The following is a 245040-nucleotide window of genomic DNA, read 5'->3' as shown; positions in this document are numbered from 1 at the left end:
TCTTGTCCAGTCAGAGCTGCAGTGATGGCTGGTGGAACAGTGACCAGGGGTTAGTTAGTCAGCATCTGGTGGAGCTACTGATAGTTTTAATAATGCTTATCTGGAGGCTAGTGCTTGTATAGCTGCTAGAGAAAAAGAAAAAAGCTCTGTGGCAGTTAGAACATAGTCTGTTCTTTAAATGTAGTGGTGTCTGACTTCACCTTTGCCTGGCATGGCCTAAGGTCTTGTTTATAATTTAATATCTTCTTGCCACAGTCTGTTCTGTCAGTCTTACGATCTCTATTTTAACATTAATGCTGGTCAGTTGTTTTGTTTAACCTCCAAAAAAGAGGGGACATAACAAGGCGTGTCTGACCGCCTGTCCCATCATGGCTGGCAACTTTGTTGGTTTGTTTGTTTGTTTGTTGAGAGGGGGTCTGGCTCTGTGCCCAGTGGAGTGAGTGGCATGATTTCAGCTCACTACAACCTCTGTCTCCCAGGCTCGGGCTATCCTCCCACCTCAGCCTCTCGAGTAGCTAGGACCATAGGCATGTGCTAACACGCCCAGCTAATTTTTGTATTTTTTGTAGAGACGGGGGTCTCACTTTGTTGCCTAGGCTGGTGTCGAACTCCTGAGCTCAAGCAATTCGCCTGCCACAGCCTCCTAAAGTGCTGGGATTATAGATGTGAGCCACTGAGCCTGGCCTGGCAACTCAGTTTTTAAGGCTTTTCTGGGGTCCCCTTGGCCAAAACAGTTCCACTCGGTGGGGGACTTATGATATTATTTTTAATTTACAACTTACATAGATTGGACTACATTCATCCCAGTAGTTCTACCTAATAGTGACACCAAAGTCTGATCCTAGAGTCAGGCTAGAATCAATTCGATGGGAATAATACGACTGGGGCACCTTCCAAAGTAGTTTCTCAGGTCTTTTGGCACCAATATCTCTCTGAAAACTGTAAGACACTACGTAAGTGTGAAAGAAAATGCTAGAGCCAGTGTGGTGGAGTGGTTAAGAGCAGATTTATCAGCCTCAGTTCAGATCCTGGTTCTGCCACTTCCCAGCTCCTTGAATGTGGGCCCATGGCTCAGCCTCTCTGTGCCTCAGTTCCTTCATGGGCTGATTATTCTCGGTGTGCCTTTAGGCCCTGTACTGAGCCCTCTGGGGACTGACACATCAAGCCTGTATCACCTGGACTGACCCCTTGACCTCAGGCTTTTGGTTGTTTCAGCCAATGGGAAACGGGAAGGAAACAGGAAAGAGAGAGCAGTCAGCGTTTCCCTCACTCCTCACCTGCCCACACACCACTGGGGCTCTGGCCACATCCCTCTAGACACAGACAGCTCCGCAGAGCTGCCCTTCCTACAGCAGCTCCTCATCAGGCTCCGGTTACACGAGGTCCTTGGCTTGCCCCTTCTGCCCAGGGCTGGGAACAGCTGCCCACTGCTGCTGGTTTCCTGTATGCCTCCCCATCCCTCATGGATTCACTTAAATCTACCTACTCATCTGTAAATAGTCCCTTCCTTAAATTTTCTTCAGAATTCCACCTGTGTGACCCCTGTCTCTTGCCGGGGCCTTGACAAACACACTGCCTGGAGCTGTACTGAGGATTAAATAAACTAATATGTATTGCAAAGCACTCAGAACAGCACAGCACACAGATTCAATGCTATCTGCAGATGAGCTGTTGTTATCAGTAAGGTTGCCCTGCCTGCCTTTCCTATCAGTACTGGAAGACACACCTCTGAGATTGCCAAAAATAGATAAAGGCCCTATTTCTAGAGAACCTCGGATGTCCGGAGAGCCTCTACCAGCCTCCCTCCCTAAGGGTATCAGCACAGGCTTGGACAGGAAAGCTAGAGTGAAACTGGCTTCGATATAAATGGGAAAAGCCACCACAGGCTGGAGCAAGGGAGGGGCAAAAGCAGGGCTCTCAACAAGCCCACAGCTGAAGGACTCAGTCCCTCTGGCAAGACTTGGGCTCCAGGAATTGAAAGGTGAGCAGTCTTTGGTTGATAGGATCTTTAGAGGGTATGGCAACGTGCAGAGGAGGATAAAATGTCCCAGACACACTTCCTCTACTTCACAACTTGGCCCAGGGCCAGCCTGGCTATTTCCCATGTTCTAAAGCCCAGGTGGACCTAAGTGTTTGGAACTAAAAGGCTCTTATCTAAAAAAGAGCCAGCTGGCAGAATTCACACACACATATTTAATTCTGATGAAAGCTGTTTCAGGCAGGAACCAAGACCATTCTTTATCAACAGGACCGAGGGCATACGCAGAGGATCAAGAGGATGTAGTGGTTGAAAGTAAAGGCTCTCTGGGTAGACTGCCAAGATTCAAAATCGGCTCCACTACTTTCTAGCTGTGCAGCTTTCGCAAGTCACTCAGACTCTCTAAGCCTCACATTTTTAGCCTGTAAAAATGGGCTGGGCGCAGTGACTCACACCTGTAATCCCGGCAGTTTGGGAGGCTGAGGTGGGAGGAATGCTTGAGCCCCGGAGTGCAAGATCAGCCTGGGCAACATGGCGAGACCCCATCTCTACAAAACTAAAAAATTAGCTGGGCATGGTGGGTTCCATCTACTCGGGAGGCTAAGGTGGGAGAATCACTTGAGCCCAGGAGGTCAAGGTTGCAGTGAGCCATGATTGTGCCACTGCACTCCAGCCTGGGTGACAGAGCAAGACTGTGTCTCAAAAAAAAAAAAAAAAAAAAGATGTTAGTAACAGACACTACCATTACAGTGATTACGAGAACTAAATAAGGAAATTTAGGTGCAGTGTTTCACACAGCACCTGACACATAGTTAAGTATTAAAAAATGGTTGCTCTCATAAAAGTCATCATTATGATGATCATTATTACTATTACCAGTTCTTAACAGTCAACTAGTAAAAATCTTGCTGGCACAATTTAATGAAAGGGGAACAAGTCTCATAAGTATATTAAATGAAATGGGATTATACTGTGAATATGTATATATATATGTGTGTATTATATATGTGTGTGTATATATATATATATATACACACACACACACATATATATATAAACAACTTATACTTTTTTTCCTTTCTTACAAAATCCAGACCTGGGAAAAATCGCACTCATTATCTAAACCTTGAGGCGCCTCTGCTCCTTAGCACAGTAGCATATTGGTTACAAAGTCAAGCTCTGGAATCAGACCAATCTGAGTTCAAATCCCAGCTCTGCTACTGAAGAGCTCATTGACCCATGAGCAACTTTATCTCATTAAGCTTCAGTTTCCTTATCTGTTAAATGAAGAAATAATAGTTCCTACCTCACAGGATAGTTATGAATATTAAGTGCGATGATGCATGAAATCTCTTCTTAGCAAGTGTTGGCTCTCATTATTAGCCTACTTCCAACAGAAGGCAGTTGTGAGAGTTTCAATGTTAAATAAAATAGAAAGCACCCCTAAGAATATGTGGGAGCTGTCATACTGAAAAATGCTGCCATGTTGGGGGGAGGGTTGACCGGAAAGGAGCATAAGGAAATGTCTGGGGTAATGAAAATGTTAAATTTTTGTTTTGGATAGCAGTTACATGGCTGTGTGGAATTGTCAAAACTCACTAAATTGAACACTTAAGACCTGTGCACTTTATTGTGTGAAAATTGTACCTCAATTTTAAAAAGAAAAATAGCAGTTATGAATTCCACTCTAGATCTAAGATTTTATCTCCTCCAATGCTGTATGTGAAGCCTAGAAAACATCACTGATAATGTTCACTTAGAGAGATGGGGAGGCAGGTGCTGTGCATGCTTAAAGGCTATCATTAAAGATAATGTTTCTGCTCAAAACTCATTCATTAGGAACCACTAACGGCCATGGGGAGGTCTTAGTCATAAGCATTTGTTTCATCAGCTCTATGGGAATAGTGAACCCAAGGCTTACCTTTATGGATTTTACTTAGGGTGTACATTTGTAACGGATGAGATAAGTGGGTAGGATGGAGCCACACCCACCCAACCACCTATTATACATATTACACAAGGTTCATTAACAGTGGCTGTGGTCTTGCTATGGAGAAGTAAGGTGTGCATATCTGATGAGAAAAGATAAACATGTGAATGGATGAAAGAGCAAAAGGACAAACAAGCATTTGCTAAATGGCTATCATGCATCTCCTTGATGATTTAATTGAATTTAATTCTCACAAAAATCTTGTGAAGTCCGGGTTATTATCACCACTTAATAAATGAGAAAGCCGGTACTTAGAAGGAGAAGCAAGGAGCCTCAAGTTCTACAGCCAAGTCACAGTAGAGAGAGAGGGACCTCCATATAATCTAGCGCATATCCTAAATAATTTCTATTTGTTACAAATAATATTTTTTCTTAAGATCTCCTACGTGTTATATCACAGCTTCTATATGCCATTTAGCACATATCAAAAGGTTTCGTCTTTGTTCCAAATGCCATCCCAGCCACTTCTCTTAGGGAATTAATCAATAATTATGAGGTAGGACATACTTTTGAAGCATTAGTCACTGTTTTCCTGTAATATTTTCTCTGATCTCATTCTTACCATCTTTCAAGTCTCTCAGATAGACTATTCTGAGTTCCACTACCCCCAGGCAGTGTAAGTTAACAGAAAGTAGAGAAACAAATGAGATTCTTTTGACTTTTGAGTCTCCAAAACTCAGGTCCCCATGGGGAATGGGAAAGATACAGGCATACGTAAGATTTAGAAGCCTATTTGTTAAGCGAGAGAAAGAAATCTCATGCAAGATTACACAGAGATTTCCCAGCCGTGGGGGAAGGAAGGAGTTAGAAGTCAGGAGCACAAAGATGTGAAGGTGACCACTGAGAAGGGCCCTTCCCTTCCTCCCTCACCCACTCAAGTGTCAGATGAGAAGGGGGGATTACTCAAGCTTCAGACAAGTCTGTGGATTCCCGGATCAAAGAGATAAAGCAAGAATATCCCGGAAGAGAAATGATTTTGAGGTGCATCCAGAGATTAATATTGAGGGGGTGGGCCCCGTGGGAGCTGGAGTGTTGGGGGATTTTTTTGTGACTCTAGTGTTGGCCGTCACAGTGAATGCCCTAGACCGGAGAATGACCAGAGACCAGACTCAAACCCTATACCCCCATGTGCCACTTTTTGTCACTGGGACAAAAATTCTGCATCCTCCAGAAGTTAGGTGCAACCTGGGAAGGGTGGGGGACCTCCCCAAATTGACAGATGGATTTCTGCTACATTGAAGGGATGGAGGCTCAAACAAAAATTAGATTGCGTTATAGGAAAATAAACATAGATTTCTTATACAGTTACATATGTGGCCTGGTGTTCATATCACTACAGTTGTACCTGCAGTAGACAGTCCTACTTCAGATAGAATAGTCCAAGGAAGGAACAGTATGTGAGGCTTACAAATGGAAATCCAGAGGAAAAAAGATACTCATTACGGACAATATGTCCCTTTCGGTTTGTCCCCTGCTTTTAAAGCCATCATATTCACTGAGGTCATCCTATTTGTAGAACCCCAAGTTTACCTTTGATTGAAAATGCCTGCACCTTATTCCTGGTGAGTTAATGGGACTTCCCTGCTTATACTCTTCAGAGTCTCTGATCATAAACTTTCACCCTGGGATTTGTTTAGTTTGAAGCAGAAGTTTTTTCGATGAGCGTCATTTATTGGTTGAATCCTTTGCAAGAGTCCTCCTGTCCAACACAAGCTATAGTATGTGTATGGCTCTTCTCTGTGCAGCACACTCCACAGCAGCTCCTTCAGGCTTACTTAATAGTTTCCAGTTCCCCATATATCACCTGTGCAGGAATGACCTGGAGATGACCCTCCCCGAAGAGACAAAAACAAATTTACCACACAGCCAATTTCTTTGAGGAAATGTTGTCACTTGAACCACTAGAGACTCAGCGGCCTAACAACAGCTGTTGTTCCACCTCTTTGACTTATGTTGTCAGGCAAAAGGAGAAAGGGACCAAGGACAAGTTTTGCTGACACAAGCAGGGAAAACCAGTCTCAGAAATGGGGAGTGGATTGGGAGAGGAGAGTGAATAGCGCCAATTCCTAGAAGAAGAATTTCCTATACTATAAGTGAGTATAAGTGGAAGACAATTGCACATAGGACAGACCAGGTTCCACCCCATCTACAATTGGCCAAGGACAGCTATCGCTGCAAGAAATATTATCACCATGCCATAACATGGTCAGAGAAGTTGGGAACACCAAGGCCTAAAATTCCTCAGGCAAACTCAAAATTATTTTGGCATGTTAAAGGATCAAAGAAGGTCTGCAGCAAATAAACTGATACAACTTGGTTTAAGCCAGAGTTTCCAAGCTTTGAATACAAAACACTTTCCTGCCTGCTTACTACTGCCCAGCAAAACAAATTTCACTGCACACCCATTTGGGAACTGCAGATACATACTTTTCCGCTTTCATTCTTCTTTTCTTAAATTTAGTAACTTTCTGATGTTTGGTTTCATTTTTTCATTTTTACCCTCATGTGTTCACTTCAGTATAGTTCCTAAAGACTACAAATATTTTTCTAAAGTCAAGAGTTTTTTGGGGGTGTCTGAAAAGGGAATGAAGAGATGTGAAGAGAGGTTGAAGAGCTGAATTCAGTTCAGCAGAAGGCCCAAGAGAAAATAGGCCCAGGTGGAAGAATAGAAGACAGCTGATATGATCCCTGGGCCCAAAGGAGAGAAAGATAGAGGTGTGTGACTTGGGGAAAGGAGAGTCTTAGATGATTTTCTTTTTTTCTTTTTTGGTGATGGAGTCTTGCTTCGTCCCCCAGATTGGAATGCAGTGGTGCAATCCCACCTCACTGCAACCTCCTGGGTTCAAGCAATTCTTGTGCCTCAGCTTCCCAAGTAGCTGGGACTGCAGGTACCTGCCACCACACCCAGCTAGTTTTGTATTTTTAGTAGAGATGGGGTTTCACCCTTGTTGGCCAGGCTGGTCTTGAGCTCCTGACCTCAGGTGATCTGCCCGCCTCGGCCTCCCAAAGTGCTGGGATTACAGGCATGAGCCACTGCACTGGCCATGTTAGATGATTTTCTAACTTAGGTTAAGGCAGTCAGGAGCAAATACGTTGTACAGGTGTACCTAGTTCTATTGTCACCTCTCTTTATTACACTTCACAGATACTGTGTTTTTAAAAAAAAAATTGAAGGTTTATGGCAACCTCAATCAAGCAAATCTATCTGCACCATTTTTCTGACAGCATGTGCTCACTTTCTATCTCTGTTTGACATTTTAGTAAGTCTCATAATATTTCAAACTAAAAAATATATATTTTTAGAGCTGTCTCACTACATAGCCCAGTCTGGTTTCGAACTCCTGGGCTCAAGCAGTCCTCTTCCCTAGGCCTCCCAGAGTGCTGGGATGACAGGCATGAGCCACTGAACTGGCCCAAACTTTAAAATTATTGTATCTGTTGTGGTGATGTGTGATCAGTGATCTTTGATGGTTACTATTGGAATTGCTTTGTGGTGCCATGAACGAGACCCCTATACGACGGTGAGCTTAATCAGTGAATGTTGTGTGTATTCTGACTGCTCCATTGATCAGCCATTCTCTCATTTCTCTCCCTCTCCTCTAGCTTCCCTGTTTCCTGAGGCATAGCAATATTGAAATTAGGCCAATTAATAAACCTACAATGGCCTATCAGTGTTCAAAGGAAAGGAAGAGTCTCAAGTCTCTCACTTTAAATCAAAAGCTAAAAATGATTAAGCTTAGTGAGGAAGGCATGTGGAAAGCTAAGATAGATTTAAAAAAAATAATAATAACCCAGGACTCTTGTGCTAGACAGTTAGCCAAGGTGTGAATGCAAAGAATAAGTTCTTGATGGAAATTAAACGTTCTACTCCAGTGAACACACCGATGATAAGAAAGCAATACAGTCGCCTCATTGTTGATATGAAGAAAGTTTTAGTGGTCTGGATAGAAGATCAAACCAACCAACACATTTCCTTAAGCCAAAGCCTAATTCAGGTGAAGGTCTTAATTCTTTTCAATTCTATAAAGGCTGAGAGAGGTGAAGAAGCTGCAGAAGAAAAGTCTGAAGCTGGCAGCTGTTGATTTATGAGGTTTACGGAAAGAAGCTGTCTCCATAATGTAAAAGTGTGAGCTGAAGCAGCAAGTGCTGATGGAGAGGCTGTAGCAATTTATCCAGAAGATCCAGCTAAGCCAGGCACGGTGGCTAACGCCTGTAATCCCAGCACTTTGGGAGGCCGAGGCAGGTGGATCACCTGAGGTCAGGAGTTCCAGACCACCCTGGCCAACATGGCGAAACCCCTTCTCTACTAAAAATACAAAAATTAGCTGGGCATAGTGGCTCGCATCTGTAATTCCAGCTACTCAGGAGGCTGAGGCAGGAGAATCGCTTGAACTTGGTTAGCAGAGGTTGCAGCGAGCCAAGATCGTGCCACTGCACTCCAGCCTGGGCGACAGAGCAAGACCTTGTCTCAAAAAAAAAAAAAAAATCTAGTTAAGATCATTGTTGGAAGATGGCTACACTAAATAACACATTTTCAATGTAGATTAAACAGCCTTCTATTGGAAGAAGATGCCATCCCGGGACTTTCAGAGCTAGAGAGGAGAAGTCAATGCCTGGCTTCAAAGTTTCAAAGCTTCAAAGGACAGGCATTGTCTTGTTAGACGCTAATGCAGCTAGTGACTTTAAATTGAAGCCAATGCTCATTTACCATTTTGAACATGCTAGGGCCCTTAAGAAGTATGCTAAATGTATTCTGCCTGTGATTTCTGAATAATGGAACAAGAAAGCCTGGATAACAGCACATCTTCTGCAGCATGGTTTATGGAATATTTTAAGCCCACTATTGAGACCTACTGCTCAGAAAAAAATAAGATTACTCTCAAAATATTACTGCTTATTGACAATGCACCTGGTCACCCAAGAACTGTGTTGGAGGTGCACAAGCAGATTAATGTTATTTTCTTGCCTGCTGATGCAACATTCACTCTGCGGCCCTTGGATCAAGAAGGTATTTTGAATTTCAAGTCTTATTATTTAAGAAATGCATTTTGTACGGCGATTGCTGCCACAGATAGTGATTTCTCTGATGGATCTGGACAAAGCAAATTGAAATCCTTCTGGAAAGGATTCACCATTCCAGATGCCACTAAGAACTTTTTTTTTTTTTTTGAGACAGAGTCTCACTCTGCTGCTCAGGCTGAGTGCAGCAGTGTGATCTCAGCTCACTGCAGCCTTTGCTTCCCAGGTTCAAGCGATTCTCCTGCCTCAGTCTCCCCCCAAAAAAAAAATGCAATCACCTGACTATAGTCAGCCAGGTCCCCCTTCTGGTGATTAGGAAAATTACCTCTGGATGAATCTGCTATGGTGCTGATTATGCCCTAAGCAAAATGAATAAGGTAGGGCAAGTTAACCTTCTTTCCTGTTCTATCCCTCCTCCCTCCGAATGCCTAACTCACTCCCACCAATACTAACAGTCACTGGCGCGCAGGGTTCCCACACAGCATCCCACCCACAGACTATGTCCCAGGAGATGGCATTTCATTTTCCTGGAATGCATCAAAACACAGTCTTTAATGTCCCATTCACTAAGACAACTTCTCTTTGTGACCTGACAATGTGAGGCAAAGAGCCCAGTACTGAAAACTTAGCCCTCTAAAATAATGGAATGTTTTTAACTGAATCAAGATGTTTTTCTCAATAAGAGAGAATAAGTATAAACATTCCAGGTAGAACTAGTACTGACAAAGACATACTGCACAGAAGAATATCGTTGAAGATATCAAACAACTGAAATAAAATTTTCTTTTCACACCAAGCTGTCCTGGGAAGCCTTGTGTCTCCCATTATTCCCTACTTAAAATAGGCTTTCCACTCCCACACCCTCCCTCGCAGCTGCCTCTCAGAAGGGAGTGGTTGCCCAGATCTCCTGATGTGGAGAAAACAATCCCTGGCAAGTGGGCCAGATGGCCAGGGCCCAAGGGGAAGGATGCCAGCTGCAGCTTCTCCAGGCAAGGTGCAGAAGAAGGCTCAGAGCCTGGAGCCAGGCTCCCAATACATAAAATAGAGTCAGGTCAAAGCTCATTTCCTGGCCCAGTCACCATGGAGACAGTTGCTAAAATACTTAACTGTCAAACTCCACTTTTGTGCCCAGAGCTCAAGCAAAGAAGCACAGAGAAGCACAGGTGCTGACAAGCAGGAACTACCAAACCGTGAAGTGTCTGTGGGCCAGGGTGCTGGCACCGTGTGCCACTGACAGAGTCGAGCTTTATTTAACTCTTATTCCTGAGAAAACACCAACACATTCTGGTGCTCGTGCCATTCCTGTTCATTGACAAGCCTGTGTGTTGATGAACTTTTTGGTCCATTAATGTCTGATTCGCTTACATGGCTGCATTAGAAAAGGGATATGTTCAGAGCTCACAATGAAGATGTCAAATATTCTCTACATAAGGATTTTAATTTTAAAAATAAGACTTTCGTGGCCATGAAAAAATACTAAAATTTGATTTCTTAGTTCCAAATGAAAAATGTTCTTTATTTCCTTTCCCTACTCTTTTCTATGTGTTCTGCATGCCAGGAAAATGTACCAATGTATCATTTATTAAACAACTTCTCTTGATATAATGTGTTTGAAAACCCTCCGAAAGGTTAAAAAAAAGTCAAATAATTATAATTTTCCAACATCATTTCTTGCCACCCTCCCCTATCCTCCAAATCTCCTCTTTTATGTATGGCGGTTCATTTCCAGCATACCATATTATATGTGCTGTTATGATGTGTATTATAATTTTGACTAAAAAGCTCAGTGGACAGCCAGTAATCCTTTCAGTAAAGTAGACACAGAGATGGTTTAGGTAGCAGCATCTACCACCCCTATCCTGGCACTCGCCAAACTCTAACAGAATCGCCTCTTTTCTTGTCTACGTCTTCCACTAGAGGATTATGAGCTGTGCAAGTGGGGAGGGGATTGGTCTCATCCACTGTTTTATCTCTAACACTCAACACAAAACCAGACCATAGTGGGCACTCAAGAAATTTTGTTTGTTTGTTTGGTTGGTTGGTTGGTTTTGAGATGGAGTCATGCTCTGTGGCGCAGGCTGGAGTGCAATGGCGTGATCTCAGCTCACTGCAACATCTGCCTCCCAGATTCGAGCGATTTTCCTGCCCCAGCCTCCTGAGTAGCTGGGATTACAAGCGTGCACCACCACACCCAGCTAATTTTGTATTTTTAGTAGAGACAGGGTTTCTCCATCTTAGTCAGGCTGGTCTCGAGCTCCCGACCTCAGGTGATCCATCCGCCTCTCAGTCTCCCAAAGTGTTGGGATTACAGGCGTGAGCCACTGTACCCGGCCAAGAAATGTTTATAAAATTGTTGAAAAATCTGCTGTTTGTGGGAGCTTTTACTCAGGCATTCTAAACTGCTTACCGGTGTCTTTTTGGCCAGTATCGTGGATTGCCTACTTGAACAAGACTTGTAGGGGAAGCAGATGGTCTTGTCACTGGCCATGAGCTGCTTACCATATATTGAGAAGCCACATTCACCTAACTGCTTTCCGAACGATCATGGAAGTTTCTATTAGCAGCCTGCAGTACATCAGAGAAATGATAGCTTTTTTTTTTTTTTAACTTTAAGTTCTAGGATACACGCGCTGAACATGCAGGTTTGTTACACAGGTATACATATGCCATGGCAGTTTGTTTGTTGTACCTATCAACCCACCATCTAGGTTTTAAGCCCTGCATACATTAGGCAGTTGTCCTAATGCTCTCCCTCCCTTTTCCCCCCTACCCCCCAACAGGTCCCGGAGTGTGATGTTCCCCTCCCTGTGTCCATGTGTTCTCATTGTTCAACTCACTTATGAGTGAGAACATGCAGTGCTTGGTTTTCTGTTCCTGTGTTAGTTTGCTGCAGATGATGGTTTCCAGCTTCATCCATGTCCCTGCAAAGGACATCAACTCATCCTTTTTTATGGCTGCATAGTATTCCATGGTGTATATGTGCCACATTTTCTTTAAAATGGTAGCATTTTTAAGCTGGAAGAAATCTTGGGTCAATGTGCGCTCCAGGCAGCAGAAGCAGAGCATGGAGTGTGCCTCATTTTGTTGGTTTGCTCCAGGAACTCTCACTACACCAGGCTTCATTGTCCCTAGAGTGGAAGAAAGAGGAAGATAGTCATTTGCCTTTTTCTAAGAACACAGCGTTTATCATCTTGCTATTGCCGTTGAGAGTAGTTTGCTCACATGAATTTAAAAAGTAAACTATTTTTCAGAAATGTTCTCAGAAAACAGTATCTGTATTGATCTCAAGACAACTGAGCAAGTCAAAAGAAAAAAGGTAAGGCAAGGAGAACTGTTTTCTCTGGGTGTTAGTACAGCACACCTGGCTACACCTATCAGTGGAGTTTACATTATCCAATCTAGTATCAAGTACTCATCACTCCCAGAGTGGATCTCTCACTTAACTCCATATAACTTGTTTATAAACAGTAAGTTACTAGGGGGAGTTTCATCCAAATCTCTTTCAAAACTCACATTTCACATTTCAGTGTCAATGATACAGATCTTGAGTAGTCAATTCTGAAAGCCAGCAAATAATCAGGTTCTAGGTGCCCTGGCAGCCACAGAGGCCTAAAGAAAATAGCTAGAACTACAGTCCCTCTACCTTGTAATAGATTCTCCTCTGCTCTCTCTGCTAAACTGAATCCAAATTTGGAGGCTTTCTAGTCACTGGGTTCTTTGTGTCAAAAAAGAAACCCTATTGATAAAAATAATTGCATTCAAGTTGGAATTTTACCAGACTTTTCCATTTTCAGTAGTAATGCAGATTAGATACCCTAAATGACTTTCCCAATAGAAACAAATAAAACGCTGGATAAAAGTATCTTTTTAAACTCTTGAGACAGCAGAAAGCAAGAATACTTAGCTCTCCAAACCCAGCAAAGGCAGGCACCTTAAGAGGTAAGCAAGCTTTGTCCTTGAGACTTCCTGATCACTCAGGAAGACTGCATCCCTACTTAAATGGCTGCATGGTACACGGGGGACAAGAAACAAAGCCTAAGGTCCCCACAAAAGGGAAGAATCTAAACTGGGGTCCCAAAAGGCTACATCATCAGTGTAAGAATAAAAGATATAATAATTCCGCTGGGCGTGGTGGCACATGCCTGTAATCCCAGCTACTCAGGAGGCTGAGGCAGGAGAATCGCTTGAACATGGGGGGTGGAGGTTACAGTGAGCTGAGATCATGCCACTGCACTCCAGCCTGGGCAACGGAGTCAGAACCTGTTTCAAAAACAAAACAAAACAAAACAAAACAAACGAAACTTCTGTTGTTAATAAGCCAATTAGTCTATGGTCATTTGTTATGGCCGCCCCAATGTACTAAAACAGTTTCCCTCTTGAAAGCCAAGCAAGCAAGGGTAGTTACTTCTGTTAATTCTCCTGCAATTGCCACCAGGAAGAATGGTGGCAATTGACTCATGTTTCTGACACCTATAACCAATACCAGTGATTCTCAACAGGGTGTGGAGAAGAAGGAAGGAACTCCATAGAGGGAAGGACACCCTCTATGGAGACATACCAGAATCACTGGAGAGATTCTTTGAAACTATACATGCTCTCCATGCCTAAGTGCTGAGATTCTGGTAAAAAATCTCCCTTTACTCATTGAGAATCAATGCATATGGAGCCACTGTTACAAAAGAACATGTGTTGGCTGGGCGTGGTGGCTCACGCCTGTAATCCCAGCACTTTGGAAGGCTGAGGTGGGTGGATCATGAGGTCAGGAGATCAAGACCGTCCTGGCTAACACAGTGAAGCCCCGTCTCTACTAAAAATACAAAAAAATTAGCTGGGTGTGGTGGCAGGTGCCTGTAGTCCCAGCTACTCGGGAGGCTGAGGCAGGAGAATGGCGTGAACCCGGAAGGTGAAGCTTGCAGTGAGCCGAGATCGTGCCACTGCACTCCAGCCTGGGCGACAGAGCGAGACTCAGTCTCAAAAAAAAAAGAACGTGTGTTATCTCTCAGATATGTTGCTACTGGAAATAGTTGTGAATCACTGCTGTAAGAAGCGCTTTGGAGTTTTCTACTGAGGATTCATGGATGGATGTAAACAAGGTCTTGGAAAACACACAGGGTTTGGGTAGACAGAGGGGCTGGACGTCGCTGCAGGTGGGATAATTGGTAGAAAGGCAGAAAAATAACATTGAGACATTCACTTTCCCCTGGAGCACAAGTTAATGTAGAGAGAGAAGTCTGGAAGATCAGAGTAGGGTTAAATTGTGGAATGTAAACTCCGTAAGAGCAGGGGCTTTGCCTGTCTTGTTCAATTCTTTGTGCTCAGCACCTACAACTGTGTCTTGCCCATGATAGGCCCTCATGTGTGTTGAATGAATAAAGTTTGACCGTAAAGTTAAAAATGTAGGTCATTATCTTCCAGCATGAAGACCATGGAGAATAAGTGATGACAGTAGGAGAGACGGGGGGCAGGGTGGAGTAGGGGGAGAGTTCAAGCAAGAGATTAGGATGAAGCAATAGATTGGGAAAGCCAAGGTACAGAGAGAAGGCAAAAGCCAAGCACCAACCTCCTGGGAATGTTTAGAGAGAGGATGGGATGGAAGAAAATCCAGCAAAGATAAGGAAGTGTTGTTCGGGAATACATACAGCAAACATAAAATATCACCCTATAATTCACAAACTCTCCCATATATGCAGCATTAGGTAAGACAGGCATTGTTTCTCCCATTTTGCACACTTCAGAGATATGATGATGATGATGATGATGATGATGATATAAAAGTAAGACAAAAATCAAGCTGGTCACAGAAACTAGGAGTCAAGAAATGGTAAGAGTAAGGGTTAATCTGTCTGGGTCCAATCAGGAGACAGAAACCACTCAGTAACTTGAACAGAAGAAGTTGAATATAAATTGCTAAACTAGGATAGGGGAGTAACTAAAAAAGATGGAGAGAGGACTGGTGGCTGGGCATAGTGGCTCACACCTATAATCCCAGCATTTTGGGAGGCCGAGGTGGGAGAATCACTTGAGCCCAGGAGTTCGAGACCAGTCTGGGCAACATGGCAAGACCCTGTCTCTACAAAAATTAAAAAATTAGCCAAGTGTGGTGGCTGTGGTCCCAGCTACTCAGGAGGCTGTGGTGGGAGGATCTCCTGGGCCTGGGATCTCCTGGGCCAGCTACTCAGGAGGCTGAGGTGGAAGGATCTCTTGGGCCTGGGAGGTGGAGGTTCCAGTGAGCCATGATCACAGTCACTGCATTCAAACCTGCGTGACAGAGTAAGACCTGGTGAAAGAGAAGGAAGGAAGGAAGGAAGGAGGGAGAAAGAAAGAGAGAGAGAGAAAGAAGGAAGGAAGGGGAAAGAGAAAGAGAAAAAGGGAAAGGGAGAAAGAAAGAAAGAGAGAGAGAGAGAAAGAGAGAAAGAAAGGAAGGAAAGAAACTGGAAAGCGTGTCTTAGGGGTAATAGAGAGTACCCAAGGAGGCCGGGCTCAGTGGCTCACGCCTGTAATCCCAGCAGTTTGGGAGGCCGAGGCGGGCGGATCACGAGGTCAGGACATCGAGACTATCCTGGCTAACACGGTGAAACCCCGTCTCTGCTAAAAATACAAAAAATTAGCCGGGCATGGTGGCGGGCGCCTGTAGTCCCAGCTACTGGGGAGGCTGAGCCAGGAGAATGGCGTGAACCTGGGAGGCGGAGCTTGCAGTGAGCCGAGATCGCGCCACTGCACTCTAGCCTGGGCGACAGAGCAAGACTCCGTCTCAAAAAAAAAGAAAAAAAGAGAGAAAGAGAGTACCCAAGGAAAGGAAAACCTGGAGGAAGTCCACCCACACGGGTGAGGTTTAGACTTCATTAGAGAAAGTATGGATGCAGCCCACTTTATACAGAGAAGTCAGCTGGGCTGCCTGCGCCAGAGCTGGTCCACAGCCACCAGGCAGCAGGAAACAGCCCTCCAGGGCACAGATGAGCCAAGGCCGGTGGGCAGGTGCACAGAGAGAGTTGGGGTGCCACTGCCAACGTGAGGTCTGGAACATGCCAGTGTCCTTGTCAGGAGCGTCATGATGAAGTGGTTCACTAGGCCTGGGCTGGGCTGCATACAAATCACCAAGGGAGAGGAGTGGCTGCAGCAAAGTGCCACTGAATATACCGGTTCACACACAACGTGGGCTGAAACCAAGAGCGCCTCTTTCCTCCCGCAGTGTCTCTTTATCGCCCTCTGCTGGCAAGTCTGAAAATTGTGCTCACTACGAGGGATAAATGCTTTTAGCCTATTGATAGAGGATACAGGAGCTAAGAGGAAATAAATTGACAATTGTTTGAAACAAGTGGTTATTCGACATTTTCAGGGGTACCTGTGTATCGCTGAGCTTTTTCAGAGCAAGTAACAGAAACCAGCGAAGCTGGACTTGGTGGACTGAGAGAGGGCTAGGATAGAGTGGACAGAGGAAATAGAGATAGGTACGAGGAAGTAGAGAGAGGTACTGACAGTAGTGATAGTCATCATTGTAGTAATAGTAGTAGTGATGGTGTAGGTTAACATGGCAACATCAGAGCAACCAGAGAGAAAGTGAGAGATTTTATGCCCCAGCATCTCCATATAAAATCACAGAAAACAGTAAAAGACTCTGGTGAGCTGAGCCCAGGTCTCCTACTCAAATGGGTCTTTTCCCCTAGCAAGAGATGCTGAGTATTATGATTGAGCAGGCCTGAATCATTTGCTTACTCCTTTGACCAAAGAGATGGGTGACTGATTGGCAGCTATCAGCTCATCATGAGGTAGGAGAGGGAAATTTTCCCAAAGAAAGGCTGTTACTACTGAAAAGGGAACATAGATGAAAAGGTTCTAGGCCAGGTGTGGTGGTTCACACCTGTAATCCCAGCACTTTGGGAGGCCAAGGCAGGTGGATCACCTGAGGTCAGGAATTCAAGACCAGCCTGACCAATATGGTGAAATGCCATCTCTACTAAAAATACAAAATTAGCTGGGCGTGGTGGCGTGTGCCTGTAGTCCCAGCTACTTGGGAGGCTGAGACAGGAGAATTGCTTGAACCCGGGAGGCGGTGGTTGCAGTGAGCCGAGATCACACCACTGCACTCCAGCCTGGGCAACAAAGTGAGACTCCATCTCAAAAAAAAAAAAAAAAAAAAAGCTTCTGAAAGGCAGAAACTTCTAATGTCTATCACAGGGTCACAGAGGAAAAATGGGAATAAGGGCAATGCTGAGAAGGCTTTTGTTTGTTGTTGTTTGTTTTATATTTTCAATGTACTATTATATTAATTAATTTGTCCTCTTAAGAGTCAATATTAAACTCCAAGTAGAGCTGGATACAGGAGCAGTGCAAGGCAGACACAAGGTCAAAATGCATCTATGGTTTCTCTTACTCATTTCATAGTCACCACAGAGCAGTGATGTTTGCAGGTAGTAGGGGTTTTCATTTTAACTCTCCATTAGTTGATGCAAATGATATATGAAAACAAAAGAATTCTAAACTTTAAATATTGCTCCAAAGATAGATAAAATCTATTTCCTCCTCCCAAGAAGTGCTAATTAATTGAGCTCAAATGTTTTTGCTTTTGTTTTTAAACAGTGTAAGGTTCAGTAAAGTGATATCCAGTTACCCAGGCAGAGCTAACTATACTGAGGCAATGGATACTGGTAGGAAAAGCATGGGGGCAGACATCGCTGGCACCCATTTGCCCCTGAAATGGATCAGAAGAGTTTCAGCAATACCATATCTTGTGCTGGTGCTGACATCTTTCTTTGTGAATATGCTAGCTGTGACTACCCACTACTCATGTGAAGAGATCCAAGTTCATCACGGTGTGCCAGACACGGTTGCTATTATTGGAAAATTACTCTCTTATCCAATATCTCCCTATGCCTTCCATGGGAAAATAAGTCAGTTTCAGGTAAGCATCTATGTATCTCTAACCTATCTGTTCAGCATTGTGTTCTTATAGATATTAAAATAAATAGAACCCAAATTTTCGAAGTTACTCCCATAATAATTTTTATGTTGGTGTCTCAGAGCATTAACTGAGAAAATAAAAATATTTGTAAAGGCTCATAAATAATAATTGATTACGGGGAACCCAGTTTGGGAAGAGCAACTTAATACTTTAATAGAATATAGCATTTTTAAGACACAGACCTTAATCGTCAGTTATATTAGGTAGTTGTTAGGTTTTGGTAAAAAAAATTTTTAGAGAAATACTTAGCCAAATATTTTAATGAGCCTAATGATATTTTGTGGTTTCTAGTAAAAGTTTGTATTTTTTTATAAGGACTTTATAAACCTGAGACGAAAAAAGATATCTGTTTCTAGGGATTTAAAAAACAAACAACAGCAACAAAAAAAAACGGGTTTGTGAGGAAACTTGACATTCGTACCTCAGCAGAGGTCTTTAACGCTTAGGTTTTTTTGTTTGTTTTTGTTTTCTTGTTGTTGTTTATTTGTTTTGAGACGGAGTCTTGCTCTGTCGCCCAGGCTGGAGTGCAGTGGCATGATCTCGGCTCACTGCAACCTCCGCCTCCCGGGTTCAAGCAATTTTCCTGCCTCAGCCTCCTGAGTAGCTGGGATTACAGGCGCATGCCACCACACCTGGCTAATTTTTGTATTTTTAGTAGAGACAGGGTTTCACCATGTTGGTCAGGCTGGTCTCAAACTCCTGACCTTGTGATCTGCCCGCCTCGGCCTCCCAAACTGCTGGGATTACAGGCGTGAGCCACCATGCCCTGGCTAACTCTTAGTATTAATGCACTGCCACAGAGACAGAGCAAGCAAGTTTCAAACCTCTTCCTAAAGGCAAGTTCAGACTTTATGTTTCGTGTATACCTGAACAGGTTACCCTAGTTCATGATGTCAAACTGCCAAGATGGCTGGAATATCATTCTCCCACCAAGACCTTGCAAGGACTGCCCTTAGAAGATGAGGGAGGAAATTACCCAATCATGGTGCTTGTATCTGGGGTTCTCTGTTTTCAGCAAACACAAACAGCTTTCATCTTTACCCTTCATGTGCTGGCTGGGAATGAGGTGAGGGGAAGCTTGGTGCCTTCTCCCAATGGGTAAGTACCAGGGTGGCTGTGTGTAGTGCTCAGTTTATGAGTGTAGTCAAAAAGCAAGGATAGGATTTGAAGAAATAAAATCTTGTATTTAAAAAAGAATGAGGAACAGAAGACATAGAGATGTTTTCACAATGTTGCTAAACAATAAAACCTTAAAACAAAGCTTATTACAATAATCCCTTGAATGGGAAAACAACTCCCAAGTAAATGAAAATTGGAGAACTAAGTTTTTACTTCTCATATCATTTTGTTTTACACTCATCGACCATGTACTAGCTGAAAACTGAAAACAGTCCTTTCTCTTTTTCTTTTTCGAAAGGCAGCTTCTTGTATACATATACGTCTATAAAAACATAGAACGTATCTGAATATTCTGGTAACGTAAGTGAAAGAAACTAGGAGATTGGGCAATGAATCTCCTATTTTACCTTTTGAATTTTTATATTGTGTTCATGTATTATCTATTTTTAAAAGGTTAAAAGGCAGTTCTACATAGCCTAACAATTCACATTCAAGTATTTTTATCTTCCTCAAATTATTTTCAAATGTAGACATAACCATGTCATTTACTCTCTCTCTCAACCTAAACTTTGAAGTTTTCTCTCTAGAAAGTTACCTCTATCTTCTAAAAGAATTTTTATGCAAAATTGTGAAAATTATAGATCAGGCCAATAATAACTAACTCCCACACAGCAATTCACAATTTATAAAGTACTTTCACATATGTCATTCCATCTGTTTTCGTTCTTTTGTTCATTGACTCACTCATTCATTCAATAAGAATTTGGTGAGTGCCTAAGCATCTTATACAAGACTCCTGAGATAGGAGTTGAAGATAATATGAATAAGCTGCTGTCAGGCAACTCATAGTGTAGTATTCCAGTAGGGTACACAGAAATGTAAAATATAAAAATTAAGAAAGGATTTTATTTTTATAAATTTTTGTAATAAATTTTAAATTTTTACTATTCCTTTTTATATTATATTTTATCATTTATAACATTTTAAATATTTTTTAATAAATTTATTTTATAAATAAAAATTTTAAAAAATATAAAAAATATTTAAAAGTATGACTGCAATAACAGAACCATATATAACATATAGAGACTAAATTAGTAGCTTTAACTAATTTAGTTGTTTTAATTTGGATGGAGGATGTTGGCAAAAACTGGATGAAGTAATGTCCATAATAGATTTCTTTCTTTTTTTTTTTAGAGGGAGCCAAGCTTTGTCACCCAGGCTGGAGTGCAGTAGCGTGATCTCGGCTCACTGCTACCTCCACCTCCCAGGTTCAAGTGATTCTCCTGCCTCAGCCTCCCAAGTAGCTGGGATTACAGGCGCCTGCCACCATGCCCGGCTAATTTGTTTGTATTTTTAGTAGAGACAGGGTTTCACCATGTTGGTCAGGCTTGCCTTGAACTCCTGCCCTCAAGCGACCCACCCGCCTTGGCCTCCCAAAGTGCTGGGATTACAGGTGTGAGCCACCGCACCCGGCCCACAATGGATTTCTAAAGTTGAAAAAGTTAGCTAGCCAGAAATGCATTATAGGTTGAAATGACTGCTCATTTCAACCGGGCTGTCCCACCCTCAGAGCCTTTCTGGTCCTGTGAGAATTACTACTTTGGTTTCCATTCAGCAAACCACACTCTTCTAGAGCCGCTGGCTTCCAACGCCAGCTCTGAACTGCAGCCTCACCATGGGCTGTTACTGAAAAGAGCACATTCAGTAACTGCAGGTGCCACTGACCAGTACTTGTATCTGAGAGGGGACCCGCTGTTGGTCTAGCTGCAAAAAAGATGAGAGATAAAGAAATGTAACAAAGCAGTGGCTGATGCCTGTAATCCCAGCACTTTGGGAGGCCAAGGCGGGTGGATCACCTCAGGTCAGGAGTTCAAGACCAGCCTGACCAATATGGTGAAACCCCATCTCTACTAAAATTACAAAAATTAGCTGGGCGTTGTGGCGCGTGCCTGTAGTCCCAACTACTCCAGAGGCTGAGGCAGGAGAATCGCTTGAACCCAGCAGGTGGAGATTGCAGTGAGCTGAGATTGCACCACTTATTGCACTCTAGCCTCGAGACACAGCCAGACTCCAGAAAAAAAAAAAAAAAAGGAAATATAACAAGCAAAGCAGAGGGAGAGATAAAGAAAGTTGAAAGGAAGGGAAGGATATGGGATATGGGGAAGGAAAGGACAAAAGGAATAATGAAGGGAAGGACAGAGGGAGGAACATGAGGAAAGGAAGGATAGGGAAGGCCAGAGGGAGGGAAAGAAAGGAACAGTAAAGGCCCAGGGTAGTGAAAGGCTCATCAGTGTGCCAGCTCACTCGCAAAGTGTCTTACCTCAATTAAGATTCAGAACATCCCTGCAAGTTAAGTGCTATTCCTCTTTTTTATTTGAAGAAACCGAGACTCAGATCAGTCAAATACCTCAAAATAATGTAGCCAGTCTAACCGACAAATTGGAGTTTAAACTTTTAAACTCCAAAACCCACAGCTGTTCCATTGAAATCCCCTACTTTCCCATCTGAAGTTAGAATACCTGGATTTAGATCAGGTGCTTACTCTACGTCTTCGGGTACTTAGCTACTTTGAACCTTAGTTTCTTCAACTATAAACTAAGAACAATAATAGTTGCCCTCTCTTCCCTCCTAGTTGTTGGATGTAGCAATGCGATGATGTATGTGAGAATACCACATAAACTCTGAAGGAATACATAAAAATAAGGGATTGCTAATCAAGCAGTAATCCATGCTGTGTTTTTGTTTTAAATCTTCAGCATTAGGGCCGAAGGAGGTTCAAAGGAATTTTCTGCCATTATAGCTGAAATTACTCTTAAAGCAGCTGCTGAAGCTCTTGGTGTCCAAGAGCGTCTCTTTTTGGTATACACGCTGGCCGACTATTTCCACTTAGATCCTTCTTCAGTGACGATGAGCCCATTCAGAAGCAAGATAAACAAGCATCTGTGGAATCCTCCAGTGATGGCTGAAGATCCTAGGCATGTCATCACTTTACAAGGTGACCTTGTACAATTCCACTGGCCTATGGGATATAAGGTTTCCACAGTACTGCCAGAGCTAATGCAAGTGTTTCAACAGCAAGCTTCCTCTAAGTATCTTGCCCAAGTTTTAGGATATACAATTGAAGGTTGGAGATTACTTCAAAAGTCTCAAACAAGAAGACCCAGGCAGTTAAGCTCAATCCCCACTTCAACGATGGGGCCAACTGAACTCATTACAAAGCTAAGCAAACCTTTCTCTGTTTTGTTACCCACCTCAGTGACTCACTGGATGCCCAAAGATGAGGCATCGCCAATTCCCAGCTTATGTGCTGCCTTGAGACAGATCACTCCTATCCCTGATCCCAACTTTATTCCAAATACTGCAAGGAGTTTATTCCAAAAGTGCACAAAGACTAAAAGGCCACAGCATACAGCAGTGTTGCAGAATTCGCTACAGGAAATGTCCTTGACTACAAACCTTGAATATTCTGCTGCTTTTCCTGAAGTCACTCCTTCGATGGTACTAACGGCTACTGCATTCACAGATTTTGACTTCCTTCAGGGTAGAACTTCTACACTGTCAATGTCAGTAGAAAAACTAGACTCTCCAGAGTGGGAACTAAAAGGACACACCCTAATCCATGGGACAGAAATACAAAAGCATACTATTTTACCCGAACTTGTCTCAGAATCAGTCAAGCCCGGTATTCACAAGCTCTCCTTTGATTATCCAAGTACTCTCATTTTCTTAAGCCCTCAGTAATGCAGGATATAGCCATGCCTTCAGAAGTACTGTCTTCAATGACAACATTTCTCAGCAAATGGAGTGGCTCTGTTCCAGTCCACTGGGAAAAATCTGTACGTTCACCTGACAGTCTCTTGACACCTACAGCTTCAGCAAGGGAGACACTGGCAGCCTCCCATTTTCCCCTTGAGTTCAGTCAAGTACTCCTGTCAAATCAGCTAAGTCAACAGCACCTTCATGAGCATAATCACACATCTGACACTCCTGAAGTTTCTCAACAGATTCATTCATTCATCATTCCTACAGAAATAATTTCAGCTCCTGGCATAAGCATAAATACAAAATTTGTATGGAATAGTACATCTGACTCAACTCTTTTGCCCATGGAAACTGATTGTTTCACCAGCAAACTCGTAGATAAAGGCTTATTGTGTGACGGTGATGTGATTATGAAAACTCAGTCATATTCTAAGGAGACCCCATCATTTACTCAATTACATGACTTATCTGAACTGTCCCTTTCTGAGGTGTCTAAATTTTCAAATGCGTTTGCGTTACCTGAAAATATGGGCTCAAAAACTATGATGCATATTCTTAGTGACTGGTTCTCAGGCACAGAACATTTAGCTTTCAGTGGATTCTCAAGAACTAGCCAGATTTTGCCAGGCAATACAGTACTTAACTTGGATTCTACTGACATGGTTATAAGTTACCCACATACCTCCAAAAACATATTAACAGCAAGATACGGGACTATCTCTGACTTTAATAAGGTACAAGGTAAGATTGTGGGAGTTGTTGAGTTTTCTCTTTGCCATATTTTTCAGAGAATATTTATACTAACAAGCAGCAACCAACTAAATAATTAAAAGAGTAACCTAGTGGTAACCGTGTGATGAAATTACATGTGCTTGATTTTCTTCTCTACATTTGTCTATATTTTCCAACTTTTTCAAGGAATAGAGTTGTTTTTAGGAAGAAAAAACTTTAAGAATATATCATGTAAGAAAAGTCAACAACAGGCCGGGTGTGGTGTTTCATACCTGTAATCCCAGCACTCTGGGAGGCCAAGGCAGGAGGATCACCTGAGGTCAGGAGTTTGAGACCAGCCTGGCCAACATGGTGAAACCCCGTCTCTACTAAAAGTACAAAAAATTAGCCAGGCGTGGTGGCAGGTGCCTGTAATCCCAGCTACTCTGGAGGATCAGGCAGAAGAATCGCTTGAACCCGGGAGGCAGAGGTTGCAGTGAGCTGAGATCGCCCCATTGCACTCTAACCTGGGCAACAAGTGCGAAACTCCATCTCAAAAGAAAAAAGAAAAGTCGATAACAAAATACAGTACCCATCTTATGCCTTATACACATTATTTAATGTGTATTGTGTTTACAATAGATTGATCAAAGACTCACAAACCTGGAAGGAACTTCAAGCCATTACTCTGTCCAGTTATTATTATTCCTAAATCATTCATCTGTTGCAGTCTTTATTTTATTTTTGAGATGGAGTTTCACTCTTGTTGCCCAGGCTGGAGTGCAATGGTGTGATCTTGGCTCACTGCAACCTCTGCCTCCCGGGTTCAAACAATTCTCCTGCCTCAGCTTCCCGAGTAGCTGGAATTACAGGCATCCACCACCACGCCTGGCTAATTTTTTTTTGTATTATTAGTAGAGATGGGGTTTCACCATGTTGGCCAGGGTGGTCTCAAACTCCTGACCTCAGGTGATCCATCTGCCTCGGCCTCCCAGAGTGCTGGGATTATGGCGTGAGCCACCGTGCCCAGCCCTGTTGCAGTCTTACAGACCATCAGAGTTAGAAAAATGCTTGCTAACAGATTCAAACTCTACAACTAAAGTTAAAACCATCCTCTTTCGTTTAGTTTATTTATCTCATGATATACTGCAAACAGGCAGTATGATGATTAATAATTCAGTATCTATAGTGAAAAGGGTTTGAAATCTAGCTGTATAATTTACTATATGTGTAATATTAGGTATTCACATTAGTATATTACTTCTATCATTTATAAACTGAGGATAATTATTCTAATATATTTGTTGTGAAGATAAAATGAAGTATGTACTTAGCACAGTGCCTGGCACATGGTTCATTAAATGCAAGCTATCATCTCTGCTCATCTTCTCTTCTCTGAACTAGCTAACTCATATCAGAGTGATTGCTTTAGAATTTGTTTCAAATCGAAATATACTTGTATGGTAATTTCCATGGAAATTTTCATTGATCTTTAATTTGGGGGAGATTTCCTTGTTTAAATTAAATGTCTAAATTAAGGGCCAGGTGTGGTGGCACACACCTGAATCCTAGCACTTTGGGAGGCTGAGGCAGGAAGATTGCTTGAGCCCATGAAACTGCGACCAGCCTGGGCAACATAGTGAGAGCCTGTCTCTACAAAAACAAACAAAAATTTAAAAATTAACAAAAATAGCAGGTGTAGTGGCGCATGACTGTAGTCCCAACTACTCAGGAGGCTGAGGTGGGAGGATCACTTGAGCCTGGGAGGTTGAGGCTGCAGTGAGCCATGACTGTGCTACTGCACTCCAGCCTGGGCAACAGAGTGAGACCCTGTCTCAAAAAACAAAAACAAAACAAAACAACAACAACAAAAAGGGGTTCCTTTGGAGTAACTACAAAGTTTACAGAAATATTAGTTACACAAGGTGCAACCAGTTTGCCTGTCACTAAATATGACTGGCTTCAAGTAACATAGATGCTGACAACATGTGCTCTGCATTCTGAATCTCAGAAACCTGAGACCATGTCACACCCAGGTAAGCAATTCTATCATCATGGAATGGTAAGGCTGATGGAACTTGATGCTGTTTGAAATTCAGTAGAAACAGATCTCCCTAGTAGTTACGACTTACATTGTTAATCAATCCTATTAAATATGCAACAGTACTTAGATGTCACTTTCAAATAGTCTATTTATCAAGTGACTGCACTACTCTATCTTCTTGATTCATTGAGTTTTTTTCAGTAGCGTGATACTCTTCTTTCCAACCTAATGCTCCCCACAATATCTAAAGCCACCTGCCTTTGTTATATTGCACCATAGCCCCATTTTTGTGATGTTATCTCATCTTCCTCAGAAAACACCAAAATGTATCTATGCAGAGCTTGAAATGTTTTGTAGTTTGAGATTTAAATGTTAATTGAAATTGGAGTACTAGTTTGTTGCTATGATTCTGTTCAATTATGTAACTTACATGTACCATTATCTAACTTATATGTACTGCTCTTAAAACTTTTCCTGGGCCGGGTGCGGTGGCTCATGCCTGTAATCCCAGCACTTTGGGAGGCCGAGGTGGGCAGATCACGAGGTCAGGAGATCGAGACCATCCTGGCTAACACGGTGAAACCCCGTCTCTACTAAAAATACCAAAAAAAAAAAAAAAATTAGCTGGGCGTGGTGGCGGGCACCTGTAGTCCCAACTACTCGGGAGGCTGAGGCAGGAGAATGGCATGAACTCGGGAGGCAGAGCTTGCAGTGACCAAGATCATGCCACTGCACTCCAGCCTGGGCGACAGAGCAAGACTCCATCTCAAAAAAAAAAAACAAAAAACTTTTCCTGTTCAACTTTCAACCAAAAAACAAAAAAAATCAGTTTAAGAATTTAGGCTGTTTGCCAAAATATTGTTTTTCTGAAGTCCCCTAAACCAGATTTGATTAGTTAGTAATACTAATATCTTTGTGTGTATGTGTATATACACATCTTTGTGTGTATATATATATTTGTGTGTGTGTGTATATATATAGAGAGAGAGAGAGACAGAGAGAGGGAGACAGAGAGGAGATCAATAGAAGTGTTCCTACTGCCCTATGCAAAACTAAGGGAGGAAACAAGTTAACCATCAAGACAACCTTAAGCATTTAAATAAAGAGTAGTATTTGTTGAAATTTATTTCTTGTTTGCTTCTTCTAGGTCAACCCAACACATTTCCAACAGTTGTTAAGTCAATCCAATTGATAACAGCAACTGTTGGGCACACATTTCATTTCCCGATCCCTCCTGACACATTTTATGACCACGAAGATGGCAACTCAACTCACTTGACACTTGAAATAAAATCAGTAAATGAGTATCCTTCGGGCCCAGAAAGCTGGCTGCAATTTAACATGACTCATCAAATATTGTATGGGTATCCCCTAGAACTGGATTTCCAATATTCCCCTCAGGAATTTATTCTCTGTGCCACTGATTCCAGGGGTCTGGTTGCTCAGATGCCTTTGACCATTGAACTGAAGCTACCCAGAAGTAGTCCCTGCCACACTTACACTCTGCGCACAAAAAACAGTTTCTACTCATTCATTAAAAGGAGAGAGAGGATTGGTTTATTTTTTGCTAAACTCACTATCTAAACTCTAGTAACCCTGAACAGATCGTATTAATTACCCTGAGACCAGGGTCTACTATCATATCCTGGTATAATAGGGCCTTATGGTTAGTCAACAGCAGTTCTCTGAAATGGTGTCCTAACAAAGAAATCCAGGAAATAATGTTTAAACTAAGGAGGCCTGACGGAAATGTCCATCCAAACTTTGTATATGCTATGCTGCCGGAATACAAAATTGGCACAGTTGAGAACATCACATATAGTGGAATCTGTCCTACTCTGGAGCTAGACAATGGGTTAATTGGAAACAGCATTCTAACCTCATCGAACACAGAAAATAGTCCCTGGATTAGAAATGTTCTTCCGGCCTTGCTGGCAAGTACGTGTCTACTAGTTGTGGTAGCAGCAGCAGCAAGTGTAGCTTACCATTTCTGTAAGAGTTGTCAGACTTTTCTTGTTCCTCAGTCCCTGGTGTTTCAAGGAAGAACCCTAACAAGTAACACTGACCAAGAAATGGATGTGCTAAGGCCCCGAAAGCCACCCATCCTGGAATGTGAAGTTCCACCTTCCCCTCAGTTATGGCGAGGGTTACCACTGTCTTCTCAACATCAAGCTTACAGAGAAAATGTGATCCCTGGCATGGAAACAAGAGCAGATATTTTTCCTACCTCCAAAATAGCAACCCCTATTTCATTATGAAATGGATCTCATTAGTCAGAGGAAGAGTAAATAATGTCATCAGAAATCTAAATGCATCAACTACTGTTCAAGAAATAGGACTAATCAATATGGAAATTAGGTAAAATCAACCATCAGATTGTCAAAAGATTAGCGATAATTTGTCCTCTGTGTTAATTGTATTAATATACTCCCAGTGAATTCTAATCAGTTATTTCCCCTTGAAAGCCTAGATAATCAATTACATCAGTTATTTCCCCTTGAAAGCCTGGATAGTCAATTATAAATTTGTCACCCAGGCCACCACTACCATAAACAATTCATGTAATGATTCATCCATTACAGTCAGCAATTCCACCACTGACAAGCCCATCTCCAAATGTGAGAAGTGCTATAAACCACCAATTCAAGGCATTCATTACAACCCTCCACATAAAGGCATGATTAATTTAACAATAATAAATACACGAATAGGTTGATGTTCTACTATGTATGGGCAAAGAATTACGGAATCTTTACCTCTTCGTTGTATTTTACCTTTCACTTACAAACAAGCTCATGCCACTGTTCTAAAAATCCACACACTGGATGATATAAAAAGACTACCAAAAAATAACAAAACTTCTCTCATTTCTCTTCTACCAAGCTACAAGCAAGAGCATTTTTTGTTACCATATTTCTGAAACAGCTGACAACATTCACCATCCTCTACTTTTAACTTCATTCATGTAACATTTTAATTGCTGCAGTTGTTTCTATTCCCACCATTCCATGGAAATGGCTTTTTGGAAGTCATTAGCAGCATCTTGGTTGGCATATCCAAATGCATTGTTTTAATTCTGCTTCTGAACATCTTTGCAGCTCCCGTGGCACTTTATGCCTACCTCTTTGACCTTTTTTTTTCTCTTCCGTCCCTTTAAACTTGATCCTCAAGGCCTGTTCTTGAACTTGGTAAGTACATAAACTTAAGGTGATTGTCTATTTTAAAATAAGACACTACTTTCTTTTTAATCTTCTAAAGAGTTTATTGTTTACTACCCTATTTCTTACTAAGAAATTAAAGGGGCACTTAATATCGCCTTTTCTCCTTTGGGTCTTTTCACTTTCAACTGATTCAAAACAGCTGTGGAATTCATTTAAAATGTTACAAATAAGAAAATTTCTAACTAAACACTAAATTAAATTTGTACCTTTCTCTAGGGGGAACTTGTTTCAATATACACCAGCTGCTAAATTTAGTTTCTATTGAATATTCAGACAGGATATAAAGACAAACATACATATTGTACCATAACAAATTGCAAATATTCAATATACTTTGCATATAAAAATGGTAATTTCATGATTCAATCTAAGATGTTCATTTTAATCACTGAAATAGAGATCTCAATGAAATCAAACTTCTTAAGAATAAATTCAGATCCTGGAATTTCCTAAGTTAAGTCTAATGCTTCCCATCTTTATGATATGGAAATTTTTAGATTTGCTCACATCTAGCAGCACCTCTGTAACAAAATTACCATTTGGAAGCTTTTGTTCTCCACATACGTGAAATTACACTAATGATTTTAACTGAAATGTGCCAGAAATAACAAAGCAAATAACTCACTGCTTCATAAAATAATCTTAAAGTACTGTAAATTGTTTTGCTCTCAGATAAGAGCACCTTAGTTCACGGTAAATGCCAGTACTGAAGAATTCAAATGATTGATAGTCCTCCAAAACCAAGCTGCGTATTGTTCAAGCTGATTCTTAATTATTACCCAAAGCATTAATGTCAATGTATGTATTAATAATTCTGTGCAAGTTGTAATGATGGCTACACATGTCCATATGGTGATTTTGAACAATATTCCAATACACTGGAACTTTCTGGAGTAAAATCTCATTGTATTTATGATTCTGTGTAATCGTTTGTCACACATACCATGTGATAACAAGAGTGCTGTAAAAATTTTGCCTTACATTATAAAAATAACTTTTAGTCAGTAGAATGTTTTAATATAATTGAAAGTACATATATTCTCTGTTAGTGTAACTTTGATTCCCACAATCATTAAGTCTGGACTTAAGATTCCAGTATAGATGAGTGCTATGGTTTCCATGTTCTTATCAAAACTCATGTGGAAACTTCATGGCCACTGTAACAGTATGAAGAGGTGGGATCTTTAAGAGATGATTAGTCAATGAGAGCCCCCATTCATGGATACATGAATGCCATTATCACAGGACTGGGTTAACTGTTGCAGGGGTGGGTTCCTGATAAAAGAATGGAGTTTGGCCCAATTTCCTCTGTCTCTCATGCTCACCTGCCCATCTGCCATGTTATGACACAGCACAAGGGCCTTGACCAGGAGTGGCCCCATGATATTGGACTTCCCAGCCTCTAGAACTTTTAGCTAAATAACTTTATTTCCTTTATAATTTACCCAGTCTGTGATATTGTTATAGCAGCAAAAAATGGAATAAAACCATGAGTGATAAATATTTTTTAATTTACATTTCGTCCACGTCTCTTGATTAGTTAAATCCTCAATATGAACCATCTCTGGAGGGTGAAGTGGGTGCCCAAAGAACATCTAGTTAAGCCTGTAGAATTGTTAGCTGGAGAGGCCAGATGTGGTGGCTCACGCCTGTAATCCCAGCACTTTGGGAGGCCGAGGCGGGCGGATCATGAGGTCAGGAGATCGGGACCATCCTGGCTAACACAGTGAAACCCTGTCTCTACTAAAAATACAAAAAATTAGCCGGGCACGGTGGTGGGTGCCTCTAGTCCCAGCTACTCGGGAGGCTGAGGCAAGAGAATGGCGTGAACCTGGGAGGTGGAGCTTGCAGTGAGCTAAGATTGCGCCACTGCAATCCAGCCTGGGCGACAAAGCAAGACTCCATCACAAAAAAAAAAAAAAAAAAAAAAAAATTGTTAGTTGGAGAGCCTAACAATCAACAACATGGAGTAATATAGAAAGCTACTGGCACAGTTCAAAATCCAGCCATAGAAATCGTCTCCCATTTGGTAGAGCACGCCTGCCTTACAAGAGATCCTGAAGGAAGCACTAAATATGGAAAGGAAAAACCGGTACCAGCCACTGTAAAAACAAACCAAATTGTAAAGACCATCAACATTATGAAGAAACTGCATCAACTAATGGGCAAAATAACCAGCTAGCATCATAAAGACAAGATCAAATTCACATATAACAATATTAACCTTAAAAGTAAATGGGCTAACTGTCCCAATTAAAAGGCACAGACTGGCAAATTGGATAAACAGTCAGGACCCATCACTGTGCTGTATTCAGGAGACCTATCTCACATGCAAAGACACACATAGGCTCAAAATAAAGGGATGGAGGAAGATTTACCAAGCAAATGGAAAGCAAAAAAAGAGCAGGGGTTGCAATCCTAGTCTCTGATAAAATAGACTTCAAACCAACAAAGATCAAAGAAAAAGAAGGGCACTACATAATGGTGGTAAAGGGATCAATGCAACAAGAAGGGCTAACTATCCTAAATATATATGCACCTAATACAGGAGCACTCAGATTTATAAAGCAAGTTCTTAGAGACCTACAAAGAGACTTAGACTCCCACACAATAATAGTTGGAGACTTTAACATCCCACTGTCAATATTAGACAGATCAACAAGACAGAAAATTAACAAGGATATTCAGGACTTGAACTCAGCTCTGGACCAAGTGGACCTAATGGACATCTACAGGACTCTCCACCTCAAATCAACAGAATATACATTATTCTCAGCACCACATCACACTTATTCTAAAACTGACCACATAATTGGAAGTAAAACACTCCTCAGCAAATGCAAAAGAATGGAAATCATAACAAACAGTCTCTCAGACCACAGTGCAAGCAAATTAGAACTCAGGATTAAGAAACTCACTCAAAACCACACAGCTACATGGAAACTGAACAACTTGCTCCTGAATGACTACTGGGTACTTAACAAAATTAAGGCAGAAATAAATAAGTTCTTTGAAACCAATGAGAACGAAGACACAATGTACCAGAATCTCCGGGACACAGCTAAAGCAGTGTTCGGAAGGAAATTTAAAGCACTAAATGCCCACAAGAGAAAGCGGGAAAGATCTAAAATTGACACCCTAACATCACAATTAAAAGAACTATAGAAGCAAGAGCAAACAAATTCAAAAGCTAGCAGAAGACAAGAAGTAACTAAGATCAGAGCAGAACTGAAGGAGACAGAGACATGAAAAACCCTTAAAAAAAATCAGTGAATCCAGGAGGTGGTTTTTGGAAAAGATTAACAAAATAGACCGCTAGCCAGACTAATAAAGAAGAAAAGAGAGAAGAATCCAATAGACACAATAAAAAATGATAAAGAAGAACCACTGATCCTACAGAAATACAAACTACCATCAGAGAATACTATAAACACCTCTACCAAAATAAACTAGAAAATCTAGAAAAACTGGAAAAATTCCTAGACACATACACCCTCCCAAGACTAAACCAGGAAGAAGTTGAATCCCTGAATAGACCAATAATAAGTTCTGAAATTAAGGCAGTAATGAATAGCCTACCAACCAAAAAAAGCCCAGGACCAGATGGATTCACAGCTGAATCCTACCAGAGGTACAGAGAGGAGCTGGTACCATTCCTTCTGAAACTATTCCAAACAACAGAAAAAGAGGGACTCCTCCCTAACTCATTTTATGAGGCCAGCATCATCCTGATTCCAAAACCCAGCAGGGACACAACAAAAAAAGAAAATTTCAGGCCAATATCCCTGATAAGCATCGATGTGAAAATCCTCAATAAAACACTGGCAAACTGAATCCAGCAGCACATTAAAAAGCTTATTCACCATAATCAAGTCGGCTTCATCCCTGGGATGCAAGGCTGGTTCAACATACGCATATCAATAAATGTAATCCATCACATGAACAGAACCAATGACAAAAACCACATGATTATTTCAACAGATGCAGAGAAGGCCTTTGATAAAATTTAGCACCCCTTCATGCTAAAAACACTCAATAAAGTAGATATTGATGGAACCTATCTCAAAGTAATAACGGCTATTTATGACAAACCCACAGCCCATGTCATACTGAATGGGCAAAAGCTGAAAGCATTCCCTTTGAAATCCGGCACAAGACAAGGATGCCCTCTCTCACCACTCTTATTCAACAAAGTATTAGAAGTTCTGGCAGGGCAATCAGTCAAGAGAAAGAAATAAAGCGTATTCAAATAGGAAGAGAGAAAGTCAAATTATCTCTGTTTGCAGATGACATCATTGTATATTTCAAAAACCCCATCGTCTCAGCCCAAAAACTCCTTAAGCTGATAGGCAACTTCAGCAAACTCTCAGGATACAAAATAAATGTTGTGAAAATCACAAACATTCCTATACACCAATAACAGACAAACAGAAAGCCAAATCATGAGCAAACTCCCATTCACAATTTCTACAAAGAGAATAAATTACCTATGAATACAACTTACAAGGGACATGAAGGACCTCTTCAAGAAGAACTACAAACTACTGCTCAAGGAAATAAGAGAGGACACAAACAAATGGAAAAACATTACATGCTCATGGATAGGAAGAATCAATATCGTGAAAATGGCCATACTGCCCAAAGTAATTTATAGATTCAATGCTATTCCCATCAAGCTACCATTGATTTTCTTCACAGACTTAGAAAAAAAAACTACTTTAAATTTCATATGGAACCAAAAAAGAGCCCGTATAGCCAAGACAATCCTAAGTAAAAGGAACAAAGCTGGAGGCATCATGCTATGTGACTTCAAACTATATTACAAGGCTACAGTAACCAAAACAGCATGGTACTGGTACCGAAACAGATATATAGACAAACAAAATAGAACAGAGGCCTCCAAAATAACACCACCCATCTACAACCATCTGATCATTGACAAACCTGACACAAACAAACAATGAGGAAAGGATTCCCTATTTAATAAACAATGTTGGGAAAACCGGCAAGCCATGTGCAGAAAACTGAAACTGGACCCCTTCCTTACACCTTATACAAAAATGAAGTCAAGATGGATTAAAGATTTAAATGTAAGAACTAAAACCATAAAAACCCAAGAGGAAAACCAAGGCAATACTATTCAGGACATAGGCATGGGCAAAGACTTCATGACTAAAACATCAAAAGCAATGGAAACAAAAGTCAAAATTGACAAATGGGATCTAGTTAAACTAAAGAGCTTCTGCACAGCAAAAGAAACTATCATCAGAGTGAACAGGCAACCTACAGAATGGGAGAAAGTTTTTGCAATCTATCCATCGAACAAAGGGCTAATATACAGAATGTACAAGGAACTTAAAACAAATTTACAAGAAAAAAACAACCCCATCAAAAAGTGGGCGAAGAATATGAATAGACACTTCACAAAAGAAGACATTTGTGGCCAACAAACATATGAAAAAAAGCTCGTCATCACTGGTCATTAGAGAAATGCAAATCAAAACCACAATGAGATCACATCTCACGCCAGTTAGAATGGCAATCATTAAAAAGTCAGGAAACAACAGATGTTGGAGAGGATGTGAAGAAATAGGAACGCTTTTACACTGTTGGTGGGAGGGTAAATTAGTTCAACCATTGTGGAAGACGGTGTGGCAATTCCTCAAGGATCTAGAACCAGAAATACCATTTGACTCAGCAATCCCATTACTGGGTATATACCCAAAGGATTACATATCATTCTACCATAAAGACACATGCACACGTATGTTCGTTGCAGCACTGTTCACAATAGCAAAGACTTGGAACCAATACAAATGCTCATCAATGTTAGACTGGATAAAGAAAATGTGGCACATATACACCATGGAATACTATGCAGCCATAAAAAAGGATGAGTTCATGTCCTTTGCAGGGACATGGATGAAGCTGGAAACCATCATTCTCAGTAAACTAACACAGGAACAGAAAACCAAATACTGCATGTTCTCACTCATAAGTAGGAGCTGAACAATGAGAACATATGGGCACAGAAAGGGGAACATCACACACTGGGGCCTGTCGGGGGGTGGGGGAACAAGGGGAAGGATAAGGAGAAATACCTAATGTAGATGACGAGTTGATGGGTGCAGCAAACCACCATGGCACACGTATAGCTATGTAACAAACCTGCACATTCTGTACGTGTATCCCAGAACTTAAAGTATAATTTAAAAATAAATAAATAAAAGGTCAGAGCCCACTGAAAAGTAAATATGATCTATTAATTAGCTATTGGGTTATGGTTCCTTAAACCCCGAAAGTCTAAGATGTTAATTAGGCCTGGCCCTGCCTGTGTATGGTTTGTGTCAATGTATATCTAAACACAGTGGAATGGAGTAAAAGTAGCTCTATCTGAGGGAAGAGGACTGAGAATGAGACAGGAGTTGATAAAGGAGAGCAATGTCAATTTCACCAGGCTGACCTGGAAGGCTGCTGAACCCCTGTGTAAAGACCAGTTTTTTTTTTTTTTTTCAATAGAAAATACTGAGGGCCGGGTGCAGTGGCTCAGGCCTGTAATCCCAGCACTTTGGGAGGCCGAGGCAGGCAGATCATGAGGTCAGGAGATTGAGACTATCCTGGCTAACACGGTGAAACCCTGTCTCTACTAAAAATACAAAAAATTAGCCAGGCGTGGTGGTGGGCGCCTGTGGTCCCAGCTACTTGGGAGGCTGAAGCAGGAGAATGGTGTGAACTCGGGAGGCAGAAGTTGCAGTGAGCCAATATTGCGCCACTGCACTCCAGCCTGGGCGACAGAGCGAGACTTCCTCTCAAAAAAAAAAAAAAGAAAATACTGAGTCTGTATAAAGAGCTTCCTTTCTCTAATAAACACTCAAGGAAAAAAATGGCAAACTTACAATTAGCATTTAACATTGAAATAACCTACCTTTTGTAACATGTTATAAACTTCTAGATGAAGCAGCACAGGAAAAAGGCCCAAGAAACATATAACATGTAACCATGACATTTCTGAGAAATGAGACTAAGATTCTATCCAGAGATAAAATCAACCTAGTAACTTTTCTTTCTTCTAAATCTGTGAAGTAATTTCCTTTATGCTTCTCTTTCAATAAGAAAAGCAAATGGATGGAAAATATTTCACAGAAAAATATAAAGATTAAAACTACCCAATACTAGTAAATATAAAATTACACAACCTACCTGAAAGCTCTACTTTTAAATGGGTAAGAACACATATGCAAAATAACTTAAAACAAAATAAAAACAATGTTCTTTTTTAGAAAAGCACAATATATGATGCAGCTTAATAGGCAAAATTTTATATTAAGTATTGCAAATCTTAAACTCTCATCAAATTTTTAAAAATTCCTATAGGTTGTTTTCAGTCATTAAGTGACTAAAGTATCTTCTAAAGTAATTCTCCAATGTTTTGCATTTCAAATATTTTAATAGTTTTATTTCGCAAAGAGAAGCCTAAGAATTTTTTTAAAAACATTTCCAGAGAGAACACTTTATACCATAAAATAAACTTGTATAATTTGGGAGGACAAATCATCTCAAATGTATATTTTTGAATTATGTGCCAATTTTATAATTAGTACAAAAACGACAGCTGAAATATTTTAAAAATGTAAAAACCAGTCCAGGCAACATAACTATACAATCTTGCTGTAAAAGTACTTATATCGAATTCCGCACAAAATATTTTTGCAATATACTAAATTTAGTTCTTCAAGTCACTCTTCACTGCCGGCTGGCTTTTCCATTTTCTGTTGTCTCCATCCTGAAATAGGAAGAAAAAAATGAGCTCATAAGATAAATATTCATTAACATTTTGTCTCCTTAATTATCTACCTTTCACATGAAAATTAAAATAATATATTCACAGAACAGAACATCAGCATTTTAGGAAAGGACTAACATCAGGGTTCCTCTAGCTAGGCTAACTTCTTCATTTTACAGTGAAAATTGAGGCCTTGAGAGACTAAGTGACTTTCCCAAGGTTACAAGTCAAAGGCCACTGTTTTTTTTTGTTTGTTTGTTTGACTATACCACACTCTCCCTTTCCAAGCAAAACTAAGGAAAAAATCTCTACAATTTCGTCAAGAATTTATTTCCTTTCCCACTAAATAAATGTATTTCCACCAACAAATTAAGAGGATTTCTTATAAAAAAAATCAAAATAATCAGATCTGAGATTTATTTTACTATAATCAATATTCTTAATATTGTATTCCTTAATAGGAAAACATTTTCCTCTGTTATTTTACAGAGATTGGCATTATATCCTAAGTGGTATGATTTTTCCCTCTATAATGTTTATTAAGCATTAAAAAGAAATGCTCTAAGGAGTAAATACTTTCAGGGTTACAATCAATATAACTAAGCCTTTTACAAGCAAGAATCAAAGAGGTTAATTTTTTCTGCTTATGGGGAACATGTATTAGTTCATAATATTAGTAATAAAAAATTGCTGATTATTACAAATAAGCAATGTTTGTTAAGGTACTATACAGGCAATTGACAAAACCAATTTTGACAATAAATAACACAAACCCATTTTCCTCTTTAAGATGTTGATATAGTTCAGCTCTGTTATTAACAGAGTTCAAACGTCCAGCAAATTCCTGATGTTTTCTGGAATTGGCAGTATTGATTCTATTACTCCACAAGGATAATAACGACACTGGCCCTAGTGTTATATTTAAAAGGAGAGAGAAAAAAAAGATAGAATAATTTATTACTTCCAAATTTCCAAATTTCCAAACTTACCTTTAATTCTGTTGTTCATTTTACACAATTAAGGCAGTTAATTCTGTAGTTCATTTTACACGATTAAGGCAATCATTTTCCTCTTACTCTAAAATGTATGTGTTTCAGGGTCCCCAAGAGCAACCACTAGTTCAGTGATTGATGGAAGGACTCAAATGACTAAATGTAAAGTTACACTCCTGGTTAAGAATGATTACAGCATTACAGTAAGGAGACACAGCCAGATCGGTAAGCAGAAGGAACACATGAGGTGGAGACTGGCAGAATCCATTTGCAGGCTTCCCATGCTCACTCTCTCCAATGAGGTTTATGCAGAGTGCATACTACCTCCATAGGCAAACATGCAGCCACATGTGCGCAATATTTCTGCCAGTAAAGCCTGTTTGAGTAGAGTCCAGGGTTTTTACTGGGGGCTGATCAGGTAGGTATTCTCTGCCTAACCACAATGACCAAAGTTCCAGACTTTCAGAAGGGAAGCAGGTGTTCAGTTCATTATCTAGGCAATATCTCAAAAGCCAAGTTCCCAGATGCCAGCCAACAGCCAAACCTGCAAGCAGGCTTTTCTAATTATAATAGTCTCAGGCCTGCTATGTTAACTCTTTCCTGCACAATATGATAAGGCAAAAGAATTACAATAGCCAAAACAATTTTGAAAAAGAAGAAAAAAGTTAGAAGATTCTTACTTCCTCATTACAAGACTTAATTTGAAGTAACTGTGACAGTACTGGATTGGTGAAAGGACGGCCACATAAACCAATAGAATATAAAAGAGAATCCAGAAGCAGACTCCCACATACATAGTCAACTAATTTCTGATAAATGTACAATATTTCAATGAAGAAAGGATAGTCTTTTCAATAAATGCTGCTGGAACATTAGGACATTGTAGGCAAAAGGATTAATATTGACCCATACTTTGTACCTTATAGAAAATAACTCAAAAATTGATCATGACCTAAATGTAAATCTAAAATTACAGAACTCCTAAAAGAAAATCAGCCTTTGTGACCCTGGGTTAGATTTCTAACATGTAACACCTAAAGCATAATCATAAAAGCAAAAATGGATATATTTGACTTCATCAAAATAAAAAGCTTCTGTTGTGCAAAAGTCATTGTTTAAGAGAAGAACAAGCCACAGACTGGGTGAAAATACTTGCAAATCACCTGTCCAACACAGAACTTGTATCCAGATAAATAAACAACTCTCAAAATCCACTAATAAGAAAACAAACAACCCAATTTTATAATGTACAAAATATTTTAATGGACCTTTCACCCAAGAAGACAAACAGACAACAAATAAGCAAAGGAAAAGAGTTTTACCATCATTAATCATGAGAGAAATGTAAATTAAAACACCAATGAAATACCACTACATACCTTATAGGATGAAAAACAAAAACAAAACAAACAGTAACCCTGACAACAGCAACTGGACAAGGATGCAGAACACCCAGAACTCTCACATACTGGTGGTGGGAATGCAAAATGGTGCCACCACTTTGGAAAAATAAGCTGGCAGTTTCTTATAAAATTAGTCATTATAATACTATGTGAAAAAAGCCAATCTCAAAAGGTGGCATGACATTTTCTTTCATTTATAAGACATTCTGAAAAATTATAGGGAGCACAATTATAGGAAGAGAAAACGTATCAGTAGCTACCAGGGATTGAGGAGGAGAGTGAAGGATGACTACAGGGATTGAGGAGAGTGAAAGATGACTACAAAGGGTCAATACGAGGAAATCTTTTGGGGTGACAGACTGTTGTGTACCCTGATTGTGATGGCCGTATGCATTGTCTAAACTCACAGAACTGTACATCAAAAAGAGCTAATATTGTCATATATATTTTAAAATTCTTAGTTTTCTTATTATAAAACTAATGCATGTTCATGAGAACAAATTTAGAAAACAATAAAACACATAAAGGAGGAAATAAAATCATCCTAATGCCACTGCTCTAACAACTAAAAATTTTAGTCTTTTTTTCAGTGCCAATCTATATCAACAAATGGTTATTTTGGTTTTTTTTTTTTGTTACTGCATCATACAAAGAGAGTTGAATAGACGTTTGCCAAATCTAGATGGCACATTTGGAATAGCCCAGCCTTAAGTATAGTGTATACAGCAGGCACAAAATTCACTTTGGGGAGGCCTGGGAAGTCATTTTCCAAAGCAGATAAAACTGAGGTATAATAAAAGGCCCAGATCAGTTGCTGATCAGAAGAGACATGCAATTTAGGTCATAAAATAGAATGAAAGAAAAAAACACTTTTCAAATGTCAGCCTCAAATAGAAAGTTACAAGGAAAGGCAGTAATGTGCAATCAAGTTGCTTCTCATATGAGCTATTTCATATAATATTTCTAGGGTGAAAAGCATCAGGGATCCATTTAATTTAATGATAGCTGATATTTCATCTAAGTGACAAGCTAGTACATATGTGTATGAAAACTTAAAACTGAGATCACAGTACATATGTTTATGTAACCTGCTTTAAAAAAACTTATTTACATATTCATTCAATAATTATTCTTGGGTTATATAAATACCACCCTGTGGGGGCTGGGCGCAGGGACTCATGCCTGTAATCCCAGCACTTTGGGAGGCTGAGGCAGGCGAATCACCTGAGGTCAGGAGTTCGAGACCAGCCTGACCAACATGGTGAAACCCTGTCTCTACTAAAAATATAAAAATTAGCTGGGTGTGGTGGCAGGCACCTATAATCCGAGCTACTCGGGATGCTGAGGCAGGAGAATCACTTGAATCCAGGAGGCAGAGGCTGCACTGGGCTGAGATCGTGCCATTGCACTCCACCCTGGGCAACAAGAGTGGACTCCATCTCAATAAATAAATAAATAAATACATACCACCCTATGGACACACCATTATTCAGTCATTTTCCTACTAATATGGCTTTTAGGTGCTTGCAATTTTTCCCAGTATAGATAATACTATTTTTTTTTTTTTTTTTTTTAGTGACGGAGTCTTACTCTGTCGCCCGGGCTGGAGTGCAGTGGCATCTTGGCTCACTGCAATCTCTGCCTCAGTAATACTCCTTAGAGTTCTATTTACCAAGCAATGCTGAAACACTGTTTAGAGTAGACCTAAATTTCTCATCCTAATGAAGAGTGGTATATTTTGTCATATGAGAAATAATATATCAAAAAACATCTATTTAAATCCTATTATTTTCTGGGCCCACTAGCAAATGCCTGAAAGGCAAATATAATAAGATCACCTCAAGGGTGATCTCTGGCTTCAAAGAAACTAGTGAACTGAAGAATATAACATGTATCACTATATACATACACTATAACAAGCATATAAAAAGCAAACAAGCCTACCTTCTCCCTAGGATGAGCTGCCAATATTCATAAGCTGGTTCTACTGCCTTAGGAGAGGCATAGTGGCAGGACATCAGGTAGTCTAATGATGGCATACCATTACACATGTATCCTAAAAAGACTAAATCTAGTTTGCCTTCAAGATAACTAAGGCCTAGAACGATTTCAGGAGCTGCCAATCCCAAATCATATCCTTGGTGCCTAGAATTCCTTCAAGAGGAAATTAAACTTTTTAGCCTATAAGAGATTAAGAGGCTTTACAGTGAAAATGTTGTTTATAATAATAACTACACTGAAACTCAAACACATTTTAATATAGCAATAAATGAGTGATATTACATATTTCTAGGTTTCGTAAGAGTTTAGGGTCAAAAGAGTTTGTATTCAATATCTCAGCTCTTACTATAGTATCAGGAACATAAACAGATTCAAGTTTACATATTTAAAATTTCTTAAAACACAAACTTTATATGCTTATTTTCCAAAGGCTTCATTAATGAAAGTATAACACTACTTGTTTTTGTTTTTAACACTGACAAATATATTTACTGCCTGTATTCTCTAAGGCTGTGATACGGTTTGGCTGTGTCCCCACCCAAATTTCCATGCTGTTCTCGTGATAGTGAGTGAGTTCTCACTAGATCTGATGGTTTTATAAGGGGCTTCCTCTCCCTTTGCTCTGCCCTTCCCCTGGCTGCTGCCATGTGAAGAAAGACATGTTTGCTTCTCCTTCTGCCATGCCTGTAAGTTTCCTGAGGCCTCCCAGCCATGCTGGAACTGTGAGTCAATTAAACCTCTTTCCTTTAAAAATTACCCAGTCTCGGGTATTTTTATCTTTATTAGCAGCATAAGACTGGACTAATACAGGTTGTAAACAGAGAATGTCCTAAACAACACCCACAAATACTTAAGAACTCTTCCTCACATACACAACAATATTAAATAACACTGTACAAAACAGAGCTTCATTGGAAAATTTTTTTTTTTTCTGAAACAGAGTCTTGCTCTGTTGCCCAGGCTGAAGTGCAATGGTGCGATCTTGGCTCACTGCAACCTCCGCCTCCCAGGTGCAAGCGACTCTCTAGCCTCAGCCTCCCGAGTAGCTGGGATTACAGGTGTGTGCCACCATGCCCGCCTAATTTTGTATTTTTATTAGAGGTGGGGTTTCACCATGCTGGCCAGGCTGGTCTTGAATTCCTGACCTCAGGTGATCTGCTTGCCTCAGCCTCCCAAAGTGCTGGGATTACAGGGGTAAGCCACCACACCCGGCCTGGAAAACTTTTTATAAACCTAGTTACCACAGCTGTACCTTACCTTTTGATTTTTCCACTTGTGGAGTTTCATCCATTTCAACAAGGGGTTTTTTGTTTGGAGGTTCTGGGGAATCAGGCGAATCTTTTATAATCTCAGCTTCAGCCAATTCTTCTTTTCCACGCTCTAAGATTCCTTTTAATCTTTTAGAGGGACAAATAATGAAATGTAAAGTTCAAATTTTTAGAAGTCTAATGGTCTAATAATTAAACTAACTTTGCATATCAACCTTTATAAAAGATGGCTAATCTCATAAAATAAACCTAGGGACTAATCAAAAATCTCAATCTAAAACCAGGTAACAGAAATTAATGAATTAAATACAAGTTTCCCTTTTCCTTCATAATAATAATGCAATAATTCAGGAATTAGCTGTAAAATATAAAAAAAAGAAGATACTTAAATTAAAATTTAAAAGGTAGGAAATGATGTGATCTTCAGAAGAAATTGCACAATTCTGATTTTTAAAGATAGGAACAAAATAACACTGAATTTCAAATTACAAATAAGATTAATAAGTTTATTCCCATTTATTCTCTAGTCTATGTATTGTGTAGATGTATTTATGTTCTGCAAATCAGAAACTTAACTCTAAACTTTTAGAGTTTCATCAGAGAACAAAAACACTTGCAAAATATACAAAAGTGTACTTGAAGCTCAGTGGGACCTGAATGATAGTACTTTTTCCCTCTTACGGTGAGCCAGTATTGTTTCAGAAGCTCAGCAGCCCTAAGGAAAACATGAGCTTCTAAAGTCAAAGAGAATAAAAGTATTCTATTATTAATGGATACAATTACAGGATTTCCAGAATTAGCTTCAAAATATTCCTATGGGTGTAGTGGTAAAGGTAGTGGATGAAGATATATATGAAATGAGATCTGCCATGAATTGTTAATCATTGAAGGTAGATGATGAGTAACTATCTGTTCTTTTGCTACATATGTTTGAAATTTTCCATCATAAAAAGATGTGTTTTTCGTCAGTCGCAGTGGCTCATGCCTGTAACCCCAAGCACTTTGGGAGACCAAGGTGGGCAGATCGCCTGAGGTCAGGATATCGAGACCAGCCTGGGCAACATGGTGAAACTCCATTTCTACTACAAATACAAAAAATTGGCTAGGCATGGTGGCACATACCTATAATCCCAGCTACCTGAGAGGCTAAGGCATGAGAATCACTTGAACCCAGGAGGCAGAGGCTGCAATGAGTCGAGATCATGCCACTGCATTCCAGCCTGGGTGATAGAGCGAGACTCTGTCTCAAAAAAATAAATAAAAATTAATTAATTTTAAAAAAAGTGACCTGGTGTTGGTCTGATTTCTGGCAAGCGGATAGAGGATATAGCCAGAGGATACGCTATTTCTATTTATAAGCCTTTATTACTTTTATGTTTTTCAGATTTAACGTTGACATCATAATATAAATCACAAACTAAAGGAAAAGAGTATACTATTAAGAAACATTTTCAGGATAGACTGTATGCCCTTCTTCTGTGCTTCCAAGGACATCCTATGCCTATTTTTATAATAGCACCTTCCACACTTTGCTGCAATCACTTTTTTTTTTTTGAGACAAAGTCTTACTCTATTGCCCAGGCTGGAGTGCCGTGGAGGAATCTCGGCTCACAGCAACCACTGCCTCCCGGGTTCAAGCGATTCTCATGCCTCAGCCACTTGAGTAGCTGAGATTACAGGCATGCACCCCCATACCCAGCTAATTTTTGTATTTTTTTAAGTAGAGACAGGATTTTGCCATGTTGGCCAGGCTGGTCTCAAACTCCTGACCTCAAGTGATCCATCCGCCTCGGCCTCCCAAAGTGCTGGGATTACAGGTGTGAACCACCGCACCCAGCCTGCAATCACTAATTTGTCTGTCTCTACCATCACACTGTATGTTCTTCAAGGGTAGGGATCTTGTGCCAAATGCCTGGCACATCATAAGCATTCAGTAAATATTTAGTGAACAGAGGAATAAAATTATGTCTGTGAAGTTCACAACATGTAAAGCACATACTGATACCAAACATCATGCATTATGATTTTCAGAAGTTAATTAGGAAAAACTAACACTAACTTTGCCCCAACAGTAAAAATTCATACTTTTTTGCGCCCAAGAAAGATCCTCTAGATTTTAAGAATGATAAAATTACAGTAATGAAAATGAATAAACATGTATTAAATGAACTACTATTAAATCAGGTTTGAATATATGAAAGTGTTCTATGCAGAATGTGATGTAACAAAAGGCACCATGGTGCTATATCAATGCCAAGAAGTCACCTCTCTGAGTCTTGCCAAGACTTTTCCTGTTCATAATCTTTCACTGCTTTCTCTGACTTGTCCTCTTTGTCTTCCCTCTTTCTTCCTCGTTTCTTTCGTTCTTCCTCTTCTGGGGGTTTGCTCCTGCATGCCATCAGACATTCCAAGACTCTTTGATGTTTCTCTGAGTTGTTGATATGGGCTCTGACAAGGGTTTCTAATTCATTCCACATGATACGGTATTGTTCATCTCTGCAGCAAAGATTTGGAAATACTCTTTAAATAATATTGAAGTGTCACTTTCTAGTGGTAAAGTAAAAAGAAATAATGAAATGTGGACTTCCTTCCTCTTACTTGGTACTTAACAGTGAAATTCTAGGCTATAATATATCCATTTCTATGATTTTGTATTATTTCATCTCAAATATATATATAAACATGTCCTCAAATAGAATTTACATATGGAATAAGTTATCTTGAGAAACAATATGTATCAAGTAAATGTGATCTATAAAATAAGAAAGAAAAAAAAATGTACCTTTTAGGGCCCTTTCCTCTTGTACCAACTGTGGAAATAGGTAGAGGATCATTTTTTCTTTCCATATCAACTAAGTTGTATATTGTTTTTTGACAGTTTAACACATCTTCTTCTGTCAGAGATTCTTTCACAATAACACTGGCTAATGGAACTACCTGTTAGATTTTTTTAAAGAAAAAAGAAAATCTGTCTTGAAAAATAAATATCAAAACATCTAGGCAGAACTTGATTTTCAAAAGGATTTTAAAGATTATCATGGTGAAGGAATCTATAACTATCACTTCAATTTTTAATTATTAATTCTTTAACTTTAGCAAGCTCATATATTTCATTCTTTGCTTAAGAAATGGTATAAATTACAAATTGTCTAATTGATTTCTATAAAGAATATATAACTAATCTATAAGAAAAGTTGAAGCTACTTAACACTTACCGCTTGCATGTTAAAAATGGTGGTTTGTGAAATGATCATAGGCCAGTAACGGGTATGTTTTTCTAACTGATCTTTTGCTCGTTCCAAAGGGACCTCAAGACTTCCATCGATTTTATATCTGGGGTCTAGAAAAGGAGTTAATCTGTTTTCCCTCATAAATTCACCAAAATCCTAATGATAACCAAATAAGATAAAATTAGAAACTATGTCTAATGTTTCAGTATGGATTACATGTACTAGTCTGTTTCCCTGATGTCTTCTGTCCTGTGATGTGCAACAAAACATTTTTTCTAACAGTATCCCTTAACTCCACTACTTTTTTATCCTTTCTGAACTTGAAACCTATCAGCCTTTATACGATGAAAATGAAGAAAGCCTCAAACATAAATGCATTCATGGTATGTTTTCCCTACCTTTTGTAAAAACCAAGAAACACTTTTTTTTCCCTTCTGTAATTTAACTTTTCTATCACACACAGATAAAAGAGTCAGTTAATCACATTAGAAGACCCATTTGCTTATTTAAAAACTACCTTGAGGTTGGGCACGGTGGCTCACACCTGTAATCCCAACACTTCAGGAGGCCAAGACAGGTGGATCACCTGAGGTCAGGAGTTCGAGACCAGCCTGGCCAACATGGTGAAACCCCATCTTTACTAAAATACAAAAATTAGCTGGGCATGGTGGCAGGCGCCTATAATCTTAGCTACTCGGGAAGCTGAGGCAGGAGAATCGCCTAAACCCAGGAGGCAGAGGTTGCAGTGAGCCAAGATTGCGCCACTGCACCCTAACCTGGGCAACAAGAGCGAAACTCTGTCTCAAAACAAACAAACAAACAAAAAAACTACCTTGACATAACATAAACATGTCAACAATAGTTATCTGTGAATGATGAAATTACAGGTAATTTACAGGTGTGGGTGTTTTTTTACGATATCTATATTCTCTAAATTTTCTACAATAAATATTGATTAGGCTTCTCCTTATTTAAATATTACGTTTTTTTAAAAAATCCTAATTAAAAAGTTACTTACAGTATATAACAGTTTGTGGTTTACAAAGCATATTCATATATATAAATCACACTTAGTTTTTACAACCACCTCAAGAAGTAAATAGCTATGAAATACCATATAGGAAAGAGAGGAGGGAGAATGAAAAATCAAGATTAGAACAGAATTTCTACCAAAAATGGACATATATTTCCTTTTATGTTCCTCCCAATAATACAAAAGTTTATGTTATTTCAAAGTAGCAGCAATCCAAATATTCCAGGTTTCTGTTTGCCATTTAAATTACTAGAAATTAAGTTTCACCTAAAATATTAGTTCAAATCAATTTATTATTTCCTACAATTCCAGCGTGTCATTGCAATTCAGATACATCTCAGTATATACTGAATATACAATAAGATTAAACAATGATAAATAGAATTTTTGAGCAAATATTGCAGGAAATTCACCTAATTAAAATAATAATCAACTTCTTCCAGTCTCTTTTTTTCCACAGACCTTAGCATTTAACGAGCACTTGATAACTACTTGCTGAATGATGACAGATTCAAAACTTAAAATTTATAGATATTAGAGTCTTACTGTAATCCGGTAGTCTGTAACTCTTCCTCCACATCCTTCACTAATTGAAGGTGGATCTTCTAGAATGGATCGAGAACTGCTAAGGACGTGCAAAAAAATCTCTCCTCCATGGCTACTAAGCATATGACTAATGACTTTAGAACCTGACTTTCGTGGTTGTTCCAATAAAACAGAACGACCTGTCAAAAACAAGATTACACTATCAGTAATGAAACTCAAATGGGCTCTCATTTATTTCCTTGAGATTTATGTCTAGATTTTTTCATTTTATTTATTGATCCCCGTATTTTAACCAGCATTGCTAATTTAGTGTATCTACTCTTCCATGCCTAAAAATCTGAATTCTAGCCTTAACTTTATCTCAGTTACTCCAAGGTTACATAGTTAATACAGTTTCTCACAACAACTATAGTGGTCTCTGGCATAATACGTTTGGCTATATGGTTCATCCAATTACATGTACATATTGAATTTTTCTCCTGGACCTCAAGAAGAAAAGTGAGACAACTGCTCCATAATCCTCAGGTTATTAATGCTACAGAACATCTGGGGAGAAGGCACAGTCTCAGTTCACTTACACAACAGTTCCTCATCCACACTGTAATCATAACTACTTTCTATTCTACATGTCCAAATGTTAATCTGAATTTCACCTAGCCTGATAATCAAATTATGCTTAACTAAGAATGACATAACCTTATGATAAAGACAGACTGACTCTTTAGATCACTAGTTCCAAAACCTGAGATGATCATAAGAATTACCAGAGAAGCTTTTAATTTGGAATCAAATAATTAAGACTTGTAAAAAAATTTCACACAATGAAACCACAGATTTAAGGTCACAGGTAAGAATCATATGGTATAATATTAAAAACATAATATTTATTTATGATAAAGGCATCATGTTCAAATATAAGTAAGTCCACCTTTGATTTGATTTAAAATTCAATGGGCCAAGATAAATGGTCTATATTATTCTAGCTTCTATTTAATTCTTCAAATCTGTTTTCTAATTATAGCTTCTAAAACAAATCAATTTAGACTCTGAAGGTCAAAGTTTTTAAATAAAAATTCTCACAATTTTATTAAATAAAACCTGCTTAGATGCAATAGCCTGAAAGCCAAACCTAAAGTCATCTTTTAAATGTTAGTAAAAACTGTTAAAGGGTATTTCAAATTACATAAGTTTAAAACAGCTTTGGCAAATAAATGGCAAAGCTACAGTGATGAATATAGCTTTCCAGAGTTCATATTCTTAATAATAATTTCACTCAAATAATAATTTAATAATAATATAAATAATTCAAATAATATAAATAATTTCAGTCAAAACCATTAAATAATTAAAGTTACCATTTAGAAGAAAATTAGTAAGGCAGGAGGAAGGTCTACTATTTACATCTACAGGTGAAATCCGATAAGCTCCAGTACAATAGTGTAATTCTGAAATAGAAGAAAACACTGATTTGAAAGAATATAAAGAAATATTCCCACAATTAAAAGAAAGAAAAAAAAAAACTTGTTCACTGAGTTCATTGAGTCCTGAAACAATGAAAAACGAAAATGCAAAACAGAATAAATGGACCCCCACATAATATCTTAAGAACCTTTTGATTTAGTCTTTTTCAGTTATTCTTAAATACCTACCAATGTTATTTGTCCTTGGTGTACACCACTTTAATGTTATTGTTTCTTTAAACGAGCCTTCTCGACTGCCGCCACCTAGATGTGAATCACCTTTAAAAATATGTCAGAGACATTACACATTGTATACATGTATCAAAACATCACACTGTATCCCATAAATATGTACAATTATGTTTTAATTTAAAAAATAATAAAAGCGGCCGGGTGCAGTGGCTCATGCCTGTAATCCCAGCACTTTGGGAGGCTGAGGCAGGTGGATCACGAGGTCAGGAGTTCAAGACCAGCCTGACCAAGATGGTGAAACCCCGTCCCTACTAAAACTACAGAAATGTGCCAGGCGCAGTGGCAGGTGCCTGTAATTCCAGCTATTCGGGAGGCTGAGACAGAAGAATCTCTTGAACCTGGGCGGCAGAGGTTGCGGTGAGCTGAGATCACGACACTGCACTCCAGCCTAGGCAACAGAGTGAGACTCTGTATCAAAAAAATAAATAAAATAATAATAATAAAAGCAAAAAATAATAATAGAGTAAACTGGGTATGGAGTAACCGGAACTCTGTACTGTCTTCACAATTTTTCTGTAAATCTGAAACTACTCTAAAATTAAAAGTTCACTTAAAAACAACAATGAAAAAAATGTCAGAGAAACACTAACATTATCAAGTAGATCACAAGCTTCAAATTGTTTACCAAGATTTCCAAATGAGTTTAAACTCTCCAAGAGAAAATATCTCTGAGACAACATCTTTTTATGACGTCCCCTGGACAAATACCAAAGATATTATCTATGATTAAAATAAATAGTAATTTTCCTCCACATTCATCATTAATCAATCATTTAGGTCATTGCACTGAAAGTCAATAGCAAGAATTTAAAAAATCTCAAGCATCTACAACTGCTCTTCCCTGCCCACACTATTAAATGATAAAATGACATGGTTAAGTACTCAGAAAAAGCTTAAGGAATCTAAAATGCACAACCATACTGAATTCTAATAAGTTTAGTTAGAAGAAACACAAACCAAGGGATCTGGAAAGTAAATACGTAAGAAGATATTAATCTAATAATAATGAAGAAATGTGCAACCATAAAGCTGATAAGGCTTTGAAGGAAAATCTACAGTGCTATGAGTGCCTGTAGAGGGAGATTTGTCCTATTCCAAAACACCAGGAGAAGTTTCCTTGAGAAGTGAAGACTGGTCTGAGTTATAAGGGTATGAGTAGAAATTAACTAAAGAAATGGACCAGATGCAGTGCCTCACATCTAAAATTTCAGTGCTTTGTGAGTCCTAAGTGGGAGGATTGCTAGGAGGTCAGGAAACTAGCCTGGGCAACATAGTGAGACCTTGTCTCTATGGAAAAAATACAAAAATTAGCCAGGCTTCGTGGTATGCACCTGCAGTCCCAGCTACTCCGGAGGCTGAGGTGGAAGGACTGCTTGTAGCCCGAGGGGTCGATGCTGCAGTGAGCTATGATCACACTACTGTACTCCAGTCTGAGTCACAAAGTGAGACTCTGTCTCAGATTAAAAAAAAAAAAAAGAAAAAAAAGAAGAAATAGAGGAAAGACTATTCAGGCAAAAGAACAGTGGATACCAAGATACTGTGGCAGGAGGAAGCATGAAAAATATTAGATCTGTGTGGCTGAAACAGAGAAGATCAGTATGCTTTGAGATGAGAATAAAAAGGGGGAGGGGGCCAGACAATGAAGGGCCTTGTAAGACATTTAAACAGCTCTGTTGTTTCCTAAGGGCAACAGAAAAGCATGGGCACGGGGCGGGTTTAAGGTCATGAGAACATGGTCAGGATTAGCATTCTGAAAGTTACTGTAGCTAGAGGGTAAAGAGTAGATAGGGACAGGCCATTTAGTAGGCTACTGTGAGATACTAGGTAAGGAAATAAAAGGCTGGATTAGGGAAATGTTATTGGTAGCTAAGATGGAGATTTTGATGTACGTGAGAAAAATTAGTAGACAAAATCAAGAAAATGTGATGATGGATTAGATGTCTCAAAAATGATTCTGAGGTTTTCTGCCTTACATAAATGAACAGACAATAGGGCCATTCACTGAAAAAGGAAACAGACTAGTTCAGGTGGCAAAGCTCCTAAGTTGTTTTGGGCATGTTGAAGTGTAGGTGACTGAGAGACATCTAAGAGATACAATTAGGAAGTAGAATATAAAGATCTGGAATTTAGGGGCCGGGCACGGTGACTCACACCTGTAATCCCAGCACTTTGGGAGGCTGAGGGGGCGGATCACGAGGTCAGGAGATCAAGACCATCCTGGCTAACACGGTGAAACCCCGTCTCTACTAAAAACACAAAATATTAGCCAGGCATGGTGGTGGACACCTGTAGTCCCAACTACTCGGGAGGCTGAGGCAGGAAAATGGCGTGAACCCAGGAGGCAGAGCTTGCAGTAAGCCAAGATCGCGTCACTGCACTCCAGCCTGGGTGACAGAGCGAGACTCTGTCTCAAAAAAAAAAAAAAAAGATCTGGAACTTAGGGAAGGTATCTGGGCTAAAGTATAAGCCTACTCACCAAGACCTAGCTACACTGTTACCACCTCAGTAAAACCTGCCTAACTCTTACTGGCACAACCACAGGCAGCCTCCTCCGTGCTCCCACAGCACTCTGTTCCTATTGTTAAAATAACTTTTGACACATAGTGTCCACATGTAATGCATATAACTACAGGCCAAGTCAACAACTATTTTAAAGAACTATTTTGTGTTACAAAGGATATTTTTGACACTTTTTTTTTTTTTTGAGACAGAGTCTCGCTCTGTTGCCAGGCTGAAGTGCAGTGGCATGATCTCAGCTAACTGCAACTTCTGCCTCCCGGGTTCAAGCGATTCCCCTGCCTCAGCATCCCAAGTAGCTGGGACTACAGGCGCGCGCCACCATGCCCAACTAATTTTTTTGTATTTTCTAGTAGAGACGGGGTTTCACCATGTTGGCCAGGATGATCTCTTGACCTCGTGATCTACCTGCCTTAGCCTCCCAAAGTGCTGGGATTACAGGTGTGAGCCACTGCGCCTGGCCCATTTTTGTAAGTTTTTAAAATAACATTTTAAAAATTGATATCACATCACAGGTTCTTAGCAATTTCCATGTAATATATTTTCAAAAACAAGTTCTCTATATTCCTTTGTTAAATGTTTATATATCCCTGCATCATAATAGTTTCTTTCATGTTAGCAGCTCGTTAGGTTTATTCTAAGATTCCTCAGACATGTAACAAATGTAACAATGTAACAAATGTCACAACTGGCTCATGATTATGCTTCAGAAGATGCATACAACATAATCAAAGTCAACCGTTTCTCTGGCAGCATCAATTTACTAGAAAACATTCTAAAGAATTTAACCAAATGTCAAAGCTTAAAGGCTTTTAAAATGACCTTCAACATCTTAAAATTTTCATTGTATTTTAGAATTGAATGGAATACTACAGCTCATCTAATCCAGCATCTTTCATTCATAAGCACGCAAACATACATCTAGAAACATATGGGACTTGCCAGTTGGTGGCAAAGCTTTAGCTAAAACTTATCTCCTAACTCCAGAGTCTTCTCCCCTAAACCAAGCCAATACAGTTGCAGAAATCAGTTTGGGAGATGAGATCTATGGATTGAAATAATTTTTAGAGGAAAAAAAACTAATTTAAATTTCAAAATTTAATTTCTAGGCCAAGTTGAAAGTCTATCACTCTTTCGAGTTTGCTCCTATTCTTTTCCCTTCCTCAAGGTTGTTTGCCTGCAAATGAAACTGTAATGAGTTTGAGAAAGCCATGGCTATCTTTCTCAGTATTTGTTCTATTAGCCCAGTCTTTTCCGAAGTAAATTCCACAGGACACTAGTTCCATTGCCATTAATAGGTGATACTGACAGATAAGTTTGCACAGGGATGAACTAGTCAGTCTGGTTTGTACTGAAGAACTTCTCAAAGCTGTTACAGTAGTCCCCCAACTTTGCTGTGTCGCTTTCCGTGGTTTCAGTACCTGTGGTCAACTGCAGCCCCAAGATATATATGTATTTTTTGAGATGAAGTCTCACCCTGTTGCCCAGGTTGGGGTGCAGTGGCATGATCTCAGCTCACTGCAACCTCCGCCTCCCAGGTTCAAGAGATTCTCCTGCTTGAGCCTCACACGTAACCAGGACTACAGGTACGCGCCACCACACCTGGCTCATTTTTTAATTTTTAGTAGAGACGGGCCTTTGCCATGTTGGCCACGCTTGTCTCGAACTCCTGACCTCAAGTGATCTGCCCACCTTAGCCTCCCAAAGTGCTAGGATTACAGGTGTGAGCCACTACCCCCGGCCTGCAGCCCAAAAACATTAAATACAAAATTCCAGAAATAAACAATTCATAAGTTTTACACTGCATGCTGTTCTGAGTAGCATGATGAAGTCTCACACTATGCCACTGTGTCCTGCCTGGGATGTGAATCATTCCTTTGTCCAGCATATATATGCTATAAACACTACAAGTCCATTAGCAGCCTTCTTGGTTATCAGATCCACTGTCGAGGTATCATAGTGCTTGTGTTTAAGGTCCATAGTAGCCTAATGCTATGTCACAATACCTGTATCATTCATCTCAGTTTATCTCATCATGTAGGTATTTTATCATCTCACATCATCCCAAAAACGATGAGTACAGTATAATAAGATATTTTGAGAAAGAGGGAGAGAGACCAAGAGACTACATTCATATAACTTTCATTATAATATATTGTTATAGTTGTTCAATTTCATTCTTATTGTTATTGATCTCCTGCTTTGCCTAATTTATATATTAAACTTTATCATAGGTATGTATGTATAGGAGAAAACAGTGTATACAGTATAGGGTTCGAGACCATCTGAGATTTCAGGCATCCACTGGGGGTCTTGGAATGTCTTCCCTGAGGATGTGGGGGCTACTGTAATATGCTTTCATATGTTAGATCATACAAAATAATACTTTCAAATGTCTCTTACCACTTTTCAGGAAATCTACATGTGCATCTTTGTGATGAAGTAGCTCCACATCATAATTGGCAGATGTGTTAGCATGCTGTTCTTCCTTGAAGTAAAATTTCAAACATTTAAAAAAACTTGGTTTTGCTTTCAAAATAATAAAATTATTAATTATTCATTTGCTTTTTGTTTAAAATGAGGTCAAATACATTCAATAATAATTAGCTAAAATAATGGGATAATCTATTTAAAGATGCAAGTGTTCCATGCAACATAAACTCCATTAAAAAACAACTGGCAATATACAGGTAATAAAGTATTTAATGATTTTTTTACATTATGTCAGAATTAACAAAGATGACTAACTCAGAAATTTTGAATTTTTTTTACTCCAAATGCAGTCTTGCCAATATTTTTAATATACAAATATAATGTAATTGAAATAATTTACATAAATTTAAAGCGAAATCATTGTTAAAAAGAGGAAATAGCATCTTTAAATACCTACAGTGAATTACCAAATATCAATTATATAAAATACAAACTAATAAACAAGTTTAGTAACTTGTTTTCAGTAATAGGAAATAGGAATTTCAACATTATCTGTTTACCAAAAAACACAAAGATTGAAGAGTCACACCAGTAGCACACAAATATGATCAAAATTAACAGGCAAGCTATCAGAGTATTTTTCTTATAACACATGACATTATATATATTAAAGTGTACCTATTATGTTATTTACTTCTGCATCCAAAAGGTTCTACAGGGTAAGCCTAAAATTTGTAGTGAAAAACCAGCCAATGGCATTAAGAAATTAACAATGAAGAGATTATAATTCTCATGCAATTTATTGTTCATAATATAGTGGCAGAAAATAGAAACTGGAATGTAAGAAAAATTTGAATTTTGAGATATAGTGGCTACCTTATATTTGTAAACATAATCAATACAATTAAATTCCATTCCACTCAGTAAAAACCCATTTGAAGCTTACTATGGGCCAGGCACTGTGCTAGCCCTAAAACAACTTAATGATAATGTTAATATAATGAAAATGAACAGCTAGCAATAGATTCCTTAAAAAATCCACCAGTAAAATCACAGAGCTCACATCTATGGTCTTTCAGTTAGAGAGTAATAAACTAATTTAAAACTATGAGCTATTTTCCCCTAGTTAGACCTATTAGCTATAAACACCTTTATACTGGGTGGGCAACAACAAAAACATAGAGAATAAAAGATCCACTAGAATACACAAAGTAAGCAAAATCTAATAACACAGCTGTCAAGAAAAGAATCACAGAATAATAATTTAAAATAGAAATTATATTTTGATGAAAACAATGACAGCATTTTTTTTAAGAGAGCTCACATAACGTGTTCTTATTAGAAAACAAAAATATAGCATTTTATTCTGTGATCCTTTCTGGTTGCTTTTCAGTATTTACTGACCTGGTCAAAGACATTGAATGTGGGCTAGCAAAATAGAAAATATGATATGGGGAGAAAAGGTAAAGGTTCAATTAAAATAAATAATACATGTCCAACAATTATTTATTTATTTATTTTTTTAATATTGAGATGGGATCGTACTATGTTGACCAGACTGGTCTCAAACTCCTGGCCTCAAGTGATCCTCCCATCTCAGCCTCCCAAAGTGCTGGGATTACAGGCATGAGCTACCACGCCTGGCCTCAAACAAATATTTAAAAAGCAAAGCAGTGCTTTCAAAATAGCAGGAAAAAGAACTGCCTACCTTCATTGGAATATTTGTAATAGTAGTTGAAGCCAAGTCAAAATGTTGCTGTACTAAAATATTCAATTTGGTAGCAAGATGCCGTCCTGCACGAACACTATGAACTTCACTGGTTAAAACTGGGGACAACTACAGAAAAACATACAAGAAAAATAATCCACAAAATATTAATTCATTGTAACCTACTGCTAAATATTTTAGTATAAGTCCATTAAAATTAAGTATTTTTAACTTTTTAGAAGTTGGAAAAAAAGGATCCATAAATTAACCATGACAATTATTTTAGCAATACATTTTCATGCATTCATTCACTCACCACATACGTATTAATCAGTTTGCTAGACACCAGAAACTGTGAGTATATAGAACACAGCAGTGAACAGACATAATCCCTGTCCTCCTGAAATTTAGAGTGAAATATTTAAATATATTTCTTTACAATTTTTACGTCTTTTTATCTATATGCAAAAATGATTTGAAGTACACTGCAGAAAAAATAATTTATTTTGTTGAGAGGACAAAACCCTGCAGATAAAACTAAAAGAATGAATGTGGAAATCGCCACAAAAATTTCATTCTGTCACCAATAAATAAGGCAGCTAGAAGTAGTGTACAACAAGATAACACAAAATCTTACTCATTCCAGGGCAATAATATTAATTACAAATAAATTTTCATTATCATAAAATAAAACTAACATTGCCACATTATCAAAAGAAGCAGAAAAAAGTTAATAAAAAAGAGGCTTATGCTGGAAACCACTTAAAAACACAATGATGGCAATAATGACTAAAAATACCACTTAACTACAAAAATTCATGGACGAAAGTAATACTAGCGATGTTTATATTAAATAATGCAAAATGAAAAACCAGGATATATATCTATATTTCTAAACATAAATTACTGATAGAGAATATTATGATGTGGATCTATTTGACAATCAACAGGATCATCTATTCCTTTAAAATTATTCAAATTTATTTAAAAAGTAAAACCAAGGTTGGAAAATAAGATTTTTCCCTCTGAATGTGTAAAATTAATTTTTTATTGGAATATATTTTTTCTTAAAGAGTGTATTGCTTTTCTAATAAGGAAAAAGATTTTTACAGAATAAAAATAATCACTAAAATAAATAAAATTTTAGGAACAATACAAACTATGTATGGTTTGTAACACATTTTGATAAAATAAACAAACATGACAAGGCAGGCAGAATAGGAAACACTTTAAAATCCACAATTATACCATAAAGAACCAACCTAGATGTCTTGACATAGAGGTTTACTTTGAAAACTCAAAATATTTTCTTGGCAGAAAATATTGGCAATGGATCATTTTAATGATAACCCTTCTCAGTATTTATTATTATTAACCACAATGGTCTTTTCTTTCATTATTTCAACACTCACCTCTTTTTTAGAACGATCAGATACAAGGCTGTCTTCACCAACTGGGTAGGTGTGGATCAAGACCAACTCACATTTTTGAATCTGCATGAGACTTAAAGAGAAATTTTTGACTTAAAATTTAAGAATACATAGTATGTAAAGAATTCAAGCAGGTAAACTATTAAAACCTTAACATATTAAAACATCATATTGCTACAATCAGATATTACTGTTAACCCAAAAGCTAAATATTACAAAGGCAGTATATGTAATTGCTATACCTGTATGAACACTTAATGAGTATACAAATTTAATTTAAATGCAAAAAATAATAATTGTGAGTGAGTGAAGGATAAAGAGAAAACTCTTATAATTAAGTCTAATTTTCAATAGATAACTGCAACAGCGAAAATGAATATATTGTGTATTAATTTCCCTTATACTAATATTTCTTAAGGATAAAATCAGGCAATACTAACCATTAGCTATAATTAGTTATTTCCAAGTTATAGGATTGGTAATGCTAAAAATTTCCCCCAACTTTTTATTTTGAAATTTCCAGACCCACAGGAAAGTTGAAAGAAAAGTACTATTCAATGAACAACCATATGTCCTTCACCTAGAGTCACTGTTAGCTATATTTGCTTTCTCTATATACTATACCTAGGTAGATGTACACTTTTTAATTAAACCATTGAGAGTAAGTTGCAGAGGGCTTGACGTGTAGTCCTGAACACTTCAGCCTGCTTCGCCTAGCGAGAACAATCCTACTCATAACAATATGACCGCACCTAAGAAAACTAATAATCACTCTAAAAAAGTCCACATTGCAATAGTTCCAAACATGTCTTTACTAGCTGTGACACAATCACAAATATACATATTGGTCTCTGCTCATGCTTCCTGGCACAGAGCTCCCAAAATCCTTGTAACTTCCTAAATGACAGGGGTGCTAGGAGCATCTTTTGCTCTAATATTTGGTTTCTGACCCCAGTTCTTGACACATAGCTCTTAAGTTCATTGGAATTTCCTGGATGACAGGAGCATCTTTTCTTCTACTGAGGCAACTTTAGTAGGATCCTGGACAGCTCCCCAATGGGGTCTGGTCACTAGAAAGAACAAGCAATGATTAGAAGCTCAGCAGCATTCAGCCCCACTCTGCTATCCTCCAGAGAGGGGACAGAAGCTAGATACTGAGTTAATAATCAATCACACCTACATGAAGCCTCCATAAAAATCCCTAAAGTATGGGGCTCAGAGAGCTTCTAGGTTGGTAAACACATCCATGTGCTGGGAGGGTGGTACACCCCAACTCCACAGGGACAGAACCTGATGCACTTGGGATCCTTCCAACCTCACCCACTTCATGTGTCTGTGCATCTGTATCCTTTATAATAAATCAGAAAACTGAAGTGTTTCCCTGAGTTCTGTGAGCCCATCAGAACAAAGTATTGAACATGAGGAGCGGGTTGTGGAAACACCTAACTTGTAGCCAAGTCAGACGAAAGTGTGGGGAACCACTAGTCGAGATTTGTGTCTAAGTGGGTTACAGTCTTGTGGAACTGAGTCTGCAATAACTAATCTGTGGGGTCTGTATTAATTCCAAGGATTGTCATAATTGAATTGTAGGACACACAGTTGGTATTCACAGAGTTGGAGAATTGGTGCGGAAGAAAAGCCCACACATTTGATCAAAAGTACTAATGTGAGTATAGAGGAAAAAAAACTGTTTTCCTTTTCAGAAACAGAAAAAGTTTTTTTAAAAAGTCACACAATGCAACTACTTATGTTTAGATGTGGTACATACTGAATAACGCCACTAACAACTTGCACATTTAACAATTTTTTAAAAATTTAAATTTAAATTAAATTAAATTAAAAAATTTTTTGAGACATGGTCTTGCTCTGTCGCCCAGGCTGGAGTGTAGTGGCACAGTCTCGGTTCAATGCAACCTCTGCCTCCCAGGCTCAAGCAATTTTCCTGCCTCAGCTGCCTGAGTAGCTGGGACTACAGGCACATGCCACCAGGCCCGGCTAATTTTTATATTTTTTGTAGAGACAGGGTTTTGCCATGTTGCCCAGGCTGGTCTTGAACTCCTGAGCTCAGGTTATCTCTCCACTTCGGCCCCGCAAAGTGCTGGGATAACAGGCATAAGCCACTACACCCAACACATTTTACAAATTCGAAACACAACTATGAGAAAAAAACCATCAAAACAAATACACATTATAAATTTATGTATTATTTTATCCTTTTGATCACCTTTCTTGTGGGAGAAAAGTAAATTAAAGTGAAAGGGAAAATGGAAAAAAAAGTTTCTGATCAAACATACATTTTTTGACTAATTTGTTGAGTCAGTAGAGAATTCAGGGAAACGCTACCAGTCAAGTTATTGGAAATAATTATAACATATATCTATCCACATGAACATATTTATTTCATTTATGAATTATACTCACTGATCTGAATTTGCAGCAAGCTTGTTATGTTCATGAATCGTTTCCTGGACACAGTCTTCAAGCATTCGCACATGACTATCACTATGGCATAAAAAAGATATAGCAAATTTAAAGGAATAAACAGTAACAGAAGAAATTCAAAACACTCTTCCGCTTTATTATGGTGTTATAGACATTTAAAGTTACTTCACTAAGGACTATCTTTAGTGTGCTAAGTCATACCACTAAACAACTAGCTGAAAAACCAGTGAGAAAAAATGTTAAATTTACCTACATGATGGCAATCTAAACAGTTTTCAATGAGATAAGTCTTTATTTTAGAATGGAACACAGCCTCAATATTAAAAGGCAAAAAAAAAAAGAAAAGAAAAAAATCAGAAAGGCCACTTGTAATATGCTTAAACGTAAACATGTAAACATGCTGTCTCTAGTATTCTGAAAAACTACAACAGGATTTTAAAATCCCCACAGTGAAAGAATTGCTATAATCAACACCTCACCTTTTTGCATTAGTAATACAGATTATTCGTCCTCTATTTCCAACACGTTCTGCATTCTCCATGAGTAGAGTACGAGCCTCATGTTGGTATTCAGTAATTTTGCAGAGAGTTTCCACTGCTGCAACAAGGCCATGCAGAATACTGCAGCACTCTGGATCTGCCCGAGGATTAGGAGGCCCAACAGCGGCTAATGCTGCCATTAGCTAAGTAAAAGGGAAAACAATTATGTTGACAAGAGTATGTGCAATTCAGATAAAAATATCACAAGAAAGAAAACTACACACCAATGTATCTTACATATATGGACATGAACATTCTTAAAAAAATAGTAGCAAACCAAATCCAGTAACACACAAAGAATTATACACCATGAACAAGTGGGATTTATTCTAGGAATGCAAAGTTTATTTAATATGCAAATATCAATTATTACAATACATCATATATCAATAAAATAAAAATCACATGATCATCTCAATAAACACAGAAACAGCACTTGACAAGATCCAAAACCTTTTCATAATTAAAAAAATTAGCAACAGAAGGGAACTTCCTCAAGAAGATAAAGGACACCTATGAAAAACCTACTGATAACATCATACTTAATGGTGAAAGATTGGATGAATTCTCCCTACTTATCAGTAACAAAGATGTTTACTCTCATCACTTCCATTCAACACTGTACTGGAAGTTCTAGCCAAGGTGATAGGAAAGAAAAAGAAATAAAAGAAATTCATGCCAAGCCCAGTGGCTCATGCCTGTAATCCCAGTACTTTGGGAAGCCAAGGCAGGACAATTGCTTGAGGCCAAGAGTTCAAGACCAGGCTGGGCAACAAAGCAAGATACCGTTTCTATAAAAAGAAAAAAAAAAAAAAACTAAAAAATCAGCTAGGTGGGGTGGTGTACACCCATAGTCCTAGCTACTTAGAAGACTGAGGCAGAAGGATCGCTTGAGCCCAGGAGTTCAGCCACTGAACTCTGGCCTAGGTGATAAACAGAGACAAGAAAGACAGAAAGACGGAAAGGAAGAAAGGAAGGAAGGAAAGAAGAAAGAAAGGAAGGAAGGAGAGAGAAAGGGAAGAAAGAAAGGAAGAAAGAGAAAGGAAGAAAGAAGGAAAAAGGGAAGGAAGGAAGAGAGAGAGAGAGGATGGACAGAATCCAGATTGGAAAGAAAGAGGTAAAACTCTTTCTATGTTGCAGATGACATGATCCTGAATTTACGAAATCCCAAGGTATCCACTAAAAAACTATTATAACTAATATACAAGTTCAGCAAACCTGTAGTATACAAGATTAATACACAAAAATCAATTGTATTTCTATATACTTATAATAATCTGAAGACTAAATTTTTTAAAATCCCACTTAAAACAGCATCAAAAATAAAATACTTAGAAATAAATTTAACAAGAACTATAAAACTTATACTCTGAAAACAACAAAACATTGTTGAAAGAAATTAAAGATCTAAAAAATGAAAAAACATACCATGCTCATGGATTGGAAGAGTTAATATTGTTAAGATGGCCATATTATCCAAACTGACCTACAGTGTCAACATAATCCCCAACTTCTTTTTAGTAATTGATAAGGTGATTCTAAAATTCATATGGAATTGCAAGGGACCCAGACTGGCCAAAACAATCTTCAAAAAGAACAAGGTAAGAAGAGTCACACTTCCTATTTTTAAAACTTACTACAAAACAATGGTAACCAAGATAGTGTGGTACTGGCACAAGATAGACATAGAGACATAGAAAGGTTTAACATAGGGAAAAGGTGTGACATGGATAACCAAAGCTAAACATTAAATATAGACAAGATTATACACAATTTATACAAAATGTACATTCTTTTATACATTCTTGAACACCAGTGATTTGCTATATAGTTGCTTTCACAAATGGAGATTCCCCCTCCATTCAAAATTTAAAAGCAATGAATGGGATATTGTGTACCTTCACCTCGGGAAAGCAAAAGAAGTAATAATTCCTTTATGACTAGCATACCTATCCATCAAATGCACACTTTTACTGCACTGCAGAGGTGCAGTCAGTAGGTACAAATCTACACAGATATGTACTTATTTTTATTCATACACTACTAGAAAGCCTTCACACTTCTTTCACAGTACCTCTTGAAAAAGGTAAACACTTCTTTCACAGTATTTAAAAAAGTAAGGTGGAAACGTATGGAATTCTTAAAATTGTTTTTTCAGGTAATAGTATATTAAGAACATTCTGGAATGATATTAGTGCAAAGCCAAGCCAATCAAAGCCTACTGAGTGAATTACCTCAAAAGAATGAAAGGTTAGCTTTGTTTACATATAATACTAATCACAAACATTTTAAGACCAAACAGTATGATAAAACACATTTTCTTTAAAAGCATTCTATTTAAAACTAACCTCGGAGAACAATAAAATAAAATAAAATTTAAAAAAAACAGAAAAAGAAGCCGGGTACGGTGGCTCATGCCTGTAATCCCAGCCCTTTGGGAGGCCGAGGCAGGCAGATCGCTTGAGGTTAGGAGATCAAGACCATCCTGGCTAACACAGTGAAACCCCATCTCTACGAAAAATACAAAAAATTAGCCAGGCATGGTGGCACACACCTGTAGTCCCAGTTACTTGGGAGACTGAGACAGGAGAATCACTTGAACCCGGGAGGCAGAGGTTGCAGTGAGCCAAGATTGCGCCACTGCACTCCAGCCTGGGCAACAGAGCGAGACTCTGTCTCAAAATAAATAAAAGAAAAAGAAAAAGAAAACAAACAAAAAATAATAAAAACACCTTGGATGGGATTGTTACCACTGCATAGCACCCGTTAACAAAAAAATTTTGGCATTAAATAATTCAAATAATGTATTCAATTATTTCACTAAAGCCTTGTTTCTCATGTTGTTCACAGTCATCAGGGAAGGACCTTGTAGACTGAAGTCTTCTATCCAACTAAATAATGGCAAAGAACATAAGCTACTAGTAACTCAGTATCTTTAGACAAATAATGTTAAAACATAAACCTAACTAGTTGAGCATGAGTTGATTTCTGCTTCCTCCACTAAAATCGAAGTAAAAGATTTTACTTACTAAAAAACATAAACCTGGGCTGTGCGTGGTGGCTCACACCTGTAATCCCAGCACTTTGGGTGGCTGAGGCGGGTGGATCACCTGAGGTCAGGAGTTCAAGACCAGCCTGGCCAACATGGTGAAACCTCATCTGTACTAAAAATACAAAAATCAGCCGGACGTGGTGGCAGGCGCCTGTAATTCCAGCTGCTCGGGAAGCTGAGGCCGGAGAATTGCTTGAACCTGGGAGGTGGAGGTTGCAGTGAGCCGAGATCGTGCCACTGCACTCCAGCCTGGGCAACAAGAGTGAAACTCAGTCTCAAAAAAAAAAAAAAAAAAAAACACTCATAAACCAAAAAAGAAAGCATAAACCCACAAGTGTGAAATGAGTGGAAGAAGAGACAACAATGAACAAGAGAGACATCAACAAGAATATATAAAAATGGATGAAGGAGTGGTGATGAACTTAATAGGACTGAATATGCAGAAATCTAAGTGCCCATGGAAAGTAAAAGGCAAAATAATCCAGGAGAAGTTCAGAACTGGAGAATCCAGGAGAAGTTCAAGAACTAGAGGCACCAATTACCAAACACAGCGGGGAAAGGCAAGATACTAAAAACGTCAATAGCTTGAAGTCAGTTTAAGGAACAACTTGACTCCCAGATCTTACTTACACCCTACCCGTGTAAGTGACTACATCTCCCCTACCCCACAAGATACAGAATCACATTCTTTGGAAGAACTGAAACTGAAAGGTATCAAACATGGATACCAAAAGCACATAAGAGAGTAAAGGTAAGATACTAAATCACTACTGCGCAATAGAACTTACTGCGATGATGGAAATGTTCTCTATCTGTGCTGTCCAATACAGTAGCCACCATCTATGTGAGGCTTACTGTGCATCTGAAATATGGCTAATGCTACAGAGGAAATGGTATAACTTACCCTCTCCCGTCTCCCAGAGAGCTGACAACCAAGTTGTCATACAGATAAAAGAGTAGAAGAACAGTCCCAGAGAGACCATCTGTCAACTCCAATATTTGGAGGTTCCCTAGAGCAAACAATCGGCTAAAACTACAATGAAGTATATAGTCAGCAATACCTACTCCATAACGTGTAGATTTTCTAATCTGCCATTTAGTGCCTTGCTTTTAAATAAGACTGTCTAGCTAACTATCAGCAGGCATTTAAGAAAAGCCTCAACATAAAAAAAGAACTGTGAGAACACAGAAGGCACAAAAGAAAACATCAAATAAACTAATGTTAATACCTGCAGGTAAAATTACACCCATAAAACAAGAAAAGGATATGACAAAAACAGACATAGTTAAGAGTATAAGTCAAAGTTCTTGGAAATTAAAAGTACAATCAAATAGAGAGTTCTATACAAGGGTTAAAAGCGTCAAAAAAGCAGAATGACTGACAATGAGATGATCAGTGAGAAAAACAGTAAGGAATTTAATGCAGGAGGTCTAACATCCTAGGAATGGATATTCCTGAAAGACACAGAACACAGAGACAAGAACATTATCAATGAAACAATGCAGGGAAATTTCCCTGTACTGGAAAATATGAAGCCTAGCACAATGGATGAGAACAGATCAACACCAAGGCACACCACTGAGATTCTAACAGCTTTCAGTGCGAAATTATAAAGAAAAATGGTGTTAGGCTTCTCAGCATTGGAGGCTATAAAACACATAATTTTGTGGAGTATATAATGCCCTCAAAATTTTGAGGAAAAAGTTATTTCCAACACGGAATTTCTACACCCAAAGTATCAGCAAAGGGCAAGGTAAACTACAGGCATCCCGGAGGTTATGTTCTACCAAAACAAAAGATTACACAAAGAAAAAGAGAGGAAAAAAAATGGGATCTGAAAAATAGGGAGAGAAGGATGATAGGAGTGCAGTGGGCCTAGAAAGCAGCCAGTTCAAACTGGAGCAGAAGACTGTGCTCCAAGAAGTTCCTCAGGGGACAAAATCAAACTGCTGAATTATCTAACACATTTATGATCAAAATATTGGGCAGTTTTGTAGAAGCATGAGAAAAAGCAGCAATGGATATTATGAAAACAAAACACATGAAGGGGAGAAAAAGGAGATAATAAATAATTCCAAGAATAAACAAAAAGCTATATAAAGAACTAACCATATATATTACTTGGCTTAACAGTGAATAATACTTTACGTAGATGTTATAATGCCAACATGAAACTTTGAAATAACCAACAATTCTGACATATTAATATTGAGAACACAAGGGAAGGGGACAGGCATTAGACATATGAAGGTCAGAAGTTCAAGACCAGCCTGGCCAACATGGCTAAACCCTATTTCTACTAAAAAATACAAAAATTAGCCAGGCATGGTGGCGCACACCTGTAGTCTCAGCTACTCGGGAGGCTTAGGCAGGTGAATCTATTGAACCTGGGAGAGGTTGCAGTGAGCCGAGATGGCGCAATGCACCCCAGTCTGGGTGACAGCAAGACTCCATCTCAAAATAAATAAATAAGTAGATAAATAAACAGAGAACTCAATAAACAGGAATAAAAACATGTTATTTATAAATCTGGAAGTAAATATGACAACTACTAAAAAATGGAAGTTTGCTTGGGGGTGCTGGGTGTAGGGAAAGCCTAGAATGGGGATAGCTGTTTTCATATGACTTGGCATTTTAACACTATATGCAAATCCTAGAGTGATTTAAAAAATTAGTCATTTTTTAAAAAAGTATTACCACATTTAGATAATTTACAAATGGCCACAGCTCAAAATCTAACCATACCTCCTGTAAATTTTGGTCTTCTTGAGTCCAAGAATTTAAAACATGTGCTCCAGAGTCACTCACAATAAAATTCACCTAATAGATTCCAAAGAAACAATTAGTATTCAACTCTAATTTCACTCAATCACCAACATATTTTCAAGTAATATGCAATTTCTAACACTGTTTCACTGATTCATTCATTCTTCTTTTTATAGTTACAGAATGTGTAGTACATGCCAGGTGCTATTGCTGGCACTGAGTATATGGGAATAGAGTGATGAATAAAAAAGTTCTGTCACTCACAATGTGGGGAAAGTCAGGGGAGGGGAGTCTACTAGGACAGAAGGCACTGTGGGAAGAATACAAACAAATAAATGAACAAGATAATTTCAGAGAGTGATAAACGCTATGAAAAATAAGTTAATTAGCTACTTTAGATTGGGTGGTTACAGAAGGACTCTCCATAGAAGTGGCAACTGAAGGCAATCCAAAACCAGTCACCGTAAAGTCAGGGATAGACAATCTGGGTACAGCAAATAACAAATGCAAAGGCATCTAAGCATATACTCTGGAAAGGGTGAAAGTCAGAGCAGGCAGTGGGAGAGGAGACAAACTCAGAGAAATAGGCAGGAGCTGGATCATATAGGGCACTGAAAGCCAAAATAATGGATATGGTCTTTACGCTAAGTTTTAAAGTAAAATGCAAATTTGAAAATTTAAAATTACCTGCTATCAGGTAAGATAATGACAAAGAACATTTTGGAAAACTTATCAAATGATGATTCTGACCCATGTTCCTTTTTGGCTAGAGGGTTAGATTTCTTTCTTTACTCTGGACAACACGATCTAATCTATAATCTTTTTCCCTATATATCGATGAAATACCAGTTTTCCTTCCTCCCCCAAGAAGTTTGATAATTGGTCTTCTCTTCCAAGGCTTATCTGACAGGGATATATTTTACAAGTCACTTTAGGTAGATTTATCTCTTTTAAAGCTTACATCAAGGAAGTAAGTGTTATACTTACACGGGAGGAAACTGAGGCTTGGAGAGATTAAGAAATATGATCAAAGTCACACAGCTAGTAGTTAACCATGCCAAGGTCTGAACCAAAGCCTGCGCTCTAAATCAGTTACATTCCCTCTCATTATATATTTTTATCATACACAGAATGCACACAAATTTTAAGAAGGGCTTATATTTTAATTTGGAATATATGTGAATGTATAATATCAGACTATGTACACCTTTACTCTACTGCCCTACCTTCCTCAGTCTAAGAATTGGCTAGGTCCCAGCCTAGGCTGCTTCAAGTAAGACAGAAAGCAAGTCTTCCACTTGTGGCTAAACAAATGACTTTCCCAAAATAAGACATTTAAGATACTGAAATCTAAGATTAAACTTTAATACCTGTAATTTCTGTCAATCATCCATTTCTCTTCTTACTGATAAACCATATCCACTTAGCATTCTTAAAAGTATTTCTTTCTAATATGGCCAAACAATACAGCAGTTTAGTATATATTTGCTAAAATTGCAAGCAGCCAGCCAGCTTAGGTTCAAATTCTGGCTCTGCCTCTACGTAACTATGTGACTCAGGACAAGTTTCTTCTCTTTACCTCAGTTTCCGGATCTACAACAGGGAAGCAACAAACAAGACTGACAGTCAGCTGCTACATGCCAGCACAATTTGACAGCAGCTCTCAATGGTCAGTCTGTGTTCTATACTGGTTGTTACATACTTTGAATATTGCTTCAATAACTACAGTTCCTACCTAACATGACTGTTATGAGAATTACGGAAATTAATAAATATGAAGCAATTTGAAATATGTCTGGCACATGTAAAGTGCTCAATAATTGTTAGCTGTTATTATTACTGGCCCCAATTAAATATCCATTATATATTAATCCCAAAGGGCAGCGTTATGTACCACATTTTTAAGTAATAAACACACAGTCATTATCTATAGCAAATTCATATAAAAATTCATTTATGCAGTTAAGTACATCCCCAAAATCATGATTTTGTTTGTACTTCACACTCACCAGCTTTTTGAAAGGAAATATATCATACATTATTCTACAATATTCCATGGAAGATTCTACTGAGCAAGTCCACAATGATTTAGATATGGGGGCCAAAGGAATGATTCCTTGGGTTCTATTCTTCACCAGCATATCAAACTCGACATGCTGCCTGCAAGATTCTGCCATATAAGGGCAGTGATCCACAACAAACACTGTTTTATGAGATTCAGAAAAAATCTTCATTTTGTTTTAACCTGTAAGGGGAAAAACATATTAGCCAAATATTTGTACATAACATCTTACATTTTTTCTAATTTTCTCAAGAAGATTGTCTTTCCCTCAAGAAGACTTGGTAGGGAACATGAATAATATGTTCAAAGAAATCTGTCCAACAAAGGACAGTTTAATGAGGTCATGACCAGAAAGCAAGGGTATCAATACACCATATTAGGCTGTCACTCTACCAGGCACAGACAAAAATACCAGTGCATGCATTTTTGGTTTTGCTTTTAAAATGAACTTAAAATTGTCAGAGGGAAACATTTTGACATTTAATTGTATTTGATTCCCTTACATATACGAAACATAAGTGACAAAGACTCTTGAAATACAACTTTATGATCCTTGCTAATTGACATTAGTCACATATAAACCCCAAGCCAGCATTTTTGCACTTCCCTCCAAGAAAAACGTTTGAAGGGGGACTGGCGGGTAGGGGTGCGGAATTAACAGGAAACAGGAGTGACAGCAAAAGAAAAGGCCAAAACAAAGATAAACATCTCCTAAGATAACCGCACATCAGGTCTTCCCCTTAGGATAAGGACCCCAACTTCACACTCTCCCCTTAGCTTTTGAAACATCACAGTAATTTACCAGGTAGAGCAGAAAAACTTAGTTGTTACCATCACACTGGTGTGTAGAAGGAAATTTAAAACTTCTAAAACTTTTTCTTATTAAAACAGAGCATACGGTACTCCCCTGCTTCGCTAACAAAATCTTATACTGAATAGACAATCCACATTCGAAAAGCACATGGCAAGCAAAGCCAAAGTGTTAAATCAAAACGAACTGATTTCTTACGATCCAGCTATTTTCACCTCTTGCTTTCAAGACGCATCTCCCCTTCATGCAAAACTCTCTTTGAGAAACCTTCTAGACCCACTTTGCTGGAGGGTGGGGGGTGGAAAATACAAGGTGAGTGGATAGGGAAGACCTCAGGATCGAGGTTCGCTTACTTTCGTGCCTGGTCCTGCAGTGAAAACGAACAGAGGCTATGGACCACAGCCTCTCTGGAAAAGGCTGCTGGCTGGGCGGGGAGAGTCAGCGCACAGTCGGGAGTGTCTGGTGCCACAGACAGGGGACTATGCTTTCCCCGATCATCTCCTAGCACACCGGTCCTTCCCAGGCTTCCTAAGAGCAGGAGCGCGCGTGCGCGTGCACACTCACACACTCGGGCGCGCGCGTGCGCACAGCGCTCTCCGACAGCCCGGCCAAGCCTCCCTTCCCCCTCGTAGGGCCAGGCGTCCCAGTCGCCGAACAGGAAGAGGGCGGGGCCAAGGAGGAAAAAAAAAGCCTCCACCCCTCGAGATTTTCCACCCGCTAATTTTCCCAGTAACCCATTGGGAAGCAGGATCTGGGCGACCTGAAAGCCTCCCCAACAGCGAAGTACCAACCACGACCCCCTAAGCGTACGGCCCACCCACCCGGTCTCCCCTTCTCTGTCTCTCCACCCAGGCCGGTTTCCCCTGGAAAAACTCGCGAGACTTTGCGAGAGGCCGAGCGAAAGCCTGGGAAGGGAGGAATAGGGAGGGACATAGAAGGGCCCCGCCCTGCCTTCTGGGGCAAAGCGGAGAGTGGTCGGTTCTACCCCACAGTAACGCGAGGAAGGAAATCTCGCGAGGCTGGAGTTCTCCGGGAGCGCCGGTCGGAGGCGGTCGGCGGAGGTGTCTACCCCGCTGGTGATGGCGTTGAACGCCACTGGCTTCCCGGCCTTCCGTCCGCTGCCTCCGTCCGATTCTGCGTCTGCTTGCTGAGGAGGCGGATTAGGGGGCCGCGGAGTCTCTTCCCTTGAGTGCATAGGTCCCGGTTGGTAGAGGGTTTGAGTCCGTATCGCCACAGCTGAAGGCTGCGAGGGACTAAGAGCAGAGTAAGTGGACTAAATCCAGGGACGGGAGCAGGGGTGGGCGAGTCGGAGGCGTCCTTTGCTGGGGCAGTTCTTCGCCGGGGCCGGTGCCTTGCGCCTCTTGAACCACCGGCGCCCGGCCCTGTCCGCTTCCCGCCGCGGGCTCCCTGCTCCTGGGAGCCGGACTTCCTCTCCGCGCCCCCCGACTCCGAGCTCCTCTTAAATGGAGATGCGGTGCGGAAAGTTCAATGAAAAGCCTTGGCTCTAACCCTGTGGACACACCTTCCGTATCTGCTTTCATCCTGCCTTACCCACCTGCGGGCTCACCACCGGACGGGGGACCCTTTCAGTCACCTGTTTGCAGCGTTTAATGAAGATAACTTGTTTCTTGAAACTGCTCTCCAAGGGGTATTACTCTTTTCTGGTTCTCTTCCTGCCTTTCTTCTCTATCCCATCTCTGATAATGGTTCCAGTATCTGTCCTGCTATCCGAACTAGAAAACCAGGAATCATCCTTGGTTCTTCATTTCCACTTAACACTGCACTGTATTATTTTTTTTTTCGCCAGAATTAGTGCGGTTGCCCCCTCTGCCCCCCGCCCTCCACTGGTTTCCCTACTATAATCCTTCCATAGAGTTATTCTGAAATACATATTTATCTCTGTCCTTTCCTTAAACTTTTTAGTAACCGTATTGCTGACAGCATCAAATCCTAATTGTTAAGCACATCATCATTCAGGATCTTTTACAGTCTGCCCCAATCCATTTTACCTTTTAGTCCTGCTTTAATATCCTACCATACAAGACTATACTGGCTATTTCCCCAAACATGCCATGCGCTTTGACAGCTCTGTACTTTTGTACGTGCGGATGTCTAGGATGTTTACTGTTCCTCTATTTTACCACCTGTCAAAACCCAATTCATAAATCATTGTCTTCTCAGACTCCCCCAGGTGACATTGATACCGCTGTGCTCCCAACGCATTTGAAACTTTTCTTCTGCAGTATTTATTAGGTTGTATTATTTGTTTCTGTGTCTGTCTCTCCTGCCAATTTGAACCTGGGTCTGTCTGGAATCATGTCTTACTCATCTCTGAGAAAAAGTCCAGTACTTGGCACATAGCAAGCATTATTTATATATACATATGTATGTTTATTGAAATGGAATAGTTCTAAGGAATTCACCGTAAGAGTTCTTCATCCTTTAAAATCATAGAATTTTGGGCCAGAAGGAACTCTGTACATTAGCTTAAAGGCCCCTGACCTATTTTGATTATGAGAAACCCTGTACTTCTAATACACATGCAATTGTACTTTTAGTAATTGTTGGTTGAAATTATGTATAATGACAGAAAACTACTATGCTTTTAAATGATTTTGTATTTTATTTTTACAGTATCTATTTATATTTGAGAAATGGAGCAGAAATGTTTTAGACTACAGACAGTGCTTGGAGTATGTGCATTCAGGCAACTCTTCCACTGACTCCTTAGCCTGTAGGTTAGAAATAACTGGTTTAGATTAGGTTAGTTCTTGAACTGTCACAACTCTTTGAACATATGTATGTGAAACTTATATTCAGCCACAATTCTAAGGGAACGTGTAATTTTAAAAAAATCCTCCAGTGTCATTACTTCCAAAATCTTTCTTCCAAGTTTAAAAATTAATTTTCTTCAGAAAGTGTCTTTATACAGTTCCAAACATGTATTCACTCCACTATTTTCAAGGACAGTGAAAATTTTCTTTGCTTTCACATACAGCGATGTGCCTTTATAAATGCTTATTTTTATATGTAATTTATATGCGTTCTTTCTTGCATTCTTAAGATTATAAGTTTATATGAAAACCATAACTATACCTTTTGGTTTTTTTATTTCCATATGGGTCAGTTCATATTATGTGCTAATTAATATTAGAGACACATACCTGAACATGAAAAAATTTAAACTAGATTGTTGACATTTAAAGACACATCTGTGGTGTATCAGTAGCCACAATATTTCTGTGTAGATGTAGTGGTAGGAGTAGTGGATTTGCGGATAAGGGAAACAGAAGTGTCCAATCAGTAAACATTCATTGATCTTACAATTAATGTGATGCCTAATTAAAATGGTTGCTAGGCTTTTATTAATTACCTAGAAAATATTTGAAATTTTTTTCGTCTTTAATTTCTCTTACATTTCATTTATATTCCTATTTATTTTCTGAGGTTGGCTTGAAAATTTTGACTTGAATTTCCTTAAATTTTTCTTAACCAAAATCTAAAAGTAAACAGCTGGCAATTGCTGTCTTGGGTGGGTGGTGGTTTCTCTTTTATCAGCAGCGGAATGTTCTAAGCCTTCTGCCAGGAGTCTGACTGCAAAAGTCTTTGGGTGGTAAAGTGGGCGAGAATGTGACTAATGCAGAAAAGAAAAAAAAAATTTTTAACTTGCTAAAAAAAAAAAGAGATTCACCTGTAATTTGGACCCGCCTATAGAAAATAATGTAAGTACGTGTATTATGGCCAGTTAAGATAGGCACTATAAAAATAGGCCGAAAAGTTTAGAATATTCCTTTTTTCCTGTAGTCTGTTTTTTAAAATTTGAAACTTGTTAGAGAGTTTGGAAAACAGTCTTCTTCCTCCCACTCCACTTCCTGGCCAAAAAAGAGGGGAAGCACAATGGTCTTCAAAAAAGGTGATAAAGTAAATGCATATTATAAAATATTTTAAACTTTTGTGTGTGTGGTTTCACGTACAGGAAATGAACATGCAAATTCTTAGAAACTGTTGTCACTGTGTTTCTGAAATGCTAAAAAAAATTATGCTTTGAGCTACCTGCTGCTTATAATTCCTTTCCCTGAATAGGTAGGTTTTTATAGTTAACAAATTTTAAATGTAGTTGATTTTGATAGTAGTATTTCATTATGCAATCTGGAGAGGAGAGAGTGTTTTTCATAAAGTGGATATTAATTACAATTTTAAAAAGCCAATCAGTAAATATTCATTGATCTTGTAATTAACTGTGACACCTAATTAAAATGGTTGCTAGGCTGTTATGTCTGGAAAATATTTGAAATTTTTTTATTCTTTAAAATCTGTCTTCATATACATTCCCATTTCTTTTCTATGGCTGGCTTGAAAATTTTAAAAAATATCTTGGATGTTCCATGTGTGGGGTAGGGTCAGAGAACTTACTTTTTTTCGTTTTCCACCTGATGAGATTGAGATGATTTCTATACAGGTAAAAAGCAAACAGGACCCTGGGAATCCAGTGTGGCTTAGGAATAGGACACTAGACTGGGGATCAGAAATTCTATTTTTGGTACTAGTTTGGCGCTTTCCTTGCTTTGTGGTGCTGTCATTCAGCTTTGTTGGTTTGTTTGTTTGTTTGTTTGTGATGGAATCTTGCTCTGTCGCCCAGGCTGGAGTGCAATGGTGCGATCTCGGCTCACTGCATCCTCCACCTTCCGGGCTCAAGCAGTTCTCCTGCCTCAGCCTCCAGAGTAGCTGGGATTACAGGCGTGCGCCACCACACCCGGCTAGTTTTTGCATTTTTAGTACAGACGGGGTTTCACCACGTTGGTCAGGCTGGTCTCGATCTCCTGACCTCGTGATCCACCTGCCTTGGCCTCCCAAAGTGCTGGGATTACAGGCATGAGCCACTCAGCTTTTTAGATTTGGAATTCCTGGGTCTATTTTCTCATTGGTAAAATGGGAATAACACTTGTCCTCTTGCCCAAATGACAGTATAAGGTAGTTATTGCTCAGATTCAGAAAGCTACCAACAGTTTGAATTAATTAAAATTATTACGTAACAGTTTGATTTTCCTCTAGGGTACTCTAGAGATCCATTTGGATAGAATTAGGTTAGAGAGAAGGCAAATAGGTGAAGCAATTTTAAAGAAGAAAACAGTGACTTATACATATTAGATAGGGAGAGTTTATTTTACAGCTGTTACATTTGAGGCAATGTGGTATTGATGCAGAAATAGATAGTTATTTTAAGAGGACAGGTTTCATGATGGTTCTAATTGCATTTCTCTAATGGCTAATGATGTTGAACATCTTTTCATGTTTCTTATTTGTCCATATCTTTTTGGTTCACTAGTAAAGTCTTTTATTCATTTTTATTTGGGTTATTTTCTTATTGTTTTGAGAGATTTTTATGTATTCTAGATACAAGTCCTTTGTTGGATAAGTGATTTGAAATATTTTCTCCCAGCCTGTAGCTTGTCTTTTCAAACTCTCTAAACAGTGTCTTTCCCAGAGCAAAAGTTTGTGATTTTGATGAGGTCCAGTTTATCAAATTTTTCTTTTATGAATCATGCTTTTAGTGTCATGTTTACAAAAACCTTTGCCTAACCCCAGGTCACAAAGATTTTCTCTTATTTTTTTCCTGAAAGTGTTATTGTTTTTAATTTTATATTTAGACTTATGGTCCATTTTGAGTTAATTTTTGTATTAAGTGTAGGAATTATGTTGGGATTAAACTTTTGGCGTATAGATGTCCAGTTCTTCCAACACTATTTGTTGAAAAAAGCCAACCTTTCTCCTTTGACTTGCCTTTGCACCTTTTTCAAAAATCCATTGGCCATTTTTGTATGGCCCTGTCTCTAAACCTTTTCTGTTTCTATCAGCTCTATGCCACCTTGATTGAAGTAGCTTTATAGTAAGTCTTAAACTTTGGTAGTGTGAAAAAAACTGAAAACAAATAGTTTCTTCAACTTTTTTTGTTTTCATAGTTGTTTTGTTGTTATCTAGTTTCTTTGCATTTCCAAGCTAATTTTAGAATTAGCTTGTCAATTTCTCTAAAAAATCTTGCTGGGACTTTGACTGGAAATTGCACTGTTTGTACAACAGTTACAGAAAACTTGACATTTCGGCTGGGTGCAGTGGCTCACGCCTGTAATCCCAGCACTTTGGGAAGTCAAGGCAGGAGGATCACTTGAGGTCAGGAGTTCGAGTCCATCCTGGCCAACATGACGAAACCCCGTCTCTACTAAAAATACAAAAATTAGCTGGGCGTGGTGGTGCACGCTTGTAATCTCAGCTACTCTGGAGGCTGAGGCAAGAGAGTCGCTTGAACCCAGGAGGCGGAGGTTCCAGTGAGCCGAGATCGTACCGCTGCACTCCAGCAGCCTGGGCGACAGACTAAGACTCTGTCTCAAAAAAAAGAAAAAGAAAACTTCCCTACTATGTTGAGTCTTCCAGTCCATGAACACAGTATGTTTCTCCATTCTTTTAGATCCTCTTTAGTTTCTTTCATTAGCATTTTGTAGTTATCAGCAAACAAATTTTGCATATGTTTTAATTTATGCCCAGGAATCTCAGGGTTTGTTTTTTGTGTTTTTTTGTTGTTGTTGTTTTGTTTTGTTTTGCTATTGTAAATGTGTGTTTAAAAAAAAAAAGTTTTGGTTTCCATTTGTTTGTTGCCAGTATATAGAAAAACAGTTGATTCTTATGCTTGTATCCTGTGACATTGCTAAAATCATGTAGTAGTTTTAGGAGTTCTTTTTTGGATTCTTTGGGGTTTTCTACATAGACAACAATGTTGGCTGTGAAAAGGGGCCGTTTTATTTCTTCTTTTCCAGCCTGTATGCTTTTTCCCCCCTTCCTAGCCTTATTACACCAATGTATTGAACAGGACTGGTGACTGCAGACATCCTTCCCTTGTTCCTAATTTTATTGGGAAAGCAGTCAGTCATTCATTATGAAGTATGACGTTTGCTGTAAGTTTTCTGAAAATGCCCTTTCTCAGTTTAAAAAAATCCTCTTCTAGCTTGCAGAAAATTTTTATTATGAAAGTATGCGGAATTTTTTAATAATATGCCAGTTGGTATGCATAAGTGATTTTCTTCTTCAGTGGATTACATTGGAGACAGCCTTGAATCTGGGATAAACTCCCATTGGTCAGGGTATATTACTCTCATTATAAGTTGCTGAATTTGAGTTACTAATATTTCCTTAAGGATTTTTTATTTATGTTAATGAAGGATATTAGTCTGTGGTTTTCTTGTATTCTCTTTGGTTTTGGTATCAGTAATACTGACATCAGTTTATGAGATTAAAATTACAAGTATTTCCTTTTCTATTATTTTTTTAAGAGATTGTATAATACTTGGTGTTATTTCTTCTTTAAATGTGTGATAGAATTTGTCCTTGAAGCCATCCAGGTCTGGAGATTTTTTGCAGAAGATTTCTAATTACAAATTCAGTTTCTTAAAATAATTATAATAGAATTATTCATAGTTGTCTGTTTCATCTTGTGTGACTTTATGTAGTTTGTGTTTTTTGAGGAATTAGTCCATTTCATTTAAATTATCCAATTCATGTGTATGGAATTTATTATTGTGTTCACTTATCCTTTTAAGGAATTAGAGGTCTGTAGTGATGTCTCATCTTTCCTGATATCCCTTCTTTCCATTAGTAATTTATGTCTGCTGACGTTTTTTCTTGGTTAATTTTTCAGGAGGTTTTTCAATTTTTATTTTTTTCCAAGGACTGGCTTTTTATTTCATTGGGTTTTCTCTGTTGCTTTCTTGTTCTCAATTTCGTTGATTTCTACTCTTTATTCTTTCCTTCTATTTACTTTAGGTTTATTTTGCTCTTCTTCTCCAGGTTCCTAAAGGTTGAGGCTTACATAATTGATTTGAGATCTTTCTAATTTTCTAATATAAACATTTAATGCTATAAATTTGCTTCAAAGTAGAGTTTTACATACATGCCAAAATTTTTGATATTTTGTATTTTCATGTTTATTTAGATCAAAGTATCTTCTAATTTCCAGAAACTTCCTTTTTGACTTATATAGAAGTACATTGTTTAACTTCCAGATGTTTGGAGATTTTTCTTGTTATCTCTTAATTACTTACTTCAGTTTAATTTCATTATAATCAGAGAGCATAATTTGTACTGGCTAGGCGTGGTGGCTCACGCCTGTAATACCAGCACTTTGGGAGGCCGAGGCGGGCAGATCACCTGAGGTCAGGCGTTCAGGACCAGCCTGGCCAACGTGGTGAAACTGCATCTCTACTAAAAATACAAAAATTAGCCGGACATGGTGGCATGAGCCTGTAATCCTAGCTACTTGGGAGGCTGAGGCAGGAGAACCGCTTGAACCCAGGAGGCAGAGGTTGCAGTGAGCCGAGAATGTGCCATCGCACTCCAGCCTGGGCAACAAGAGTGAAACTCCGTCTCAAAAAAAAAAAAAAAAAAAAGCATAATTTGTATGATTACAGTTCTCTTAAATTTGTTAAGGTTTGTTTTGTGATCCAGGATGTGGTCTATCCTCATGAATGTCTTGAGCACTTAAAAAGAATGTGTACTCTGCTGTTGTTGGTTGTAGCATTTCATAAATATCAATTCAAGCCAGTTAGTGGATGCTGTTCATTTTGTCTATATTCTTGCTGATTTTTATGTACAAAGTCTGCCAGTTACTGAGAAAGGAATGTTTAATTTTTCAGCAGTAAGGGTGGATATGCCTATATATCCCTTCAGTTGTTTGAGTTAGTGCATTTGTATTTTGAAGCTCTTTAATTATAGTTGTATATACATTTAGGATGCTTATGTCTTCTTGGTGATTGGGCTTTTTATCATCATGTAATGTTCCTCCGTCCCTGGTAATTTTCTTTTCTCTGAAGTTTACTTTGTCTGATATTTATTTATTTTTTGAGGCAAGTCTCACTTTGTTGCCCAGGCTAAAGTTTAGTGGCGTGATTGTGGCTCACTGCAGCCTCAACCTCCTGGGCTTAGGTGATCCTCCTACCTCCACCTCCCAGCTAGCTGCGACTGCAGGTGTGTGCCACCACGCCCGGTTAATTTTTTGTATTTTTAGTAGAGGTGGGGTTTGGCCATGTTTCCCAGGCTGTTCTGGAACCCCTGGCTTCATGATCCGCCAGCCTTGGCCTCCCAAAGTGCTGGGATTATATGGGCGTGGGCCACTGCACCTGACCTTGTCTGATATTATATAGCCACTCTAGCTCTTTTCTTAAATATAACACCTTTATTGAGATATGTAATTCACATACCATACTATTCACCTATTTAAAGTGTACACTTTTAGGGTTTTCAGTATATTCAGAGTTGTGTAACCATCACCAAAATTGATTTTAGAACATTTTTCCCGTGCAAAAAGAAACCATATGTTCATTAACAGTCACTTCCCATTCCTCCTTCCTTTTCCTAATCCCTCAGTCCTAGACATCCACTAATCTACTTTCAGCCTCTGTGGATTTGCCTCTTTTGGACACTATATAAATGGCGTGATACATTGTCTTTGTGACTGACTTCTTTCACTGAGCATAATTTTTTCAGTTTTCATCCATGTTGTAGCCTGTTTCAGGACATTATTCCCCCCTACTTTCTTTTTTTTTGCCAAGTATTCCACTGTATGAACACATCATATTTATTCATTTATCAGTTGAATAATATTGCTGTGAACATTCATGTACAATTTTTTGCATTGACATACTTTCATTTTCCTGGTATGTACCTAGGAGTGGAATTGTTGGATCACATGTTTAACCTTTTGAGGAACTGTCAGACTTTTCCAAAGTGGCTATACCATTTCACATTCTTTATATCCTAGCCAACACTTACTATCTTTTCTATTATAGCCATCCTAGTAGGTATATCTCATTGTGGTTTTGAATTGCATTTCAGTGATGGCTAGTTATGTTGAGCATGTTTTCATGTTCTTATTAGCCCTCTGGTTTTCTTTTGACTAATATTTGTACAGTATATCCTCTTTTCCATCCTTTTAACTTTTTTTTTGGAGGCAGGGTCACACTTTGTCACCCAGGCAGGAGTGCAGTGGCACAGCCAGGGTTGACTGCACCCTCACTGTTCCGAGTAGCTGGGACTACAGGCATGTGCCACCACACCCAGCTAATTTTTAAATTTTTTGTAGAGACAGGGTTTTGCCATGTTGCCCAGGCTGGTCTTGAATTCCTGGGCTCAAGCAATCCTCCGATTTTGGCCTCTCAAGGTGGTGGGATTACAGGTGTGAGCCACTATGCCCGGCCTGTCCTTTTATTTTTAACCTACCCATATCATATTTAAAGTGAATTTTATATAAACAATGCATAGTTGGGTCCTCTTTTAAAATTCTGATCATCTGTCTTAATCTTATCTAAATATAAGTGTCGAGGACATTTCTATTTAGTGAAATTATTAACATGTTTGGATTTAGTTCTGCCATCTTATCATTTGTTTTCTTTTTGTTCCTTTGATATTCCTTTGTTTTGCCTTTTCTCTGTCTTTTGGGTTATTGAACACTTTTTAATTCATTTCAATTAATCTATTGTAGTTTTGACTATTATCTCTGTACAGTTATTTTAGGGATTTATTAGGAATTACAATATATGTAAATTTTTAAGTCTACTTAAAATTGATATTTTTACAACTTCAAGTGAAATGTAGAAATCTGATCAATGTATAGGCCTTTTTAGCCTCCTCCCTTTTTCTTGTAGTTATATATTTGCCTGCATAAATTAAAAATCTCATTAGATAAATGTTATAATTCTTGTTTTTAAACATTAGACATTTAAAAGAACTAAGAGGAAAATATTTACCCAGATATTTACAATTTCAGTTGGTCTTCCTTTGTTCCTGATGTTCTAAGTTTCCTTCTGATAACACTTTGCTTCTAACTGAAGAGTATTCTTTATAATAAGTCTACTGGAAATAAGTTCTTCTTTCTCTTCAGCTGAGAATGACTTTTATTTCACCTTCATATGTGAAACATATTTTTGCTGGATATAGAATTTTGGGTTGATAGGTCTGTTCTTTCAGCATTTTGAAAGTGTTGTTCTACTTTTTACTGGCCTTCATTTCTGTTGGGAAGCCTACAGCCATTCAAATTGTTCTCTATGAGTAATATGTCATTTTTCTCTGTCTGCTTTCAAGATTTTCTCTTTGTCTTTAGTTTTTGGAAATGTGATTACAACGTGCCTGGAGTTAGATCTTGTTGGAAACTCCTGCCTGGGGTTTCCTGAGGACTGGGAATGATGAAGACAAGGTTTCTTAGAAAGAAGCAAAGTGTTACATCATCGAAATGTATAAGTTTCAACTATTGAAGTTAAATATGTTTTTATATTATTGGATGACAAGTTAGAATGCGCTTGGGAGAATACACAAAATACAGTATTTTAGTCATTGTGAATATTGTGTCTTTTCGGTAGGGTACTCTTCTAAGGTATTCATAACGTAAACATACTAGAATATTTAAGAATATTGCCTGGCATGGTGGCATGCACCTATATAGTCTCAGCTACTCAGGAGACTGAAGTGGAGGGTCTTTGGAGTCCAGGAGTTCCAGCCTGGGTGATGGCAAGACCTCGCCTCTAAAAATAACTAAACTTAAAAAATAATAATAAATATTTCTAAACCATAGAGAGAGGCAACTCCATAAAATCTTCTTAGAGATGTTCAGAAAGTTGTTCAGGAATGGTTTTAGTCGTTGATTCACCATTACAGTTTTTCTTTTTTTATTTTGAGATGGAGTTTCGCTTTTGTTGCCCAGGCTGGAGTGCAATGGTGCGATCTCAGCTCACTGCAACCTCCACCTCCCAGGTACAAGCGATTCTCCTGTCTTGGCCTCCCAAGTAGCTCAGATTACAGGCTTGCACCACCACGCCCTGCTAATTTTTTTGTATTCAGTAGAGATGGGGTTTCATCATGTTAGGCTGGTCGCGAACTCCTGACCTCAGGTGATCCACCCACCTCAGCCTCCCAAAGTGCTGGGATTACAGGCGTGCACCACCACACCTGGCCTACAGTTTTTCCAGATTAATTTATTTACAAATGAAGCATGAATTAACCAGTATCCTATGCTATCCAAGGTAAGTTTTCCCATTCGTGTTTAATATTGTGGTCATTTTTTTCTACTTAAATGAAATGTTTCATGGAGTAGTATCTGTTTGAGGTTTTTTTTTGTTTGAGACGGAGTTTTGCTCTTGTTGCCCAGGCTGGAGTGCAATGATGCGATCTTGGCTCACTGCAACCTCTGCCTCCCGGGTTCAAGCGATTCTCCTGTCTCAGCTTCCCGAGTAGCTGGGATGACAGGCGCATGCCACCACACCCAGCTAATTTTTGTATTTTTAGTAGAGATGAGGTTTCATCATTATTGGTCAGGCTGGTCTCGAACTCCTGACCTCAGGTGATCCACCTGCCTCAGCCTCCCAAAGTACTGGGATTACAGGAGTGAGCCACCGTGCCCGGCCCTGTTTGAGGTGTTATGTGGTACTATCAAGTAGCCATTCTGATTGTGTCAGTTTTTATCTTCATGGATCTTACAACTTGATGGTCACAATGGTTCTTTTGAAATTTGACAGGCCAAATTTTGTGTATCTATCATGGAGTCTTTTAACTTCTTCATGGGTTTATTTTACAGTTTCATATGAGGCTTTTGCATAAGGACATTTAGTCAAAGCATCCCGCTTATAGTAACGAACTTTAAGGTATTTCTATGGTATCTACAATATTGTTTCTACCTTTATGATAGCAGTTATATTACGCAGCTACCATCAAGCCATCAAGTAGTTAATGTATTCGTTGTTTTTGTTTGTTTGTTTGTTTTTTTGAGACAGAGTCCCGTTCTGTCACCCAGGCTGGAGGTGCAGTGGCACAATCTCGGCTCACTGCAAGCTCCGCCTCCCGGGTTCACGCTATTCTCCTGCCTCAGCCTCCTGCGTAGCTGAGACTACAGGCGCATGCCACTACGCCCGGCTAATTTTTTTTTTTGTATTTTTAGTAGAGACGGAGTTTCACTGTGTTAGCCAGGATGGTCTCGATCTCCTGACCTCGTGATCCACCCGCCTCGGCCTCCCAAAGTGCTGGGATTACAGGCGTGAGCCACCGCACCTGCCCTGTATTCGTTGTTTTTAAAAGGATATCTGAGAAACCTCTTTTCTTTGCAGCATTTCAGAGAAGTGGATTATTCTAAAAGCATATCACCTATTCATGTATATATTTACTTTCAGTAAGTTGCTCCATCTTAGTGGACCACAGTTAAGTCATTTGATCAGTCTGGCTTCTGGTAAGAAATTGAATTTTATCACAGTGACTGATGTACCTGTTGCATATCAAGCCTGATACTGCTGATTTTTGTTTTTAAGATAAAACCCATTAACAAACAGTAAAGTCAGGATTTGGTACTAGAAAATTCAAAAGTTTTGTTTTGGACTTGAATACTTCTTGAGTTATGGAATCACAATCATGAGATTTTCCTTGCAGTAGGTAAAGGTTGCTGGATTAATACTGTTACACCAGTGAATGGTAATATGAAAAAGAGAGAGTAGCAATATTTCATGATTACTCAAATGATACAAATTTTGGATGGTTTCCTTTAGCAATAGGGATTTACTATGCATGGTAACATGAGGTTTAAAGACCTAGAATAACCTCTGAAGATGCTTTGATTAATTCAGTTGAGGTTTATAATTGCTCTGAGGCAGGGAAGCTAAACCTTAGCTGCTGAATTAAGGTATACGATTTTTTTTTTTTTTTTTTTTTTTTTTGAGACGGAGCCTCACTCTGAGGCCCAGGCTGGAGTGCAGTGGTGCTATGGCTCACTGCAACCTCTGCCTACTGGGTTTAAGTGATTCTCCTGCCTCAGCCTCCCAAATAGCTGGGATTACAGGCACCCCCCGACCAGGCCCGGCTAATTTTTGTATTTATTTAGTTAGTTAGTTATTGAGACAGCCTGTTGCCCAGGCTGTAGTGCAGTGGCGCAATTTTGGCTCACTACAACCTCTGCCTCCCAAGTTCAAGCAATTCTCTTGCCTCAGCTTCCTGAGTAGCTGGTATCACAGGTGTGTGCCACCACGCCCAGCTAATTTTTGTATTTTTAGTAGAGACGGTGTTTCACCATGTTGGGCAGGCTGGTCTTGAACTCCTGAATTCAAGTGATCTGCCCTCCTCAACCTCCCAAAGTGCTGGGATTACAGGTGTGAGCCACTGCGCCCAGCCCAAGGTATACAATATAATAGACAGTGGGGTTTTGATGTCGTGTTGTTAATACTCCCAGGACACAGGGTACTATTTTTGTACTCAAAAAGATTTATGATTATGTAGGAAGACTGTCTAGATTGAGGGCTATTTAGCTATCTGATCATATATAGGACCTTATTGCATTTTATTTGTCTTTTATTACTTTCACCATCTGTTATAAACTATTATTTTTACTATAAAACCAATTTTTTTGGTTATTTCATTTTTCTTAGTACAAGTCAGTGCCCGTCCTTTTTTTTTTTTTTTTTTTTAATTTTGCTTTACAGACAGCTTTAAAAGTTTACTCAGAAGGATCCGATGTTCTATAGTAATGGGATTAATGGGAGTTATAGTGATGTCCATTTAACCCATTTATGTTAACTTTCTTAACAAATAAGAAAGTTGTCTGTCTACAATTTTAGATAATTTCCTTTGGAAATTTAGAGGAAGTACGGGGTATTGTTGGGCACTAATGCCTCTCTCAGAACGGCATCTTCGGATAGATTTTGGGTAGTTGTCCTTTTGGGTATTAGCCAGTATCAGACAATATTGGTTCCTTTAATGGCCCTTTTACTCCTCATATTTTCAAGTATCCTTATCTAAACCTCCTGAATCTTACAAGACAAATCTTGTGGTGGTTTTCTCTAGAGAGCCAGAAGTTATATTAATTTCCAGCTTGTTTACTTCTTAAGGCTCTCTGGAAATGTCTGATCATATATTGGACATTTTCTAAATTGGCGATTTAAATAACAGGAGAAAGTCTTCTGAAATTGCCTGATGTGTTTTATGAAATATTTTATACTGTTGAGTTATTTAAATTTTCTCTTTGCTACTTGTTGCTTTTTTTTTTTTTTTGTATTGGAGGGGATAATCATTAATTGGACTAGTTGGTACAGATCTGTAGTCCAGGGCAGTGGTATATAACAAAGTCCTGAATTCTGTGGCAAATTGCTGTTTTAATAAAGTTGATGAAAATCTTTGTTTATAACCCTTCACTTGGATCTACACCAAATTTTAATTTAACTTCTGTAGACGTGGCTTCTGGCCTGGTAATTTAGTGTGATTTTATTTTTTGAGAAAACCCTGAAGAAAGGATGACTTATATTGAAAGTTAGGTAAAACTTAGTAGAAAGATAAAAGATTTCAGCCGGGCACGGTGGCTCACACATGTAATCCCAGCCCTTTGGGAGGCCAAGGTGGGCGGATCATGAGGTCAGGAGATCGAGACCATCCTGGCTAACACAGTGAAACCCCCGACTCTACTAAAAATACAAAAAAATGAGCCAGGCGTGGTGGCAGGTGCCTGTAGTCCCAGCTACTCGGGAGGCTGAGGCAGGAAAATGGCGTGAACCTGGGAGGTGGAGCTTGCAGTGAGCCGAGATCACGCCACTGCACTCCAGCCAGCCTGGGCGACAGAGCGAGACTCTGTCTCAAAAAAAAAAAAAAAAAAAAAAGGAAGATAAAAGATTTCAAGGAGGGTAAGTTTCAGGAGAAACTTAAAGTTTGGAAAGAGACTTTAAAATTATTAAAATTTTGTTTGAGGTTTCTACATACCAGTTGAAGAAGCTGACAATTGACTGTTTCATGTTTTGTCTCATATTTCTTTCAGCTACTCTTAAACATATTGCTTACTGATTTTAGCATATCAGAAGTTTCCTGTAATTACCAGTTTTGTCCTAAGTCAAAACTTTTTTTTGCACTTTAAGGAAGATGCAAGAGTTAGAATTATAATGCAACTTTATGTAAGAAGCAGAAGTTCTTCCAAGAAGAGGTTGAGACTTTAATGTAGCATGACACATTGAGGCCACTTTGGCTGGTCAGCAGTGTTTGTGAACAGTGTGTCAAGTCACCTGACCAAGCAGAGGTTAGGAAGCATTCTTACAGTCAAAGTTTTCAGACAGTCATTGACCCCAGAATACTGACCAGTAAACCAAATGATCTTCCTCAAAAGTGACAAGATAGGGAATGCCCTCATAAAGGGCAAATTTCTATATAACATTATATTCCTTGGACATGTACTTTTTTCCCCACTGTAAATTTAGAGTGTTTTAAATGCGTTCTAGTTCTGTCTGCAAATCTTTTAACTGTGTTCTAATTTTTTTGTAATAGTATAAATTTACTTTCAAGTTTGTAGTATCCTAACAGAAGCAAAACCACAGTGTTCTTAGGTGTTTTTTCCTCCCTGGACAGTGAACAATACTGTAACAAATGTGGCTTAAGAAGCATATCTGTGTTGACATGAAACTAAAATAAAGAGATATGTTGACTTTATTTTGAGTCTTGATTTTAATTTTAATTATAGATATATCTTTAGAAATGAGTTGCACAATTGAGAAGGCACTTGCCGACGCTAAAGCTCTTGTTGAAAGATTAAGAGATCATGACGATGCAGCAGAATCTCTGATTGAGCAAACCACAGCTCTCAACAAGCGAGTAGAAGCCATGAAACAGGTTTGATTTTTCTTTCTTGTTCATTCCATTTATCAAAAGCAGTCATTGACATTTATGTATTGCTGGCTAATTAGTATCTAATTTTTTTCAACGTTCTCTAAAATTTTAAAGTAGCTTGACTTGTGTGTTTCAGGTTTACTTTAATTTTGTCGTGTTCAGGTGATATACCTAGACATATATTTCTAAACCCTAGATTTGATCACTTATTTTGCTGACAGAGTTGCACATTTGAGTTTAGAAAATAAATGAATTTGTTAGGTCTAGAAACATTTGACAAAGACCAGATAATACCTTTTACTAATGTTGGTACACATTTTGTTCTGTCTTGTGTAATGTAGAAATGTTCATATTTTTCTTTATAAAAGTACTTAGGTGATGCTGTTTAACAACAAAATAGCTTTTGAAAATGATGCAAGGTAATATGTGATTTATACTCTGTGCAGTTATTGTACCCATACTTGCTACCTTATTTTTCATTCAGTGCTACCAATTAAAGAATACATAAGGGCTTTCTTCTTGCTATTTTTACTATTGTATAACAGAATATTCCCATGGGCCACGGAGTTTAGACACTATTTTAACCTTCTTCTGATAAAAATTTTCAAGTCATTTAAGAAAATTATAAAATCTCTGACATTATGATGGAAATCAGAGGGGGAAAATGTATATTCACAGCCAAATCTCCTCATCTATTTTGTAAAAGGAAGCAATTCTGGGATAGTATTTTTAACAAAGCTACTGGAAATAGTGGAGCAAGTTTAGTTATTTGGTTTTACAACTGTGTTGCCCTAAACAGATTTACCTGCATCCCTAACCAACTGTCCAGCTAGACTCAGGCACTTCAGTGAACATATATCTGGTATTGAGTTGTTAAAAAAGGAGTTTGACATCTGAAGTTAAGAACCAGGAGTGTTATAATGAATATGTTACTAAGTGTCTCATGAGAATGCCTTGAAAATAAATAAGTGCAATTTTAAAATAAGATTCTCATTTTCTTAATGGAAAGTCTTTTTGCATTTCTTTTGTACATGTTCTATTAAGATATTCACATACCATAAAATTTACTTTTTTGAAGGGTACAGTTCATTGGATTTTAGTACACATTTGCAGGTTATGCAGTATAACCACTACCTGATTCCAGAACATTTTCATCACCACAAAACCTTACATCCATCAGTGGTCTCTCTCTAGTTTCCCCTTTCCTCAGTCTCTGGCAACCACTAATATTTCTATCTCTTTGAATTTGCCTATCCTGGACATTTCATATAAATGGAATGATAAAATATGCGGCTTTTTGTGATTGGCTTCTTAACATAATGTTTTTAAGGTTCATCTATGTTATAGCATGTATCAGTACTTCATTCCTGTTTATTGCCAAATAATATTGCATTGTAAGGATACAGCACATTGTGCTTATCCATTCATCAGCTGATAGGCATTTGGATTATTTTACTTTTTTGGCTGGTAAGAATATGCTGCTATGAATATTTGTGTACAAGTTTCTGTGTGGACATACGTTTTCAGTTTTCTTGGGTATATATGTAGAAGTAGAATGGATGGGTCATATAATAACTCTGTTAAAATTTTTTGAGGATCTGCCACATTGTTTCCCAAAGCAGCTATGCCAAGCTTGTCCGACCTGTGACTTGCTGGCTGCATATGGCCCAGGATGGCTTTGATTGCGGCCCAGCACAAATTCACAAACTTTCTTAAAACATGAGTTTTTTTTTTTTTTTTAAAAAGCTCATCAGCTATCGTTAGCATTAGTGTATTTTATGTGCAGCGTGATAATTCTTCTTCCGATGTGCCCAGGGAAGCCAAAAGATTGGACACCCCTGAACTACATCATTTTACATTCCATCAACAATGTATGGAAGGTTGCAGTTTCTTCACATCCTCTCCAACAATTGTTATTGTCTTTTTCATTACAGTCATCCTCGTGGGATATATTGAATTGCATTCTCCTAATGACTAGTTAGGTTAATTAAGTATCTTTTCATGTGCTTATTGGCCATTTGTATATCTTCTTTAGATAAATGTTTATTCAAATCCTTTGCCACTTTTAAAAATGGGGTTATTTTCATTGTTGAGTTGTAAGTGTTCTTTATATATTCTGGATACTAAGCTCTTATCAGATTTTTTATATGTATATTTCAGATATATTTATATATCATATATATATATATTTGCAGGTATTTTCATCCCACATGTTTTTCTCCCCCATTAGTATCAGGAAGAAATTCAAGAACTTAATGAAGTCGCGAGACATCGGCCACGGTCCACGTTAGTTATGGGAATCCAGCAAGAAAACAGACAAATCAGAGAATTGCAACAAGAAAACAAAGGTAAGATACGTTACTTTTTGACATTAATCCCATTTCTAGTCTATATTCCTAAATCGTATTTATTGCTCTTTATCCTGTCCCACATATGCCTGGTTGACATCCTCTTAGATTCTCACCCTTAATATCCAGTTAGCACTGCTGTTGTTAGCTATGAAATAACCCAGCTTCATTCTCTGCAGTCCCACTGCATTGGCCCCCAGATTAGATGCTCAGTCTCTTGCCTGAAATGTCCAAACTGATCTCCCTGATTCCAGTCTCTCTTCCCCCTTCCAATCTGTCTTCAACATAACCATCAGATTGATATTTCAAAAATCAGTCTGATCATGTAATTCTTTTGCCTAAGAACTTTCATTATATACTTATTACCTTTTACAGGGTCCCTAAAAATCATTTCCCAGCCTTTTTTTTAAATCTTTTTCCCACAGCTTTCTTCACTGTGAACTCTTTGCTCTTGCCAACACCAGTCACTTCCTAAACACGTCATCTGTTTTCATGCCTACCTGCTTAGAAGGTCCATTCCTTCACTTTTCAACTGAGGGAACTCACACTGTACTTCTACAAAGCTTCCACCAGTTTCTTCCCATAGACATCTCTTAAATCTATTTGACTTAACACTCCACTCTGCCACCTACCACATGCTTGTTTTCTCTACTAGACTCTTGAGGTCTGTGGCCCTTAATATAGAGGGAGCCTTGGCCGATATTAATTGCTGTTTAGTACATCTTTGTTGAAATGATTCTCAAGAAACAAGCTTAAAATATTCAAAAAACTAATACGGGACTTCATTTGGTGTCTCTTATTGTTATATGGCTAGATTTTTGTGCATTGTGTTTTCTTTTTAAAATGTCCTGTTCATAAGTTGCTTAGTGGAAGAGAATATTTTGTGTACTTTTAACTCAAGTTGGAATAAAATACAATATTATTCTTGATAGAATTACGTACATCTCTGGAAGAACATCAGTCGGCCTTGGAACTTATAATGAGCAAGTACCGAGAACAAATGTTTAGATTGCTAATGGCTAGCAAAAAAGATGATCCGGGTATAATAATGAAGTTAAAAGAGCAGCACTCCAAGGTAATCCATTCTATAAATGTGACCTGAAATGGAAAAGAGAGACGATTGATTATTCTGTGTTCAGATTTTTTTTGAAAAAAATCACAGGTATCTAGTAATGGCATTTTAACATGATGTTGAATGTTTCATCTTTTTAATTGACATTTTCTCCTTTTTCTTATTTTTCCATTTCTTGTTATATATCATTTTCTGTTTGATTTATAAACTCTCACTGTTTCTTAGAAACTTTAATTTGTACGTTGAAAAATAAATTTTATTTTGGATATAAAGGTAAGTCTGGTCTATTCAACATTATTTTTGTAGGGCTATATACTTTTAAGAAATATTTCTTAAAGCGCTGGGCATGGTGGCTTACGCCTATAATCCCAGCACTTTGGGAGGCCAAGGCAGGAGGATCACTTGAGGCCAGAAGTTCAAGACCAGCCTGGGCAACGTAGCATGACTCCATCTCTTCAAAAAGTAAAAAAATTAGCCGGGTGTGGTAGCACATGCCTGCAGTCCTAGCTTCTCAGGAGGCTGAGGTGGATAGACCACTTCAGCTCAGGAGTTTGAGGTTACAGTGAGCTACAATCATGCCATTGCACTCCCATCTAGACAACCGAGTGATACCCTGTCTCTTAAAAAACAGAAATTTTTTTAAGAAATATTTTTTCTAATAAATTTGTGTATTGACTTCTCTTGCAAAAACAAAAAATAATGGAAACCTTTTTTAAAATCTGAAAGCAGTTTAATGTAGATTTTTCTTAAGACTGTTTTCTGAATAAGGCTAATTCATCCAGACTATAAATGATCTTGTTTATTATAATGGAAAAAACATGGGGTTCAGGAGAAGAACCAACATAGTAAAATTTTGCTCCCTTGCCCCAGTATTGTATACCAATTGACATCATTTTTTAGAAACAAAGCTGAAGTAGTTAGAAATTAGTGTTTTACCTGCTGTTCATCCCTTTGTCATCCCTGTGTCTATTCCCTTTGGTATGTCCCCATATTTTATGGCATATTTTATGGCAACTGCTATGAAGACAAGTAGAATAATCCTTTCTCACTTATATTTATTTTAAACTGAGTTTTAGTTGCCGATATGAAATAAAAATATTAAACTAGATTGTGGAAACTAGACTGTTACCTGTATTAGATAATGGTGAGCTGACTATTATTATTACCAGTATTATTTAAGAAACAGTGATTATGAGCCTTCTTTTCCCCATTTGTTACAACAGAAATAGGAAAGGACATATTTTCATATTTCTCTATTATTGAAACACATTTTAGATTCTTTAAAATACTTCTTCCATTTTGGTGCTTGTAGGTGTTTTTAACTTATTAGTAATTAATTCTATTAGAATTAAATACCTATCAAATAGCTCTTTATATGCCTTTATTATATTAGAAAACCTAATGATAGGTACCTCTTGTGTCAACCAGTAAAATAATAAATTAAATTAAAAATTTGTTTTTAATGTTTTCTAATTATGCTATTCATCTCCTAATCAAATGGCAATCCAGGGATGTTTAAGTGGTGATCTTTTGAATACAAAATTTAACTATTGTTAATGAGACCATTCTAAAATCATTTAAATTTAAAGGTATAATAATAACTATAGTAACTAAGACTTTTTAAAGGCACTAAAAGGAGTTGACTTAATATTATTTGTAAGATAAATGTAATCTTGAGAATTTCTAAAAGGTTTGTATGTTTTATAACCTAAAAATAAAATGTTAAAGATCTAAAGGGAAGAATACCATTACAAAAAAAGTGCTTAGAATAGGATAACTATAGCTTGCAGGTCCCATCTGGTAGCAACTATGACAGAAGCAAATGTTTCCTAAAATATATTAGATTTTACTATTCACCAGAGCTGGTTTATTAATTAGTAAGGTTAAACATTTCCTAAGATAGCTGTAAGCCATCCTTTTTTATTATGTAGATTGAATTCTTCATCTAAGTTCAGATGATCCTTGCCTCCCATAAAATGACTATTCAGTTATTTGTTATTAATTCTCACTAATACATATTAATGTTTGTGATTTTGATTTTTCCCAAAAAGGAGACACTTCGACTTAATTAAACAAACATTAATACTGGCACTGGGTTAGTTATGGGAAATAATAAGATGAATGTACAAGCTTGCAGTATAGTGGGAGATACAGACACAAACATAACAATCTACTATAAGGTAGGGCGTGATGAATCCCAAAGTAGATGAATTGTTACTGGAACGCTAGAGGGAGCAATATTAACTGTCATAAGGAAAATCTGGAAAGGTATCAAGGAAGGGAAGAAAGTCTGTCTCAGTCCAGCCTTGAATTAATTATGGGCAGGTAGGTAAACAAGCAGAAGTGGGTGGGTGGGCAGAGAAACTTGTATAATAAAAGCCCAAAAAGTATGGTATTGTAGGGTGTGTTTAGGTACTAGTGCTCTGATATGCCTAAACACAAAAGTAATTTTACAACACATTTAGAGCTAAGAAACAGAGTTACACATAACAGCATTTTGGATTGGAGTAAGAGATCCTTTTGAGACTGTTATAATACAGAACTTTGCCCTTAACTAGAAGTTTTTGAGCACATGCTTAAAAAATCAGTAGAAAGTTTGAGAGCTCATTTTTACCCAAATACTAATTTTCATGTTATTTTTGAACAGATGCCTTTTTGGAAATCTTAAAAAAGCAAACATTTCAAACAGTTGGCTAACACGCATGAACTAACACTCATTCAGTTTTTAAATTACGGATGATATCCGTATTAACATTATAATGACTCTATACTACAGATTGACATGGTACATCGTAACAAGTCCGAAGGATTCTTCCTTGATGCATCTCGACACATCCTTGAAGCACCTCAACATGGACTGGAGAGAAGGCACTTGGAAGCAAATCAGAATGTACACTAAATAAACAGTCAACTTTTGGGGTGTGGATGGAAGGGGGGTCCATTTTAAAAGTTCTTTTACATTGAATTTCCCTCCCAGATTAGATCAGCAAATAAATGAAATTTATTGAAAGAATGTTGTGTCTTTAATAGCCATGCTGTTCAGTGTAGAAGCTTTAAATCTCTCATTAATTTTCTGTGTATTGTATCATGTACAGCCTGTTAGATATTTGCAGGTTTTATAGGTTATTCAGTCCAACGCTTTATTTATTTGCTCTTGTTAGTTGTTGCTGTGAAACAGTCATTTCCTTTCTGGACATCAAAGATATTTTCTTGGCATTAATTTTAAACTGATTTCATAAGGTCAAAGTATTAAATGTTTTAATTCAGATTGTGGATAGTTTGTAGTCCTTTGATTTTGCAAATGAAATTAAAATGCCTTTGTTTAGATGTTAGGATTAAGTATAGTAGTGCTCTCTCCATTGTGTCTTAATTTTTTTTTAACTCACTTGTGGCAGGTCTTTATTGAATAAAGGAGGAATAAACCTAGACAGGGAGTTAGAAATGAAAGACATTTCAAGACAGTTCAAGGGTTATGTTGGTGACACTTCTTGTCTTCCAGACAGTTTTGAAAGCACAGATCTTGCCTCTTGTGCTTGTTAAAAAATCTGTGATACTTCTCTGAAGATTTTATAATTAAATAAGTGAACCATTACCCTGGCCTTTTATAAAAGTGCTGCCCTATTTGAAGTATTGGGTTTTTTCTCATGATGAGCTTTGTTAGACTTGGTACTGAAAAAATCAGTAGTTTTTTTCCTTCTATTTTAAAGGCAAAGAAATACTTGCTTCAGCTAGGCATGGTGGCTCATGCCTGTAATTGGGAGGCTGAGGTGGGTGGATCACCTGACGTCAGGAATTGGAGACCAGCCTGGCCAACATGGTGAAACCCCATCTCTACTAAAAATACAAAAAGTTAGCCAGGCGTGATAGCGGGTGCCTGTAATCCCAGCTGCTCGGGAGGCTGAAGCAAGAGAATTGTTTGAACCTGGGAGTGGGAGGTTGCAGTGAGCCGAGGTCGTGCCATTGCACTCCAGCCTGGCCAACAAGAGCGAGACTCTGTCTAAAAAAAAAGAAATACTTGCTTTCTATGTAGTTTTTTAACTTAGGTCAGTGCCATAGGACTGACCAAATCATAAATTAAGGATGCTGTTGGTATTCAAAGTTTTTACTCATTACCCTTACTCAGTTTGCAGCTGCAATGATCTGTACTTAACCTGCTTTTACATATTATGCTTCCTTGACAATGGGAGGAATTTTAATGGTTAACTTGCAGAATATGACAGATACTTGTCTTAATATCATTCTTCCTACCATAATCTAATTCAAAACTATCCAGTAGAACTTTCTGAAATGATTGGAATGTTTTTTATCTGTGCTGTCCAGTGTGGAAGCCAGTAGCCACATGTGGCTGTTGAGCACTTGCAGTGTCACTAATGCGTTTGAGGGACTGAATTGTTAATTTTTAAAAATGTATTGATTTTAATTAAGTTTAACATTGTTTTGGACAGCACAGATTAGCCTTTTAGAGTACCTTCTTGCTGAGTACTAGCAGTGTATAGGTTTCCCCATGAAAAGGACCTACATTTTTGTTGGTTAAGAGGTTATTAAATGTGCTTTGCCAAAGATATTACCTTGTCATTTCTTCCAGCTTATTAGTTCCGTGGGTTTCTTGGAGTACTGTTAAATCCTTTTTACAGATATATATATACACAACTACTGAAGAGACTGTTTATTTGGGGAGTTATTCACTTTTATATTTAAGTCTTAGGCTTAATATGATAAAATATCTCTCAGTTGCTGTGAATAATGGTCTATAGAAGCTGTTCATTGAGAAAATGATTATTCTCGAGTTTCTGTTGATTTTAAACCTTTTTTTGTCTGTCTCTTTCACTAGACTGTAAGCTTCTTCAGATCAGGGGACATGTCTTGACAGTCTTTGTATTCCTGTTGTTTAGCATAGTACTGGCACATCATAGGTGTGCAAGATAAGAAAATGAGATTGGAAGAATTTATGCTACTTGCTGCGCCTAACAAATGTGGATGTCTGTATTATACTGATACTATATTTTCAATAGTTAGCAAAGAAGGCCATTTAATATTTTAATACTGAAAAGCAGAATTGTGCTCATTTTATTCAATACTTATCATATACCATACACTAGATAGTAGGTGGATGTAAAGATGCAGTTCCTGCTCTCAGAGAGGATTATGACCTAGAAAAGGTTACAGATTGGATTGAGATAACTTTATAGGCCTGAACAATACAGAAAAGATTTCTAAATCATTGAAGACTTCAGGGAGGAAAAGAGATTGAATGCGTCTGTCATTTTTATCATTCCCGTTACTTTGAACAATAGTGTATGTAAGTGCAAAAAAAAAGAAAAAGTTGCTGATCATTGTGGTGAGAGGAATGTAAAATATGAGTATTTTTCTTGCTGCTAGGTTTAGTTATATTGTGCTGCTTATTCTTAATTCTAGTCCTAACAAATTTGATTTCAAAAGCACATCTGTGGTCAACCAACTTCATTGTTAATATTTGTTTTATTCATATTAAGTGACAATGTAAGAATATTCATGTTAAGTGGTACTGCAGATTTTATAAAAAGGAGAGGATCCAAAAATAAAAAAGTATTTTGCTGATTTCCAACTCCCATCCCTCTTTTTCAGGAACTGCAAGCACATGTTGACCAGATAACTGAAATGGCAGCAGTAATGAGGAAAGCCATTGAAATTGACGAGCAACAGGGTTGCAAGGAACAAGAACGAATATTTCAACTTGAAGTAAGTTTTACATTGCAAATGTAGATGAAAACTGTCCATATAAAGATTTATGCCAGAAAATATATCCCATTTTTAAATATATATTTACTCTTCTTGGGTACTGGTAATGTTCTCCTGGATGCTGTCTATGTGGGCATATTATGCAAGACCATTTATGTGGTGATGCAAGAATCTAGGATTATTAGTAACTTACAATATACCAGTAATGTAGAAAATTGATGTTTCATTCTATATTGCTTATCTTATGAAGTGAATGTACTTCTTCAATTGAGTCATTTTTAAAATTTTGTTTATTCTATTAGAGATCATAGTGATACAGGGAAATTGTTTTTAATCCACAAATATTTAGGGGCACTCTTATTTTTCTGGGGATTCTAAAAACCTTTGTCATCTGTCCTTTATTTTATGACAGTGAAAGTACCAGTCTCTGAATAACTGAAATCAGTACAATAGACTTTTATGCCTTAAGAGCTTCATTTTGAAATCATGGCGGGGAACCTGCTTTAGACTACTAAAATTTAGAAAGTGAGACTGAAGATAAAGTGATAGAGAACAAATTATGAAAGGTTATTGTTAAATGTCTACAAATTTTTTTACAGTAACTAACCAAAAGGAGGCCAGAAAGCAAAGTTATTTACCAGTGCCAGATTTGGTCACTTACTTTCCTTCTTGAAAAATATCATCAGCTACCCCTACCCTGCTGCTCTCAAATGCCAATGAGCTAAACTTGTCCTACATTCCATGCTATCATGGAAAGTAATAAAAATACTAAAAATTACTAGGAGATTCTAGCCTATTCACTGGCTTTATGAGTTTATATAAAAATAAATCTAGATGTTATTTTCTTCATCTCTAATGTGATTGTAAAATAAGGCAATTTCTGAGCTTCTATTTACAATTATAGCTGCTTAAGTAAGAAGGCTTTGCAGTGGTGGAAGATGTTGAACACGATTCCTAGCTGCATAAGTGTTCTTTAGATTCAAGTTGCCAACTGCATATATCATTGAGTAGATTAATGCCAATTACAGAACTTGCTTATTTGTTATACCTTCATACGTTTAGTTTTTCCTAACATATGTTTGTGATGTTGTAGCTACCTTGTAGATGGTGACTGCATCTTTGTTTTTGCTTGCCTTTTAGCAAGAAAACAAAGGCTTGAGAGAGATCCTTCAAATAACTCGAGAATCATTTTTGAACCTAAGGAAAGATGATGCGTCGGAAAGTACTTCTTTGTCAGCATTAGTGACCAACAGTGATTTGAGTCTGAGGAAGAGCTGAAGAGTTTCTGAGTCTGTGAGCTTCTTACATGGCTCCAAATGGTCAGATAAGTGAATGAATGAATGGACAGAAAATTCAATCCTTAATTTTTTTCTCTGTAAATATGTACAGTGCACGGGCTATGAGATAGCAACAAAAAATGCATAGTAAATGGTCATAGACTTTATTCCAAAACATAATTGGAAAATAGAAACTGAGCCATTGCCAAATGGTAAAGAAATGAAAAGTTTTCACAGTGACTACTGAATATACCAAGAGCTTTTGGCAGTACTGCTGGCTTTCTGGGTGATTAATTAGGTAAACTTGAATATTCCCAATAAATGTTTGAGAATGCATAAAATTATACCAATTTAAAAATAGAAATTTTTGCCACTGTTTTGTGAACGGAGGATTTGTACGCTAAATTTCATCCTTACTTGGCGTCAAAGTTGATGCAAAGTTTATGTACCATGAGACTTCTAGTGATTGCCTACTTTCACATTTATTTAAATTTTTGTGAAAGAAAATACAGTTTTAAAGGCTATAGGAATGTGTTATATGTACCTTAAACAGATAATTTAATTTGAGCAATTTATCATAACTGATACTTAGCTAACAATTGTCCATAACTTGTTTAAGTGTAAGAAATACCATTTCAGGAATGAAAAAGAAGGAATACTACTTTCTAAGAAAGAAGATCTTATAATAGACATATTTAGTAGGTTAAACTACTCCTTTGAAAGAATAAGTTTTGGTTCAAAGTCAATAATGAAGATGAGATTTGTTTTTCTCTTCTCTGGCTGATTTTTAAGGATATTATGTAGTTCATTTAGTTAACAGAATTGAAATGTTTGGTATGGCAAGATAGGTATGGTAATTTCGAAGTGAATTGGGAATTCCTCTGGCTCATAGAACCCTTTTTTTTTTCCTTTAAGTATTCTTGAGATACAAAAAAAAAAAAAGTAAATAAAATTTCAAAAAAAAAAAATTCCGGATCTGTTTTTAAGCTCCATCTGGTCCTCATAACCTGCAAGATTTTTCTTAAAACCTTTCAGCTGAAAGTGGGGGTAGAGGTGGAGTAATCTGTGGATTTGTTTCTGTTGTCTTTTAAAATGTCAAATATATAATATGTAAATTTTTTAAAAACCACCAGATACAGAAATGTGCTTTAACATCAGTTGAAACCTAAATTTTCTTATGTTGTGGTGATTGTATTAAAAAGGGATAAAAGAAGAGTGTCAAACATGGTTAAATATATTGTACTCATTTATGTTGAATATGTATTAAAACTAAGACAAATGGAAAATTATACTTTGAGTATATAATTTGTTAAATATTACTTTATATGGTAATTTTATGTATAATTTCATATATTGGTAAAATTCAAAACTACACTTGAGAATTTTTTTATCTTAAGTTTGGGGTGAGTGGGGTGGATGAGACTGATTGAATAGAAAAGGGCTAATGGCCCAAACATTATATAGATTTCTTTTTTCAGTCAGAGGCCTTATTTGATATTTTATAAATAAATGACAGTTTTTATTTTTAAACTTTTTATTGTTTTTGGGAAAGTATTCCTTAATTTAATGACACATTCATTCAGATACTTCTTATCCCTGCTAATAAAGGAAATCTATTTCAAGCTACACCATTGAGATTACGTCTGAGGCAGTTCATTGAGGCAGCTCTACTATAAAAGCTTACTTGATAAATAATTATTTTTGTAAACAAGTTGGGTTAACTTATTCTTCGTCTTTTTGCTTGGATATGAATTTAAGGTCTTCATGTTTAAAGACATTTACTTTGTTATTTAGTGACACATTTCCATCCTATTTTTTTTTGGTTGTTAAACAGAACCTTAAGTTTATGTTTGAGGTATGTACTGCATAGGAACCTATTTTATTATTAAAGATGAATGATTAAAATTGGTATGGTCTCCAATTTAATTTGAAAAGTGCTTACCCTTATTCTTATATATGGTTTAATTTTAAGGTTTTTTGTCTCTTCTTAGTGCAAAACTACTTAGCAGTGACCTCTATCTGTATTCCTTAGGAATTAGCAGCTTCTTAGTGTGGATCCTGCAGAACTTCTTACCATTTGTAGTAGGTTGAATCATGTCCCCTAGAAGGTAAGTCTAAGTCCTAACTTGATACACCTGGGAAGGTGACCATATTTGGAAATAGTCTTTACAGATGTGATTAGGGGATCTCAGGATATAATTACCCTGGATTTTGGGTGGGCTCCAAACCCAGTGACTAGTGTCGTTACAATAAGAGAGGAGGAGATATGAAACACAGACATAGCAGCATGAGGACAGAGGCAATGAGTTACGCAAGGACTGCTAGCCACCACCAGAAGCTGCAAGAGAGGCATGGAATGGGTTCTTCACGGGCTCCAGAAAGGACCAAGCCTGCTTGATTTCAGACTTCTGGCCTCCAGAACTGTGAGGAAATAAATTTCTGTTGTTTTCATTCACCCAGCCTGTGGTAATTTGTTAGAGTAACCCTAGGAAACTAAGACATCTATTGTTTATCATCTATCAACTATATTTTTATTTTATATAAGAAAGTTCTTAAAAACCAATTTATAACCTCACAATTTCTGCTCTAATTTTATATTCTTTAATATCAAGGTGACTTCTAAAATTTTATAGAAATAAATTGCTTCCCTGTAATCCCAGCACTTGGGGAGGCCGAAACGGGTGGATCAGTTGAGGTCAGGAGTTCAAGACCAGCCTAGCCAACATGGTAAACCCTGTCTCTACTAAAAATACAAAAAGTTAGCCAGGGATGGTGGTGGGTGCCTGTAATCTCAGCTACTTGGGAGGCTGAGGCAGGAGAATCGCTTGAACGTGGGAAGCAGAGGTTGCAGTGAGCCGAGATCTCACCATTGCACTCCAGCCTGGGCAATAATAGTGAAACTCCATCTCAAAAAAAAAAAATAAATTGCTTCAATGAAAAATGGACAATCGTAGATCCATAATTTTGGTGGTCACTACCTTTTTTCATTGTCAGAGTGAAATAGAACATTTTTTAGTAAAATACTGATGAAGATGATAATTTCTAATTGGAATTTGAGGAGACACTTTTTCCTTTAACCTCTCTGGCTGCTCCTCAGTCTCCTTTGTTTCTTCTCGCTGACCTCTTAACATTAGAGAGCCACTGGGCTTAGTCCTTATACCTATTCTGTGCAGTGTCTCTACTCACTGGTGATCTCACCCAGTCTCATGACTAAATACCACCTCTATGCTTGATGGCTCCTAAATTCACAGTTCCAGCATAGACCTCTCACCCCGGATTCATGCAGCTGTGACTGTCAGAGAGAAATTTTAAGCTTAAGATGTCCAAAGCCAGACTCCGAACCTCCCAGAACGCCTCCATACTCTTTCCCATCCTGCTTGATGACAACTCCATCCTTGCAGTTGCTAAGGCCAAAAACCTTGGTGGCAACTTTGACTCCACTTTCTCATATCATGCATCCTATTCATCAGCAAATCCTGTTGTTGGCTCTTCCTTCCAAATAAATCAGAATCCTACCATTTCTCTCCTCCACTGCTACCCCTGGTCAAAGCTACATTATGGTAGTGTTAAAGTATACAAATTGGATTCAACCTAAATATCCTACAGTAGGGGAATAGTTAAATATCAATATTCACTCAATACAGTTAATTACAGTCTATGGCTTGAAGATGCTAGCAACAAGAAGAAAAAAGTACCTAAATATGCATTAAAAAGCTTAACATAAATTACCCATATAATTACAAATATGTAAAAATCAGATGCATACGGGGAAATGTCCTGAAGCAAACAGCATCAGTATTCTTCCAGCTAATTGTACTGTTTGCATTAGCCAGTCAGTTTCTGATGCCTATAAATCAAGCATTTTTGTAGCTACCATTATGGAGTTGTAATTTATTCATCAGTTCCCCCAACTGATGGATATTTAGTTTGCAAAGTTTAATACAAAATAATGCAGTAAACATCCATATACATAACTTTATTTATTGTAATTTCTAGCGTGCAAATTCCCAGAAGTTTGTTAGCTCATGTTTTGTTAGTTTTTAAATGAAAAAATAAATGAACACTGTTAAAAATCTTAGCATACTAAAAAATTTACAATTCAGAGTAAACCTCTTCCTACAACCTCTGTCTTTCCAGAGGTCATTATAAGTTTCTTATGAATCAGAAAACCTGTTAACCAAAAAAAGTGACTGAGGCAAGTGTCTTAAATCAGTAGAGGTTTATTGAGCCAAAGTTTAAAGACATGCCAGAGAAAAAACGCAAGCCACATGAGCATCTGTGACCTGAGCTTTCTAAAGAGGGTTTTGGAAACTCATTATTTAGGGGAGAGAGCGAGGAGGGAAAAGGGAGAGGGGTTAGGCAGTGAGGCAAATGATTACGTTCTTGTGAGACTCTGATTAACGCTCAGTAAATCTATGTTTCATATAAGATAAACTGAAAAAAGGGAGTAAAGACTCAGTTATTCATCTGTCTCAGGGTAGGCAGAAGAGTGGTTGATTTTGTCTCATCCTTATTCTGTACCTGGGAAGATAAGCTTGTTATCAGCATTGTCAGTGTGAGATTTAACAAAACTTGGTTTTAAGAGTTAAACTTAGGTTGCAGACCCAAGGTTACAATTGGCATGTGTTGGTTTTATAGCTCTCTACAATGAGAAGGGGAGGCCTTGAGGCTTCTGTTAATAATACCGCCCCCCCTCCTACACAGGACATACTTGGTTTTGGCTACTCCTACTCAACCTCCAAGTTTCAGCTGGAATGTCACTTCCTCAAGGACTCCTTCCTTGGCATCCCACTTTCTAGCCCTATCCCATTATACATTTTCATTGCATATTACACATCTTGTGTAACTATTTTAGTATCTGTCTCACACTCCAGTCCCAGACAGCAAAGACCATGCCTGTGTTTTCCATCTTCCTAGTGCTCAAGGCAATGCCTGGCCAGGAACTCAACAAATATTTAATGAGTGAATGTGAGATCTAAGTCAAAGCCTCACTATCATATATATATAATTTTTATTTTTTTGAGACAGTGTCTTGCTTTGTCGCCTAGGCTGGAGTGCAATAGTGCGATCTCAGTTCACTGCAGCCTCCGCCCCCCGGGTTCAAGTGATTCTTCCTCCTCAGCCTCCCAAGTAGCTGACAGGTATGTGCCATCATGCCCGGCTCGTTATTTTTATTATTTTTTAGTAGAGACGGGGTTTCACCATGTTGGCCAGGCTGGTCTTGAACTCCTGACTTCAAGTGATCTGCCCACCTTGGCCTCTCAAAGTGCTGGGATTACAGGCGTGAGCCACCACGCCACTCCTGTATAACAATTTTTAAAAAAATCTTAAGCTTGATCCAGACCTGCCAACCTCTCCAGTGTAATGATTACATGATAGTCCCTGGGTAAGTCCAGAGTTCCCACTAACTTAAGCCCCTCTTTGTGTCAATTTCATAAAGAGTGGTCCTTGCAAATACAATGGCCAAATTGCCAAGAGGCATTTCAATCAACAGTCAGGGTAATGTGTATTCTTTTGACATAACAGAATACCACTGACTGAATGGCTTAAACAACAGAAATAGTTTCTCACAGTTCTGGAGGCTGAAGTCCATGATCAAGGTGCAGCAGGGATGGTTTCCTCTGCTTGCAGATGGCTCCCCTCTTACTGCTCTTCACACGGTCTTTCCCCTGTGAGCACATGCACCTGGTGTTTCTGTGTCCTAATCTCCCCTTCTTACAAAGACACTGGTCAGACTGGATTAGGACCCACCCTAATAGTCTCAATTTAATTTGAAACCTGTTTAAAGGCCCCGTCTCCAAATAAGGTCACATTCTGAGGTACTGGGTGTTAGGGCTTCAACATATAAATTTGTTTGGGGGACACAGTTTAGTCTATCAGCAAACCATAGGTAGCTGCCCTCCCAACAAGGGCTGGGATGCAATGAGGGGCTGTGCCCTAGGGCAAGGCCCTGTTCTCAGGAAATTAGAACCAAGAACTCTGGGTTTGAATGAATGTTACTAACAGGTATTAAGTACATCACCTAGGAGTGAACTTCGGACCAAGTTTCTATTGTGGAGATATGGATATTGGAAATGTTAAATATTATGTACCAATCATTTGAAATAAATGGTCCATTACTTCAGATAATTAACTTGGAAAAACATGCTTTCACTGTGTAAAATTAATAATTTTCAAAAAGAACGATCGTAGCAATACTTATATTAGAAACATCCTATCAATTCATTAGCAGAAGAAAACAGAAAATACCTGGTTTTACATCTGCATCATGATGAGTGTAAAGCACATTTGGATAGGGAGTCAGGCATCCCAGTTTTGGTCTGAGCACTGTTAGTTGATAACTCTCTGACTTCATATCATTAACTTAAGAATTTCCTCAGGTATTAAAGAGGTCAGTGAACATGACCTCTGAAGTCCTTTGAAGGTTTAATATTCTAGCAATTTCTTTGTTGGAATCAGTTTTCTATTTCACCTGCTACAGAAAACTCAACTGGCCTGTGGTACAATATACCTAGTATGGTTTGGCAACCTGGTAGCTAACCTATAACAGATTAATCAGAACTTTCTGAAAACATTTTAAAGAACAGTTCAACAGAGTTTCCTGTTAACTACTACTTTTCTTTAGTCTGACACACCTGAAGTGCTAATAACACCAAATTAGTCTTTTAACACATTGCCCCAGATTTCATTTCCTGTTATTATCTTTGTGATTTTTTAAAAATGAAGAACTATATTGTTTGCCCATATTAAATAACTTTTATAGCTATGAAACTCATCATGTCTTGTTGCTGTGGTACAAATATAATCTGAAAAATTTTATGAAAATATTTAATGAGGCTTTTTAGCATTTTTTTCAAAATAGGGATTTATTATAAAAACTATACAAACTTTTTATCATTCACAAATGATGAAAAATTTTAAACAATTAGTATCCTCCCTCCAAAATAGTGTGTTCTGTCTTTACAGTCTTCTCTGGCAGTGCATTCAGGTGGTATAGAAAATAACAAACATTCCATATAACTTTGTCCCTACAGTAAATAATTTTTTAAAACTTTTCATCAAGTTTCAGTGTTACTGAAGTTAATTATAGACAGTAAGGATTACAGAATAAGCAGTAAATGGTCACCTGCACTGAATTTTTCAAAGCAAAAATTGTTTTATATTTTCTATGTTGTTTTATCCTGCCCCAAACACTTAAAGCAAAAGTTAAAGATTTTTCCAGTTACCTGAAACTTCAAAAATCTATTGTACTTTGAAAAAACTTTAAAAAGCAGCATCATTTAAATAGTGGTTAACTCATAAACGTGTATGCAACAACATTGCACAACCCTAATACCACTCAGGCCTGCAGAGTCACCAGCTCACAATAATTCAGTGCTCTGAAAGCTGAGGGGAAAGCCCCTGAGTAGTAAGTATGCAACCCAGGGTGTCGGGTGCTTTCTTGTGGTGAAACAAGGGTGTCAAAACTGAGGGGACTCTCCAAGGTCCTAATGAAAAGCAGCTCCTCTAAACACCTGAATCCTTTTTGACTCCATTCTCATCACTTTAAGGATGAAGGCTTTCTGTACAAAGGCTTTGTACAGAAATTATTAAAAACTATATTTTACACTAATGCTAACAGCTAATTGAGCAGAAAGAACTATGAAGTACAAATTTTTCTAAGGTTTTCTTATTAACGGCAATACAGACTTTTTTTTTTTTTGAGACGGAGTCTCGCTCTGTTGCCCAGGGTGGAGTGCAGTGGCGTGATCTTGGCTCACTGCAACCTCTGCCTCCTGGGTTCAAGCGATTCTCCTGCCTCAGCCTCCCGAGTAGCTGGGATTACAGGCACCTGCCACAATACCCAGCTAATTTTTGTATTTTTAGTAGAGACAGGGTGTAGTAGTATATATTCTACTATACTATAGTAGAGACCACTATGTTGGCCAGGCTGGTCTCGAACTCCTGACCCCAGGTGATCCACCCGCCTCGACCTCCCAAAATGCTGGGATTACAGGTTTGAGCCACCGCACCTGGTCGGCAATATAGATTAAGGTGGGGGTTATTTCCTAAAAACAAACATAATCCATATGTCATCTAATGCAGTTAAATTAAAGATCACCTGTTGACACTATTTGAAAAGGCCTTGAAAAAAAAAGGGGGGCCATTATTTGGAATATAAATAAATCACCCTTATAAAATTCTATTATCTATATAAATTGGCCTATTTTCAAATAATAATTTAGCTATTTCAATTACCATTTTAAGCAATAAAAGGCAAAAACAAAGGGAACCTACTGAATTGTACACTTAAACATGAATAAGAAGGTAAATTTCATGTGTATTTTATCACAACTTAAAAATTTTAAAAAATACTGAAAAAAAAACAAAGGGTAACTTTTGGATAATGTATGATACTAAGAAGGGCATGCAACTAAGTAATCAGACTGCTTTTAGTAAGAAAATAAGTTTGTTTGTTTTTTTAATTTCTCTTTTTGAGACAGGGTCTCTGTCACCCAAGCTGGAGTGCAGTGACACAATCAAGGCTCACTGTAGCCTCAATCTTCAAGGCTCCAGGGATCCTCCCATCTCAGTCTCCTTGGGAGCTGGGAGTAGGCATGTGCCACCATGCCTGGCTAATTTTTTAATTTTTTTGTAGAGATGGGGTCTTGTCATGTTGCCCATGTCAGTCTCAAACTCCTGGGCTCAAGCGATACTCCCACCTTGGCTTCCCAGTATTGGGATTACAGGTGTGAGCCACCATGTCTGGCTTGCTTCTCTTTTTGTATTCTAAAATTCAAAGGCCTAAGTATCAAATCCCTAAATCTCCAAATACTGTCACAGATAAAGACTCAATAATAAACTCCCTCCGAAAGTTTAGACAGGCTCAGGTGAGAGACTTGTTTCAAGGGGTTATAAAAAGAAACACCAGGGCTCTGCAGAAGAATCAGTTTTTAATTTTTTTAATGTATCTATTTAATGGAATAAGTTGATCATAGATTTGTAAACCAAAAGGTAATTTCTCTAGTATTTGGAAATAAGAAAAAGCCTCCCTACCACCAACCTTTTGGTCATCTTTCTCATTCTCTTAGAATCATCCTAATCCCCTAGTACACCCTTACCATATATCAATAAGGGCACCATAATATTATGCAAAGAACAGATATATATGCCTGATCTCTTACTAGACTTGCACCAGAGACTGTTGAACCACTCCAGGCATGAACTCCAAAGCTGAGGCACACTGACCAAGCCCCTGGGCATCTACAGAAGCAAAGGCGTTCTCTCTCCAGCTGGCTGCTCCTTCTGGAAGAGCCCTTTGATCTGGGTTAATCGGCCATAGAGCCTCTCTCTCAATGGAGGAATGTGGTAGCTAGGGTCCAGAATGTTTGTCACTCGGCGCTCTCTCTCTTGCTTCCATAACTTGTATGGGTGGGGAGGGAAGAACGGTCGTCCTCTCTCTCTTTGAATCTGTAACGTAATTCCACTTACAGCCAGCATGCCCCATACTGCCAGGATAATAAAGTCTAAAAAACAGTAGAAAAAGTACAGTTTGAACTCTAGTATTTTAAAATCTAACATAATAATACAACCCTTCATGGACTAAATCTGTACATTCCTTTCTAATAGACTTTCTGGTGAGTTAGTCCAAACACATATGTAGTTCCTCAGTTACAAACCAAGGAATCAGTAGGGAAACCACAGTCTTATTTTTGAAACTAGGAATTTTCTATTACAGGCATTTGAAAGTCCAGACAGGTTGTAAAAAAATCAGTTGTTTGGATCCTTGGCCTTCCAACATTATGTAACAAGTACCCACAGTTGTTTGTGTGTTTTTTCAGAGGGGGTTCGGGGAGGAAGGCAGTGATCTAGTTACACTTCACATATGTACATCATGGAACATCAGATTCCACCACGCTCATTTCTTTCCCATTCCACTCTACATGGGGCCCTACTGCACTCACAGTGTAGGTATAGGAATGCATGAAAAGATTCAACCAATCGTACTCAGCTTCTAGTAAAGCTTCTAGCTTGGCAAAACACTGTCTGGTACTTAAAACTTGCAAGAGTTTTAAGGTTTTCAAGGATTTCAAGGTCTCTACCATCAACCTCTTATCCAAAGGGAAAGCTCTGGATCCCAGTAAAGGGAAAGATTTGCCCTAAAATAAAATCACAACAATCACAATTGTGCTTATGCAATATATCTTCAATTCTAGGACATGCTTTTTCACTCTCCACATTTCAACATTTCTGAAGTCAACATATCTTACAATCTGAACAATTCATGTGGTAGTCATTTTTTTCTTCAAAAAATTTATAGAAAATCTGTAATGGATAGAATCTTACAAGTGAGGGAAACTATATGCTTACTAATTAAAAACTCTTTCAACTAGCAAACTGCATGCTTCATTAAAGGAGGGAAACAAGGGAATAACTTAACATTAAATCAGGTTGTCATTCTCATCCCTTATTCCATCCCCACCCATAAGTGTCAAACGTCTTTACTGTCAGTATTTTTCTCCCCTCTGAGAATGACCAGGTAAACCTAAATAATCTTGGAAATTTCTTAATGAAATTCATTTAGTAGATTTTTATCTTCATCTTAAAATTTTAAATGCTTTACTCCCATGATCCTGAGTTATCATAACAGAGGGTTCTCACAGCATTGTATGCTGTGTTCCCTCCTTTTGTCCCAGTTGACTTTCTTTAAATTTAGTTTCCAAGTGCTCTGGTTAGCATAGGTGGGTCAAGACTCCTACTGTGCTGTCACACTGGTTTTTGGATTTAAGAGTCTTACCATTAGTTTGAAAAGGCACATTTGTGAAAGCTCTGTGGAAATCCTTGTTGAGCGCTCTCTTGAGTACGTTCAAAGTGATGTAGGAAAGGCTTGTGGACCAGTAACTGTCAATGGCTAAAACCACCGAATAGGAGCCAATGACTCCACAAGTCAGTATGTTCAGCTGTGGAAGAGTGGAAGAGTTTAGGCATCATCCATGGTAGAACAAAAATAGTTTATAACTCTCCACTGGCTTCAATCACAGGCAATCACATCTGCTCCCTCAGGCATGAAAAAGGACCAGACCCACTCAGAGCTGAACAGAAGTTCCCTGGAAAGATAAACTGAAAACAACCTTCAACATCCATATGAGTTCTTAAAACACAGTTCAGCTTATCCAAATACTATGGAAAATATCTTCCATATGAAGGAACTTCAACAATAAAATCTAATTAGAGGAAGAATCACTCTTCTGAAGCCAGTTGAAACTAATGACCCATCAGGTTGGTGTACTAGAGTAAGCACTACCTTCTTTGCTCCCACTGTTAAAAGCATATTGACTGTGATGCTCCATTTGATGGAAAAAAAAAAGAAAAAAACAAACACCATGTGGTAATCATAAATAGAACTTCGTTTTCACAGTAACAAGGCTATTTAGAATCAGTCATCTGATACAGGTAACACAGCCCTCCCCAGTGAATAAAACATGCAAAATGATGAAATAAGTGATCAGCTGAACACACAGGATAACATAATCAATAAATCTAACTTTTGATGAAACACTTACTATTCTTAGGCAGCCCATGAAAACTACTGGAATGAGGATAGCTATGCAAGAGAAAGTGACCCAGAATACACCATCATCATGAAAAATCTTTAGGTTTCCTGAAAAAGCAAAAAGAAACTAAGAGTAAACAACAGCTTTACCAAGTTAGAGTTAGTTTCTTGGAACATCTGAACACAGATATACATCAAAGCCTTAAAGTAACAACCAGGGAATATGTTGGCAACTAGAAATGAATTCTAATTTTCTTCATTTAACTGTCAATACAATCTTCTTTGAAGGATGTGTTGTAGAAGGTGGGTGGGAGGAACCAAGCAGGTCAACGCTCTGCACTTATTAACAAAATCATTTAGAAGACACTGGAATAGTCCAAGCTCTTCCATTCACTAGCTCTGTGAACTTGAGCCTCAGTTTCCTAACCCTCAAAATGACATTGAATTATATCTCCAAGCTCTAAATCACCTGTTAGCTCTACATTGCTGACTTCATGATTTCATACTGCAAAATAAAAAATACAAGTAAAAGGCATTCAAAGTTAAGCCATGAACCCAATGTAAACAGTGAATCCACTTAACAGATTTTTACCGTCAAAGCATGTCCTGTCATGCCACTGCACACTGTGACATGTGATTTCCTCATGTATCAGGAAAGAGGAACCAACCATCTGCTCTTCCCAAACCCTTCTCCTGCTGCTGGACTCTAAAATGCTGCACAACTTAGGCCGACCCAGAACAAATATATGAGAACTCCTCTTTATAAATTAAGTTTAAAAAGCAAGAATAGGCTGACTGCTGTTTAATACTGACACTGGCACCACCATTCAGTCCATCTGTAAATGGCCCCATACCTCAAGACCTACATATCCAGGTCAGAGTGGAAGACTGGGAGTCCCTAGGCTACAGGACTGGACCTTGAGACTCCATATTCTCTGAAGCCAACAGCAATATGCCATTGAGGTGAACTTACAGATTATATTCTCTAGTTTAACTATATTAACCTTCACAAAATACATATGTGGCTTTCTTGTAAAAGGCTTTCAAGAAATCTAAGTATTGAAAATAGTTATGATGCATGCATGTGAAGAACGGACCCTTTCAGAGAATAAGCTCATTGCTTCCCACATAAGGTGAAAACTAGCAATCTAATCAGATTGTAGTGGTCAGCCAAATATTTTTTAAATGCTAATGCTTAAAAATATGGGTAGGCCTCTTGGCCGGGCATGGTGGCTCACGCCTGTAATCCCAACACTTTGAGAGGCCGAGGTGAACAGATCACTTGAGGTCAGGAGTTTGAGACCAGCCTGGCCAATATGGAGAAACCCCATCTCTACTAAAAATATAAAAATGAGCTGAGCATGGTAGTGTGTGCCTATAATCCCAGCTACTCAGGAGGCTGAGGCAGGAAAATCACTTGAACTCGGGAGGTGGAGGTTGCAGTGAACCGAGACTGCGCGACTGCACTCTAGCCTGGGAGACAGAGTGAGACTCCGTCTCAGGAAAAAAATAATGTGTGTGTGTGTGTGTGTGTGTGTATATGTGTGTGTGTGTATACATATATAGGTAGGCCAGGTGCAGTGGCTCAAGCCTGTAATCCCAACACTTTGGGAGGCCGAGGTGGGAGGACTGCCTGAGCCCAGTTTAAGACCACCCTAGGCAACAGTGAGACTCTGTCTCTACTAAAAATAAAAACTTACCAGGCATGGCAGCACACACCTGTAGTCCCAGCTACTTGGGAGGCTGATGTAAGAGGATGGCTTGAGCCTTGGAGTTTGAGGTTGCAGTGAGCTATGATAGTGTCACTGCAGTCCAGCATGGGTGACAGAAAGAGATCCTGTCTCTAAAAAATAAAAATATGGGTTTGCACCCACTAGCATTGAGGAGATGATCACTCTAACGGTCCTTAAGCTATGAGATAGTTCATAAATAAACATATATAAAGGGTATATGCTAAAATTATTTTTACCAATAGGAATAGTATGTCAAAAAGTTTAGAGACAACTGCTCTAGACTACTTTATAAAGATGAAAATTAAGAGACCTCTTTATTTCTGTTTTCTCATTCCTCACATCTATCCTATGAGATAGTTTCACAGATGATGGAACAAAGTTTCAATACATTGTCCAAGGTTATAAGCTAGAAAGGGAACTAGTGACAGAGCCAGAATGCATATAGAAGGTTTTTTCCTGACTTTATAATTTATGCTCATTCTCCTCATGAAAAGTACATTAAATTACTAGAAATTATAACCTATCATCCCTCCATCCTCTAAGCATTAACAAAAGAGGGGAAGCCCATTAAGTAGTAGTTGGTTTTTGTGGTCTTTTTGTTTTGTTTTTGAGACAAGGTCTTGTTCAGTCGCCCAGGCTGGAGTGCAATGGCACCATCATAGCTCACTGCAGCCTCAACCTCCCGGGTTCAAGCAATCCTCTAGCCTCAGCCTCCCAGAGTAGCTGAGACCACAGGTGTGCACTACGACACCTGACTAATTTTTTTTTTTTTCAGTAGAGATGGGGAATCACTATGTTGCCCAGGCTGGTCTCAAACTTGAGCTCAAGCAATCCTCCCACTTGGTCTCCCAAAGTGCTGGGATTATAGGCATGAGCCACCATGCTCAGCCATTAGGAAGTATTTTATTTAGCACATGTAGGGTAGAGCCTTGAATCTGTATTTCAAAAACATCCCCATGTGAATCTGTCATTTCGCTAAGCCTACACAACACTGCTTTTCATCAGACTATCCAGTAGTCTTAGAAAAAAAAAGTCTTCAGAGAGACAAGGGACACATGACTTGTACTCTATTATATCCTGCATTCTCTATAGAGTTGACAGCCTCATGAAATGGCTATTTTTATGTCTAACAGTCCCATCAACTTTATTCTAGTATTTTAAGAACATTGTCACAGAAAGGAAACAACCAAATAGAATACTTTTGAGTACAGATGCTGTTTTTGTTTGTTTGTTTTTGACAATAATCAGGAAATGTAAGTTATTAAACAATGGCAAAGAAAGTTAACTTATAAGTTAACCAGATTTTAAAAACTGATAGCAATTGAATTACTTTTTAAAAACACCAAAAAAACCCCAGAACCAGCCCTGTGCTACTGCCCCAGGGTGATGAAGTACCTGAGGGACACCTGGGGTTTGGCAGCGGATGGGAGTGGAGGTTGAGGCTACAACAGAAGACCAGAAACAAAGTACCAGGTTCCCCGACTCAGCTGCCATCAGAGCCTTTACCTCCTTATTTCCTTTACCTCCATTATTTCTAATAAACACATACCCCTTATCACAACAAATAGATACAAAGCTACCTCTAAAGACATTCTATATTTCATCTACTGTGCCTTTGAGGAAGGAGGGACTTTTACTAGTCCTGGTGCTGTCTGAAAGTGTCACACCATCAATGCAGATTTCCACAACTCCACAGGAGAAGCACTGACATGCAACACCACTCCAGGATGCAAATCCAATTAGGCAGTATTCAAACAGTCACTCGAACACACAAAACATCCGTTACATATCGCCTACCCAGTGGAGTAAAGAAAGTCACTGACGAGATGAGGAACCCCAGCACTAGTCCAACACAGAGCATGCAGATCGAGAGGATTCCAAATCGCCACCACACAGCTACCAAGAACATTCCACCGACGCTTCCAGCGACAGCTGTCAGAATCAGATTCACTGTACAAAGAGAGAGGATGAACTGCTGGATAACCGGCAGTACTTCCAACCGCGTGCCTTAGACATACAATACCGTTATCAGCGCCAGCTTCAGCTTTCTGTAGGTCAGGCACTGAGGGCTCTTCAGTGGTGCCATGAAGCCAGCATAGAGCAACCCTCTCTAGGGAGGGGTCTGGGCTGAGACAAGGAAATTAGCTAGGGAGCTAAACCTCACAGGACCAGTGACAGGCTTGGCTTGTCAATAAATTGGGATTGAGAAGGAAAAGTTGACAAGCATTCTGTTAAACATAATGGGGTAGGGAGGTATCTGTTTTCAGGTAAAGAAAACCTCAACATTTTGCTTGTTGTACATCTCATATCTTCAACATATCACATAGCCAGAACACAGGTCTATAATCAATATGGCCCCTCCTTTCCCTAAGTACCAAGGAATTCACCATACAGATTAAAAACCCAGAAGGTCTGAATGAGTAGTTCAGAAAAGGTGTTCAGAGACTAGATGGACCATTATTTTACATAAGTAATAGGCTGTCACACACAATATAGGCCAAACTGTAGAAGGAAAGGTGAAGTAAAACACAGCACCTGCCTTCTTGAATACCCAGTTAAACTATATAATTTTCACTTACCATCATACTTGATAGGTGTCAGTCTTGTAATCAGTATATAAAAGAAGAATCCCATGATGATAAAGCCTATGAAGAATAATTCTAAGTGGCAAACCACCAGGAAAGGAAAAAAGCAAAACAACAAAAGCTATGGTTAAGCACCCTTTTTACAGTGCAATTTAAATATTTAATCTACAAATACATGCTTAAGCTCCTGGAATTTACATGTTACAGCATTCAGAAGAAAAAAAAAATCTAAAAGGCAGAAGAAATTCAGCAGCCATGGGAGTAATTATTATTAAACAGATACAATATTAAAGTACCAACTACAGGATACACTTTCTTGTATATAGGTCAGTTTCCACTGTTAAATTGTTATTTGTTCATTTCATAGCTCATTTTAATATATTTATGTTTTCTGCTTAAAATAAGAATAGCACTTTGTCACGTGTATGTGATACGAAATTACACATTAAATTTTAATAGTTTTGTAAGCAGAAATAAAACATAAAAGGTAAAAGAAACCCAAACTGTCCCAAAGCAAAATATAACTTTTATATCTTCTTTTAATTCATCCTATCCTGTTTAGAATGATCAATCATTACCTTCATCCATTAAAACACCTGGTAATGCAAGTATACAGATAACTTTGTTCCCACAAATAAGCCTAATCCTGATCATGGAGGCCATAGCTCTACCTATTTTCTTAAATTCTTCACAGCTGTTCTTGGTAATACTTGTACTGTATCTCAATTTTAATAAATATAAAATGATACATATCAACACACCAAAAAAACCCAGAGTGAGGCATGGTGGCTTGTGCCTGTAGTCTCAGCTACTTGGGAGGCTGAGGTGGGAGGATCACTTGAGGCTAGGAATGTGAGGCTGTAGTGCACTATAATTGTACCTGTGAACAGCCACTACACTGCACTCCAGCCTAGGAGACACAGTGAGACTCCATCTCTTTAAAAAGAAAAAAGAAAAGCTAGTGATAACTTTGAGACCACAGCTTAGCAACTAAGTTCTTTGTTACAGAATCATTCTACATGTTGAGATATTATATATTCTTTACAATACTCTCTTCCCAATTAATAAAAAAAGTGTCATAATAGCAGGAAAGGAGTTGCTATTTCAAACAATTTAACATAAGTTTAAAGAGGTTTATTAGATCAGGATTACATTTGAGCTACCTTGATGCTCAGTTATACAACTTGTTGATTAAATAAGGATTTTTTAGTAATCGAAAACATCACTTATATAAAAAGCAGCCCAAATAATTCAAACCAATTCAGTGAGCATGATTTACACCCCAGTTCTTCAGTGTGTTTCACTGATGTTGATGCTGGCATTCCCTTTGGCATCTGAATCTCTCAGGACTGAGCAGACATTTCAAACTCACTGTACACTGCAGCCCCATAGCCTGATTCATGTGAAACCAAGTCAATCGCCATCACCAATATCCACACATATTTTTACAAAGACAACCAACTTCTTTTTTTTTTTTCTTGAGACAGGATCTTACTCTGTCATCCAGGCTGGAGTGCAGTGGCACAATCTTGGCTCACTGCAACCTCTGCCTCCCGGGCTCAAGCAATCCTCCCACCTCAGCCTCCCCATGTAGCTGGGACTACAGGCACACACCATCAAGCCTGGCTAATTTTTTGTATTTTTTGGAGAAACAGGGTCTCACCGAGTTACCCAGGTTGGTCTCAAACTCCTGAGCTCAAGCAATCTGCCTGCCTCAGCCTCCCAAAGTGCTGGGATTACAGGTGTGAGCCACCACACACAGCCCCAATTTGTCTTTAATTTTTTGGTAGAGAAGGGATCTCACTATGTTGCCTAGACTGGTTTCAAACTCCTGGCCTCACGCAGTCCTCTCACCTCAGCTTCCCAAAGTGCTGGGATTACAGGCATGAGCCACTGAACCCGGCCCTGACAACCAATGTCTACTCTGAGTTATCTTTAGTCAACTAACAGATCTAGCAGCTGATAAAATTCACTGCATAATTGTATTCCCCTGTTAATAAGAGAAGGTTATACTCCGCTGTAGGGAGAATAGAAAAAAATAAAAATGCATTGCAACTCAGTAGACTCATGACTACAAGACCCCAGCTACAAATCTATGAAGATAGTAGAGATAAGTAAGTGCTTACTCTCCTCACAGGTCATTCCCCAGCAACACTGAAAAGACTGCAAAATGGAAATAGCAACTACATTGGACATAATACCTGTTTTCCAGAATCTGTGTCCAAAGAAACAAATGAAGAAACCAAGCAGGGCAAAAAGAGTGAAGAACACTTTGGAAGACACTCTTCCTAAAAAATAATGAAAATTTAGTGGATAATACATCCAATTTGATACTTTGTATTAATATTTATAGAACGAACCTTCATCAAAAAAGCTAAGTGAACTGACATAATTTATCCCATACATGTATATTACAAATTTATCTTTAAAATACTCTTGCCACCCCTAATGAATGAACCTATGTAGACAATCAATATCAACAACTGCTGCTATAACAAAAAGAGAATCCAGACAATATATGCTTGCTGATAGCGGTATGGAACACTTCCTATGACATATTCCTGGGTAAAGTGGAGAGAAACAGAGAGAGAGTGTTCCTAAAACAAATAATCCTGTTTCTTCAACAAATAAACTGCATGGACAAAAGGTGGCAGGGAGTGGGGGGGAGGCGGTGGGGGTGGGTGGAGGGAGAATACAGGTTAAAAGAGATTTAAAAGACACATCAACTAAATACTGTGTATAGATCTCATCTGCAACCTGATTCAAACAAACTGTGGAAAACAATTGAGATGACTCCAGAAGCAAACTCTGGCTGTTAATTTGATGCTATTAAAGAAATATTTTCAATATTTTAAAATGAAAATTATGTTAATGACACGGTGGTTCTATTTTTTAAGTGCTTATCTTTAAGGTATACATACTGAAATATTTGTGAGTAATATGATGACCAGAGATTTGCTTTAAAATAATCCAGTGATAAAGGAGGGTGATGAGGTGGAGAGGCAGAGAAGCAGGTACAGCACAGCTGAAACAAGATAATGGCCATAAATCAAAATTGTTAAGGCTGGATAATTGGTGTATGGAGGCTTGCTGAAGTTTTTCACAATAAAAAATTTAAACCGAAACTCACAATTTAAAAACATGTATTACACTTATAAGTTATTTATTATAATATTTATTACACATACACAAATTACTACCAGTCTTATCAATTATACATATTGCCTTGGAGAAAAATGTTGCATTACAACCAATGATGAAGCACGGTATCATTTAGTTTACTGAAGAGAAAAATATGCTCACTAAATTCATCACCCACCATCATGACTCCTCAGAGATAAACACAAGAAAATAATCCCTGAACTAAAACCCAAAACATCTATACAATCTCATGCTAAAATAAAACAAGGCTGCCACAAATCAAAATACATAAAATGCCTAAGAGTGCTCAGAATGGAGAAACCATGAAGACATACAGTAAAATAAGAAACACAGACAGAAGAGCAGAATTCACAGGGGATATAATACCTAAATATCAGCTTTTCTGAGAATAAGGAGCCCATAAGAAAGATTAAACAACAGCCGGGTGCGGTGGCTCACGCCTATAATCCCAGCACTTTGGGAGGCCAAGGTGGGCGGATCACTTGAGGTCAGGAGTTTGAGATCAGCCTGGCCAACATGGTGAGACCCCCGTCTACTAAAAATACAAAAATTAGCCAGGCCTGGTGGCGCATGCCTGTAGTCCCAGCTACTCCAGAGGCTGAGGCAGGAGAATTGCTTGAACCCGGGAAGCAGAGGTTGCAGTGAGCCAAGGATCAGGCCATTGCACTCCAGCCTGGATGTCGCAGCCAGACTCCATCTCAAAAACAAAAAAACGAAAAACAAACAAACAAAAAAACCCAGAAAGATTAAACGAAAGATAAAAACACCACATTCTGTTTATTTCAGACCTGTGGTTGACTATCGTTCTAGAATTTAATTTTTACACCAAAACCATTAAATTTGCTGGGATGATTTTCTCAAATGAAAATCCCGTGGAACTTTTCAGCAAGTATAATCACCAAGACAGCAAGGTCTTCCAACCCAATAAAAACTAAGACACAGTTAGATACTCTTCCATAACATTAGAGGGGAACTAAATCCCCTATCACAATACCAGGAAGGAGGGAGAGAAACAATTATACAAGTAAAATGAGAGGGTATGGAAGGTTCCATCAAAAGCAGAATCTACGATAAAACAAGACATAAAACAGGCATTCACTCTGGGGGAATGAAAGGAGTGAATAGACTAGGACAGGAGCAAGTTGAAGGTTAAAGTGTCTTTAACTATGACAGTATTGCTAAGGGTTATGAACCACAGGGCAAGGTTTTAGTTAGGAGGCAATATGGATATAGCCTCCCTACTCCAAGCTCAGGAAAAGCACCCTAATACTCATCAATCTTGAAAATGAGAGTAACAATAGAACTAACATCACTAGGAAGGTTCAACTTTGGGCGGGAAGAACAACTGGATCAGAGCTCTCTGTCTCCTAAGCCTAACAGACAGAGACAGGCCTGGGGGCCTTTCTATTTAGAAGGGGCTTTTGCATGAAGGGTTCAAGGGAAAGAAATGGAGGAACCCAGATATACTTCAGTCCATTGGTTAAAAATATATGGCCAGGCGCAGTGGCTCACGCCTGTAATCCCAGCACTTTGGGAGGCTGAGGCGGGTGGATCACTTGAGGCCAGGAGTTCAAGACCAGCCTGGCCAATATGGTGAAACTCCATCTCAACTAAAAATACAAAAATTAGGCAGGCAAGGTGGCGCACACCTGTAGGACTTTGGGAGGCCGAGGCGGGCATATCACCTGAGGTCAGGAGTTCAAGACCAACCTGGCCAACATGGTTGGTCAGGTCTCTACTAAAAATACAAAAATTAGCAGGGCATGGTGGTACACGCCTATAATCCCAGATACTCTGGAGGCTGAGGCACGTGAATTGCTTGAACCTGAGAGGCAGTGGTTGCAGTGAGCTGAGATCATGCCACTGCACTCCAGCCTGGGTGACAAGAGTGAGACTGTCAAAAAAAAAAAAAAAAAAAAAAAAAAAAAAATATATATATATATATATATATATACATACATACACACACACAAACATATCTGCCAAGGTCTCTTGCATTGTATCCCTCAAGGATCTTGAGTGGAAGATTGTCTTGAGTGGAAGACTTGAGTGGTGATAAAGAGCCTTTGCTTGGCCAAATTTCTTTTTCTTTTTCTTTTTTCTTTTTTTTTTTTTTTTGAGACAGAGTCTCGCTCTGCCGCCCAGGCTAGAGTGCAGTGGCGCGATCTTGGCTTACTGCCAGCTCCGCCTCCCGGGTTCACACCATTCTCCTGCCTCAGCCTCCCTAGTAGCTGGGACTACAGGCGCCCACCACCATGCCCAGCTAATGTTTTGTATTGTTTTTTTTTTTTTAGTAGAGACGGGGTTTCACTGTGTTAGGATGGTCTCGATCTCCTGACCTCGTGATCCGCCCGCCTCGGCCTCCCAAAGTGCTGGGATTACAGGCATGAGCCACCGCACCCAGCCTGCTTGGCCAAATTTCAGTCTCCTGAACCCCCTCCTAGGCCCATCTGCGCACATCTTTGTAAAATCCAGCTTCAGCAAGAACTCTGATAAGTCAGCTTAGCAAGAATCCCCTATGCTTGATATCAAATCACCCTCGATATCTAATCGAGTTCTTCATCCTCCACCATCCATCCCCCAGGTGATGTCTGACCACCCTGGTCTGTCTTCAGTAAGAATCCCCTTAGGTCAGTGCAGACAGAATGCCCCCTTGCCCCTCATGTTTCCTCTTAGAAATTTTCCATCCACTGACTCCCACCCTACTGCTTGGCTACAAATTCCCAGTAGCCCATGTTGTACTCAAGAGTTGGGCCCAATCTCTCTTCCCCACTGCAAAATTCCATCACAGTGGTCCCTATGCCTATTGTAATACTACCCCCCACCTTGAATAAAATCTTCCTCACTGTGCTTTAACTAGTGTCACTGATTTTTTTTTCTTTAACAGTGGGATACGGCTCTAGCAGAGGGAGAGAACCATAATCTCTCGCTTGAACACAACTAATAGACTTTCTTCTTTACAGCAAAGCTCCTTGAAAGAGCTACTTGAACTTTCTCCAGTTTCTGTGCTCCCAGCTCCTATTTGTTCTTGAATATGCTCCAGTCAGGCGCCTACCCCACCTCTCCACTGCAACAGCTCTCACTGGTACCAATGGCCTCCATGTTGCTAAATCCAAGGGTCATTTTCAGTCTCTTTCTTAGCTGACCTATCAGCAGCATCTGCCAAAGTTGATCACTCTCTCTTCCGTGCAATACTGTCTCCCCTTGGCTTCAACATACATCACTTTCCTTTTACCAATCTGGCTGCAGCTTCTCAGCCCGTTGGTAGGATCTTCAATTTCCTAAGCTCTAAACATTGGAGCACTCAGGGCTCAGTCCTCAGACCCCTCCCTTTTCTCTAAGTCACACTGAGTGTGCCTGCCTCTCCCACCTCCCCTTCCACCTCTGCCTCCCCTTTATAGATAACACCATTTAGCATGAGGCCTTAAATGCCATATATTCAGTCTGAAGATTTCCAAGATGCTCTCCAGCTAAGACTTTCCTCTGAATTCCAGGCTTATATATATAATCAACCATCAGTTAAACATCTGCACATAAATGCTCAATAGGGTTCTCAAGCTGAACTTGTCCAAAACTGAACTCTTAATGTATCCTCCCAACCTTCTCCTCCAACAGTGCTTCCCACCTCAGCGAATGGTCGCTCTCTCTCTCTCCAGTTGCTCAGGCCAAAAACTACAAAGTCCTTTACACCTCTTTCTCTCAAACCCCTCATCCAATCCATCAGTACACTGTACTCCAAACATATCCAGCCACTCATGAGCCAAATCTGGAACAATTTGAACATGAAAATAAATGATAGTAAAGGATTTCATCCAGAGAATAAAATAGGAATCTACAGGTCCAGGTTTAAAATAAATACACGGATAAATAAATGGCAGGCGAGGGAAAACCCTTCCTCAGAGCAGGATGGCAACAAATAAACATAGAGGGAGTGATACATTAGAGAAACACCATTCGGCAACCACCTAGTAATAAATGTTTCAGGCAAAGATCACTGGATGCCAAAACTAGCAAGTGAGAGTTTGAGAATGGGATATTTACTGACACTCGAAGTACCTCCCCTAAAGACACTTAAAAAAAGGAACAGTTACTTCAGTGGAGAAACTTGGCAAGACACCAATAACCAAGTCATCAAGGATGTCACCACCAGTAAAGAGACAAATAAATAGAGACAAGTGTCTCCTGAGAAGGACACATCACTTCCTTTGTATTCCTGCCAAAAAAGCATAATCAAACTTTAATTATGAGGAAATATCAAAGTAACCCAAATTGAAGACATTCTAAAAAAAATAAATATTCTGTACTTCTCAAAAAAGTCAAGGTCTTAAAAGATTAAAATTAAAAAAAAAAAAAAAAGACTTGTTCCAGATTATACAACTATAAAGAGACACATCGGTTAAATGCAATGTGGGATCCTAAACTGAACCCTGGACAGGGGAAAAAAAAATTTGTTGACGGGGAGACAGGGTCTCACTCTGTTGCCCAGGCTGGAGTGCAGAAGCACAATCACGGCTCACTGCAGCCTCAACCTTCCTGGGCTCAGGTGATCTTCCCACCTTAGACTCCCAAGCAGCTGGAACGACAGGCATGTGCCACCGCACCCAGCTAATTTTTGTATTTTTTGTAGAGACGGAGTTTCGCCATGTTGCCCAGGCTGGTCTTGAACTCCGGAGCTCAAGCAATCCGCCCATCTTGACCTCCCAATGTGCTGGGATTACAGGCGTGAGCCACTGCACCCAGCCAAAAATAATTTTTTTTTACTTATAAAGGACACTATTGGAACAACTAGTAAATGTGCTAACGTGTGAATTAAATAACTACTGTATCAGTGTTAACTTCGTAATTTTGATAATTTTACTATGGTTATGTAAGGAAATAAATACAGAAGTATTTAATGGCAAAAAGGTCTTTATGTCTGCAACTTACTCTCATATGGTTCAGAGAAGAAATCAGTGTGTGCATGTGTGTGTGTGTGTGTGTACGTATCTATACATACACAGTCGGCCCCTGAACAACACGGGTTTGAACTGCATGGGTCCACTTACATACAGACTTTTTTTCAGTAAAAGTCACACTGAGTGTGCCTGCCTCTCCTACCTCCCCTTCCACCTCTGCCACCCCTGAGACAGCAACAACAACCCCTCCTCTTCCTCCTCCTGTTCCTATTCAATGTGAAGACGATGAAGATGAAGGCCTTTATGATGATCCACTCTCACTTAATGAATAGTAAATATACTTTCTCTTCCTTATGATTTCCTTAATGACATTTACTTTTCTCTAGCTCATTTTACTGTAAGACTAGAGTCTATGATAAATATAACATACAAAATATGTGTTAATCAAGTATTTATGTAATCAATAAGGCTTCTCTGGTCAACACTAGGCTAATAGTAGTTAATTTTGGGGAAGTCAAAGTTATACACGGGTGGGGTATGGTGGCTTATGCCTGTAATCCCAGCACTTTGGGAGGCCAAGGCGGATGGATCACTTGAGGCCAGGAGTTTGAGACCAGCCTGGCCAACATGGTGAAACCCCGACTCTACTAAAAATACAAAAATCAGCCAGGCATGGTGGTGTGTGCCTGTTAATCCCAGCTACTCAGGAGGCTGAGGCAGGAGAATCACTTGAACCTGGGAGGCAGAGGTTGCAGTGGGCCAAGATCACGCCACTGCACTCCAGATTGGGCAACAGGAGTGAAACTATGTCTCAGAAAAAAAGAAAAGAGTTATACACAGATTTTCAACTGCACAGGAGTCAGCTCCCCCACAACCCCTACACTGTTCAAAGGTCAATTGCATATAGAAAGAAAGAGAGAAGAAGAGAGAATGAAAAGCAAATAGCCTAATACATTAAGCTTTGAGGAATCTGGATGAAGATTATACAGAAATTCTTTATACTATTTTTGCATATTTTCTGAGAAACCATTTCAAGATAAACTGCTAAATACACACACACACACACACACCCCTCACAATACCTTCACTGCCCCCATTCTACCTAACCTAGTTATCTCTCCCCTGGATTACTTCAGTGGCCTCCTAACCAATCTGCATTTCTGCTCTTGCCTCCGTCTTTTCTCAAAAAGCAGCCAGTGATCTCATTAAAATATCTTAGATCATGGCACCATTTGCTCAAAACCTTCCAATGCCTTTCCCTTTCATTCAGAATAGAAGCGAAATCCCATACTACAGTCTACAAGGCCACACACAGGCTGCCTGCCCCCGCACCTCTCACCTCACCTCTACTTCCTTTGCCTTCCTCATTCTCCTGCAACCCCTGTCATCACTGCAGTTCTTCACACCCTCAGACAGGCTCCCAGGTGCAGGCCCTCATCCTGGCTGCTCCCTCTGCCTGGTACACGCCACACCCAGGTACGTGCGTGGTGCATCAAGGACTGCCCTGGCCATGCTATCTATCTCAAATTTTCCTCTTACTGGCATGTGTTATCTCCCTTTCCTACTTTATTTATCTTCTTAGCACTCACCATTTTCTCATGTATTACATATTTTATAAATTTATCTTGTCTGTCTCATCTCCCTCACTATAATATAAGCTCCAGAACAAGTATTTTTGCTGTTTTGTTTACTGCTATGTCCCAGTGCCTAGAACAGAGAGTGGAATAACGTAGGGGCTCAAAAGGTATGTGTTGAATGAATGAGAACTAGACAAAAGCATTATCTGCAAGGCCAAAGGAGAATTTGTAAAAGTTTAAAGCCACATACTCACCTAGGGAAGCACAACTACCCTCTCCTGCCTCAAAGCTGCAAGCATATGTGTGAGCAGGAACGTAGGCAGCAGATGTATTTAGAAACGGGTCCCAAACAATGACATTGTATATGACACCTTGTCCCGGGAGGGAGGAGAAGGAAACACTTGTCTTATCATTAGCTGTTAGGGTAACCACCTGAAGCCAAAAATAACACACGATTAGTGTTTAGGGGATTTTTTTAAGCTATTCTGTGATAATCCCACCTACGTGTAATATTAAATGGTATATTCATAAATTATAATTCTTGCTTAAAATATACACCAACCCATTTAATATGGTCAAAAGGCCATCTTACATGGTTTGTATGTGCTAATGTAAACAAGCTCTCACACAAAATGCTTCCAAAGGTTTTTTTTAATAGTTTAAGGAAAATGCGATATAAAGAATGTATAAATGCTAGTTACGACAATGAAAAAAGTTTTTTCTCCTCTGCTAGACTATAAACAAGGATGGGAACTGTATTTCTCTTGTGCACTGCTCTTTCCTCAGTGTACAGCCCAATGCCTAACACAGAGGATGTGTCCAATGTTAGCCACAGACTAACGTAGACAGTCTGTTAACATCTCGCAGACAGTACCCACTTATTTTTGTCTAACAGTCTCTGAAACAAGAAAATATTACATAAGGTTTTGTTATGTAGTAGTAGTTCTTAACTTCAGAAATTCCATTGTAAACTATAAAATAGAAGAAACAAATGCTTTATAGAACCATAATACCTATGTTCCTACTAATTTGAGAAAAATAAATATTAGGGTTTTAGGAGTAAATTATTATGAGCCCTCCTACATCAGACTACCATTGTTTAAAAATACTGCTTAGCCTTCAATAACTTGCTTCCTGGGCAAAGGTCTGGTAAAGTTCAACAAACTGTTAATATTACTCCCAAGTTACCATGAAAAGTTTAAACCAGACAGAAAAGTTGAAGGAATAACACAATAAATAGACTATATACTGCCTAATATCAACAATTGTTAATATTTTACATTTGCTTCTCTATCACTAGTTTCTCCCCAACTCTATGTTTTTCCTGCTGAAAGTAAGTTACAGATATCATGACATTTCACTTCTAAACACTTCACTGTGCATGTCCTACCACAGTGTTTCTCAAATTTAACGTGCTTGTGAATCGCAGGGGGCAGTCTTGTTAAAAGGTAGATCTGATTCTTAGTCAGCGTGGTACTAGCAATTGTGCCTTTCTAGAAAGCTCTCAGATGATGCCAATGCTATGCAAACACCTACCACACTCTGAGTAACAAGTTACTCAGTACAGATGTAAGTCTAAGTACAGACTTACAAGGGGGTTACATCAGGATAAACCCATCGTAAAGTCAAAATGCATTTAATGTACCTCACCCACCAAACATTATGGCTTTACCCTAACCTACCTTAAATGTGCTCAGAACACTTACATTAGATTCAGTTGAACAAAATCATCTAACACAAAGGCTATTTTATTTTTTTATTATTATTATTATTATTATTATTGAGACGGAATGTCGCTCTGTTGCCCAGGCTGGAGTGCAGTGGCGCGATCATCTTGGCTCACTGCAAGCTCTGCCTCCCAGGTTCACGCCATTCTCCTGCCTCAGCCTCCTGGGTAGCTGGGACTACAGGCGCCCGCCACCACCACTACGCCCAGCTAATTTTTTGTATTTTTAGTAGAGACAGGGTTTCACCCTGTTAGCCAGGATGGGCTCAATCTCCTGACCTTGTGATCCTCCCGCCTTGGCCTCCCAAAGTGCTGGGATTACAGGCGTGAGCCACCATGTCCGGCCCACAAAGGCTATTTTATAATAAAGTGTTTAATTGCTCATGTAATTTATTGAATACAGTACACTGTAAAATGTTAGCTATTACCCGTGTGGTTAAGCAGGAGCGATGGCTCACTGCCACTGCTCAGCGTTGCAAGAGTATCATACTGTATATTGCTAGCTCAGGAAATTATCAAAACTAAAATCAAAAGATCATAAGTCAAACCATCATAAGTCAGGGACCATCTGTATAAGAATATTCTCCTATATAACAATACCTTAGCTCACCTACGAAAATGAATAATTTCTTATTAGCTAATACATGATCCAGATTTTCCCTAACGTCTTTTTTTTTTTTTTTTTTTTGAGACAGGGTCTCACTCTGTCGCCCAGGCTACGGTGCAGTGGCGTGATCTCAGCTTACTGCAACTTCTCCCAGGCTCAAGCGATCCTCCCACCTCAGCCTCCTCAATATCTGGGACTACAGGCACGCACCATCACGCCTGGAACTTTTTGGTTTTTTTAGTGGCTGTGAGGTTTTGCCACGTTGCCCAGGCTGGTCTCAAACTCCTGAGCTCAAGTGATCTGCCCTCGTTGGCCTCCCAAAGTGCTGGGATTACAGGTGTGTGCCACTGTTTCTGGCTCCTAACATCTTTTCTAGCTTTTCTCCTTCTTACCCAAGATCAAACCAAGTTCCATGCATGGTGTTTACGGCCAATCTCAGTAATCCAGAGCAGTCTGTCCCACCTTTCTCTCCCAGCTACCCAATGACTGTAGAAGATGTGAAGTCAGTATTCTCATAAAGTATTCCACAATTTTGTGTCTAACTTATTCTTTTATCCCCCATATTTCCTGTAAATAGGGAATCCAATGGACTAAATTCAGGTTAGACATTTTTTGCTAGAATATACCACAGGTGATGGTGATAATGTCAGACTGCACTACATGAGCACGTAATACAGGCTGATCCATTTTCAGTGAAACTAGCTTTGCCCACCTGGAATAGGTGGAGACTATAAGGTCACTCCATGTTAAACTGGTTCTCCTTTTACAATGAGAATTAATCTAAGGATGCTACTTAGACACCCTAGAAATATCCTGTTCCCCAAAAACCTTTCACCTGCTGATCCTTGCTGGAATTATTTCATTGAGGGTCACAAAATGGTGATCATCTAATTCTGTTATTTCTTCTACATATATTAGCCAGCACTCTTCTGCAAAGAGCTTTCTCTCACCAACTGGGGAAGAATTAGTTCCTCCTTTAAAAAGGCAAGCTAAATTTCTTTATCAATTTTTAGAGTAATTTGCTGTAAGAGTTTCCTCCAGTGGTGGCAACTGAGGAAGGTTTCATTTGTATTTATTCAAGGCTGACAACCACAGTCTTTTTCTTGATTCTTGAATTGCCCCAAATTTGGCAGTGCAAGCCCCTTCAAACAGGCTCCTGAATCTCTTTGACATACCCTCATTAGTCTTTGAGGGTTTCCCCACATTCTGGTACAAAATATTCTTTTAACTAAAAGTTAAAAAGTAACCTACAAAAAGCCTATTATACAAGTTCTTATATTCTTCATAAAAATAATAATAGTATTAAAATGTCATATCTAATAAAGCAACTAATAAACTTTACTAACAGAGCTTCTTATTTTGTGAATAAGCACAATGACGCTGTCTAGAAAAACTCCACCCATCAACCATTAGACTGAAGGATGACCTCATATACTATATTGCTGTTAGGCACTTTTCAAGACATAAAGATAAAATCCTGCCCTCCACAAAAATGATCTATTGCAGTGAGTCTCAAAATTTAATATGCATAAAAATCACCTGAGGGCTGGAGTGCAACAGCACCATCTGGGCTCATTGCAACCTCCACCTCCTGGGTTCAAACGATTCTCCTGCCTCAGCCTCCCGAGTAGCTGGTATTACAGGCATCTACCAACATGCCTGGCTAATTTTTGTATTTTTAGTAGAGACACGGTTTCACCATGTTGGACAGGCTGGTCTCAAACTCCTGACCTCAGGTGATCCACCCGCCTCGGCCTCCCAAAGTGCTGGGATTACACTGTGAGCCACTGCACCCAGTCAGAATCACCTGAGGGATATAAAATGCAAATTCTGAGTCAGTAGTTCCAGGGTGGAGTTTAAGAATTACAATTCTCACAAACTCCCCAGTGATGCCAATGCCACTGGGCCATGGTCCACACCTGGGGAGCAAGGGTTTACACGGATTCAAAAGCTCAGAGAAGAATTTTGCTCCAAGTTAGACTTTGAGTTTGGGTTCAAATATGAATGCCAATGTGTATATCCTTAAGCAGTTTCTCATTATTTTTTTCTCAAAACAATGTAATCTTCATACTTGCCAAAAATGTTTACCCAGTAGTCGTGGGAGTACACAGAAAATTACCACCTCCTTCCATTCACATTTCAGATTACCAAGTCACAGATGTGGCTGCAACTAAAACGTAACATAATTTACATGCATCTCCTCAAAGGCCAACATCATTTTGAGATATCACCAGCAAAGACTCCCAAGATGGTAACAAAAGAGAATAAAGTGAGTGTCCCCCAAAAAGGAGAAAAGAGTAAAGAAATAAGATCCTGGTAGCTTCTCCCCTTCTCAACTCTGACAAAGGTGTCACAATCCAGCCACACAAATCATGGGACTCAGATTTACCTTGAGAGCACTGGCCTTCACCTGGGGCACACTGACCATCCTCTGCAGATGCTTCAGCAACATCTCCTCAGTGAGGTCATTCTCAGGCAGAAAATACTGATAGACATCATACTGCAACCTCCACCTGGAGTCCTGGTCTGTCCCAGCGTCACATGGTGGGGGATCTACGCCTCTAAAGTCAACCAACAAAATGAAACATCAGTCTCTTGTGGTGCAAGTCCCATCTATAAAAAGGAACCAAGAGCCCTAATTTCAAACATTTGCAACAATAATTACAATTTAACAGTTCACCTTTTGCAGTGGCAACAATTGGTATTCTGAAGAAAAGTAATGCACTGTTATGGACTGAATGTTTGTGTCTCCCCAAAATTAATATGCTGAGATCCTCACTCCCAGTGTGATGATATTAGGAGGTGGGACCTTTGGAAGGTAATTAGGTCATGAAGGTGAAGCCCTAATGAATCGAATTACTGCCCTCATAAAGGAGATCCCAGAGAGCCCTCTAGCCTTCTTTCTGTCATGTGTGGACACAACGACAACCCAGCAGTCTGTAACCTGGACGAGAACCTTCACCAGAACTCAACTGTGCTGGCATCCTGATCGTGGACTTCTACCCTCTAGAACCATGAGAAAGAAGTTTATAAGCCACCCAGTCTGTGCTACTTTGTTACAGCACCACAAACTAAGACAAACACCAACAGGCAAAGGTGATTACGTAACTGGATTCTGATATCAGTCAGGCCTAGAGTAATACTACAGCTCTGGGGAGACAAAAAAATTTTTTTAAAAAAAAGCTGGGTGCAGTGGCTTATGCCTGTAATCCCAGCACTTTGGGAGGCTGAAGCAGGAGGATTGCTTGAGCTAAGAAGTTCAAGACCAGCCAGGGCAACATAGAAAGACCTCATCTTTGATTAAAAAAAAAAAAAAAGAAGAATATAGCAGATTTGTCATTTGTTAGCAAGTCGGGTAACCTCCATAACCCCTAGGGAAACTTTCTGTAAAATAACAGCAATTGCCCTTCTTCATAAAATTGTTAGGATTAAATGGCAAAGAACATAACAACACTCAGCACCACGGACAATGAACAGGAAGCATTCAAGTGTTCTCAAATGTTAGCTATCATTACTATTAAAGCAGAAACTGAGGCACAGCTTTAATTAAAACAATGAATCTTTATAAAAATAAAAGGATGTTTCAGGGCTACTGAGTGCTATCTATATTTAAAGTGCTTTATAAAAACCAGGATGTATTTTCAAGCTCATAATAGACTCACATCTGGCTCTTCAAATAAAAAGAGTTCACAAGAATGAAGTGGGAAAATATTAACTGTAAATGACAGTCCAAATATTAATAGTGAAGTTTAAATTACATCAATTCCCCCCAAAAATTAACTCAATTTTACTACAGAGAATTAGGGACTTGAGAGAGCTGGTCAAATCTACACAACTGTCGTCATGTATATTCTAAAAGCATTTCTCAGACATGGGAGACAGACGTACCTTGCATAGCCTAGGTTTGCTGGGGCAAACTTGATAGTCGTTTCAAAGAAATTATACTCCAAGTAAATGTTGGGATCAATATCTAAATCAAACTCCAAATTACAGCCTCCAGGGACAGGATCTGGATAAGAAATAGGGAAGTTACTAAACAGACAATTCTTACATATCCAAATCATACTCAGAAAAACAGAACTCTATCTACTCTTACAAAAACTTCCCAAATAGAAGTTAAATATAAACGTAGAGCTTCTAGTCGTATACTATTTCATGAACTGAGGTTAAAGAGGGTAGAGTTAACTGAGGTTCAGGGCCCTAGAGCAGGGCAGAGCCAAAATTTTCTGTAAAAGGCCTAATAGTATTTTAGGCTTTGTCAGTCTGATGGTCTCTGCAGTAACTACCCACCCCAGTCCCTGTGGCAGGAAAGCAGCCACAGGCAATACGTACAGGAAGAGGCATAGCTGTGTTTCAGTAAAACTTTATGTACAAAAACAGGCAGCAAGCTGGATCTGGCTCATGGTCTGTAGTTTGCCAACCTTTCCTCTAGAGTTAAAAAGATCGGCTACTGGTTGACTACTTCTGGCCAGGTTTGGAATGCAGATACACAGTGTGTATATATGTTTCAATATCATGTTGGAATCTTCCTCCAAATTCTATGCTCTTCTTTCATACTCTCCTTTTTCTGCACTTATGGATCTTTACCACACCACAAATGGTATGTATGCCAGCTGAAGCTCCTCTGTTCATAATTTTTCTTTGTGCACTGTCCTTGACGCAAGCCTTAATTAAGTCTATGGTTTCTTATCAGGTAATTAGCCTTTTGTTATAGCTAACATTTCCTATCTTCTACTCCAGTAATCTTCTGGATTCTCCCTCCTTTCCTAACTAGCGCTCCCTCTCCTTCCCTTTACCCCCAAGCTTTAAGAGTAGTCTAAATTTATTCACCTCACCTTCACTCCTCCATCCCTGTTGTGCCACTAAAGTGACTCTCATAAAGGGCCACCGCTGACTCCTACTTGCTCTAGCATACGGACACCTTCAGTCAGTTCTCTTGACCTCTCCGTAGACTGTAACTTACCACTTCCTTTTTTTTTTTTTGAGACGGAGTCTTGCTCTATCACCCAAGCTGGAGTGAAGTGGCGCAATCTCAGCTCACTGCAACCTCTGCCCGCCGGGTTCAAGCAATTCTCCTGCCGCAGCCTCCTGAGTACCTGGGATTGTAGGCACCTGCCACCACACCTGACTAATTTTTGTATTTTTAGTAGAGATAGAGTTTCGCCATGTTGGCCAGGCTAGTCTCAAACTCTCGATTATATAAATTATACCTGCAACCTGCTTCGGCCTCCCAAAGTGCTGGGATTACAGGTGTGAGCCACCGTGCCCGGCCTGCTCCCTTTTAAAGGCAGAAACTCCAGGCTTTCTTCCTACCTTCTTGACTACTCCACAGTGTTGTGCTTATTCCTCAGGAGTTATTATCCACCAGAAACAGTGCCTGACACATAGTAGGCACTAGTAAAGTATTTGCTATGATTTTTTTGCCCTAAATATCCAAGTACATGCCTGGATAATCTCACTCACTGCCACAGCTTTTATTAACAGCTATTTAGTTGGGAATCTAATCTCACCCCTCCACTCCAGGCCCTTATTTAAATTATGTACTCTGCATTTCCATCCAAATGTCCTACAAGCATCTCAGACTGTGTCCCAAACTGAAGTCATCATCTACTCCGTCCCACCTCCCAAAACATCCAGCACCACCATAACCCTGTTCCTACACCTATTTTGTATCACTATTTCCCTGCTGCCCAAATAGGAAACCTATGCTTCCCTCTTATACTCCATAACCACCAGTCATTGTGTTGTATCAATTCCACCTTCTGGATATCTCAAATCCTGCTCCTCTTCTCCATCCCGCCTCTCATGGCCTCTGTTCAGATCCTCATTTCTCATTTTGTGCTGAGTCCTGACTCTGCTGCACCCTCTCCAATCCATCCCCACACTGCTTCTAGAGTTGGCTTTCTAAGAGATGAAATGGACTACACCATTCCTCTGCTTAAAAACTCTATGCCTCCTTAGAACCTACCTCGAAATAAAGTACAAACCTCAAATTGTATGCAAGGCCCTCCACACTCCAGCTGCAGCCACACTCACAACGTGCCATTCTCCAAATCATTTTTCTTCATGACGTCGAGCTTACTGCTTCTGCTTAGAATAACTAAACTGTTAAGGACTATGTCTTGCCTTAACTATTACTGCTTCTCCAAGGGCTCCCTAAATGTTTTTCGAATGAATAAACATGTTCTCCTAGTCACTACCTGAGCTTTCAGTCATCGTGCTAATTCTCTTACTATAAAATATTTCTGATTATAGGCTGGGCGCAGTGGCTCATGCCTGCAATCCCAGCACTTTGGGAGGCTGAGGCGGGTGAATCACAAGGTCAGGAGTTCGAGACCAGCCTGGCCAACATGGTGAAACGCCATCTCTACTAAAAATACAAAAAATTAGCTGGGCCTGGTGGCGGGCGCCTGTAATCCCAGCTACTTGGGAGGCTGAGGCAGGAGAATCGCTTGAACCCGGGAGGCAGAGGTTGCAGTGAGCCGAGATCGCGCCACTACACTCCAGCCTGGGTGACAGTGCGAGACTCCATCTCAAAAAAAAAAATCCGATTATATAAATTATACTTGCAACAAACAATCTCAATAGGATAATTTTCCTTAAAGTTTCATGAACACATTCCATATTCCAAAGAGTAAGAGGGAGGAGAAGACAGAAGGGTTACCTCTTTCTGAGTAGGAGAGTAGGATAGCCATATTCTGGACAGGCTGTATGCCTGAAGTCCCCAAGTACCAAGTGCATGTACTCTGCTCTGGTCTAAGGATGAAAACCAGTCCACTGGCAGTGCCTGTTTCCGAGGAATTGGAAAGGAGAGTCTGCAGTCCAGAAGAAACATTGTCATGAATAGGAAGTCGACCAAAACATAAATTAACGAGCTGATCCAGTGTGCATGTCCTATTCCAAATCTTCCCAAAACAAATAGAAAAAAAAAAAACCTTCCTTAAATAACCAGGGAATTCTTTTCATCTCTATGTTCACATGCCCACACATATACATGGAAAAAGCATTCTTGAAAAATATACGATTGTCTTAGTTAAGGCTGCTATAACAAAGTACCACAGGTAAGGTGGTTATAAACAACAGAAATTTATTTTCACAATTCTAGAGTCTGGTGGTTCAAGATAGGGGTGCCAACACAGTCGGGTTCTGATGAAAGCCGTCTTATAGGCTGAAGACTCCCAACTTCTTGTTGTATCCTCACATGACAGAGAAAGGGCAAGAAACATATCTGGGGTCCCTTTTATAAGGCCACTAATCCCATTCATGAGGGCTCTAAATGGGGGCCCATGACCTAATCACTTCCCAAAGACTCCACTTCCTAATATAACACACTGAGGATGAGTATTTCAACTGTGAATTTTGTGAAGACACAAACATTCTGTCTGTAAAAATAATCTTTGATCAGGAATAGCAGATGCACAGTGAAATCCCAAGTGTTTCAATTAATTTGAATTAAGATTTACTATGTCAAATAATGTTTTATCTTAGTTTCTAAGACCACTAGGACAAAAACATGAGACCTGGCCCCAAGGAGTTCAGTTTTCGAGGTACCTTTTAAATTGTGTTATAACTGACAAACTATAAACTGTACATAAAGTATAATTTTTCTTTTTTTTTGAGATGGAGTCTCGCTCTGTCACCCAGGCTAGAGTGCAGTGGCGCGATCTCAGCTTACTACAAGCTCCGCCTCCCGGGTTCACGCCATTCTCCTGTCTCAGCCTCCCAAGTAGCTGGGACTACAGGCGCCTGCCACCACACCTGGCTAATTTTTTGTACTTTTAGTAGAGACGAGGGTTCACCGTGTTAGCCAGGATGGTCTTGATCTCCTGACCTCATGATCCGCCAGCATCAGCCTCCCAAAGTGCTGGGATTACAGGCGTGAGCCACCGTGCCCGGCCCATAAAGTATACTTTTAAGTGTTGATATACAGACACCTGTGAAACCATTACCACAATCAAAATAGCAAATGTATGCATCACCCCAAGTTTCCTTGTGCCCCTTCCTAATCCTTCCTCACACACTTCCTCTCTACCATCCCCCACTCCCATCTGCTTGGAAAGTTTTTTGAATAATAAAATGCTAAGCTAAAAGGTAACAGACTCAAGAGGTTCTATCAAAGCTAAGGAAATGGGAAGGAAAAGGTAGCAGAGTAGTTTCAATTTGATAAGCATAAGAAAGAATGACTCAAATATTAATTGATAAATGATCAAGTCAACAGTTTCAAAGAGCCAATTGCCATCACGACTCAAAAAAAAAACAAAAGTGCCACACTTTATTAGGAAGGGCACAGGAAACAGAAGCACTTCTCTTTACACAGACCACTCACTTCCTGAGCCATGTGCAGTTCTGGCCATCATCTTCTAAGTAATATAACAGTGGGAACTAAAGGCAGTCCAAGAAATAAAATGATAATTAAGGACAACTAAGACCCTTTCTGCATAGAAATCAAGGCCCAAGATGCTGCCAGCCAGGTCTGTTTTATCACTGGTGATGCTGACATCTCTTTATCCAAGTTCTGCTTCCTCAGATGTAGAAATAGGCATCACTACTACTTTGTTGAGCTTTAATGAGAATTAACCATATGGAAACCAAACACAGGGGTTCCTAACTGGGGGCCTGAAAGTCTGAGTTTCTGAAGGGCCCCATGAAATTTTATATTTATATTTGAGTCCATAGACTTGAGCAGTCTATGGCTCCAGGAGCTTAAGAACCACTGGCCTAGGACATAGTAGGCGTTCAACAAATACAAATCCTTATTTCACCCATCCCTCTCTTTTCCTTCAAATGTTGTCTTGCTGTAATGTCATTAGGAAGAAACATACTGTTTGTCAATTAAAAATTGTTTTAATAGATCTAGTTAAAAAAGAGAAGAAGAAAGAACTCATCTATGTGCCATTTTACTAAGTCTCCTATGTAAGAGTCTGAATAGGAAGCTGTCTTTCGAATTCAGTGCCATAAAAAACTTGGCCTCCCCTGAGGAACTGGCATGCTCCTTCCTTTCTAAGGAAGTTATGAAATTTAACATGCTTTACCTTCTGCTTTAGCTGCAAAGAACTTGGGCAAATTCGACGTATGTGTGACATCGGTATCTCTTGTAATTAATACTATTTATTCCTTTCCTTTTTTCCTAAGCTGAATTCTTCCATTTCTAGTCTATTAACTACCCCCCCCACACACCCCACAACACACACGCACACACGTGCACAACCACATGCACACAATTTCCAAACCTCTATGGTAGGGGAAAGAAGGCAGGAATAAAAATACACAAAATAGTAAGAAAGATAGTGTGACCAATGCCTCTAATATTATATATGGGCTGGGGCGCAGTGGCTCATGCCTGCAATCCCAGCACTTTGGGATGCCCAGACAGGAGGATCACTTGAGGCCAGGAGTTCAAGACCAGCCTGGGCAACATAGCAAAACCCCATCTCTACAAAAAAAAATGTTAAAAATTAGCCAAGTGTGGTGACATGTGCCTGTAGTTCCAGGATCACTTAAGACCAGGAATTTGAGCCATGATCACACGACCACATTCCGGTGTGGGTGATGGAGTGAGATCTTATCTCTAAAAAAATAAAAATAAAAATTTTTAAAATTTACATATGAATTAGATTAAGACAGAATTGTTTACCAAATTCCAGAATATTATAATATAGGCTTAGGACAAATAAAAAGAAGTATAACTTCATACAAGGTGAAATGCATGTATTGGTCTAGGGCATCATAGAGACTAAATGCAGATAGATTGTAAAAGATTATATAAATGGCAGACTCTTCATAGCTTAAACTAACCCAGAGAATTTTAAAAACTTTCTAAGGCTGAGGTTGAGGTTAAGGGGTTTAGTGATGACATCTATAATAGAGTCCTTAATACTGCTGGAGGCATAGCACAGGGCTGGATGAACTGAGCACTATAATTTTTTCGTTGTTTGCGTGACAGAGTCCAAAGAATAAAGTTGATATTATAGGGTTCTTGGTAAAGTTCAATACTATAGCTAAACAACAATGAAAACCCATTAAACATATATTCTCAGGTAAAAATTATTAAGGCCCCACTAAAGTAAGAAAATGAAAAGGTGGGAATTCACGAAGAAAACTTGCCTGCATAGTGGTGACATTTGTCACAGGGTGCCCTTCTCCCCAGCTCAGCTCTCCATTACCCCTTTTTAGGTCAGAGACTGCCACACTCAAGAAAGGCCTGAGATACTCTCAGTCACTAACTTGAAAACATCCTATCTTGATTTTTTAAAATTTAAGACATAAGATCATGAACATAAAAGAGATAGAGATATCAAATTCTAATGCTCATACTAAATACCAGACCCCCCAAAATATAGAAATGATTTTTACTAAAATAATTCTTTGCACTTACCGGAGAAAAGGAAACAGTTGTATTCTGATACTGTGAGTGTATTTGGAAAATAAGAAAAGTCACATTGCTTGAAATATCATGCAAAATAGCTTCCTCTGGAAAGGGCCTATTGAGCTCGAAGTATCTAAATTTCCCCACAGAAAATTCAATAAGACCTACAACGAGATAAACTTTTCATTACAACACTTGTACTCTCATATCAATTTGCAGAAATCATATTCATAAATGAATGTGGAATTTAATCCTCAGAAAAACTCCTTGAGGTAAATATGGTTATTGCTCCTATTTCACTGCTAAAGACAATGTGGCTTAAAAAGTGATGCAGCCCATCCAGGGTCATCCAGCCAGTGAATGGTAGAGCTCAGAACTAAAATGCAAGAGGTATTTCAAAAGGTATGCTGAAGACAGGCTCCTGGAACCCAGAGAAACTTCCCCTCTGGTAGCAGCAATAACAATGATCTCTGGAACAGAGTCCCTGAATTTAAAGAGGACAATCCTGTGGGGCTACTAACAATCATGAATGTGCTGGTGTTAAAGAACCATAACCGTCTAGTGAATTCTGAAGTCAGCGTAGCCCGAAGAGACACAGGTGGCTGCAATTTAATACCGGTGTTTACCAGCTGTGTGAGTTTAGGCAAGTTCCTTAAATCCCCTTAAGCCTCAATTTCCTCATCTGTCTAATGGAGACTGCAAATGAAGGTGAAATCAATACTGACAAAAATGTCCATTGAGCACCCACACCAGGCACTGCACATACAATTGTGAACCACAGGCATTCTGGAAAAGAGAGCTTTTGTTTGCTTAAGGATCAAACTGAGTCCATAAAAAAGATAGGTTATAACAAGAACAGTTTTTCAACACCTCCTCCAGGCCTGTCCCATCTGTCTACTTGCCTCCATGGTCTGCGTCTCACTGACTCTGTCCCCACTTCTCTGTGATGTGTTTCTGCCAGCTGCACACCAGCTCTGTCTTTTTTCAATCTAACTCTCAAATAATCCTTTAATTAGGTTGCTTTTACTCCTGTGCGGTCCTGGATTCCTACCTCACCCCCCATCCTACAGTCAGTATCTGTCTGCATGAATAGCAGAAAAGATCCCAAGTTTCACATAAGCAGTCTTGGGGGTTCAATTCTAAACAAACAGACAAAAGACTTAGATTAAATATAGATGAAAAGGAATTGATGAAAAAAGATTATAATTCACCCGAGTCCCATAGTGGAACTGTCATGTTTTATTTTAGAAGGTAATTAGAGTCAGTGGGCGGTAAAACATTTCAGATACTAAATAACTTAATAACACATTCTTATATACCATGTCCCAAGAAGGTCAATTTTCAACACTTTTTTTTTAATACGAAAGCTCCACTGGATGATTTAAAACCAAACAGAACCAAAAAAATCAAGAATGAGTAGCCTGTGGAAGAACAGCCAAAAAAAAGACACAAATAATGTTAAGACTAGAATAATCTTAACCTCTATATATTTTCCCTAAGCTCTGTGATGCTACATTACATTCATAACTTAATGTTTTTTTAAAAAAAAATGATAGAATAAAACGTTACAATTTCATTTCTAAAACTCTAGAGAAAATTGTAATAGTTTTAACAATGACAAATGAAGATAGTATATTTCCTATTTATGGAACCAGAAAGACATTTTACATTTTAAATGGACCAAACTCCAGCTGGAACAGAGGTTAAAATATTAAGGAATGGCCAATAGAATCTGGGTAGGGAAGTCTGGAAAAAGTTTGTGTGCACGTGTTTTTTCTTTTTAAAAAGAAACAAGAAAAACATGTTTATATTTTCCAGGCCTTCCCATTATCATGACTATTTTATTAGAAAAGCAAATTATACATAAAACTATATGGATTTCAGTAAATTACACTAAAAATGTTTCATTTATTGCCCTTCAAGTTTGGTCCCATCCATCATGCATCCTCCAAGTCTTAAAAATTCCCACCCGTTTTGGCAGTATCAGTCTGCTTTCCTAGAAATTAATCAGATTTCTATCCTTTCACTGTTCACAGCATTCAACTCACTTACTATCCTGCCTTTTCTAGTCTACATCTTCAGTTTTTCATTTTTGTTCTCATTTTCCCTATTTGGCAATATTTATAAGGTACTCATGGACTAGGCACTCTAGTTGTTGGGCACCATGATCAAAACTGACACAAACAAATTCATAAAGGTTATCCAAGGCTTCTGTAATTATCACTTAAATTTGCCCTTTGATATTATTTTAGAAAATGTTCTAATAATCCTCATGTCTATCTCCCATGACATGAGCCTTCCATCAGAACAGTATACAGAACCTTTAAAAGCCCTGGAAGAGACTGAAGCCATCAACTAGAGAAGCCTTCATGGTAAACTTTTCTTAACCTTCCCTTAACCTATCACCCAGGATGAGGATGAATCACAACTCAAAAATACTTGGAGAAACAAAACTTTGGAAAGACAGTACGGAAACACAGAACCATGGAAACTAAAATACATTGTTAAACAACTGATGACTTAACAAAATAAGTAGGGGGGTATTAAAAGCAGGTATCTCTTGGAGTATATTTTAACTGATTTTTTTTTTTTTTGAGATGGAGTCTCACTCTGACACCTAGGTGGAGTGCAGTGGCGCAATCTTAGCTCACTGAAATTTCCACCTCCAGGTTCAAGCAATTCTCCTGCCTCAACCTCCTGAGTACCTGGGATTACAGGTATGTGCCACCACGCCTGGCTAATTTTTGTATTTTTAGTAGAGACGGGGTTTCACTATGTTGGCCAGGCTAGTCTCGAACTCCTGACCTCAAGCGATCCGCCCATCTCAGCTTCCCAAAGTGCTGGGATTACAAGCATGAGCTACCCTGCCCGGCTGATTTTTCTTTTTTTTACACTTGTCCTTCTTTTTCTTTCTTTCTTTTTTTTTTTTTTTGAGACAGAGTCTTGCTCTGTCGCCAGGCTGGAGTGCAGTGGCGCAATCTTAGCTCACTGAAATCTCCACCTCCAGGTTCAAGCAATTCTCCTGCCTCAACCTCCTGAGTACCTGGGATTACAGGCATGTGCCACCACGCTCGGCTAATTTTTTGTATTTTTAGTAGGGACTGGGTTTCACTATGTTGGCCAGGCTGGTCTCAATCTCTTGACCTCGTGATCCGCCCACCTGGGCCTCCCAAAGTGTTGGGATTACAAGCATGAGCCACCATGCCAGGCCAACTCTACATTTTAAATGTTTATAAAATAGGAACACACACTAGAAAAAAAAAGGGACAAAATGGGACATTCTCTCAACATTCTGTCACTGTTTTGCTTTCCCTTAAAATGGTAATATTTTTCTAGAAAATATATAATCCTTATAAAAGGTGCTAAATAAACAGAAAGTCAACTCCTCCAGCAAGTACAATGTACAGAAATCACCACTGCTAACAGTTGGGATATATCTTTTAGGGCTTAGGCAGATATAAGCATGCATATTTCCACATAGATGGAAAAAGATATAAATATGTTTGATATTGCCCATTTAACAGGTCTTATATATCTTTCCATAGCAACACAGATAATGCTAGCTTTACCATTTTAAAAGCTACAGAGTATTCCATTCTGGGTATGTACCATAATTATTCACCCAATCTCCTATTAATGAACATCTAGGCTGTTACCATTATAGCATGAATAATAAATTAATAAGAAATAAAATAGTTCTGATTTTGTGGAAGACTATTCCAGAAAGCATATGTGTCAGGCAATAAATCTATTTGAGAGAGTTTTTGCTGTGCAGTGTAACAGATGACCTTTGACCTTAAATGGTTAAACTGTACCTAAAAAGTCTTGTTCTAGTCTAAGATATCCAGAAATAAAAACAAATAGACCATGTGAGAATACACAATGATTAGGACCAAAAATTAATCTGCAGTCTTTGCTTCTGAATTCTTCTTCAAGAAATATACCTGAATTTCAGGAATAATTACAACTTTCATCTGTTATTTCCTGGATTTCCCAAAAGCTACAGGAAAATGATGCCTCATCATCTTCCTTTCCTCAAATGCCTACAGTGCGAACCAGGCAGAAGCCAGGTAATAAAAGGGAGGGACACTGTATACATTATTTAAAACCTGGTCACTTGACAAAATAGGTAGGGGTATTAAGAGGAAGTATCTCTGGGGGTGTATTTTAAGTGATTTTTTTTCTTTTCATTACACATTTCTTTATTTTTTAAATTTCTATAGTGACCATAAGGTGTCCTTTTCATAAGAAATTATAATACAGTGATTATACACCCTGGCTATCCATTACAATCATCTGGAGGGGATTAAAAAAAAAACAGAACACTGCTGCCTGGGACCCTCTCCAGATGAGTTAAATCAAAATCCCTGGGGCTAAGGTCCAGGTATCAATTAAAAAACAAATATTCATTAAATACTATGCAGAGAAATACACAAAGTTTACACACCCATGAATTAACCAGCACCTAAACAGCATTCTAGCATCTTAGTGGTCCCCCTGTGGCCCCTCCCAATCACATCTTCTTTCCTCCCCAGAGGGAAATAGGGTCCTAAGTTCAAACACTAGGAATTTATTTGGAGGAATTCAATTGAATAGAATTTACAGCACAATTTTTGTGTGTTTGGCTTCTTTAAAATCAGCATTATGTTTGTGCAATTCATTCCAGCTGCTATAGGTAGCTATAACTCATTACCATAATTGTATACTTCATGAAATAACATGCCACAATTATCTGTTCTACTGTTAATAAACATCTGTATTTCTGGTTTAGAGTTATAAATAACTCTAAACATTTTCTGTGCATGTCTTTTGGTACACGCATATACACATTTTTGTTGGGTGGAACCTGTGAGTAGAATTATCAGGTAATAGGGTATTCTCATCTTCAGTAGATACTGCCAGTCTTCCAACAATGTTTTGCCAATGTATACCGCATCAACTTACTGTAGGAAAGTGTTCCAATTGCCCAAAAGTCTCACCAACACCTGGTATCATTCATTTATCTGCTGAGTATATAGTGGTATCTGATTGTGATTTTAATTTGCACTTCCCTAATTACTCATGGGTGTTAAGAAACCTTTGCTTTGCTTATTTGCTATTTGGATATCCTCTTTGTGAAACAGTCTGTTCGAGTCTTTTACACATATTAAAAATGGAACTGTCCTTCTTCAATTTTAGGAGTTTTTAATACATCATAGATATGAGTATTCTGACAGATATGTTGCAAATATATTCTCCCACTCTTGTTGCTTGTCTTTTCACTCTGTTACCTTTAGATTAACAGTTTTCATTTTAGCAGTCAATTTCAGGTTTTTCCTTTATGATTAGTCCCTTTTGTGTCATTTTAAAGAAATCCTTGTCAACATATACCAAGATCATGAAGATACATTCCCATGTTAACTTCTAGAAGTTTTTTTTATCTTTCACATTTAGAGCTAAAAATCAAGCTGATGCTGATTTTTACACATGGTGTAAGATAGAGGTCACAGTTCATTGTTTCATATGTTCATCTACTTGACAGCAACCTTCACTAAAAATACCACCCTGTAGTACCCCATGTTCTCTCACTTATAAATGGGAGCTATGTAATGTGTACACATGGGCCTACACTGTGGACTGATAGACATTGAAGACTGAGGAAGGTGGGAGGGGGCCTGAAGATGAGAAATTACTTAATGAGTACAATGTACATAATTCCAGTGATGGATACACTAAAAGCCCTGACTTCACTGCACAATATATCCTGTACCTACACTTGTGCTCCATAAGTTTATACAAATAAAATAATTTAAAAATACCACCATCTCCCTACCCTACTGCTTTGTAGTTCCACCTTTCACATAAGTCAAGTGAACATGTGTTTGCTTCTAGAGTCTCAATTGCATTCTACTGGCTTATTTGTCTAGCTATAGACACCAATCCTAACACAAATATTACAACTCTCTTAACTCCTGCTCCAAATTTGTTCTTCCTCCTCAAATTTATCTTGACTATTTCTGATCCTTTACATTTCCATATAAGTTTTAGAAATCAGCCTGTCAATATCCACACACACACAAAAAAACCTGCTGGGATTTTGATTGGGATGGCCCTGAATATATACATTAATTTAGGGAGAAATGATACCTTTAAAATATCTTTATCTTTAGAATTTTGTAATCTATGAATTTCCGATATTCCTCTATTTCTTTAGTTTCTCAATTTATCTAAAGAATGTTGAGATGTATTATGTTATTTTCTCTGTAGAGGTCTTTACATATCCCATGATAATCATCCCAGAATACGTAATGTTTCTTGAGGCTATTTTAAATGTACTTTTTCTTTTCTTTAATTTTATTTCTTAACGTTTTGTAGAGATGAGGTCTTGCTATATTGATCAGACTGGTCTTGAACTCTTGGCCCCAAGAGATCCTCCCCCACTCAGTCTTCCAAAGTGCTGGGATTACAGACGGAACCACAGCACCCAACCCTGCTTTTTCTTTTAAATGTCTATTTCTAGCTGTCTCTTCACCAATATATCTTTTATAAAAAGTTCTCCATGTAATTCTAATGTTTAGCTGGGTTTGAGAACTCCTAACATAGTATTTGATAAACAAGCAAAGGATAAATATATATTTTTTTCCCAGTCTTAGTTATCTCTAACCTAACATCTGTGTGAAAATACTTTGGCAGTGTAACCCTGGCAATCCAACATCCATTGTACAATTTTTTTCAGAAGATTGCTTTAACCCAACCAGTTGTGGTTCGATTCCTGGCTGTGCAGGATTTTGTCATTTTTGATGTTCCAACGTCTAACACAGTATAGTCACCTAACTGGCATACAGTAAATGTTTGTTAAATGATGCCTGAACTATGTGACCTCAGGCAAGTAATGTACTTCCTCTGGGCTTCAGTTCCCTCAAAGTAAAATTGAGGTAACTGTGCTGCCATCAGTTGGCTGCTGAAAGTATCAAACAAATGGGAAACAACTTTTAAACTGCCCAAGGCTACACAATAAAGCATCGTTTATTAACTTCCATTAGCTTTCCTGTGCTTCACACATTCATCTCCTTATTGAAAGAAAAGAAAGAAAGAAAGACAATCAGGCACTCAGAGCACCCCTATGAAAAAATTAGTGGGAAGAAAGGGACTAACATGTACAGGGCATTCACAGAAATTCCAGGCACATCATAAGCATTATGTTGAGAAAGAGACTTCCGAAGAGTGACAACAAAAGATACTGAAAGTCAAGACAACTTAAACAGCTCAGTCTGGTAGAAACTCATTTAATTTCTGCTCATAAAAACAGGTTTAGCAAAAGAAGACACATACTCAAAAAATATCCTGAAGAAGCTAACAGGAATTTAACTTCACCTCTAAGGCATATGGAAAAGGATTTATTAGAAGCATTTTATGAGGCATAATTATATCTTATGACTTGCAGAGTAGGAGGAAAAAAGACAGCACATCAAAAGATATTACAAAGCAAATGGCTAACATCAAGTTGGGGCACTTACATTAGCTTTCCTCTAAAAAGAAATGGCTTTTTTTGCCATCTGACCTATAGTAGGGACTTGAAACAATTTTTCACACCCATCTTCCATTCTTACCCAGAATCACTTTTTCTTTCCAATAATTCCACTTTAAAAAGAGCTGCCCAATCCTAATCCTTTCCTTTTTCTTTCCGAATCAGATCCTAATCTGGCAACCATAAAAATTTCCAACTCCTCCTTTTTACTATTTTACTGAAATTTACTTCTACTGTTTGTGTTTCAACACAACAACCAAATTCTAAGAGAAATCCATCATAGCCTAGTCTTCATAATTCTCTTCACATTAAAAACAAAAATGGTTCAGCTACTTGAGTTGGTCAGCAGTCAACCGCCCCTCCCAATTTCTCATTGTTATCTTCTTACAAATGTTCAATAGCCCTAAAGGTTGAAAGGGAACACAAAAATGAACATATTAGCTTCACACACTTTTTAGAGAAAGACAGCACTTGCAACTAACCATGAACGGCCTGCTACCTTGGTAAAGCATCATCAATAGCAAGAAGACTGAAAGGCCCAAATGATGCTGTGCTCAAGTCCAATTACTATGAAATTCCACGGGAGTTACTGGATATGAATCTAAACAAATGAAAGATGTTAAAGGCAGCAGTGAACTGGGACTCCAAGAGAAGGGAAAACTGCTTAAAAGTATGATCCATCTCATGTGCCTACTGGTCACAGAAAGCACCCTCCTCAGACATTCTAGGAACTCCATCTGCCACGTTCCAAGATTTATTTAGCATTCAGGCCACTACAGAAGTCATGCAAGTTAGCTCATCCTGCCAAAGATGGGTAAATCCTCCTAAATTACAGCAGATGCTCAATTTCTTCAGTTTGTATGGTTATCAGAATTATCATCATCAAACATCAATCCAGCCATTTTCTAGGAGGATTATGCAAGTCCTGAACTATGTCCTTCTACCTTTCTATATTGATTTTTAGCTGATAGATGTGGAGAATATCAGCTTTTATTATCACTCAGCAGTTAAGTCCCCACATTGTCCCTCTTCTGCACAGAATGACAATACCAATGCAAGGCAAAAAGAATAACATTGAGGAATATCAGTGCTATAATCACAGCAAAGAGGCAAAAAGCAGTGTCTGAAAAAATTAATTTCTCAATTTATTCATATTTTTTATCTTTTGTATAAAAATTTCTAGGTATTAAATACTAACACCAAGTAGAAAGAAAAAGTTCTGGACGCCTGCTCTCCTGCCTCAGGGGCTGGCATCGATCAACTAAAAACTCTAATATCTCAAATTCTTCACCTGTTAAAATAGAGATAGCATCTCTTCTACCTCCATCATAAGGCTATTTTGAAGAATGAGGATTCACAGAAGGATTAAGTACAAAGCACCATGCCATGTAAGATATTCTTATTGGAAGACAGCTTTACGGAAGTGGAAGGACTATGAAATTTGCAGGGAGACTCACCTGGGTTCAAGTCCTATCTGTAACCCTAGCAGCTGTTCATTTGTTCCTCTGACAAGGTAGGAAGATCATTACATTGTAGGGTGGTGGGGATTAAATAACACTGCACATGGAAAGCACCTGGCACACACTATACACAGTGAATGTTAGTGCCCTATTATAAGCAAGGTTTTTCTGCAAAAAAAAAAGTTGCCCTTTTCAGCTTTGGCCTCAGTCCTATATACAAAGATCCTAGAATTCAGTTTGCACAAGGGCTTTTCAAAGATAAGTGCATAGCAACACAATCACATTATTCAGAAAATATTATGTTTCAGAACTGCAACTAGTCTATTAACCTCAAAACAAAACAGAATGTGCTTAGTTTCATGGAAAAGCACATGATGATCTGCCTGGCACAACTAGTGCCTTTTACATTTTATATTAACAAACCATGAGCTGTTGCCCAAACCCATTCACCAAGCACAAGACTTACAATCTAACATCCCATTCTGAGTTCTCACTGAGATGAACAAGAATTACCTGAAATCGGCCGGGCGCGGTGGCTCACGCCTGTAATCCCAGCACTCTGGGAGGCCAAGGCGGGCAGATCACGAGGTCAGGAGCTCGAGACCAGCCTGAACAACATGGTGAAACCCCGCCTGTACTAAAAATAGAAAAACTAGCTGGGTGTGGAGGCGGGCGCCTGTAATCCCAGCTACTCTGGAGGCTGAGGCAGGAGAATTGCTTGAACCCGGGTGTCGGAGGTTGCAGTCAGCCAAGATCATGCCACTGCACTCCAGCCTAGGCGACAGAGCGAGACTCCGTCAAAAAAAAAAAAAAAAAAAGTCACCTGAAATCATCAAAAATGGTGTACTTATAGGGAGCCAAGCCCGGGCATGTTGCTTCTTGGCTCCCACAGGTGAATTTGAAGTGGCAATAGAACTTCGTTGATTCTTGTTTTTCTCATTTTAGTTTTACTCTCTATTAAATTGTTATTTTTTACAGTTCATTTATGGATGACAAGTTATTTCCTGTTGGTAGCTGCAATGATTGGGAATTTTGTGATCTCTGTAAAGAATTAATATCTCATAGAGATCTATTTCCTGTTGGATATGAGACAACAGAGAACACAGTTTTTGTCCATTTGTCTTTTTTAAGGTCAAATCGATTAGAAATTTCTTGCCCTCAAGTAAGGAGAACAACTCTGATACCTAGACTGGCAAGCTTTTGTGTTTCTGTGTTTATTTTTCATTTGTGGCTGAACTTGTAGAATTGAGGGTATACACATTCTATCTGTATGTCTATGTATCTGTAATTCAAAAAGTCCTTTATTTCTCACTGTGAGTATGGAATGTTTTCCTGTCTCCAGATGGTATTAATAAATTAGATGGTAAAGGCTCTTTAAAAATAAAGCCTCATTCTGGGTTCATTTTCCCTCTCAAACTCTGTAGAACATAACCAGTTTGAAAAGCCTCTAGATTTGGGGGTGTAAAAATTCCATGCAGCTTGAGAGCCATCAGTCATTAAGCCGCTAGTTCCACCCCAAGTCTTGCTGTCCAGAAGCTCAGACAGTCCACTGGGCAGCAAAGAGGCGCTTTAGTAAGTTGAATTAAAGCCACAAACATGGCTGCTCCCTAAGGGAGATAATACTGTGTTAAAAAAAGAGAATTATTTATCTCTTCCCATTTCCTCCGCTGAATGAGGAGGTTAATAGTAAGACCTCCTTAGCCATGAGTGTTTCCGCTGCAGGAAACACCATTCGTGCCGGTTCTGGACTCACCACCCAGCGTGTACCAACGCCCCCAGCACCATCTCCCTGCTAGGCTGACAGACCCCGGGCGGATTTTGACCTCGCAAGAAATGCAAAAGCAACTTTGGGTTGCAGAAGCCAGGCGCCCCGACCTTACCCTCGCTGGAGTTCCCGAAGACCTCGGCTGCACCAGCCACCCGGTGTTCGGATGCCAGCACCGCTACGACCAGCAGCTGCAGGAACCCCATTGCTGCCTGGGCCGGGCTGGGCCCACGCCAGGGCTGGGGAGAGGTGCGGGCGTGCGCGCCGGGGCCCCGCAGCCTCGCCCACGCTATCCCGGGGCGCCCGCATCGGGCGCCATCGCCCGCCAGGTGCAGACGCTTCGCACCTGCCAGCTCCGCAGCCGCCGGCGCGCGCCCCGCCGAACTCCTAGCCCCAGCGAGAGGTTTCCTCTTCCGGCACCTGACCCCCAGCGCGCGTTCCCGCGCCTCCTCCCGGGCTCTCGCTGCGCCACAGCGGCGGGTCTCTGGGCGCGGGCGGCGCTGGGGCGTTTCCAGGCAGCGCGCGCCTCCTGCCGGCGCGCGGGGAACGCGCAGCCTGCGGTGCTCCCGGGAGCCCCCAGGAAGTCCTGGCTTGAGGCCCGGTCTTGCCCCACTTTTATCTCACCAAGTAGGCAAACCCACTGTGAAAGTACAAAATAACTTTCTGTTGCGGACTAACGTCGCCAGGCTCCTGTTTCCGTGTTTAACGGCCCTTTACAACAGCAAAAAAGAGGAATCAGTTGCTAAAAACACAATTGAAGGTTATTTCCCCCGGTAGCAATTGTCTTCGCTGCTGAGGCTTATGTTAGCATAAAAATGCCAGGAGAATGCTGTTTGTGTAGTGGTTACCGCACTAGTCATAAGCACTACATTTAAAAGTAGTTTCGTTTTCTCTAAGCGAAATATCCTCGAAGACACGGCCTTGGTCTGAACTTCGTCTCAAGTCTCATACCTGAGTGCTGTTTGAGGGACAGTAGTCCATGTGACAGATGGCTCATCGATGATGTGGAATTAGACGCATAGACTTAACGTTATTTGGGGAGGATTGTCTTGCTTTCCTTCCCTGGTTTTAATTTTTTTCACTTATATATTTTGATGAGCAACTTATAGCTTGGAAATTACATGTTCAGTTAATCCACTACTAAGGTAACAATATATAGCTGTGACCATAATGTGAAGAAGTGTTAAAGACAAAATTATTCAATGATACTTGTTAAAGCACCGAACGAAGACTATTGAGGACTGTCTCAATTGGCATAGGGACCACTGCAACCGGGTCTTGCAGTGGGGAAGAGGGACTGGGCTCAACTCCGAATACAGCGTGGGCAAGAGGGAATTTATAGCCAACCAGCAGTACGGAGTTCAGTGGATGGAAAATTACTAAGAGGAAGCATCAGAGGTAAGGGGCATTTGGTGAAACTGACCTAACAGGACTTCTGAAGACAGAACATCACCTGGGGGATGGTGCAGGGTGAGGAAACTGATTAGATATGGAGGAAAGGGGGTTCTTCGCTAAAACTGGATTTTTACAAAGAAGTGCACAGATGGACCTAGCAGAAGATTCAGAAGCCGTACTAGAGTTTGGCCAAGCAAATAATCTTTGTCATAGGCACAATTCCTTCTCTGCTTTCCCACTGCCTGGTCCAAATTTTCACACCTTTGGTAGCACTATCTATTTCTGTAGTGCTTATTCACTCTCCCACATGCCCCTATTCCTATAACCCTCAGTAGATGAAATCCAAGGAAGATGAAAGGAACAATTATGATAAAGGTAGCATCTGAATCAGTGGATGGATTATTCAATAAATTGTGTTCTTAACTGATTAGCTGCACTATGGGCAGAGAGAAGCAGAACTCTATCTCACACTAATTGTAAAAACAAAATCCCAAAGTAATAAAACCATAAAAGAGCTAGCAGAAGAGGGCGCTTTTTTTTTTTTTTAATAAATTGATCTCAAAATGGGAGGAGCTTTCTAAGAGGCAAAACAGCAAAGGAAACAACCATAAAGGAAAAGATTGGTAGACTTGGCTACGTAAATGCTTTTTACATAAATATTTAAATTTTATTAAAGTAAACACACAAACAATATGAAAAGGCAAGTTGATGACCAAAAAAAAAAAAAAATTAGCAAAGGACATGAATGGGGAATTTCACCCCAAAAAAGAAATACAAATTACCAGTAAATACATGAAAAAAGTTCAATCTCACTAGTAAACAAATAAAAAAATCAAATTAACAAACTAAGATGTAAACATTTTAAAAGTATAAAACATCCAGTGTGGATAAAAGAGCTAAGAAGGAGGCATTCTTAGGTAGGGATACTGGGAATATACACTTTAATAAAGTAATCGGCATCAAAAATGTTTAAAAATCTTATTTTTGTAGATTTGGTATAATCCACTTTTAGATTTAAGTACATAATTAAATACACATATAAAATTAGTATAAGCTGGGGGAAGTGGTATGCGCCTGTAGTCCCAGATACTCAGGGGGCTGAGGCAGGAGGATTACTTGAGCCCAGGAGTTCAAGAGGGCAGTGCTGTATGATTGCACCTGTGAATAGCCACTGCCCTCCAGCCTGGGCAACATAGTGAGACCCCATCTCTTAAAAAAAATTAGTGTACAAAACTATTCATAGAGTATTATTTAGAGTAGCAGAAACATCTAAAACAACCTAAATGCCCAACAATTAGGAGTTAAATAACCTATGATAGAGCTTTATAAGAGGATCCTGTGCAGCCCTTCATTTATATTCTGATTGAAGTCTTTATGAAAAGGCAAGTTATGATGCAATAAGTATATATAGTACGTGGCTTTTGGTTTTTTTTTTTTTAACATACATCTTTTATTGACTCAGAGGAATGGATACTTTTGTTGTTTGTTTGTTTTTTTAAATGGAGTCTTGTTCTGTCCCCCAGGCTAGAGTGCAGTGGTGCAATCTTGGCTCACTGCAACCTCTGCCTCCCGGGTTCAAGCAATTCTCCTGCCTCCGCCTCCCAAGTAGCTGGGATTACAGGCACACACCACCATGCCCGGCTAATTTTTGTATTTTTTTTTAGTAGAGATGGGGTTTCACCACGTTGGCCAGGCTGGTTTTGAAATCCTGATCTTGTGATCTGCCCACCTCGGCCTCCGAAGTGCTGGGATTACAGGCGTGAGCCACCACACCCGGCCTGTAATTTTTTTTAAGAGACAAGATCTCACTATGTTACCCAGGCTGGCCTTAAACTCCCAGATGTAAGAATTAAAGAAGAAAGAAACAGGAAAGGTGGCTTAGAAGTCAAGGACAAGTTTATTTTAGAGAAAACAAACCTGAAAGGGGCTTCTGGCCAGTTAGGTTAGAGGCACACTCTCTTACGGACTAATAAGAGTTTTTAAGGATTTAGGGTGGGAGAGTTTATCAGAGGCTTGGACTGCTTCTGTGTCTGTTGTGCTTATCTGGGAGGGAGAGTTGTGTGTCTGTTCCCATACATCTTTTTGCAGCTGCAGGCATACCCCCTGAGTCTGCTTTTAGCTTCCCTATCTTAGTGCACCTGAAGGGAAAGGAATGTACTTATTAAGGCCCACTGTTTTACTGGGGCCCATTGTATGAGGGTGAAGTTTGGCAGTTACCCAAGAGAATTTCCCCCCACCTCCCTTTGTGCCTGAGCTGTCTTATCTGTGTTTTACTGTCTGCTCTTTCTGGCTGCTTATAGTTAGAAGAGAAGTGATTTCCTTGAAATGCATGAGGCTAGAAAGGGAGCTGGAACTTAAAAGTGGTGGTGTTTGTCCGAGATGACGGTGCTCCTGGTCTGTCACCAGACTCAAGCAATCCTGCCACCTCAGCCTCCAGACTAACTGGGACTACTACAGGCTCACACCACTGTGCCTGCCTTGTTTTCTTTGTAGTATGCATTCCTGGTTATGTGCATAGAAAAAAAGGTTGAAAAGTATATGCCAAAATGTTTAAAATAGTTATCTTTAGGTGGTTAAATTAAGAATGATTTTCTTTGCACATTTCTGTGTAAAAGTTCTACATTGAAGTGTATCATTTTTAAATAAGAAATTATGATTTTGTAAAAGATACATATAATTTTAAAGGTTTTCTTATAAAAGCATTCAAGATATAAGTCCACCTTCCTGAGTATGACACATAAATGCTTTTTGTGATGCAACTCCTGCTCACCTCCCTAGGTTCTTGCTGCAACTAAAATCAGACCTCTACATGCTGGCCACATTGAATTAATTTCAATTTCCTGAACTGAGCCTATTCTCTCTCCTCCATACCTTTGCATCGCAGTTCCCCAGGCCTGCAGTTGCCTGTGCATGCATGACAGTTGATGACAGATGTGTCAGCAATCAGAACAGGGCCTCATTACCTTGGTTTCTAAGTACAGTATTGTGACAGCTTGGGAGGATGATTCGCTGGGGTTCCATGCTCATGTCAGAGTTCCATTGGAGAGCTGAGAAGCAAACAAGCTTAGCAGCTTTGCAGATTAGTTCATTTTTCCTATGTATTGAAAGGAAATGCAGAAACTGAAAGATTCCCAAATCCAAGATATGCATCATTAGAGGCTTAAAGTCTGTTTAGGCCAGGCACAGTGGCTCATACCTGTAATCCCAGTACTTTAGCAGACCAAGGCAGGAGGATCTCTGGAGACCAGGAGTTCAAGATCAGCCCAGGCAACATAGTGAGATCCCCATTCTTACACACACACACACACACACACACACACACAACCAGAAAAAAAAATTAGCTGGGCATGGTGGGGCACATCTGTAGTCCTAGATACACAGGTGCCTGAGGCTGGAGAATTGTTCGAGCCTAGGAGTTTGAGTTTGCAGCGAGCCATGATTATGCCACTGTACTCCAGCCTGGGTGACAGAGCAAGACCCTGTATCTAATAAAACAAAAGTCTGTTAAAATTTAGAAAAGGAAGGAAGGGCAGGAGGGAGAGAAGGAGGAAGGGAAAAAACTTACCCTAGCTTTTTAAATAAAACCTAAAATACCTTAAATGGAGCTGGGAGTGGGGATCCAGGGAAAAGGCAGGATTGAACCTCTGTGAAATTTGCCCATTCATTCTTTCCCACTCTAATCTCACCTTCATCCTGTATTTTTTAATTCTTATGCTCTTTTGTGGGTAGTAATTTACATTCTTTGTTCATTAAGTTAAATTCAGTAAATGCTTGTTTAGTAGCTATTATATGGAAATTATTATGCTAGGAAACTCATTCATTTGGTTGATAAATATGTGCCAGGCTAAATGTTAGGTGCTAGGTACTGGAAATATGGAAACAGAATATGTTTTCTGCCTGCAAGTAGCCCATGGACTGGTGGGTGAATTAGCGTGATGTACAAATAATTACAGCTCAGTATGCTAAGTGCAATAACAGAAGTGTAAGGAACAATTGTGTTAAAGATTGGGAGCATTTAATTTTCAGAATTCAGGAAAGGCTTTTATAAAGAGATGTTTAAAATAAGATTTTGTTCACTAGTATAGTGGCAAGTAAAAAAAATAATAATAGGCCGGGCACAGTGGCTGACGCCTGTAATTCTAGCACTTTGGGAGGCCAAGGCGGGTGGATCACCTGAGGTCAGGAGTTCAAGACCAGCCTGGCCAACATAGCAAAACCCCGTCTCTACACAAATACAAAAAAACTTACCCAGGTGTGGTGGCGGGCACCTGTAATCCCAGCTACTCTGGAGGCTGAGGTAGGAGAATCACTAGAACCCTGGGGGCAGAGGTTGCAGTGAGCTGAGATCGTGCCACTGCATTCCAGCCTGGGCGACAGAGTGAGATTCTGTCTCAAATAAATAAATAAATAATAAAATAAGGTTTGAGTACTGTGTGGACAATCACCAAGGGAGCAAAGTGGAGATGTGGATGGAAGTGTAGGCATTTCATACAAGGAAGAAATAATTATAGGTGTTTTTATATGGTGTGCATTTTTGTAAAACAGCAGAACATGTTTAGGGAATTTCAAAGAGTGTGGTATAGAAAAATGCTTATTTATAGTTATTCATCCCGGCACTAAGAACAGTTTAGATATTTAATAAATTGCAACTGTGAGTATTAAAGGTATTTAAAAATTGCTAAAGGTGTTTTTCTTAAAAAATAGTTGCTACAGTCATAAAAACCAAAGCATTTACAAGATTGACTGAGTGGCTCACTGCTGAAGCTGTAAAGGGTATGCGAGGGTTCACTATACTGTCTACTTTTCTATATCTTTGAAACTTTCAATAATATAAAGTTTCAAAGAAAGTACTCACCAAAATTGTGTGTTTAAAATATGAGATCTGTAATACTGGGTTCCTGCTCCTAAAACCATATAATCCAGTTGGCGATGCAACAGAAGCAAATGAAAAAGCATATGAGAAAGTGTCCAAATCATGAAAGGAAGAAAGGAGAGGTCCCTATGGACTCTAGCAATTCATAAAATTTATATGAGAAGTGTACAACTTAAAAAGGTAGGGTAAGGATTAAATAGCAGGAAAGAAATTGCTTTGGGAAAGGTAAAGAATGAGGAAAGAGCTAGACCAGTGGTTCTCAATTGGGGGCAATTTTGCCCCCCAGCGACATTTGGGACTATCTGGAGATACTTTATGTTGGCATAAATGGATTGGAGGGATGCTACTGGCATCTCAGGGGTAAGGGACAGGGATGCTCTAAACATCCTACAATGCACAGGTCAGCATCCCACAGCAAAGAGTAATCTAGCCTGAAAAGTCGAGTGCAGCCATTGAGAAATCCTGAGCTAGATGCACAGACTATATTTGGCAGGTGGGTTATTCTTGAAGTCTACAGCTTCAAGAGCTTCCTAAACCCCTTTTCAAATGTAGGCTAAGTTGAGAGTCTGGTCTGGGGAAAGGGTCCACAGCTTTTATCTGATTCTTAAAAAGATCCGTGGCCGAAAGAGGCTGAAGAACCAGGAAAACCAAGGGGTCAGGGACCTTGGCTGAAACAGATTATTTCACTCAGAAAATTATCAAGAGGTGAGGCTGGGTCTGTTTGCTGGAGCCAGATTATAGTAAATCTTGAAAACCAGGCAGAGATAGTTGGACATCAACCTGAGGTCTCTGTGGAGGCACGGAAGATCTATTAGGAAGATAATGGCAGGACAAAAACTGTGTCACAATATGAATGTCTTGAAGTGGCTTCTCTACTTCAACTGCCCAAGTTCCCTTCAATCAGGCTGCAAAACTTAGTATTCTTATGGAGTGGACTAAACTATATCCAGTCAGTCACCAATCCATATTAATTTTTTTTCTCAAAAATATATTTTAGTCTTTCTTTCCCTGCTTATCAGGGTCAACACCCTATTCTAGGCCCAGCTCATCTTAATCTTGGACAACTGCAAAACCTTCCTTAGTGAGTCCTTGGCTTATTCATCTTTGCAAATTGAGCACTGGATATACTTCCTGGCATGTGGCAGGCATTCCGTAAGGTACACTCTCAAGTGAGGGTGGGAGGAGAAGGTTGTAGAATCCCCCCAAGTTACAGTGAAAACAAATTACAGAGTGATTTCTCATTAGTCCCATTATGGGGAACATGCCTCATCCACGTTCTTAATGAGGCTCCAGTAAGTCTGTAGACTGTTTGGGGATGAGGGTGGGGCATGGGTGTGAAGCAGAAGTGGTGCTTCACAGTAAGTGTTGGGATAAATCCAACAAGCTGAGTTCCCCAGGGACTGTGTCTTCCACCTTCCCCGCAGCCACAGGAAGGTAATCACGGATAATCAGCCTGAGAAAGAGGATATGAGAGTTTTTTGAAGTCTACAAACCTGTTATTTGCCGATTCCAAACTCATTTCTTACCAGACTATCCTCAGGCTAAATTTCCTTAAATACCAAGTTTCGATTATCATTTTTCACACTTAAACTCTCAGTAAGTCCCAACTCTAAATCTAAATTGTGCAGCTAATTTTTCTTGGCCGAGCACGGTGGCTCACGCCTGTAATCCCAGCACTTTGAGAGGCCGAGGCGGACGGAGCACGAGGTCGGGAGATCGAGACCATCCTGGCTAACATGGTGAAACCCCGTCTCTACTAAAAGTACAAAAAAAAAAAAAAAAAAAAAAAAAATGCCGGGCGTGGTGCGGGCGCCTGTAGTTCCAGCTACTCCGGAGGCTGAGGCAGGAGAATGGCGTGAACCCGGGAGGCGGAGCTGGCAGTGAGCCGAGATCGCACCACTGCACTCCAGCCTGGGCGACAGAACGAGACTCCGTCTCAAATAAATAAATAAATAAATAAATAAATAAATAAATAAATAAATAAAATATATTTACTCTTCAATTTGGTCAATAAATAAACACGAGAGGGTACGAGAAATTACTAAAAAAAAAAAAAAAATCCCCGCAGAATCCAACAATCTCTGAAGCCTTTAACACCTAACAACCCCAAGGGGAGTATTTCGGCTCTTGGACTGTATTTCAAAGAGATTGGACCCCAGACCATTCCCCCAGTTACTCAAAAGATCCAGCCTCTCCTCAGGTGTAGCCCGCTCTAGAAAGGCCGCCTCGGGAGTACCACCCACTCCTGACGGGGCGGGGAGTTCTCTCCGACCCCACCCGTTCCAAGGACGCAGCCCTGTGATTGGCCATGACGCGTGCCAGAGCTGCCCAGTCGCGGAAGAGCCGCTGTTTTGGCGTCCGTTTGCTGCAGTAGGAACATGGCGGATCGGCTCACGCAGCTTCAGGACGCTGTGAATTCGGTGAGGAATTTCATTCGATTAGCCTCTGTCTTTCTCTTTCTTGAGGTAAAGCAAGGGAGGAAAGGGGCCCAAGAGGCAAAACTTGGAAGTGGGGAGCGGACTGAGAGACAGGGCTTCGGCATAAAGCGCTCTCTCGGGAGGCGCCACCGCGAACTCGGAGGTTTGAGGCCGGCTGCCGGGCGGTGCTTGAAGGTGCGGGAGGGAGCAGTCTCTTTCGCTTGAGGAGACCGGGAAGATCGTTCTTGTCCGGGTGAGGCCGCCAGGACTTGTGGGCTGCGCGGTCCTGTCGTGTTCCCTGAGGACAGTTTTATTTTCTTGCCAGTGGTGCTTACGGGTTCTCTTTCTTTTGGGGGTTGGGAGGAGAAGCAGGAGCTTTTTTCTTTCCTCATCAATTTTAATCCACCAAGGGAGATCTCATGCTCTGGATGACTGGGTTTTTGTAATGAAATGTCAGCCGAGAGTATTCCTTCACCAGCGCTTTCAGGTTGGTGCGGGAGCGATGCTGAGGTGAGGTGAGAGATTTTCTTTCATCTTAGCTCGTTCCTTTGGGCCCAGAGTCTCCTTCCATCTCTTGCCTCTTGGCCATCCCTCAGAATACATCAGTTTGGGGACATATTTATGATAGGAAATCTTCTAATCCTCGTATGTCTTTCCGTTTATTTGAGTCTTTTTTCTTTTCTTTTTTTTTTTACTTTGGAGACAGTGCCTTTCGCCCAGGCTGGAGTGCAGTGGCGCGATCTCTGCTCACTGCATCCTCCGCCTCCCGGGTTCAAGCGATTCTCCTGTCTGAGCCAAACAAAGTAGCTGGGATTACAGGCGCCCTCCACCACGCCCGGCTAATGTTTGTATTTTTAGTAGAGACGGGGTTTCACCATGTTGTCCAGGCTGGTCTCAAACTCCCGGCCTCAAGCGATCCTCCCGCCTCGGCCTCCCATAGTGCTGGGATTACAGGTGTGAGCCACCGTGCCCGGCCTACAAGTCCTTTTTAATGTCTCCCCCAGATTCTACTCTCTATTAAAGGCCAAGTCTTGTAAGTAGCTCCCCAGCTTTGTTCCTTCTGGTTATTTTTCCTCCACACTATGCCTGAGTGGAAAGTAGAAGCAAAGCCAGAGGATGCGCAGTCATGGGCCCCTAATGAAGGGGTCATGTTCTGAGAAATGCATGGTTTTGGCGATAACTTTTTTTTTTTGTTTTAATAAGTAGAAGTACAATGTAAAATAACCATAAAACAGTAAATACATAAACCAGTAACAAAGTCATTTAGTATCATTATCAAGTGTCATGGACTGCACATAATTGTATGTGCTATGCTTTCATACACTGGCAGTGTGGTAGGTTGATTTACAGCAGCATCACCACAAGCACTAAGGAACGCATTGCGCTACAGCGTTAGTACTGCTACGCTGTCACTAGGCAGTAAGAATTTTTCAGCTTTATTATAACCATAGGGGACTGACATAATACGTGCATGCCGTTGACCAAGACGTCAGTGGGTATTCCCATGCGGCAATGGTTGTACTTATTACCATTACAAGTTAGATTGTTTTCTGCTAAATAGTTTTCCATTGATAGTTATGTTTCTCATTGTCTGATTGTGATGTAATGTCCTAGATAAGGGGCTAGAGAGAAAACATGCTGATAGGAAAACATAAGTACCTGGTTTCCTTGCCAGTTTTTTTTTTTTCCTCACTGTAAGCTAATAACTTGGCATTTTTCTTAATACATCAGGCTTTGTACACTTGAAGAGTGTGAATCTACTTGTGATAAAACTGATCTACCCTGGGTGAATAACACTAGGTTTTAAGCTGAGAGGACCAGCCTCTAAATGTTGAATTCACCAAGATAAATTCTACCCTGCAGGGACTTGCCTGGGCTGCCAGCCAGCCTTCCTCAGGGAACTACTCCTTTGAGGTTTTACGAAATCAAATTGTAATGATGCTGCTGGATAGAAATCTTATTTTAGGGAAAATTTTGCATATTCATACATGTCTTGTAACTAGAAGGATAATAAGGACAGAGTGAATATGGCCTTAACTCCAGGTTAGGCATAATGATAATTGGATTTTGGAGAAAAGCCTTTAGGATAACTAGTATGAGTGCCTACTGTGTGTAAGCACCATCATGTTTACAAAGAGATACTCCTAAAGGAGGTTAAAAAATGTCAAATACTCAGGAGACATTTAAGTGATGGAAAAACAGTATGTGGTTAGGGAGTTATAATGAATTAAGTATTTTCAGCTTTAGGTTCTGATGTAAATTGGAATATGGAGTGATGTGAACCAAAATAGGGGGAATCTTCTTAGCATTTATCCTAATCAGAATTATTTGTATAACTTTTAACATTTGTTCTACCCTCTGAAAACCGTGAGTGCAGAAGCTATGTCGCATTCACTATGTCTCTGTAGTGTTTATATGCAGTACTTTAGTTATTTTCCATAAATTTTTGTTGACTAAATGGATCTTAAAAGCTTTTGAAGGATGGAAAAGATAGACACTGTGCTGAATATTTTTTTGTGTGTGTTTCCTCTGTTACAACAATGCTATAATAGGAGAATGTATCCAATTTAAAAATGAAAAATGCTACTTGGATTAATAGAGCTAGGATTAGGACCTAGGTTTGTATACATCTGAGCACTTATTGCTCCATTACAATTAGCAAAACCTGGGCAAAGCCATTTAGTCATAAGTGACTTTATGACTAGTTAGATAAATATGAAGGAGTAGTGGAAAACGAGTCAGTAGAGTTGACTTAGATTATTGAAAGCTTCAAAACAGCCTGAGTTGGAGATTTATCTTGAAGACAGTGGTGGAGTAAGCTCAAATGTTTTGATCAGGGTAAAATAAATAACCTGGTGAACTGGAAAACAACAAGAAGACTATTGTAATAATTCTGGTGTGAGATAATTGGTTGAACTAAGCAACAATGATAGAAGGAAAAGAGAAAGATTTGTAGTATTAGCAGAATATGAAGATCAAAGGAAAGTAAGAATCTGAAGTTAGATTGGTTGACTAGGAGACTTTCAATACAAATTAAATATTAAAAAGAGGAAACAGTTGCCTTTGAGTTCTGTCATTGAAACAATGGCAGAGAAACCCAGTGGAAATACTTATTAGAAATAGGAGGTTTGAGAGGTCAAGACTAGGTAAGAGAAATTGGTAGGGAGGATAGGTGTATTTAATTTGGAGATGGTAAGGAATTGCTATTCCCAATCTTTAAAAGCACTTAAGGAATACTTTTAGAGTACAAGAGTTTAAAAATTGAGTCTTGAACAAATACATTTCTGCTTACTTAAGGTGCTTTTCTGAGCAGCCTTTTCCTCACTATTTCTTTACACTTGTAACTACTCCAGTCTCAGAAAAGGAATCATGAGCGTGATGATTGGATATTCATATGCTTGTGTGAGATGTGCCACCCTTGAAAAAAAAAAAAAAAAGAAAGAAAAGGAATCATATACTTTGTGCATGAGAAATAAATTTTTATTAAACATGATGCCATAGATATTTACAAGTCAAATTTGCTCTTTTCCATCACTATCCCCAAAAAGTCTTTACTTGTGGCTTACAATAAGTATTGGCCAATGTTCTCTTATCATTTTACTATCACAAGAAAAGAAAGATTATTTTGTATTTCAACTGTTTCAACTAGATTTATATCAAATTTAACTTTACCTAGATTGATACCAAACTTAGTTTCTTTGCAGAATTAAAACGTTTAATCAACATTAATAATAACTGGCTTATTTTATCAACAATCACTCCTTTCTGTTTTATTCCCTTGCTCAGAGATTATCATTACAGAAACTTATTGTTGTTGCCATTACCAATAAAGTCCTTAAAACTGATAAGTCCTTTCTAACCTTGATATGTTTTCTTTGGCCTAAGCTTGCAGATCAGTTTTGTAATGCCATTGGAGTATTGCAGCAATGTGGTCCTCCTGCCTCTTTCAATAATATTCAGACAGCAATTAACAAAGACCAGCCAGCTAACCCTACAGAAGGTAAACAGGTTTTCTTAGCTTCTCTTAGTTTGACTCTCACATTTTTTGTAATCCTTTAAAATTAGATTTCTTGAGAAATTCAGCTTATTTTATTTCTAAAATTGTTGTTTGAGAATATTACAAGTTTTGTTTGTTGTAAAAAATTTACAGTCAATTCACCTAACATCTCATAATTCTGGTTCATGTCAGATAATAGATTGTTACTCCTTTAGAGGAGAATTTGTGTTAATTTAGCTGAGTGAGGGACCTTAACAGGGAAGGCATCCCATTTATAAATTTCTTTATTCAAGTGACCACTATATTGTCATAATAAATGAAATTACATACATTATGCTTAATTCCCAATTTGAGCTAAATGTGTAACAGGATTGGTGTATATTTTAATCATTAGAATCTTCTTTTTTTTTTTTTGAGACGGAGTCTCGCTCTGTCGCCTAGGCTGGAGTGCAGTGATGCGATCTAGGGTCACTGCAACTTTCGCCTCCCGGGTTCAAGGAATTCTCCTGCCTCAGCCTCCTGAGTAGCTGGGATTACAGGCGCATGCCACCACGTCTGGCTAATTTTTGTATTTTTAGTAGAGATGGGGTTTCATCATGTTGGTCAGGCTGGTCTCAAACTCCTGATCTCGTGATCCGCCTGCCTTGGCCTCCCAAAGTGCTGGGATTACAGGCGTGAGCCACCACGCCTGGCCGAATCATTAGAATCTTAGGGCAGAAAAAGCTATATGAAGTTTCTGGTTTCATTAACTTAAAATTTGTTTCTGAAAACTTGAGGTTTTCTAATATCCTAATCTAGCAGTATCTTTCTCTAGAGTATGCCCAGCTTTTTGCAGCACTGATTGCACGAACAGCAAAAGACATTGATGTTTTGATAGATTCCTTACCCAGTGAAGAATCTACAGCTGCTTTACAGGTAAGCCTCTATTCCTTTGAGAATTTTACCAGTAATAGAGAATTTTGAATTAAAGGAGGTTTGTGCTGCTATAACAACATACCTGAGACAGTAATTTATAAAGAACAGAAATTTATTTTCTCACAGTTCTGGAGTCTGGGAAGTCCAAGATCAAGGCATTTATTACTCACTGTGCATGAGTAATGAATTTTTATTAAACATGGTGCCATGTTTAGGGCCATGTTGAGGGCCTTCTTCCTGTTTCCTCACATGGCTGAAGGCAGAAGGGCAAAAGAGCAAGAGCTCCCTCTTCAACCTCAAGCCATATTTTAAGGGTACTAATTCCATCTATGAGATCTCTGCCTTCATGACTTAATATCCTCTTAAAGGCCCCTTCCCTCTTAATACCATCACATTGGGGATTAGATTTTAATGTATGAATTTTGGAGGGGACACATTCAAATCATAGCACCTTTTGTTATAATATTCAAATTTCCATTATAAGGAAACCTCTTATTTTCCTCAATTAGTCTCTTTTCCTAGTGAAGAATGAGAGGAGGGTGGCATTCTACAATTGGAGTAGAATAATGGTGTCTAAACGTAATGTGTAAGGGAGTCACTTAAAGATATCTAGAGATCTCTAATTGAAAAGTCATTCTTTTTAATAATTCACATGGGGAAAATTCTTAAAAGTTGTCTGATTTTTAGAATTTCTTTACTGAAAAACATATCACAATGATTGCAAAGTCATCCAGATTTAAAAATAAGTACATCTGCGACAGCTTCTCTTTCTAAACTCTAAAGATTTTAAAATTTGTGTCTTATAAAGGCTGCTAGCTTGTATAAGCTAGAAGAAGAAAACCATGAAGCTGCTACATGTCTGGAGGATGTTGTTTATCGAGGAGACATGCTTCTGGAAAAGATACAAAGCGCACTTGCTGATATTGCACAGTCACAGCTGAAGACAAGAAGTGGTACCCATAGCCAGTCTCTTCCAGACTCATAGCACCAGTGGATACCATGTGGCTGAGAAAAGAACTGTTTGAGTGCCATTAAGAATTCTGCATCAGACTTACATACAAGGCTTACCAACAATTACAGAAACATTAAACACTATGACACATTACCTTTTTAGCTGTTTTTAATAGTCTTCTATTTTCACTCTTGATAAATAAGCTTATAAAATCATGATTGAACCAGCTTTAAAGCATCATACCATCATTTTTTAACTGAGTGAAATTATTAAGGCATGTAATACATTAATGAACATAATATAAGGAAACATATGTAAAATTCTGTTATGACATAATTTATGTCTCCATTTTGTTGTATTGGCCAGTACTTTTACAAATCAAAACATCTCTCAAGCCAAAGGAGAAGACAGTAAGAACAGACATAAGGGACATTTTAGTTTAGGCTAGTGTCCTGCCTCTTAGAGGTGGCATTGTGTAAATCTGAGCTTTGAGCAAGAAAGTTTTGGAAATTGTGTTGCTTTTAAGAAATAGTGTGGCTGGATAAGAAAGTCACATTTATGCAAATGTTTCTTCTGCTAGAACCTCATACCTGTTCTAGTTCATCTCCACGTTTATTTTACCAAGAGATCCTCTGTCAAGAGAATTTCCTGGCTGTTGTGAAATAATTTTTCTACATCCTGAACTATTTTTCCTATTTCTTTTCACCTTGCTTTTTTTCATCCTTAATTTGCTTGTCATCACAATGAAGTATGTTTTTTGAATCATCAATTCTTTCTCATTCTCCATTTATCTGAAGGTTCTTTTGCCCTTATTAACCTCTCAACTTTTATTGCTGTATTCTAGTCAGACCAGAACATACTTCCACTACATCAGTTACTTGGCATCATTTCACCTCAGTTTATTATTGCCAAATAATAATTTGTGTCAGCATTTTCAACTATGGTTACTCATCCAACCCTTGGATCTCTTTGAGTCTACTGATTATCTCCACTGGAAAGGTGGAATTGAAATGTGGTCCACATTTTAACTAGCTATTTCCTGGGGCTGTATTTTTCAGAATATCCTGAGCTACATTTGCTGCAATCTGTTGCTATTCAGAGTTTAAGTTTCAGGAGGAAACAGGAACAATAGAACACTCTGCCTGTTATTTTTGTTGTAATCAAGCTTTTCCACAGTTCTTGAAAAGTACTATGTTTCAAATTTTGGGAACACCAGCGTTAGCTGTAAAAGTTGCAGCAATTTATTGGCTAGTCATAGAAAATTTTTGAACTTTTAACTGTATTTTAATTGATGTTTATTAAAAACTCTTTGCTATCAGATATTTGGCATAAATCTGTACTCTTCATTATAGTTTTGGGGGGAGAGAAGATTCAATCAGAAAACTTTTTCAAAGTACCTAAGTATTATAAAGGAGTCAAAAGTACAAAGAGAAAAGGTCAAGACATTTTTCAAATGAGGGAAAACTAACAGGATTTATCACTAGTAAACCTGCTCTAAAAGAATTGTCAAGGGAAGCTTTTTAAAAAGAAGGGAAGTTATAGCAGAAGGAAACTTAGAATGGCAGGAATAAAGAAGGCATAATGTATAGGGTAAATATAATAGACTTCTCTTGAGGTTTTAAAAATTACATTTGTTATTTGAAAGAAAAAAATTAACATTGTTTTATGTGATTCTCTGTAGAGGATATACAGTTTTTTTTTTGTTGTTCTTGTTTCTGTTTTTTTAAGGTGAAGTCTCTGTCACCCAAGCTGAAGTGCAGTTCTGTGATCATGGCTCACTGCAGCTTCAACCTGGGTTCAGGTGATCCTCCCACTTCAGCCTCTTCAGTAACTGGAACTACAGGCATGTACTACCATGTCCAGCTAATTTTTTTTTTTTTTTTTTTTTTTTTAGAGATGGGGTCTCACTCTGTTGCCCAGGCTAATGCCAAACTGCTAACCTCAAGATATTAATACTATACAGTAGACTGTAAGAAATTAAGTATTTGTATCATCCCTAGAGCGACACAGATTTTTCCCTAAAAAACTACAGATTATTTTCAAAAGCATTAATAAATTAAGGTGGAATACTAAAAAAGATTCAGGTAACCCAGGAACGAGAAACAGAATAAAACAATAGTAAACCTAAATTTTATTTTATTTCATTAATACAGCAATAATTAAATGTCAATGATCTAAGCTGATTTAAATCTAAAAACTGGATAAGAAGCTGTGGCTTGTAATTAAAAATAGACCTTTATTCACTAGACCTACAGTTTGCTTTTTTCATATGTTAAGAAAAGTTTAATATCCTGCTTCTCTATTTCAGTTCTAGGGGCACCACCATCAGTTAACCCTAAAGATTTCTGTGGGTGAAACCATTTTGATTACCATCTTGCTCTGCTGCCAGTTATGGTAACCAAACTCTCTTTGTTTCTGGATGCTAAATCTTTCCACTTGTGCCTTAACTACATCCTAACTCCCGTCATCTCCATTGAATTTAAGGAGCCAATTTCTTTTTTTGAGATGGAGTTTCACTCTTGTCCAGGCTGGAGTGCAATGGCACGATCTTGGCTCACCGCAACCTCAGCTTCTCGGGTTTAAGTGATTCTCCTGCCTCAGCCTCGCGAATAGCTGGGATTACAGGCAGGCACCACCATGCCTGGCTAATTTTGTATTTTTAGTAGAGACGGGGTTTCTCCATGTTGGTCAGGCTGGTCTCGAACTCCCAACCTTAGGTGATCCACCCGCCTCAGCCTCCCAAAGTGCTGGGATTACAGGCATGAGCCACTGCGCCCGGCCAGGAGCCAATTTCAATGGGAGTATCCTTTACTATCATTCCTGACCTGTGATATTGGCCATTAGAGCCTTTCAAGAATAGTACCCCCTGCTGATGATTTTTTTTAAAGCTTTAATGAAGAGAGTGTCCTCTGGATCCTTCCAGAGAAGATAGGATGTGAGTGAGTAAGTTATGTATAATAATTTCACCCCAAAATTTCTATGTCCTTGATACCATTCCCTGTATACCAAGGAAGGATATTCTGGCATTTCACTTTGATTTAATATAAGTAAACCCTGTGTCTAGGCATTAGTTAACAAACCAAGTGACTACAAGTGATAAGTAACTTTTACCATAGACTGTCAATTACCTTGGCAATGGAAACACTATTGCCTTTTAATCCAGTCAGATCAGAGAACAAATTCCAGATTTCCATCCTTAAGATTCTATGTCTCTGCTACCACTTCTGGTAGCAAAACATGTCAGTGTGAGGTAGAGTCAATGGAATGTAGCCATGAAAAAAAAGTGCTACTACAAACATTACAGGAATAAGGAATTTGATCGAAGAATTAGCATTTACACAAAATATGGGAGGAGTTAGGGAAGTGAAAGAATGAAAGGAGAAAGAGGATAAAAAAAACACTAACCACATCACCCTAAAGCCCTTATTGCTAAATGAGGTTATTGTAGTGCCAGTTAAGTCCAGGTCAGCCAAGGCGTGCGTACCCCTTGGCCCCACTTGGAAAGCTGTGTGGATATGACTATTGGATTAGGGGGTTCTCAAAGCCAAAATGGATTTATCAGCAATGACCTTACTGCCTGGTACCCGGCTTTGAGAGGACCAAAAACGACGGATGTGTCTTGCATTCCTGGTCCCTCTTTCTTCTTTTACCCATATCTAAGTTGTTTAAAGGAGAAAAATCCTTAGGTTGAAGCCATATTCTCTCTATTCTTGGAGGACCACAGACTCTACGCCCCTGTTGAAATTTTCTGGAAGCCTATGGGAAAGGAGGAATGAAAAGCTTCATGATGTCTTTGAATACAGGTGCCTAAGTTACTATCGTAACTGGTCCAGTAAGGAGAAGGGGCATCTGAATTCAACTTGGGGGCTGGGCAAGGTAACCAGTGAGGTGGGGAGATAAATAGAACTTGGTAGCTAAGACCCTTCAGGTTGGCTTGATGATGCATTGTGATCATGGCTTCTACTTCAGATGTGTTGCTGGAATAGATATCCTTATACTTGTAATTCCCCTATACACAAATGCCAGCAAGAATAGTCCCATTGAGGACATGCTAAATGTAGAGAGGTAGTAGTATGACATGGAAAACACTCCCCAACTTGTCTCCCTGTCTCCTGCTTATGTGGTACATGGCCACTGACTACAGTATTAACCTTTACTTGAGCCCTGTGCTTCTGGAAAATAGTGACAGTTAAGAAATCCCTCCTTCTTGTTACATTTCAGGAAATGGCTTATTGCAAAGAACCACTAGAACTGTGAGTAACACCTTCATTTACCTATGATAAAGCCAGACTCAGACCCTCCAAATCCCATTCTTTGCCTCAAAATAATTAGTTGAACTATTTGTACCCATAGACTAATCTTGGACAAAATGCCCTTTAACTTGACCCAATTTTATGCTTCTCCCTTCCCCGTAAGCCACTGGACTTTGATCCACCCTCAGCCTGAGCCAGCACTGGACTGTGGAATAGTCCCTCCTTAACTACCCCTCCTGAAAATTGACTAGCCACCAGGAAAGACATTCCCTGCTCAGCTGTCCCATTAACGTCACCTGCTCCTCTCCTCCACGTTAGTTTTTTTCTAGCCTGTTTATTCCTCCCTGTAAGAGAAAAAGAGAAAAGCCTATTTCTATCTGATCTTTGAGATGCTTGCAGATCTTACCTTTGAAGCATTCTCCTTATTGCAATAGTCTCCCTGACCCTATTGCAATAGTTCCTCTCTCCCTGTTTGTATTCACCCATTCGGGCTGCTATATGTATAGCAAAATACCATAAGCTGATAGCTTATAGACAATATAAATTTACTTCCCACAGTTCTGAAGCCCGGGAAGTCAAAGATCAAAGTGCTGGCAGGTCTGGTGTCTGGTGGGGCACCTTCTCACTGTCCTCACATGGTAGAAGAAGCAAGGGAAACTCTTGGGCCTCTTTAGAGGTACTAATCCCACTCAAGAGGCCTTTACCTTCTTGACCTAGTCATTTTTCAAAGGCTCGACTCATCATCATTCGTATGTTAGGATTTCAACGTACAAATTTGTGGGGTTGGGAGGGATACAAGCATTCAGAGCATAGCACTATTTTAATAATCATTTCAAATAGAGTCATTCTATACCTAGTCTGGATTTTTGTTTGTTTTACTTGACCTCATTCACTTGGGTAGGAAAAAAATCTCATGGACTCTCATTGATAGCCCCAGGGGTAAGGTTGGGGCAAAAAGAGCAGAGGCACTCATTTACTGTGAGGTAAGAAATCTGTTTCAGATCACCTTGTGTGCAATTCAGGATAAAATTAATAAAGATGAATAGTAAAAATCCAATACTAAGAGATATAACTCAGGAGTCAAAAGAAGAAATCAGAAAGATTAGAGCATAATTCAGAATGTAATGAAAACAAACTACGCATAGAAACTTGTGGTATTCGGCCAAGACAGCATGTAGGAGAAAATGCAAGTATTACCTTTCTTGCTTGTATTAGGATAAAAAGCTGAAAATTAACAAGCTAAGTATCTAACTGAAAGAGAAAGAAAGAAATAATAAAGATAACAGCAGAAATTAAGAAAACAACCATACCGTAGAAAAAACAAAGCTCAAAGTTGAGATTCAAAAAGAGTATGGCTGAAAAAAGAGTTTTGACTATTGATTGAATGTATTTAAAATTTAAATGGTCCTTTAAATCCTTCAAACTTAATCCTTTAAACTTCAAAAAAAGTTTATATTTGGCTAACGCAGTGACTCACACCTGTAGTCCCAGCACTTTGGGAGGCAAAGGTGGGTGGATCACCTGAGGTCAGGTGGTCAAGACCAGCCTGGCCAACATGGAGAAACCCCGTCTCTACTAAAAATACAAAAAATTAGCCAGGCGTGGTGGTGGGCGCCTGTAATCCAATCCCAGCTACTCGGGAGGCTAAGGCAGGAGAATCGGTACAGCCTGGAAGGCGGAGGTTGCAGTGAGCCGAGATCACGCCATTGCACTCCAGCCTGGGCAACAAGGGCAAAACTCCGTCTCAGAAAAAAAGTTTAATACATAATTTAATAAATTTAAATAGATAAACAAGGTCTCACTCTTGTCTTCCAGGCTGCAGTGCAGTGACACAATCACAGTTCATTGCAGTCTTGACCTCCTGGGCTCAAGCTATCCTCCCACCTCAGCCTCCCGAGTAGCTGGGATGGCAGGCTTATTCCACCAGCTAATTTTTGTATTTTTAGTAGAGATGGGGTTTTGCAGTGTTACCCAGGCTTATCTCAAACTCCTGGGCTCAACCGATCTGCCCATTTCGACCTCCCAAAGTGCTGGGATTACATGCATGAGCCACCACACCCGATTTGACTCAATAGTCAAAACTCTTTTTTGGAAATGGAGTTTCGCGTTTGGCGCCCGGGCTGGAGTGCAGTGGCGTGATCTCGGCTCACTGCAACCTCCGTCTCCCGGGTCCAAGTGATTCTTATGCCTCAGCCTCCTGAGTAGCTGGGATTACAGGCACCTGTCACCACGCCTGGCTAATTTTTGTATTTTTCATAGAGACAGGGTTTTACCATGTTGACCAGGCTAGTCTTGAACTCCTGACCTTAGGTGCTCCGCCTGCCCCCGGCCTCCCTAAGTGCTGGGATTACAGGCGTGAGCAACTGCGCCCAGCTGTCAAAACTCTTAATTAGCCCGGTTTGGTAGTGCATGCCTGAAGTTCCAGCTACTCAGTTGGGAGGATCGCTTAAGCCTGGGAGGTACAGGCTGCGGTGGGCCATGATCATGACACCACACACCAGCCTGGTGACAGACTTGTCAACAGACCCTGTCTCAAACAAAATAAAAACAACAGGCAGTAATAAAACCTTCTAGCCACCAAGCCTAGAGAGTTTTATTAATGAGAATAGTGAGTTGTGAGTTTTGCTAAATATGCCATTTCTTTGAATTCCAGTTTTATACAGAAAGTATAAAGCTCTTGCCAAAATTTTACAGTAACAGTACCAAAATTAAAAATAACTAAATCTCTCTCTTTTTTTTTTGGATTAAGGTGATTTGTTATTTCTTTTTTTTTTTATTATACTTTAAGTTTTAGGGTACATGTGCACAATGTGCAGGTTAGTTACATACGTATACATGTGCCATGCTAGTGTGCTGCACCCGTTAACTCGTCATTTAGCATTAGGTATATCTCCTAATGCTATCCCTCTCCCCTCCCCCCACCCCACAACAGTCCCCAGAGTGTGATGTTCCCCTTCCTATGTCCATATGTTCTCATTGTTGAATTCCCATCTATGAGTGAGAACATGCAGTGTTTGGTTTTTTGTCCTTGTGATAGTTTGCTGAGAATGATGATTTCCAATTTCATCCATGTCCCTACAAAGGACATGAACCCATCATTGTTTATGGCTGCATAGTATTCCATGGTGTATATGCGCCACATTTTCTTAATCCAGTCTATCATTGTTGGACATTTGGGTTGGTTCCAAGTCTTTGCTATTGTGAATAGTGCCGCAATAAACATACGTGTGCATGTGTCTTTATAGCAGCATGATTTGTAGTCCTTTGGGTGTATACCCAGTAATGGGATGGCTGGGTCAAATGGTATTTCTAGTTCTAGATCCCTGAGGAATCACCACACTGACTTCCACAATGGTTAAACTAGTTTACAGTCCCACCAACAGTGTAAAAGTATTCCTATTTCTCAACATCCTCTCCAGCACCTGTTGTTTCCTGACTTCTTAATGATTGCCATTCTAACTGGTGTGAGATGATATCCCATTGTGGTTTTGATTTGCATTTTTCTGATGGCCAGTGATGATGAGCATTTTTTCAGTGTCTTTTGGCTGCATAAATGTCTTCTTTTGAGAAGTGTCTGTTCATATCCTTTGCCCACTTTTTGATGGGGTTGTTTGTTTTTTTCTTGTAAATTTGTTGGAGTTCACTGTAGATTCTGGATATTAGCCCTTTCTCAGATGAGTAGGTTGCGAAAATTTTCTCCCATTCTGTAGGTTGCCTGTTCACTCTGATGGTAGTTTCTTTTGCTGTGCAGAAGCTCTTTAGTTTAATTAGATCCCATTTGTCAATTTTGGCTTTTGTTGCCATTGCTTTTGGTGTTTCAGACATGAAGTCCTTGCCCATGCCTATGTCCTGAATGGTAATGTCTGGGTTTTCTTCTAGGGTTTTTATGGTTTTAGGTCTAATGTTTAAGTCTTTAATCCATCTTGAATTAATTTTTGTATAAGGTGTAAGGAAGGGATCCAGTTTCAGCTTTCTACATATGGCTAGCCAGTTTTCCCAGCACCATTTATTAAATAGGGAATCCTTTCCCCATTGCTTGTTTTTCTCAGGTTTGTCAAAGATCAGATAGTTGTAGATATGCGGCGTTATTTCTGAGGCCTCTGTTCTGTTCCATTGATTTATATCTCTGTTTTGGTACCAGTACCATGCTGTTTTGGTTACTGTAGCCTTGTAGTATAGTTTGAAGTCAGGTAGCGTGATGCCTCCAGCTTTGTTCTTTTGGCTTAGGATTGACTTGGAGATGTGGGCTCCTTTTTGGTTCCATATGAACTTTAAAGTAGTTTTTTTCCAATTCTGTGAAGAAAGTCATTGGTAGCTTGATGGGGATGGCATTGAATCTATAAATTACCTTGGGCAGTATGGCCATTTTCACGATATTGATTATTCCTACCCATGAGCATGGAATGTTCTTCCATTTGTTTGTATCCTCTTTTATTTCCTTGAGCAGTGGTTTGTAGTTCTCCTTGAAGAGGTCCTTCACGTCCCTTGTAAGTTGGATTCCTAAGTATTTTATTCTCTTTGAAGCAATTGTGAATGGGAGTTCACTCATGATTTGGCTTTCTGTTTGTCTGTTATCGGTGTATAAGAATGCTTGTGATTTTTGTACATTGATTTTGTATCCTGAGACTTTGCTGAAGTTGCTTATCAGCTTAAGGAGATTTTGGGCTGAGACAATGGGGTTTTCTAGATATACAGTCATGTCCTCTGCAAACAGGGACAATTTGACTTCCTCTTTTCCTAATTGAATACCCTTTATTTCCTTCTCCTGCCTAATTGCCCTGGCCAGAACTTCCAACACTATGTTGAATAGGAGTGGTGAGAGAGAGCATCCCTGTCTTGTGCCAGTTTTCAAAGGGAATGCTTCCAGTTTTTGCCCATTCAGTAAACATGGAAAAATAGCAAATTAGAGACAGTGGGTATTAACAATTGCATATATCACAATAAATGTATGTTTAATCTCAGGAATGCATGGCAGTTCTATCTTTAGAAAATGTATTTTTTGTATTTTTATCAATTTAGAGATGCCCTTTTAAAAAAACATATTACAAATTGGAATATTCAAAGGGCAGCTGTTTTATTTTCTTCCTTGCTGAAACATAAAATAATGACGTGTTTTAAAATTTATAGAATCTTTGATTTGATCAAATATGGTAATGTAATTTGCCATTCTAACAGATCAAAATCAGAATCAATATGATCATCTATCTTGATTTGCGAGAAGCATTTGATAAAATTCAAAATCCATTTATGAAAAAACTCTTGGCAGAGGAGAAACAGCAAAGAATTTTTAAAATATAAAGGGTATGTACAAAACTGTAGTGACCATCTTACTAAAAGATCAAACTTGTTCCCTTTCAGCTTGGGAATAAGACAGAGCTTCCTATTAAGACCACCACATCTACTCATCTTTAAGCTGGTGATTCTCACCAACACATCTAAGCATGAAAGAAATAAAAATTATAAGACAAAAAGGAAAGAAAACTCTCATTACTTAAAGATGATATAATTACATAGAAAATCAAGAAGATTCCATGGATAGGCTTCCCAAAAAACAATATGTAACATACCAGCAACAAATGGTAAGAAAAACAGTTTTTTTTTTTTAAAGTACATTTTCAGTGACATTAAATAATAAGGATTCAGGAATACAACGAAAATAACAAAAATGTAAGATATCTAGGGATGCGTATAACAAAAAAATTATAAAGCTTCATTTAAAACATTATTAAACAAAATAACTAGAAAGTAATACCATCTTTGTGGAACAGAGTCAGTATTGTAAATGTGTCAGTTTTCTTCAACTGGTCTATAGACAACACAATTTAACTAAGATTCCAATTGGGATTTCTGTGGAACTTGATGAGTTAGGGCCAAAAGTAATCAAGGTATTCATGAGGAAGGATAACAGAATGGCAAAACTTGCTTTAATAATTTATGCAGGGATAGACAAATACTGTACACCCGTCTCTCAATAGGGAGATCAAAACCAAATTCACACAGACATGAAAAGTTGATTTATGACAGATGTTGTTGCAGTCCCTGGGGAAAGAATGGAAATGGTGCTAGAACAATTTGTTTATATATGTATTTCTATATATGTATATGCCATTACATTAAAGTCAATGCCTGTGGAGTTTGGGAGGAGTGATCAAAATGTTCTGGAATTAGATGTGATGTTTGCACAACTCTGTGAATGTACTAAGAACCACTGAATTGTATATTTTTAAAGCATGGTATGTGAATAATATCTCAATAAAGCTGTTATAAAAAATATTTTAAAAATCCCAGCACTTTGGGAGGCTGAGGCGGGCGGATCATGAGGTCAGGAGTTCAAGACCAGCCTGACCAACATGTTGACACCCCATCTCTACTAAAAGTACAAAAATTAGCCAGACGTGGTGGCACGTGCCTGTAATCTAAGCTACTCAGGTGGCTGAGGCAGGAAAATCGCTTGATCCCTGGAGGCGGAGGCTGCCGTGAGCCGAGATCATGCCCCTGGCACTCCATCCAGCCTGGGCAACAGAGCGAGACTCCATCTCAAAAAAAAAAAAAAGTAAAAAATCAATGACGGCCAGGCGCAGTGGCTCACACCTGTAATCCCAACACTTTGGGAAGCTGAGGTGGCGGATCACCTGAGGTCGGGAGTTCGAGACCAGCCTGACCAACATGGAGAAACCCCGTCTCTACTAAAAGTACAAAATTAGCCGGGTGTGGTGGTGCATGCCTGTAATCCCAGCTACTGGCGAGGCTGAAGCAGGAGAATCACTTGAACCCGGGAGGTGGCGGTTGTGGTGAGCCAAGAACGCGCCATTGCACTCCAGCCTGGGCAACAAGAGCGAAATTCCATCTCAAAAAAAAAAAAAAAAATCAATGCCAGACAGACTGAAAACTTAAAATGCAAAGGGCAAGTATTGAAGACCAAACAGATAGCAATATTTCACCACAAGAGGGCAGTTTGACCCTGAACTTTGGTGTGTGTTTGTTTTGAGATGGAGTCTTGCTCTGTTGCCCAGGCTGGAGTGCAGTGGCGCGATCTTGGCTCACTGCAACCCTCCACCTCCCGGGTTCAAGTGATTATCCTGCCTCAGCCTCCCGAGTAGCTGGGACTACAGGCACGTGCCACCATGACCGACTAATTTTTTGTGTTTTCAGTAGAGACGGGGTTTCACCGTGTTAGCCAGGATGGCCTTGATCTCCTGACCTTGTGATCTGCCCACCTCAGCTTCCCAAAGTGCTGGGATTACAGGCGTGAACTTTGATTTTATACAGGAAGTGGTTGGAGGAAATGGTTGGAAAGGATGTTTCGTGACTCAAAAGACTATTGGGGATTAACTAGCTTGATAGCAGTGGCCACAAGTTAAGATTACCCTGGAATCCAGTCAAAGCTGGTGTTATGATTCTAGTTTGAACTAGTATCTTCCTGGAGCCAGTAACATGAATATGTTGACCAAATGTTTATTTCATCTGAAAACAAAAGATTATGGACACAACTTCGTGGTATGTGTCCATTTAGGCCCACCGTAAAGAAGTGAAGCACTGGCATCAACCACAAAGAAAGTTATGTGAGCACTTTCTCTGGATGATAAATTATCTTCTATGTGCATGTGCATGTGTTGTGTATGTTGACAGGCCACACATCAGAAACTGCCACTTCATAGCTGAAGGATAGTCCTATATGGAAACGCAATATGAAAGTGTGATTAATAATATAGGCTTTTGTGCCTCCTGGCCCCGGCATTGCCACTGAATTGTGTGACCTTGGGCAAGTTACCTATGTTTCAGTGCAACTGTAAAATGAGGATAATATTAGTAATTACCTCATGGTATTTTTTTTCTTCTTTTTTTTTATTATACTAAGTTCTAGGGTACATGTGCACAATGTGCAGGTTTGTTACATATGTATACATATGCCATGTTGGTGTTCTGCACCCATTAACTCGTCATTTACTTTAGGTATATCTCCTAATGCTATCCCTCCCCCATCCCCCCACCCCACGACAGGCCCCAGTGTGTGATGTTTCCCTTCCTGTGTCCAAGTGTTTTCCTTGTTCAATTCCCACCTATGAGTGAGAACATGCAGTGTTTGGTTTTCTGTCCTTGCAATAATTTGCTCAGAATGTTGGTTTCCAGCTTCATCCATGTCCCTACAAAGGACATGAACTCATCCTTTTTTATGGCTGCATAGTATTCCATGGTGTATATGTGCCACATTTTCTTAATCCAGTCTATCACTGATGGACATTTGGGTTGTTTCCAAGTCTTTGCTATTGTGAATAGTGCCGCAATAAACATACGTGTGCATGTGTCTTTATAGCAGCATGATTTATAATCCTTTGGGTATATACCCAGTAATGGAATGGCTGGGTCAAATGGTATTTCTAGTTCTAGATCCCTGAGGAATCACCACACTGACTTCCACAATGGTTGAACTAGTTTACAGTCCCACCAACAGTGTAAAAGTGTTCCTGTTTCTCCACATCCTCTCCAGCACCTGTTGTTTCCTGACTTTTTAATGATTGCCATTCTAACGGGTGTGAGATAAACTTCTCCGAGCTAAAAGAGGAAGTTCGAACCCATCAGAAAGAAGCTAAAAACCTTGAAAAAAGATTAGACGAATGGCTAACTAGAATAACCAGTGTAGAGAAGTCCTTAAATGATCTGATGGAGCTGAAAATGATGGCACGAAAACTACGTGACAAATGCACAAGCTTCAGTAGCCGATTTGATCAAGTGGAAGAAAGGGTATCAGTGATTGAAGATCAAATGAATGAAATGAAGCGAGAAGAGAAGTTTAGAGAAAAAAGAGTAAAAAGAAATGAATAAAGCCTCCAACAAATATGGGACTATGTGAAAAGACCAAATCTATGTCTGATTAGTGTACCTGAAAGTGATGGGAGGAATGGAACCAAGTTGGAAAACACTCTGCAGGATATTATCCAAGAGAACTTCCCCAACCTAGCAAGGCAGGCCAACATTCAAATTCAGGAAATACAGAGAATGCCACAAAGATACTCCTCAAGAAGAGCAACTCCAAGACACATAATTGTGAGATTCACCAAAGTTGAAATGAAGGAAAAAATGTTAAGGGCAGCCAGAGAGAAAGGTCGGGTTACCCACAAAGGGAAGCCCATCAAACTAACAGCGGATCTCTCGGCAGAAACTCTACAAGCCAGAAGAGAGTGGGGGCCGATATTCAACATTCTTAAAGAAAAGAATTTTCAACCCAGAATTTTACATCCAGCCAAACTAAGCTTCATAAGTGAAGGAAAAATAAAATCCTTTACAGACAAGCAAATCTGAGAGACTTTGTCACCACCAGGCCTGCCCTACAAGAGCTCCTGAAGGAAGCACTAAACATAGAAAGGAACAACCAGTACCAGCCACTGCAAAAACATGCCAAAATGTAAAGACCATCAATGCTAGAAAGAAACTGCATTAACTAACGAGCAAAGTAACCAGCTAACATCATAATGACAGGATCAAATTCACACATAACAATATTAACCTTAAATGTAAATGGGCTAAGTGCTCCAATTAAAAGACACAGACTGGCAAATTGGATAGAGTCAAGACCCATCAGCGTGCTGTATTCAGGAGACCCATCTCATGTGCAGAGACACACATAGGCTCAAAATAAAGGGAGGGAGGAAGATCTAAGCAAATGGAAAACAAAAAAAGGTAGGGGTTGCAATCCTAGTCTCTGATAAAACAGAATATAAACCAACAAAGATGAAAAGAGAAAGGCCATTATATAATGGTAAATGGATCAATTCAACAAGAAGAGCTAACTATCCTAAATATATATGCACCCAATACAGGAGCACCCAGATTCATAAAGCAAGTCCTTAGAGACTTACAAAGAGACTTAGACTCCCACACAATAATAATAGGAGACTTTAACACCCCACTGTCAACATTAGACAGATCAAGGAGACAGAAGGTTAACAAGGATATCCAGGACTTCAGCTCTGCACCAAGAAGTCCTAATAGACATCTACAGAACTCTCCACCACAAATCAACAGAATATACATTCTTCTCAGCACCACATTGCACTTATTCCAAAATTGAGCACATAGTTGGAAGTAAAGCACCCCTCAGCAAATGTAAAAGAACAGAAATAACAAACTGTCTCTCAGACCACAGTGCAATCAAATTAGAACTCAGGATTAAGAAACTCACTCAAAACCACTCAACTACATGGAAACTGAACAACCTGCTCCTGAATGACTACTGGGTACATAACGAAATGAAGGCAGAAATAAAGGTGTTTTTTGAAACCAATGAGAACAAAGACACAACGTACCAGAATCTCTGGGACACATTTAAAGCAGTGTGTAGAGGGAAATTTATAGCACTAAATGCCCACAAGAGAAAGCAGGATCTAAAATTGACACCCTAACATCACAATTAAAAGAACTAGAGAAGCAAGAGCAAACACATTTAAAAGCTAGCAGAAGGCAAGAAATAACTAAGATCAGAGCAGAACTGAAGGAAATAGAAACACAAAAAACCCTTCAAAAAATCAATGAATCCAGGAGCTGGTTTTTTGAAAAGATAAACAAAATTGATAGACCACTAGCAAGTCTAATAAAGAAGAAAAGAGAGAAGAATCAAACAGATGCAATAAAAAATGATAAAGGGGATATCACCACCGATCCCACAGAAATACAAACTACCATCAGAGAATACTATAAATACCTCTGCGCAAATAAACTAGAAAATCTAGAAGAAATGGATAAATTCCTGCACACATACACCCTCCCAAGACTAAATCAGGAAGAAGTTGAATCCCTGAATAGACCAATAACAGGCTCTGAAATTGAGGCAATAATTAATAGCCTACCAATCAAAAAAAGACCTCATGGTATTTTTATGGAATGTAAATCAGTTTATAGATGAGCAGGAGTCCAGTATCATCCTTTAAGACATATCTGGTTTTTATAGGGTCAGACCAGTGAATTAAGTAGGCACTTGATGGGGATCACAGTGCCTGCAACTTTTGGGTCTTTAGGGATGACTTTAACGTCTACCATAGTCCCAGGCAATATTGTTTTTAATTTACAATATAATTTTTTTACATTTTTACAATTATTTATAATATTTGTCTTTTATGTACAATATTGTCAATGCCGTATTCTTTTAAAATTTACTATATTGGCTGAGACAGGATGAGAGGGACAGTTTCAGAGTCTCCACTTGGCTTTCCCCACTTCCGTAGCTCTTACACCATTGGTTAAGAAACCAGTGTGGGGGTTGTGCTAACTACAAAGACAGTGACCAGGGAAATAATCACTGATGGGTCATGAAACCAGTGGACCTACTGTGAGTGGGATCTTTGCAAGGACCCCATGTATCATCTGGCAACCATAACCCTTTTCCCCAACAAGGTGGCCATGATAATGCCCCTTTGAATTAATTCTGCATTAATTCTTAGGTATTAATGTCAAAACAGACTCTGCCACCAACAAACTCCTCAAAATGCCTTGGCTTGTCTCTTTCCCTTGTATACAGTAACCTGAGTAAATGGCCACAGGTCTCTTTGGGATAGGTATGAGAGAATCATTGTAAACACTTGCATTATAGGGTTTTTCTCCGCAAGATCCTCATTGTTGTTCAGTCATTGGGTTCTGAATCTGAAAAAGGTCTCAAGTTCTGAAACAGGGAAGAGATCATGACTTTTTGTTGGGAAGTGCTCTCAGGATTTTAGTCATCTATCTTTGTTGTGTATCATATGGCATGTACTCTTTGTGTCTGGCTTCTTTCATTAAGTACAATGATTTTGAGATTTACACAGATTGTTAGTGCATCGATCTTTTTATTTTTGAATAGTATCCCATTTAATTGATTCCATTGATTGCAATGCTGCCTGTCTCTCTTGCCCTTAGGGACTCATGTTCTCTTAATCTTCATAGCTCTCCGAGGGTCGGAAACTCCATTACTTGATACTCAGACTTTGCTGTTATTACAGTAATTAAGCCTATTTTGGTTCTGATGGTTTAGATTTGCCACCAGGCACCTTTTGTTTGGGGATCCTGTTATTCCCATTGCCATCATGTAGTGTAGTTTGGTACCAACATCAACCATCAGACTTAGCCACTGGTGTCTAGAACCAGCTCTCACAAGATGGATTTATTCTCATCAACTCTCACAAGATTGTTACATTTTTTGAAATTTTATGAACCAGTTGTTACCCAAGATGTTGAATGTAATATGACAGGAGAATGATCCATCCCTATGTTGATATACTCTCCCTTATCCAACATTATTCTCCTTGACTGCATTTTCATGTTCCAGTCTCATGTGTATTTTCTCAGCTCCTGCCAGTACATCTTAACTAGGACCTGTAGCGCCTTTTCCTCCATAACAGGCCCAGCACCCCCAAGCTGTGTTATATCATGATTGATCCTAATTTTTTATTGGGTAGCCAGAATGTGAGGTGGGGGTTGCATTACTCTGTTCTCACATTGCTATAAAAAAATACCTGCGATTAGGTAATTGATAAAAGAGGTTTAATTGGCTCACGTTTCTGCAGGCTGTACAGGAAGCACAGTGCTAACAAGTGCTTGGCTTCTGGGGAGGCCTCAGGAAACTTACAACCATGGCAGAAGGTGAAGGGGGAGCAGGCATATCACATGGCCAGAGCAGGAGCAAGAAAATGAGGGGGAGATGCTTTTAAATGACCAGATCTTACAAGAGCTCACTCACTATTGTGATGACAGTACCAAGACGATGGTTCTAAGCCATTCATGAGAAATCTGCCACCGTGATCCAATCACCTCCGACCATGGCCTACCTCCAACATTGGGGATTTTTTATATGAGATTTGGGTGGGGACACACATCCAAAGTATATCAGGTGTGTATCCTGGGCAGAGGTGGGTGGGTGGGGGGTGGCATTTATCTTGCAAAGCAGAGGACTTGGCTTCATCTTCCAGGAAATAGGTAGAGCTAACCTTTAAGAGAGGGAGAGGAGAAGGCTGCTTGTGCCAGCCCAGAGGAATCAGGGGAAGTGCGATTCAAGATTTTCAGCATATTAACCAAGAGGACCCATTCCAAGTCTTAAGATCACAGTCCTTCCCATCAATACCCTCCCTGACCTTGATGAAGCCAACTTGCCTGAGTTGAGAATCATATATTTCTAGAGCTTGTTCACTACTCTTGGAATTAAAGGCTGAATCTGATCCTCAGTTTTTTCTGCCTCCAGACTACAAGAGATGAGCATCTGCTGCCAAAGAGGCCTTCTAGCTTTCACACTTTGCCTTCAGTCGATGATTAATACCCTTAGCCTTTCATTTTTCCCCCAAAGTATTCATTGATAGCATTTAGCAACCATCATATTCCACTTTTTTTGTTTACAGATTTATTGAAGTTTAATTGATGACAATAAACTACATGTGTGTTTGTATGTATGTGTGTGCAGTGCACAATTTGCTAAGTTTTTGTTTTTGTTTTTGAGACAGGGTCTCGCTCTGCCACACAGGCTGGAGTGCAATGGCACAGTCATAGCTCACTGCAACCTCAGCCTTCCACATTTGGTAAGTTTTGACATATATCTATGAAACCATTATCAAAATCAAGACAACAAACATTTCATCAACCCCAAAAGTTTCCTCCTGCTCCTTTTAGTTTTATCCTTCCTTCTATCCCCAGGTAACTCCTGATTTGCTTTCTGATAGGTTAGTTTGCATTTTCTATAATTTTATATAAATGGAATAATACAGCATGTATTCTTTTTTTTTTTTTTTGGTCTGGCTACTTTCATTAAGTATAATGATTTTGAGATTTATATATCTCGTTGGTGTATCAATCTTTTTATTGTTGAATAGTGTATCCCATTTAATAGATCTATCAAATGTGTTTATCCATTGATCTGTTGATGGACATTTGGGCTATTTCCAGGTTTGGACTATTATGAATAAAGCTGCTATGAATATTCATATACAAGTCTTTGTGTGGACATATTCCCATATTTCTTGAATAAATATGTAGAAGTGGAATGGCTGGGATATTTGGCAAAAGTGTTTTAAGTTTTCAAGAAAGTGCCCATCTATTTTCCAGTCATTGTACTCTTTTGCGTTCTCATCAGCAGTGTAGGAGAGTTCCAGCTGCCCCACACCTTCACCAGCAGTGAGCAAAGTCTTTTAACTTTAGCCATTCTAGTGGGTGTATAATGGTAACTCATTGTAGTTTTTTCATTTCATTTTTAAATTGAGGTACAATTGACATGCAATGAACTGCACCTATTTAAACTGTACAATTTGATGAGTTTGACATATGTATATACCAATGAAACCAACACAATCAAGATGATAAATATATTCATCACCCTCAAAAGTTTTCTCATACCCCTATGAAATTCTATCTTCTCTCCCCTCCTTGCTCCTGATTCCCTACCCCAGATAACCACTAATCTTCCTTCTGTCATTAGTTTGCATTTTCTAGAGTTTTATATAAGTGGAATCTACAGTATGTACTTTATATGTATCAATAGGTCATACCTTTTTGTTAGTTACATCTTTGTTACTGTGACATATTTCACTGTATGGCTAAACCATTATCAGTTTACCTGTTGACAGACATTTGGGTTGTTTCTAATTTTTGCCCAACACAAAAAAGTGGCTATGAACATTTACATACAAGTATTTGTATGGACTTAAGCTTTAATTTCTCTTAGGTAAATATCTAAGGAGTAGAATGGCTGGACCATATAATAGGTGTATATAGTATTTAACTTTTTTTATAACACTGTAAAACTGTTTCATAGTGGTTGTGTGGAAATAAAAATGAGAAACAAAATAAAACAAATGTATACCAAAACATGTTTAATGTTTCACCTTCAAGAAAAGGGAGCACTTTACAATGAGTGAGAAAATATATATCCACATTTTGAAAAAAACTCCAAGATAAAAGGCATTTTGACAACAGATATTTGGAAATATTTCCATCGTTACAAGAGTTTATTGTCAAAAATGATGTATGTCCATCTATAAAACTCTCCTATCTGAAGATTTAAAATGTTGCTAAAACAAATTTATCTGCTCTATTTTTAAATATTTTCAAAAAGTTAGTTTTAAACCTATTTGTTTAAAATATGAAAATGCAAAACCTTTTATTGCTTCCAAGAGTAATTTATTGACATCGAAGAAAATATAAATTTATTACTTAAACAAAAATCCCCCTTTTTTGCTCCTCTTTTTTGTTTTGTTTTTATAACTGGACAAATAATAATTGTACATATTCATGGGGTACATAGTGATGTTTCAATACATATACTGTAGTGATTAGATCAGGGTAATTAACATATCTTTTTAATTGGTGAATGGAGTGAAAAATTAATACTCTGATTTAGTAAGTGAAGCTAACTCTTCCATTTGAATCCATACTTCTCTGCAGGATCTTTTTTAGCTTTGAGAGCCATTAACACCAAATATAGAAGTAAACTAAACTTATAACCAGACCATCATATCATTTTATCTCATAAAATGAAGCAAGTATTCCTGTCACTTCTGGGAACACAACTGAACAGTATTGTTTGCTAGTGAAAAAAAATTGAGTTTTCAAGTGAAAATTGGAATTTTGGAAAACTTGTATCCTCCCTATGAGCTTGACAGCTTCCCAATATTTAGAGACTTTTCTGATATATTTATGGTGAGACCAGTGATAATATTAACAATTGTTATTTTTGAAATATTGCTTAATGAAACCCATCAATACCAACCCAAATTTTATAAAAACAAAGCATATTTAAAAACATTTCTTGGGAGGGCATGGTGGCTCCTGCCTATAATCCCAGCACTTTGGGAGGCTGAGGCAGGCAGATTACTTGAGGCCAGGAGTTCAAGACCACCCTGGCCAACATGGTGAAACCTCCGTCTCTACTTAAACAAAAAAAACAGAATTCTTGCAATATAGGTGACCCTCATAAATCACATAACTCTTCTGAGAGTAAAAGAGGTGCATTTTTTGTTAGAGTTATCCAGACTTTTTACATTAATTATATTTATATTTTTCAGACCCCAAATTGGCAACAGTTGGAGAATTTTTCTTAAATTACAATTTTCTTCTGCCAGAGCCAAAAATGTAAGAAAACTCCTAGATACCATGGTTATATCCATAATCTTAAAATTATTGTTCTCAGCACAATGAAGAAATTATTGAGAACAAGTCCCTTCCAAAGAAAAAAAAATCCAATAAGAGATTAAATATGTATTGTAATTTTAGAAGACGGTTAAGTTGCATCCTCACATAGAATGCTCTCTCAGACACTGGCTTATTCTAAATGCGTCAGCAAGTAATCAAAGAGTACAGTAAATACCTATTCTTCCTTAGAACACTGCTGGAACAGATTTCCCCCTAACCCTGGCTAAGGCTCTCTTTATTTATTAGATGGATTAAACTTAATTCCCTTGATTTGTACTTATTCTAATAACAGTTGATCCATAGGAATTCAGAAAGCCTTTTTCAGACTTGAGATTTAAGTGCAATGTCAGCTTTTTTTTTTCTTTTTTCAGTTTGGCTAAAGCAAAGCAAGGGAATTGTTGCCAAGTAGAGCACACTATGCAGAACCTGGGACATATAGGATGACTCAGCATTGCATTTTAGTCTCATGACTTTGCTGGGAATCAGATGAAGCTATCGAGAATACCAGTAGCATTGGCTTTAGGTTTAGTAGCCATGAGTTGAGTTTAGGAAAGGCAGAATCTTACTAAGCAAACTCCTGATTATTGCTGCAAGAACTTCTTGGTCAAAGCATTCTTGACAAATCATCCTTGAAAAACTCTTTACTATATGGAAAACGTAAAGAACAATGGGTGAGAGCACAGGCTCTGGGTTTGAACCTTGGCTATACCACCACTTATACATCATGTGACCGTGGTTAAGTCCCATCATCACTCTGTGTCTCAGTTACCATATATACAAAATAACAATAACATACTGCTAAATACTTACTAAATCCTTTACATTTATTATGAATATAAACCACATGATCCTATGTGGCTTATATTAATAATAAATATAAAGGATTTAGTCTGGTACTAAATGACCAGTAAATGTTATTTGTAATTGGTTTGCTTTATTATTTCTTTATTTAGACAGAGTTTCACTCCCATTGCCTAGGCTGGAGTGCAGTGGCACTCAGGTGATTCTCCTGCCTCAGCCTCCCAAGTAGCAGGGACCACAGGTACACCACCATGCCCAGCTAATTTTTTTGTTTTTTTTTTTTTGAGACGGAGTCTCACTCTGTCACCAGGCTGGAGTGCAGTGGCATGATCTCGGCTCACTGCAACCTCCACCTCCTGGGTTCAAGCAATTCTCCTGCCTCAGCCTCCCAAGTAGCTGGGACTACAGGCATGCACCACCATGTTCAGCTAATTTTTGTATTTTTAGTAGAGATGGGGTTTCACCATGTTGTCCAGGATGGTCTCAATCTCTTGATCTCGTGATCTGCCCACCTTGGCCTCCCAAAGTGCTGGGATAATAGGCGTGAGCCACCACACCTGGCCTGCTAATTTTTAATATTTTTTGTAGACACACTGTTTTACCATGTTGCCCAGGCTGCTCTTGAACTCCTGAGCTCAAGTGATCTGCCTGCCTTGGCCTCCCAAAGTGCGGAGATTACAGGTGTGAGTCACCATGCCAGACCAGTTTGCTTTATTTCTTAAGCCTCACAACATCCCTGTAGTTATTGTGGGGTAGGTATCTGCTATGGTTTGAATGTCCACTCCAAAAGTCATGTTGAAATTTAATTGCCATTGTAACAGTACTAAGAGGTGGAACCTTTAAGAGGTGATTAGGCCATGAGAGCTCTCATAAATGTATTAACGACATTATTGTGGGAGTGGGTTCGTTATTGCAGGACAGGCTTCCTCATAAAAGGACGAGTTTGGCACCCCATTTGTTTCTCTCTGTCTCTCAAGGTCTCTTGCTTTTCCACCTTCTGCTATGGGATGTCATAACAAGAAGACCTTCATCAGATGCTGGTACCTTGATCTTGAATTTCCCCACCTGCAGAACTATGAGGACATAAATTTCTATTCCCTTAAAATTACCCAGTCTGTAGTATTCTGTTATAGCAGCACAAATCAGACTGAGACAGTATCCCTAAGGGTAAATTGAGTTTATTTCTGAGAATAAACTGAGGCTCAGAAGTTAATTGTCCATTGACCTAGAGCCTGTGTGTGGCAGTTCCTGTGATTCCAAACAAGGCACTTCCCAATATGTCATTCTAAATCTACAAATTTCATTTATGTCTTGTAAGTGTAGAAATCAGAAACATCATACAAGCTCAGTCTCTTACATGGTCTTAGACTTCGCCAAATTAGGAAGATTTATAGAATTAATAAATAAGTGTATGAGGCTGGGCGCAATGGCTCATGCCTGTAATCCCAGCACTTTGGGAAGCCGAGGTGGGTGGATCACCTGAGGTCAGGAGTTTCAGACCAGCCTGGCCAACATGGCAAAACCCTGTCTCCACTAAAAATACAAAAATTAGCCAGTAGTGGTGGTGCATGCCTGTAGTCCCAGCTACTCAGGAGGCTGAGGCAGGAGAATTGCTTGAACCCGGGAAGCGGAGGTTGCAGTGAGCCAAGATCCCACCACTGCACTGCAGTCTGGGCAACAGAACGAGACTCTGTCTCAAAAAAAAAATTAATTAATTAAAAAGTGTGTGATATTGAACTTTGACTCTTCTTGAACAAAGCCTGCATTATTTAATTGTTGAGTTTATTTAATTTTCTGTTGACTATATTTTGTTTTGTTGCCTTAATATGATAATAGGGCAGAGAAAATATTGTAGAGAGTTCAGCACAGTGGCCTGAAAAATTGAGGACACTAGAAAAGTTCTTTTATATATTAATCTATCCAGCAGATATTTATTGCAGCCCCTATTGTATGCAGGCACTGCTGCGATACAGCAATGGATACATCAGACAAGGTTCTTGCTCTTATAGAAATGACATTATAGAGAGAGGAGAAGAACATTTATTCCATCAATAAATACATAAAAAAGACAATTTCAGATAGTGTAAGTAACAGCTAAGAAGACAATAAAACAGGATGATTGGATACAGGAGATGGGAAGAGATGGTGAGAAGTGGGGAAGACTTAAATGGAAAGGCTTGTCTTTGGAGGTGGCATATGAGCTCAGTACTTCTTTTTTTTGAGACGGAGTCTCACACTGTTGCCCAGGCTGGAGTGCAGTGGCACGATCTTGGCTCTCTGCAACCTCTGCCTCCTGGGTTCAAGCGATTCTCATGCCTCAGCTGGGATTACAGGCGTGTGCCACCATGCCCAGGTAATTTTTGTATTTTTTTGTAGAGACAGGGTTTCACCATGTTGACCAGCCTGGTCTCGAACTCCTGACCGCAAGTGATCAGCCCACCTCAGCCTCCCAAAGTGCTGGGATTACAGGCATGAGCCACTGCACCTAGCCCTCAATACTTTGATCATTAGAGGAAACCACTGAGCAAAGAACCAGGACTCATTCAGTGGGAACAGCAAGTGCAAAGACTCTAAGGAACAAGCTTGGCACTTCCTTGAAATAAGAAGAAAAACTAATTATAAATAATGAAACTAAAAATCTTTACAAGGCCTTTTTTGTCCATTTAAAAACAATACAGGCTTTTAATCACCAAATGCATCAGTCATCTTTATTTACCTGCTAGGAAAAAGGATAGGAGTGGCTGAGGTGTACATTTCCTTTGAAGTATTTTGAAGGAAAAAACTGGTTTCAGCTTGTTGATTCTTATTACAGTGCCAAAATATGTACTAGTCTTTCTTCAGTGGATATTTGAGAACCAAAATTTTTATGCTTAGGATTGTCGGTACATCTGTGCAACATTAGTTTCTTTTAAGACACTTTACCAAGAACCTGGAATTCAGTATCCTAATTTATAAATCTGATTTCTTTTTTTTAACTTTTAAGTATGGGGTATATGTACAGGTTTGTTACATGGGTAAACTTGTGTCATGGGAGTTTGTTGTACAGATTATTTTGTCACCCAGGTATTAAGCCTTGTACCCATTAGTTATTTTTTCTGATCCTCTCCCTCCTCCCACCCTCCACCCTTCACCCTCCTGCAGGCCCTAGTATCTATTGTTGCCCTCTCTGTGTCCATGTGTTCACATCATTTAGTTCCCACGTATAAGTGAGAACGTGGTATTTGACATTTTGTTCCTGTGTTAGTTTGCTAAGGATAATGACCTTCAGCTCCATTCACATTCCTACAAAGGGCATGATCTTGTTCTTTTTAATGGTTGCATAGTATTCCATGGTGTATATGTACCACATTTTCTTTGTCCAGTCTACCATCCATGGGCATTTTGGTTGATTTCATGTCTTTGCTGTTATTAATAGTGCTGCCTTGAATGTACGCATGCATATGTCTTTATGATAGGACAATTTGTCCTCTGGGTATATACCCATCAATGGGATTGCTGGGTCAAATGGTAGTTTGGTTTTAGGTTTTTTGAGGAATCGCCACACTGCTTTCCACAATGGTTGAACTAATTTACACTCCTACCAACAGTGAGTAAGTGCTCCTTTTTCTCTGCAACCTCACCAGCACCTGTTGTTTTTTTGACTTTTTAGTAAAAGCCATTCAGACTGGTGTGAGATGGTATCTCCTTGTGGGTTTGATTTGCATTTTTCTATTGATTAGTGACGTTGAGCTTTTTTTTATATGCTTATTGGCTGCACATATGTCTTCTTTTGAAAAGTGTCTGCCCATTTCCTTTACCCACTTTTTAATGGAGTTGTTTTTTTCTTATAAACATAAATCTGATCTTTAAGTGCACAATTGTCCACACCCATGAAAATATAGAAATTTATGCCCACTTTTTCTCCCTTCCCATTCTTTCCTCACTCCATGTGTTATTCAGAAGTTTCTCTTTTTTCCTTCTTACTCTCTTATATATACACACACACTCAGATAATACCACACGAATACCCATTGTGTACATTTTTCTAAATGTTTATATAAAATGTCCAGAATAGGCAACCCTATAGAGTTAGAAAATTAGTTTAGTGGTTACCTAGGACTGGGGGTATGGGGGAATTGAATATGATAGCTAAGGGCTGCAGGATTTCTTTTTGTGGCAATGAAAATGTGAAAGCAATTGAGGTGATGGATGCACAACTTTTTGAATAGACTAAAAGCCATTGAATTGTATACTGTAAATGGGTGAATTACATGATATACGAATTATATTTCAATAAAGTTGTTGAAAAAGCTAATAGAAAGCCAGGCACAGGCCAGGCGCCATGGCTCACACTTGTAATCCTAGCCTTTTGGGAGGCCAAGGTGGGCAGATGCCAGGAGTTCAAGACCAGCCTGGCCAACATGGTGAAACCCCATCTCTACTAAAAATACAAAAATTAGCAGGGCATGGTGGCACTTGCCTATAATCCCAGCTGCTTGGGAGGCTGAGGCATGAGAATTGCTTGAACCTGGCAGGCAGAGGTTGCAGTGAGCCAAGATCGTGCCGCTGCATTCCAGCCTAAGTGTCAGAGCAAGATTCTGTCTCAAAAAAAGAAAAAAAAATGAAGCCAGGCACTGTGGCACATACCTGTAGTTCTAATAGCTGATAGAGGAGAAAAATGAAATAACAATAGTTTGATACAAAACAAGGCACGAAGGGTGAAATAAAGGAATAAAAAACAGATGGGACAAACGAGTAGAAAGATGGTACACTTAAACCCAAGAATTTTTGATAATTACATTTAACTAGACTGAAGAGTCTCCTTGAAAATATATACATTGAAATGCAAAGGGCCAAGAAATAACAAGATTGACTTTGAAACTATAATAACTAAGACTGTATAATATTGGTTCAAGAATAGACACACAGATTAGTGGAACAGAATGCTGATCCTGGGACAGATCTGCATGAAAAGAGTCACATGATTTATAAGAAAGACACCACTACGATTCAGCAGGGGAAAGGACGGTCTTTTCAATAAATGGTGCCAGGTCCACTGGGTTTCAATATGGAAAAAAATTAACCCTCATTCCTACTGCATACCATAAAAAATTAATTCAAGATGGCCAAATACCTAGATGTAGGTTTAGACCAGTTCAAATAAAGCTCTGGAAGAAAATATAAGAAAATATCTTCATGACCTTAGTGTACAGAAAAATATCATAAGCAGGACAGAAATGTACTATCTGTAATAGAAAAGACTGATAAATTATACTTCAGTAAAATTAAGAACTTCAGGCTGGGTGTGTTGGCTCAAACCTGAAATCCCAACACTTTAGGAGGCCAAGGTGGGCAGATAGCTTGAGCCCAGGAGGTCAAGACCCAGCCTGGGCAACATGGCAAGACTCCATCTGTACAAAACATTTTAAAAAAATTAGCCAGGTGTGGTGGCACATGCCTGTAGTCCCAGCTATTCAGGAGGCTGAGGTGGGAGATTAGCTTGAGCCCAGGAGGTCGAGGCTACAGTGAGCCATGATTGGGCCACTGCACTTCAGCCTGGGTGACAGAGTGAGACCCTGTCTCAAAGAAAAAATAAAGAACTTCTATTTATCAAAAGACAGAATTAATTGAGTGGAAAAGCAATGGACTGAGTGAAGATAGTTATAGACATAGATATATATTTTTGAGATAGAGTCTTGCTCTATTGCCCAGGCTGGAGTGCAGTGGCAGTCTCAGCTCACTGCAACCTCTGCCTCCTGGGTTCAAGCAATTCTTGTGCCTCAGCCTCCTGAATAGCTGGGATTGCAGTTGCACCACCACACCCACTAATTTTTGTATTTTCATTTGAGATGCAGTTTTGCCATGTTGGCCAGGCTGGTCTCGAACTCCTGGCCTCAAGTGGTCTGCCCACCTCGGCTTCCCAAACTGCTGGGATTACAGGTGTGAGCCACTGTGCCTGGCCTTGAGAGAAAATATCTTTAATACATATATCCAATAAAAAACTCATACATAGACTATGCAAGAGGACTCCAAAACTTCATGAAAAATGGAATTAAAAGATAAAACATAAACTTCGTTTCTCAACATACTTCATCAGGCTCAAGACACTTTTGTAAGCAGTGATACCAGCCATTTAGTCCACCCCTAAAGAACTGAGGATCCTGGGAATTTAATCATGTCAATGCAGTCTTTTTTACATTATCAACTGAAGAAAAATTGGTGCCCTTTAAAGATTTTTTTGAGGCAAAAAGAAGTAAGAAGGAGCTAAATCAGGATTATAAGGTAGACGTATAATGAGTTCTCATCAAAATGCTCACAAATGTCCCTTGACTGATAAGAGGAATGAGCAGGAGCATTGTCGCGGTGGAGAAGAACTCTCTGGTGAAGCTTTCCAGGCATTTTTCTGCTAACTGGCTAACTTTCTCAAAACCCTGATAATAAGCATTGTCATAATATTGTCATTTTTTTTTTGAGACAAAGTCTCACTCTGTCGCCCCGGCTAATGTGCAGTGGCGTGATCTCATCTCACTGCAACGTCCACCTCTCAGATTGAAGCGATTATCCTGCCTCAGCCTCTCAAGTAGCTGGGATTACAGGCATTGAGCCACCATGCCTGGCAATATTGTCATTCTTTGGTCCTTCAGAAAGTCAATAAGCAAAGTGCATTGAGCATCCCCCAAAAATGTTGCCATCACCTTTGCTCGTTTTTTTTTTTGTTTTTTTGTTTTTTGTTTCTGAGACAGGGTTTTGCTCTGTCACCCAGGCTGGAGTGCAGTGGCACGATCACGGCTCACTGCAGCCTCAACCTCCTGGGCTCAAGCGATCCTCTCACCTCAGCCACCCAAGTAGCTGGGACTATAGCCACATACCACCATGGCTGGCTAATTTTTAAGTTTTTTTATAGAGACAAGGTCTTACTATGTTGTCAGGCTTGTCTGGAATTCCTGAGAAGTGATCCTCCTGCCTTGGTCTCCCAAAGTGCTAGGATTACAGATATGAGCCACTGTGCTCAGCCCTCCTTTACTCTTGACCAGTCCACTTTTGCTTTGACTGGACCACTTTCACCTCTTGGTAGCTATTGCTTTGATTGTGCTTTGTCTTCAGGATTGTACTGGTAAACCATGTTTCATCTCCTATTACAATTCTTCAATTAAATGTTTTAGGATCTTGATCCTACTTGTTTAAAATTTCCATTGAAAGCTCTGCTCTTGTCTGCAGCTGATCTGGGCACAATGGTTCTGGCACCCATCCAGTGGAAAGTTTGTTCAACTTTAATTTTTTAGTCAGAATTGTGTTAGCTGAACCAATTGAGATATCTGTAGTGTTGGCTATTGTTTCTGCTGTTAATTGTCAGTCCTCTTCAATTAGGGCGTGAAGAAAATTACATTTTTTCTTGCAAATTGATGTGAATGGTGTGTTGTCACAGGCTTCATCTTCAATATCACCTCATCCCTCCTAAAATGAGTTATCCATTTGTAGGCTGCTAATGTCTTTGAAGCATTGTACCCATAAACTTTTTGTAAAACATCAATAGTTTCACTGTTCTTCCACTTAAGCTTCACCATAAATTTGATGTCTTGTTATTTCTTCAATTTTAGCTGAATTCATGTTGCTCTGATAAGGGCTCTTTTCAAATTGATGTCTTATCCTTCTTAGGACTTTAAACTATATCCTGTTCAGACATGTTATATTAAGTTTGGTATGAGTTTATTTTGGTGCAAAAACAAATAAATCCATGCATAGTTTTTTTTCATAATACACATTTTCCATGAACTTTTCAAAGCCTCCTCCTGTAAGAAACTCCTGCAAATTAATGATAAAAAGACAGACAACTCAATATTCTTAAATGAGTAGAAGTGTGTACCTCAAAGAAAGAGAATATCCATACGGCCACTAAATGTAAAAGGTGTTTGTTCATCATGCTTAGGTATCAAGAAGCCAAATATAAGCCATAATGAAATACCACTATACCTCCACCAGAATGTCAACACCAAGTTTTGGTGAGGATACAGAGCAAATGGAACTCTCATACATTGCTCATGGGAATGCAAATTTGTACACCACTTTGGAAAAATTTTTGGCAGTATCTACAAAGCCAAACATACACATACTCGTTGAACCAGCAATTCCACTCGAGTATGAACACTACAGAAGTGAGTGCTTATATCCACCAAAAGACATGGATGAATGTGTTCATAGCAATTACAGTAATGGCCCTAACCTGATAAAAATTCAAATGTTCATCGTGAGTCAAATGAATAAATAAATTGTGAATGAATGATAGTGATATAATAATGATACAGAAAAAAAATGAACAAACCACATTCAACAACATAGATGAACTCACATACAAAATATTGAAAGAAGATAGACATAAAAATAATATATTGTATGATTTCATTTGTATGTAGTTCAAAAACAAGTAGAACTAATCTGTGGTAAAATTCAGATAGTCATCATTTTTAATGAAGTATTGATGGAATGGCAGGAGGAAGCTTTGTGGAATGCTGGAAATGTCTGTATCTTTAGTTGATGCTTATGTAAAAATTCATTAAGCTGTATATGTAAGATTTATGCACCTTACTGCATATAAGTTATCTCAAGAATAAATAAATGGGTTGGTTGAGAGTTATATCCATATATCAGTAGACAGAATGGTGGTGAATAAAATAAGCTTGATATTTGATTTTATAGGTATCAATAAGAATTCTTGGGTGGAACATGTATATGGAATATAGAATTTAAGTGAAACTTTGGTTAAAAATATGTAATATGCTGGGTGTGGTGGCTCACACCTGTAATCCCAGCACTTTTGGAGGCCAAGGCAGGCAGATTGTTTGAGATCAGAAGTTTGAAACCAGCCTGGGCAACATGACAAAACCCTGTCTCTACTAAAATACAATGGTATTTGTATTTTTATATTAGGGAAGCATCTTTTAGAAAGTAATTAATTAATTAATTAATTAATTAAAAAGGTCTTGCTGCATTGCCCAGGCTGGTCCTGAACTCCTGGTCTCAAGTGATCCTCCCAGCTACTCAGGAGGCTGATGTGGGAGGACTGCTTGAGCCCAGGAGGTTGAGGCTGCAGTGAGCCATGATCGCGGTACTCCAGCCTGGGCAACAGAGTGAGACTCTTGTCTCAAAAAAAAAAAAAAGGTAATATAATGTGAATAATAATAGTAGTATAGTAGTCAAAGTGCCTATTTGCAGAAAAAACAACTAGAAAACAAAAGTGAAGGAGATTTGGGCTATTTGCATTTCCTAAATAAATTATGTCATACAGAATATCATCATCATAAAAGTCAATAGGTTTTCTGGGGAGAAAGTACCATGTTTGTATATTTCAGTGTCTAGTCAGAACAATATAAATAACTCTAGGTATTTCCCAAAATATGGTGTACAAAATACTGTAGTCATACAAGATGTTAATATGTTTTCTTGGGGGAAAATACCATGTTTGTATATTTAAGTGATCTATCAGAACAACAGAAACCACTCTAGGTATTTCTAACACTGAGCCATTAACACAGCGGGTAGTTTGCAAAAGTGTTAGTGGAGCTGAAGAGACAAAAAGGTGAATGGATGCTACCCAGATATCAGTAAGTACTGGAAGCTGCCAACTCCCAAGGCTGGAGGAGCAAAAGGGAAAAGAACATTGCCCAGATCCCATGAGTGCTGTGCTGCTGAGACTTCTAACACCACACTGCCACTGCTGTTTTGCAGGAAGCTAGGAATTCCAGTGATCGCACAGGATTCTGGGAGCCACAGTCCCATTTTTGCTGAACTCCTGGCCTCAAGAGATCCTCCTGCCTCGGCCTCCCAAAGTGCCAGGATTATGGGTATGAGCCAGTGTGCCCAGCCTACATCTACCTCTTTACTTCCGGATTTCTCAAAACCTTTCATATGCTACTGTGTTCAAAAGAGAGTTATAGTTGATGGCACTTCTCATTTTATATGATTGAAGACGTATTATTTTCCCCCACAGAACACATTTGTAACATCTGATAAGACCTCAGACTAGAATAAAAACAGAAACAAACAAAAATGCTATTGTTGTTGGAGTATAATAAGGACATAGAACAGCAGATTATATAAAAAATGCTTCCTTATCTGAGTGGCTCACACCTGTAATTGGAGCACTTTGGGAGGCCGAGGTGAGAGGATCACTTGAACCCTGTTCAGGACCAGTCTGGGCAATGCAGCGAGACCTTGTCTACAAAAACTTTTCAAATTAATTAATTATTTTTAAAAAGATGCTCTCCTAACATAAATTATAAACATTTCAGAGGGGCAAGTAAAAGTGGCATGTAAGAATCCAAATATACCAACATTCTGAAAACTAATTATCTTAAAGGGATACTATTGACAAATTCTTACATTTTTTTCTTTCTTTCTTTTTTTTTTGGAGACAGATTCTTACTCTTTTCCCAGGCTGGAGTGCAGTGGCATGATCGCAGCTCACTGCAGCCTCCACCTCCTGGGTTCCAGAGACCCTCCTGCCTCAGCCTCTTGAGGCTGGGACTCAGCCTCAGCTGGGACTACAGGTGCCTGCCACCACACCCGGCTAATTTTTGTATTTTTAATAGAGACGGGGTTTCGCCATGTTGGCCAGGCTGGTCTCAAACTCCTAACCTCAGGTGATCTGCCAGTCTTGGGCTCCCAAAGTGCTGGGATTACAGGCGTGAGCCACCGTGCGCAGCTAAAATTCTTGCATTTTTTGAGTCTTGTGTTAATGGTCATTTATTATTTTGGTAGCTCATTATATGACCACCTTCCTCTTTGGGAGAGTCACAAGGGGAAATATAAGGAATGCCAGTCTCTGTTTACTACATGGAAGCTGCAGGGGAATGATAGCCTTTCTCCTTTTTTTTTTTAGACAGAGTCTTGCTCTGTCTTCTAGAGTGCAGTGGCATGATCTTGGCTCACTGCAACCTCCGCCTCCTGGCTTCAAGCCATTCTCCTGCCTCAGCCTCCTGAGTAGCTGGGATTATAGGCAACTGACACCACGCCTGGCAAATTTTTGTATTTTTAGTAGAGATGGGGTTTCACCATGTTGGTCGGACAGGTCTTGAACTCCTGATCTTATGCAGTCCACCTGCGTTGGCCTCCCAAAGTGCTGGGATTACAGGCACGAGCCACCCTGCCTGGCCCAGCCTTTCTCCTTAATTCTGGTAGCTACAGCATGGACTGTAACATGAGTACAGTTACTTTATCTACAGAGACATTGTAAGTTCAGAGGCATGAGAGTTAGCATCCAGAGGCAGCAGACACCAGCAGCACAGCTGTTTCTCCCGCAGGGTCATTGCCAGCAGAACATCCTACACCAATGGCTCTTTGGGCAGGATCTTGGCTGTGCTTTGTCTGTCTAGCTTCATGCCTAAGTTTGGTAAGTTTTCTTGCTTATTGTGCAACCTTTAACCCTTCCCCAAATTATTTTTCTCCTTAACGGAGCCAGATTTATTTTCTGTTGTTTGCAACCAATAACTCTAACTAAAACATTCTTAGAAAGTAGAGAAAACCAAAATGGCAAATAATATTCAAAAATTTTTTTCTAACCAACAAGAAAGAAAAAATTGGTTATATGGGAGAAAGTTACTATGAAATAATAGCATTCTAACAGAATGTATAGGTTTAAAAAAGCAGATTTATAAAGATTCAGAAAAACACTATATGATATGGTTTGGCTGTGTCCCACCCAAATCTCATCTTGAATTGTAGCTTGCATAATTCCCATATGTTGTGGGAAGGGCCTGGTGGGAGATAATTGAATCATGGGGGCAGCTTCCCCCACACTGTTCTTGTGGTAGTGAATAAGTCTCACGAGATCTGATGGCTTTATAAGGGGTTTCCCCTTTCTCTTGGCTCTCTCATTCTTTCTTGCCTGCTGCCATGTAAGACGTGCCTTTGCTTCTCATTTGCCTTCCACCATGATCATGAGGCCTCCTCAACCATGTGGAACTGAGTCCATTAAACCTCTTTCCTTTATAAATTACCCAGCCTCGGGTATGCCTTTATTAGCAGCATGAGAACAGATGAATACAGCGTATGTAACAGAAAAAAGGGAAAAATTATAAAATGATATCTGACTGTATAAATGTGAATAGTCCCAAAGAAAAGGAAGTAGGGGAGATATGTAAAGAGACTGGGATGGCTGCAATAAGGTGCTCTGTAAACTGCCCTGATATACAATGAGTAGAAGAATGAAAAGAGAATGTGTCCCAATTTAAATGTGTCTGTAAGGAGAAGGTAGGTATTATGGTCTCCATCTTGATCTCATCTTCAGGGATGATGTACTCATTCCCAAGCTGCTGGAAGTGCTGGCTCATAGGTTCATCCTTCATTTGAAACTGCCCTTGGCTGCAGGGGACCACCTTGATCCAAGATTACAATGCCTCCCAGGTGTGGCTCATGCAAGGATAAAAAAATCCTGGCCCCGGCTGGGGTGGTGGCTCACGCCTGTAATCCCAGCATTTTGGGAGGCTAAGGTGGGCAGATCATGAGGTCAGGAGATCGACACCATCCTTGCTAACACGGTGAAACCCTGTCTCTACTAAAAATACAAAAAAATTAGCCAGGTGTGGTGGCAGGCGCCTGTAGTCCCAGCTACTCGGGAGGCTGAGGCAGGAGAATGTAATGAACCTGGGAGGCGGAGCTTGCAGTGAGCCGAGATCGCACCACTGCACTCCAGCCTGGGCAACAGAGCGAGACTCATCTCAAAAAATATATATATATATATATGTGTGTGTGTGTGTGTGTGTGTGTGTGTGTGTCTATCCTGGCTCCTTTCCCCAATTTGGGATAACTCTAAAGAACCACTCTAGCTCCAGGGCAACCTGTAGGATCAGCTAGGCCTCAGTTACAACCACTCCTCCCACTTCTCCATCTGCCTCATCCTCCCTTGTTTTCTGCCTTACAGGTGTCTCTTCCCAGATCACCCTCCAATGAACCTTTTGCATGAAACTGCTCATCTCAGAAACTTTTTAAGACAAAGATACAAAGATTGAAGTCCAAAATAAATGTAAACTTGTAAATCTTCTTCCCTTCTCTTCCTCCTCCTCTTTTTTCTTCTTCTTCTCCTTCTTCCTCCTGTGTTCCTCCTCCTCTTCCTCCTCTCCCCCTTCTTTCTTCTTTCTCCTTCTTTCTTCTTTCTCTTCCATCTTCTTTCTTCTCCTTCTCTCTTCTTCTTTCTCCTTCTTTCTTCTTCCTCCTCCTCCTCCTTCTTCTTCCCCCTTCTTTCTTCTCCTTCTCTTCTTCTTCCTCTTCCTCCTTCTCCTCCTTCTTCCTCTTCCTCTTCTTCTTCCTTCTCCTCTTCTTCTTCCTTCCTCCTCCTCCTTCTTCTTCCTCTTCTTATTCTTCTTTCTTCTTCCTCTTCTCCTTCTCCTTCCTTCTTTTTCTTCTGCTTCCTTCTTCCTCCTCCTCCTCGTGCTGCTGCTTCTGCTGCTTCTTCTTTTTCTTCTTCTTCTTCCTCTTCTTCTTCCTTCTTGTTCTTCCTCCTTCTACTTCTTCCTTCTTCTTTTTCTTCTCTCCCTCCCTTCCCTCCTCTTTCTTTCTTTCTTTCATTCTTTATGTTTCTTTCTTTTTCCTTCCATCCTTCCTTCCCTCTTTCTTTTCTTTTCTTTTCTTTCTATCTTTTCCTTCAAAGTGTGCTCTTGCTATGTTGCCTGGGCTGGACTCAAACTCTAGACTCAAGTGATTCTCCCACCTCAGCCTGCCAAGGTTGTACTCCAACGGTAGTCTTTCATTTGTTCTTAGTGGGCCATCACGTACAGCTACTTTTACTTATACTTACTTTTTAGTATGATGAAAACTCAAAAAATATAATGGTTCATGTTTATAAATATTTTTTGTATTCAGTCCTGGCAGGGCCAAATAATTAGAGCTCTGTGCTGAGGGAGGGATTGAATATACTCAGTGCTTCTTAGTCAATGTGAATTTCTCTGGAGCACATTTAGGCAATGCTTATTTTCTCATAATGCTCCCCCAATCTTCCCCCTTTTTTTCATTTTACATATTGTTTTGAATTGGATTTCATAGAACATAGGTATTTTTTTCTTCCTTTTAAACTGTTCTATTTTCTCCTTTCTTATTCCTAGCCAAGAGCCCTGATCCAGGTGAATTGTGTAAACCTTGCACGTGGAATTCCCAGCAAAGAAGCTGTAGGGATCGGGATAGGGCCTGGGAAGTGTCTGACTTACAGAAACCCGCCATGTCTTGTTCTCTGCTGGAGACCTCTGCTTCTCCATCTTGTGAACATCCACAGGCCCCCTGCACCGTAATCTTGCCCTCTCACTGTTGACTCAGTCCTCATGGAAGTGTAAGTGCCCTTCCTTCTGTTCATGATGTTCCAGGGCAGAAGATGAGGGGGCTGAGTAGGGAAGAAGAGAAGGCCCAGCTCCTGTCTGCTCAGACCCGGGCTGACCTCTGCCCTGGGACGCAGGCTGGGACTTGTATTTTACCATAAAGGCCCTATAACAAGTGGTGGTTGGATTTTGGTGTTAGATCAGCTGTGTTGTGGACTGACTGGGATTTTCTGCACTAGCTTTTAATCTAATTGTTACTTGGTTACATCGATTGTTTCAGCTCTTTCATAAGCAGCTTGAGGAACCACTTCCCCAAATAATCTTGGGTCTAAGTCTGAAACAGATGAAAGTGAAATCGCTGTGCCCATGGCTGCACATCCACTCACTTCTGCCTCTGCTCTCTGAAGCATCTTAGGGTGGGAGTCCTAGGAGCTCACTTTGAAAACTGCTCATTAACATGACTGTTTACTTTCAGAGCACACCCTAGTCTTAAAATTGAGCTTGCCTGTTTGTATATAATAAATTGCTTAAAACTTGCTGGGATTGGTGTGTATATATGGGCCATATATGAAGCCAGTGGTAGGAGAAAGCAGAATGGACAGATACTTACCTGATGTGATTTAATGGGGTGTTGAGAAATTCCATGATGAAAATCCACACCCCCATTCATTCCTGAAGTTCCATAGTCAGTAATGCATTTTATTTCACTGTTAAGCAACTGCCTTTTGTGAAGCTTTTTTTTTTTTAAATAAAAATATCCTCATGAAGGATATCCATTAAGTTGTTGTAACCTTGGAGTTGATCCTTTTGCTTCCTTACTTGATTAAACATCTGGGGTTAATGAATCCTCAAAAGGACAAATGGAAGGAAACAGCCACATCCGTACGTCGTAATTTTGTCTAGGACTGGCCCTGACTCTGTATGCATTTGTAAAACACATGTGGCAATATCTCTTGTATTTAACTGGGAGACACCTTGCTTTCTCCTTTGGTTGCAGGTAGTTCTGAGGTATTTGAAGCGAGAGCATCTCAAAAGGAAATTTTACTCTTCTTAAATATTCTTTTAGTACCAAAATATATTTTATTACTGTATCATGGTGAAGATGTATGTGCCCATATATACTAATGGGGATTTTCCCGTAAGCATGACTTATTTAAAAGAGATAAGAGAATCAGAAACTCAATTCAGAAACAATATATGTATTTCTACATATTGTCTACAACTTGTTCCTGTTGGATAGCAAAATAATAAATTGTGGGCATTTCTTATTTTTTAAATCTTAACAACAAAATATTGCAAAACCACGGTTCATTCATTTACTCAGCAAACATTCATAGAGTACCTACCATGCGCTACTTGGTTTCAGCAGAAAAAATCAGTCATCAGGGAATATTTGAGGTTGTCCAGTAACTGAGGAAGGAAGGCAGAGAAGGGTGGAGTGCTAGATGGGGAAGAATGGAAGAAGGAGGATAGGAGAGAAAGGATGGATGGAAGGAAGTCCTTAACACATGTTTTGTTGTTTTTAATTACACTCATGTTATCTAGTTTGATGTTCTTTGTTTATATAATAATTAGCCATTTGGTGCTTTTATTTTTTCTGGTGTGCTATAATTTGAAATCAGTTTTAACTTGTTTTTGTATTTGTTTCTTTTTAGTATAAAAGAACTTGTGTGGATTAGCTTGCTAAATACATCCAAGATTTGAAGAACTGAAAACAAAATCAGTATTAAACCTGCTTTTTAAAAATGTAAGTGAAGTAACTTCTGGCCATGGTTCATTTCAGACCTCTCTAAAGCCTGAAATTACCTCTCAGTGTATGTGAATTTTTTTCCAGGAGTAAAGTTACTTGACTCTAGTGAGTCTACTCATTAAGTCTAGGAGTGTTTGTATCTGCTCGCCCTTTTAAAACCTGTAAATTCTAAGAGTAGTATGAATAACATAGGTGGCTGTAGGATTTAGACGCGGTGTGGCAGGCAGTGAGCAAATCTTCATTTGGCACTGAGAAGGAAAACACAGAATTGGTAGAACATAAAATAAAAAGCACAGCCCTCTTCTCAAGTCCTTCATCACTCTTCACCTCACAGACCATTTCACTACCTTATCTACACCAGCGAGAATTGCTAGTTGACCCATTAATGACCCAGTAGGCTTAGAATATGAGGTGTTGGTTTCTCACAGGCATATTTACCCACTTTCTCCCTATTTCTCTTGCTCAATAATAATAACTACTATTTATTGAGCTTCTACCAAGTGACAGGCATTTGATTAATTCGATTCCATGTTCATTCTACAAATAGTGTTTCTGAATGCTTGCCGTGTACCAGGCATGGCCCTGACACTACTTATTACCTTATCTTCAAGGCACCCTTGCAGGGTAACAGTTAACACTTCCGTGGTCTGGATGAGGATACGAGAGAGGTAAGGAGCATGCTGACGGTCACCTAGCCAGTGAATGTGAACTGTCTGACTTTCTCTGATTTGCCATATCCTTAAACGTGTTTAGATGCTCTTCCTGGCATGGATGTAAATAAGAGATTGGAACCTCCTGGATTGTGTTCATAAGAGGAGTGTGATCCTCATCCTTCTAAACTTTGTCTGGAGTCACAGAAAGCAAGGAAGTTAGAGAAACATCCTGTCACACAGCTTTGGTACCTGTGTGGGGAGCTAAGAGATCTGATGTCCAGTTCCAGTCCTTTAATGAATTTCCTCTGTATCCATGAGCTATCTAAGGTCCATGGGAAACAGTTGATCTTATGCCAACCAAGGGGCATGGACCAGATGCTCTCAAGAGTCTCTCAGTCAGCTCTTTGCTGAGGGACCTTATGCATGGAGGAAAGTGCACACATCGCTAAGTGGATAGCTTGATGGAATAGTTGTTACAAAATGGACACACTTCTGCAATCAGCACCTTGATTAATAGAAAATTACCAGCACCCCAGAGCCCTCGTCCCCTCATGCTCCAGGAGCAACCAGTATCCTGCCTTGTGATGCCTTTGTTTAGTTTGTTTTTATGAATAGAATCATACAGTGAATATTCTTTTGTGTCTAGCTTGTTTTACTTATTATGTTTGTGAAATCTACAATATTGTATACAATACTTTTTTTGCATTCTCTTTGCTCTAATGCTATTCAATTGTATAGCGATTTTACAGTTGCTGGACATTTACATAGTCTCTTGCTTGGGCATATTACTAATAGTGCTCCTATGAATGTGTTGTGCATATCTTTTCATGATGATCGTATTTTGTTTGTTCAGGGACTAAAGTCATTTTGATTCAGTGGCACTTTGGAATGATGTTGAACTTTAGGTAGCCAAGTGATTTGTCTGCTTCAATGTGATGTTCCAAGGTGCTTACTCAACAGGATCAGATGAAGATGTTTTTGTAGATTACTCTTGTGGGGTGTGGCCAGGTGGAAGCCCTCTCTGATATGTGAGTGGTGTGGTGAGGCTTATTGTCCTGGCAGAGAAGGGTTTTGATTGCATGGTACAGGAAGGGACTATGTAGGGGAAGAGGAAATAGATCCAGAAGAGAGATGTGTCTGGATTCCCATAGAAACTGTCAGGATATCTTACCAATCAGATCAAGAACCTGGAAAAGTAAGAGCCCCAGGGAAGACTCAGCTTGTGAGACCCGATGTGTCTAGGGAGACGAACAGAGAAAGAAAAATTGAGGCAGGCCTGAACTCAGAAGGAGCTCTCAAAGAATTTTCTGAACAAATTCATTAAGCCTAACTTGTTTTAAGGAAGCTTTGAAAAACCAGTCCCTAAAAGTATGAATCTTGAGCCAAGAATGAACTTAAAGTATAGAACTAGGAAAAAATGTATTTTCCCAAACAAATATGGGATGTGAGCATGTGGGCTTTGCCTTAAGACCTTTCTGCATTCAGATCACAATTCCACCACTTTCTTGTCTCATGACCTTTCTGGGTCAGCTTTCACATCTGTAAAATGGGGATGGTAAAATCTCCACCTCTAAGATGCCCCCAAAATTTGCTGTAACAATTGACTACAATAGTGTTAGTATTATGCTTCAGGGCACATAGACCTAGCACTAAAAATGATAGTCATTTTATTTCTCATTCTTGTTACTAAGGTTACCCATTTGTATCTGATACTTTACGAGAGTTTTCAGATCACTTTTTAAAAATATGAGACTTTTTTTTTTTTTTTTTTTTTTTTTTTGAGACAGAGTTTCACTCTTGTTGCCCAGGCTGGAGTGCAATGACGCCATCTTGGCTCACGGCAACCTCCGCCTCCTGGTTTAAGAGATTCTCCTTCCTCAGCCTCCCAAGTAGCTGGGATTACAGGCATGAGCCACCATGCCCAGATAATTTTGTATTTTTAGTAGAGACGGGGTTTCTCCATGTTGGTCAGGTTGGTCTATGAAATTCTGACCTCAGATGCTCCACCCGCCTTGGCCTCCCAAGGTGCTGGGATTATAGGCATGAGCCGCCGCGCCCGGCCGAGACTTCGGTTTTTAATTTAAATGTAATGAATACTAACAAGAAAAGATTTTTTCTACTTGCCTCATCTTAGACTGAAACTCAGAGGAAGGATGAAGGGAGACATTTGTCATTGTGTCCTTGGCATGTCCCTCCCCAGGGTGAGTCAGTGAAGACACTCTTGGTTGTCTGAACTGGTTTACTTAGTTCACAAGAGACCAGTGGAGCTGAGATTTGTGGAAAAATAGGGTCATTTTGCACAAAGGAAATTTGTAATTTTATACATTATACTTTTTTTCCTTTTTTTTTTTTTTTTTTTTTTTTTTAAAAAAAAAGACAGTCTCAGTTCATTGCCCAGGCTGGGGTACAATGGTGCGATCCTTGCTCACTGCAGCCTTGAGCTTCTGGGCTCAAGTGATCCTCCCCCCTCAGTCTCCTGAGTAGCTGGGACTACAGGCGTGTGCCACCATGCCCGGCTGGTTTTAAAATTTTTTGTAGAGACAGAGTCTTGTTGCATTGCCAAAGCTGGTCTTGAACTCCTGTCTTCAAGTGATCTTCCCACCTTGGCCTCCCACAGTGCTGAGATTACAAGCGTGAGCCACTGCTCACGGCAATACTTTCAGTCTTAGGTGTTCTGGCAACTGGCAAATATATGAAATTTCATTTGCCTAAGAGTGCAGGCAACACCCTAGTCTCTCCTCTGTGCCAGTGGTCCTTGAGTTCATGGATGATAGTGGTGAATGCTGTCTGGTTATACCACTTTTGAGGCTGAATGGACCCAGGCACAAGAATGAGGTGGGAGCCCCTTGTCCAGCTTCATCTCTGTCTTCTCTTCATTAGGCCAAGGAAGGCTGTGGGACTGTATGGTTAGCTATTCACTCAGGCTTGCCTGTATCATCACTCCACCCTGTAGTGTAGTGGTTTGTAAGTAGGCAATTTGTAGCCACTGAGATAATGTCATCCCCAAAGAAAGGCATCTACTATGGATTTATCCTTTGAGCCTTTTTCTCTGTATCCTTTTTGCAGTCTTTGTCACTTTGATTATTATGTGGGGATTGGGGCTTCCTATCTCCTGACCGTCTTTTGTGAACTAAACATTATTTTAGGGAATTCGTACTAAAATTCTGAAAGCACTGCTTGGGGATGGCAGTCTTATTTGGGATTGTGTCACATGTTTGTTTTGTGCTTAATTGGTTCATGATAACTTGGACAATATATAAATGATCTTGGTTTCATCATGTAACTCACAAAATGTTTTCTTTTACGTTTTTTTTCTTTAGTGCTTTCTCCTTTTCCTACCAAATATCTAGGCTCACTTTTACCATCAGATAGAGATTTAGTTGGGCTTTTAGAACTCTCTCATCAAGCAGATGCTTTGTGTGTGTGTGTGTGTGTGTGTGTGTGTGTGTGTGTGTGTGTGTCTGTTTGTAGTTTGTGGGCTGTTAGAAGCCATTTGCTCATCTTGTCAAAGCCATAGCAGTCTTTTCATTCTCAGTTGCTTCGCTTTCTCCTCACCTCTTAGGAAATTGGCAGCCAATGACTTTGATTTTTTTTTTCCTCTATGAGACAGATATGCTAGTGTGTAACTGTAGACAGAGGAAGAGTTTGCACATTTAGCAAATGATCAAATAAGTGGTGTGTATGTGTGTGTGTGCATACATGCTGGCTCTATAACTGAGCAAGTAGTCTTTTTTCTCTTAAGTTTCCGTACATTTATACATTTAATTAGGAGGCCTAAGTATCTATGATGGCTTTTAGATATGTAACCTCAACAGTTTTTTAAGAAGGGGGAAGAGTGTCCAAGATAATTTTTACTCTTATTTAGTGGATGTGTGGTTGAATGTTATGGTATTTTGGGGAAACTTGGGTTCTGACTCCATCGTTTCAGTGAGCCATGGTTTCCCATTGCTTCAGGAGTAGAGAAATGGGGGAAGGCATTTCAATAGTTCTTAAATCTATTATTTAGCAGTAGCTCAAGTCTGTGTGCATAGTAATCAAAGAAATGAGATTGGGTTCCCTGGGTGTGGTCTGCATTCCTTCTGTACTGTAGCGCTGTTCTAGTCTCCTGGTCAAATCACAGCCCAGAGCTGCTTCAGCCAAGAGGAGACTTAAATTAGGGATGTGCAATTTACAGCCATTGTAGCAGGATCCGTTTAGTCCCTAGGCAGAAGATAACATGTGCTATCACTGTAGAAATTATAGCAGCTTTCCGATTGAAATAGCCCTGAGAGTTTCTTGTGACTATTACCTTGAGCTGAGGTGTAATCCCTTACCAGTGGTGTAATCCTAACTACAATACAACAGTTAATTGTCTTCTGTGTTCTTATTTGTGGTTCAGAACACAAATTGTTACTGTTCCATCAGCTTTTCTTGTTCGTCGTTTGTTTTTTACCTGATTCCTTTCCTGTTTAATAGTAGTTATATGCTTGGCTTGACATAGTTAGGCTATTTGGTACTGTGATATTAAGATATTTTAGAGGAAAAGGTCATCAGCTGTCTTTCTGGACTATTCTGGGCATTTTGTACTCTTTTTATATCTAACTCTTCTTTTTTTTTATTTTACTTGAAGTTCTTGGATACATGTGTAGAACATGCAGGTTTGTTACATAGATATGAATGTGCCATATTGGTTTGCTGCACCTATCAACCCGTCATCTAGGTTTTAAGCCCCACATGTATTAGGTATTTGTCCTAATGCTCTCCCTCCCTTTTCCCCCCAACTCCATGAAAGGCCCCGGTGTGTGATGTTCCCATCCCTGTGTCTATGTATTCTCACTGTTCAACTCCAAATTATGAGTGAGAACATGCAGTGTTTGTTTTTCTGTTTCTGTGTTAGTTTGCTGAGGATGATGGTTTCCAGCTTCATCCATGTGCCTGCAAAGAACATAAACTCATTCTTTTTTTATGGCTGCATAGTATTCCATGGTGTATATGTGCCACATTTTCTTTATCCAGTCTATCATTGATGGGCATTTGGGTAGGTTCCAAGTCTTTGCTATTGTAAACAGTGCTGCAATAAACATAATGTATGCATGTGTCTTTATAGTAGAATGATTTATAATCCTTTGGGTATATACCCAGTAATGGGATTGCTGGGTCAAATGGTATTTCTGGTTCTAGATCCTTGAGGAATCACCACACTGTCTTCCACAATGGTTGAACTAATTTACACTCCCACCAACAGTGTAAAAATGTTCCTATTTCTCCACATCCTCTCCAGCATCTGTCATTTCCAGACTTTTTAATGATCGCCATTCTAACTGGCGTGCGATGGTATCTTATTGTGGTTTTAATTTGCATTTCTCTAATGACCAGTGATGATGAGCTTTTTTTCATATATTTGTTGGCCACATAAATGTCTTCTTTTGAGAAGTGTCTGTTCATATCCTTCGTCCACTTTTTGATGGGGTTGTTTGTTTTTTTTCTTGTAAATTTGTTTAAGTTTCTTGTAGAATGTGGATATTAGCCCTTTGTCAGATGGATAGATTGCAAAAATTTTCTCCCATTCTGTAGGTTGCCTGTACACTCTGATGATAGTTTCTTTTGCTGAGCAGAAGCTCTTTAGTTTAATTAGATCCCATTTGTCAATTTTGGCTTTTGTTGTAATTGCTTTTGGTGTTTTATTCATTAAGTCTTTGCCCATGCCTATGTCCTGAATGGTACTGCCTAGGTTTTCTTCTAGGGTTTTTATATTTTTAGGTCTTACGTTTAAGTCTTTAATCCATCTTGAGTTAATTTTTGTATAAGGTGTAAGGAAGGGGTCCAGTTTCTGTTTTCTGCATATGGGTAGCCAGTTTTTCCAGCACTATGTATTAAATAGGGAATCCTTTCCCCATTGCTTGTTTTTGTCAGATTTGTCAAAGATCAGGTGATTGTAGATGTGTGGTGTTATTTCTGAGGCCTCTGTTCTGTTCCGTTGGTCTGAGTATCTGTTTTGGTACCAGTACCATGCTGTTTTGGTTACTGTAACCTTGTAGTATAGTTTGAAGTCAGGTAGTGTGATGCCTCCATCTTTGTTCTTTTTGCTTAGAATTGTCTTGGCTATACAGACTCTATTTTGGTTCCATATGAAATTTAAAGTAGTTTTTTTTTATCTAGTTCTGTGAGGAAAGTCAATGGTAGCTTGATGGGGATGGCATTGAATCTATAAATTACTTTGGGCAATATGGCCATTTTCATGATATTGATTCTTCCTATCCATGAGCATGGATATTTTTTTCCATTTGTTTATGTCCTCTCTTATTTCCTTGATCAGTGGTTTGTAATTCTCCTTGAAGAGGTCCTTCATGTCCCTTGTAAGTTGTATTCCTAGGTATTTTGTTTTCTTTGTAGCAATTGTGAATAAGAGAGAGTTCACTCATGATTTGGTTCTCTGCTTGTCTATTTTTGTTGTATAGGAATGCTTGTGGTTTTTGTACATTGATTTTGTATCCTGAGACTTTGCTGAAATTGTTTATCAGCTTAAGGAGTTTTTGGGCTGAGACAATGGGGTTTTCTAAATATGCAGTCATGTCATCTGCAAACAGACATTTTGACTTCCTCTTTTCCTGTTTGAATACCCTTTATTTCTTTCTCTTGCCTGATTGCTCTGGCCAGAACTTCCAGTACTATGTTGAATAGGAGTGGTGAGAGAGGGCATCCTTGTCTTGTGCCAGTTTTCAAAGGGAATACTTCCAGCTTTTGCCCGTTCAGTATGATACTGGCTATGGGTTTGTCATAAATAGCTCCTATTATTTTGAGATATGTTCCAACAATACCTACTTCGTTGAGAGTTTTTAGCATGAAGGGATGTTGAATTTTATCGAAGGCCTTTTCTGCAACTATTGAGATAATCATGTGGCTTTTGTCGTTGGTTCTGTTTAAGTGATGGATTATGTTTATTGATTTGCATGTGTTGAACCAGCCTTGCATCCCAGGGATGAAGCCGACTTCATCATGGATAAGCTTTTGATTTGCTGTTGGATTTGGTTTGCCAGTATTTTATTAGGATTTTTGCATTGATGTTCATCAGGGATATTGGCCTGAATTGGTGTGTGTGTGTGTGTGTGTGTGTGTGTGTGTGTGTCTGCCAGGTTTTGGTATCAGGATGATGCTGGCCTCATAAAATGAGTTAGGGAGGAGTCCCTCATTTTCTGCTGTTTGGAATAGTTTCAGAAGGAATGGTACCACCTCCTCTTTGTACCTCTGGTAGAATTTGGCTGTGAATCCATCTGGTCCTGGGCTTTTTTGGTTGGTAGGCTATTAATTACTGCCTCAATTTCAGAACTTGTTATTGGTCTATTCAGGGATCGACTTTTTCCTGGCTTAGTCTTGGGAGGGTGTAAGTGTCCAGGAATTTATCCATTTCTTCTAGATCTTCTAGTTTATTTGTGTAGAGGTGTTTATGGTATTCTCTGATGGTAGTTTGTATTTTTGTGGGATCAGTGGCGATATACCCTTTATCATTTTTTGTTATATCTATTTGATTGTTCTCTCTTTTCTTCATTATTAGTCTGGCTAACGGTCTATCTATTTTGTTAATCTTTTCAAAAAACCAACTCCTTGAGGCTATGATTTTGAGACCAGCCTGGCCAACATGGTGAAACCCTGTCTCTACTAAAAATGTAAAAATTAGCCTGTGTGGTTGTGCATGCCTGTAGTCCCAGCTACTTGGGACACTGAGGCATGAGAATCGCTTGAACCCAGGAGGTGGAGGTTGCAGTGAGCAGAGATCATGCCACTGCACCCCAGCCTAGGCTACAGAGTGAGACTCTGTCTCAGCAACAACAAAAGACTGTATAGAGCACACTCTCACTCTCAGAAGTCCCCCAGAATGCACAATACTGCATATAGTGACTATGCCTGTTCTTGTTAGTTTGGAAGAAGCAGAACAATCTGTCACTGCTCAAAATAAAAGAAAACATCAAAACAATTTGAAGAAATTATTATCATTATAAGTGTCAGGCTGTTCTTGATTTGTGAGAAACAGAAATTTACTATGTTTTGAAGGTAGACATGAGATATTCAGGCTTTGAAACTTGCAAAAATTTCAAAGGACAGAGGACCTACCTCCCCATTTGGCAAAAATTATTCTTTTTAATCTCAGCAAAAGCTAGATAAACTCCTGAAATCTTACATGTTCTGGAAAAATACCTCGATGCTAGTCTGCTTTCAACTGAACCAATTTGGCTTTTTATAGTTAGGACTTGAAGGATGAATATTTACCAATCTGTGAGACTGAAAATTCTTTGCAGCCAGCTGTGAACCCAAAGGCAGGTGCCAGGATGAATGAATGAATCTAGATTAAAGAATTGCCCAGTTTATGTTGCTTGAGAAATCAAATTATTATCTAAGTTTTGTTTAGAGTAAATGTTTGATGTTTTAAATATATATATATACCTCATAAGCTATTACTGTCATACAAATATAGCAGATATAATTAATAGAGATCTATACTACCTACTTACTAGAACTTTTTTTTATATTTTCCCCATCTTTGCTTTCTCATTTTCTCTTTCTCTCTTTTTTCCTGGACTAATTGAAAGTAAGTTGCAGATATCATGACACTTCTATCCTTAAATATTTCAGCCTAAATTTCCTAAGAACCCAGGACATTCACCTACATAGCCGTATATTCTCATTATACCCAGCAAATATTCAATCATATTATCTAAGGTACACTCCACATTCAGAAAAAAAAAATGCCCTTTACCATAGTTTTTGTTTTGCTTTTGGTTTTGATCAAAGATTCCGTCAAAAATGGCTCACGCCTGTAATCCCAGCACTTTAGGAGGCCAAGGTGGGCGGATCACCTGAGGTCAGGAGTTCGAGACCAGCCTGACCAACATGGAGAAACCCCATCTCTACTAAAAATACAAAATTAGCCGGGTGTGATGGCACATGCCTGTAATCCCAGCACTTTGGGAGGCCGAGGCGGGTGGATCACAAGGTCAGGAGATCGAGACCATCCTGGCTAACAAGGTGAAACCCCGTCTCTACTGAAAATACAAAAAATTAGCGGGGTGTTGTGGCGGGTGCCTGTAGTCCCAGCTACTCGGGAGGCTGAGGCAGGAGAATGGCGTGAACCTGGGAGGCGGAGCTTGCAGTGAGCCGAGATTGTGCCGCTGCACTCCAGCCTGGGCAACAGAGCAAGACTCTATCTCAAAAAAAAAAAAAAATTACAAAGAGCAATTGGTTGTCATGTTTCTTTCATCTCTTTTATGAACTCTTTTGTCTCCCTGTCTTTTTTGTGTTTTATTTTGAGTTTTATGATGTTAACATGTTTTAAAAGTCAAAGACAGTTGTCTGGTAAAATGTCCTGTTGTCTAGATTCATCTAACTGTTGGTGTCCTCATAATTAGATTCAAATTAAACATTGCTAGCAAGTATACATTGCTTCTTTTCAGAAGGTGCATGATATTAGCTAGGCTAAGTTTAATCACTTGGCTAAGTTGGTGTTGACCAGACCTTTCCATTGTAAAGGTGCCTAATCCTCTTGATAACTAAGAAGGCACCTGTGGGGTGATCTTAGAGAGCATGTGCATGTTTTTTTCCCTGACAGTGATTCACCCAATGGTTTTAGCATCTATTTTTGATCCTTATATGAATCAATTATTAAGTTTCTGGTTGCAATATGGTACTAACTTGATTTCTAAAGTCATTTTACTGAAGAAAAATTCTCCTTTCCATCCCCATGTTCTGCTTGGGGAAAATCTTGTCCCCAAAGATGCATGACAGAAGGACTGATGAAAGTGAAACTTAAAAACAACTATCCAAACACACATTAACTATGAAGATGTTTGAAGGGTTTTCTTTTCCTTTCTAAGTAGGTACGCAGGAAACCTGTATCTTAGAATGAGAGCTCTTTATTTTAGAGATTTGTACTTAAAATTATCTTTATTGATGCAGATGAGGGAAAACTAAATAAATTGCCATTCTGATTTTCTTTTGGACTGAGAGAATTCAGTACTAATGAGATGAATTTTCTTTCAGTGCCACAATCTGAAAAGCTATGATGTATACCATACCATTTGAAAATGTCTTAGAAGTAGTTCCTTATAAAGCATATTATATTGAAATCAAATGGGCATTAAAACCATGGAATTCCTTTGAAAGGTGGGATAAAGCAGAAATTGTTTTGTCTTGGTACTTCTTGATCTAGGCTAATAATGCTTTGGAGGAATTTGTCCTGAGGCTTTTTACTCATTCTGCTCAGGACTGGCTCACTTAGTGAGTGTTATCTGATGAAGATCTTATTTCACTTCTGAAAGTACAGCGTTATTCTATTTGTTTGAGGTATTAGTAGGTAGCAGGAAAAGATTGACTCCAGGCATTGCAATATAAAACCCACCCATCCATCTTGAAATTGGTGGTGTCCTACATGCTATGTAAGTTCTCCCACTTGCAATTTATAATGAGGAGACATATTTTTGAAGCAATGAACTGTTCCCTTTAAGTCAACAAAATTGTTTTTTATTATTGGTGTAAGGACTTTAGCACTCTCCAGGAAATCGTTTATAATTTACTTCATTTTTCTTTTGTTTCATAAGAGGATTTTAGACACTATTCTTGTGGCCAGTTAGACTTGGACCCATGCATCCTCTTGAGCCGTGAATTTGCTAGTCTCAATCTCCTGGGCTCAAGTGATCCTTGAGCCTTGGCCTCCCAAAGTGCTGAGATTATAGGCATGAGCCACCGTGCCTGGCTGATAACATATTTGAAACTATAATGAAGAGATACTGAGATTATTTCCTATTTTAAAATACTTTGTCCTGCTTTCTAATATATAGCATGACAGTCAACCTCAAAGGGTATGGAAAGCTTACTTTATTGTAAAGACTTGCAAAGCACACTGCTTAAATTTTAGGGACAGGTTCATACCTGCCAAGCAGGTTTATAAAACACTGATGAATAAACACAAGTTTGCCAGAAATCTTACTAAAGAACAGTGCATCTTATTCAGTGTAGACAGTCTTCTAAAGTATTTTGGTTGAGTTTTTCTTAGAGCTTAATAACTAGACTAAGGATTAAAATAATAAAACTAGTTTCAAGTCTCTTGAGAGTAAGATATGTCATCTTTCAGGCTTATCATAGTGTCTAGTCTAAAGCAACAGTAAGGCTCCAGGTATATTTGTTTGATTACATTTTCAATTTAGTTTCTAAATTCCTTTAGTCTTACTAGATTTCTCAATCGATAGGTTGCCATCTCACTTGATGTCTACTTGATGGCCATCTTCTCTTCTTGTCTGCCTCCCTTTTCATTCCTATTCTTGATCCTACTGACCAGTCACTTTTGACTTAAAGAATAGCAACTCTTTAAGCTGTTGTATTTGACTTTTTAAAAATTATATAGACAGGATGTATTAAAAACATTTAAAGAATTACATAAAGAGAGCTAGATTACTCAGTACTAAACACTGTGTTAGGATTTCGGTTTTTCATTGTTTTTTTTGAGATGGAGTCTCGCTCCATCGCCCAGGCTGGAATGCAATGGTGGTATCTCAGCTCCCTGCAACCTCTGTCTCCTGGGTTCAAATGATCCTCCTACCTCAGCCTCCTGAGTATCTGGGATTACAGGCACCTGCCACCACACATGGCTAATTTCGTATTTTTAGTAGAGACAACATTTCACCATGTTGCCCAGGCTGGTCTCAAACTCCTGACCTCAAGTGATCTACCCACCTCGGCCTCCCAAAGTGCTGGGATTACAGGTGTGAGCCACCGCAACTGGCCCACTGTGTTAGGATTTGAAATAAAAAGGAACTAAGACCTGGTGCTTGTCCTTGAGAGCTCACAGTCTACAGGTAAAATAGATCTATAAAGAGAGCTGAAAAGTACAGGTCATGGCAAGAAGGTGGCAGGGCAGGGACTAGGGGACAGCTAAAGGAGGGTCATGATCCTTTACCTGAGGGATCAATATAGTCCCATAGAAACCCTAGAGCAGGATCTTTAAGGATGAGTTTCCCAGGCAGTCAGGGAATGCAGAGGGAAATCCCTATGGTTTTGTGTGTTGGCTGCAGTGAGGAGCAAGAGGGTCCCCTTGGGGAACTTGGTGAGTATAGATTTTAGAAAGGTTTGGGAGAAGGGCAACATGGCAGATGTTACTAGATGTGGTAGAAATGCCAAGTTTGGGAAGGAGGTGTATGGGTTGGATCTAGACAGAAACGGATATAAGTCAGGGAACAGGTGTGGTGATAGGACTCCAAATCTTGGTGAAGTCAAAGAGCAGGCAAAGGTGGGGGAGTGTGTTCAACTGAGTTGTGGGTTGGGCAGGTGTCCTCAGGGAGGCGGACGAAGTGAGAGGCCTTGGGGTGTGACCTTGAGCATATATTCCTAAAAGGGCCCTATTTTTTATCTCCTCCCTCCTACTGTACTGTCTTTCCTGGGCCATATTCACCACACTGTCTTTCACATGCATTTTTAACCAGTCAAGATCTCATACCTCCATTCCATACTAATTAAAGTCAGTTAAAGTCCTCCACCTTAAATAATCTCATTTGTAACTCAAAGAATCTCATACAGGAAACCTTTTACAACCAACCCCCCCATGCTGAATGGGTTATTTTTTTCATTAGAACTCAGCGTTTACTCACTATAGAGTATTATCACTCATACCCTTTATAATCATATGTTTGCCTGACCTTATGTCTTAAATAAGTTGCTTGAGCCTAAAGATTGGAGGTGTTTTTGTTTTTTTGGCAAGCTTGAAAAGTATCTGGCACTCCTATTTGTTAAATATTTGTAGAAGGAAGGAAGAAGAGAGGAAGGAGAGGGATACGGAATTGAAATTGAGGAAAGGAAGGAATTTGAAACTGAAGAGTCATATGCTTTGCCACATAAACTCTGAAGGTCACACAGGATGGTAGTGCCAGCAGAAGAAAGAGGACGTTGAGTGAACCTGTGGTTGAATGAGGAGGATGGTAGAGATGCTGGGGAGGTAAGAGTCAGGACAAGAAGGCTGAGGGCAGCCTTCCTCAAAGAAGTTGACATTTAGTGGAACGTTCAATGACAATTGCAAAGGAGTTTCAGAGGACAGAATGGAATGGGTTGGGAGAGGATTTGGTTAAGATTTGCTGAAAACCCTGAACTTTTGGTAAATACTGCTCTGTGTGGGAAATGTTTCAATGAGAATTGACTGTTAATTAACTCTCACTCTTGGATATCCCTTGAACAAGCTGTCTGGAGAGTTCCTCAGGAGAATGTCTACTTGCAACAACAGTAATAATATTTATCAAGTGCTTGTGTTACCTCATAAACTCTCACACTAACCCTGTGAGGTATGTATTATTATCTTCCACATCTTTTGAATGAAGACAGCTAGACTTAGAGTGGTTAAGAAGTGTTCACAGTCGTCACATTGCTCCTAAGTGGGCCACTACTACAGCCAAGGCAACACATGCTAGAACCTGTCAAGTACCCAGAGAATATCAGAACTGCTGTCCGATCTCCTGAAATTGAAATTAATTTCCTCAGTGACTCAATACCCACTGCCACTCACTCAAGCCCTGCGAGTTCAAGCCAAATCATCCTGCCACCGCAGGAATCTGATGGGTCACGCTGCTGCCTACTGAAAATGGGGATTTGGGTTAATGATAAAATAGGTTAAAACACATAAAATAGATAAACTAGGGTAAAATACAGTAAGAATGGATGAGAGGAGAGAAAAAGAATACTTCAGTTTAGGAAGCATAATACTACTTAAAATTTCCTGAGAATAAATTTGTCTTCTAGACAACACATATACTTTCTTTTCTTTTTTTAAATTTTTCTTTAATTTTAATTAATTAATTAATTAATTTATTTTTTTGAGATAGAGTTTTGCTCTTTTGCCTAGGCTGGAGTGAAGTGGTGTGATCTCAGCTCACTGCAACTTCTGCCCCCAGGTTCAAGCGATTCTCCTGCCTCAGCCTCCTGGGTAGCTGGGATTATAGGCGCCCCCCACCACGCCAAGCTAATTTTTGTATTTTTAGTAAAGATGGGGTTTTGCCATGTTGGCCTGGCTGGTCTCAAACTCCTGACCTCAGGTGATCCACCTGCCTGCCGCAGCCTCCCAAAGCGCTGGGATTACAGGTGTGAGCCACTGCGCCTGGCCCACATATGCTTGAAATGTGAGTCAAGATGGTGTGCTGGGAGAGGAAGATGTGGGGTGACAAGAGCATTTATTTTTTTTATTGAGGAAAAAACAAACTGATGGGGATTATTAATGGAATCCTTATTATGGGTTATTTTAAACTTTCCAAAAAGTTTAAAAATCTGTCTATATGGGATGTCCTAATTCAAGGGTTTCTTGAGGTTGAATTCTCTTGCCTCTGTGAAAGAGTCTTTTCGTTGGTGCTGACCGATGGGGACTCTTGGTGGCATTCACAGGGTGATCCCTCCTCAGCAGAGAGGGGAGGATACGCTGCCTCAGCCAGCTGAAGGCCCACCCAAAGTTCAGGCAGCACTGGGCCTGTGTGTGGGAAGGAGTGTCATCCTTCTCTGGTTGCTCTGACAGGATTGAGGAGATCTCTGGAGCGCTTGTCCTTTGGCTGGCGGTTGCCTGGCTTATCATCTGCCACGAAAATGAAGGATGTGTTAGGTAGGAATAACCATGACAACAGCCAAATCAACATTTACTCATTTGTGGAACTCACATCCTTTTACCAAAAATAGCCCAAGTGTCAATGCAGAGTTTCAATGCTCATCAATACTAAACATATACGTTTTTGGTGGGGAGGGAGATATAGTTAGCCCTTCTCCTTGCTTGCTACCCTCTTGTTTCCCTCAGCATTCCCAGTCTTTTCCCTACAGCTTCACCCTGACTCCTTTCCTTGTTGTCTCCCACTGGTATCACGTCAGTCCCCCTGGGACCTGCCTCCTCCTAGTGGTCATAAGATTCTGTGGTTCAACCCAGGCCTATCCCTTCCTGTCCTGTGAGGCATCTCTGCTCTCCTCAGCCAGCTCATGTCCCTTAAGCCTTAGAGGAGTCTGTGGAGACTACATAACATCTTTATTTTCTGGTGGTTTGCACTTGGGCAGGTCTTGACAAGCATCATGTTCTTGATGACTGACCTGAACCATTTCCGGAGGGGAGCCGCTGGACAGCTGGAAATCTTTCTGAGCAGTTTCAGGAAATACAGCGTCATCATCTTTCAGATTTTCTAGAAATATCTGAAACTCTTGCACAAGATTATTCAGTTTGCCAACAGACAGTTTTGTTCTCTCTTTTGGTAACTTGTCTATCCACAGGTTGTCTCCATTTAGAAGCCTATTAGCTCTTGAGTCTGTGTTATCAGAGCCAATGTCCACGTCCCAGGCCAGGAAGATGCTTAGTTTGCAAAACTGCTCTGGTTCATCCTGAATTTGGTCTTGTCTCTTCATGCGTCTCCCTATCCTTTCAGTCCCCCATGCCCCTTGGATGGGAGGAAGAAAGTGGATGGAAGGACCCTTGGAAGGTGCGTCTTCCCAGGAGGTTGTGTCCTCACAGGGGGTGTCCTCACAGGGGAAATAGCCCACAGAGAGGCTCAGGTTGGAATTGGATTTGGAGCTGTCGTCCTCTATGTCACTGTTAGAGGATGAATATGCCATGGAGTTCAAAGGCACAAATCTCTCTCAACTTGAGAAGCTTCAAAAAAGAAAAAAGAAAAAATAGGTGGGACTAAGGAGAAGAGAATCATAGTACTTAAGCAAAAACATTATCCATTCCCTTCTCTTTTTTCTTTTTTTTTTTTTGAGACGAAGTCTCACTCTGTCTCCCAGGCTGGAATGCAGTGGTGCGATCTTGGCTCACTGCAACCTCAGCCTCCCGAGTAGCTGGGACTACAAGCACACGCCACCACACCTGGCTAATTTTTGTATTTTTTAGTAGAGATGGGGTTTCACCATGTTGACCAGGCTGGTCTTGAACTCCTGACCTCAGGTAATCCACTCACCTTTGCCTCCAAAGTGCTGGGATTATAGGTGTGAGCCACCACACCCGGCCCCATTCCCTTTTCTATTCAGAACTACCCCATTTAGATAGAAGTATTATCCAATAGTTTTTGTTTGTTTTTGTTTTTTTTTTTTTTGAGATGGAGCCTCGCTCTGTTGTCCAGGCTGGAGTTCAGTGGTGTGATGTCAGCTCACTGCAACCTCCGTCTCCTGGATTCAAGAGATTGTCTTGCCTCAGCCTCCCGGGTAGCTAGGACTACAGGCACATGCCACCATGCCCAGCTAATTTTTTGTATTTTTAGTAGAGAAGGGGTTTCACCATGTTAGCCAGAAAGGTCTTGATCTGACCTCGTGATCTACCTGCCTCGGCCTCCCAAAGTGCTGGGATTACTGGCATGAGCCACCAGGCCTGGCCAGTGTTATCCAGTTTTTACAATCTCTCAGTGAAGGGCAGAAGAGGCAGCCCTCTCCCTTTTAAAACTTATTTCATTGTATTATAATCCTCTCTACTAAGTATCTCCACTTCTCATCATTTGTCCTACTGTGGTTGTAAGATCTTGTATCATAAAAGAAAAGGATGATCATTGTATAAAATTGGAAAAATATAGGAAAGTATGAAGATGAAATAAATATGCTGTAGTCCTACCTTCTAAAGATAATGATAACTATCAAAACATTTTGATGGACTTCCTTATCTTTTCTATTTATATAAACACACATATACATATCTGTACATTTATACAATATGTCCACATATACATATACATATATGTAAATGTGGATATGACATAGTTGAAACTGAAATTATTTTATCCCATAGCCTACAACAAACATATATATGGTTACTCTGCAATTTTTAACCACTTCTTATTAATGCTAAATAAATCTGTAATAAACCCGCTTTTCCATACATCTTTGACTATGTCTCTTATTTTTCTATATGTAGGATTAATGGACCAAACCCCATAAATATATTAAAGTCTTGTGGTAGTTGATACCAAATTACTTTCCAGAAGGTTTTGGTATTTAGATGCCCATCTTCCCACCGTCTGATGACACTGTTTAGTCCAGCTTTTTCTGTGAAGCCCCGGAGTAAGTAGGGCTGGAAGAATGTGCACGTGCATGCACGCGTGCATGCGCGCACACACAGACACACACACACACAAACAAAAGACTGTCACACCCTGCTCTGGTGGCTGCCCACGTGGAAGAAGTGCTGCTAACTCCTGAGGCAAAAAAAGGAGACACGAGAAATCCTTCACATCCCGAGTCTCAGTGGCTAAAAGTCCAGCTGTCAGAAGTCTGTGTTCTGAGACTGTTGGTTACCATGGCAACAGAAAGAACCGAGTTAGAGCCAGGAATGTGGAAAGAGAAAAGGAAAGAAGGGGACAGAAAGCCACAGAATCTATCCCTTTGTTTCCAAAATATTCTATGCCCATACCATCCTAGGCTGAAGAGGATCCCTCTTGAGTGTAGAAGAACGAATGCATGGAGTTTACTTCTCTCTTGTCAGGTGGCAGATGGTTCCCGTCCTTAGGAGATTTAGAGCTCTAAATAAGGGGCATGGGTATAAACATACACATACATACACACACACAGACATGCTTACAAATGGAAAGCAGAAAGCCAAGAAACACTTATCTGACCTACCTATTGGATTCATCAATTTTCTTAAGATCTTTCCCCAATATTTGTCTCTCTCCATTTCCATTATACAAGATTACAGTTAAAGTTTGCCGTGACTCACTCTCAGGTTTTTCACTGTAGAACTGGCTTAAATTTGTATATTCTGTTAAATAAGATGTTTAAGGAATTCTGATGACATGATAGAAGAAATAGGCAGAGTTAGAGTTGGAAAGAAGCAGCTTCTACTACCCAACAGAGGCAGCCTGGCAGGTGCCCACAGACTGCTCACAACTCCCCTGAGTGATTGTGGACCTGGATTAATCCTGGAAGGTGTTTAAGTCAGAAGCCACATGTTCCCTGGCATTTATTTATTTATTTATTTATTTATTTATTTATTTATTTGAGATGGTGTCTCACTTTGTCACCCAGGCCAGAGTGTAGTGTCATGGTCTGAGCTCACTGCAACCTCCACCTCCCGGGTTCAAGCGATTATCCTGCCTCAGCCTCCTGAGTAGCTGGGGATTACAGGCATGGGCCACCATGCCTGGCTAATTTTTTGTGTTTTTAGTAGAGATGAGATTTCTCCATGTTGGCCAGGCTGGTCTCAAACTCCTGACCTCAAGTGATCCGCCCTCCTTGGCCTCCCAAAGTACTGGTATTACAGGCATGAGCCACCCACCATGCCCGGCCCCCTAGCATTTATTTTATTTTATTATTATTTTTTATTTTTAGAGATGGGGTCTCACTCTTTTGCCCAGGCTAGAGTACAATGATGCCATCATAGCTCACTGCAGCCTCAAACTCCTGGCCTCAAGCAAACTTCCTCAACCTCCCAGGTAGCTAAGATTACAGGTGTATACCACTATGCCTGGCTAATTTTCCCTAGCAATTATTTAACACTTATTATATGCCAGGTCTTGTACTAAGCACTTTATGTGTGTCATTTTTCAATCCTCACAGCAACTCAATCAGTTAAGTATCATCATATGCCCCATTCAATAGAAGGAAGAACCAAGGCATGAACGGTTATATAACTCTCTCTTTTCCCCAGTCATAAACCCAAGAACCTGGATTCAAACATAGGTAGTCTGGCTTCAGAGCCCATATCCTAACCTCTACACACTCTTGTCTCAGGAGGCTGACCACCCATCTCCTCCCGGGAAGATTCCTGGAGGAGTTGCTCCAGGCCAAAATAAACCCATGTTCTGGTTCCTTGGAAGAAAATCCTTTGAGGGGAACAGCTTGTTCTAAGAGACTTGCAAGAGGTACATATGGTATACAGGACTGGCCTAACAATGGTGTCCACATTTGGAGCAGGCTAAAATGAGATTCAAAATAAGTATTCAGCTTCCTCTTTGGCATAATGGGATCTGGAGTCCTTGCTCTGGCTTTTCATAAAAACTCAGTGACTGCCTTCCAGAACTCTGAGCACCTAGAAAAGAATTTATAAGTAGCTTCCTCTCCATGCAGCTAGAGTGGAGGTGGGGGGGTGGGTGGGCAGGGAACCATGTTTTGTCATTACTCACGGAAATGGAGCACTTTGAACTGAATATAAACATTTAAAGAAGAAATGATTTCCCAACCTATACCAGAAAAGTTTAGAGTGATCTTGAGGATAGAAGAGCTTCAAAGGGGGGCAACCTCAGAGAAAACTTGAAATTTTACTTATTTATACCATTTCTCTACAATATATTTGTAGAGATATTGTATTAGTCTGTTCTCACACTGCTAATAAAGTCATACCGAAGACTGAGTTGTTTATAAGGAAAAAGAGATTTAATGGACTCACAGTTCCATGTGGCTGGGGAGGCCTCACAATCATGGCAGAAGGCAAAGGAGGAGCAAAGTCATGTCTTACATGGCAGCAGTCGAGAGAGAGCATGTACAGGGGAACTCCCTTTTATAAAACTATCAGATCTCGTGAGACTTATTCACTATCATGAGAACAGCACAGGAAAGACCCACCCCCATGTTTCAATTACCTCCCACCAGCTCTCTCCCAAAACACTTGGGAATTATGGGAGCTACAATTTGAGATTTGGGTGGGGACACAACAAAACCATATCAGATATATTCTCTACAATCTGTGTGTGTGTGTGTGTACACAACTTTTAATACGTACAACTCAGGTCGTCAAAGTGCTTGAAACACTTTTTTGCCATGATTAATCTCTTTTTTGCCAGAGAAAAATATATAATCATTTAGGTTTTTCTTTCTAAAGCATCATAGAAATAGCAATGACACACATCATTCTTAGGATGGTATGCTGAGGAATGTAGTCAATTCTAAATGATAACTTTGCTTTCACTTCCAAAAGAAGATCAGGGGATTTGGGAGTCCTCATTAACAATACAGCTCATGTTAATTTCTTTCTTAGGGCCTTTATTTGACTTGCAGGTCTAGCTTCTCTTGGATTACAATTATTACATTATCTAAGTAGTATAAACTGCCTTTTCTCTTGAAGCAAGATCAACTATAATAAAGATTCTTGAAGTTTTAGAAATGATAGTATGTTGTGGATTTATAATGTTTTAGGCCTGAAGCCAATAATAACTAAGAATTGGAACACTTCCTAAGATCCATTTGACTTTATGGGATTTGGAACCTAAATATGCAGAGTAGGAAGTTTCTAATTTAGAAGTTAAGCTGTTGTGATGCATAATTTTATGTGTCAACTTGGCTAGGCCACGTGGTGCTTAAGTATTTGTTCAACATTATTCTGGAGGTGTCCATGAGGGTATTTCTATATGGACTAGTATTTGAATCAGTAGACCCAGGAAAGCAGATTGCTCTCCCCAGTGTGGGTGGACATCATCCTATCCACTGAGGCCTGAGTAAAACAAAACACTGAGTAAAGGAGATTTTGCACAGTCCTTCCCTGCCCCTGGAATCAGACTGGCACTTACATTATCAGCCCTCCTGCTTCTCAAGCCTTCAGACTCAGACTGGAATTATACCATTAGCTTTTCTGGGTCTCCAGCTTGCAGTTGGCAGATCTTGGGACTTCTCAGCCTACATAATTGCATGAGCCAATTCCTTAAAATCTCCCTCCTTTCTATTTCTTTCTCTTTCCCTCCCTCCCTCCCTCCCTCCCTTCCTTCCTTCCTTCCTTTTTCTTTCTTGCTTCTCCTTCCTTCCTTCCTTTCATCCATCCATTCATCTCCTATTGGTTTTGTATCTCTACAGAACCCAGAGTAATACAGCTATTTATTTATTTTTTATTGAAATTATGAAATATTTTAAGCATACAAAAAAGAGACATCCTGAACCTGTGATGGAAGGCACTAACAGCAGAGCATCGTTTCCTTGGTATTCTTGCCAACAATGTATAATCTCAACCTAATCATGAGAAAATATCTAACAAACTCCAATCGTGGGACATTTGACAAAGTAACTGACAAGTGTCAAGTCAAGAAAGGCAAGGAAAGACTGAGGTACTGTCACAGACTGCAAGAGACTAAGGAGAACTAACCACTAAACACAATGTGTGATTCTAGATAGGATTGTAGAATAAAAAAAGGACACTAGTGGAAAAACAGGAAATTCCAACCCATCTTTGTTTTAGTTAATCATGCTGTATCTGAGTTAATATCCTGGTGTGATCATTGTACTATGGTTGTGTAAGATGTTAACATTAGGGGTGTAAGCTGAGAGGTATATGGATACTCTGTAATATGTTTGCAACTTCTCTGCAAGTCTAAAATTAGGTCACAATAAAAAGTTAAAAGAAGGGCGGGGCATGGTGACTCACGCCTGTAATCCCAGCACTTTGGGAGACTAACGTGGGTGGATCACCTGAGGTCAGGAGTTCAAGATCAGCCTGGCCAACATGGTGAAACCCCTTCTCTACTAAAAATACAGAAAATTAGCCAGACATGGTGGGAGGTGCCTGTAATCCCAGCTACTCAGGAGGCTGAGGCAGGAGAATCATTTGAACCCAGGAGGTGGAGGTTGTCGTGAGCCGAGATCACACCACTGCACTCCAGCCTGGGCAACAAGAGTGAAACTCCATCTCAAAAAAAAAAAAAAAGTTGAAAGAAGAATACATTAACATACAGAAAATGACATGACAAATGCCTATGTACTTAAATCTCAGGTCAAGTCTTAGCATTTTGCCATATTTAATTCATTATATCTTTAAAAAGAAAACATAGATAAAACTTAAGCCCCCTTTTATTTCTTTCCTGAACCCCTTCTTTCCTGGCTTCCCTCATGAGCACTCTTCTGAATTTGATGTTAATCTCGTGCATGTTTAAATGCTGTTTTACATATTAGTGTATTCTTTTACCTTTGAGGACAAAAACTTATGTAAATTTGAAATAATACTTAGTATTACATACTAAGTATATACTTAGTATGTAATACTACTGAACTGTACACTTAGAAATGATTAAAATGGTTTTTTTCTTTTTCTCTTATTAAAGTTATTTTAAATTGACATTTATATGTTTATGGGGTACAATGTGATATTTGGATACATATATATTGTGTAATGGTCATATCAAGCTAATTAGCATAGCCATCATTTGAAATATTTATCTTTTCTGTGGTGAGAACATTTAAAATCCTCTCTTTTAGCTATTTTTAAGTATACAGTATATTATTATTAACTGTCATCACCTTGCTATGCAGTAGAACACCAGACTTATTCCTCTTGTCTAACTGAAACTTTGTACCTGTTGACAAACATCTTCCCTTTCCCTCTTTACTCCCCCAAATGGTAAATTTTATATGTATTTTACCAGTAAATAAAATTAGGAGGAAAAAAGAACCAACATAAAAATGGGCTTCAAGTGATGCTCCTCAGAAAGAAGGAAGTTGCCTTATTTCAATTGCTTATTTTGTTTTGTAAGAATTATTGCGACAAGGACTTCCTTCTTCCAAACCAAATTCTTAGCTGAAATATTTATAACGTTTATTTTCGGGGGCAGGGAGAGGACGGGTATGATTTCCTATGCTCTGTTTGCATGTTCATTCCCAAACAGATACAACCTTATCAAGGCTCGTGCACTTAATTAAAATGGGGGGCAGGTGGTGAAAATAGTGTTTTGGTGTACACAAGGTTAAACTGCATCATACCGCTGCCAAAGGCTACACACTCTGCTTGGTGCTTTCCCATGGCTGGTAATTTAATTTTATGACAGTCTCCGAGTTGTGTATTTTCATTCTAATACTAAGTTGTGCAATTCAGAGGACCTAGATTCGCCTCCAGAGTCCAGGACTCCCTGCAGCCATGCTGCCTCTTTTGAGAACTGACCTCAGCTGAGTTGTTTATGCATCATGAGTTGACATAGTCCACAGTGCTAATAGAGGGGAACTACAGGTTCCCTCTCCCACAATTTTACCATCTAGCACGGCCATGAACACAACTTACAGACTGAATTCTGCCACACATATAAACATTTAATGGCCAGCAGGCACAAAAACATCACACAACCTTGTTCTGTAAGCTCCCAAACTGCTGTGCAACAGGATGGCCACTAGCCACATGCGGCTACTAAAATTTAAATGGAATTAAACAAAAATTGATTCTTCAGTCACATTAGCCACATTTCAAGTGGTTAGTGACCACCTGAACTAGTGGCTACCTTATTAGTCAGGCGAACAAAATATTTATGTCATCTTAGAAAGTCCTGTTGGACAGAGCTGCTCTAGACAGTCCCTGTGCTCTGTCCTTTGGTTGGATCTGGAGAACATTGAACAAAAAGTTTCATTAGAAGCAGATGGGACAATATTCTAGCATCAGGATTGCGCTAACTTTCTTGACAGCATCAGGTGACTAAATTTCCTCCAAAGCATCTAGAGACAGGACTGGGGAGAGTCTTCAGCTGAGGACCCCATTTCCCCCTCCCCACCCAACTTTATTGAGGTATAATTGACACATAAAAATGGTATATATTTAAGGTGTACAGTGTGATGATTTCATGTATGCATACACTGTGAAATGATTACCACAATCAAGTTTATTAACACATCCATCACCTCACTGTGTGTGAAATCTACTATTGTAGCAGATTTCAAGTATATAATAGAATATTAACTATGGTCACCATGCTGTACATCAGATCCCCAGAACTTCATGGTCTGAGGGCACCCTTTTGAAAGGTTTAGACAACTGGGCTAGATAGATTCTTATTTTCAGGTTATGCAAGAGTGGGGAAGTCTGTATAATACTTAGAGCCTGTTGTGAACACCATTTTATCAATGAAAAATCATTTGCAGCATTCAATATTCTAAGTAACAACCCTCTGGTAGTCATCAGAGATAAACATGGTTGACTTGGTTTTCTGTTTATGTGAGCTTTTGATTAGCCATTCAAATGCTAACTACCCCACGGTATAGGTTAAAAATAATTATCACCCTTATGTCACAAAAATACCCATGTTGAAGTATTTTGAGAAATTGCAGACAATATGACTGTCTGTGTATAGATGGCCTCATTTAGTTTTCGCAACAACCATTTCCAGTAGAAATTGCAGGTATTAATCTCATTTTTGTCTCTATTGAATTCTCCAATATCCTGTGGCCAGGCTATTGCATGATGGAACTAGTTGCTAAAGAAATGCAAATTATTTGTACAGTTGCCAAGCAAATAAACATACAGCCTTTCTTATTGTATTTTATAATGTCAAGGCCCCTACATACTTTGGGCCAAGCCCGATAGTGCTTCATGCAACACCAAATACAGGCAACCTGCAGTCCTCTCCTAGCTCTCTATTGGAATATTTTCTGTATTTTTCAAATTTTTATTAATTCAGCAACTGTGTGCATGCCAGTTGAGTGCCTATCAGGTTCCAGGCCCTGCATCCTGCCACTTCTAGCAGCAGCAGGTTCATTTTCAACCTAGCTTTGCTGCATCTGTAAAATAGAGATGATAATGTTCTCTTAATTTTCCTTAAGAGGGTATCAAGCACTAGTATCTTCAAATGTTGATAAGCTGTTACATATGTCATACCAATTCAGAATGTAATAACATATACACTGCATATTCAAATTTTCAGTCTTTCACAGCATAAGAAATTTATTAGGAAAATAGGACTACCGCAACCATAGATGCTGCAGACTGCATGCCGTTCAGACAGGGAGAGCCATGACCAAGGAGCAGTATTTTTTACCACACAGTTCTACTGAAAACCAACATGAAAACAGAAGTAATCAAAAATGTTTGAGACATTAAATGCAGGACTGTGACTCCATATTGCCATTTACTGTACTTTGTGTTATAGGATATGAAAACTAATCTCCCATCTATAGAATATTAAGCTGACACCCAAGACAGTCAAAGCCTGCCATAATTCAATATCTCACACTATTTTCTGGTTGTACCAGAAAATAAACAACCTGCGAATAATTTCACCTGTTAAATAAAAGCGTTTATCCTTAAAAAATGTGATGAGGTAGGATAATGACTTTGACGAGTTAAGAGAAGAAGGCTTCAGATGATCAAACTTCTCCGAGCTGAAGGAGGAAGTTCGAAACCATGGTAAAGAAGTTAAAAACCTTGAAAAAAGATTAGACGAATGGCTAACTAGAATAACCAATGCAGAGAAGTCCTTAAAGGACCTGATGGAGCTGAAAACCATGGCATGAGAACTCTGTGATGAATGCACAAGCCTCAGTAGCCTATTCGATTAACTGGAAGAAAGGGTATCAGTGATGGAAGATCAAATGAATGAAATGAAGCGAGAAGAGAAGTTTAGAGAAAAAAGAATATAAAGAAATGAACAAAGCCTCCAAGAAATATGGGACTATGTGAAAAGACCAAATCTACATCGGATTGGTGTACCTGAAAGTGATGGGGAGAATGGAGCCAAGTTGGAAAACACTCTGCAGGATATTATCCAGGAGAACTTCCCCAATCTAGCAAGGCAGGCCAACATTCAGATTCAGGAAATACAGAGAATGCCACAAAGATACTCCTCGAGAAGAGCAACTCCAAGACACATAATTGTCAGATTCACCAAAGTTGAAATGAAGGAAAAAATGTTAAGGGCAGCCAGAGGGAAAGGTTGAGTTACCCACAAAGGGAAGCCCATCCGACTAACAGTGGATCTCTCGGCAGAAACTCTACAAGCCAGAAGAGAGTGGGGGCCAATATTCAACATTCTTAAAGAAAGAATTTTCAACCCAGAATTTTATATCCAGCCAAACTAAGCTTCATAAGTGAAGGAGAAATAAAATCCTTTACAAACAAGCAAATGCTGAGAGATTTTTGTCACCACCAGGCCTGCCCTAATAGAGGTCCTGAAGGAAGCACTAAACATGAAAAGGAACAACCGGTACCAGCCACTGCAAAAACATGCCAAATTGTAAAGACCATCGAGGCCAGGAAGAAACTGCATCAACTAACGAGCAAAATAACCAGCTAACATCATAATGACAGGATCAGATTCACACATAACAATATTAACCTTAAATGTAAATGGGCTAAGTGCTCCAATTAAAAGACACAGACTGGCAAACTGGATAATGAGTCAAGACCCATCAGGGTGCTGTATTCAGGAAGCCCATCTCACATGCAGAGACACACATAGGCTCAAAATAAAGGGATGGAGGAAGATCTACCAAGCAAATGGAAAACAAAAATAGGCAGGGGTTGCAATCCTAGTCTCTGATAAAACAGACTTTAAACCAACAAAGATAAAAAGAGACAAAGTAGGCCATTACATAATGGTAAATGGATCAATTCAACAAGAAGAGCTAACTATCCTAAATATATATGCACCCAATACAGGAGTACCCAGATTCATAAAGCAAGTCCTTAGAGACTTACAAAGAGACTTAGACTCCCACACAATAATAATGGGAGACTTTAACACCCCACTGTCAACATTAGACAGATCAACGAGACAGAAAGTTACCAAGGATATCCAGGAATTGAACTCAGCTCTGCACCAAGGGGACCTGATAGACATCTACAGAACTCTCCACCCCAAATCAACAGAACATACATTCTTCTCAGCACCACACCGTACTTATTCCAAAATTGAGCACATAGTTGGAAGTAAAGCACTCCTCAGCAAATGTAAAAGAACAGAAATTATAACAAACTGTCTCTCAGACCACAGTGCAATCAAACCAGAACTCAGGATTAAGAAACTCACTCAAAACCGCTCAACTACATGGAAACTGAACAACCTGCTCCTGAATGACTACTGGGTGCATAACGAAATGAAGGCAGAAATAAAGAGGTTCTTTGAAACCAACGAGAACAAAGATACCACATACCAGAATCTCTGGGACACATTCAAAGCAGTGTGTAGAGGGAAATTTATAGCACTAAATGCCCACAAGAGAAAGCAGGAAAGATCTAAAATTGACACCCTAACATCACAATTAAAAGAACTAGAGAAGAAAGAGCAAACACATTCAAAAGCTAGCAGAAGACTCTCTCCTTAAAAATATTCCTAGAACTACTAAAAAACTTGCATTTACAAAATAGTGGGTAAAAATATTCCTCTGGATTGTACAAGAAGGGAGTCAGGGACACTGATAAGACATAGTATGTGATATTACTCAGACTCTTGATGTCTTTATCTGTGGCTTCATCCGAGGCTGGACTCTCCTTGTTTTCAGTGTCTCCACTTTCTGCAGATAAATCTTTAGTTTCTTGATCAGGCACTTCAGCCTGTTTTTACCTTTTTCCTCTTTCATTTGCTTTTTTTTTTTTTTTTTTGTCTGAAGATTTATCCTTTCCTGCTGCCTTTTTGGGCTTTGTTTCGCTTTGTAGGAGCAGGTTTAGCTGACCACCTTGCAGATCTCTTCATGGGGTCTCCCTTCACCGACCCTTCAGCTGAGCTAACCTTCCTCTTGGACATCTTGGTGGCATGGAGGGTGTGGGCTGGGTGTCTGCAGGCTGTGGTGCACCGAGAGCCTTCCCAAAACTGGGCTGCCTGGTCACAGCTGCTGCTGTTCCCATCCGAGAACTGCGATCTTATATTCAGCATGCAGCCAAGTACTTCTAAAACTCTGATCAGAACTGCATGTCTCAGATTTTATTTTAGAAAACCATAGGTATGGAATATCATATTTTATTATGAAGGCCTTTTAATCTGCTGCTTTATAGAAGTCTCAACTCTAAAACTGTACTCATGGTCCTCCTCCAGTGTTCTTTAGAAACGGCATCCTCATCTGCCCATCTTTTCAGTACCACAGGCTGGCCTCATCCTGGACGTCATTCCTTCTCTCACACACTTTCATTCCTGCATACAGTCACTCAGAAAGTCCCGTCAGTCCCATATCCTAACATATGTTACATCTGTCTACTTCTGTTGCCTTCACTACCTCCACCTAGTCCAGTCTACCAACTCCCAACTGGCTCTTCCCACATCTTCTCGGGATCCCTTCTGGTTATTATTGTATAGGAGGCAGAGAGATTTTTTTTTTAGAAACACAAATCATATTTAGGTACTTAAGACCCGTCAATGGCATCCGACTGTTTTTAAGATAATCTTTAAATTCTCAAAATGGTCCCATGGGCCCTGCATGACATGGCCTCACCCACATTTTCAGGCTCATTTGCAGCCATTTCCCCTTTTGTTCTCTACACTACGGTCCCACTGACTGTTTCACTTCCTGAACTGAAGGTGTTTAAAGCCACTGCTCTTCACTGAGATAATCCTAGATGAATATCCCAGGGGTATCCATAGAGAAGAGGGTGAATGTGACACTTGCAGATGACATTTTAATTAAGATTAAAACTGACAAATGGCCCCAGTCTATTGCTTTTTGAAAACAAGGTCTTGGGAAAGAACCACTACTTGTCCTTGGAGAGCCTGGGCGAATTAGAAAATGGTGCCCCTCCAGGTGAATGCAGCCCCCAAGCTGCATGGATTGGATTTCAGTGTCTGTGCACCCAGGGTGAGACACTCTGTGAAGGACATGACCTGCACAGCCAGAATGGTGACCTCCTCTGGAGATCTCAGTCGGTTTGCTTCCAAATTAAAACAAATTTGGAAGCAAATTTGGCTAGGATGGCATTGTATATTTACCTTTCCAAGCCAGCATGGTTCTGTCTATGATGCTAGTTCTGTAGCTATTTTTCAGAGTTGAAGACCAGGTGTGATTTACAACCTAGAGTGTCTCTAGCTGCTGGCATCTAAGTTTGGCACTGAGCACTTAAAGTGCCCAGACCATGATGTTTTACTGTGTGGAGGAAGGCCTCGTTGGAGAGGCACAATGTTTTTTCATCTGACATGTTTGCTCTTGTGGAAATGGCTTGAAGTATTTAAGTGCTGGCAGCAGAAAACATGGGAGGAGACTTAATTCTTGCTGAGCATGAATGATCCTATACAAATTAAAACTGATCACTTTTAAAGGCCGTTTCATTGCTGGTATAAAACTATTCATCAATCATTAGATTGCTTTGATGTATATATCATATATCTGTGTGTCGCTGCCAGGATCCTAGCATGAACCTCTCCCTGAACAAACACTGAATAAATATTGCTATGATTTTGCTTATACTTTTGTCATTGACTTAGAGACAGTTTTGTTTCTTGTTTTTAACTCTGTGTTGAATATGAGTTCAGTTATTTTTCTGTTTTTTATGTTTATGGAAGTACCTAAATTTTACTAATGGTGAGGTGGGGAATATAGGAAAGTATGAAAAACAACCACACATGCCCAATTGCTTTGTAATTTCAAACTCTAATGGACACTCTCTGGAGGTGATTGCCATATCTCTCAGTAGGAACAGAATTTGAATCTGGGAGCAAGTAATCAGTCTGTAAATGTTTGTTATGATACTGGAATTGCCAAATATGCTGTATCTAATTGAATTTCATTACTGGGGCATGAAAGGCAGTTGGCTGAATGTTGTCACTGAAAAGAATATATTGTGGACAGCAGATTGTTGCCTATATAGTGCTTGTATAAAAACCCTATATCCAAATAAGGTCACATTCTGAGGTCCTGGGGCTTAGGATTTCAACATATAAATTTTGGAAGGACACAGTTAAACCCATCACACCATCCATAGTTGAACCTCAACACAAATTAGCCTCAGAAATCAAGCTGTATTTATTTTGTGTTTTTTTAGCTATGCTTATTTTAGAATTGTATATAAACTGAACCTATTTCCATAAAGTAGTTGAATTTTATTCCTTTTTTCCAGACCCAACAGACCTCATGGTATTGGTTCTGCAGTCAACATTGTGCTCGCTCTCTCTCGCTCTCTGACTCTCTGACTCTATCTTGCTCTCTCTCTCTCTCTCTCATATGTTTCATGAGTCATTAGGCCAAAAAGTATTAGGTAAATGAAAGCAAATATGACAGCAGCACCTTGAACAAGGGGACCACTTCTTTCCCCCTCAAGTCCATGACCTGTAACATGTCTAACATTCCAGTTCTGAGGATTTTAAAAGTAGTTAGTTGATCTGTAGTGTGTTTTCACTTGACATCTTGCTTTAGTTACACCATTCTTGCATATCCCTCATTTTCCACATTAGCCTCGTTTAGTTGTGCAGTTTTGACATTCACAGCTCTCCAGTGCTTTGGATTGAATGTTTATTCCAAGAAATTGCAGCTGGCTTTTCTAGCAGGTCATTCTGATGTTGTCCAGGGATGCCATCAGAGGTGCAGGTTCTTGAAGCACCTTTTATACTATCTTCCTTTTCTACTCTGGGCCTTTCCCAGTTTCTGGGAGGTCAAGGCATCTGCCAAGCCTCTCTCTCTGCAGCCCACTGACATCAGGTATACTTGTATGCTCCATCTGTACTTTATTGCTTTTTGTTTGTTTGTCTGTTTGTTTGTTTGTTTGTTTGTTTTGAGACGGGGTCTCACTCTGTCACCCAGGCTGAAGTGCAATGGTGCAATCACAGCTCACTGCAGCCTCGACCTCCCAGACTCAAGTGATCCTCCAACCTCAGCCTCCTGAGTAGCTGGGACTACAGATGTGTGTCACCACACCCAGCTAATTTTTGTTTGTTTTAATAGAGATAAGGTCTCACTATGTTGCCTGGCTGGTCTTGAACTCCTGGGCTTAAGCGATCCTCCTGCCTCTGCCTCCAAAAGTGCTGGGATTACAGGTGTAAGCCATGGCGCCCAGCTCCACCTGTACTTCAAAACTCACCCTACTCCCTGTTCCCGAAGCATGTCACGTGCTAATGTGACTGGTATGTACCCTCTTAGCTTCTGGGCCCTGAAATACAACCCATATTTTGTTCCCCCTATCCTAAGAGATCAGGTGGAATGGGAGATTGTCTCCCTTTTTATTAAATGAGTCAAATTTTGTCTCTCCTCAAGTATATTCCAAAATATCAGTAACCTGTTAATAAAATGGCTTATCCCTTCAGAAAACAGAATTTAGGGTGGGTTAGATAATACACATAATCATCATCATCATCATCATCCATACCTCTCTAAGCCTGTAGCAGGGTGGAATAGCGTGAGCTATTGATTGTATCTGAGCAGAGGAACGCTTGGTACCCCGTATCTCTAGAAGAAATTAGGTGGCTTGAGAGGCTCTTTTAGTTCTGAATAATTTCAGTGCCAAAGACCAAAACCCCTTCATAAACTGCAGTTAGACTCTCCCTGATTGCCATGCCTGGCTTTCTGTTGGAGAAAATCCTAGAGGAAAACAGAAACTCCCAAGGAGCTGGGTAGCCAAGAGAGGAGCCCAGACCTTCCATCTTCCATCTGGTGACCTGATGGTTCTGGCATTTGACTTCTCTGAAGATAAGAAACCCTGGGTATTACACATAAATTCCAATATCTGAATTGACAAAAGTACTCTCTCCAGGGTAGATATGCTATCAGAGCTTAGATGTAAGGATGTTTTAAAAATTTCATTCACAGAGCTGAAGTGTCAGGCCCAGCAATATTTCTTTGGCCCTTGACGTCAGTCCTGTGAGCTAGCTCTCCAGCACTAGGGACTATTCTTGTGTTTAGTTTTACCTCCTCTTTTCTTGGGGTAGATCACAATCAAATAGCTCCCAGGTCCTTCCTTTGGGAAGACAATGACCTTGCCTTCCCCACACACATCCATAAAGCACTACTCCTTGGACTCCACACCCCAGGTCCAGAATAGTCAGGGTGGCTACTCTAGGACTAATCTCTCTTCCTATCTCCTGGTAAAATGGTTTTAGTAGATATTTGTCCCTAGCAGCTGTTAGTTTCCCCTCTCATCACTATATTAAGACATCCTTGGCCATGCATGGTGGCTCATGCCTGTAATCGCAGCACTTTGGGAGGCTGAGATGGGAGGATCACTTGAGCCCACAAGTTCAAGAGCAGCCTGGGCAACATAGGGAGACCTTGTCTCTACCAAAAATAAAAATATTAGCCGAGTGTAGTGGTACATACCTGTGATTCCAGCTACTTGGGAAGCTGAGGCAGGAAGATCACTTAAGCCCGGGAGGTTGAGGCTACAGTGAGCCATGATTAGGCCACCGCACTCCATCCAGCCTGTGTGACAGAATGAGACTTTAAAAAGGAAAGAATAAAAGACCTTCTAGCCCAAGAATTCTTTAACTTTTTGCTTACACATTTGGGCCTTCCTTATTTTTCATAAGGAAAAATAAATTTTAACACTCTATTACTCTTTAATAGAGGGCAGGAATTGAAGCATCCTGAGATGAAGATAATTCAAAGACATCCAATACAGATGGCATAAATAGCAAAACTTTGAAAAGTATATCATTCCCCAGCCTTGTTTTTAGGCTCAAATAAACACCCCATTAAGTAGAATGTATACCCTGATCACTTAGAATACTCAAGTTTCGAGGTGCCACTTAAAAATAAGGCAGATGCTGTACTTAGCTAGGGAAAAGGTATGTCTCTGGCAGGTGGGATCCCTTCACCAGGTCCATGAGATGGACTTAATTGGAAGCAAATACAGAATTGGAGATGGTCAATCAAACGGAAGCTCCTCAGGTCAATCAAACGGAAGCTCCTCAGTTCCTAGATCAGTTTCTGGTACATGGTAAGTGGGTAAATGGTAGGTAAATGAGATATACTCCTTGAGTAAAGTAGGTAGGTAGGTAGGTAAATGAGAAATGGTAGGTAAATGAGAAATACTCTTTGAATAAAGAGTAGGCAAATGAGAAATACTCTTTGGTAGGTAAATGAGAAATACTCTGTGAATAAAGTACAGTTGTCCCTTGGTATCCATGGAAGATTTGTTCTAGGCTCTCCTGAGGATCCCAAAATCAATAGAGGCTCAAGTTCCTTATATAAAATGATGTAGTATTGGCATATAACCTACATACATCCTACTATATACATTAAGTCATCTCTAGATTACTTAGAATACCTACCACAATGCACATGCTATGTAAATAGTTGCTATACTGTATTTTAAAATTTGTATTTGTTTTTCTTTGAATATTTTAAATTTGTGGTTGGTTAAATTCGTGGATATGAAATCTGTGGATATGGAGGGCTGACTATATATATATATATATAATTATGTATATGAGTAAATGTATGAATTTATTCATGTCACTTTGGAGCACTAGTCATGAGACAGTAAAATGTGGAAAATCCTGACTATATTGGTCTTTTGGTAGCCCTGCCCATGTCACTCAACATGTAGCTGTGGTAAAAGCAAGTTTTCAAGTTCCTGTCAAGACAGTTCAACACATTTCCTCTCTTCTGCTTCTCTGCCTCTCTCATTTCCTCTCTTCTTAAAGTTATGGGTTGTCAGAACTTTTATTGAAATGAAAACAAAATCTAAGTTGATATTCTAAGACATGAAAGAGTCAGAGTCAAACAAGTCCATTAATATTCTACTCTTTCCTATGCAGTACTGCAAAGCGTGTTTGGTGATGATAAAGGAATAGTTTTGTTTTGATGGCTACAAATAGTTATTATTTATTTCATGATCACCATGGTAAGTGTAAACCAAAAATAAAATTCCAACCACCTGAATGGACCCCTCCTCTCGGCCAAGGGCATTCCAAAGTTAACCCGAAAAACTAGTTTAGGCTGTGATGGGAAGGGGGAGCCCAACATGACTCATTATTCCCTCCTCCTTTTTGGAATTACTGATAGAATAATCTTTTAAAGTCTGATAAGAAACATTGACAATCTATTCTCTGAAGCTTCCTACCTGGAGGCTTCATCTGCATGATAAAACCTTGGTCTCCACAACCTCTCATCTTAACCCAGACATTCCTTTCTATTGATTCTAAGTCTTTAGATAATAACAACTTTTTTAACCAATTACCAATCAGAAATTAACTGAATCTACCTATGATCTGGAACTAACCACCCCAGTTGTGCTCCCTTTCTGGACTGAACCAATGTAGATCTTATATGTATTGATTGATGCCTTATGTTTCCCTAAAATTTATAAAAGCAAGTTGTAGCCTGACCACCTTGGGCACATGTGCTCAGGATCTCCTGAGGGCTGTGTCATGGGCTATTTTTCACTCATATTTGGCTCAGAATAAATCTTTTCAAGATATTTTACTGAGTTTCACCCTTTTCATTGCCATAGATCTGGTATAGAAATTTTAAGAATGGGTCCTTAGTCCTTAAAAAGCTTGATTTAGTGCAGGCAACACTCCAAGGACCTGGTTAGGCAAGACTGCTTGCCAGAGACATACTTTTTCCTTAGCCAAGTATAACATCTATTAGAGATAACCAGTGGTTCCATATGGTACTTGGTAACAGAGGCTGAGAGAGAATGGGTGTGGGGAGAGACAACAAGTGCTATAGGAGTACTTGATGATGTGGTAATCTTCCTTGAGTATTCTGCCATGACATTCAGTTTTTATATATAAGATCCAGGCACAGTTGTCACTGGGTATTCATGGGGGGTTGGTTCCAGGACCTCCCACAGATACCAAAATCCAGAGATGCTCAATTCCCTGATATAAAATGGCATTGCATTTGCCTATAACCTTGGAATCTCCTCCTGTATACTTTATATCCTCACTAGATTACTTATAACACCTAATACAATATAAATGCTATGTAAATCTTTGTCGTATTGTTTAGGGAATAATGACAAGAAAAAGTCTGTACATGTTTAGTCACAGACGCAATTTTTTTTCAAATATTTTCTATTCATGGTTGTTTGAATCCACTGATGGGGCACCTATGGATATGGAGGGCTGGCTGTATTTCATCAAATTTCAGTGTAAAGGATGGCAGGGTAATGACTCACCTAGATGATACTTTTATAGTTCCTCCTGTTTCCTTCCTTTGGTGGATGAAGGAAATGCTGTCATACTCAGAAGTTGAGAGTGGGCAGTTACTTGCCTCAGTAAATGGCCACTCCATCCTCCTATGGCTTAGGCCATAGTCTTGAGTTCATCTTTTCTCCCAAATGCTCTATCAAGTTCTGTTAACGTTTATAACAAAAATATACACAAGGCAATAGAAATGTTGCTATCTTGTTAGGGGTATGTTCATTTGTCAGAATGCATCAAACTGTGCAGCAAAGAGCTGTGCATTTTACTCTCTAAATTATAACTTAATTCATATGTGTAATGCATCCTAATATGTATGGTAATATACATTTTATATTCAGAATATATATATAGCAATATGCATTTTATGTATGTATATATACATATTTACTATATGTGTATTCACACATACGTACATAGCTAGTGTCCAATCACCATCTCTACTGCTCACACCCTGACCCGAGCCACCAACAGAACCTCTCATCTGAATTGTTGTAGTCATTTTTTGACTGTTCTTGTTTTTATCTTTGCCACACCTGCAGTGTGTTCTTAGAAATGATTCTTCTTCTTTTTTTTTTTTTTTTTTTTGAGATGGAGTCTCGCTCTGTCGCCCAGGCTGGAGTGCAGTGGCGCGATCTCGGCCCACTGCAAGCTCTGCCTCCCGGGTTCACACCATTCTCCTGCCTCAGCCTCCCGAGTAGCTGGGACTACAGGCGCCTGCCACCACGCCGGCTAATTTTTTTTGTATTTTTAGTAGAGATGGGATTTCACTGTGTTAGCCAGGATGGTTTCCATCTCCCGACCTCGTGATCCGCTTGCCTCGGCCTCCCAAAGTGCTGGGATTACAGGCGTGAGCCACTGCACCCGGTCAGGAATGATTCTTCTTAAAACAGAAATCAGATCATGTCATTCCTTGGCTCAGAACCCTCCAGTGGCCTTCCATCTCCATGCTCAATTGAAGTCAAAGCCTGGCTGCCATGGCTTGTGAGGCCCCAGATCCCACTACCGCACCACTCCCACCACACCTTCTGTGCCTCTGGGACCACATTCCCTACTAACCCCCCGGCTCACCACCTTCCAGCCCACTGACCTCAAACATCAACTACATGAAGCTCCCCCTCCTCGGGGCCTTTGCACTTACTGTTGTTTCTCCCTGGAATCTCTTCCCAGATATTCCTGTGACTTTCTCCCCTCACCTCCTTCAAGGTTTTAATCAATGTCACTTTACCAATGGGGCCCTCCCTGATTATCAGATCAAAACTTCTAAGTCCCTGCCATTCCCTTTCTGCACGAAGAGCTGGCACAGTGTATAATTAAGCGGACATGCTCTGCTGCCAGACTGTCTGACTTCACATCATTTTTCTAGCTGTGTGACTTGGTGCCTCAGTTTGATCACTAATAAAGTGGGGATAAGTATCGTGTCATTAGGGTTATTGTAAAGATTAATTGAATTGATATATGAAAAGCACTAAAAAACAGTGCCCGGTACATAGTAAGCTAATGTTAATGTTATTCCTCTTGCTTGCTTCATTATTTTTCCCATAGCACTTATCAATCACCCTCTCATCTGCTATGTATTTAAACTATTTTTTGTGGTTTCTTGCCATTAGAATGTATGTGCCATCAGAGCAACAACTTTTTACTTTTTTTCCTTTTCTATTTTCTTTCTTTGCTTTTTCTTCACTACTTTTTAAATTCAATTTAAAAAGAAAATTGAGTTGCCAGCTTCACCACTTAGAATAGTGCCTGATATACAATAGGTACTCAATAAATATTGTGTAATCAGTGGGTGAATGAGAGAAGAGTCTGTGCACTTTCAGGAGGCTGTAGGATAAGGTAGGTTAGGGGAGGGGCTGGAAACATTTTCTGCAAAGAGCCAGATAGTAAATATTTTAGGCTTCGTGAGTTACAACTACTCAACTTTGCTGTTGTGGCATGAAAGCCACCATAGATGATACGTAAACGAATGAATGTGACTGTGTTCCAAAGAAACTTTATAAAAACAGGCAGTGGGCTAGATTTGACCATAGGTCATAGTTTGCCAACTCCTGGGTTGGGGAATAATTTTTGGCCTTACTTTCCCCCTCATTACTCCTCCCTTCAGCCAGCAATTAGTGCTATTCACTCAGAACTGAACTATGAATAATTTGAAAAGCATTACATTACCCCTTAGTATTTGGCTCAGTATACAAATTTTCCATATGTCTCTTAATATTTTATTAGGAAATAACAATGTTAAGAATATATTTTGAACTTTCCAGCTGTACAGTTTCAGGGCTCTGGTTTTCATTTCTCTTCTCCAACAGCCGAAAACTGGTGATTCTGGCCAGGAGCACGTATGCTATAAAGGAACAAGCAGTGTTGGCATTCCTCTTACTGTATGGCCAAGAGTGTAACTGACACCCAGTTGGAATAGAAACCAACAGAAATTACCTACAAGACAAACTGTTGAGTTTATAAGATTATTTATAAAAACTTATTCCTCCACAAAACTGTTTCCTAGCCCACAGTTTTTACCACTCTTCCCAATCAATTTTATATGCTAGCAAGTTTCTTCCAGCTTTTTAATGCAGTGAGTTTTGACCATGTGACAAACTGAAACTTTAACACAAAATATGTAGCTTTTATTGGTGTAATTAAAGCAGATCAGATGATGCATCATAATTAGGCAAATAAGCAGTCCAACTATGTGACTGCAACTGATGTAAATTTTATGCAACCAGAAATGGTTTTTGTGTCACCTCTTCTGAATTTAGCAGCCCATCCTTATTGTCGGTGCTAACAGTTTTCCACTTGCCGTTTAATTGTCTTCATCATTTTATATGTGTGGAAAGAACAAACCTGGACCATACTCCCCATTTGTTGGGGTTTTCTTGCTCCCTGTGTTGCGCCTTTTTACAGCTGTGGTCCATGGCTGCAGTTTCCAATCAGAGTGTGATGTAACCTATTCCCAAGACACCTGGCCAATGTGCCTCATTTTGTTTTCCATCATGAATTAATCTGTTTTCTAAAATTCAATTTAAAAAGAAAATTGAGTTGCCAGCAGAACTATCACATAATTGGATATCACAGCAAGGTCAAGTTGCTATGCAGTTGTTAAAGTGGTTATTCTCAATTTCTGTACTTATAGTAGACCAGCAACAGTTCGTGCACCAGCTCCAGTCCACAGACCACATTCTAAGCAACACCACTTCAGAGCAGTGATTTTCAAACGTTTTTATCCCAGTATAAAGTATGCATTCTTAGGTTGTAAAACACATGAGTGTGTACATGCCTGTGCAGACACACACACACACATACTCTGAAGCCACTGGAATGTCAGCCACCTAAAGGCAGAGCTTCGCTTTTCTTGGTCTTTTTCACTGTTCTGCCTCTAATACCTGGCACATAGGAGGCCCTCAATCAATATTTGTTGCAGGTACGTGTGTGTGTATGTGTGTGTCTGAATAATCAAATCAAAATTTTCACACAATAATGCTTAACCTTTACTTCTGATGAACTACTCTTTTGTTGTCTATTTAATACAAAGAAATGCTGATTTCAGTCTAATAATTCTATTTCAGTATGTTCCAATTTTAGCGGTTGTGATCCATGATTTATAAAACATTCCTTTAGAAGGTGCTTGTGTATAGGAATTTGTTATTCTTTTCTTCTTCAGAACTATGAGTAGCTGTTGCTCACTCCTGTCTTCCTATAGGTATACATATCCCAGAACTGTTTACATCTAGGAAGCAGTCCATGTAGCCTGCATACATTAGGTTGGTAGGCCTGTGAAGGAAAATAGAGATAGATGAGTCTCCAGGTTTTTAAGAGCTAAAAAGAAGGGAAGAATGAGGTTAGAGTTCGAGTGGTTAGAGCAATAACAAGTTGAAACAGACCTGCTGATACTCCTCCATAATACTGGGGACTAAGTTTGCAAACTCTTAGGAATAATGTCATTCTAAAATAGTACAATGAATTTGATTCACCTACATCTCGAAGAGCATGAAATTTCACTTTTTAAGATTGTGCATAGCAAGGCTGATAGCAATAATCACGTTTATCTAAATGTATCTTAAAAGTTAAGGTCATGGCTGGGTGCAGTGTCTCCCACCTGTAACCCCAGCACTTTGGGAAGCCAAGGCGGAAGGATTGCTTCAGCTCAGAGTTTGAGACCAGCCTGGGCTACGTAGTGAGACCTGCCCTCTACTAAAAATAAAAAATCAGCTGAGCATGGTGGTGCCCACATTGTAGTCCTAGCTACTGGGGAGGCTGAGGTGGGAGGATCACTTGAGCCCAGGAGGTCAAGGCTGCAGTGAGCCGTGATCATGCCACTGCACTCCATCCTGTCTGACAGAGCCAAGACCCTGTCTCAAAAAAAAAAAAATCAAACAAAAACAAGTAAAGGTCAGGATGTAGTTTTCTGAATTATGCATATAGGATCTGGAGTACTTAAGACATCAGAGCGTGTATGTGTTTGCAGAGCCACTGAGTCATAGCTGCACACAGCAAGCATTTGGTGTCTACCACACTAGATTATGGGGAACAGATAGCAGAAACACAGTCTGTTTTCAAGGAGTGCACAGCTTTGTCCAGGAGACAATCACTGTAAAATCAGGGCTGTCATGGTGGTGGCAGTCGGGCTGGCCTTGGAGGAAAGAATGCCTGACCCACCTTGAAAACATGTGTCCCAGGACATAGAAGAGGGCCCAAGAAGTAGGGGGATCAGTGCGTGTCATGGCACAGAGGTGAGAGGTCAGAAATGTCTTCCAAGGAGGGCATGTCTTTGCAGTATGGTGGGAGGCCGGCAGTCCTGTACATAGTTTATAGTTTGGATTAGAAACATGTGAGGGAGGTCAAGGTTGGTGATCCCAGTCAAGGCCTAATAGTTGTTTGTTAAATACCTACTGAATGAGTGAGAGGAATACATGGGAACAACATGGGTTTTGGACTCAAATCTCACTTCTTCAGTGACCTTGAACAAATTCCTAACTTCTCCATGTAGTCATAACAATAGCTAGTAAGAGTAGATATCGAGAAATGGGGCTTTCCTTCAACTTATCAGAAGATCTTCAAATCTACTGACATTTAATACACATCAGTTTTTCAATAGCAGCAGCATCCTTTATTTGAGAAGTAAAAGATCTTGGCTTATTGTATAAACCTTTTCATCAACTCTCTTCTGGTTATTCCTAAGCATTAATAGCAGAGAGCCAGAAGGCTCATTTCCTTTTACCTCATCCTATTTTCCCTTGCTGCTTCATTTATTTGATTACTTACTAGCTTTGCCTTTTTGTATTTTGTGGCATTTCATTTTAGTGAACAAGAGAAGTAACTTTTACTAATGTATTGTCATTAATACGCCCTCTTTTGTACTCTGCCTTATAATCCTCTGTGAGCAGGTGTTTCATTTTCTGAATGTGCGTGTGCATGTGTGTGTTTGTGTTTGTGAGGGTGGTTAAAATAACAAGTATTGTGTTATTTGGTTTATAAATATTTGGTGAGCCCTTAGTATGCTTGAGGTTATGGTAGAGAAATAAAATATCTAAGACAATATATCATGGTTGAAGGTGTTTGAAAATTTTATGGTTTAAATATATGGATAAAAAATGGAAATGTTTTATTATGGAAAGCTTCAAATATATAAAAATATAGATAGAATACCCAGCTGGGTGCAGTGGCTCACATTTGTATTCCCAGTACTTGGGAGGCTGAGGTGAGCGTATCGCTTGAACCCAAGAGTTCAAGACCAGCCTGGGCAACATGGCGAAACCCTGTCTCTACAAAAAATACAAAAATTAGCCAGGTGTGGTAGTCCCAGCTACTTGGGAGGCTGAGATGGGGGTATTGCTTGAGCCTGGAGAAGTTAAGGCTGCAGTGAGCCATGTTTGCACCACTGCACTACAGCCTGGGTGATAGAATGAGACTCTGTTTCAAAAAATATATGTATAGATAGATAGAATAGTATAGTGTACCCTCAAATACCATCACCCATTTTCAACAATTATCAACTTATGGCTAATCTTGTTTTATCAATATCTTTACCCTATTTTCTTCTATTTTATTTTAAAACAAATTCCAAATATATGATTTCATCTATGAGTATTTTGCTACTTGGCTCTAAAAAATAAGGACTCAACAAAGATAAGTTATAATAGCATTATTAATAACCTTAGAATGACAGTAATTCCTTAATATCAAATACACGCTGTTCAAGTTTCCAGTTATACCATCCACTCTAAACTTATTTTATAGTTTTTTTTTTTTTTTTTCTTGCTGTGTTACCCAGGCTGGAGTGCAGTGGCACTATCTCGGCTCACTGCAATCTCTGCCTTCCAGGTTCGAGTGATTCTCCTGCTTCAGCGTCCTAAGTAGCTAAGACTACAGGTGCACGCCACCACGCCTGGCTAATTTTTGTGTTTTTTGTAGAGATGGGGTTTCACTATGTTAACCAGGCTGATCTCGGACTCCTGACCTCAAATGATCTGCCCGCATCGGCCTCCCAAAGTGCTGGGATTACAGGGGTAAGCCACTGTGCCTGGCCTTATTTTACAGTTTGAAGCCTCCTGAGGAGGCTGAGTTGGGAGGATCACTTGAGCCCAGGAGTTTAAGGCTAGCCTGGGTAATACAGCCAAACCCCATTAAAAAAAATGTGTGTTGTAACATAAGGTATCGCCCCTGCTGCCAACACCCCTGACCTTTTCCGGTTTCATCACTTCCCCTGCCCTCGTTTTGCCCTTTCCAAGTGATTCTGAATTAATTTTCTAGGGATGTTGGAGCAGATTGGTGGTGAGAAGGGTTTGGGCTAATAGAGTGGGGAGGAAAAAAGTATGTGATGACAGATACATAGCAGAGAACCAGAAAACAAGGAGGGTTGTATTTAAGAATCTCTAAAATGTTGCAGACATATAAACCTATAGTGGTTGAGGTTTAAAGGGAGAGATTTTTTGAATTAAAACCTGAATGGCTTCTTCAGAGCTGTTATTTTGGGATCAAAAGTAAGAAACTGAGGTGTGGGGAGAGGAATTCTACCCTTATTTTTTACTTTGGTAGCCAATTTCCACCTCATCTGGGCAGGGCTTTTTGTCCCAAGGAGGAAAGGCCTCAGTGTGTGTGAGTCTAGTGATTGAGTGCGCCTCAGAGCCAGTGGGAGGGCTCGGAAAAACACAGATTGCTGGGCCTGCCCCTGAAGTTTCTGATTCAGCAGACCTAGGGTGGGGTCCAGGGATTTGCATTTCTTTCTTTTTTTTTCTTTTTCTTTTTTTTTTTTTTTTGAGACGGAGTCTCGCTCTGTCACTCAGGCTGGAGTGCGGTGGTGAGAGGTGCGATCTCGGCTCACTGCAACCTCCACCTCCTGGGTTCAAGCAATTCTCCTGCCTCAACCTCCCAAGTAGCTGGGACTACAGGTGTGCATCACCACACCTGGCTAATTTTTGTATTTTTAGTAGAGACAGGATTTGGCCTTGTTGGCCAGGATTGTGTCAAACTCCTGACCTCAAGTGATCCACCCATCTTGGCCTCCCAAAGTGCTGGGCTTACAGGCATGAGCCACCATTTGCATTTCTTACTAGCTCACAGGTGATGCTGTTTTTCCAAAACACAGACCTATTAGTGCCTGCTTCTCCCTTTTGATTTGTTTTGTTTTTTATTTTAAATTAATTTTTATGGGTACATAGTAGGTGTGTGTCTTTATGGGGTACATGAGATATTTTGATACAGGCATACATCACGTAATAATCACATCAGGGTAAATGGGGTGTCTGTCACCTCAAGCATCTATCATTTCTTTGTGTTATGGACATTCCAATTATATTCTTTTAGTTATTTATAAATGTACAGTAAGTTATTGTTGACAGTTTTCACCCTGTTGTGCTACCAAATATGATCTGATTTTTAGATAGTTTATCTTTGCTAAGATTGTATTGCTGCACACATTGGCAATCATTGTGTAATTGATTAACCTTCTGAAGCAGCTTCTTGCTGGAAAAAAAATTAAAAACTAAACTGTTTAGAAATGTATGAGTAATTTGTGTGAAAAGATACTCTATTTTCATAATGACCACAGAATACTGTGGCGTTCTACCAGCCTAGTCGAATGTATGTGAACATTCTCCCTTCCTCTGAAGATTTCTTCTTTTAAGTGTCTTAGTCTCAGTGAATTGTATCTATCTTGGGTAAGAAGTTCAGGGTTCTCTTTCAAACCCAAGCATTTTACCTAAAGAAAGCTGAGAAAGCTAGGACAGATGTAATTCTCACAAAAGTTCGAAAGAAACTTGCTGATTTTCTTATGGCCTTTCTTTTCTTCACAGAAATTCTGGGTAGCGAGCCTGACCTAAGACATCAGTTAGTCAGCAACCCTGCAAAAAATTACAGTGTCCTGCCAATGCTTTAGCCACCACACCCATCACACCCATGCCTGGAACTTTCCTTGATATTTCACCCCATTCAAATCTGCTCTAAATAGTTCCTGACCAAACCTGAAATATACCCTAAACATACTTCTGTTGGGTCTTTTTTTTTTTTTTTTTGGGTCTCTTACTATAATGTTTGAATCTTATCTCCAATAACTTGCTTATCTAAAACTTTACTAAATTTATTTTTATTAAGCCATTGGAATAAGAAACCACTAGCCTGAGAACTCCTGCAAACAGAGCTCATTTCTCTGTTTACATCACCCAACAAATAAGAGGCTTCTCCAGTTCGAACTATGACTTTGAACCCCAGCTTCACTCCTTTGTTGTGGTAGTGATTAATGTATTTCCTGGTACCTTTTTCTTTAGCAAGTCATTCAAAGAAGCACTTAGCCACTTAGAATCCACTTAGCACTTAGCCACTTAGTACTTAGCCACTTAGCCACTTAGAATCCAGAAATAAATTTAGTACTTTGTGAGAATTACTGGATGGTGAAATTTTTTGTTCTTTGAAATTTTTTTTTCTTTTTATTGAGACAGGGTCTTTATCACCCAGGCTAGAGTGCAGTGGCACAATCACAGCTCACTGCAGCCTTGGGCTCCTGGGCTCAAGTGATCCACCCACTTCAGCCTCCTGAGCAGCTGGGACTACAGGCACATGCCACCACACCCAGCTTATTTTGTATTATTTTTTGTAGAGACAGGGTCTCACTATGTGGCCCAGGCTGGTCTCAAACTCCTGGGCTCTAGCGACCCTCCTGCCTTGGCCTCCCACAGTAGCAGGATTATAGGTGTGAGCCACTTTGCCTGGCTTGAATGGCAAAGTTGTAATTTTCTAAGTGGTTTGTCCACCCAAAGGACTCAGTTATAACTAGCAGGTTTCTGGGTAAGCAAAGAATGGGAAGAAATGGAGCTGGATATTCTGAGCCTTTTATTTTGGACCATAGGTTCATATAATTGGATTATTCATGATCCTTGATTCGTGACATATTGTCATTATAGTCTAAGGTGCAGAGGTCCATGCATGTCCGACCTCATTTATTATTTATTTAGTTCATTTTTAAATGGGATTTATATTTCTAATTTCTAACCGTCAACTTCTCTTTCCTAATTTTTCAAATACAAAAGTTTTATTTGTATTTGAAATACAAATAAAGTAAAGTAATCCTAGGAAAGACTTAGAGAAATAAAGAAGATAACTCATAAGTGATGCATTATCAAACAGGTTACCACTCTGAGTAGATCTTAATTGTCTAGATAATTCTGGGAACCAATGTAGATTACATGAATCAGAATTAGCTCTTTCTAGGGAGAAAGTGTGCTGGAATATTTAAAGCTGATAACTTTAAATATTAAAGGGACATTAATTCTCTGGCATTTTCAGATCACCACATGCAATGGCAGAGGGCTCCCTGAAATCTGGGACAGTTAAAAGTTGGGCTGGCATGCATGGAATTACAGAGGGCACCAATTACATCTGCCTCAGTTAGAAGCTAAACAGTATTATTAATTCATCTGTTTCAAAGGCATTCCCAATTAAATTAGTTCTAAATGAATTTTATGCTTTCAATATTTAGCCAACAATGAATGGTTCCTTCCTAGTTAAAATAAAGAACTTAAATGGGATTGACATTGGGATTCTTAATGCCTGACAAGCTTTAAAGACCATTGCATAGTTTGATGAGCAATTGCCAAAGTTTATACATTGGCAAATGTATAAACTTGTGTAACTTATATCTCAATCAAGATATTAACCAGAAATTCCACTGGTGTCTCCTTTCAGTCACTCACCATTTTCTGTAAGTAATTATTGCTCTACCTTCTATCATAGGTTTCCTGTTCTTGAATTTCATATAAAAGTATCATACAGTACATGGTCCTTTCTGTCTGGCTTCTTTTGCTCAACATAATGTTGCATGTATTATTTGTTCCATCTCTCTACTGTAGAATAATATTCCATCATATTAGAATGATATTTCATTGTGTTAATTATGTGAGGAAGCCCAGGGGATCTTCCTCTCAGAAATATTTATGAAGAGTTAAGAAAGTCTTTTTAGAGACCAGGGGATTTTCTAAAGCTTTTTTATTTAGCCTTTTCATTTTTAAAAATACGTTGACCTAGCCCTGAAAATTAACATAGCTTTATCAACACAGATGCCTAATAAATTAGGCTGCCTCTAAAATAGCTCAAACCACGGGCAAGGCAGAATTTTAATAAATATGGACGGTCTGTTCTTAGTACTTCACCACATCAGGTTGTGTGTTTCTTATTCTTCTGTGTAGTTCTTTAAAACCCATTTGAAATTTATCGAAACTGATTCTGTGGCCTTGCATATATGCCTTATCCTGGTGAATATAATGTGTAGACTTGAATGTATATTCTGCCTTTGGGTGTTCTGTTCTATAAATTGAATTAGGTCAAGATGGTTGATAATATTTTCAAATCTTGTGTGTTACTGAGTTTTTTTTCTTACCATATCTGTCAATTCAAAAGAAGGTTGAGAAAGAACAAGTGATAGATGGGACAAACAGAAAAGAAATAGCAGGGCAATAGACTTAAATCCAACCTTATCAGTAGATTTAAATCCAACCAGGTCAACCATATTTATATTATGTTAAATATAAGTGGATTAAATTTGTCTAATTCTCCCTTAACACTATCAGTTTTTGCTTCATGTATTTGGAGGTTCTATTATTAGTTGCAAAAACATTTGTGCTTGTTATGACTTCCTGATGAATTAACACTTATCATTGTAAAATATCTTTCTTTCTAGTCATACTTCCTGATTTGTAGTTTCGTAATATACCCACTCCTGCTTTCCTGTGCTTACATATGTATGTTATCTCATTTTTCATCCTTTTACTATTATATTTCTTTATATTTAAAGTCTCTATTAACAGCACGTAATTAGGACTTAAAAAACTAATCTGATGATCTCTGGCTCTTATCAGTGTTTATTGCATTTTTACTTAATGTAATTTTAAAAAGTTATTTAAAAAATTGTTTTATTTTAGTAGCTTTAGGGGTACAAGTGGCTTTGGTTACATGGATGAATTGTATAGTGGAAGTCTGAGATTTTAGGGCTCCTGTCACCTGAATAGTGAACATTGTACCTAATAGGTAGTTTTTCATCCTTACCTCCCTCTCACTCTCCCTGCTTCTGAGTCTCCACTGTCCATTATACCACTCTGTATGTCTTTGCATACCCATGGCTTAGCTCCAACTTACGCAATACTTAATCCGATTATTTATATGCTTCAGTTTAAGTCTACCACCTTGGCTATTGATTTTTCTTTCTCCTGTGTGTCTATTGTTCCTTCATTACTGCCTTTGGATTTAATAAAATTGAGCTGATTTTATCAGGCTGATTTTATCAGCCTGATAAAATCCAGGCTGAGGCTGGAGGGTTGTATGAGCCCAGGTATTCAAGACTAGCCAACTGGCAACATAGTGAGACCTTGTCTCAAAAAACAAACAAAAAGTAAAGATTCCGTGAATTCGTATTCTCTACAACACTTGGCTATGTCAATTTTTTTCACTAATTGGGTATAAAACATTATCACATTCCTTTAGATTCCTCATTTATTAATGATATTAAGCACCTCTTCATCTTTTTATTGGTTGAAAACATTTCTTCTGCCAAATGATTGTTCATATCCTCATGCCTCCCATTTTTTCATTGATTTCTAGGAATTCTACACTTGGAATACCACTGAACTGGACCACTTATATTTGACTACTTTTGACTTATTAGAGAAATCTTTGGCCTTTGATTCTATCACCAGTACCTGGCTACCTGTTTAATTTGGAAAGCCTTCCAAATTGGGCCCCCTTATCCTACTCCATTTTTCCTCTTAGCACCTACCACCTTCGCCATGTTACATACGTGTTTATTACTTGTATGTACTGTCTTTCCCTTACTGGTACATGTAGGTTGCTACATGATAAATATAGAGATTAAGAGTTAGCATTTTGAACTTTCAAAGCAATTTAAACATTGTCATAATATTTTTATTAAATGATGGGATTGGTCTCCAATGAACTGGAAACTTTTTTTAAGAACTAGTTCTTCACTACTTTGAAAAGCATGGGGTAGATTGTCTCATACCTTCATGTAATAGCATTTGAAAGGCTCATTGAACAGAACAGAGAATAACTCGATAACTATTATACCTATCAGACTTGAAAAAGTGTTCATGCTCTACACAAAATATAGTTGCTAACAAAGACGAATATTTTTTTCTAATTTAGTGAGATGATATGTATTTCTAATATGGGCATTACTTTGTGTTATTGGTATTCCCGTGTTTATAGTTGAGCCTGGTATGTGTCCCTTTGTTTTATGTATAAACATACATAAATGTATCTATACAAAATACTTTTTAAAAATTATACTTTAAGTTCTACAGTACATGTGCACAACACGCAGGTTTGTTACATAGGTATACATGTGCCATGTTGGTTTGCTGCACCCATCAACTCGTCATTTACATGAGGTATTTGTCCTAATGCTCTGCCTCCCCCAGGCCCCCACCCCCGACAGGCCCCAGTGTGTGATGTTCCCCGCCCTATGTCCAAGTGTTCTCATTGTTCAGTTCCCACCTATGAGTGAGAACATGCAGTGTTTGGTTTTCTGTCCTAGTGATAGTTTGCTGAGAATGATGGTTTCCAGCTTCATCCATGTCCCTGCAAAGGACATGAACTCATCCTTTTTTATGGCTGCATAGTATTCCATGGTGTATATGTGCCACATTTGCTTAATCCAGTCTATCATTGATGGACATTTGGGTTCGTTCCAAGTCTTTGCTATTGTGAATAGTGCTGCAGTAAACATACGTGTGCATGTGTCTTTATAGTAGCATGATTTATAATCCTTTGGGTATATACCCAGTAATGGGATCACTGGGTCAAATAGTATTTCTGGTTCTAGATCCCTGAGGAATCGCCACACTGTCTTCCACAATGGTTGAACTAATTTACACTCCCACCAATAGTGTAAAAGCATTCCTAT

At 39.2% G+C, this 245040-nt stretch overlaps 6 protein-coding genes and 1 long non-coding RNA gene across 25 annotated transcripts; 4 read left to right on the top strand and 3 right to left on the bottom strand.

Annotated features, from left to right (window-relative positions):
- Positions 1-1887: 1887 nt before the first annotated feature.
- On the top strand, positions 1888-23666 carry LOC134807581 (dystroglycan 1-like). Its single transcript, XM_063786879.1, has 4 exons — positions 1888-1981; positions 17565-17886; positions 18821-19044; positions 21825-23666. Exons 2-4 carry the CDS (start codon positions 17623-17625, stop codon positions 22807-22809), a joined length of 1473 nt encoding a protein of 490 aa, XP_063642949.1. The 5' UTR covers positions 1888-1981; positions 17565-17622; the 3' UTR covers positions 22810-23666.
- Positions 23667-36233: 12567 nt separating this feature from the next.
- INTS13 (integrator complex subunit 13) lies at positions 36234-69550 on the bottom strand. Of its 10 annotated transcripts, none has more exons than XM_520806.7 (17): positions 68889-69550; positions 67672-67907; positions 65642-65716; positions 59784-59986; positions 59284-59364; positions 56845-56935; positions 55433-55561; positions 53695-53779; positions 48712-48801; positions 48418-48507; positions 47063-47241; positions 45469-45639; positions 45036-45190; positions 44519-44749; positions 42243-42382; positions 37363-37498; positions 36234-36589 (listed from the first exon to the last, which is right to left on the bottom strand). In XM_520806.7, the coding sequence occupies exons 2-17, from the start codon at positions 67894-67896 to the stop codon at positions 36550-36552; spliced, it is 2121 nt and encodes a 706-aa protein (XP_520806.4). In that variant the 5' UTR covers positions 67897-67907; positions 68889-69550; the 3' UTR covers positions 36234-36549. The 10 variants fall into 10 exon arrangements, with proteins under 10 accessions (XP_520806.4, XP_054520399.2, XP_009423980.3 ...); XM_054664424.2 differs by having other exon boundaries at positions 69357-69458; XM_009425705.4 differs by having other exon boundaries at positions 48418-48525; positions 69357-69415.
- Positions 69551-69556: 6 nt separating this feature from the next.
- On the top strand, positions 69557-97511 carry FGFR1OP2 (FGFR1 oncogene partner 2). 2 transcript variants are annotated; one of them, XM_001143937.6, is made up of 7 exons: positions 69568-69799; positions 85046-85194; positions 87422-87539; positions 88472-88614; positions 91388-91501; positions 94216-94329; positions 95470-97511. In XM_001143937.6, exons 2-7 carry the CDS (start codon positions 85060-85062, stop codon positions 95605-95607), a joined length of 762 nt encoding a protein of 253 aa, XP_001143937.1. In that variant the 5' UTR covers positions 69568-69799; positions 85046-85059; the 3' UTR covers positions 95608-97511. The 2 variants fall into 2 exon arrangements, with proteins under 2 accessions (XP_001144002.1, XP_001143937.1); XM_001144002.6 differs by lacking the exon at positions 91388-91501 and having other exon boundaries at positions 69557-69799.
- On the bottom strand, positions 87541-145073 carry TM7SF3 (transmembrane 7 superfamily member 3). Of its 9 annotated transcripts, none has more exons than XM_520807.9 (13): positions 144638-145073; positions 133800-133954; positions 130089-130239; positions 127313-127433; positions 125814-125985; positions 121346-121523; positions 113659-113745; positions 111452-111532; positions 110670-110822; positions 107150-107247; positions 106384-106546; positions 104771-105112; positions 87541-88637 (listed from the first exon to the last, which is right to left on the bottom strand). In XM_520807.9, exons 1-12 carry the CDS (start codon positions 144726-144728, stop codon positions 104850-104852), a joined length of 1713 nt encoding a protein of 570 aa, XP_520807.4. In that variant the 5' UTR covers positions 144729-145073; the 3' UTR covers positions 87541-88637; positions 104771-104849. The 9 variants fall into 9 exon arrangements, with proteins under 9 accessions (XP_520807.4, XP_063642944.1, XP_063642946.1 ...); XM_063786874.1 differs by having other exon boundaries at positions 130089-130329; positions 144638-144948; XM_063786876.1 differs by lacking the exon at positions 110670-110822 and having other exon boundaries at positions 88295-88637; positions 130089-130329; positions 144638-144948.
- Positions 145074-145420: 347 nt separating this feature from the next.
- On the top strand, positions 145421-160391 carry MED21 (mediator complex subunit 21). Its single transcript, XM_001143632.8, has 5 exons — positions 145421-145920; positions 152991-153210; positions 157093-157207; positions 158019-158119; positions 158928-160391. Exons 2-5 carry the CDS (start codon positions 153169-153171, stop codon positions 159102-159104), a joined length of 435 nt encoding a protein of 144 aa, XP_001143632.1. The 5' UTR covers positions 145421-145920; positions 152991-153168; the 3' UTR covers positions 159105-160391.
- Positions 160392-168682: 8291 nt separating this feature from the next.
- Positions 168683-197657, top strand: LOC134807580 (uncharacterized). Its single transcript, XR_010148344.1, has 5 exons — positions 168683-168903; positions 176785-176859; positions 194338-194558; positions 196200-196291; positions 196906-197657. It is a non-coding gene; the product is annotated as an uncharacterized LOC134807580 (long non-coding RNA).
- A 13450-nt stretch (positions 197658-211107) lies between these two features.
- C12H12orf71 (chromosome 12 C12orf71 homolog) lies at positions 211108-214207 on the bottom strand. Its single transcript, XM_520810.6, has 3 exons — positions 214058-214207; positions 212017-212569; positions 211108-211516 (listed from the first exon to the last, which is right to left on the bottom strand). The coding sequence occupies exons 2-3, from the start codon at positions 212530-212532 to the stop codon at positions 211223-211225; spliced, it is 810 nt and encodes a 269-aa protein (XP_520810.3). The 5' UTR covers positions 212533-212569; positions 214058-214207; the 3' UTR covers positions 211108-211222.
- Between the last annotated feature and the right edge of the window lie 30833 nt (positions 214208-245040).

Source organism: Pan troglodytes, chromosome 10 (genome assembly GCF_028858775.2).
Source record: "Pan troglodytes isolate AG18354 chromosome 10, NHGRI_mPanTro3-v2.0_pri, whole genome shotgun sequence".
In the NCBI taxonomy this organism is placed as follows: domain Eukaryota; kingdom Metazoa; phylum Chordata; class Mammalia; order Primates; family Hominidae; genus Pan; species Pan troglodytes.
Note: the sequence above shows the minus strand (reverse complement) of the source record. Positions and strands in the feature narration are given on the sequence as shown.

Bases quoted from the DNA above. Each gene is read 5' to 3' on its own strand.
- LOC134807581 (XM_063786879.1), top strand. From the start codon at position 17,623: ATGGATACTGGTAGGAAAAGCATGGGGGCAGACATCGCTGGCACCCAT. The intron at 17,887-18,820 runs GTAAGCATCTAT...ATACCTGAACAG, and splicing joins GGAAAATAAGTCAGTTTCAG to GTTACCCTAGTTCATGATGT. The intron at 19,045-21,824 runs GTAAGTACCAGG...TTAAATCTTCAG, and splicing joins TTGGTGCCTTCTCCCAATGG to CATTAGGGCCGAAGGAGGTT.
- INTS13 (XM_009425705.4), bottom strand. From the start codon at position 67,896: ATGAAGATTTTTTCTGAATCTCATAAAACAGTGTTTGTTGTGGATCAC. The intron at 56,936-59,283 runs GTGAGTATAATT...TTTCTCTTTAAG, and splicing joins CTTGCTGCAAATTCAGATCA to TCTCATGCAGATTCAAAAAT. The intron at 53,780-55,432 runs GTAGGCAGTTCT...TTTTACTTCAAG, and splicing joins TTACAAATATTCCAATGAAG to GAAGAACAGCATGCTAACAC.
- FGFR1OP2 (XM_001143937.6), top strand. From the start codon at position 85,060: ATGAGTTGCACAATTGAGAAGGCACTTGCCGACGCTAAAGCTCTTGTT. The intron at 85,195-87,421 runs GTTTGATTTTTC...CTCCCCCATTAG, and splicing joins GAGTAGAAGCCATGAAACAG to TATCAGGAAGAAATTCAAGA. The intron at 91,502-94,215 runs GTACACTAAATA...CCTCTTTTTCAG, and splicing joins ACTTGGAAGCAAATCAGAAT to GAACTGCAAGCACATGTTGA.
- TM7SF3 (XM_016923759.4), bottom strand. From the start codon at position 144,728: ATGGGGTTCCTGCAGCTGCTGGTCGTAGCGGTGCTGGCATCCGAACAC. The intron at 127,434-130,088 runs GTAACCCTTCTG...TTTCTTATCCAG, and splicing joins ACTCTCCTACTCAGAAAGAG to ATCCTGTCCCTGGAGGCTGT. The intron at 107,248-110,669 runs GTAGGCGATATG...TTGCTTTTTCAG, and splicing joins GACTTTCTTTACTCCACTGG to GAAACCTAAAGATTTTTCAT.
- MED21 (XM_001143632.8), top strand. From the start codon at position 153,169: ATGGCGGATCGGCTCACGCAGCTTCAGGACGCTGTGAATTCG. The intron at 153,211-157,092 runs GTGAGGAATTTC...CTTTGGCCTAAG, and splicing joins TTCAGGACGCTGTGAATTCG to CTTGCAGATCAGTTTTGTAA. The intron at 158,120-158,927 runs GTAAGCCTCTAT...TGTCTTATAAAG, and splicing joins AATCTACAGCTGCTTTACAG to GCTGCTAGCTTGTATAAGCT.
- C12H12orf71 (XM_520810.6), bottom strand. From the start codon at position 212,532: ATGGCATATTCATCCTCTAACAGTGACATAGAGGACGACAGCTCCAAA. The intron at 211,517-212,016 runs GTCAGTCATCAA...TTTTCGTGGCAG, and splicing joins CCCCTCCGGAAATGGTTCAG to ATGATAAGCCAGGCAACCGC.